The 288,358-nt window shown below is 42.7% G+C and overlaps 1 protein-coding gene, 2 long non-coding RNA genes and 1 pseudogene across 3 annotated transcripts; 3 read left to right on the top strand and 1 right to left on the bottom strand.

Moving 5' to 3' along the window:
• Positions 1 to 105,368: 105,368 nt before the first annotated feature.
• LOC119529154 lies at positions 105,369 to 132,588 on the top strand. The gene is made up of 3 exons (XR_005215816.1): positions 105,369 to 105,442; positions 129,579 to 129,727; positions 132,456 to 132,588. It is a non-coding gene; the product is annotated as an uncharacterized LOC119529154 (long non-coding RNA).
• A 12,921-nt stretch (positions 132,589 to 145,509) lies between these two features.
• Positions 145,510 to 228,521, top strand: LOC119507231 (RING1 and YY1 binding protein). Its single transcript, XM_037800364.1, has 5 exons — positions 145,510 to 145,619; positions 146,372 to 146,497; positions 227,109 to 227,285; positions 227,378 to 227,476; positions 227,922 to 228,521. Exons 1-5 carry the CDS (start codon positions 145,588 to 145,590, stop codon positions 228,172 to 228,174), a joined length of 687 nt encoding a protein of 228 aa, XP_037656292.1. The 5' UTR covers positions 145,510 to 145,587; the 3' UTR covers positions 228,175 to 228,521.
• An 11,819-nt stretch (positions 228,522 to 240,340) lies between these two features.
• On the bottom strand, positions 240,341 to 241,315 carry LOC119527007 (annotated as a pseudogene).
• Positions 241,316 to 253,974: 12,659 nt separating this feature from the next.
• LOC119529149 lies at positions 253,975 to 276,593 on the top strand. Its single transcript, XR_005215815.1, has 3 exons — positions 253,975 to 254,086; positions 275,337 to 275,437; positions 276,375 to 276,593. It is a non-coding gene; the product is annotated as an uncharacterized LOC119529149 (long non-coding RNA).
• Positions 276,594 to 288,358: the final 11,765 nt, after the last annotated feature.

The following is a 288,358-nucleotide window of genomic DNA, read 5'->3' as shown; positions in this document are numbered from 1 at the left end:
GGGTTTAGTCCTCAGCATCTAATCTGTCACTAAGTAGGAGCTCCCTCTCTGGAAAGCACAGAGGGAGGGCTCCCTGCCTCCCGGAGGTGGGATGGAGGTGGGTGCTGAAACGCAAAGCCTCCTGTTAGAAAAGAGCAGCAGCTGACGTGGAACCAGGCAGCTGTTGGCCTTTATTTCACTGGAGCAGCTTATCTCAGATCATCTCCTCAATCACAGGCCCTTAAACAGCTTCTGACAATCAATTCATATCCCGGCTGCTGCTGCTGGCTGGTAGGTGGAGGAAAAGAATTACCCTATTTGCCCGTGTATAAGCAGAAGCCTTTTGGTGGCCACCGGTTTCCTGAGGTGAGCCAAGCTGCTGCCGCTGCAAGAAGGCAGTATGGTAACTATAGGTGACATTTATCCAGCCCCTGGATGTCAGGGACCCAGGTACGTCCTTCCAGTGCCTCATGTCCTGGAATTGTCGACACATTCCTACCAGTCTTATTCACTTTGGTCTTTACACCCCAGCCCTACTGAACTTTCTGTACCTAAGATTCACCAAGTTCCTTCAAGCCTCAGGAACTCTGCACTTGCCATTCCTGCTGGTTGAGAAACTTGTCCCTAGATCTTTGCATGGCAGGCTTCTTTCCCCACCAGGTCTCAGATGCTAGCTCACCTGCTCAGAGAGACCTTCCCTGACCACCTTGTGTCCAGCAGCCACCTCCCACCACCTCATTGTTCTTTTTCATTTTCTTCACTATTTCAAAGGCTTATCGCGTGTGTGTGTGTTGGTCTGTGTCTCCCCATAAGAATATCAATTCCCTGAGCTCAGGGGCCTATCCTGTTTACAAAGTCAGCAACTAATACCAAGCTTGGCAGTTGTAGGTGCTCAGTATGGCTTGCTGAGTAAATGAAGAGCCCTATGTTTTGAAGATGAAGAAATGGAAGTTCAGAGACATTAAGGGAGTTGTCCAAAATCACAGAGCAGATGTGCACACCCTGATGTGTCCGATTCCAGGGAGAAAGGAGATCTGCAGCTGAATCCTGTCCCTATCTGAAGGAAGGGATTGTGTCCAGGATACCTATGCATGACTCCTCGTTTTACTACTTATCCCACTTTAACACTTGGTCCTAGAGTAGGTGGCAGTAGCAGCTCCCATTTACTCTAAGACACCAGGTGACTGACACTGGGCAAATGGCTTTCCATTTAGCCATGATTTAGCCATCTATTTCCTATTTAGCTCCCCTACATATTTATTCCCATTTCACTGCTGGTCACATACATAATGTCCAATAGCTGATTAGTGACTAACGGCAGGGCCTGCAACCCTTCCCTGACTTTACAGTTGCAGGATTTCCCAGTGGATCCTGGGGCTCTGTGGGGAGGCCGGATCATTCCGCTTCAGACCCAGTTTGCTTCTGATGATGGGCATGGAGCAGGCACTCCTTACCAAAATGGGGGTGGGAGGTGAGGTAGTGAACAGAGCGACATCTGGAGCCTGGGCTTGAACTGCAGCTCTGCTATTTACAAGCTGTGTGGCTTCAGGTAAGTCTCTTTTCTGAGCTCAGTTTCTGCACAATCTCAACTCACAGGGTAGTGATGGAGCATGGAAGGGGTTGGCACTCGGGAGGTGCACGTCACTTAGGAGGTGCTCAGTACAGGGAAATTGTGGTCTGGAATCCAGGCAGAAGCAGTGTGGCTTCCTCGGGGAGCTCCTCAGGCCGTGGGTCAAGTGCCCCTCTCTCCATAACTGAACTTTGTCTATCAGAGACATTTCCCAGCATCCCTCTGTCTTGTTCAGCCCCCCTGCTCAGTCTCCTACTCTAAAGCCAGCGCCTGACGTACAACAGGCTTTTGTAAATGTTTAGGTAAAGAACATCAGATGGAGGAAATAGCTTGGACAAGGACAGAAAGTCACAAGGAAGCATGCCAACTTGGAAAGGTGCTCAGTTTGAGTGGAAGCAGATGGGAGGATAAGGACAAAAAAGGCTTTCAGGATCAGATACCAAAAGGTAGCCTGAGACCTACTAAGGAGTTAGGACTTCATGTGTTGAGCAACGGTAAGGAGCTTCACTGAGCAATTCAGATAGGGGTGTAAGAACGCTGACATTCTGGCGACTGTGTGATGATGCAGGCTGAGGAGAGTTGATAGGACTTTGTTGCTAGAGCCAGGGTGACACTCAAGATATTTAACCACTGGCACCAGACCAATGGAACTCCTATGTCATGTACTTCAGCCAGTCAGAAGGGTCGTGGAGAACCCCCACTGTGCTTGCCATTAACCCTTTAGTTGCTTGATTGTGGCAATCTAGGGGTTCCTGGATTTCAGAGAAATTGCACAATGAAAATTGACAAGCAAACTCAGTGCATCCTTTACTTCCCAACCATCATAAGGAACCTTCCTCATTCTGAACTGGAGAGTGGGGAGAAAGTTGTGGTATCAACCTATGGAGCCAAGTTGTGTTCCTTTTGCCTGCTCATACCTAGCCTGCCTTCTTCAGATAGCAATTTCTGTTTCCCTTTGGGGAAACATCTTCCGCCCACACTTAGTCCGCCTGGTCCCAGAAAGCATTTCCATCTACTGACACAGTGACTGGTTCAGCAATGAGGTTGCGATCGTGATTGACGCAATGAACTTCTAGCAGCAAGAAGCCCTTTCTATTGGAAAAACTAAACTGCAGCATCTAAACCCGGAGGGAGGCCGTCAGAGTGAAACCAAGCCAGAGCAAAATGCGACAGAGAACATTCCTGATGAAAGACTTCCTAGATCCTGCAATGCCTGAAACCTGCCACTAGACTTTTAAGTTACTTCAGCCAATAAGTTGGCTTTTTTCCTGAAGCCAGTTTGAGTTGGGTTCTCTTACTAATCACGTTGTCCTCTCCTGAAAATTAGGAACTGGGACCCAAAGACTGAAGCCCATTTATATTAGCTTAAACTAAGATGCCAGGTTAAGAGTGGCCAAACATTCACCCAAGCAAAAGTACCAGAGAGCAGAGCAGAAAGGAACAAAGGAAAGAGAAAGGCCTTCTCTCTACTCCTGGGGGCTTCCTGGTCCCTGCTTCATGATGTGTGTGGAGCCTGGTACACTGCCTGCCCTCAGTTTCTTCCCTGGCTCCTATTTCCTTGCCATAAACCTGCTTCTTGAGCTTAAGCTAGTTTGAGTGGGTTTCTTTTCCTTGCCCCAAGCTAATTCACAACCAGTCCAACAGCTGATTGAGTGTAGGAGAAAGGGAGCAAGGATGACATCACAGGGAGAGGAAGAGAAGTGGGGGTCAGAATTGAAGCTGGGTCCTAGGTAGCCTGTTAAGCCTCCTCATGAGCCTATAAGCCAGGCTTGGTACGAATACTGAAAATTCCTCTTTCTTCACACCAAAAGTCCAGAGGCTCAAACAACCAGAATCTCAGGACGCTGCCCTTCAGGGACACTCAGTGCTGGCCTTACCCTGGGGGTTAAAGGTTTCACTTATAATCGCTCATCCTCTCCGGTGGTCGGCATCTTTTGAGTTGTCCTACTTATTCCCATCCCCACCTGTCAACTCCTTCATACAACACCTGCCGGCCCCTCCCAGGCATCATCAGCCTCCATCTTTCATTCCCTCAATTGCTGGGTAAAGACCTAGTCTCAGCCACTGTTGGAGCCTTGCACACGGCCCCATGGTACTCACTATTGCCGTATACACGGACGGCTCCCTATCCAAGTGCGACAGGCTACAACGGGGCACTCTGGGCAGGCCCGGGGCATCGGTCAGTTCAAATGGAGGGTCAGCATGAAGCCATGGATAGCCAGATGGACAGCAACAAGGAGAACCAGCCGAGATAGCCAGGTGGAGGGAAAAGGAGGGGTTAAGCTGGGGGTGGGGTGGGGAGTGGGGATACAAATTTCCACCCCCAACCCTAGCCTGAAGCATAGCAAGAGGCTAACATGTAAAACCTGGACGTAGCTCAGCCAGCTGCGTCTCCTCTCTTTGGCACGCCTGGCTGACCTATAAAGCTTGTGTTCCTTCTTACCAACCTTTGCTATTCCCCGCGTGTGCTGGCCTTTTCAAATAAAGCTTTACTGCTTGCTACTATTCTGTTCGTCCCTTCCTGAATTCTTGGAGACAAGAAAAATGAGCCTGCCCCAGAGCTCACCTGAGGTGTCAACCTGGCTCCAGCAACACAAGTGCCTCCTACTCTCTACCTGGGAGCTTTCTTTGGCCAAGGGGGTGGGGGGTGCAGGGTGGGGGGTACGCCAGAACGCTAGGGTGTTAACACCCCCTGAAGCAACCCTAGACCAACATCGGCCAGGGGTTAGTGGAAAAACACCCCAGCTTCTTCGCTTCAAAGAACAGCCCGCGGGTTCCACACGATCTCTTGGAACTCTCCAGGAATGTGGAGTCCCATTCGCCCGGGGTGGTAATTTGTTCGTGAATGCACTCTGCATTGGCTGCCTTCCCAGCCCCACTTCCCCTGCTCCTCTATGGGTGCTTTGTGGGATCACACTTCAATTTATCCCTGTCTCAGGGTCTGCTTCTGGGGTAGCCCAACCTGAGTCAGACTGACTTGGATTCCCCTGGATTCCTGCCTGATTGTTCTCCAATCCCTTTTACGGTCACACAAGCTTTCAGAATTGCAAAAGTAACCACGACCCTCCTCGGCTTCAGCCCCTTCTGTGGCTTCCCGTTGCTCTTATGTAAAGTTCCAACCCCTAACATGCCCTAGCTGAGTCCCTAGCCCCCCACTTCCCTCCCTGGCGCTAAACTCCAGCCACATGTGGTTATTGTAAGTTCTCCTAATTGCACTGCTTCCTTCATATCTAGGACTTTCCCGGTCTTGTTCCCTCCTCCCGGAACACTTTTTACCCCACTCCTCTCCTCTCCCAACACCTCGACCCAGTTTTGCATTGACCTGCTGGCCTTTAGATCTTAGTTCTTCAAAAAAGCTTTGCCCTGACCGTCTGAGTTAGGTCCCACTCCTTGCTCACACCGCACTGTGCTCTTGCCCTCTTCACCCCCGAGCATTCCTGTTTGCCCTCTGCCCTTCCTTTTAAAGCCAGGGTTCTCACTTTGCTTGCACATAGAAACACCCGAGACCCTTGAAAAACTTCAAACACCTGGGCCCTCCACAAACCAATGAAATCAGAATCTCTGGCGGTGGAGCCCAGTGTTAGATTATCTTAAAAGCTCTCCAGGTGATTCCAGTACGCAGGCAGGGTGGAAAACTACCTTCTGCTGGTATCATCTCCCTGAAGCAGGGGCTGGTCTTATGTCATCTCCAGTCCCTGGCACATAGTAGAGGTTGCTGATAAATGTTGGGTGTAAATGCCGATGACAGTAGCTAACATGCTGTCGTCGTGTGCCAAGTCCTGTTCTAAGAGGATGAATGAATGAGAAATGAATGAGTGAATGAATGAATGAAAGGCCCCCTCACATGCATCTGAGAACTGGAAGCTCCAAAGGAACTCGCCTGTCCCTTGGGATGGCTAATTGTCTAAGAGGCAGGAGACAGCCTCTTGCCAGACTCTTAGCGGAGATTAAGTAGTCAGCCAGCCCTGGGGCACAACTGTGGGTGGTCAGTGCTGTGCTGCCAAGTCACCAGCAAGTAACACAGACCTGGAAATTAGGAGAGAGGTGGGAGGTGGGGGCTGGGCACTAGGGGGAGAAAGCAGCCAAACGGGCTCCTCACTTAGAAATGAATTTTTGGTGTCAGGGAGAGGGCAGGCTTTAAAGTGCATTGTTTCTCTGGTTGCAACGAAGCGTTGGGTCCAGCCCCAGTGGTTCGGGAGGCGGAACCATTGGAGGGGGGTGATTAGAGGTTGCAGGGTCTGGATTTGCAGCTCTCCTTCCAATAAAAATGCACTGGAGACTACAATAGAGAGGCTTGGGCATTTTCTCCAGCTTCATTGGCAAGAATGAAAATATATGGTTTAATAAAAACGGCTGATTCAATTTCAAACAAGTGGCTTATTCCCACCCCTAAGTAGCTGCTGTTAAAACCCAGTCTCTGGCCCTGTTTTAAATGAGTCCTGAGGTAGGGGGGTGGGGGAGGGAAGAGGCCAAGTTTCGGAGCTTCTAGATTTGTGGTGAAGCATGTTTCAATCCGAGGTTTGTTTTTTTTGTTTTTTTTAGTGGAGTCAAAGCAAGGTCTTGATGCTGCTTTAATTTTTCTGCTGCTGCACAAAGTCGGCTCTAAATGGCATTCGCTGTAATGAGACTGCCCTCTGCGCTTGCGGGTGGGGGGCCTGGGGGGTGCTGCTACACGACTGGCTGTCATCCTGGGAGCTGCTGCTCTGTCTCTGAAGTGGTTGATGGGGCCACTGCCTGCCTTTGTTCCGTCTCCATGGCCAGAATGAGTCCAGACGGAGAGGGGTGGTATTCAGAGCCGCCCCAGCCCCAGCTGCCAGTTCCCTGGTTATCTGAATTGAAGAGGTCAGAGGTTAAGTGAGAGATCAGAGTCCGTGGGTCAGGGGAAGAAAAACAAATCCCCAGGGCCCTTGGCTGTGCTCTTGGAGTGTGTAGGCCGTGCCCTCAACTACAGATGGGGAATATTTTATATGCAGCCCTGTCCTTCTCTGTTACCATGTAAATTGATTGATTTTTTTTTTTCTCCTTTAATTGAGTTAGGGGAATTTCATGGAGGGAAAAAAGGATTGGATGGGTATTTGAATTTTGTTGGCGGCCCAGGAGGAGCAACTGAGATTTCCATGTCCGGCCTCAGCTCCCTAGAGGAAGCCATCAATGATTGTATGCCTCGGTTTCCCTCTTTTCCAGGGACAAAGCCCAATCAGTGAGAAAGTGAAAAGGCATTTGAGAGGCACCATGAAATTCTTCAAAAACCGGGTGATAAAACCTGCTGGTATGAAGGACAGAGGCACATTTACCAGCTTGTTATTCTCTAGTTCTAATAAGCTCCTCATCGTTAAGGCTCATCAATCAGGAAGCAGTCGAGTTTCTACTGGGTTCTTAGCCCTGTGCAGAGAGCTGTGAGGGTTACTGAAGGGTAAGACAAGATAATGCCTCTCAAGGGGCATTTTGTGTTGTTTTAGGGCCAGAAAGACCGGTTCACCTTGGCTCTGATGGTTTCTGGCCCAGTGACCCTGAGCTGCCTTCTCCAAGCCTCAATCTCCTAATCTGTAACATGCACCCTTACCACTTCAGTGCACAGCAGCCCCTGCTTTTCCTCCCCTGGCCTTGCAGGGGCCAGAAGTGCGAGGAATTAATACCACCCGCCATCTACAAACGCAGGCCTCCATCCATGTCTGGTGGTGACAGCTGACGAATAAATACCCCTGCTCCCCACCCCTTGGATGGGATAGCTATGGTGCTTATTCTACACTTTCACCAGAATTTACCCACAGGGATTAAGATCTGCTTGGCCTGGGTCACTGAATTTGCCTGATGATACAGCTTTTATTGGCCACCTCCCATCCCTGTCTCACCTCCCCACTCCTTTGCTGCTGTTGCCTTCCATTCCTAAACAAACCCCTTTCCTCCAGTCCTTTCCTCAAGCTCTGCTTTTGAAGAAACTTGAACAATGGGGATGCTGGTAAGAAGAGCACCTAGTGGGGCTATTGTAATTACTGAGCAGTGCCAGGGCCTGTAGAGAACCTGGGTATAGACAGAACATAGTAAGCCCTCAAATAAATGGTAACTATCATTAGTAAGACTCTTAAAATTTATCTGAGAGAGACAATGCCTTACAGTAAGAAGGGAAGGCTGTGTATGATTGAGTGGCTTAGATAATGGATATTTTAGACATTTGGAGGAGGAAATGGAGGGCCCAAAAGAGAGGAATGCAGGAATGCTTAGCTAGGGGTCCGTGAAGAGGTGGGGTTGGGGGGAGGATGGGGGTGCTGGGGGAAGGGGTGGTGGTGGGTGGAGTAAGCAGCTGTATCCACAGCCTCTCAGGGAGGGTCTTCAGTCCCTGTTCACTGGGAGCCTTTTACCCTCTCAACACACCTCAATGTGCCCTCCTTGGCACTAGTGGTAATTAAATAACTGGCAAATGATTTGAATAGTGTTCATCTTTCTTGTTAAATTAATAAGGCTCGCATCTATTAGGCCTAAGATAAATGAGCAAATGAATAAATGAATGAATAAACAAATGAATGAGGGGACAGGCAGAGTCAGGCAGCTAATCCTGGCTAGGCTGGAAGTGGGTTGGAGCAGACCAGGTTAGGTTCCTAGTGATGAAATTGGTTTGGTAGCTTTGGTAGGAGTCGAAAAGGAAGTGTAACAAGGGAGGCTCAGGGCAGATTGAGGAGGGTCTGGAATGCTGATTTAGGGTCTGAGCTTTCATTTTCTCAGTAGCTGAAAGCCATTGAGGGTCTTTGAGCTAGAAGGGAAAGCTTCAGAAATCTTTTTTTTTCTTTTTTCTTTTTTTTTTTTTTTAAAAAAGAAGACTCTTCCAGCAGTTTCCTGGGCTGTAAAATGGAGTTTTAATACCACTACGTCGTGGGTTGCTGTGAATTTAAATGAGATAGTGTATTGATGATGCTCAGCACAGTGCCTGAGTAAGCACCCAATACATGCTAGGTAGAGCTGTTGGTTCTTCTTGTTGTTAGGGTAAACAGAGAAGAGAAGAAGGTTAAGTGGTTCACCTTGACAGGAAAGGAACAGGTGGAAAGAAGGCAGGTGTAGTGGACTCTGTAATTTGCTGGCCAGATCCCCCTTTAGGGAACACTGTCAAAATGTCCTCTAGCAGAAGAAAACTGCTCTGTCCAAGTCCTTGCTTCCTTCCAGGGATGGCCCACGCCCAAGACTGATGAACAGGGACTCTGAAAATGGGGCTCTTCTGCTCACCTCTGATTGCCCATCCTGAGTTCTCCATGGGGCTGGCTGAGACTGTCTCAGCTCAACTTCTCTGTCTCCTTCTGCTTCTTCCCCTCCCTTCCACTGGTGGTGGTGTTGAGAGCACTCCCCAATCATCTCCACCTCTGAGGCGGCTTTCCAGGGAAGCCAACCTGCAACAGGAGAAGTAGGTAGGAGAATGGTGTCGTAGGAGAATGGTGTCGTGCAGACCTCTGAAGGAGAGAGCTCCAGAAGGAGAAAGTGGGCAGCAGGACTCAGTGCTGCCACTGAGGCCAACAAAACAAGATCTGAGGAAAAGATAATGGATTTAGCAGCTAGGAAACCAGCAGGGGTCCCAGAGCCAGCAATTCCAGTTAATGGGAGAGTCTGAGCATGGCACTGAAGTGAAATGAGGACTGCAGGTGCAGAGGGTCTAGAATTTAAGCCAGGAAAGAAGGTGGGCCATGAGAAGATAGCCCAAGAGGTGCCAAGGGCCTTCAAGCAGCCTCCTCCTCTCGCTCATTTTGTTACACCCCAGTCGAGGAATCCCATCAGAAAACCTTCTCACCACATGTTGAAGAGATTCCAAATATCTCTTGCTTGTGACATTTAAAAACAGTGCTTTGTTTTTGCAGGATTTAGAAAGCAAGCCTTAGAGACCTCATTTCCCCAGCACCGAAAAGGCTGTGCAATCCTGATACTAAGCATTTTGTAAATCCTAATACTAGGCATTTTGGAAAATGAGAATCATGTGTCAGTCCAGCCAACACTCTCCCACTCTCCCCTCTCCTCCACCAGCTCTTCAGAGTCTCTCTCTTCCTTGACATTCATTTATCAATTCAACAAATATTTACTGAAACCAACAAAATGGCATCAAGTCAAAAGCAGCTCATTGGAATTCCTTTCCTCTTCCATTTCCACACCCATTCCCTGGGCTGGACAAAGAAAGCAGGGAATAAATCCACGGCCCAGCAGCTTTCCAATCAGGCTGGCCCTCTTCATCTCCTTCTGGATCACTACTGATTCTACACAGCACTGTGTCCCCCACCTCAGCCCAACTCTCCTCCTAAAGATGTTTATGTAAGGGGCAGCCCTTGTACAGCCTGTTATCTAGGTTTAAAAAAAAAGGTCCAGACTCATACACTGCCTATGGGGAAGTAAAATGGTATAACCACTTGGGAAAGCAGTTTGGCAGTTTCTTAGAAAATTAAGATGTATGCCTACCATATGATCCTAGGTGTTTACGCAAAAGAATTCAAAGCAAAGACCTGAATACGAGTGTTCACAGCAGTTTTATTTATAATAAACCCAAACTGCAAACAATTCAATGTCCATCAAAGGGAGAATGGATCACCAAGCTTTGGTACAGACATACAATTAAAAAGGGACGATTTCCTGATCCTCTCAATAATATAAAACTCTAAAAAGTGCGAACGCATCTTTAGTGACAGAAAGCAGATTAGTGATTCCTTGCAAGGGAAGTTGAAAGAGGTGGGAAGGAGGTATTTAAAGAGGCACAAGGAAACTTTTTTTGGGGGTGGATATGTTTATGATCTTGCTTGTGGTTACAGTTTCACAGCTGTCTGCATATATCAAAACTCATCTAATTACACAATTTATCATATGTCATACTTCACTAAAGTTGTTTTAAAAAAAGAGTCCAGGAGAAGGAAGATAGCATGGCTCCAAGAGAAAAGTCTCTCTTAGGGATAGAGGACTTTGTTCTATCGTGACATGAGCTATTTCAGTCTTTCCTTTCTAGATACTCAACCAAGAGGAACATCCTTGGAATCATCTTTCTCATTATGGAACCTAATGGATTTGCTTTCCACTTGAGACATGGTCTAAAAGAGCCAACACAGAGTATTTAGGAAATATTAGATTTGAAAAACCAATCCACCAGTGGAAATGTGGATAATTTTTAAGAGAAAAGAGTGCCCTGCCCATCTCGATTGGCTAATTTCCTAGAATTTGCAACCTGGTCAAAACTAAATTGGGCTTATTTATATCTGCAATTCTTTTCTTAAATGTTTAGGAGAATTCATTTACTCCTTCCACAATAAATGTGTATTTATGTTACTTTAAATGGATGCATGACATCCATCATATTGAACTATGATATATGTAGCTGTGTTATTAACCCTCTTGTTGGATGTTTAGGTTATTTCCCAAGTTTTAATGTTATATATCATAGCAGACAATTTGGTCAAGAGCAAATTGATTAAACTGTCAGTGTTGAATTCACTGATGATGAAGATTTAGTCATTATTTTTAAAAAGAGGAAATTTTGGTGTGCCAAGGGGAAATTTTGCTTAGCTTGATTGTGCAATTTTTTTCTGCATCTTTGAGCATATTGTAAAAATTCAGAAAGTTTTAATTAAAACTTCTTGTTCTCTGTTTTTATTTTCTTCATATTTCCAATCAATTATGCCATTTGTGATTGTTTAAAAGGGAAACAACCTAAATAACCAGCACTTAAAAGATGGAAACAACCTAAATGTTCTTCATTTTGTGCCTTATTTAGAGCACTCAAAATTTATGATGTGCACCAGTGATTGGAAAATTCATTTTGGTCCAATTTGTTAAATAAAAACTTTTAGGAAAATAAAGTTAAATATACAGAAAAAGAGTCAGTTACCAAAAATAAATTTATTTTCTCCTCCCTCCCTCCCTTCCTCCCTCCCTTCCTTCATATTTTAACTGCAAATAAAATTCCTGCTCTCATCCCTATCCAGGTTGAAAAACGAAAAAAAGCAACCCCGATATCAAGGAACTGGTCTTACTGATGCTCACAGCTAAGCCATATTGTTCTTCTGCTGGATACAAAAAATCTCACAGCACATCAACATCAGACAAGGTCATTGTGAGACCATGATAAAGTGAACAAAAACAAGGTCACTGAGCAGTCCACAAAATACCAAACATACCCCTCTCCTAGCTCATGTGTGTCAGCTGCTTCTTTATCAGTTAGAGCTTTATCTCCACTCTCTTCTGCCTTCCATATTATTTGTTGTGATATCTAATAATAGAATTGCCTCTGCTTTCTGACAGCAGCCAATCTAGGGTAAGCCCCATTTCCTAACACCTTCCCCCAAATTACTCAACCAAAGCCCAAATCCTATAATAGGTCCTTTCTATCACTCCCTTGCTGAAACTCCCCAGTTTCCCATAGTGGCCCTTCTCCCTTACTGTAACAAGTAATAAACCCAACTTTTTCAACTGCAGGTATGTTACTGGTGGTCTTTGGCTGGAGGGCTTTGATATTTCTTTTCTTTGATTGATTGTTTCTTTTATTTATTTATCTTTTTCAGTAGCAAAATGTTCTCTTTACAGGCAAACAGAAAAAATATACATGCAGAAAGGAGAGAGAGAACCAATAATCCCACCCTCCAGACACAACCATTGTTAACATATTGGTGTAGACCTTTCCTGATTTGTCTTCTGTGCTTATGTTATTCTGGTTTGTAACTTGATTTTTTTTTTCAGTTTATTAAATATATTATGATCATCTTTGATGTAAATAGAGGCATGTCTACCATATGACATATAATGATGAGCACTTTTTATTTGTGTTGCCATTTAGCCAATTCCCTATTGATAGATATAAAACTTGTTTTCTGCCTCTTATTATTAGCAGCTCACAGCACACTTAATTGGCTGAAAGGGAATTTGAAATTTAAAAAACAGAGAAAATAACCCCCCAAATTTCTAAAAAATATTTAAATATTTTGCATCTAAAGATGCAAGCAGGTCATAGAGCTGCCCCACAATTTATCAAAATTACCCATACCCATAATTGGAAATACTCTTTTTAACCAAAGTGTCATCATAATCAAACTGCCATAAAAACCAGCATATCTGCTACCAAATCAAATAGAGCCAGTGTAAACAGGCTATGATAGCCCATTCTTGTCATTAAATTTTTGCACACATCTGGAAATATTTCCTTAAATTCTCAGAAGTAGAATTGCTGAGTCAAACAATATGTACATTTTAAAGCTTGAGATCTGTATTTATGCTCTTGGAATTTTATTCCAAGTCATGAGTCTATTAGACAAAAATTTTGAGTGCCTCTTATGTGCCAGGCTCTGTGCTAGGCCTGGGATACAGAGATGAATAAGCTGCATCCTTGGCTGCAAGGGGTTCATGGCCTGGTCCAGTTGTCTTTAAGCCTAGCCCAGTACCCAAAAGAAGGCAGTAAATATTTGTTAAATGAAAACATGGATGAATAAATGAATGAGTGTGTATCAGTTGGCTTTTGCTATGTAACAAACCACCTTACTGGTGTTAGTCTTCATGATTCTGTGGAACCACCCAACTGATGGTTCTTCTTTTCTGGGCTGGCTTGACCGATTGTGGTCAGCTGGCAGCTCAGCTGGGCCTGCCTGACCTAGGGGAGCCTCACATCTCCAACATTAAGACAGGCAGTTGGTCTTGAACGGCTCCGCTGTGATGCCTCATCTCTGCACCACATGGCCGCTCATCCTCCAGTAGGTTAGTCCAGGTTTTTTGACATGGTGGACTCAGGATTCCAGAGAGCAGCGAGAGAGGCACAAGTGTTTCTCAAGTCTCTGCTTGGGTCTCATTTGCTATTGCTGCAATGGTCACACCAAGTCTCGTGTCCAAGCCCCGAGTTGGTGTAGGGAGGGGAATATGGAGGCCATTTCTGCAGTCTACTTGGAAAGCAGCGCTTCTGATTCCAAGCTCGTGGTGTGTGTCCATTTACCTACATGGCTGTTTCATAACTTTTGAAATTACACTTTGGGCCTTGGACTTTTCACTAACATGCGTTTAGCTGTGCCTTCAGAGAAATAACCTAAGGTGTCTGATTCTGGAGGCTATGGCTAGGAAACCGTTTCTGGGAAGGCTGGACATGGGCCTCAAATGCATGCTCTGTGTTCTGACCTTTATCTTAACAAGTGCAGAGAATGAGAACTCAGTGTTGCTGGACCACCAGCGACTTATTTGATCTCTCCTCACGAACACAGAGAAAGGTTGAACCATTCCTCATCCCCATCACAGAGCCTCTTGGCACCCCTGACCTCCCCGTTCCACTTGCTCAGCATTTGGAAGGTGATTTACTGTGAAATTCCTTCACATCAATTAAAAATTTCCCTCAGGAGAGCAATGCGAGTGACCACTGGGGAAGAAAAAGGGTGCCGCTCATAAAAATCCTTTTGCAGATTTTCAAAGGATGCATGCGGGAATGATCTGCCAGCTACCACTTCTAGCCTGGAAATTGCTGCCTCCTTTCCAACACATGTGGCATGTTCGAAACAGGAGAACACAGTTGTTGGAAATCTCTCGCATTCTTTACTTGAGAGGGCACAGAGGTTAATTTGGGAAATAGTTCTCTAATGGAAGCCAGATCTGGGGAAAGTTGGGAAACAAATTAAAAAATCATGTCTCCGCTGTGGGTTAGAGGGACATGTTGTGATGGTGGGATCCCCGTGTGCAGGGGCTGTCGGGGTCAGTTAGGCCAATAGGTTCATCTTAATACTGGCAATTTATTTCTCCCTTCTCCCTTTTGGACTCTGGGTTCAAAAGACTGTCCTACGAGCTGTGTATTGTCTGGATTGCTTAACTCTGAGAAAGTTTTTAATGATATTGTATGAAAAAACGTTCCCTGGAATTGCAGATTCAACCAGGTTTAGCTTCTAATCGTTCCCTTTCTTGGTCTCCACTCCCCATCTTACAAGCACCACACACACACCCCCAAACCCAACACTGCTACTACTGTGTTGGCACCCCAGGAAGGATGTTGAATGGTGCTCCTCAAATGATTTGGGGTAAAGAGCCAGGTTTTTAGACATTCAATCCATTGCAGATCAATACTTTCATAAAATACAATAAAATAAATAATTAGAAACTTGGTCTCTCCCCCACCATGTATGTGAATAGACATAAATAACACAAAGCCAAATTTTTTAGTATTAGATTCAGCAGACATAAAAGTACTCAGTTAAATTGCTATAAAATTTCTGAATACTTTCTCCCAATTTTTATACTTAATTTGTTGCAAACTGGAAGCCAACAATTCACGGCCTGGCAGAACATCATTTCAGTGGCACAATTGAGTGCCTAATAGATGCTCATTCATTCATTCATTCATTTGTTCATTCTTTCCACATTTATCCAGTCCCTGCTCCACACTAGGAACCGTGTGAAGCACTGCCAAGTAAAGATTAGATTAAGAGCCCTTCCCAGGCTGCAAGGAACTCTGGGTCCAGGGGCAGACATGCAAATAGGGTGATGCTTTTATTCGAATAGCAGCGGCAAGGGAGGGGCCCATGGGAAGAGCAGCTCATCCAAGTGGAAGGGGTCAGGGAAGACTAGCTGGAAAAGGTGGCATCTAAGCAAAGTCCAGAAAGAAGAGGAAAATTAGTTCGCTGAAAAAACAGGTTCAGGAGCGTAAGGTGGATGGGAAGAAGTACTTTCCAGGCAGCAGGAAGGGTTTGCAGAGGCCTGGGTGGGTTAGAGGCACAGCAGGCAGTTGGGTTTGCCTGAGTGTAGAGATGGATGAGGGGAGAGAGGAGGCTGGGGGCCTGGAACATGGGGTGTGGTTGTGGCGGGCTTTGAAGGCAGGGCTAAAGGACACTGGGGAGCCTCTAAAGGCCTTAGGCAGGGAAGCTCCCATGACCAGATGTGCATTTTAAGAGACTTCCAGGACTGCTGTGTGGAGAGGTTGGAGGGACCCAAGATCCAAGGCAGGAAGGCCAGCCGGGGGCTGCTCTGTCATCAGCCCTGAGGTGTGGGGCTGGACTAGCTTTGCACTCTGAGCCAGGGGAGAAGGACCTGGGGGGCCCAGGCAGAGGAGAGGGGAAAGAAGCATTGAGTTGGCAGCCTACTGCTTTGGGCTTCCCAGAACTGGGCTCCAGTTAAGGGTGGGCTTGAGCAAACCTACAGGCAGCTGCTAGTGCCATCCGCCTAGCGCCACTCGGAAACTACCATGTGGCCAAGACCAATAGCTTTCCTCGGGGCTTCTTATTAAAAACTGCTGGTGTCCCCCTCATCCAAATTACAGAAAAGCAATAAAGGCCTGATTGAAAGAAAAGGATTTGCTCCTCTACACTGCACTGGGAAAAAAAAAAAAAGGTCAGAACAATAAATAGGCTTGCAATCCTCAAAGCTGTAACTCCCACCTCTTTTTAATTTTTAAGCAACTGCTGCAACTACCCAAAGCAGAGTGTGTGATGTCATTAACTTGTGCCATAGGCTTATCTCCGTCTTTCTTTCCTGACAGACGCCTTGACCAAAGAGCAATCTGTTTGATGCTGCAATCACATAACATACTGCCGGGCATCAGTTAAATGTTGACTCTTGTACAGATAATTCATTTGGTGTTTAAGAGGGAATTGAACCAGTTTGCTGATTTCTTCATTTTTAGATAACAGGACAAGGTTTGGGAGTGTGGAAGGTAGCAGGACAGGGATGGGGTTGGGGTTGTGTGTTTTTTTTTACAGGCGAACACTGTTTCCCCTCCTCCCTCTGGGCAGCATCAGGGTTTTCACTTGCTTCACACCACCCAGAAGGGTTTGGAGAATGGAGCCTGAAGTTACAGAGCATGTCCCTCTGCTATAATTGTTTCAGGAGCAAATTCAGTTCCTTGGGAAAATTCCTCAGAGTCAGTTCAGAGACCACAGCTAGCACCACTTGGAGGCCATGGGTGGGAGAGGGGCTACTCTAGCTAAATGTAAGTGATGGGCCCATTAAGTCTCTGCAGCTGGATTTTAATGCCTCATCACCTATCTGGAGCAGAAAGGACTTTGATTAGATTTTTTTCCTTTCAAAAAAAAAATCTATGAATTGCTTGAGAACCTACAATTCTTGTTTCATGTCTGTATCCCCTATCTCTAGACTTAGGACGAACACATAGTAGATGCTTAGTAAAAATTTGAGGGCTGGGTGAATAGACGAATTGTAATTTCTCTCACTGTTGTAAATTCCTGTTTACCTGTTTTTTTTTTAAATTCAGTTTTATTGAGATATGGTTACATACCATACAATTATCCGTGGTGTACAATCAGCTGTTCACAGTACCATCGTATAGTTGTGCATTCATCACCCCAATTTTTGAACATTTTCCTTACACCAGAAAGAATAAAAATAAGAATGAAAAATAAAAGTAAAAAAGAACAGCCAAATCACCCCCCCATCCCACCCTATTTTTCATTTACTTTTTGTCCCCATTTTTCTACTCATCCTTCTATACACTGGATAAAAGGAGTGTGAGCCCCAAGGTTTTCACAATCACACCAACACCCCATGTAAGCTACATACTTAGACAATTGTCTTCAAGAATCATGGCTACTGGGTTGCACTTACCTGTTTTTTTAATTCTCCCTACCTATGGGGTCAGGGATCCTATTTCTCTTGATGAATTTTATTTCCCTAGCACGTAGCCCAGGGCCTAGGCCTTTTGGGGATAGTATACAGAAATTGGCTAAATGACTGAGTGGGTGGGTGATGGTGTGGCAGGTGTCATTGTTGTGCCCAGCCGACTGCCAAGTTCCTGGAGACCTTCTCTGGCTGCCCCCAGTCTCTCCTGCCCACACCCATGGCAGCAGCCCCAACTCATGGCTGAATGGTGGGAGTAGCCAGTTCTCACATGAGATATGCTCCACATGGCTCCCAGAGTTCCCAGAGGGATTATGCTCCCTTCACTCTCACAGATAGCTGGTGCCATCATGTTCTCTCTGTCAGTGCCTTCTGCTCCCTGCCTCACTTCCCCACTGGAGTTTCTGGGGATCACCTCCCAAATAAACTGCTTGTACTTGAATCCTTATCTCAGGCTCTGCTTCTAGGGGGGCCCAAACTGAGCCAGATGGACAACGTCTCATCTCCCAGTGATGGCTACCTCACTGGAAAGGACAGCATTCTGTCCCTCTCAGTGTTTTCATCAGAAAAATTTCAAACCAAAAAAAAAAAAAAAAAATTGAAAGACTGTGTATGCTTTGGCCAGTTTCACCAATCAATAACATTTTCCCACAATAGCTTTATGTCTATCTGTTCATCTAATAATGTCCTTCAGAGACCCAAGATGGAAATAATTACAAGACAAACATGCCTTACTTTTTCAAAATTGTGATGCATTGTATATATATATATATATATAGTTTTCCCACCATTTGAAAGAAAGTGGCAGACTATGAAACTTCCTTTGTAAATCCTTTAGCACGCATCTACTACAAGAGGCATTCTTTTTTAAAACTGAAAATTCCATTATCTCACCCAAGAAACTTAACATTAATACAATGACATTAATACAATAACATTAATACAATGAGTCCACACTCAAATCTCCCCCAGTTGTCCCAGTGATGTCCTTTAAAGCTGTGGGACAATATACCTTTACATGTACCAATAGTTCTGCCCCTCGAGGGACCTGACACAACCCTCTGTGGACATAGTGAATATCCATTAAATTCAGACTGAATGGAAGAGAATGCAATAGATTCCTGAGGATCAGGTGGTGGAGGATTTTAGTCCTGGGGTCCTGGCAGAAGGACAAATATCAGCCACCAGATTGTGGAGCCCTGCAGCTGAGGGTACAGAGCTTGGCCCCTTCACGGGCCCTGGTTCCTTCACAGACATGCACCCCCAGCCCTTCAAACCCTTTCCCAGAGAGCCCTGCAATAGGGAGAAGCAACTCCTCCCACCAGGCAGGCTAAGCTTGCAGCTCTCAGCCCATTTCCTAATTTCTGACGATCCTGCCGTTACCAGGAACAGACTTGGAATTTGATTATAATTGAAAGGAAGAGAGAGGGCAACCCAGAACCAGGGCTGGAGAAATCCAAGGACTATCCTTGCTCCTCAGTACTGGCTACAGAAGTTGCAGGACCCAGTATAAACCTTGTTCAAAACTTACTGAGTTTCAAGATGATGACAGTAGAGCATTAAACCAGGTGTGGGGCCCTGGGGACTGCACAGCTCACCTGGGAAGCCGGCCCTTTGGGATTTGTGTGTTGCGTGGGTTCACTGAAGGCCTTTTCACACTTGAAGATTTACATGGAGAAGCAGTGAATATTGGCCAAAGGCTTAATGGTCTTGTAGCACACCTGGGGGAATTAAAACTCAAAGATTTAACCCAACACCAAGCAACTTAGCTAATATAACCCATCCTTTCCTTAGGACAAGAGCATCCACAGTTCTTATAAATGCAACTGCAGTTATCACATATTCACTGTCACCTTGTAGGACAATGTCAGGTCGAGAGGTGTTTCCTGCCTCAAAAGCTTGCTCTTTCTGTATTCAGACAAATATTCTTGTATACTGGAATCTCCCTTGTTCTTTAGGGTTGGTTCCACATGAGGCCATTCTCCTTTCTTTCAGGGCAAGCTGCATCCTGCTCCATCCCATAATGCCCCACCCTTGAACTCCACACTTCATCTGGGTATTGCAGCAGTATCAGGGGAAGATGAGGTTTTCTATCCCCCCTGATTCCTTTTCTACACTGATGCAATTCCCAGAAAATGAGAGCACAGACCGAGGCTATGTTTGCATAGTAACGCGTCAGAGTTTTGTAAGAGAAAGGCATTTTTGTTTTGTAGCTGTTTCCCTCGGAAGACTGAAGGGCAGAAGCCTGGCTGCCATTATTTCAGCGTGGAGCCAAGTCACTGGGAAGGGGGAGCCACAGAGAGACGGTAAAAAAGATGCAGGGAACCACTGCAGGAATAGTGGAGAAGTAGGAGAAGGAGATCCCAGGAGCCCAAGGGACTCCTGGATGCCCCTGTTTATGGACCAAAAGATGACTTGCTGGGAATAAAGAAGCAAATGTGTTGCATATTCCTCTATACCAGTACATCTATGCTCAGAGCTAATTGTAAAACTTCCTCTCAGGGACTAGGCTATCTATAAATTCCCTCCAAGTCTCGGTGGGCATAGCTAAGAGGATAAAGCATGTATCCTTAGTGGTAACCAAAATAAATTTTGTGCTGTGATCACAATTTGATAGTACCCCTGTGAAATTGTGACGATTAGTGGCCCGGCAGCATGCCCGGCACGTTGGCTGAAACCCACTGATGAAAGTGTGAGTTAAAAAGCTACTGTGAGTTCACGTCCCAAGTCACTGCAGGTAGAGATACAAAGCAGAGATTTCCACAAAAGTCTGGAAAAAGTAAACATTGCCAGAGGGAGCAACTAGAAACTTCTCTTCGTCAAAGAGGAAATGATTCCCTTTTGGTATGTCTGAGAAGCAGCCATCTTTGGGGAATGTGTGAAACTGTATTTTTCTTCTCCTGGGATGTAATAAAAATAACCATTCTTTGGATGATAGTACATACCTGCCTCTTTACATTATCATCATCATTTAGAGGAAGAACCAGGACAGAAAACTAACACGAGCTGGAAATTTGCAGGGAGATATTACTGTTCCCTGTTGTGGGAGATTTCCTATGTGTTGTCCTTCTCCCTGTGTCTGTAAAGGAAAAGAGGAGGCCTCCCAGGATTTGGAGCAAAGAAAGAGGCTGGGGGACAAACAGATGTTATCACTAGATTTGCAGCAAGACCCTCTCAGGCCAGCAGCCTTCTTCCTTTCTGAGCCCGTCCCCTAGAGTTGTTTTCTGGCCACAGGCAGACCTCCACCACACCTGGGAGTGATTTGCCTCTGACAGCCAGTTGACCTCAGGACAGGTGGGCAATTAAGCCCAGAAGCGTGAGAGAACAAATTCATAGCTAATGAATGAGTGATAGCCAAGATTGTGGTAGGAGAGGGTGGGCAAGCCTAGAGAGCTACAGCAGAAAAACAATCCCATCCCTCAAAAGGAGCGGCACACTCACCACCTGAATCCCAACTGAGAAACCAGAGAGCTCTCAGAAGGACACAGAAAGTACAAAGGAACAGGGGCACAGGCAGAAAGGAAGTGGGTAGGGGAGAAGGAGGCAGGACAGCAGTTACTAAAAGGTCATGTGCACAGCTTTAGCTTGCAGATCCTCACACATGTAATCACCACGTTACATTGAGTCTATGGATTTCTCACTTATACCCCAGGGCCACCACAGAGAAGCCAGCCCGAATTGCTGCCCTCAAGGTTCTTACATTCTAGGAGGGTGGGGGGAAGCAAGCCTAAACTACATGAAAGATGAAATCCAGTAGTAAATCTGCTAGTTAATCCAAGCTTTCTGGCACTTACTAGTGCTACCCTGAAAAGGATGGGCATGGAGGGTGTGGGAACAGATAATACATGTTTAAGATTTGAGAAGGAGGGAAGACGACTGTATCAGCATCTCACCTGGATAGAAATGCCATGCCCAGTTGTCATGTTGTGGGGGCAGACCCCATAAAGTCTAGAAATGAAAGCGGAGTCATTTGGAACCATGGCTTCCTTGGCAGCTTGAGGCCTGGGGAAGAATTCCTGTCACCTCCCAGACTTGCACCAAGGGCATGCTCTGTGCTTGGGTGTTGGGGCTGGGCGGGTGCAGAACCAGAACAGACAGAGGAAAAGTTCTTACACTTTGGCTAATCGTTGCTTGGTTTGCTTTTTAGTTTTCATCCTGTATGTATCCCCCAAACCGCTTCCATTTTTCACCTGGCCTTTGCAGGTGATCAAGTGGAAGCTGGTCCCAGGAAATGAAGTTGATGCTCATCGAAACCAAGGAGGCTGAAGAACCTGGGGCCCTTGTCAGCTTTGCTCCTGGTGTGGTGCTTTGAGCGCACTGCTCAACAGATGGTGAGCAGACCAGCAACGTCATCAACCGGGAGCTTGTTAGAACTGCAGAATCTCACACCCCACCCCAGATTTACTAAATCTGAATCTGCATTTGTAACAAGATCCCCTGGTAATTCAGGTGCACATTAAAGTCTAAGAAGTCATGGGTTAGAGCACAGCCTTACAAATTAAATAGATCTGAGGACGTTCCGGGGCTGTGTGCCCTCAGACAAGCTGTGTAGCCCCTCTGAGCCTTAGTTTCCACATCTTTAAAATAGGCGTAAAAGAATAGACTCGATCAGATAGGGTTGCCTTCAGAGTTAAATGACCCATGTGCAGCTCTTAACCCAGAGTCTGGTAAGAATGTGTTTAAAACACTGTCATTGTTAATCTGATTATTACTTTCTGGCCATCACCTTATCTTTTTCTAGGGCTGGGAGAAGAACATTGTTTACTGAGCTCTTGTATCAGGTTTTTGCTTCATCATGACCCATTTTCCTTGGCTTAATAGTTGGTAGAATTACAAAGGCCCAGAGCTGGGAAGGGAAATTGCGCTTATCTAGTGAGCCTACCCTCTTCACTTCCCACCTGAGGAAACCGAGGCCCAGGACTTGCTTTTCTTGGGATCACAGAGCTAAGAGCTAGCAGAGCCAGGTGAGAATAGCATTTGCCGAATTTCCTGTCCAGAGACTCTTCCCTCAAATAAAATTACTAGCTACTGTGCTTTGGGCACCTACCTGGGCTCAGGGTTTATCAAAAGAGTCCTGTCATTTAACCTGCACAACAACCTTCCGTTTCAAAGACGAGAAAATAGAAGCTCACAGACCTAACAAATGTGCCCCAGGCCACAGACCAGCCAGCGGCAAGCTGGGCTGAACTCGGTGGAATCTGGTTGCTGACCCCCTGGTTCCCTGTGTCACCGTCCCCTCCCCCTCCCCCTCCCCCCTGGAACTGTAAGCGCCTTGCAGGAGAGGCAGGCAGGTGTGTGGGCGCTTCTGGGTATTGAATGTTCTGTTTCTGGGTCTGGGTGACGGATAGAGGAGGGTTCATTTTATTATTGCTCTTTAAACTGTACAGATACGTTTCCACATACACATGAGTTGTACAACTTAAAAGCAAAGAATAAAAGGGGGATTTGCTCAGGTGTTTTGAATACAACCCTGGAGTGGTCTCAAGGCTGGAAGATGGGGCTGGGTTTTGACGAAAGAATAGGCAAAAAAGCAAACAAACAAAAAAAAACACACAGCTGTTAGTGCTTTACCTCAGGATCAGATAAACTAGGGCTTGGTGGGGCCTGAGGGGGCAGGGAGGATGGGGGTAGGGGGGCTTATGATGGAAAAGGGGATTGGGAAGGAGGAGGCCTGGGTGGAGCTGGGTGACCAGCTTTTCCTAAAACTGAGCTGTAAGGAAAATGATTTTTCTTTAGCTTCAAAAGTTCCAGGTTAGGCAGGCTAACTTATTCTCTTTCATTGGTTTCCCAAAATATCAGTGGAAAATATGTATAATTATATTAATGACAGTTCATTTATGATAGTGAAAATTTGGAAACCACCTAAAAGTTCAACAATAGTGACTAATTTAATAACATACAGCCCCTGCATATGATAGAATATTAGCTGGCCATTAAAGAAACCATAACGTCATGTCATCAGGATGATAGTAACCATGACCCTGCTTCTGGTAATTCTCCTGGTATGTCCCCACCATGGATGAGGAAATGGAGGTTTAGAGAGGCCAAGTAACTAATAACGTCCCTCAGCTGTGACATGGAAAGACATTCATGGCACCTTAAACTAAAAAAGCAGCTTATAACACTGTGTGTGTGTGCATGCATGATTTCAGTTTTATAAACAAATGTCCAATAATAGGGAATTGGTGAAACACTGCTTCACGTGTGAGGCTACCTAATGGAAGCTCTGCAGCCACCGCAAACAATGGTGTAGACTTCTAATAGTCCCCACAAAAGATGTGCACAGCTTGGTAAATTTAAAAAAAGAAAAAGCAGTATTTGCAGTAAGATTCCATACACACACGCACACAGATAGCAGTGTTTTCCAACTAGGGACAATGTTGCCTTTCAGAGGACACTGGACAATGTCTGGAGACATTGTTGGTTCTCTTACCTGGGGGTGGGGGTGGTGCTTTGGCAACTAGTACTCAGAAGCCCCCACAACAAAGAACTGTTATGGGGCCCAAAATGTCAATAGTGCTGAGGTTGAGAAGTTAGAAATTACATAAATCATACACATACATGCAGAGAGACAATTTCTGAACATTAACAGTGCTTTTCTTTGGGTGTCAGGTGGATTTGTTTTCATATCTCGATTTTCTACCTTTTTTTTAAATAAGGGGAAAAAATAAAATTATACAGCTACAATTGCCTTAGAAACGGTTCCGTTAAAGACAAGCAGCCGAGGGGACGAAGATTTGGGAGGGGAATGTCTTCCATGGGTTCAAGTGGATACCGAATCAAATAGGGCTCCTAGAAGACTGAATTGCCTGTGGTTGACGCTGGGCCGAGAGTGCGGCGCTGACGCCCGGGGGAGGCGGTGCGGTCCCTGCGGGAGGAGCCACGCCCAGCCTCGGGGAGGTCCGGCCCGGAGCCCGCGCGGAGCCGTGGAGGTGAACTCTCCGGGGGCACGCGGGGGGTCAGGGTCAGGCTTTGTTGCAGTTATTAATGACGGGGCTCTAATACCTCTCACCTGCTCCTCATGCTGCTAGACGGCTCTGTTTGCTCTTTGCCCTTTTGCAGGCAGACTCTAGGCGGTTCTGTAACCACCTGGGTCACGGTTCCTTATGGGAAATAAAGAGTTAGACAATAGGGTCCCAGCTTAAAAAATAGAAGGCTCCAGCAGCTGCTTAGCAACTCTTGTGTAAGTTCCCTCCCAGGGCCAAGGAGCAGACATAAACCATCCCGTAAAAAGAGGGCAAGAGGGGCCCAGACAATGGCTGGAGACTCGCAGAGAACCTCCTGGCAAGTTTCCTGAGAGCATGGAGTGAAACAAAGGGCCTCCTCCAGGGCCACCTCATAAACCCTGGCTCCTCATTAAGGAAAGGGCTGTTCCTCTGTGCTGAGCCCTTTTCTAAAGTGTTGCAAAGCTTGAACCAAGCAAAGGCTCCGGGGCTAAGCACAGGTCAGCTGCCCCTCCCCCACGCCAAGGTCTCACCTCCCCCATCCCCCGTCTTCCCATCTCCTGACCCTACTGATTATGGAATACATAATAGCTGTGTTCAGCTCCTTCTCAAGACCTGCTGGAAAAGTCTCTTTTGGTCAGGAACTCTCTAAAGCAGTGCCACGTGAAGCAAGAGGCTCTGGACTAAACAGATCCCTGGACATCTGGCCTTAGACAAGGATGGCCAATAGCTTCCAAGTTCCATGACAACTCTGAATGACTAGGGGAGGTTGTCTGGACAGCTGTGCTGAGAAGCTGCCTGCACTGGGTCAGCTAGTTGTCTCCACCCAAATTCACATACCTCTGGAACCTCAGAATGTGACTTGTTAGAAAATAGTATTTTTGCAGATATAATGAGTTAAGATGAAGTCAGACTGGATTAGAGTCGGGTCTAACTCCAGGATGACTGGTGTCCTTATTAAAAGAAGGACATTTGGACACAGAGGGAAGATACCATGTGAAGACGGGGCAGAGATTGGAGTGGTGCAGCCACAAGCCAAGAAACTCCTGGAGCCACCAGAAACTCAAAGAGGCAAGGAAGGATCCTCCCTTAGAAGCTTTGGAGGTGGCAGGGCCCTGTCAACACCTTGGTTTCGGACTTCTGCGCTCCATAGCTGTGAGAGCGTGCATTTCTGTTGTTCTAAGCCACCCAGTTAGTGGTACATTGTTGTTATGGCAGCCAGAGGGAACTAATGCAGTTCCTGAGACCATGTCGAGGAGCGTGGAAATCGTGTTGGAGTGGTTTAGCTCTGCCTGATATGGGTGTGTGCATGGAGAATTGTGACCCCAGTGCTATCCCCTGACTGTTTTAGATTTGGCCCAGACTATCCACTTGGTTATTTCCAATTACATCAGTGGCAGTATTTTTACAGATTACCGGCATCTGAATAACCTTGGGGATTTGTCAAAATGCAGATCCCTGCCCCCCATAATCTGCATTACCATACCCTGAGGAACTCATCAACAAAATGCAAATTTCTAGACCCACTCTAGAGCTCCTAATATTGAGTATCTTGGAGGTACCACAGGAATATCCATTTTAACAGGCACCCCTAGGTGATTCGTATGCACACCAAAATCTGAGCACCACTAATCTAGAAACACTGTTCCTACCAGGACTGTCAAAGCTGATAACATCCTTAAAATCACGATCCTATGTTTAACTGGTTTAACTTAAATGTTTGGAAATGGGTAGAGGTGATGGTAGCACATTATTGTGAGTATAATTAATAGTATTGATTTGTGAGTGAACGTGGTCATGTATGTCACCGAAGGAAAGACAGAGGTTAAAACATGGCAATGTATAACACAGTGAATCTTGTGGTGGACAATGACTGTGATTAACAGTACAGATATTTAAAAGTTCTTACATGAACTAGAACAAATGTACGACACTATTACAAGGAGTTAATAATAGATGGGTATATGGGAGAAAATGTACCTCTTATAAACTAGGGACTATCGTTAACAGTAATATCTTAATATTCTTTCATCAACAGTAACAAATGTACCACACCAATACTATGGGTCAACAGTGGTGGTGAGAGAGATGAGGAGTATAGGATGTTTTGGGTTTTCTTTTATATTTTTCTTTTATATTATTATTATTATTTGGAGTAATGAAAATGTTTAAAATTGATTGTGTTGATTGCACAGCCATGTATACTTTGGATGGATTGTATGGTGTGTGAATATATCTCAATAAAATTGCATTAAAAAAAATCACCATTCTATATTGGGTTATGGTGGCTTAAAAATATGTCAACAAATTCTTTGATTCTTCTTCCTTCAAAAGGTGGAGGCCAATTTCCCTCCCCTCAAGTGTGGGGTGGATTTAGAGAATCACTTATAACAAATAGAGTGTAAAGTATATGATGATATATGACATCCAAGATTATGGCATAAAAAGCATTGTGGCTTCCTCCTCTTGGATCACCTGCCATGCTGTTAGGACACTCAAGAAACACTACAAGGATGACCATGTGGCAAGAAACTGGCATGAGAGTGGCCGTCCTGGAAGCCCCGGCCAAGCCTTCAGATAATGGCAGCCCCAACTGTTACCTTGACTGTAAACTCATGAGAGACCCTGAGTCATAATCACTCTCCTCAGCTACTCCCAAATTCCTGACCCAGAGAAACTGTGAAATAGTAAATGTTTGTTTAAAGTCTCTAAGTTTTGGGTTAATTTGTTATATGGCAATGGATAACTCATGCAAGAGTGAAGAGTCAGTTTCCATTGATTTCTCACAGGGCTACGCTTTTTGAGCTTAACTTCTCCAAGCAGGCGGCTTTATTTTCCTGCAGCCAGTCCTCTGGACAGAGCTTCCAGGACTCAGGACTCTGCAGGTAGGCTCTCCCCAAGCCAGCTGAGCCCCAGACAGGCTGTCAGTCAGTCTTTCCGAGGGGCCCAGCGCTGTGTTTGCCCAGAGAAGCTTTGTTTGACGTCCCACCTGTGTGTACATAGCCTCTGCCCTGCCTCCCAGCGTCCTTAGATAAATAAGCTCACAGAGCGTTGAAATTTCAGCCTCAACCCTCTCCCCAGCCTCATTCTCCCCCATTTCCCCACCCTAACCACAGTGAATGCTCCCCACTCTCTCCAAGCACCCAAATATCCATGCCTGTGTGCCTCGACACATGCTATCCACTGTGAGTACAGTGCCTTCCACCCCCAAACATCACCTCCTCTAGAGCCTCCCGCGGCTTTCCCAGTCCCTTCCGTGTATTGATTACTTTTCCTCTGTTCCACCAGCGCTTTGTACACCCCAGGAATGGTGTAACCCTTATTTTGCATTGTAGTTTTAAGTTTGGGAGTCTAGTCTAGGTCATAGTTCTTTTACAGCTAGGGTAGTTTGACTACCCAAATACCTGCATGTAGAATTTCCTTTATGTTTCTTCTTTAAATTCAGCTCAGTGATTCTCAAATGAGAGACTTTGAGTTTCCTAGGGCTGCTGTAACAAATTACCACAACCTTGGTGGCTTTAAACACCAGGAATGTGTTCTCTCATGGTTCTGGAGACTAGATGTCCAAAGTCAAGGTGTCAGCAGGGTCCTGTCCCCTCTGGGGCTGAGACAGCACCCTTCCTTGCCCCTCTCCTGGCTTCTGGTGGTTACCAGCAATCCTTGGTGCTCCTTGGCTTGTAGCTGTACCACTCTGATTTCTGTCACTGTCTTCCCTCTCCATGTGTTTCTACATGTCCAAATCTATCCATCTTATAGGGACAGCAGTCATTGGATTTCGGACCCATCATAATCCAGTATGACCTCAACTTAACTCAATTATGTTGGCAAAGACCTTTTCCAAAGAAAGTCATGTTCTGGGGTTCCAGGTGGATATGAATTTTGGGCAGGAGACTATTCAACCCACTATAGTTAATATGCCTAAGAATTTCTAAGTGCAGGGTAATATATACAATCTGAATTTATACGTAGTTCCAAATTTTATATACACTTAAAGAGCCTGAAACAATTTTGACCTTCGTGGTTTGTACTTCATGCATCTCATTTTAATTCAATCCTTAGAGTGGCTCCACTGTCGTCACTCAGCTAGCATCACAGAATGTCAGTGCTAGAAAGAAACTTCAAGATAATCTAGGTAGTTCTTAAAATTTGGGGCTACATACTACTTTGAGAATCTGATGAAAACTATGGACATTCTCATTAGAAAACTGAGGCTCTTTGAAATTCCTACATAAATTCCAGGTTCAAAATCCCTAATCCAGTTAAAATCCACTTTACAGATAAGAAAAACAGGGCCCAGATAAGGTAAGCAAACTGACCAAAAACTCACAGGCCTTTTTGGAAAAGCTGGGGCTGGAACTCACATCTCTTTACTCTCATATCCCTGGTTCCTTCTCAGGTCAGGCTGCGTCTCTTACAGCATCCTGGATTTGTGCCAGTGGATTCATTTCCTGTGGCTGTCATAACAAATCACCCCAAACTTAGTGGTTTGGAAAAACAGAAGGCTATTCTCTCCCAGTTCTGGGGGCCAGAAGTCTGGAAATCGAGGTGTTGGCAGGACCGTAGCCTCTCCAATGGCTCTAGGGAAGGAAGCCACCTGTGCCTCTTTCTAGCTTCTGGTGGTGGCCTGTGAGCCTCAGCGTTCTGTGACAGCTGCCTCTGTTTGCACATGGCCCTCTCCCCTGTGCGTCTCTGTCTCTTCTCACCAGGACACCAGTCGTACTGGATTAAGGGCCCACCCCACCCAGTACGACCTCATCTTAACCAATTATATCAGCAACAACCCTATCTCCAGAAGCCATATTCTAAGATACTGGGGGTTAGGACTTCAAAATATATTTTGTATGTGGCGGACATAATTCAACCCCTAACAGCCAGTCCAGCCTTTTCTTGATGACATCCAGTGATGGAGAATCCTTACTTCACAACTCTAGCCTGCCTGATGCTTCTCCCAAGTTTGGACTGTGGAGCCACATCCTCTGCCCTGGGGCCATATCATCACCTAGAGGCTTTAGGTAATGGGAATGTTATTCCTTCCCAGGTCTCCTGAGAGGGGCAGGTTGGGCCCAGGGGTTCTGATCCCCAGTATGTGAATTCTAGGCAGAGGCTGAGCTGAGATAGGCATGCTACACCAGCCGGATTCATAATGACAAAATGCAAGGCAAAAATGGAGACCAGGAGCAAAGACATATGGGCTGAAATAAAGTAGGAAAACTGTTGCCAAAATAAACTGATCAGAATCAGACTAAACCAGGTGGTTAAGGACACAGGAGGCTGTGGTTGACTATAGGGACAATGAGAGGTGTGAGAAAAGAGATGGCGAAGAGCTAACCAATTCTCCCAGGAAGCTAAATTGTATTAAAGATTGGATATTGTTCCTTTTTTAAATAGTTATCTTAGATGTGACTGGCTGATATCTGTTGGAATAGTTTTGCTTTAAAAATAAAACAAAACAAAACAAAAACAAAACAGCTAAATCTATTTTAAACTATAAAGGGAATTTATTAGGTTTATAATTAGATTTGAGTTCAGGAATAGTTTGATCAAGGATATGGCTGTTTCTCTGTAAGTTTCTCACCTATGCCCTTCTCTGTGTGCTGAATTTGTCCTCAGACTGGCTTCTCTCATGGTATAAAACGATTACAGCAGTCCCAAACCTCATACCTACATTCTTCACCCTCAAAAGGAAGAGACAGCTGGGAACATTTTTTCCTCCAGTCATTGAACAAATGTCCTGGCCATCTTGCTAACTGTACCTGAACCAACACCAGGGCAAAGTTGATGACATTACACTGATGGGCTTGGGCCATCCACACCCACCCTGGGGCGGGCCCTGGGGCTGGATCAATTCCATGCAAGCCACCAGCCACCACACTACAGGGGTGGGTAGATAGATGATGGGGAGGCACCCAAAGAGACTTCATGGATTTAAGAGGGCTGAGATGCTCTCTGCTAGAATTTGGACAACATCATCTTTCTCAAAGGCCCTGGTTTGATATGGTCCACACTTCATTAATACAGATTTCTTTTGAGTTCTACTATAGGCATAAATAAGGTGCTCTTGTGAGTTTGTGAACCTGGCACTGAAATATGTTGGGTCAATGTTTAAAAGTCATAGAAAATCAGAACAAGAAGAGAGTCTTTGAAGTCTTCTGATCTGACTCCTTATCCCTATTTTTAAAAAGAGGTGCTTCCTGTCTGGATTGCAAATCCAGTGCTCCGCATGGTCTCTCACGATCCACCAGGCTAGCCCAGGCTTGTTGGCATGTTTGGAGAGTAGAAGTTGCAAGCCCTCCTATGTCCTAGGCTTAGAACTGGCACACCGTCACATCTGCCACTTTCTATTGGCCAAAGCAAATTGCACTGTCAGCCCAGATTCAAGGACTGTAGGAAGAAGTTTCATCTCTTAATGGGAGAAATAGTAAAGAATCTTGGCCATTTCTGCAATGTGGCACAATGGCACTGGGGGAAAGTGAAGGGAAGAAGGGAGGTCGCATCCCACTGGAATAGTTATCCAAGGAGACTTTTCTCCTGGACGGTTCCCCGGGAAGGAAGGCAGTGAGGCTCAACCTGTTCAGGAGTGGCCCTGGGGTGGCTAATTTGTCTTGTGCTCACTGGGAAGGACAGCACATTAGCATATTTCTTCCTCTATGTGCTAAAATGCCAGGCCCCAAGATCTCTATTATAAATGACACAATTAATTCCCTGACAAGAAAAAGTCAAGCTCACCAACCTCTCTTCTCTTTTTCTGGAAGCTAGTAAGGACAAGCGGGGCAGCTATACCAATGTATGAAGTGAAAAAAGATATATAAACATGAGAAATTAAGATAGGTCATTGGAATATTAAATTCCTTTAAAGCAAAGGCTTCTATTTAATGTCATTGGCAAATGTCAGTGAAAAAAGCAGGAGATAAAAGACTTGATCCTGCTTCATCCCAATTTTCTTAAGAGAAAAATATTTTCTTACATATGCATAGAAAACAAGTGGAAAGATACTACAATATTAATGGCAGTCAGTAATTTTTTGCTGTGAGTAGAGGGGATTTTTATTTTCTTTTTTTACTTCCCTGAAATTTTCCTAATTTTCTATAATAAACCTGAATTACTTTAGTAATCAGGAAAAAATAAATATGTATGATAATTAAGCCCACAATGGATTCTAATTGCTTTAACATTTGAAAACAAAACTCTATGTTATTTGGTTGTGTTACTAATGGCATTTGCTGGAACTGGGGCTTCTGTATTTTTCCTTTAAAATTATCCTGGGACATTAATTTGCACACTGGAATCATGAACGCCTAATTTCAAGTCTATAAAATAAAACATATTAATTAGTGCAAGTTCCTTCCATTTGTATCCCATCTCTCGCTCTTTTAGATGCTGGGAGCTCAAGCTCTTCAGCAAGTGAGAACCCAGAGGACATTACACTGACAATTTTCCACAAATGACTATACAGAACTGTGATTTAATATTTGGCTCTTGGCTCTTTTCAGGGGTCGATGTACTGAACAGGCCTGCAAAGAACATTTCTGCATCTTTGGTAAAACTGCTGCAGAAGATCTTGTTATTTGGTTCACGGAACTTTCTATGGAGAGCCCCTCAATAGATTTCCCTTGTGCATGATGTAAGGAAGTTTGGTTTCTATGATACGCTGGTGTGCTTCCTGTTAGGAGACAGTATGATGAGATCATTTATCTTGTTTTCTTTCTGCCTTTGCTGCTGGGAAGTGTAGAATCAAATTCAGTGCTCAAGTAAGGTGACTTCCTTTAGCCAATATTTTCTAGCTTGGTGAATAGTATCACCATCTATCCATCTGGGTGAAGCCAGAAATTCCAGACAACATTCTGGAGTTTTCTGTCACCTCACTCAATTTCCAATCCTGCAACTTTTTCTTTTTAAATCTCCCTCCAATCTGTTCGACTCTCTGTAGTCCTGAAATCACCTTCTTAGTTCAGCCACCATTTTGTGCTTGGATTGCTAAAATAGTCTCCTCAGCCACTTAGGGAGTAAGTAAGGGGCTTTCTGAATTGCTTCTTAGCCCTAGCCCTCTGGCCTACCTCCTACAGCACCCCCACCCCACCCCACCAAAAAAAAGCCCATCTTCCCCACTGACAGAAGACATGGTCTTTCTAACATGCCAGCCTGATCTTCTTATCTGCTAGCTGAAAATCTTTCCTTGTGAATTCTCAACTCAGCTTCTTGTGCATCAGTCTCCACCTGTGTCTCTCAGCTCTTCTTTCAACCTGCCACCCTGGCAGTACTCAGTAATCATGTCACACTCTCTCTTGCCTCTGGGATTCTGTACATACAGTTCCTTTTCCTTGAATGCTTTTCCCCTAGCCATTCTTCTGCATTGTTAGTGCCAGGGGTCTTGCTTCAGAGTCGAATCTTTCCCCGCCTCAGACTGGCTGGGCGCCCCTCCTGAGTCCCCACAGTTCACCATAGCACTTATTGTGCTGGCCTGAAGAGCCTGCTTCCCTGTAATCTGTCTCCTCTAACCACAAGCCCCAGGAGGGCACATCCCAGATATTCATCCCATTGCATCCCCAGGGCTGGCACAGCACCTGGCACTCAGTGGATGCAATATGGGTGGCATATTTGTTAAAAGAATGAATAAATGAATAAACTGGTTTTCTCGCACAGAAATATTTTCCTTCTCTCTCTCCCTCTCCCTAACCTTTCTTACTTAACCTATTATTTGGCCCTATTGTTTTATATTGAGTGTTTCTTTTATCTTAAACAAACTTGTGGTAGATTATTTTTTCAAAAATGGTTACAATGTCCCTTTCCTTGCAGCAAACCTTGTAGAGAGTGGGGTCTGTTTTCCTACTCCTTGAATCTGTGACTACTAATATGCAGCTGCTTGAACGTGGCTGACGCTGTGTCTGGTCAAGCAGCCTTACATGCTTCCATTCCCTCTCCTGGAACCCTGCTGCTGCCGTGGAAACAAGCCTGAGCTAGCCTGCTGGGTGATGACAAGGCTCAGGTCCCTCCACTGCTCTGTCTGACAGCCTGCTGTGAGTTCAAAGACATGTGTCTTAGATTTAAGCCATGTTGGTCAGCCCAGCCAACCTGCCTCTGCTCACTACAAAGGCCAGAGCGAACCCAGTGGAGATCAGGGAGCTTGGCCCAAATCAGCAGACATGCCTCATTTGACAGACTTGTGAACAATAACAAAGGCTTATTGTTTTAAACCCCTACCTGCTAAGGTGGTTGGTGACAATACATTTCCGTGTCTTTCCTGGAAGCTGACTTCAGGTGACACCATCTCCATGTAACACAAAGGTAAAAACAGCTAAGCCCCCTGAGGGTAACGGGCAGTCTGGTCCTCTATTTCTCCAGCAGTTTAGGGTACAAACCCAAATCTGCTTTGAGGGACAGAATAATATGTTGTGCCTGAATTCTCAGGTGACTAAAGTCCTCTTATATCCTTCTCATCTATGTTCTAGTTCTTCAAGCATTGTTTTTTTTCCCTAAAAACAAAACCAAAGCAAAATTTAAGTTAATTCATTGTCACTGGACTCTGCTCAAAGTGTCTGCATTTTGCTTGCATTGGGATCCTTTGAACTAGCCCAGTGATTGGTTCTGAAGTCTGTGCTGGTAACTGGCTCCTCCGTGACCTCACTGAGCCTCAGCTTCCTCACCTGTGAAATGGGTGCTATCTCTCTATTTCCAGGGATTGTGAGAATTTCTTCCTTCATTCATTCTATGAATATTTACTGAGGGCCTCCTAGGTGCGGGGCACTGTTCTAGGACTGGCAACATATCAGTGAACGAAAGGAGAGGAAATAAGTCTCTGTCCTGTGAAACTTATATTCTAGAAGGGGCAGACAGACGATGAACCAAAAAGAGAATAAAAAAGAGAATTGAGTAGAGTGGTTGAAGGTGAGTGCAGTTGTGAGAAAAAGAGCAGGATAAGGGAGATCAGGAGGGTGGGGAGGGGTGGTAGTAGGGGGCCTGGTTTTAAACAGAACCCTCAGGGTGGGTCCTATTGGGAAGATGACATTTGAGGCTTGGCTTGAAGGAGGTGGGAGTTGGCCTGCAGGTAGCCAGGGCAAGAGCATTCAGGCAAGGGGCACGGCCAGGGCTGAGGCCCCTGGTTGAGAATGTGCCTGGGGGGGTCTGTGGAGGGCTGAGGTTGGGGGGCAGATGCAAGAGAGGCCAGCGGAGAGGAAAGGTGCTGGGCAGATTGTTAGGGGCCTTGAAGGTTGGGGAATTCCAGCCTTCGGTTTTATCCTGAGGGAAACAGGTGGCCAGTGGAGGGCTTGGAGCAGAGACTTGGAGTTTGGTCAGCCTGGGGCCTGGCCTGCAGCACATGCTCAATACAGTTGAGGAACAGGTGGTGAGTTTTGTCTGGTTTTGTTTTGTTTTAATGCAATTTTATTGAGATATATTCACATACCAGATTATCATCCAAAGTGTACAATTAATGGTTCACAATGTCATCATATAGTTGTGCATTCATCAGCACAATCAATTTTTGAACATTATCATTACTCCCCAAAAATAAAAATAAGATTAAAATAGAACACCCCAAACATCCCATACCCCTTTCAGCCCATTATTTATTTATTTTTTGCCTTTATTTTCTTACTCATCTACCCATACACTGGATAAAGGGAGCATCAGTTGCAAGGTTTTCATGATTATGCAGTCACACCATAAAAGCTATACAGTTATACAATCATCTTCAAGAATCAAGGTTACTGAACTACAGTTCAACAGTTTCAGTTATTCCCTTCTAGTTATTCTAGTACACTAAAAAAAAAAAAAGGGATATGTATAAAACACAGAAGAATAACCTCCAGAATGACTTCTCAACTCCCTTTGAGATCTCTCAGCCACTGAAACTTAATTTTATTTCATTTTGCTTCCCTGATTTGGTCAAAAAGATTTTCTCTGTCCCATGATGCCAGGTCCAGGCTCATCCCTAGAAGTCATGTCCTGCATTGCCAGGGAGATTTACACCCCTGGGAGTCAGGTCCCACATAGGGGGGAGGGCAGTGATTTCACCTGTTGAGTTGGCCTAGAGAGAGAGAGAGGCCACATCTGAGCAACAAAAGAGGTTCTCTGGGGGAGGCTTTTAGGCATAGTTACAAGTAGGCTTAGCTTCTCCTTTGCAAGAATAGGTTTCAAAAGGGCAAGCCCGAAGATCATGGGCTTGATTTTTAAAATTACCTATTCACAATGTTTCCATCTAGAAGGAGACAACAAGGCCCCCCTGAGAAAGGTAAGATGTGGGGCCCATTGCCCTGTCTGAGCGGACACCCAGATCTTCATATGGCTGGATAAAGTCGGCTCTAGAAACTTGGAACCCCAGAGTGCCCTAAGATTGGAGTTCTTAGTTTCTAGAGCTTAACCTTAAACGTACAGGGTAGCTGACACTCCTTATTTCCCCAAGGGAGAGCTTCTAATGAAGTGTTTGCAATGGCAGCTGCACATCAGAATCACCCAGGAAGTTTGAAACAAATTACATCATCAAGTCCCAACCCTGCAAATATCCTGATTTAATTAGTGTAGAGTGTGGTCTGGGCAGTGGAAGTTTTAAAAATCTCTGCCAGTGATTCCCTTGTACAGACAGGATAGAAAACTGTGGATTTGTCCATGTTCCTCATCTTCTAGAGCATATAATTTATTGTCCAAGTTGGGACACATTTGGGATGTGGCATGAGAAGAGATCAAATGTAATAATCATGCAGGCTCAACAGGTGTAAACCAGGGTTGTCCTGGGCAAATCCAGATGTGTGGTCAACTTAACTGTAGGCCTGATGGTGTCACAGCCCTACCCAAGGTCATAGAGGTCATTGGTGACAGAGCCTGGACCTGGAACTTAGCTTCCTGCCTCGCAAATGAGCGCTCATTTCACTTCCTCATAATAATTAGTCTGTGAAATGGGAATGAGGATGCCGATTTTGTCAACCCTAATTTAGAGCTACCATGAAAATAAAAGGGGCCGTAATCCAGGTAAATGTGCTTTCAAGACGTGAGCCGCTCTGTGGAAGTGGAGGCCTTGTTATGATTGTGAGTCTGTGGTTCCTAGGGCCGGCCTAGGATCTACCCCTCTTAGTTAGAGTGACTGCACTATTGGAAAAGTAAATAATACATAGGGCTTATTGGTAAAATCACCTTGACAAAGTGGAAAAGAGGGGAGATGGGAATCAGAAAGTCATTTAATAGAGGTGAGTGCCATGCCCTGCATCCCAGCTGAGCAGAGGCAGGCTCTTCTGGCGAAGGAAGATAAGAATCTCAGAGTGGCCCACAAGCTAAATGGGAATCAATACTGTTGTCTCTAAAAATAATGAATGAAGTCAGTGTGACACATAAATAGGAGCATGGCATATTTAAACCATGAGGTCATCACACTGATTTGAGAATGGTGTGAGCACAAAGGGTAGAGGTGACATTGGGATTGAAACTGTTGGGAAAGGTGAAGGTGGGAGACCACAGGTGACATCCCTTCCAACCTACACATTTTGCAAATGAAAACCCAGCAGTGGGAAGTGAGTTTGTTGACATCTGGCTAATTATTGGTGGAACCAAGACTGAGCTCAAGGTCACTCCAAATCCCTCCAATGTCTCTCACCTACGTACTGATGGCAAAAGAAATGCTGGTTAGAACTTAAACAATAACAACAATCACAAGGCCATTATCATATTCTCCCCAAAACTAACAATTATTCTCTTATATCATTTGTTCAATTGCCCCTCAGTTGTCTAAAAAATATATTTTTATAGTTGGTTTGTTCAAATCGAGAGCTAAACATCCCGCCTCCTCACCCCCAACGCCTACAGATATTGCAATCAGTTAACAGGTCTCTTAACTCTTATATTCACTAAGTTTCCCCTCCTTTTTTCATGCCATTCATTTGTTGAAAAAAGAAAGTCTGAGTCACTGAAGAAAGAACCATGAGAAAAGAAAATCTGGTTCTGTGGAGTTTGCCACATTCTGGATTTAACTGATGATATCCTTGTGGTTTTTTGTACATGTCCCTCTATCCCAGGGATTTCCAGTACACTGGTTATTAGCTCCAGAGGTCTCACTGGATTCAGGTTCAGTATCTGCGGACAGCTTCCTTCACAGGTGGTGCCATGTACTTCCCACAGTGTCACACCAGGAGCCCATAATGTCATAATGTCGGGTTGTATCTGTCAGAGATACACACAGTGGTATTTAAAAGTAAAATGACTGCTTTACAATACTCCAGGAAAAAAAAAAAAGGTGGTGGGGAGTGCAGAGAGATGAAATAAGAATGGCGAAAGATGGTTGTTGAAGCTGGATGATGGTATATGGGCTTCATTGTACTATTCTCTCTACTTTTACTATGTATCTGAAAATCTGTATAACAAAAATTAAACAAAAATGAAACACTGCTGAGGAATGCCTAGGATGTAGTAGATACAACTAGTTGCTTCTAACCTAGGACTCACCCCTTATCACCCTGTTCTTTCTCTGTCTCCAAAGAACCCCAATTTCCCTCAAGTAACCTTCTTCTCTGCCTGGTCAGGCCTGGTAGCTGGCTCCAACCCCTGGAAGAAAGCCAGAGTTTCTATGCCAAGGCAGCTATCTACAGTGCTGCCTGCTTCATGAGATGACACATGCAAAGCATTCTGTGGAGGAAATGCTCCATATGTGTCTGTTATTTTTATTAGTCTTTCATCTTTACAACAAGTCAATGCAAATATCATCGCCCCCACTTTCCAGATGAGCATGACGCTCAGAGAAATTGCATAGCTTGCCCCAGGTCATCAGCCAGAAAGCGTAGGTCTGTGTAACACCAAATTCCATGTGCTTAACCCCATGATGCCACACTTCCAGGTGTCACCAGGTCTTCTCTCTCAGGTCAACAGAAATTTGTAGCTGGGGGACAGGCGTCTTCGGAACAAAGAGACAACATTTTGGACACTGGGATGGCACTCTACCCTATGGAGATATTTTCCATGTTTTTTTGAATATAAGAATCACCTAAGGTTTCATTAAAATGCAGATTCTAATAGATAGAAAAATGGTTGGATGGATGGATAAAAGAATAGGGCAAATGTGGGAAAACGTTAAAAGTTGGTAGATCTAGTTATCTGGGTGGGGGGTATGTTGCAGTATGGGTTTTGTATGATTTTTGTGACTGTCCTGTAAGTTTGAAGTTATTTCAAAATAAAAAATTTAAAGGAAAGAAAATGCAAACTCTAGGGAACGGGCCTGATAATCACATTTTTAACAAAATACTTCACTCTCCCACGTGATTCTAACAATCACACAAGTAAGAAAAACTCTGCCTCATGGTGTGGAATATAGGCTGAGGCATGGTTGATTTATTAGCTCTAAGTGGAGAAAGGGATCTTAAAGCTCCATTAATGCCCAATTCCCCCTGGCCCCTGGGCAGTGAGTCCCAATTGCAGATGCAGTAGATGCATTTGGAGGCCGTCCACCTGGGCAGCATAGCCCTCCGTGGTGAGGGCCCGCCAGCCTGCTTGCACCCGGAACTAACCTCGCCCCCTGCCCACTGCTGATTGGACACCTGACCACACTGAACCCATCAAATCCTTTCTCCCAAGAATTTTAAATAAGAATAAAAATGTAACACTAGCTATTGCTGGGCACCAGAGCTATCAATTCATGTGGGGTTATGGTCAGTGCATGCTGAGTTATGGGGGAGCACAAAACAGAAGTCTTAGAAAAGAACCCAATTGAGGCAGAGGAAAGAATGGTGGCTTGGTGAGGGGGTGGAGGGTGGGGGAGGAAGAGGCAAAGAAAGGAGGGAAAGGGTGTGGGGAGATAGAACAGAGGTGGAAACAGAATTGGGGTGGGGGTTGGAGAGAAAAGGGAAAGAGCGTGCAGTGGTTTGAATAGTAGCCCTCCAAAAGACAGGTCCATCTGGAACCTCAGACCTTATTTGGAATGAGGGTCTTTGCAGAAGTAATGAAGTTAAGGATCTCGAGGTGAGCTCATCCTCGATTATTTGGGTAGGTCCTAAATCCAGTGATGGTGTCCTTATAAAAGAAAGGGGGGGGGGCGGTTGACACCCAGAGTCATAGAGGGAGGGCATGTGAAGAGGGAGGCAGAGATCGGAGTGATGGATCCACAAGTCAAGGGGTGCCTGGGGTTGCCTGCGGCCACCAGGAGCCAGGAGAGATGTGAGGGCAGGTTCTCACTCAAAGCCTCCAGAAGGAAGCAGACTTCAGGCCTCCAGAAATGTCAGAGAGTAAATTTCTGTTGTTTTCAGTCACCAAGTTTGTGGTCATTTATTAGGGCAGCTCTAGGACACTAATATAGGGCACGAGAAAGAAAGGGCAGGGAGGAACGGGGGGAAAAGGCAAAAGGTGAAATAGAGAGGGGCAGGAGGAGGGAACCTGCCCGTCCCTGCTCACCCCTCTCTGATGTACTGCCCCAGTCCATCCTAGTTCATCCGAGGACTTGGCCTGCGTCCCGTCATGCCCCCACCTCCCACCCAAACTTCCTTGGAAGTACATCTTCTTTTTGCACCCTGGCCCTCCAGGCCCCATAGTGAGGGCTGCAGAGCTGACACTGGTGCTGGGGTGGGACAGGGGTTGAGAGTGGCCTGGTGCCCCAGAGCAGGTCACAGGGGCTGAGCTGAGCCTGAGGGAAAACCATGGAGGAGGCGCTGGGGATGACCCTCTGCTCTTTGCTGAGTGACATAGCAGGAAGGCTTTGGGTCCCTCCTGCTCACTCTCAGGAGCCTGCTCTAAATGTGGACAAGCCACCAGTCTCCTGGCTCCTGGCCCCACTGGCAGCTGCCTCTAAGGGCTGGTGTCATCAGGGTCCAGACCTCGGCAGGGTGGATGGTGACTGGGAATTCTTTCCATGTCTGCTGGAAGGCACCAGAACGATGACAGTTTGTACACCCTGGAGGGTCTTACAGAGACAAGGGCCCCTTTGGTAGGTTGAATTATGTACCCCAATATAGACAGGTCCTTAATCCAAATCCCATTCCTGTAGGTGTGAACCCATTGTACTCAGGACCTTTCAAAGATGTTTTCAGTTAAGGGATGGCCAATTGGATCGGGTCAGGTCTTGATCCTATTGCTGGAGGCCTTATAAAGAGAAAGCCACAGTGAGAAACTACAAGCTATAAGTCAGTGGGAACTCGGAATGGAGGGGAGATGACAGCATCATGCACATCACCATGTGACGGGGAAAGCCCAGGACCCAGGGATCACCGGCAGCCAGCCCCAGAATGCCACAGCGGCTGGCAAGAAAGCATCCCTTTGCCAATGCCTTGATTTTGGACTTCTCGTGCCTCAAAATCTTGAACCAATAAATTCCCATTGTGTATGCCAACCCCTTTATGTAGTGTTTGTCACAGCAGACCAGGAAAACTAAGACAGCCCCACCTGCTAATGTAGTGTTACTCTTTAGTCACAATAGTAGCAAACACTTTTGAAGCCCTTCTCATGCATCAGTCACTCTGCTAAGTGATTTATAGGCTTCCTTCACCAACTCCCTGAGTAGGTGGAGCTATGATCCCACACCAGAGGGAGAAACTGAGGCAGATCAGGGAAAGGGGTGGCAAATACCCTGCTCGAGGTCACCAGCAGGTGAGGGACATGCTCAGGATTCAAGCCCAAGTGTGTTTGACTGCAGGGCTGTGCCTTAACCACAGCTCAGCTGCCTGTCTGTGGGATAATTCACAGGGTGTGGTCACACCCCGATGGTTATCTGGTGAACAATACCAGATTTCTATCCGGGTTTTAGCAAGGAGAATGAGTAACAGCAGTCCTCAGCTTCTCAGTCCCAAGGAGCCTTCCTGGTCCTCCCCTCACCTAAACCCAGGTATTTCCACACAAGGGCTCGGGAGAAATAGAAGAGGAAGGAGTGGGGAGAGGAAGGTTGAGAAAGTTTTCAGTTCACTCTGGTATGAATGTCTGCAAAACAAAGCCCGCGGTAAGCTTGTTTATTTCCTTCCCGCCTTTCTTCCCCCAGACTTCCTAAGATGTGATTGGCGCTCTCCCCAGTCCCAGCAGTCCCCCCAGCAGCCTATAGCTCTCCCTGTCCATCCACCCTTGCGTGGGGCACTGTGAGTGCCACAGAGGGCTTAGGGCCAGCCCCTGGGTGTGGAGTTGGGGACCAGGTTTGAGCTCCAGAGGCTGCAACCTGCTCTCTGAGTCCCTGGGCAAGGCAGGTTCCCCTCTCCTGGCCACTGTCCTCATCGGATGAATTGAGACCACAGTAATATGCACTCCCCAGACTGTACTTTAAATGTGTGCAGTTTATTGTATATCAATTAATGCTTTAATAAATTTATTTTTAAAATACGACAGTCTTTTGTGTAAGGATGCATACTTAGGTGCCTTCAACAAAGCCAGGGAGTGATTGCCATAGAGGGAGGGAGAAACCTGGCCTCACCAGGGCCTGGAGGCTTCCGGGGCGTGGAAACTTGCTTTGACCCAGGAGTGGTTAAGCAGGTGCTTGTGGATAATTCTTTGTTAAACTCTATGTGTGTGCTTTCCATGTTTGTCTATACAAATGTTACATTTCACGACTTTAGAAGGTTAAAAATAATCACGGTTGCTGAACAGGGTTGCTAGAACTTTCACTGAGATCCATTTGACATCCTTGCACATAGTAGATGTTCTGTGAGCAGGTGGCTGGTCATTATGCAGCCAAGGAAGGGCTCAGAGGTCCAGGACCCTGAGAAGCCCATAAAAGAGAAGAAAGAGTGAAGGATGGCTGAGGGGAGGGAGCAGGAGGTGGCTATGGGGGGGAGAGAGAAAAGAGTGGGAGTGTTATGGGTGGGGAGGAGTGGGGAGGGAGTGAGGGGTGGCAGTGGGGAGAAGAAGAGATAAATTAGGGCCAAATGCATGGGAAAGTGAGAAACGTATTAAGAATCATCTGTATCCCAGCCCGAGGGAGCTGTTTTGATGGTTCTTATAATCCTTGTTTGTTCATTCATTCCACAAATACTTACTAAGCACCTGCCATGTGGCAGGCACTGTGCTAGCCAAGGAGATACGGTAGTGAACGAGACAGGGCCCTCATCCCAGTTCCTACAGCCCAGCAAGGTCCATCCACTTGGTAAGTGCGAGGATAGAGGAAGTACAGGGTGCTGCCTGAGCCCATGGGAGGGCCACCTCACCTAGTTGGTTTCTTGGGCAGGGAGAGGGGTGCGGGATCAGTTGTCAGGAAAGGCTTCGGGAAAGAGCATAAGCTGAGCCCTGGAGTTACTCCAGTATAGAACATTCTAGGCAGGGAAACAGTATGTGCAAAAGCCCAGAGGTGAGAAAGCGAGTTCCTGCCTTTGAGGAACTGTAAAAATATCAGCATGGTGAGAGTGCGGGAGCTCAGAAAAGTAGGTGAGGTCAGTTCATCAAGAATCTTCTCTGCCCTGGAAGGAGTTTGGATGCAATCACAAAAGCCGTGAAGGAGGCTGAGCAGGGGTGTTCCTTTGGCAGGTGTGCATCTTAGAGGAGGTCTGGTGGCTGGTGTGTCTGTGAGGAATGGGTTGCTCTGGGGAACGAAGCCAGCCTCCTACCGCTGGAACAAGAGCTGGTCTTCCATGTGGACATGCCTTTTCCCTCCTGCCACTTGTTTGGTCAGATACCAGGGGAGTCCATTTCTCCCAACTCTGAAAGAGAAAATTCCTGACTCTCAGTAAACCACAGATTACAAATCTTAGAGGAACAGGGACTCGTTTTGCAGCACAGAACTCCCTGTAGTGCCTGGCCCAATGCCTTGCATGTCGCAGGAGCTCAAACAGTGCTTGTTGGTGAGATACTAAGGCCACCTGCACCTAGCTTTCATTCTCATTAATTTCTAGAGCTGCAACGGACTAAGGAAGTAAGACTTGCATTTACCCAGAACACTGCACTATTGAAACCTAAAACTCTGTGTCTGTTTGATTTATGGCCAACATTCAACATTCTGACTAGTTAAAGGCCCAAATTCTCAAAGGGGTTGTATTTATTTGCTGGTGTGATATTAGTGAGCATGAAGGTCACCCTCCCCTACAAATGTTGATTCAGTGGGTGTATCAGTCAGCTTTTGCTTGGTTATGCTGTGGTAACAAATAACTCCCCAAATCTCAGTGGCTTATAACAAAAACAACAACAACAAAAAACAAACAACAAAAACAAAAAACAAAAAGAACGTTTATTTCATTTCTCACTCATATTACATGTTGGCAGTGTGTCAGCTTTCTCAAACCTCTGTCATTTAAGGGCTCCGGCTGAAGGAATAGCCCCCATAGGGGGCCTTCTACTTTTCTATCAAAGATGTTTATTTATCTTACAGGAAAGAAGGAGTAAATGACTGGGATTCCTAATACTACCTACCACAGGAGGTCTGCAGTGGGACCCGGGACTATACATTTTTAACAGTATCTGCAGGTGAATCTGTTGCAGGAGGTCTGAGGGCCACACATCTATTAAGATAGGGAAAGTCATGGGTCTGCACAGGTTTTTAAATGTGCACCATTGGGCAATTTCCTGCTTTTCTTCCTGACACCTGGACCTTCACTTTCAATGTTCCCTTTCTCATTTTTCTAGCTCTTCCCTTAGAAGCCTTCAGGGCTGGTGTGCTCCACATTTATGCTCCTTGGTCTTCAGTCTTTCTCCCATACCCCCAGCTATATTTTCTGCTAAACACACAAATAAATCTTGTTTCAAAAAATAATTCATGTAAACTGAATTGATGGAACTGTAACCCATAACATTCCTTGAAATTTGCTATATGGCTAGATACTTGTTAAATTGTAATTTGAAAGTTGTCACCTTTTTGTATACATGTTATATTTCACAATAATAAAATAACCAAAACTATAGTATTGTAAACCATAATATTCTTAGAAATTTCCTATATAACTACTTATTAAATCATACTTAGAAAGTTATCACCTTTTTGCATATGTTTATTTTACAATAATGAAATAACTGAAATGGTGAAACTGTAACCCATAACATTCTTTGAAATTTGCTCTCTAGTTATTTGTTACATTTCACTTGGAAAGTTATTACTTCTACGTATATATGTTATATTCCACAATAAAAAATGATTAAAAATAATACATATAAATGGGCATGCATGAGTGTACATGTGCTTTCCAAGTAGGTATTTGCCTTTTAGCCAGGCTGTTCTGATGACCCAGAACTCAGTGAATGATGAGAATTTCAGGCACCCTAAACAGTTGTAATGAATGGTGATGGGCTTGTACTTTCCAGCCACCCTCCCAGGCTGACAGCCCAACACTCTGCTCCCTTGAGTTGAAATCTGGCATTGCATATTTTACCTGGTGTTATAACAGGCTTTTCATGTCTGTCTCTCTAGCTAGATCATGAGATCATGATATTGAGGGCAGAAGTTTCGAGTTCTTCTTTTTTCCCCTGCACACAAACATGTTTCACAAATGAGTGTGTGCTTGTTACCTGGATATTAGTGTAACCTACTCTTGGAGCATTTTAAAAATTGGGGTATTTTTTGCTCATGTCCTGGCACCAATTCCAGATTCCTTAGAACTGCACTAGCCAATATGGTACCCACCAGCCACATGTGCTTCTGAGCACTTGAAATATGACAGGTCTGAGCTGAGATGTAAAATACAAGAGGTAAAACACCAGATTTCAAAGACTTAGTATTAAAGAAAATGCCAAAAATCTCATTAACATTTCTTAATGCTCTCATATATTGATTACATGTTGAAATAATATTTTGGATAGATTAGGTAAAATAAAACAAATAATTAAAATTAAAATACTATTTAGTATTAAATAATCAAAATGATTAAAACTTGTTTCCTTTTACTTTTTAAAATGTGGCTACTAGAATATTTGCAATTGTATCATGTGGCTTGCATTATGTTTCTTTTGGACAGTGCTGCCTTAGAGAAGTCCAACAGTTTCCCAACACCAGTTTCCCAATCACATCTGCAAGTTTTCTTCTCATCCCTGGAGAGTAATTCACTTGGGCCTGGAAACAGAGAGTCATTTCAAGGAACAAAGGAGCATCTGGCTGTAGTTTTACCCCTTAGCCTGTGATTCCCTTGGAACATGTTTTTTTTCTTCCAGTTTCTTTTGTGAGGAAGATGCTATTAGCCAGCCTCCAGTGGTTCAAACTTGCTTGAGCCAAAACATCACCTCTATCCATAGCAAAGATTCTTTTTGGTCCTAGTTGGCTGAACAAGTCTTGTTCCTAAGCCCTCAGTCTTTTTTCTGGGATGACTTCTTAAGTGGGGTCAGCAGACACGAGCAATGTCAGAGGAGGAAAAGAACAGTTTAAAATATGCAGCCTTGCCAGCCGAGCGGACGGTCATGGAGGGGGGGTGGGGGGTGGGTGTGACTGCCAGGAGATACCTGGGCACCTGGAGGACATGGATGTGCCGAGTCTCTGGTTATGTGGGTGTGATCGCTTTATGAAAAGTCATCAGACAAGGTACATTTACGATTTGTGTTCTTTTCTGTAGGTATGTTAAAGATCATTAAGAATCATACATAAGGCATATGGTATATGAGTAAGAGTCACAAAAAAATAAGGTAAAGAAAGAGAATTAAAGCCCTGTAAAAATAAGTCTCCACAAGTGTGGTACTTTGGAGCTGTTAGGTATCCCAGAAAAGGCCATGTTCTTCAAATCCATTCCTCTGGGTGCAGCCTATTGTGGGTGGGACCTTCTGATTAGGTTTCATTAGTTGAGATGTGACCCAGCCCATTCAAGGTGGGTCTTAATCCTTTTACTGGAGTCCTTTATGAGAGGATAAAAGACAGAAAAAGCCCACAGAGCTCAGAGAGAAACACACAGAGAAGTTTGGAAAGAAAAACCCTGGAGAAGCTATAGAGAAAAAGACTTCAGAGGAGCTGAGAGAGGAAGCCACTGAAGCCAGAAGCTGAAAGCAACGAGCACAGGAGAGAAGGACCAGCAGACATCAGCCATGTGCCTTCCCATGTGACAGAGGTGTCCTGGATGCCAGCAGCCTGTCTTCAGAGTCCAGGCATCATCCTGTTCATGCCTTGAGTTTGACATTTTCACAGCCCAAAAACTGTAAATTGTAAGCTAATAAATCCCCACTGTAAAAGGCAACCCATTTCTGGTATATTGCATTCCAGCGGCTTTAGCAAATCAAAACAAGAAGTTTCTTCAGTGAACAAGTATTAATCCTCCATTGTTTCATTTTTTTAAATATCAAATATGATAAATAAAATACAATACAGCACTTGTGACAGACATATAAGATAACCTCCCCATCCCCTGTGTTTATGCCCGTGTGTGATTCTCTCCCCTTGAGTGTGAATGGGACCTCTGACTTGCTTCTAACCGGTAGAACATGGCAACGGTCACAGAACACCTGTGATTATCTGCAGGTGGTTATATTTACATAAGATGTGGCACCTGTCTTACTGTTGTCTCCAGCCCTGGCTGGCTTGAGGAAGTGAGTGGCCATGCTGGGGATGCCCACTTGGCAAGGAACTGTGGGCATTTTCTAGCCAACCAACCAGAAAGAAACAGAAGTCTCGGTCCTCGGTCATGAGAAACTGAATTCTCTTCTTTTCCAAGTAGTCTCTAATTGTCTGAGCCAGACTGTGTCACCTAGGCTTCAGCTATTTTCTATTGGTCTCATCCTCCCTTCAGCCATCAGATGTGGGACCCCATTGTGCAAGGGCCTCACTAATCAGCAACATGTTAGTCACACCTGTTAGATGATGCACCTGGCAAAAGGTAGGCTTGGCTCCAGATCTTCTTACCTGTTTCGCGGCAGACAACTAGAAGAGCCCTGTCTGGCTGTTTCACCTCAGGTTGGAAAGACAGAAAATACTTGACCCTTTTCGGTTACTTTCCCTTGTTTTTGTTTACAGAGCTGGTTCTCAAAGTGTGGTCTTCAGACCAGCAGCATCGGCAAAGGGTGGGAACTTGTCAGAAGGGCAAATTCTCAGTTCCCACTGCAGACCTACCAGATCAGAAGCTCTGGGCGTGGAGCCCATCAGTCTGTGGTTCACTCTGCACCCCAGGTGCTTCTGATGCACAGGGAGGTTGGGCGGCACACACCCAGCCCCGCTCTGACACGTTTTAGCTATGTGACTAGGCAAAACCTCATGCATTCCCCCAACCCAGCCTTTGTTTCTATATCTACAAAGATGATGATCTCTGCCCTCTGCCTCACAAAGTTGTTATGTGGAATAAATGAAGTAAAAGATGTGAAATCTTATTGTAATGGCTCTAAACATAGTAAACAATCACAACTGCCAAATGTGGAAGCAACTCAATTGTCCATCATTGAAAGAATGGATCAACAAAATGTGGTATATACAAACAATGGAATATTATTCAACAGTAAAAAGGAATGAAGTTCTGATACATGGGACAATATGAATGAACCTTGAAGTAAGCCTGACCCAAAAGAATGAATATTGTATGAGCTCACTTATATGAAATAATTAGAATATGCACATTTAGAGTCAGAAATTAGAACACAGGTTACCAGGGGCAAAGTAGGGGTGGGGAATAGGAAATTAATGTTTAATTGGTAAGAGTTTCTGTTTGGGTGATGGAAAAGTTTTGGTAGTGGATAGTGGTGATGGTAGAACAACATTGTGAATGTAATTAACACCCCTGAACTGTATACCTGAAAGTGGTTAAAACGGGAAATTTTAGGTTGAACATGTTACCAGATTAAAAATTTGTTAAAAACCCATAGAACGGTACAACACAGAGTGGACCCTAATGCAAACCATGGGCTACGGTTAATAATATCATTATAAAAATATTTCCTCAAGTGTAGCAAATGTACCACACTAATGCAAAATGTTAATGATAGGGAAAACTGTGTGTGTGGGGGGGGATATTTGGGAAATCTGTACTTTCTGTATGATTTTTCTGTAAACTTACAAATGCTGTAAAAAAAAAAAATTACTAAAAAAAAAACCAAACAAAAAATTTGTAAACAAATTGGGCTTGGGCCCCCACGCTCAAGTGCAAAGGGGGAAACCCACTGTATTTTCCCTCTGGGATTGGAGTGGGGCAGTGCTGCAGGAGGGACTTGCCTCTCCAACCATCGATGGCTCTGCCTGCCCCTTTGGCTTTGCTTCTGCACTGTGGCTTAGTGCATGTACTCTTTCCATAGGCATTACTCATCCAAACCCCACCCAACCCCAACTCTCCCCAGACTTCCTGCGACTCAAGGCTTGTGTATAGCAGATATTGCTGAAGGATTGGGACGAGAAAGGGTTACTGCACAACAGGACAAACACCTTAAAACTGAATATGGGACATTCCTGTTCATTGCAGTCCTTTCTGATTCCCACCTGCTGGGACTGGTCCCTGTTCCTCAACCCCATCTGGCTCCAGCCTCCCACCACCTGGCCACCCCTCCTCTCCCTTCCTTAGCTTCCAGCCCCAAGAGGTACTTGTTCATTTCCCCTGCAGAGTTCTTTAGCTGACTTTTTGCCTCTTATCTTTCTCTTCCTTGCCTTGTCTAGAGAGGTAGCTTTCCACAACCTAAATGTCTCATCACAGTTTTGCTAAACAAAAACATTTGTCTCCTGAGAAAAACGGGTTGATGAAGAAACCTTGAGGGTACTGTATTGAGTGAAGTAAGTCAGACACATAAAGGCAAATATTGCAGGGTCTCACTGATATGAACTAATTATAATATGTAAACTCATAGACATGAAATATAAGTTACCAGGATATAGAATGAGGCTAAAGAATGGGGAGCAGTTGCTTATTATGAGCAGAATGTTCAACTAGGGTGAACTTAAACGTTTGGAATTGGACAGAGGTGATGGTGGCACATTGTGAGAACAACTAACAGTGCTGAATGGTGTGTGAACGTGGTGGAAAGGGTAAGCTCAGAGTCACGTAAGTCACCAGAAGGAAAATTAGAGGTTAAAAGATGGCAATGTATAAAACAGTGAATCTTGTGGGCAAATGTCTGTGATTAACTGTACAAATATTAGTAATCTCTTTCATGAATGAGAACAAATGTATGACACTATAACTAGAAGTCAATAATGAAGGGGCATATAGGAAAAAATATATGCCTATTGCAAACTATGTACTACAGTTAGTATTTTAACATACTTTCATCAATAGTAACAAATGTACTATACCAATACTATGAGTCAACAATGGAGGACTGGGTGGCTAGAAGTAGGGGAGGATTTGAGTTTTTTGTTTTTGTTTTTGTTTTTTTGTCTTTATTTCTTTTCTGAAGTAATGAAAATGTTCTAAAAATTGAGAAAAAAAATTAATTGTGATGGATGCACAGCTGTATGATGGTAACATGGGCAATTGATTGTGCACTTTGGATCTTTGGATAATTGTATGGTATGTGAACAATCTCAATAAAATAAAATTAAAATATATACATATATATACACTTGTCTCCTGGAAAAGAAATTCTGCACTATCCACACCCCTCTTTCTTCTTCTCACTATATAAGCAGAATTGGGTGTCAGCTTTGGCAGCAGATGCTCAAGTTCATTTCTTAGCTTTTTGGTTTGCTGTTAGTTGACCCTAGAGGGGTTATCTCACTCCTCCCTACTCAAAGTGTGGTTCAGAAACCAGCAGCCTCAGCATCAACTGAGAGCTTATTAGGAGATGCAGAAACTCAGCCTCCACCCCACCCCCAGATCTACTGAATAACAATCTGTATTTTAAAAAGATCCCCACAAGATTCATTTGCACATTTAAGTCTGAGAAGCCCTGTTCTAACCTCTCTGGGCCTCAGTTTCCTCATTTGTAAAATGGAGAGAGTACTCCACTGGGGGGTTGTGAAAATTACATGAGATAATATCTGCAGATGCTAATCATGGTGTCTTGAAGACAGAGCCTTTCGTAAATGGTAGCTAAAATTCTTATTAGCTATTAAGTTGTAACAGCTCTATGCATGTGTTAGGGACTGTTATTCCAGAAAAACACATAACCCTTCAGGATGCTGGGATCCTCAGGGTACAGTGATTGCTCTGCGCCGGGGCTGGGTGGAGGGAGGTGGGTGCTTGGAGGAACAAGACCTGCGGTTTCAGGACTTCATAGTGGGAGAAGGGAGGAGACACCAGCAACGCCGCTGCTTGGCAAAAGACAGAGCTCCACACATGTTCGGTTTTGCAAACCCCATCTGCACATTCCAGGGTGCCAGTGTGTGTGGGGAAGGGTGCCTGAAGGGGGGTGGGGAGGGCAAAGCCACTGGATCAATGCAGTTTATCCTTTGGGCAAAACATGTTTACTCACGGCAAGTAATTGAAAGCATCATTTGTGTGTCAAAAATGCATATAGACAGAGTACATACAGTAGGATTCCATTTATTGTAAGTTCTTGAACAGACAAAATAAATGAGGGTGATAGAAACCAGAACATTTGCTGCCTTGTTGGGGGATGAAGCGATTGAGTGGAAAGGGGCATGAAGGAACTTTCTAGGGGGATGGAAATGTTCTATATCATGATGGGGTTGGAGGTGATACGGGTGACTACGTTTGTCAAAATGCACTGCAATGAATTAGCCGATCTTAGTTCATTTAAAAAAAGAAGTTAGGGGCAGAGAGAGACCACAGAACCTTCACCCGCCCCCATTATCATGGTCTGGAATTAACCAAACTCACAAAAATGAAGATCATTTCTGCCCTAAACCCAACCTTAGCCAACCATCAATTGCCTGGGGAGAGTCAGACAGTGCCCGGGGCCAGTGTGGACTGTAGCAGGCGTGAAAATTCTTACACTTCTCCAAGAGCCTAGGGGCAGAATTTCCAGCTGTACTGGATTCCGGCTCATGAATCATAGTCCAGGTCCCAGCGACCAGTGGCCACACTCCTGGCTAGAAAGTTGCTCTCCTCAGTTTCCCCTGTAGATTCAGAACATTTCTCGGGGTACTGCTTTGCACTTCTTTGGGCAGAAGCTTCAAGTCTTTCCTCTCTCAGCCGCTGGTCTCGCCCTATCCCTCCATAAACTTGGCCCCAGGAAATCACTGCCAGGCTGGGCTGTCTTCCAAGGGTTACTTCCATTGCTACCCCACCTTGGCCTGGAAAATGTCACCGAAATCCCTGCCCCCCTCCTGCCCTCCCACCTTGGACCCAGGCCCTCGCTCAACTCCTCAGAGCACCCTGGAGACCACACTTGAACATCCCTCAGGCCTGTCTCCACATATATCCATCAGGCCTCACTTCATCCTTAGAGTCTTGGCCCAAAAAAGAGGAAGCGTTCTCCTTCCTTAAGTCTTTATTTCCTGTTACAGGATTAACCTCCTCCCTGGAGGACTCACCATGGGGCCTCCAGTCTTTCAGGGGAAACTCTACTCCCTGCTCAGTGGGAAAAACCCCAGAGGCTCAGAGGCTGGATTATTCAGACCACACACACACACACACACACACACACACACACATACACACACACACACACACACACACACACACGAGCACAGAAAGACAAAATGACTTCTCTTTCAGTGGTTCATGACAGAGCTGCCACCAGAATTTTGGTGTCCTTACTTCAGACCACACACACACACACACACACACACACACACACACACACACGAGCACAGAAAGACAAAATGACTTCTCTTTCAGTGGTTCATGACAGAGCTGCCACCAGAATTTTGGTGTCCTTACTTTCAGGACGAGGCTAGTCAAAGCCCCAGCCTTTGACTGGGACTAAAATCTAGGCTCTGCTGGGGAACTTGCTCTGCCTGCCACTCTCCTGTACATTTCTGGCAAGCCACTTAATGTCTCTGCAGCTCAGCTTCTTGACAGTAATTGGGGACGATAATAGTTACCTACTTCATAGGGATATTCAACGGCTCGATTAGTAAAAAGCTTGTAAAGTGCTTGAGTCCCATTATTACTTGTAATAGAGTACGTCTGCTGGTGTTGGCAAATCTGCTGGCTCTTGGTGGGGACTGCTTTTTCCAAGAAAGAACCATAAAGACACAAACCCAAATAGGAATAGTGTTCAATTCTCATAGGTGTTTCCAACCCTCCTTGTCATTTGACTTTTAAAGGAAGACTTTGGCATGGAATGCTCAACTAAGAAATTTCTGCCTCCCAAGGTGATCCTTGAGTTTATAGTCATGGACACATCACCCAACTGATGGATTCTCAGACAACAAAATGGACATGAAGGTGATGGTGAGGAGCTATCTCAGGTACTTGGAAATAAAATTGGCTGAGAGTTGCCCAAGTAAAATTCATAACCAGTGGTTGTAGTTAGTCATCTATATTAGTCACAATATAGGTTAAGCTGCTATAACATAGAGATCCCAAATGGTAGCAACTTGTACAAGATACAAGTAATTTCTCTTTCATGTCACCGTTCAGAGGTAGACGGCAATGCAGGGCTGGTAGGATCACTCTGTTCTCAACACCTGCTTTCTGCTGGCACCATCTCCCAACCAGTAGGAAAGGGAAAGGACCAGCAGTCCGTATCCATTGTTTTCTAAGGACACAGGTCAGAAATGGTGCCTTCACTACTCTCTACGGCCCACTGGTAAAAACGTAGTCTGATGGCCACATCTAGCTTCAAGCTGCAAGGGAGACTGGGAAATGTAGTTTTTATCTGGGCAGTCTTGGCACTAGAAGAAAGAAAGGGTGGCTATGGGGGAACAACTAGCAGCTTACCACACCAAATGTGTAACGAAGAGTGTCACAATACCCCAAATGCTAGGTGATTTACTGATTGGTAATAATCAGAGGAGTAGAGCCAGCATGTGACTGTAATTTACTAAGTAGGAGTCAAAGCAGGCAGACAGATTTCATGGAAGAAAAGGTGGAGCATCTCGTTCCATGACACTGAGGACTATTAACCTCTTTTAAAGACCCATTCTTAGAAAATAATGCTCACCTGTGCCCTACAGGCTGCCCAATAAGAGAAACCTTCTCCCCACTAGAGGCTGGAGCTTCTAGCTCTTGATCCTTACTCATCATTGGAGGGTGAAGGAGGAAGAGGCCAGAAGGGGATCTTCCAGAAGCAAGCATCCATTATTTATTGAGAGTGGAGTTGCTCTATATTTTGTTCAAAAAAGAAGAAAGAGGGTAAGAAAGAGCAGGAGCAGGAGCCAGACCGTACTCTCGCTTGCACTTCAGAGCCCCCTTAGGCTGCAAATTTCTGGAACAATGTCATTTGTGTTTTCTGTGAGCAATGACAATCTTATTAGTGGATTACAATTCCCTAAGAAGGGAGAAAACTTCAGTAGAAAGTAAGGTTTTGTATCCTGGTTGCCTTTTTGGGGGAAACTCGCTGCTGAGACTTCCCGTTAAATAGCCCCTGGACATTTTCAAAGACTGCTTTTCCCTCACATTTTCCTCAGAGCATTCAAGCCTAAGCCCCTCGACTTGTCAAAATTAGACCAGAAAAATGCCAAACTGAGAAATTTATTGAAAAAAAAGATCATAGGATGGAGCTGGGGGAAGATACTGAGACTGAATGAGAGAGATGAATTTTTATTATGAAACATTTAACTCAGGCACAAAGAACCCAGCTACAGTATTCACAAACTCATGGCCGATCTTATTTCTACTCCCAGTTCCTTCCTGCCTTCCCCCTTGATTATGTTGAGGTGAACTCCATCATCGTATCATGTCATCTGTGTGTATTTCAGTATGTGTCTCTGAAAGATAAGAACTCGTAGAAAGTCAGAACAATAATACATTATCACAATGTAAAATCATACTTAAAAATGAATAATAGTTCATTACTATAACCAAATATCCAATGAATGTTTAAATTTCCCCAATTTTCTTCCCTTCCCTTCCCTTCCCCTCCCTTCCCCTCCCTTCCCTCTCTCTCTCTCTCTCTCATATCCACACACACAATTGACTTGGTTAAATCAAGAGCAAATCAATATCTACTTGTTGCATTTGGCTGCTATGTCAGATGGTCTTTTAATTAATCTATAGTTTCCCTCTCCATTTATTTTTTTACCCCTTTACCCCATAGATATTTCCAACATCTGGATTTGCTGGCTTCATCCCAATAGTGCCCTTTACATGTTCTGCCAGCCCTCCCACCCCCGCCCCCTGCATTTTCTGTTGCTAGATCATAAGATGCTGAGGCTTGGCCTTAGATCTGGTCTCCAAGGTGTACATTCTCATGCCAGGAGGCCCATCACGTCTGGTGGTCTCTCTTTTTTGTAACATTAGCAGACATTTTTCATTTGTAGATCTGCTATTTCAGTAGGGGTTTGCGAAAGATGGTATTCGAATTTTCTCATTCCTTCTTTGTCTACTACTGATGTCTCCATAGCCAGAAACTTTCCCTCCTCAGCTGTCTGGTGACCCTGAGGAATAGGCCATATAGGAAAGTCAGGATAAATGCTCAATCTTACTTACCAGTTTTCAGAATAATGAATTATTCTTCTAATGATGATTCAGAATAATGAATCATGTTCCAAAGGGACTGAGAGGTTGTTTTGTAGTCATCATTATGAACTCATCTATTTTTGCTTATATGAAGTGATTCAAGCCTTTGTAGATATTTTTCTTATTGATGATCAAATTGTCTCATTGTTGGTCAGTGGGAGTTTCTATAAGTCCACCCCCGAGTCCTTTTGACATGACGCAGTTAGTGTTCAATAGCTTCCTTGCTTTCTGATATGACTAGATGTCCAGGTTTATCTCACACATTTCTTGCCCTAGACCTATAATCAGCTATTTCTCCAAAAAATCTGGTTTCTTTTAGTGGTAAATGGTATTTAGAGAACATAATTTAGGCAGCTCAACCAGTTTTGGAGAAAACTATTTCTTTTTGTTTTGAAAATCAAGTATAAGCATTGAAAAGATAATTTCAATGCAGGGACCAAGTGAAAAAGTTGAACAAGGGCATTTCAGAACAGTGCTGCCCAATAAAACTTTTTGTGCTGATGGAAATTTTCTATATCTGCGCTGTCCAGTATGATAGCCACTGACTACAGTTGCTTTTGAGAAGTCACAATGTGATCAGTGCACAAGAGGAACTGAATTTTTAATTTGATTTAGTTTTAATTGATTTAAATTTAAATAATCGCATGTAGCTAGCTGCTACCTTACTGTAAAAGCACAGGAAATCTAGAATCTAGTAATTAAATCAACAACTGTCTTTTAAGCACCATCCACGTACACGATATGGTGAAGGCACTGCAAGAGAAAGAACCAAGCTGTACACTATCACTCCTGCAAGAATCTTCCAATGTGCTATAGTAAAGGAAATAAGATAAATCCCCCAATCATTTTAATATAACCAAAATGGCAATTCCCAGACAAGTAGCAATGCAATGAGAATTCTAAGAAAGGAAATAGATTTAAAAAATCTGGTTGGGGAGGTTAGAAGTGGTTTCATGGAGAAGATGATGTAAGAAGATGCTTTTTAAACCAACATAATAATAATAAGCCTTTCATTTGAGTACTTGCCCTGAACCCCAAATTTCAGAGTGACTTATTTAATTTGATCCTAATAACCCTATAAAGTAAGTGTTTTTAATCCCTTTACAGAAAAGTAAATGGAGGCTCCAAGAGACTAATTAATGACTTGCTCAAAGTCCCAGGGCTCCCAAGTAGAAGTGAAATTCTAAACCCAGGTCTGTTCACTCCAGAGCCCTTATTTTTTACCACCACATCAAGCTCTCAAAGCCCAAAGTTTTCACAGGGACTTTTTTTTTTAAATTTTAACAACATTTTGTTTAACCTAATATATCCAAGATATTAGCATTTTAACATGCAGTCAATATAAAAAATTAGTAATGAGATGTTGCAATTTGTTTTTCATATTAAGTGTTCAAAATCCAGTATGCATGTTATACTTAAAATAAAGCTCCTTTCAGACTAGTAGCATTTCGAGTGCTGTAGCCACTGCATTGGGCAAGAAGGGTCACAAAGTCTTTTTAAAAATGTGTCCCAGTGTCTTCGCTTCTCAGACTCCTCCTGAATGAAAACGACTTTCCTCTTGCACCTCTGAGAGCCCATTTCCAAAGGGGGCTGGTATTTAGATTAACTCTCCTCTGAGGGGGACGGGGTGGGGAGAGTAAAGGCAAAAAAAAACACAGGGAAAGCACGTGGTGGACGGCAGAGGTCATGGATGACAGATGACTCCGTGTCCTCCCTGACTCTCAGGTGAGGCTATGTACTCTCTGGACCCTCGCCCTAGCCCCCTAGCCCTTCTCCCAGCCTCTGGGTTTTACCATCCCTATTGCTTGCTCATTCCTGGGCTCTCTAGTTCCTTTCCAAAGCCTCGTGCCCACTTTCTGCTCCTCTGCCCGACTGTGTGAATTGAGCTTGGTGATGCTGTCTGTCTGGCTCTCTCCTAGTGCTAACTACTTCTGGACACTGTCTTTCCCATCTCCCTTCCTGCCAGCCTTGGCCCCAGCCTTGGACTAGCAAAGGTTCTTGGAGTCCAGTCTCAATGGAAAGCCCCAGGCCTGTGTTGCTCAAAGGGGCCAGGTAGCAGAAACCATGAATTCATTTCTTGCCAGTGTTATTTTCTGTTGAGCATTAAATTTCAAAAAAGCCATTTAATGATTGTGGGTCAGATTGCCAGGCTGTAGCAATCCCCCTGCACCAGTGTCCTTGAGCTCTGAGTCCTTGAACAAATAATTTAACCTTTCTAAGCCTCAGTGTCCTCATCTGTAAAATGGGATAGTAACCTTACTTACTCCATAGATTTCTTGCTAGGCTTGGATGAAATAATGTTTGTGAAGCTCTCAGCACAGCACCTGGAGTGTCACAAGACTTAATAAATATTACTCATTAATAATAACGATTACACCAATAGGTATGTATGGTGCTGGCTTTGTGGGAAAGCTGGAACAAATAACTTTGTAACTGGGTCAAATTTTCTTATCCCATGTGTGCTAAGAGCTCTGAAATAAACCATGAGAGTCTGGGCTCAAGGTCCAGATCTTTTCATCTGATGGGTATGGCCTTGGGCCCGTCACTTAGTTTTCTGGAGCCTCAGTGTCCTCATCTGTAGAGTGGGAATCATACCCTGCTGGCCTGCCTCCCCTGGGATTTGCACGGCCATTCCCTCTGCATGGGCAGTTCAGCTGTGGCCCTCTGCACAGCCCCCTCCCTCCCTTCATTCATGCCCCTGCTCAAGTGCCACCCCCTCAGCAGGCCTCCTGTGACACCCCGGCTGAAATGACGTTCATGGTCACTAACTCCAGCTCTAACCTTTCATAGCATTTGTCATTACCTCACATTGGGTTTACAGGTACTCTGGCCTGTGCCTTCCCCTCCTCTCCCTCCAACAATTCTAGCTCAGGGAAGCAGTCTGGCTTATTCATTGCTGCAGTTCCAACGCAGAAGATGACACCTCGTCCATAGCCATCTCTCAATAAATACCTGTGGAATGAAAAACTATGCAGCAAAGTCATTTCAAAGAAACAGATCCCTAGGTCCAGAAGGTATTTGTGTGTGTAGGCAGTTTCTAGGGCATCTGCAAAACTATGTGAAAGGCCTGCAGGTCAAAATCACCAAGTCAAAGAATCTAAAATGTTTAGCTTTGCTGAGGGAAGCATCTTTTTAGACCTATCCCTTATCCTGTCAATCTGTGATGGACTCTAAGGAACCCTGCCAGCCCCAGGAGGAGACAAGGCTAAGCTGCAGTAGGAGAACTATCTCCTTGAGGTCTCTAGCTAACTCCTGTGACACTCGCCCCTCTGCCCAGGCCCTTCCTACACCTGGGGTCATAGACAGGTGTTCGCTCCATGCCCTCATGCCACCAAAAGGACCCCTGGGAGATGCTCAGGGAAGTCAGATACACACACCATGCTGCGACGACGAAGCCAACCACCCCTGCCAGAGATTTGCATCTTAGGACCAATCCCTGATTTGTAACGAGAAGTTTTCTCTCTTCATTAGCTGCCATTTATGAGTAGCCGTTTTAATCATTAACTTAGTCAATTATTCCAATAACCTCCCAAAGCTAAATTTAAGTCCCTACTCTACCAATGGAGAAACTGAGGCTCTCAGCGCTTTGCCGGGATTGCCCACTTGGCGATGACCTCCGACCCAGCTCCTCGCTTTCCCTGCAGTTCCTCCTGCCGCTGCGCAGTTGAATGGAGGCTCAGAGGGAAGAGGGCTGGGAGCAACTGCTCAGCCCTTCTCCGTGGCTGTTCCTGCTCACAGTAAGGGAATATGCTTCTAAAAATGCTGCTGGCAAATAATTTTGAGGGTTTGGCCAGCCTGAAATAACGCATCTATTTAGAGGTTTCAGGACCAGGCAGCAGAGGCTAAATAAGGTAAAGTGTCTGTCAAGAGTGGAGGCCTAGGCAAGAGAATAGAATATTAAAAAGTTCAGGGCTTATGTCATGTTTTTCTTTACCCAAGGCTCTTCAAAGAGTATGCTACAAATAGAAATTATTACTGGTCCTCATCTTAGAATATAGAAATTCTGATACTGGGGCAGGTACAATAAACACACAGACTATATATATATATACACACAATTTCAAACAAATATATTTTGAACATTGCATATTATATATTTTTATATTATATATAATATATTGTATATTTTTCAAACCATATAGTTATTTATCATAGGTATATGATACAACTACACAACTCTGGAAAAAGTTGGTTTATCATACCTAATTTTGGAAAAAATATAAAATTCTTAGACAAAACTCCATGTTCAGATTGGGGCTATAGGGATTTTTTTCCTATGAAAATGTTAAACTTTTGATATTAATAGCCGCTGTCACTTACTCAGCATTTATTATAAGCTAGTAACTGGGCTAGTCTCCATACTTTTTACCCTTAATCTTCACAACAGCTCTATTTCCATTTTTCCATTTTATTGATGAGGGGATAGATGTTCAGAGAGATTCAACAACTCATCCATGCTTACCCAGCTGGCAAGTGGCAGAACCAGGTTTTGAGCAGGGTCTAAAGGCTGTCCATTCCACAAGGGTTGGGGACATGTCAGTTGCATTGGTCAGTGTATTCCCTGCTGTCCAGAGCTGACCCAGCCATGGTAGATACGGGATAAACACTGGAGTGAAAACCAAATGCACCAATGCACGTGTTTCCATCCCCTGCTGAACCTCCTCCTCACTTACTTTGCTCCCCAGGCTGCCAGCATCGTGCTCTTGGTAACTGAGTGACACAGGACGTTAGGAATGAGCACTCTTTCGAGCTAAGTGAATAAATCAGAGCTAGGTGTGTTATCACTGTTCTCATTATCTTTTACTGATTTTTGATTCGGCAGTGGAGGATGGAGGAGTGACTGGGCTTGTGCGTCTGCACCTTCATATAAACTAGTTGGGGTGGTGAGTGTGGGTGCACAGAAGGGTCTGCTTGGGGTGCATCTGCCAGCATGTTCTCAGATATGTCCCCACTGCCACTCTGGTTGAGAAGACACTTGAGTTCTCTGGAACTACAGTATCTGCTAAGTCTCAAGGGAGGGAAAGAGGAAGTGCTGGGGCAGCTTCCAGTGCAATAAAGGAAAGCAGAAATTCAACAAGAAACACAAGTTCCCGGGCAGGGTCTGGTTTTAAGTTCCTCAAAGCTAAAATGAAAATAAGCATGTGTCATAAAAATCTTATGGAACTGGAAATCAGGAGATCAGGGTCCATCCCGTGCTTTGTCAATGTCTTGGATTAGTCGTTTCTCTGCTTTGGGCTTCAGTTTCCTTATCTGTAAAATAAACAGTTTAGGCTAAAACCCTGCCTTAGGGCTTTTAGAACAGTGGGACAGTGGGTATGTTTGGTGTGTGTGTGTGTGTGTGTGTGTGTGTGAGAGAGAGAAAGAGAGAGAGAGAGAGAGAGAAGGAGAGGGAGCACGTATTAGTCAGGGTTCTCTAGGGAAACAGAACCAACAGGAGATACCTGTAAACATTGTAAGATTTTATAAAAGTGTCTCATGCAACTGTGGGGATGCATGAGTCCAAATCCCATAAGGCAGGCTAGAAACTGGCAACTCCAGTGAAGTTTTTAATGAATTTCCCAGCAGAAGCTGGCTGGCTGAAGTGGAGATGAACGTTCTATCTTCTGACTGCTGAAATCATCACTTCTCCTTTTAAAGCCTTCAATTGATTGGATTAAACTTCTCTCATTGCTGGAGATACCCTCTTTAGTTGATTGTAGATGTAATCAGCCATAGATGCAATAAACTTACTGATGATCCACAAAATGTCCTCATGGTAACAGGTCAGTGCTTTCTTGACCAGACAACTGGGCACCATTACCTGGCCAAGTTGACACATGAACTAACCATTACAGCTGGGATGCTAAATTTATTCAATGCTTAGGACCATCCAATGAGAAATTGTCCCACCTAGAGTTCAGAATGATAATTAAAAACCCCTTCATTCTAAGTCACATGATGAAAAGAAATCAGGCTCTGCCTGAAAGAAATCAGGGGTAATGGGAATAATATATTTTAAAACAACTTCTGATGTTCCTTACTTTGTTTTCTGTTTCATGCATTGTTTACTTTTTTTTTTTTTAAGAGCAGTTGTAGGGTCAACGTACCTTACTTTTGTAAATGGTAGTACGGTTTCTTTACCTGCACCCCTTCCACCATAACTGCCCCAATAAATGGGAGGGAGTTGGCACTTAGAAAAGAAGTGTTGCAGGCAGTTACTGTCAGACAAGAAGTTAAGCAGAAAGTCCTGTCATGGGGAAAGCACAGCCCCTCCTCAACAAGGCTCAGGTTGGAGTGGGTGCCACATAGGTGAATTAGAAATGACCTGGAATTGAAGCTGTTGAACTGGGGCCTGGAGACCTTGATTTCTGAAGATGATTGTATGGCTGTGTAGCTTGCAGGGTGTGACTATTTGGTTGTGGAAAACTTGTGGCTCGCACTCCCTTTGTCCTGTGTGTGGACAGATGAGTGGAGGGATGGGGACAAAAAAGTGGGATGGAAGGGATGGAAAGTTTTGGGTGTTCTGTTTTGCTTTTATTTTTGTTTTGGAGTAAGGAAAGGTTCAGGAATTGATTCTGGTGATGGACGCACAGGTGTACGGTGGTGCTGTGAGTAACTGACTGTGCACTGTGGATGCCTGTGAGGTGTGTGAATGTATCTCAATAAAACTGTATTTTAAAAAAAGGTGGGTGAACAATGCGGGGAGAGGAGGGGAATGGGATGTTTTGGATGTTCTTTTTTATTTTAATTTTTGTTTTGTTTTTTGGAGTGGTGGAGGTGTTCGGAGATTGATTGTGGTGATGAATACACGACTGTGGTAATGCTGTGGGCAGCTGATTGTGCACTTTGGAGGATTGTATGTTGTGTGGGTGTATCTTGATAAAATTGTATAAAATAAAAAGAAATGAACAGGAGAGGTGTCCAGACAGATGGGCCTGAGATCAGGAGCCTTCCTTTAGGGCTCTGGGGGTATACACCCTGGAGGGGAGAAGGGACTGACATGCTGAGAGAGCCAGCAAACCAGAGACTTGGGGCTGGGACCAGGAGCTCACGTAGGAAGCTGAGCCAGAGGAGACTTTAGCAGTGGGTCTCCTAAAACACAAGGCAGAACCAGCCACTACTCAGCAGGTACCTGCAAAGGATATACGCAAAGAGGAAAGACCCCTCCCAGGAGGACAGTGACTTTCCACAGACAAGCTGTTCCTTCACCACCACCTGGAGCTGCTGAAGCTTTCCCCATATCCAGATGCCACCCTTCTTGTTGTTGTTTCACTGAGATGAAACATATGTAAGAGAAATATACAAATCCTAAGTATACAGCTCAATGAATGTTTACCTATGTATATACCTAGGAGCCCACTATCACATTAACATACAGACTATGTCAGCACCCTAGCAGGCTCTAGGTGCCAGTTAACACCCCTTGCCAAAGATAACCACTTTCCCCCCATCTGCATACATTAGTTTTTTAACTTGATATAAGTGGAATCATACAATGTGTACCTTTTGTTTGCTGGCTTTCTTCATTGTGGTAGTTTGTAGAAACATGCCCCAGAAAAACATGTTCTTAATCCATGCCTGTGGGTTTGAAACCATTGTAAATAGGACCTTTATATGGGGCTCATTCAGCTACAGTGTGGCCCAAGTAAATCAGGATAGGTGTTAATCCTATTACTGGAGGCTCTATAGAGGAGGCCACAGAGAGTGAAACTACCAGGAGCAGCCAGAAGCTGGAAGTCAATGGAGCCTGAAATGTCTCTGGGCTTCTGTGTGTCCTTGCCTGTTCCTCCCGGGGCATTTCTGTCTCTAAGCATCTGGGGCTCCTCTCTTAGCTTCTCCAGGGCAAACTCTGGATTTCATCTCTTACCTTCTCTCCCGGTTCTGGTTTCAATGGCTGTCTCCAAAATGTCTGGGCATTTTCTCTCTAAGCATCTCTCTCTGTGTCGGCTCTGAGCTGTCTCTCTCTCTCTGAGCTCTCTTAAGGACTCCAGTGAACTAATTAAGACCCACCTTGAATGGGTGGGGTCACATCTCCATGGAAATAATCTAATCAAAAGGTTCCAACCACAATAGGTCTGCCCCCACAATATTGGATTAAAAGTACAGTCTCTTTGGGGGTACATAATGGATTCAAACCAGCACATAGGATATGTGTTTTAGCAGCTAAGAAACTGAAACAGTTTTGGTCCTGAAAGTGAGGTCCTACTATGACAAATACTGAAAATGTGGACACAGCTATGGAATTGGGTAATGGGTGGAGGTTGAAAGAATTGTGACATGCTTGATATAAAAAGCCTAAATTGCTTTGAAGAAACTGTTGGTAGAAATATGGATATAAAAGTTACTTCCAGTGAGGACTTAGAAGGAAATATATTATTGGAAATTGGGAAAAAAGTCAATTTTTGTTATATATAGTGACAGGGAAATTGGTGAAATTGAGTTCTGATGTCAGATGGCAGGCAGAACTGGAAAGCAATGAACTTGGATATTTAGCTGAGGACATTTCCAAGCTAAGGGTAGAAGGTACAGCCTGGTTTCTCCTTGCAGCTTATAGTGAATTGAGAGAGGAAAGAGCTAAACTGATATGAACTGTTAAGCACAAGGAAACCAGCTACTGATAATTTAGAAAATTCTTGGCCTATCCAGATAGTGTGCTCTGAGTCTAGGGCCAGACTGTATCAGGGCCATCCCTGAGCTTTCCAGGAAGTGAGTCTCCAGAGAACAGGACCATGTGAGGGTTTAACTGAACAACCATTTGCTAAAGAGGGTGTGGCTATCCATGGATCCAGTCAGACATCTCAAAAGAAGTCAGGATTGGAAATGCTGTTATCCAGGAAGGATCTGTGGGAAGTTCTATTGTCTGATGGTTTTGACATACTTCAACTGCAAGCAAAGCCAACAGGATTTTGCAGAATTTGTATGAGCAGAACCACTGCCAGCCTGCACCAAAAGGGACAGAGAAGGGACAAATGGAAGGAAGAATGATTTCAAGGGCAGAACCATGGAAGTAAAGGTCTGAACCAAAAATATCTCCTTGGGCCAAGAGGTAGATCTGCCCCTGAGCTTGGAGGGGGCAGGCCTTGTACCCCGTTGTTCAGGGAGAGTGCTGCCATCCCAATGCGTATAGAGTGTGGGGACTGTGTCCCAGTGTTCTGGAGAGACTGCCTGCCTTCCCAGTGCTTGGAAGGGGTGGGACTGCTGCTCCAAGAGGGCTGGAGGACAAGGCATCCATCAGAGACGACACTTAGACCTTGAATCTAATGGAGTTTGTCCTTCTGGGTTTTGGAATTGTTTGGGACCTATTCCGGTTTACTAATGCTGCTGTTATGCAAAATACCAGAAACGGATTGGCTTTTATAAAGGGGGTTTATTTGGTTACACAGTTACAGTCTGAAGGCCATGAAATATACCTTTACCGAAGGAAGGCCAATGGCATCTAGAAAACCTCTGTTAGCTGGAAGGCACGTGACTGGCATCTGCTGATCCCAGGTTGTGTTCCAGCTCCACTCTCAGCTCCTGTGCATTCTTCAAAGTGTCTCTCTTGGCTACAGCTGCATCTAGGCCTGTGTGGCTCTTTTTAAAGTACTCCAGCAACCAATCAAGAACCATGCTGAATGGGCGAGGCCACACCTCCATGGAAATAATCCAGTGAAAAGTATTACCCACAGTTGGGTGGGTCACATCTCCATGGAAACAACCCAATCCAAAGATTCCAACCTAATCAACACTAATACGTATGCCCCCCACAAGACTGCATTAAAGAACATGGTGTTTTGAGGAACATAATACATCCAAACTGGCACAGGACACATGACCCCCATTTTCCTTCAAGTTTTTTCCTTCTGGAATGGGAACATTTATCCTATGCTTGTCCCTCCATTGTATATTGGAAGCAAATGACTTGTTTTCTAGGTTTTACAGGTCCACAGGTAGAGGGGAATTTTGCCTAAGGATGGACTACACTTAAAAACTGATTTTGATGAGATTTTGTACTTAGCGTTGTTGTAAAGTGGCTTAAGGCTTTGGGGATATGGTGATCAAATGAATGTATTTTGCAGGTGGGAAGAATATGTGTTTTTGTGGTCCAGAGGGCAGACTGGAGAGGACTGAATTATGACCCCCACAAAAGGCATGTTCAGGCTTCAAACCCTGGTCCTATGGGTGTGAACTCATTTATAAACAGGACCTTTGAGGATATTATTAATTAAGGTGCCTCTTCCAGTTTGCTGGAGCTGCTGTTTCCAATGGCTTTCTCCAAAATGTCTCTGGGTTTCTGATTTCGCTCCTCTTTCTCAGCTCCTGTGTGTCCTTGCTTCTTTCTCCCAGGGTGTTTCTTTCTAAGCATCTGGGGGGGTCCTCTTTTAGCTTCTCCAGGGCAAACTCTGGGCTTCATCTCTTAGCTTAGCATCTCCAAATGTCATTCTGTCTGCATCTCCAAGCGTCTCCAAGCTTCAGCATCTGTGTGAGCTCTTAGCTTCTCTTAAGTAATCCAATGAACCAAGGAAGATTCACCTGGAATGGGTGGGAGTCACATCTCCATGGAAATAATTTAATCAAAGTTCTCACCCACAATTGGGTAAATCATATCTCCGTGGAAATGTTCAGTCAAAAGGTTCCACCCAACAAGATTGAGTTAAAAGATCATGTCTCTTCTGGGGTTCATAACACTTTCAAACCAGCACAGTGCCCAAACTGAATGAGGGTGGGCCTTAATCCAATACTGCTGAAGCCCATGCAAGCAAAGGAAATCTGACACCAAGAGAGAAGCCACGGGGAGCAGCCGGAAGCCAGAAGTCAATGGGAGGGCCATCTAGGAGAAAGGAGAATATGCCATCATGTGCATTACCATGTGACCCAAAAGCCAAGGAACCCAAAGATCACCAGCCAGAAGATACCGACCCCTGGAAGAAGCAAACCTTTTAGCCTCAGAAACCATGAGCCAATAAATTCCTGTCATTAAGCAACCATTGTATGGTATTTGTTTTAACAGTTGGAAAACTAAAACAATAGTCCTTAGAATGAATATTTTGGTTCAGGAAGAAAGGATTCTTTACTTTCCTGGTAACTCTTGGCGTTGGCGTAACTCTCCCTGAATGCCTTTGTACATATGACTGGACAAGTAAGACAAGGACATAGGTTGTACCTGTTTATCACCACCTCCGTGGCACTCAGGAATGCCTTTCCCCATATCACACACCCAGCAAGTGGAGTCAGTTTTCAGATGCGAGTAGTCTGGCTTTAGAATCCATACTTTGAACATCTATACTGTAGTGAAGTTTTGAATGTCATTGGTGATGTCTTATCATTCAAGGAGTGCTAAAAATTCTGCTTCTAGCATCAAAAAAAAATTTTACTCCTAAGTATTTTAGATATGATAATGGTATTTTGAATGGAGTCATTATCTTTTAGAAATGCATACCAAAGTATTTATGGATAAAATATGATGCCTGTGATTTGCTTCACATAACAAAGGGAAGACCGGGGAGTGGGTGGGACTCTAGATGACATATGATTATCCATAAGATGATTATTGTTGAAGCTGGGTGATGGATACATCAGAGATTATCTTAGCGCTCTACTTTAGTATATGTCTATAATTATTCATAATAGAAATTAAGTATCTATCTATCTACACATACATATATATCTCAACAAGAAAGCAAGGAAAGGACTGGAATTGACACAAAGTTTAAAGGGTACCTTTTATCTGACCTATGCAATTTTAATATTTTACAGCAGGGATTGGCAAAATGCAACCAGTAGGCCAAATCTGACCCACTGCCTGTTTTTGTACAGGCTGTGAGCCATGAAATTTTTAAAATTTAATTTTATTGAGATATATTCACAAACCATGTAATCATCCACAGTGTACAATCAATTGTTCACAGTACCATTATATAGTTGTGTATTCATCACCACAATAAATTTTTGAACATTTTCATTACCATAAAAAGAGAATAAAAGTTAAAGTAAAAAAGAACACTCAAAACATCCCACCCCACCCCCCATCTCTCCCTATTATTTGTTTATCTTTTGCCCCCATTTTTCTACCCATCTGTTCATACACTGGATAAAGGGAGTGTGAGCCACAAGGTTTTCACAATCAGGAAATACCTGAAACTGTTAACTGCAACCCAGTAGCCGTGATTCTTGAAGATGAGTGTATAACTATATCGTTTATACTGTGTGACCATGAATGATTTTTACACATTTAAATGATTGAAAAAGTGAGCATTGCATGATATTCAAATTTTAGTGTCCACACATAAAGTTTTATTGGAATACATCCATACCAGTTTGTGTGTATGTTGTCTGTGGCTGCTTTCATGCTGCAGTGGGTGAGTTGAATAGTCACGACAGACACCATACGGCCCACAAAACCAAAAATATTTGCTAACTGACCCTTTATAGGAAAAGTTTGCCAACTCCTTTTTTAGAAGGAACTGTTATGCATGTGTGATTTTGTTTTTAAAATCAGTGGTGAAAATCATAAAAAAAATCAATGGTTTTTTAAAATTAGGAAAGTAATAAAAAACCATTCTAGACAATGTAGAATGTACCAAAGAGTATAAAATAGAAAGTGAGTATCATCTACTGGCTACCCATTTCTAAAATTCTCCCTCTTATCTCTTATCAAACACCTGTTGACACACTGACACCTGTTCAGGTAAAAGTTAGGATTGCCTTTCTAGTGCCTGATTAGACAAGAATTGTAAGCAAAGGTTGGTGGTGACAAAGAAACAATGTGAAACAGTTTGAAAGAGGCCACATGGGATCTTACACTGGATTTAAATTATAAACTTCACATTGCATCTCCAACTCATGTATAGTAAATCCTAGTAGGAGGACATTGTAGAGACCATTTAATATAGAAATGAGAACAGATATTCAAAGTGTGAATATAATTGATAAATTCCTGGAATTTAGACAGCTTTAAAAACTAACTTAAATTTCAAGTAGTTCTTAGAAATTGGATGATGATAAGGGTTTATCAAAAGCAAATAAGCTAGAAACTTTAGCATGAGAGAGTTCAATTAACTCAAAGAAAAATTAAGAATGAATGAGTAATTATGCTTAAAGGTGACTCCTGAAGAAGGGAGGATGTGGAGTTTCTGATTTGGGGCTGAGAGTTTGCTTTCTATGTTTGATGGTTTAGGAATAGATTTACCCCAGAAATCAGCGACTTGACTCATCCAGTTCAATGATTTTATAACAATACTGAGAAAAAGGTCTGAAGGAAAAGTCAAAGCTGTCTTTAGTATCACCATTGATCTCCCTTTCCATTACTTGCATATTGTATTTACAACCCTGATTTCAGGGTGACCCAGCCTCTTTCCAATAATCCTTGAGGATTGCAGCCTCACCCATGTCATTTTAGGACTGACTGTTGACCAGAGGCGTTGGGCAGTTCTCAGGATTGCGCACGCAGCTCCTCTGAGCCACCAGGCATGTGTATGGCTGTATGTATGGTCAAATTAGCTAAGCAGCCTGTTGCAAAGGTGGGAGTCTCTGTCTTATGTGGGAAAGCCCTGGAGCTTCTTCCTGGGGTTGGGCTGCTACCATCCGTATGTCACCAATTCCAGCTTTCACCATGGTTGTGAATTGGGGTGGTAGAGTTCTGCCAAGTGGATGGTGAAGTGTTACCACTCACCACTCCTGATAGTGAAGCTGTGTGACCAGACCCTGATGACTGGATTGTCTAAAAGTGACTTCTGGCTGGACTGGCCCCCAGCCAATGTGTCCTGTGCCAGCTGGACCTGTGAGTTAAGGCCAGTGTCCATTCTAACTGACCCAGCTGATCATTCCGATTGGTTGATGCCCAGCTGGCCAGTTGTTAAATATTTTTAAAACAGTCCCTACCAGGAATGCTCTTCAAATCATTGTGTTTTTTGGCAGCCTGCAGTGTCCGAGAGAGAAACCACACTCAGGTCAAATTTTCTGGTAACTTTGCTTTTAAAAAGCAGAGCAACCATTTAATCAACTCTTAGTTCCCTCGCATTTGGGGCTTTGAACTGGGGTCTGTGTTGGATTTTATTTAAAATATCAAAGAGATATGATCACAGGGAATGGACAGCTAGGGACATAAATATAGTAAAAGCTGGTATTTCCTGGATCTCTACAGTTTGCTGCCCACTTTATGTCACTTTATGTAACAACTTCTACTTGTCACATTGAGTTGTCTTTCTTATTTTACTCAAGAGGGTAGCTGAAGTTTAAAGAAGCCAAGTGACTCGTTAGGGTCTTTCAGCGAATAAGTAGCAAACCTGATAGCCCAACAAAGCACTCTAGTATTTTGTCTCAGCTTTGGGAATCCATGTCTAAGCTTAACAGATGTGTAGAACTCTGGGTTTTGCCCCTCAACACCCATTCCCTTCACTTTTCTTCTGCTGATAGCACTCTGACTGCCCTCTGGGGTACTACCTTCTCCTCAGCTTTCATTTAGGTGCTTTTGCATATCATGTGAGTCCAGGCTGGTCAATCAGTGCATGGCATTTCCCTGGCCATGGTGATCCACACTTTCATTCATTCATTCAACAAATATTTATCGAGAGGAGCTGGGATGCAGAGCAGCGATGAAGGCAGACAAAGACTCTTGTCCACATAGCGTTTATATTCTAATGGGAAGAGACACAATAAATGAGTAACAAATACTCATACTTTCCATTTGTAATACCTGTTTTGAAGAAAATAAAACAGGACAGTGGGATACAAGATTAGTAAGGGCAGGAGTTTGGCTATTTTAGTTGGCCAGAGCCAGTGAGACTTGAGCTGGAACTCTTCACATTTCCACTTGCTGGAACTTGGAAGGCATTAGGGTTGAATCGCGTCCCCTCAAAAAACATGCTCAGCACTACAGGGTGATAGAAGACAGGAGTGTGTGGTTTGGAACACAATTTTGGGAGATGGTAGCACAACAATGTAAGTACACTGAACAAAGGTAACTATGAATACGGTTGAGAGAGGAAGATGGGAAGCACGTGAGACACCACAAGAAAGGAGGAAAGATAATGACTGGGACTGTGTAACTTGGTGAAATCTAGAGTATTCAACAATTGTGATAAAATGTACAAATATGTTCTTTTATGAGGGAGAACAAGCAAATGTCAACCTTGCAAGGTGTTAAAAATGGGGAGGCATTGGGGAGGGATGCAATCAGCATAAACTAGAGACTGTAACTAATAGAATCATTGTATTATGCTTCCTTTAATGTAACAAAGGTGATATACTAAGGTAAATGCAGTTAAGAGGTGGGGATAGGAGAGGCATGTTAGACACTTGACATTGGTGGTATTGTCTGATTCTTTATGGTGGGCAATGTCCATGATCAACTGTACAAATACTAGAAATCACTTCATGAACCAGAACAAATGTATGACAATACAATTAGAAATTAATAATAGAGGGGCATATAGGAAAGAACTATATACCTATTACAAACTATATACTACAGTTAGTAGTATTTCAACATTTTTTCATAAACAATAACAAACGTACTATATCAATACTAGGAGTCAACAATTGAGGGGGGTTGGTTAGGGATAGGGGAGGATTAGAGTTTCCTTTTCTTTTTTTCTTTTTTCATCTTTCACTTTATTTCTTGTCTGGAGTAATGGAAAGTTTCTAAAAATTGAACAAAAATTAAGTGTGATGGATGCACAGCTGTATGAGGGTACCCAGGGGCAAGTGATTGTACACTTTGGATCTTTGGATAATTGTATGGTATCTGAACAATCTCAATAAAAATGAAAAAATTAAAAAAAAAAAAAAAAAAAAAACATGCTCAGCCCCTAACCCCTGGTCCCTGTGAAGGTGGCCTTATTTGTAAATAGGGACTTTGCAGATGTAACTAGTTAAGATGAGGTCATTCAGGATTAGGGTGGGTCTTATAAAAAGAGGGAAATTTGGACATAGAGACACAGACACACAGACACAGGGGAAGAGAGGGGTGGAGATTGGAGTTAAGCTGCCGCAATCCAAGGATTGCCAAGGATGACCAGCAAGCCACCAGAAGCTACAAGACGCAAGAAAGGATTCTTCCCTAGAGCCTACAGCAGAGCACAGCCCTGCTGGCACCTTGGTTTCTGACTCCTGGCCTCCAGAACTATGAGAGAACACACTTCCATTGGCTTAAGCCACCCAGTTCGTGGTGCTTTATTACGGCAGTACCAGGAAACCAGCACAGAAGGGCACGGGGCCATCTCTGGGGTCTGAGAAGGAAGCAACATAAGGGAAGAAGGGAGAAGGGAGGGAGAGGAAAACAGAGTCCTGACATCATCGAGCCCCTGAATCATGCTGTACCTGAAATTAGAACTACTCTTTGACTTTCGTGTAAGGTAAACCTATAAATTCTTTTTATGCTTAAGATGATCTGAGTCAGGTTTCATGTTACTTGCCAGAAAAAAATCCTAGCTCATACAGCTGTCTAGTCTAATCACTGCCTGGTGAATAGGTCTTTTTTTAAAAAAACTGTATTTATCAAAAAATTAAACATTTCAAACAAAACAAATATGCCTTCTTTGCTGCAGGCAGGCATGAGAACATTATTGCTAGATAAGCAGATGACTGGATAGAGAGATGGTAGCTGGATAGTGTGAACGACTGATAGACAGAGAACAGATAAAAGTTAGTGTATGTCCGTGCCTGGAGAAAAGGACTGGAAAGACACACACAAAACTCTTAACATAGTTAACACTGGGAGGGGGGCCTGGCAGGAGAAGGAGATTTCAGTTTTTAATTACCAGCTTCTGTAATGTTTGCATTTAGAAATAGACATGAAGCACTTTTTAAAACACTTTTATTGTGTTAAAATATATATGACATAAATTTTCCCACTTTAATTACTTTCACGTGTACAATTCAGTGATGTTTGTTACATTTACTCTGTTGTGCTACCATCACTACCATTCATTACCACTCCAAATAGAAATGGAGTACCCATTAAGCAGTAGAACCACCTTCCCCTACCCCCCAGCCCCTGGTAACCTGTAATCTACTATCTGTCTCTATGAGTTTTCTTATTCTAGACATTTCATATAAGTAGAATCATGTAAGAATAGTCTTATGTTTGGTTTATTTCACTCAATATGATGTCTTCAAAGTCCATCCATCTTGTAAAATATATTAGAACTTCATTCCTTTCATAGCTGAATAATATTCCATTTATGGATCTATTTATGGGAATACAACGTTTTGTTTATCCATTCATCCGTTGATGGACACTTGGGTTGCCTATCCACTTTCTGCTGATTCTGAACAATGCTTCTATGAACATTGGTGTACAAATGTATGTTCAAGTCCCTGCTTTCAATTCTTTTGGGTATAACCTAGAAGTGAAATTGCTATGGTAGATCTGTGTTTAACTTTCAGAGGAACTGCCAAATTGTTTTCTATAGAGGCTACACCGTTTCACATTCCCATCAACGATGTACAAGGGTTCCTATTTCTCCACATCCTCACTCACACTTGTTTTACTTGTTTTGTTTTTTATTTCTTAAATAACAGTCATCCTAGTGGGCATGGAGTGGTACCTCATTTATCTCCGTGTGGTTTTGATTAGCATTTTCTTAATGGCTAATGATGCTGAGCATCTTTTCTTGTGTTTTTTGGCCATTTGTGTATCTTCTTTGAAGAAATGTATGTTCAAGTCCTTGGCCCTTTTTTCCCTTCGTTTATATTTTATATTGTATTGTAAAGCTCTATGGCTTTTTTTTATTATTATTATTATTTTTGTAGATGTGTGTGGTCACTTATATATAACCTAAAATTTCCTCTTTTTTTCCCCTTTTTGAATATACAATTCAGTGGTATTAATTACATACATAAGGTTGTGCCTTCATCCACATCATCCCATTTTTAAAATGGGTTGTTTTTCCTTTTGTTGTTGAGTTGTAAGAGTTCTTTACATATTCTGAATATTAAACTCTTATCAGATTTATGATTTCCAAATATTTTCTCCCATTTCATAGGTTGTCTCTTCACTTTCTTGATAATACGCCCTTCAGTACACAAAAGGTTTTACTTCTGAAGAGGTCCAATTTATTATTATTATTTTTTTTAACTTTCTGTTGCTTGTGCTTTTGGTGTCATGACTTGAATTACTTTTTTTTTCAATGCTTTCATTTTTTTAAAAAATTCAGTTTCATTGAGATATATTCACATACCATACAATCATCCATGGTGTACAATCAACTGTTCACAGTACCACCATATAGTCATACATTCATCACCCCAATCTATTTTTGAACATTTTCTTACATCAGAAAGGATCAGAATAAGAATAAAAAATAAAAGTAAAAAAGAGCACCCAAATCATCCCCCCCATCCCACCCTATTTTTCATTTAGTTTTTGTCCCCATTTTTCTACTCATCCATCCATACACTGGATAAAGGGAGTACGATCCACAAAGTTCTCACAGTCACACTGTTGCCCCTTGTAAGCTACATTGTTTTACAATTGTCTTCAAGAGTCAAGGCTACTGGGTGGAGTTTGGTAGTTTCAGGTATTTACTTCTAGTTATTGAATCACTTTTAATATTAAAAAAAAAAATTATAAATCAGGAAGGATGCAGGAAACAAGGCCCGTGGGATGGTAGTGGATTCTGTCCTGAACAATATCCTTACAGTATACACAGTAAGTTACTCAGAGTAACTGCCAAGAAAATGGTGCAAAGAAGAGGACCTATTGCTCTTTTTATCTGCAGAGCTTCCCATGTGAGGACAGCTGCAAGGTGGTAGTATCTGTATAGCTCACCGAGGTAAGGAAACAAGCCCACAAGAAGCCATAGCTGTTTTCCTGGGTGCTGTGGGCCCAGAACCTGTCCATTTGCCCCAGAGGCTGAGAGGATCAACTTCTCACACATGGAGCCCATTCTCTGAACAGCAGGCCAGGGTTACAGGTCAGGGGATCTCTCTACTGAACAGGTAGGATTCCTAAGTGTAATTCTACTTCTTCTTCATGCCAAGGGAATTTTATCTAGCTGAAATTTCAGAAGTTTGATCAACACATTATAGGTTTCTATTTTTATTTTTATTATTCAAGTAACTCATAATTATGCTCTTCTTGTACCTTAATTTTGTTTGTTCTCTTTATTTATTAGATTATCTTTTTATAGGACAACTTGGGCAATCATTTTGGGATGTCCCATGTCTTGGATAATTCCACTTGGTCATTGACTGTTCTTGAATCATAATCCCAGGTGAATCCTGTTTCTTAGAGTCAAAAGTCCTATATACATTCCAGCTTTGCTGTCATTCAAAGTAAGGGACAAAAGTTTATGGCAATATTGTCAGAAAACTCCTGAGGATTCTATGATAGAATCAGTCTTCATTTTTGCTCCTTTCAATCTAGGAAAAAAATAACTACTTCTATGTAGCCTATTCTATTTGGACCCAAGTAAATTGTGTGCTAAAGCCTTCTAAAGCTGCAGCTACTGAGACATTCCTCTCGCAATGCAGCTTATTTTATTTTATTACTTTGCCCAGAGAAAGTGAAACGGCAAACTTCAACACAGGGAAGGTTGAACAAAAACAAATTCCAAATGTAAGGAATCTGAAATAATGAGATTTCACTAGATTTTTTCACTCAGGAAAGAACTTCCTCCCTGCCCCCATAGGACTGTGATGCTTACTACTTTACTTACAGGCACACGATATCATTCCCCAGAGAAGGAATTATGGTCAGACTTTAATTTGGATCAATAGATAAAATTAGAAAATCTCTTAAGGGAAATGTCATTCATTATTTACAAATGTACATAATTAAGGGAAGAAGGAACATACAGAAGAAAGACTGTGGTGTCCGTAGAGCAAAGTCTTAAATCTAGTTAAAATTCCCTAGAATCTCACCACGTGCATGCCCCAAACCCATATTTAAAGTAGACGGCTTGGGTGGAAAAGTGGATGAGAGATGTATATTAAATTAACTGTGCTATTCTCTGTGGATTGAGGAGAAACATGGTATTGAGCAATAATTTAAATTTGAGATAAAAAGAGTGCTGTGGTATTTGACTATTTAAATAATGAGTATAGTAGATATTGGTTAGACTTTTTGGCCATCCAGTAACTAGAATACCTCCCCTATATTTGCAGAATTTCCCATTCTACAGGTCTGAACATGCCTAAGCCAGAAACCTGCTTTCCCAGCCTCTCTTGTAGCCAGGATACAGACCTGTGCCCTACTCTTTATACAGTGCCTTGGTCTGGAAGGAAGGTAGATGAAAAAGCAGCTGCCAGGTGGCATCCATTCTTCAAGGGAGGCAGAGAGATTTACAGAGACAAAATGACAATGGTCCTAGTGGCTGCACCATGTCACCAGAGTGTCTGGAGTCACTGCCCAGCACTGGCAGCAGAAAGGTCTCAACTGGAGGTGCCATGGTTTGTGGTTCCAAGCCTGATCTTCCAGTTCTCCCAGAAATTCAATGAGCTACCTAATTCCTTTACTAATTGCCTTTTCTGCTTGCACTAACTGGAAGAGATTCTGTTATTTGCAACTAAGAACTCTGAAATTCTATAAGCATGTTGTATTATTTATTCATTTGCATAACAAATTACTCCAAAGCCTTGTGTTTTAAAATAACAGTAAGTGTTATTTCACATATTTTCTGTAGGTCAAAAATCAGGGAGCAACTTAGCTGAATGTCTGACTCAGAGCCTGTCATAAGTTTTGTATCAAGATATCTGTGAGGGATACAATCGTCTGAAGGTTTGACTGGGGCGGGAGAACCCACTTCCAAAGTGGTTTAATGACATGTCCAGCCAGTTGTTGCTGGCTGTTGGCAGGAAGCCTTAGTTCCTCTCCTGTGGGCCTCTCCATAGGGCTGCTTGGCTGTTCTCACAACATGGAGGCTGTTTTCCTCCAAAGAGAGTGATCCAAGGGGTCCCTCTTATACTCTTTCTTTAGTAGATTTTATTTGCTTGCTTTTTATGACCTTGTCTAGGAAGTCCCAAGTTCTATTTGTGACAAAGGAGTCACTAAGTGCGGTCGCGTTTGCTGCTTCGTGGGGGGGGGCAGCCGGTTGCTGAACCCTCGGCTCTCGGCGTTGCTCTGAGGGTACCGGCGGCGGGGGCTCTTTCCCGGAGGCGAGGGCGAGGCGGGGGACTGGGCCCTAGTCCCCGGCGGAGGCGTGCAAGGAGGGCGGCGAGAAGGAGCAGGCGGGACACGGTTCTTTGAGGGTGTGGAAAACCAAGAGAGCGAGAGCTTTATTAGGCGAGAGCACAAGCTTATATTGGGCGATTAGAGGGCGGGGTAGCTGTAGAGGTCAAAGGCTTGGATTGGTTTAGAGAGGGTGCAGAGGTTGACAGACAGGGGGCGGGAGTTGTTCCGGTAACTGAGCATGCTCACTAGAGGTGGGGGAGTTGCTCTGGCAACGAGGAGTGTCCGAGCAGGACAAGGGGGTGGGGAAAAGGCGGTTCCCTCCGGCAAGCCTCTCCCAACAGTGGTATTTTGGGTGAGGAAATGGGGCCTGCCTCCGGCCTCACTTTCCCAGGCCCGGGGGGCTGTGGAGGGCGCTGTCGCCCGTGCCCACCACCCTCCCCAGGGGCGGATCCGGTCCCCTGGCCCAGGCCCGCCAAGTTGAAGCACGTAATCAGTGTCCCGCATTTCCCCCTTCTTTTCAAATTAAAGGGAGAAGCTTACCGGAGAGGTCCGCCAAGGGATGAGGGAAGGGGACGGTTGGGGAGGGGAAAAAGGGGTAGACGGTGGCTCAGCAAGGCTGGAGCTCAGCGTTGGTGTGGCGCCCGGGCGCTCGACAAGGGCCTTGCTGGTAGCGGGCTGGGCGAAAGTTTAGAGAAGCTGGAGCTCGGGGTTGATACGAGGTTCAGGCGATTGAGAAGGGCCTCGCGGTCGACGGGTTGACCGGTGGCGGCGAGGTCGCTGAGGGTTGGTTGTCATCTTGGAGTAGGCAGCGTCAGAGGTGGCGAGTCGCTGGTACTGAACTTGCACGAACGAGGAAAAAATAGCATCCGTTTGTTTCCTTACAAGTTGGACGATTCTGCGGATAATGCAGGGCCCTAGGGTGAGAGCTAGAATGATCATTAGTAGGGGGCCAAGGAGAGGGAGGAGGTATGGGAGGAGGGGTGTAAAGATGTGGGACCAATAGTTGGTGGCTTCACGGTCTCTTTTACGTTGTTCCAGTCTCTCTCGGACCCTTTTTAGGCTGTCCTCGGCGAGACCTGTGGAATTGGCATATACACAGCACTCTTCTCCTAGGGCGGCGCAGAGGCCCCCTTCTTTGAGGAGGAGAAGGTCGAGACCTCGGCGGTTTTGGAGCACTACCTCAGAGAGGGAATTGACAGAATTTTTAAGATGGGAAATAGCGTCTTGTAGGTGACGAATGTCCTCGTCAACAGCCGCCCGGAGGTGAGTTAGGGCGGAGCTTTGACTGGCTAATGCAGCGATTCCGGTGCCAGCGCCTGCAAGACCTAGGAGGGAGGCAATTGTGAGAACGGTGATGGGCTCTCGCTTTTGCAGTGGGGCAGGAGCTGCAGTTGTTTCCAGGCGGAGGAAGAAGTCTTCCTCACTGTGGTATAGGACCCTAGGGATGAGGACAATCAAGAGGCAAGTTTCATGAGTTGTATTGAGGGTTTGTACATTAAGGCAGGGGGTAAGTTCTGTAGAGGAGCAGAGTCATTGGGAGGAGTTGTGGGGAATAAGAAACTTGGCAGAGCTGCTGGGAGAGGAGTAGTTGGTACAAGCTGTGAGGCTGGGAGAGTTACTTGAGTGAGGGCGGATGCACTTTCCTGTAAAGGAGACTGAATGAAAGGTTAAGGGGACGGCAGAGGTATTCCAATTGCATTTCGAAGGGCTGTCCTCTGTGTTTTCTGAAAAAGAAAGGTTGGAGGCGACCGGCTCATACAGGGGGGAGGAAGTGGAGAGGCAAAGCCAACAAGAGGAGGTAAGATTGGGGTTGGAGGAATTCACTGAGGTGAAGGCCGCTTGGATAAGGTCGAGGAGGGGAGAGGAGTAACGAGAGGGGGGTAGGAAAGGTTGGGGTGGTGGTGTTGGCGATGCGCTGTTTGTAGCTGAGGTGCGGTTTCCGGATGCGCTGCTTGTACTTGAGGTGCGGCTGGAGGGCTGTGGATTAAGAGGGTTAAGGACTTGGTTGGGACCTATGCCAGAGGGTGCTTTTAATGCAGTATTTTGGCATGGTTGGCTTACAGCCTCCTTTTTTATGAGAATAAGTGATTCTCGGTCGGCTCTTTTCTCATAGACTCTGAAGCCCCAAGTTCGACCGAGTAACCAGGAGGGATCACTGGGGAGCTGCACTGTCAGATTAAGATGTGTGCAGGATCCCTCGCTTTCTTGGCCGAGCCAGTTAACTGTAGGGAGTTTGCACCCTGTAGGGGCCCACTTTAAGGTAAGGTATTGATCAGGAACAGGAGGCTTCCAATTAGTGGCTAATGTTTCACACCCCCAGTATGCACAGTAGTACTCGTTGGGGGAATTGCAGTACGATTTTCCAGGATTTGAGGATGGGCACATGTAATACTGGTCTAGATTTTTGTTACTGCGTACTCCAACTCGGCCTCCCCTTCTAGTACTACCAGAATCGCTATAGGCGGGGGCAAAGGTTCCGGGAAGAAACAGATCAGAGGCATTAAAAGAAAAGGAGGGGGGTTGTGCAGTGATATTGCAAAAGACAATTTTTGAATCCTCCCAACGCACAAGGGTCCATTTCCAAGGCTGGTGGGGGTAGTGGGGCTGAGAGACAGCCTGGGTAGAAGAGGCGAGAGCCAACATGATTGTAAGAAGGGAAGCAATACTAGGGTGAGGGTTGTGGAGGTGTAGGGGGCTGGCTTTCGCCTGCCTATAGAGGCGTATAATTTCTCTGATCTCTATTTTCTCTGGGGTCTCACTCGGGCTGGGGTCCAGGCTCAGGTGTACTGTTGTCATCTGGTGCACCAGGTTGCGAAGACGACGGCGTTCTCGTCTCGTTAGACGCGTGGTTGCTGGTGGCGGGCCGGATTGCCCTTCCTGGGATCCAGATTGGTTGTGCTGCATCATCTGGAAAAACACAAGCAAACCCGCGCCCCTGGGCGAGGAGTGGGGAGGGACCCTTCCAGGCATTATTCTCTGGGTCCTTCCAGTAGACCATCGGGGCCTGGGTGGGCCTATATGAGGGCCCCCAATGTTTATGTAGGGGCGAAAGTCCATCCTTATTGAATGTGAGTAGATTGAGGTGAATAAGGGCTGCTATGATAAGGTCCCCTGGAGTTGCCTGGGGGAACATAGCCCTCTCTTTTTCAATTTGTATTTTTAAGCGGCGATGGATTGCTTCCACAATGGCTTGCCCCTGAGGATTATAGGGGATGCCAAAATGATGGGTGATGTTATATAACTGAAGAAAGGCCGCAAAGGAGGCACTGCGATAGGCAGGCCCATTGTCCGTTTTTAGGTCCCAGGGAACTCCCATGAAGAGAATTCCTTGTCTTAGGGCCTTGATACAGTGTTTTGTCGTTTCCCCGGCAAGGGGGACTGCATAACACATGGCTGAGAAAGTGTCAATTATTACATGCACATATTTGAGGCGTTCAAAGGACGGAACGTGAGTTACGTCCATTTGCCATTTAGAATTGGGTTTTAGGCCTCGTGGGTTGACTCCCTGAGGTTGCAGGGGGCCAAGCGGCGCAAAGGGCGCACAAGTTGCACAATTGCGGACAAGATGTTTACAGGTATCTAGGGGGAGGCCACATAGATGATGTAACGACGTAGCCGAAAAGTGAAACCTAGAATGCAATAGCTTGGCCTGGTTAACAGCGTCCCCCGGAGGGGCTGCCGTGTGAGTTAGCATAGCTTGGGTATTTTGAGCTGAGACCGCTTGGTTTACTATACTATTGCCATTAGCCAGGGGCCCCGGAAGGCCTGAGTGACTACGAATGTGGCTAATGAACCAAGGATCCTGTCGATGCTCCAGGATGCTTCTGAGGTCAGAAAGTGCTTTATCAATGGCCGAGTCTCCCGGGAAAAAGGTGGAAAACGCGAGGACTCGGCAGACCTGATACGTGTAGAGGCTGTCTGTGAAAATGTTTACTGGGTGGTTGCAGTGGGCGTTTAGCGCGTATGACACTGCCAGAATTTCCCCCACTTGGACTGAATGAAGGTTAACATAACTGAATAGGCGGGGTTCAGGGTGGTCCTGGGAATAAGAGAGGAAGGCAAAACGGGTTTTGGAGGCGTCAGTGAAGACGGTAGTGGCACCCGGGATGGGTGCAGAGGAGGGGAAAGGATGGAAGGGGCTGCGGAAAGGAAGCTTGGCGAGCCCCTGTAACAGTCGATGGCTAGGATAATGACAGCTGAATTCTCCCTGAAATCCTTCTAAGAGGATTTGCATGTCTGGGTTATCACGTATAAGCAGGCGAGTTTGGCCTGCGTCCAGGGGCCAGATAATTTTTTCCGGCGGCACTCCAAATACATGAACAGCCAGAGTGACTAGATCTGAAGCTAGGCTGATCCAAAGCCGCACTGCGGGGCAAATTTTTCTAAGCCGGCTTTTAGCAGGGTGCACCCAAAGTAGAGGGCCTGGCACGGGAGTGGGGGTAGGGGCAGCGTTGCCTTAAGGGTTGCCTTGACGTGTAGAAGGCAGCCAGGGGTTGTTAGTCGGCAGGGTGGGAGGGGCGGCGGCAGCTGCCGGTAGCGGCCCCGAGGGGGAGCTTGTCGAAGGGGGAGGCGGAAGTGGGAGGCCCCAAGCGTCGCAAGATGGCGGCGCGGTAGGCGTGGCCAAGACACAAGATGGCGGACCAGCCCCGCCCTGGGAAAGGGCGGGGTCCAAGGCACAAGATGGCGGACTAGCTCCGCCCTGTGAAAGGGCGGGGTCTAAGGCATAAGATGGCGGACTAACTCCGCCCTGCGAATGGGCGGGGCTTAAGGCATAAGATGGCGGACTAACTCCGCCCTGTGAAAGGGAGGGGACTAAGGCATAAGATGGCGGACTAGCTCCGCCCTGTGAAAGGGCGGGGTAAAGCGCATGCGGTTTCCGGTCTGGCTTAGGGCTGACGTCATCACTAGAGCACTTCCTCCCCTCAGTAGAAGAAGGAGGAAGTTCGCCATTTTGGAGCAGTCTGGGGGGGCAGTTGCAAAGAGGTACAGAGCGCCAAACAAAGAGAGAAAGACACAAAGGACGATAGCAAAGTAATGGAGGGGAAGAGGGAGAGCGTTAGGAAGAATGGGGGTCATAGAAGAAAAGAAGGAGAGGCAGCCGGGATAATGGGGGAAGGGAGGAGCGGCTCCGGAGCGGCGAGGGAGAGGCGGCCCCTAACGCGGAGCGGCGAGGGAGAGGCGGCCCCTAACGCGGAGCGGCGAGGGAGAGGCGGCCCCTAACGCGGAGCGGCGAGGGAGAGGCGGCTCCGGGAGCGGCGAAGGAGAGGCGGCCCTTACCTTGCAGGCGAGGAGAAGGGAAGCTGGAGAGGCGTCCGGGTGAGCGGGCGACCTGCTAAACCGTCGTGTGGAGAATTCCTCACACGGGGCACCAGTTGCGGTCGCGTTTGCTGCTTCGTGGGGGGGGGCAGCCGGTTGCTGAACCCTCGGCTCTCGGCGTTGCTCTGAGGGTACCGGCGGCGGGGGCTCTTTCCCGGAGGCGAGGGCGAGGCGGGGGACTGGGCCCTAGTCCCCGGCGGAGGCGTGCAAGGAGGGCGGCGAGAAGGAGCAGGCGGGACACGGTTCTTTGAGGGTGTGGAAAACCAAGAGAGCGAGAGCTTTATTAGGCGAGAGCACAAGCTTATATTGGGCGATTAGAGGGCGGGGTAGCTGTAGAGGTCAAAGGCTTGGATTGGTTTAGAGAGGGTGCAGAGGTTGATAGACAGGGGGCGGGAGTTGTTCCGGTAACTGAGCATGCTCACTAGAGGTGGGGGAGTTGCTCTGGCAACGAGGAGTGTCCGAGCAGGACAAGGGGGTGGGGAAAAGGCGGTTCCCTCCGGCAAGCCTCTCCCAACAGTGGTATTTTGGGTGAGGAAATGGGGCCTGCCTCCGGCCTCACTTTCCCAGGCCCGGGGGGCTGTGGAGGGCGCTGTCGCCCGTGCCCACCACCCTCCCCAGGGGCGGATCCGGTCCCCTGGCCCAGGCCCGCCAAGTTGAAGCACGTAATCAGTGTCCCGCAACTAAGCCCATCTTTTTTTAAAAGGAAGAAACTTAGGCTCTGCCTTTTTTTAAATTCAATTTTATTGAGATACATTCACATACCATGCAGTCATACAAAGTGAACAATCAGTTGTTCACAACACCATTATATAGTTGTGCATTCATCACCAAAATTAATTTTTGAACATTTTCATTATCATACACACACAAATAATAAGAATAAAAATTAAAGTGAAAAAGAACAATTAAAGTAAAAAAGAACATTGTGTGCCATTTTTTTTTTTTTTTTTTTTGCCCCATTTTTCTACTGATCCATCCATACACTGGACAAAGAGGAGTGGAGTCCATATGGCTTTCCCAATCACATTGTCACCCCTCATAAACTATATTTTTATACAATTGTCTTCAAGATTCATGGGTTCTGGGTTGTAGTTTGATAGTTTCAGGTATTTACTGCTAGCTCTTCCAATTCATTAGAACCTAAAAAGGGTTGTCTATATCGTGCATAAGAGTGCCCACCAGAGTGACCTCTTGGCTCCTTTTGGAATCTCTCTGCAATTGAAACTTATTTCATTTCATTTCACATCCTCCTTTTGGTCAAGAAGATGTTCTCCAGCCTGTGATGCCAGGTCTAGATTCCTCCCTGGGAGTCATATTCCATGTTGTTAGGCTCCACCTTTTGAAGGCAGGAATGTCAAAGAATTCTTGGATATATTTGAAAACTTCCTAGATGGTCCCCAATGATCCCCACCACCTCATATCCACCCCCTTGGGTATTCCTCTCCCGTACGGTCTCACCATACGGTGTCCAATAACATATAGAGAAGTGATGGTATGTCACTTCCAAAATTAGGTCATAAAAAACTGCAGCTGTCTTTGGCATTCCCTCACTCACCCTCTCTCCCTTTCGGCTGCTCTCTCTGGGGCAAGCAGACTATCATGAGTGAGTAGCCATATGAAGAAGCCCATGTGGAAAGGAACTAAATCCTCTCTGTCTAACAGCCAGAAAAGAACAGTGGCCAGCCAGCAACCATGTGAGTTGTGGTTCTGTTGGGAAGCAGATCCTCCACTTCCTTGAGCCTTGATCTGACTGCAGCCTCGGCTGACAGTTTGCACCCTTATGAGAGATCCTGAACCAGAACTGTCCATCTAGGCTGCTCCTGGATTCCTGACCCTCAGACACTGCATAATAATCATGCTTATTAAATTGAAGTGTCTAACTTTTGGGGTAATGTGTTACACAGCAAAGGTAGCTAATAAACCATCACACTTGCATTACTCTTTTTTCCCAGGAGAAACAATAAAGGCATGGATGTGCATGTGTATATGTATAGGAATGCCCAGAGAAGAGAGTGAGAGAATGACAGGGCTCTAACTAAGTCGCCAAAGGGAGACATAACCACCTTTCAATCCTTACAGAACAGTAATTTCCAGCTCTCAGCTTTTCACTTAGAAACCCTCAAAAAAACATGAAAATGACAGGAAAATTTTTAAGGCTGGAGGCTCCTGCCTACCAAGTTGAAATTGCTGCCTTCCAGAATGACTCACACAAGGATAGGAAACCCTCACTCTTTCAAGGTGGTGGGTTTGTGCAATTGCTTGGTACTCCGTGTTGTATTGGGCTCTTGTGTATGCTAAGGGGCACTGTGCTTCAAAACTGGTGATGATTTGTCCTTTGGAATTCTTGTTAGCCTTATCGCTTTAGGAACTCTGTAGTTGCAGGCTATAGCAAGTAACTCGTGGATTATCAATCATGTTTTTAGGTACAATAACAAAAGCAATTGCAGAGTCTACATTTTTCAGTGATCCAAAATTGTATAACATTCACTTGTTCAATAAGTTTTTGGTGAGCCACCTCCTTGGTGCCAGCACTCTCCTAGGCACTGGAACACTGGCTTTAAATGTCCCCAGCCCTGTGGGAAGATAGGAAATGCCATTGTTCCAAAAGGAATGCAATTACAGGCAGTCTGAAACTCTCCTCCTCCATGTGTGACAAAAGCCAGTGCAAGGAGCCCCACGGAGTGACTTGTGAATTCACCCACATCCAGGCTCTGGCCAGGAGCTTTCAGGCTTAAGAATGCTGTTTTGACTGCACATCAGGAGCAGATCTATGCCCCAGGGAAAACCTATTACCAAGCCCCGATGCAACTGCTGCATAAAACCAGAAGTCCATTTATTAATGCACAATGAAAATTCTATCATGAGGACCAGAACACTCATCCTTATAAGACCAACCCCAACCTTCCTCTTTCTCCCATCTTCGATTCTTCCTTCCTTCTCCTCTTTCTTTCCTTCCTTCCATTCTTGCTCTAACAAATACTTAATGAGCATTGTCCTATGAGCCAGGCACCAAAGATGGATACTGGAGAAACAATGGTGAATGAAACAGAATTCTTGCACTTCATCTGGAAATTGGGAGGAAAACTTAGTGAAAAAATTCACCCAGATAAATGTTGAGTCCGTTTTTTGGTATCAAGGAGCCCTTTGAGAATCACATGAACACCAGGCCCGTGTCCTCAGAACTCTGTGCATTCTCACACACGGCATTGCACACACAATTTCAGGGTATTTCCAGTCCCCCTGAAGCCCATCCAAGGATTTGGGAGGTAGAATTTTTTCCTCTGTGGGCAGGCCCCACATCAGAAGCAGCCAAGTCGTGACCAGAAGGTGCTTGGAGATTAAGGCATTGGGACAAAGGTATTATTTAGGTGAATTTGAAGGTTCAAGGGCATTAGGCTAAGATCTCCTTCAACACGGTAGGTATTCCCTCCATTGGAGGTCTCCTCTCACCTGGAGCCAACATGGATCTCCCTCCTCTTTCTAAGTTATCAAGGCTGACCAAACCCCATTTTGCAGCCTAGTCTTTCCTTAGATAGGCCAATACATTTATGCACTCAGAGTCACACATGTGTGAGAAATAAGCACTATTCCTAAAAAAAGGAATAAACGCTCACCCGATTGTGGAGAGGAAAATAATTTATTCACGATCTTGCAAGAACGGGCATGCAACCAAAGCATGGTGGATGGCGTGCAGAACAATAGACCCAGCAGTATTTATTTCCTACGCCTAACTTGCAAGTCCCTCCCCTGTTTCTCCAGTGGATGGATACTTCAGAGGTTACATGATATTTGACAGGCCTAACTAGCCCAATCAAATTGGAACATTCAGCCTGCCCAAATTTTAAACATTCAAAACAAGAAACATTTGAAACAAGTCTCCACCCCCGGCTATAACTGTTATGCCTATATAAGGCACTGACACCACTTCTATGCTTAGTGGCCTCTTTCCTTTGTTTTTTAACTGCAGAGTCAGTCTGAGCTAGTTTGGTAACAAGTTATGAGGCTATTTTAGGAACCTCCACCCCCGAGTCTCCATCTTGCAAGGACAGTGGGCAGATAAACGGGAGGACCGGCCACCAATTACAGCTTGGCTTCTTAACCCTCTGCCATTCCCCTGAGCTGCCCCCACTCTGTGTGAAAGCTAAGCTTAATCTAATTCTCACACACGTCTAGCCTTGGAGCTATCCAGTGGCCCGCAAAGGACTTCAGAAATCTCAGCTCTGATTTCTCGTGAGCAGACTTAAAGTTTAACTTTGGTTGAATGCTGTATCTTCCTCAGTTGCAAACTCTTAGAAGTGGCCTCACTCTGGGCCCCAGTGGCAACCAGCTGGCTCTTCCAAGAACTATAAAATGCCTCACAAACTCTCTCCAACCCACCCTTTTCCACCCCACAATCTAGAACAGCAGTCAGCAAAGGCCAGACAGGAAATATTTTAGGTCTCTCTCACAACTAATCAACACTGTTGTAGTGCGAAAAGCAGCCAGAGGCAATACAAATATGAATGAGAACTGCTGCGTTCCAGTAAAACTTTAATTACAAAAACAGGAGGCTGGCTAGATTTGGCCCACTTGCCATTGTTTGTGGACCCCTAGTCTAGAAGCTGTCAACCTCCTTGGCTTCTCCCCAGCTTGGGTTCTTCCCCTGCTCTCCCTCAGTGATCTCTTTGAAGGACTCACTTCCATTGTGTTTCTGAGGATTTAGAGAGTTAAAGTTGAGAATGGACTTTCTTCTGTGTCAACAGCAAATGGAAGACCCTTTCAGCTAGAAAAGTCTCGATGTTCAATCCTTCTTCCTGGTTTGCACAATGTGGAGAAATGGGTAGGAAAGAGATGTCATGGACACATGGGATGACATCAAGAATGTTTAACCCAGAGAATAGAAGAGTACAGCAGGGCAAGCAGAGTGGCTAAGAGCACTTACTCATGAGTCATATAATAGCAACAACAATAATGACAACAACACAGATAATATTTATCTAAGTGTTTTTCTATACATCACATATAGTGCTGGGTTTGTTTTCCAGTGGTGCCACTAACTAGCTGTCTGACATCACTTAACCTCCCTAAGCCTCAGTTTCTACATCTCTTAAACAAGGGGTGGGGTGGGGGACAATTTGTGAAAAGCACTTGGGAAAGTGCTTGGCTCCAACAAAGTGCTCAGTAAGTGTTAGATCTTATTACTCCAGTATGGGGAAGGATCCAGCTGGTTCTTTGTACCTCAAAGCTTACAAACAAAACCAGTGGGTAGAACTTTCAAGGAGAGATTCCAACCCAATGAAAAACTTGCTGACTCAGATATACCAAGTGCTACCAAGATAACACACGGTTCTGCAGGATGTTGGCAGATGATTCTTAAAGAAGCATTCTGTAGTCAAATATGGGAAATTCTCAGTTAAGCAAAGTTAAACATGCTTCTTGATGGCTATTTCTCAAAGCCAGGAGTATGTATTGTAATATACATGCCTAAGAATATATCAAAAGCAACTTTTACCAAACTTATTTCTCCACCAACTGTTTTTTTCTCCAAGAACATCCTCAAAGAAAAGCTCACTACTGAAAATTCTTTTGGAAAATATAGTTGGGGTGGTCAGAAAATAGATTGGGCTACCTGAAGTAGTGAGCTCCCTGTTAAGTAAAATGTGCAAGGGAAGACTCGATGACCTAACAAATGGCAGGGATGACAACAGGATCCTGTGGTGAATCAGCAATGGTACTGAGTGAAATTAAGGGCTCATGTCAGTTCTCACAGCCTGGGATTTAGGCTAGTCTAAATGGTCTAATCGTGGTGCTTACAGGCTCTAGGGGCTGTGCTGGTTTTCTGTTCCAGCCTGGAATTCAGGATTTGGCTTAGAACAACACCAAGAAAGGAGTCTTTTAGGGTAAAGGGTGATGCTGGACAGCTCTGGTTGCCCCAAGAGACCCTGAGAAGGCAGGTTGAAGCCCACACCCCCCACTTTGGAATCCCTTCAGGTCGGCTGAGGAACAAGGTGTGGGTCACCAAGGGCTATGAGAACACATTGTCTGGCACATCAGGATGCTCAAGAAATGTCCCTCACTCAGACCCATTGTGAGCATCTCCCCAAAATAGTCTAGCACTTGCCCCCGGAGGCAACCCTTGACCAAAGCTGGCAAGAACTGGTGGAGAAGTCCCCCAACCTCCTGCAGTCCTTGGACCAGACAATTCTAGGAGACGTGACATTTTCTCAGGAGGTCTCAGAGGGATCCAGACCTCTGCTGTCCACAGCTGCGATGTCGATAATTCACCCCTTACTGGCTTCTCTCCCTTTCCCCATCTCATTTTCCCACCTTTTCTCTCCTGCTTCTTGGATCACCTCCCAAACAAACTTCCAGCACCCAAGTCCTCTCAGGCTCTGCATTTGGGGAACTCAAATTAAAGCAGGATTACATAAGACACTGTAGAATATCTATGTGCTGTCTTAGTTTTCCAGGGCTACTATGGCAAATACCTCCCTGGTTGGTTGGCTTGAACAACTGGAATTTATTGTCTCATGGTTTTGGAGGTTAGAAGTCCAAAATCAAGGTCTCAACTGGCCATGGCTTCCCCTGTTGTCTGAAGTGCTCTGGGGCTGGCTTGCCATGATCTTTGGGGTTCTCTGCCTTACATTTCTGCCTCTGTCACCTGGTGCCCTTTCTCCTTGGACATCTGTCTTGGCTTTCTCCGACTTCTGGCCTCTACTGACTGACTGCATCCCAATTTCCTTTGCTTATCAAGACTCCAGTGGTAGGGCTTAAGGCCCACCCTTTGAAGATCCTATTCACAAATGAGTCTACGCCTAACTAATAATAGCATCTTCAAGGGTCCTATGCATAAATGGGATCACACCCACAGGACAGGGTTAGGAGGTGAACAGTTCTTTATGGGGGACATGATTCAGCCCCCAACAAGTATTTTTAATTAATAGCTCCTATCATTATTGAAGAAATCAAATCTGGTCTACCCTCTGGGTGTCCTCTGGGCATGTGCACACACACACAAACACACACACCACACCACACACCAGCAATACTGAGTTAGGGGCACCATAGGGCTATTTGAGGTCATATTCTCCCATTTCTGGTGAAGATGCAATAAAATTTCCCATGTCCACTCAAGAGCTGCAGGAGTGATCCGATTAACAAAAACCTTCAAATAGTCTTTTTCCAATTAAATGTGGTCAAACTACAGGATCCTATAGGCTAAAATCAGGCCTGTTCTCACTCCATTTCCAGAACAAGGACCAGCTTTTTTCTGCCTGCACTCCCTTCCCCTTGCTCAGACTTTCCCATTTGCCACCTGAAAGGATAATTCTGAGCGTTACTTTGTTGACAAAGGCAAGAGCCCCTGATTGAACACAAGCAGGGGTAATTTGCAAGATTCTAGAAGGTGTGAGCTAAATAGATGCTTACCAATAATGGGTGGCATTTATGCCAGTTAGTGGGCAGCTGCCATTGGGATCAGGCAAGATATGCCCTCTGCTTCTGACATCTCTTGGGGTGGCAACAAATTCTGTATCTTCAGCACAATTAGTAGAGACTTCCCACTCATTACACTTAAGTGCCTTCCACCCTTTTAATCAACTATCAGGTTTGGGAGGGTCTTCGTTAAAAAGTCGTCATTCATCATCACACTCCCTGACTCCCCAGAGAACGTGGACTAAGTTTATGGACACCAAAGACCATTTTGTCTCTGCTGGGGATCGCTCTCTCTCCTGCTCTGTCCTTTCTCTCTCTCCTCTCCTTGGTATGAAATGATGCCTTGGCAAAACCTGTTCAGTGGCTGCCCCAGATGTATGCCTGCCCCCATGCCTGGCCGAGCACTTTACTGGTTAATTAGAAGAGTTTTATGGTACTAGAAGGTGACCTACAAATAAGTACAATTTATCTCTTGATCTAGATCAGTAGATAGTGGTGACAGAGAATTGTCATTTAAAGTAAAGCAAAGAGAAAGGTTTCATAATGACAAGGATGATCAGAGGACTTCTGCCTATGGAAAGAACCTCGGCGTCCGAGGTGGAAAGACCCGGGATTGAATCTGGCTGGACAGTTACTTGCTGTGTGACTTGGGTAAATTGCTTAACTTCTCTGGATCTCGATTTCTTTATCATTATAAAGAGGGCAAAATCTGCTGGGCAGACATGTTTTTTTTATTTTGTTGTTGTGATTGTTGTTTTTGTCTGCCCAGAAAAATTCCCTTTTAGTAATAGCATCTCTTGTTCCCTGTGGTTTGGGTAGACATGGCAATCATAATAATATCTGTTACCCCCAAGCCCTCAAAGGGGAAGGTGGCCCAGGCCCAGTCGACAAAGCAGGGCGTGTGAAATGGGCAGGGTCCTTCCTTAGGATTTTGTATATAAACGCTGGAAGAGAGACCATCTCTCTTTCTTTTGCTGAACTGAAATGAAGAAAGCCTGGAGCACCTGGCAACAATGCCTTCCCCCCTTTCTTCTCTCCCTTCCCCTCCCTTCTCCCCACCCCCCTTTCCCTTCTCTTCCTTTCTTCTCTCCTCCTCCTCTCCCCTCCCTTCTCCCCTCCATTCTCCCTGCTCCCTTCTCCTCCCCCCTCCCCTCCTCCCTCCCCTCTCTTCCCTCCCCTCTCCTTTCATCTCCCCTCCCTCCTTCTAGAGCAGGGAGAAAATAAAGCCAATCACACAGGGGAAGCAGATTCTCCGAGGGAGGGAGTCCCGACAGCATTGTTTAAGTTTCTTTTCAATTCTCTTTTGTAATGATCACCATTGTTTTAGCTCTGTTATTTGTTCAGAACCAGAAGGGGCTTTAAACTTTTCTTGCTCTCCAGATGAATAAAATGGGGTCATGAGAGGCAGGGACTTTCCCAGAGCCACCCACCTCTAAGCCAGGACTGGCACCCCGGGCTTGACTCCAAGCCCAGTGCTCCTTACTCCAGCCTGCCTTGATGAGTCTGTGTACTATCAGGTTAGTCGGGTAACTAGTTGGTTGTATATGTGTTTGATTCCTGGGGCTCTGAATGGTGTCTCCCCCAAACTTGCTGCCCACCAAATTCTTCTCACCTTTCGCCCATCCCCACTTATGAAACCAATGCTGTGTTAGAAATAGCACCACTGTATTGATTCCTTCATGTTCTCTTTGCCTCTTCTTCTGGTAGTAGAAACACGGATAACTAATTCAAATGATTGGATCAGTTGTTCGTATGATCCTCTTCCTAAAGGGAAAGACTCAGAAAAGAAAGAACTTCAGGTACCTTAGGAGTATGGATTGGAGAAGGACATGGGCTGTGGCAATGGTTCCAAAAAAGAGGGGAAAGAGTGCAGAAAGATGAGTTCAATGCTTCTGAAGGCAGATTACTCTAATTTTAGAATCTTCCTCTCTCTGTGTGTCACTGTACTCCTCTTCTAGCCAAGTATTCCTACATAGAATCAGGGCTGCCAACCCAGTAGCCATGCTCTTGCTCTTATCCCCAGTTGACAGATTCTATCTTCCACCTGAGAGGCTACAAATGCCAGCAGCTCCCTTTCCCAGCCTGCCTTGCAGCTACAGTATGTGTGACCTATACGTGGCCAGTTGGACCATGAAGGGAAGTATAGTAGGGTTGCTTCTAGGAAAAGTGTTCCTCTATAATACAGGTGAGATGCACAGGGGAAAGCCTCCTTTATTTTTGCCTTTGAATGTAGTAATATAAAGACATGATGGCCGACACACTGAGGATCGTGGTGTAGAAAGATGCAAAGAGACAAGGTCCTAGATGACATTTTTCACTGAAGAAATAATTCTGGAACAGCCCAATCACTGGACTTCTTGTTATGTAAAATAGCAAATGATCATATTTTAAGCCATATTTAGTTGGATGCTTGCTTTCTTACAACCAAAAGTCATCGCAATATTAAGCTTTGGGCTATTTCCAAGAAGTTTCCTTTTCTTCTCTAATTTTATCTCTAAAGTGTTTTTGATTTTGGGTTTGTTTGTTTCTTTCAAATTTCTGGAAGTTCTATTTGATTCTTTTGCAAATCTGCTAGGTTACTTTTTATCATTTCCTCTTCCATGTAGATACCCTCAACCTTGTCTTTTATTTCCTTATCTTTTATATGCTGCTCGTTGTACCTGAAAAATAATTTTTGGAATAATTTAAGGTCTGGGATAAAGGTGCCTTCCTCCAGAGAGGATTTGTGTCTGCATTTGCCAGATGCCTGGGTTCACCTTAAATCAAGTTCAAGGATTGAGGTTCCCTGGACCACCCCACACTGTGAATCCTGGACACAAATCCAATACACAAGGCCTGGTTTATTTCTGGGTCGCCTTTTCCCTAGAGGTTTAGCACTTTGGGGTCCCAGTTATTACTGGCAGGATCTGCAATTAGACCGCTCTTTTGATTTCTGCCCCCCATGTCCCACAAGGTCATCCAAACACAAGTTCAAATTGCTGGGATCAGCTGATGATGCCCTTAGTCCAAAGTGATTTCTGTGCTCTGCTTATCTCTTTGGGTTCCTGTTTTCCTTTCAGTTTTGGCCTGATAATGTCATATGGTATAATTAGCTCTTAAATGCTTTAAGGTGTTCATTTTGTCCAGCATGTTTCATTGTTTCCTGAAGGAGGGTTGGTCCAAATAACCTAACCCACCATTACTGGAAACAGAAGTTTTTCTTTGTCCTGTCACCAAGTTCTCTGCTATTGCCTACACTGTGGATCGGGGGCCCTCGCCACTTGTTTCTTCCTGGCCTTGGCTCTCTAGTCTCCTTGCCTGTGCATTCTGGCTACCTGGTCCTTTTCTTGCTTTGGCTGCCTCCTGATTTCTAGCAGACAGCCTGATTTCTGCTTGCCCTGACTTCTGCTGGGTTGCCTGTGCTGAATGAGTTGCATACAGCAGGGTTCCAGCTACTTACCCACCTCATGCCCTCCAAGATGAGTCGGGATCCAGGACTTTATGGTATTTGGGAACCTTGTCTCCTCCTTTGCCTCCCCTCCCTACAAGCCTCCTGGCTGCCAATCAGGCCTGGACTTTTCTGATTAATTCTCCTTCCCCTTCCAGATCCACTTACTGTCTCAGCACTGCCTACACAGTTCAGAGCATCATCGTGGGCTGCCCTTGATTGAGTGTTTTAAGTAGATGGGTTTGAGGCTCAGTCAATTTAATTATCTTTGTCAAATACAGGCTCACGCACTAGGGGACCTCATGAATGTTTTAAAATGGTGACTGACTCTTAAATTTTAATCATTCTTAAAATGTAGAGGAAGACCAAAGTTTAGGATCAAAGGGAAATTGAAAATGGCAATAAAATCAGACCTATTCTAAAGACTTCTGTTTGGATTTTGAGTGATTATTTGGTCACCTACAAGAAATAGGCTGTTTAGCATAGTGACAGAGGGCACAGTCTTATAATTTCAGTGGCTCCAGGTCTAATCTCATTTCTATCCCTTATTAGCTCTGTGAACTTGGACAACCCATTCCACCCTTCTTAACTGCATCATAAAGTGGTGCTAATAATTCCTTCTTCATGAGGTTGTTATGGGGATAAAAGAGATAAAAGGTATGGTTAGCATACTGCCTGCAAGCTGTAAGCACTCAATTAAAGGTATTAGTATTATCATTATTAATATTAATAGCATTAAGACCCACATTCTCCCCAAATATTTTACCAACTGAGTTGTCCTGGAACTGCTCACACTCCATCCCATCCAGAAATCTCCACCATCTGAAGCTTGACTTCATCAAGCAACCGTGTGGGAGTAATTATTCCGAAATGGTCCTGGATAAAAACACATGTTCCTCTCGATGCATACATGGCCAAGATTTGTTTAATGAGGTGACTAGTTGAATCAAGTCCCACTTGATGAGGTCGTGGGGTTGCAATATGAGACAAGCTATATGCATAGATGGGAAACATCTTTGTGTCTCATATACAAGAGTCACTTTTCAGAAGATAGGACACACAGAAGAAGGCAATGACAATTGGGCTTCTGCAAGGACACCAGTGTACGTGACCAAAAGTGTCTTTGGTATAAATATTTGTAGGATTTTAAGGCTAAATGGGTCAAATCCTACTTCTTCATTTGGCAGATAAGGAAACCAAGACCCAGAGATATGGAATGATCTGCCCCAGGCCACACAGTCACTTACTGGCCGTGCTGGTTTGGATATATTATGTCCCCCAGAAAAGCCTTGTTCTTTAATGCAATCTTGTGGGGGAAGATTTATTAGTCTGTTGATTAGGGTGGAATATTTTGATTGAGTGTTTCCATGGAGATGTGACTCACCCTACTGTGGGTGATACTTTTGATCAGATTATTTCCATGGAGGTGTGGACCCTGCTCATTCAGGGTGGGTCTTGATTAATTCATTGGAGTATTTAAGAGAGTTCAAGAGCAAACACAGACCCAGGTGCTTGCTGAAGTTTGGAGATACTTGGAGATGCCAACAGAAGGACGTTTGGAGATGCTAAGCTAAGAGTTGAAACACAGACTTTGCCTCCAGAGAAGCTAAGAAAGGACCCCCAGATGCTTAGAGAGAAACGTCCTAGGAGAAGAAGCAAGGATGCACAGGAGCTGAGAGAGAGAAGCTAGGAGAGACAGAAGCCCAGAGACATTTTGGAGAAAGCCAATCTGGGAGCAAAGGACCAGCAGACACCAGCCAAGTGCCTTCCCAGCTGACAGAGGTGTTCTGGAAGCCATTGGCCTCCCTTCAGTGAAGGTATCCTCTTGTTTATTCCTTAGTTGGGATACTTTTATGGCCTTAGAAGTAAATGTGTAACCTAATAAATCTCCTTTATAAAAGCCAATCCATTTCTGGTATTTTGCACAACGGCAGCTCTAGCAAACTGGAACAGAGGCAAAGCTAGGACAAGAACCCAGATCCAGGTTCCATAATTAACCAGTCGTGAGACATACTAAGTGAGGTAATTTTAAAGTATATGTACAAATATGTCTATAAATACATTACCATTCCTCCCTTCAAAAGGCAGAGCCTAATTTCCCCTTCCCTTGAATGTGGACTATAGTTAGTGATTCACTTCTGACAAATAGAAAGTGAGGAAGTGATGCTTTTTGACTTCTGTGGTTGGGTTATAAAAAGGATACAGCTTTTACTTGGTTCTCTCTCTCTCTCTCTCTCTCTCTCTCTCTCTCTCTCTCTCTCTCTCTCTCTCTCTCTCTCTCTCAGAATGCAGCTGCCATCTTGTGAGAACACTCAACAGGCCTTCGTGGGAGGTCTGCATGGGGAGGACCTGAGGCCTCTGACCAACAACCAGCACCAATTTCCCAGCCATGGGAGGGAGCCACTTGGAAGCCGATTCTCTAATTTCACTCAAGCCTTTAGATGACAGAAGCTCCTGCTGACATTTTTTTTAAAAGAGATCATGCTTCAAATAGAGTTCTTGTATCCTGGCTGACATCTTGACTGCAGCCTCATAAGAGAATCTGAGTCAGAACTACCTAGCTAAGGTGACCTTGAATTCCTGACCCCACAGAAAGTATGTGAGTTTATTGTTGTTTTAAGCCAGTAAGTGTTGGGGTAATTTGTTAAGCAGTGATACATAACTCACAATTATGTAACTACTACCTGATTTACTCGAGATTTTTAAGTTAGAAGTGATAAAAATCCAAATCAACTATTGAAAAAAAAAAAAAAAAGAATTATTGCTCCTGTTCTTGGGAAGGTCAGAGATGGACCTCAGGGATTCCAAGTATTCAAATAATGTCATCAGGATTCTTTCTTTCCTTTCTTCAATCTTCTGTTCTGCTAGTTTCTCTAGTGGCTTCCTTCTTTCCTCCTACAGGGATGCTTTCTCTCTACAGTATGGGTTGGCCCTACTTAATGACTCTGAAAGAAGCAGAGGGCACCTCTCCCCAGCATTCATATACAAGACTCTGAGTGGCCAAGTTTTGTTCCCATGCCCGTGCCTGAGCCAATCGCTGTGGCGGGGGAAGTGGGGTAGTGGGACCGGGTTCCCACACCTTGGCCATGGTGACTTGCGTTTCAAAGTGCTGTTCCTGAACCAACGGGAATGGCATTACCTCAGGGCTTGCTGGAAATGCCAATTCTTCAGACTTACTGAATCAGAATCTGCATTTTAACAAAATCCCCTTGTGATTTTGTATGCAGACTAAAATTTGAGAAACACTATTGTACCACATCCTATTTCTCAGCAAAAAGTAACCTCTCACTCTTTTCATCTATATCCTTTTCGTCCTCTCCCATTTGATATTGTGCTTACGTCTTTTTACCCTTGTGCTGGTTTGAATCTGTTATGTACCCCATAAAAGATGATATTCTTTTAATCCAGTCTTGTGGGGGCAAACCTGTTGTGGGTGGAAACTTTTTTTTAATTCAATTTTATTGAGATATATTCACATACCAAATAATCATCCATAGTATACAATCAGTTGTTCACAGTACCATCATATAGTTGTGCATTCATCACCACAATCTATTTTTTTAACATTTTCCTTGGGCCAGAAAAAGTAAAAATAAGAATAAAAAATAAAAGTAAAGAAGAACACCACAAACATACCCCCTCCCACCCTAATTTTCATTCAGTTTTTTGTCCCCATTTTTCTACTCATCCATCCATTCACTGGATAAAGGGAGTGTGATCCACAAGGCTTTCACAACCATACTGTCACCCCTTGTAAGCTACATTGCTATACAATCATCTTCAAGAGTCAAGGCTACTGGGTTGCAGTCTGATAGTTTCAGGTATTTACTTCTAGCTGTTCCAAGTATTTACTTCTAGCTATTCGAATGTGTTAAAACCTAAAAAGGGTTATCTGTATAGTGTATAAGAGTGCCCACCAGAGTGACCTCTCGACTCCATTTGGAATCTCTCAACCACAGAAACTTTATTTTGTTTTATTTCACAACCCCCTTTTGGTCAAGAAGATATTCTCAATCCCACGATGTTGGGTCCAGATTCATCCTCGGGGGTCATATCCTGCGTTGCCAGGGAGATTTATACCCTTGGAAGTCAGATCCCATGCAGGGGGGCAGGGCAGTGAGTTCACCTGCTGAGGTGGCTCAGTTAGAGAGAGAGAGGGCCACATCTGAGCAACAAAGCAGTACTCAGGGGGAGACTCAGACACAATTATAAGCAGGTTTAGCCTCTCCTTTGCAGTAACAAGCTTCATAAGGGCAAGTTCCATGATAGAGGGCTCGGCACTTCAAACTGCCAGTCCTCAATGATTGTGAGAACATCAGCAACAATCCAAGTGAGGAAGTCCAACACCTCTGCATTTTCCCCCAGCTGCTAAGGGGGGCCCTGCATATATATTTTTATTCTCTGTCCAAATGACTTTGGGATGTGTCGCTATTTCACACTAACCTATGTACACCTACCAGGTCTCACTTCCTATTAAACATTTCATGTAATTATGGCATTTGAATGAACTGTGTGAGTTAAATTGTTTAGGAAATGTAGATCTTGCACCAACTAAACATCTCTTCCCTTGGTCTTACATGGAATTTGAAGTTTTAAAACACAGTCAGTATTGTCCTTTACCCTTTGGCCTGATTTGCCCTAGGAGTAACTAGAATGCTTCATTCATGTCTCTAGTTGAAGCCTGGACTCTTTTTCAGCTTTTTTTTTAACAGTTGCTATATGTTCTAATACTGACATTTATATCTAGCTCTGAGTTTCAGGTGTCGTGGGTGGGAACTTTTGATTAGGTTATTTCCATGGAGATGTGACCTCGCACATTCAAGGTGGGTTGGTTCATAATCGTCTTTACTGGAGTCTTCTATGGAGGATAAAAGACAGGGACGTTTTGAAGAGAACTCAGAGACACTTAGAGAGAAACGCCCTGGGGGGAACAAGAGAGAAGCTAAGAGAGACAGAAGCCCAGAGGCATTTTGGAGAGAAGGGCCAGAGGTTGTTGCCATGTGCCTTCCCATGCGACAGAGGAACCCCGGATGCTCTCAGCCTGTCTGGTATTTTGCATTTTGGCAGCTTTAGCAAACTGGAACAGCCCTCATATATATCTTTTGTGTGCACATCTTATCTGTCACAGTGTATTTGGGTCCTTGAAGACAGAACCCATTTCTGATGAGCAGTGTCCTCTTCAGTAAAATGGGGATAATTCTAGTCATCTTCCAGTGATTTTAGGATTGTTTAGAGAGATACTGGTGCTTAGCACAGTGCCTGTTGTATCATGGATATGTAACTGACGCTATTCCCCTAAACCAGTTAAGTAATGATTGCCATTTAAGGAGGGCTTATCATCCCCCAGGCACTGTGCTAGGCCCTTTCTGATATTTTCTCATTGAAACCTTACAATAAAGCTCACAATAATCCTACAAGTGAAACAGGTATTATTATCCTTCACTTAGAAATCAAGAAATGGAGCAAGATCACCCAATTAATAAGTGATAGTCAGGATTTGAAGCCAGAACTGTCAACTCTGCAGCCTAGTTCTTTTTAGCTCTGCTGTACAATGTTGAATAATGAAGTCCCTCAACTAATATTTGTTAAATTAAGGAATAAAAACTTCTGGGCTCCCTAAACCAAGGATCTTCAACTCACGGCCACCTTGGACCAGCAGATAATGTAGCTGAGACTGGAAGGCCAAGCTGAGGAAGCAGTCTTCCCTCTTTACGATGACGGCCAAGCAAGTGTGATGATAAATGGCAGGTGACCTTTGCCTCAGTGTCAAGGAGACTAAAGGGTGCACAGAGGCCCCGTGGGCCTGGAGAGCACGCAACCCATCTAAAGGGTCAGAGGCCCCTCCATTCCAGCCAGCTATTTCCTCGTGCAGGAAAAGGAGGCCCAAAAGTCAGCCAGCATGCCTGAATACGGCCATGCAGGGGCTTTCTGCCTGGCATCTGTTCTGATTAGACAGCATGGAGTCATATACAGTGTTAAATATTTTGAGTCTGACCCCTGAGACAGTAGACCCAGTGTTGTCAGATCTGATTTTTCAAATAAAGCCAGAAATCTGGACGTTTATGTGAAATTTCTTGATTTTTAAATATTGATAATAAAAATAAAAATCTCTATAGACCAGACATGGGGAGGTGGGGTTGTAAACAGATTATAATCTGTTATAAGGAACTGTGGAGGGAAATCTATATTGTTTTTTGCTTGTTAGTTTGCTAAGCTAATACAAAACCAAAAGGAAACAAAAGAGAAAGGAGTAAAGGAAGGAAAAATGGAAGGGTGGGAGGAAGGAAAAAGAAAACTGGCTATGTGACCAGTTGAGTCACAAGTAGTAACCATGTAGAAGACAGCCAGTCTTCAATGGGGGTGGGGGGGTGGGAGAAGAGGGGCCCCGTGGGAGATAATTCTCCTGGGGGCTAGGGGCTCCCATGGGAGTCCTGTCACAACTGCCCAGTTCCTCCGAGGGCCAACCCAGCTAATCAACTTTTTTTTTTTTTTTTTTTTTTTTAATCACCTTGGAGGCTTTCTCTGTCTTTGTTCAGCTGTAATCTTTCTTAATTAGATAATTGAAATAATCATCCAATTAAGGTGGTTCACATCCCCCCACCCCTTACTTCAGTACTTGCTGAATCCAGCTGGCTTCTCATTTCCGCTGACTTCGTTCCTTGCCTCACGCAGGGTCTGAAACAGGTTTCAAGCTGTTTTCTTTCCTCTTTTCAGTTTGCCATTTCAGTTCATAGGAGCTACAACTAAATTTCACTTCTGGCTAATGTCAAAATAGACTCCATAGGCAACCAAAACCCAAAAGTTCGAGCTGGCACCAATACAATGGTGGATATGAGTTTCAGACCCACATGGATTTGGATCCCAGTCCTGCCACTTATGAACTGGATGGCCCTGAACATGCATGCTGACCTTTCTGAAGGGCAGTTTCCTTGTCTGTGAAATGGGGATAAAAAGAGGCCCTACCTCACAAGTAGGGTGGTCATAAGATTTAATTGAGATAATATAAGTGAGGCCATTGAGCCTGGCACATAGTGGGCAATCATTTTATATATATTTTAATATGAATAATGGTGTATTCTTAATAGCTCAAATAGTTGGCATCTTTCATTTGCTATAGAAGTGGGAGAAAGAGAGAGATCATAAAGATAAGTAAGATACAAGGGTTCTGGGGATTTTTCAGCCACTTGATGCACTTATATGGTGTTTATCTGTTAATCTAGGATCTTGAGCTAGTCTTCTGTTAAGCTGATTCTAAAGTAACATAAGAAACTTGGAGATGGCATGCTTCTCTTTCAGATGGATTCTCTGTAAATGAAATTTTATTCAGTATTCCATTCATTTGTCCACTATGGAAGGTCCATGTGGCAGGACGGTACCTGCCTTGTGAATCGTGGTATCCCTATGGACCTACTGAGGAATAATTATTAAATAAATAAATGTTGAACATGAAGGAACTATTGTCCAAAAGAACATCTGTTCCAGTTTTCTAATGCTGCTGTTATGCAAAATACCAGAAATGGACTGGCTTTTATAAAGGGGGGTTATTTGGTTACAAATTTACAGCCCGAAGGCCATGAAAATGTCCAAATTAAGGCATCAACATGACCATACCTTCACCAAAGGAAGGCCAATGGCATCCAGAAAACCTCTGTTAGCTGGGAAGGCACATGGCTGGTGTCTACTGATCCTGGGTTGTGTTCCAGCTCCTCTCTCAGCTCCTGTGCATTCTTCAAAATGTTACTCTTGGGGTGTTTTATCCTCTCTTAGCTTCTCTGCAGCCAACTCTGGGCTAGCATCTCCAAAGTGTTAGCAAAAGTCTGCTTTCAACAGCTATCTCCAAAATGTCTCTCTCAGCTGCTCTCCAAAATGTCATTCTCAGCTGCTGTGAGCTTCTTCTATCTGTGAACTCTTTAATAGGACTCCAGTGATTTAATTAAGACCCACCCTGAATGGGCGGGGTCCATATCTCCATGGAAATAATCTAATCAAAGGTATTGCCCACAGTTGGGTGGGTCACGTCTCCATGGAAACAACCTAATCCAAATACCCCACAAGACTGGATTAAAAGAATATGGCTTTTTCTGGGGAACATAATATATACAAACCAGCACAACATCCGAGCCATTTTCAGTGATACTCATAACACTTTAAAAACATTTTAAAACAAGGATATAAGATGCTGTCAATACATTAGCTAAGGATGGAGGAAAATTTACCCAAGGGCTTGTATTCCCAGAATCTCAGAATAAAATAAAGATTAGTTGTGGCTCCAGACCTCAAATGCCCCAACCCTTACCCTAATCTCCTTAAAATGCTGACTTATAAGGGAGCCAGCAACCGTCAGTAACCACAGTGGACATCCCCTTGGCTCAGTCTTGGCTGCAATCCATTCTGCAGCAGTACCACATACTCCTGGAAACCCATTCTTTTTTATTTCAGAAGAGTCAGGTATTAGAAGAGGATGATAGCAGCTTTGTGCAGAGGGCATTTTTAAATGCTTTTTAATCTTTAAAAATTACACAAGGAGTACATCATCATTTTCTAAAATGAGTAAAATGTCCATAAATAAAAAGAATAAAAAATTAAAGATTGCTTTGTGATGGTGTTTATTATTATTTTTTTCTGCAGTGTACTTTGAAAAAGTGGTAATCTTCAACTCCCATAGAAGGCAAAACTGTGCTTTATGTATAGTTTATTTCTCATGCTAGCAAAACCAAAATGTTTCTTAGCAGTTTGCTCAAGAGTTCAGCAATGGATAAAAGCTTGCAAATACCCATTTCTTCAAACATGCTTAGTGGAACACTACTCTCCAATACTGGGTAGCTGGACTTTGACTGAAGAGGACTGTTTGGGGTTGAATGTGGTGGGAGATCAGTAAGCATTCCAGACAAACTGCCCAGTCGCTAGTTTCCTGAGCATGTACACACTCAGTGTGGTAGCCAACCTCCAAGATGGCCTCTAATGATCTACACCTCTTGGTATTCACACCTCTGTAAAGGGCCGACTTATTTAGTCAATAGGATATTGTAGAAATGATGGAGTGTGACTGCCAAAGCAAAGCCATTAAAGTTACTGCAGCTTCTAGCTTGCTCTTGCTTGGATCACTTGCTCTGGGGGAAGCCAGCTGCCATGTGGGGAGGACATTCTGGCAGAGAGGTCCATGTGGTGAGGAGTAAGCCTTCCTGGAAGCAGATCTTCTAGTCCTAATCAAACTTTCAGATGACCACAGTCCCAGCTGCCACTTGACTGCAAACTTGTGAGAGACCCTGAGCCAGAACCACCCAGCTAAGCCACGCTCAAATTCCTGACCTATAGAAATTGTGTGAGATAATATCTGCTTTTGCTAAATTTGGAGATAATTTGTTACACAGCAATACATAGCTAGTACATTCACCCACCTGTATAGAAGGCTCCCTTTTTTCCTCTCCAAATTCAAACTCTCCCCATATTAGTTTCTCAGCTGCTGAAACAGATACCATAAAATGGGTTGGCTTAAACAATCGGAATCTATTGGCTCATGGTTTTCAGGCTGGGGGAAGCTCCCCAAAGACTGTGGCATTCTAGGCCTGGCTGCCAGCGATCCTTGGTTCTTGACTTTTCCATCACTTGGCAATGCAAATGACAGCATCTTCTCCTTTTTCTTCTGAGCTCCATTGACTCCCAGCTGCTGGTTACTCTCTGTGGCTTACTATTCCATGTCCAGTTTCCTTTACTCGTAAGGACTTCAGCCAGATTGGATAAAGGCCCACCCACATTAACTAATAACATCTTCCAAGGGCCTATTTACAGATGGCTTCACACCCACAAGACCAGGGGTTGGGACCTGAACATGCCTTTTTTGAGGATATGATTCAATCCCCAACACTCCCTCAAGGCTCAGGCCAAATTCCTCTTCCTGCTTGGGCTTCCCAACCCAGAGGGATCGATCCTTCCTCTAAGCTCGATCACCATCTCTGTCCTTCTTAGTTGGCGTTAACAGGAATTAGAGGAAGGGCAGCTCAGCTAGGCCTGACATCTGGTGTGTTTTTATAAGTAAGTGACCATATGATTTATCACCCATACTGAGACATTCTGAGAGTGAAACGGGGTGCTATTTATAACTATGCTGGGAAACAGCAAACTCCAGGACAGTTCCAGGGCAAACTATAACATTCTGTCATATTAGCTGTAAGAGGTGCCAGCACCTCCCCAGATATGTAATAAGAGGGGGAAAACTGTGTAGCAGGGTTGCAGCTTTACTTACCCAATGCTTGGATGTGCAAAGAAAATGTAGCTCTATTTTTCTAGAATAGATCTTTTTCTTTGCAAGTCTCCAACCAGCTAGGTAGTGAAGAGGGGAATAATATTTTAGTCCAGACTGGTAATTTAAACAATTTCTGAGGTGGCTCAGTCATTTCTTGACCGAGTAGGGGGAGAAGTAGAATCAGAGTCCTGAGTCCCCCACCTCCTCACCCTTCCCACACCCTCACCTCTTCCCTCACCTGCTCCCGGTCCCCTCAGATGGTAGCTGGGGCTATGGAGGAGGAGTGGATATGGAAAGAATGACTGATCTGTGTGGCTCCCTGGCCCGGGGACCCTTGAAGGACTATCTCACTAGCTTTTTGTAGAACACACTGTAACTAGGACCACCTCTAACAGATGGGGGGCGGTTTATGCCCTGCATAAGAGGGCACCACTGAGGAGCTGAGTTGAGCCAGTGCTTTGCTAGCCAAGCCGTGAGCCCTTGGGACTGTGTGTGTGCCAGAAGAGCGAGCGTTTTTCTAATTTGCACAAAGGCATCCTCTGGGCTAGTACAGGCCCTGGCTAGCACCCAAAGTCCAGGTCATTTGCTCCTGGCCTTGCATTCCTTGCTTGTGGCAGCCTGTTGGCCTCCATCACATGCCAGAGCTTGTCCTGAAATTTTTTGTCACCTTCGTGGCCCCAGCCCAGGCTCATGGGAAATCGTGGGTTGCCTGCATGCCATGCACAGGCCATGGAGGGCCAGGGCACCGTCCTCAGATGGGTCTGCCCACACGCCTGCAGTCCATTGGCCCAGGCTGAGGGTGACCTGAGAAGGTGAGGTCTCTCTAGGGGCCTGCAGACTTCCTCATGCAATGCCTTGGGGTGTGAACCACTTACCCTGAGGTCTTCACCCTTCCCCATAGTTTTCTGAATGTTTCTAAACCTCCTTCTCGCCTTAGAAACATCTGACTTTATCAGTGACTCCAGTTTTCCCCTATTTTTTTTTCCTCCATCTTCCCAGGGTAGTGTGGGCAGGTTTGGGCACTCCCACTAATGACAGAACTCAATTATCTAGAACAGTACTTCACCTTTTTCACATGGTAGCATGCATAGAAGATAATGTTTATGGTACATAAACAGACGGTCTGGGACCCCCAAGGGGGGCTGCTCCAGAGGACTAATAGGGGTTCCAAATGCCCAGATCCTGCCAGACCACTCTGAGAGCAGACAGACTCTCACCAACTCATTTGCCTCTCTGGTTGGGAAGCTCCAAGTTACAGCTTTCAACCTGACCCTTGCCAGAGGAGAAGCGGTGTAGTTAAGAAATACCTATCCCACCCATAGAGCCTTGCTATCAAGGCCATTATCCCTCTATCAGGTTCAAGAATGTCACTTGTATACTCAATGTTGACCAATGGCTTCTTTGTTCTATGCTCTGTCTCCTTCCCTGGGACAGTAAGACTCCCGGCTCAGTCCTAGGGCTGGAAAGCAGCAAGGAAATACAGCTTAAAGTGGGAAATTGAAATACATAGATGTGAATAAGTTAGTGAAATATGGTTCCCAATACTATTGTAATTATGAGAACTCCTCTAGGGAAAAAGAGGAGGTAATGGGTTTGGGGTTGGTGGATGAGACCCCAAGGTAGCGGCACACTTGAGTAATAAATTGAGGCTAAACTGCTTTCTAAAAAAGTAGGTTCAAGCTACCTCCAGGGCTTTTGTTTTGCTGAGCAAAACAAAAATGAGAGGCTGAGCCCAGTGACTCTGAGTAATGAAAGGAAGTACTGAGCACCTTTTCAGCCACCCAGGAAGGAGCTGTCGATATTATGTCTCTAATACTCATTCACATTGCTGCAGGTAGCAGCAGTTTGTTCTTTTTCATTGCTATGTAGTAGTCCATTGTAGGAAAATAACTTCAACTTATTCAGTTCTCCAACATTCCATTTGGATTGTTTCCATTGTAGTTATCACATACACACACACATGCACATGCAAAGCTGATATGAACATTTTTGTTCTTTTCTTTTTGTGGCTATCACTCATTTCTCTTGTTATGTGGTTTTTAAAAAATTATTATTAAAATAATTATTGTTTGTGATCAAAGTAAAACATGGTTATTTAGACAACAGAACATTCAAAAGTGCAAAGTTTTTTAAAAAGATGTCATCAACATACATTCACTTTTGTACTTGGCTTTTTCACTCAAAATATGAGCATTTTTTCATTATTGTCTATCTGTTAGGAGCCTCATCCTTCTAGGAATTCCTTTGGCCTCACTCCTTGTATAGGCCGTCAACAAACATATGCAATGGTTCCAAGAAGGTTCTACCCAGGAGGGAGCTGGAGACAGCTGGCTGCCTGCTCCATCCACCACAACCGCCCCGACAGAGGCAGGCCTGATATGAGAAGGTGCTGGGTAGGTAGCAGAGATGGCCTCCCTCCAGCCCCGACTGAACTATCCCAAACCGCCTTTACTAGGTGGAAGTACAGTCTGCAAATTGAGAAGAGAATGAGAAAAGCAGCTGTGAAATTGGAAAGCAGAGTGATAGTAAAGGAAGCAAGCAAGGAGTTTGGAAAGCAATGTCACTAAACACTAAAACTATCTCAGACAGCTTAACCTGCAGGTGAACTATTTCAGGGCATCAGTTCGGTAGGATCTGTAGACTAATGTTATCCCAAAACAAAAAATTACAGAAAAGAGAAAAAGAAAGTGATCTCCCTTTCCCTACTAATCTTAGTTCATTTCAAATATTGCCAAACTTTTCTTACTCTGTTGTTCGCATTTATTTTTGCTGATTATGTGTGATAAGAAACCTAAGAATCTTGAAGTACCTCTCTGTACTTGTGTTTCCTCATCTGTTAAATGGGATGAATAATAATTCCTAACTCATAAAGCAGGGTTTCTCAACCTGGACACTATTGACACTTAGGGCTGGATATCTCTTTGATGTGGGGCCTGTCATGTGCATTTTAAGATGTTTAGCAGCATCCCTGGCCTCTGCCCACTAGATACCAGCAGCAATCCCCTCTTCCCAGTGTGATAACCAAAAATGTCCCCAGACATTACCAAATGTCCCCTGGGGAAGTGAGACAAAATAACACCCCATTGAGAACCACTGGTGATACAGGCAAAGTGCTTAGAAGGGTACCTGGTGTTAAGTAAGTGCTCAATAAACCTTAGTATCATCCATGTTTATAAGAAGATCCTACAATTGTGTGGACTTTTGGCTGGGGCTAGTCCAGAAACCTATTTGTTTATTTATTTCATTATTATTTTTCCTATTTTCAGTTTTCCCTTCTGGAAATGCCATGAATTAAAAGACACAAGAGGTGTCTTTCTTTGTAGGCACAAGTATCAGAAATAAAACTTGAAGTACTGGCATTTGCAAGTGGCTTTTGGAACTGGAGAATGTCAAAGAAATGTAAATCATGCTCTTCTGTGAGCACAAGAGTGGATCTTTTCCTAAGAGCTGTTGCAACCATTAACTCATCGGACATTAGGGCAGAGGGTTGTAGTTGGGCCCAAACTGAATTCCAGGTTTTGCTGTTTGTGGAAGGGCTGGGCTTGCGGGGCCACGTGGTGGGTGGTGCAGGAGCTTTTCTTGTTTTCGGCTGATGGGAGGAAGGAGAATGTTCTGTGAACCAGGAAGCCTAAAGAAGACAGAACATGAGGAAGGAGGTGAGATGCTGTCAGTTCCCTCATCTAGCCTGAGGGATTTGAATGATGAGACGAGGGGTAAGGGCCAGAAGTTAAAAGAGCTTGTTGCCTTAGAGCACAGCTGGCTGGTAGACCCAGGGGATTTGCCACTGACACTGTCACCTTAGACTCCCTGAACCCAGGTACCCTCCAGACGAAAGGGGGCGAGTGATCTCAGCTCACCCTCATACCAGAACCCACTGCCACCAGCAGTGATGGAAAACAACAAGATCATGCGGCTAGGACCTCTTGCCTGATCCATGGCCCCTCAGGGCCCATGGCCCTCATAGCTGTCACTGCCTTTGGTCCCGTTTCTCCCTGATCTGCCTAAATTTCTTGTTGTTTGGGGGGCTCCTGGGGACAGTTGTTTGACCCGAGATTCCTCCGCTAAGAGACCCTGGGCTGCAGTCCCTCCCACAGCCCCACCTAGGGCTGCTGCCACTCCCCACCCCCACCCCCATGGACATTCCTCCTCACAGCTGCCTTAAGCCAAGTGGCTGCCACCAAGTTCCTGAGAAGTGACTCACAGGAGACTGCTAACCGTGGGGAAATTTGCCTGCTTTATCTGGAGGCTGCAAAGACCAATATGATGGGAGGCCAACAGTGTGGTAACTGACCGCCAGACCTTTCAAAACTTTACATTTTATAGGCTCCTGAGCTCCCTCCATGGTTCTCTGGGACTGCCTCCCCGTTGGCTCCCTTTGAGCAGATGACAAACCAGCCATGAGTATCCTGGTGTTTTATACCTCAGCACACCTCAGCATGGCATTCGGGCCCTCAAATTTATCAGTGCAGTTCAGAAAAGCATAATTTCCCATTCTGTCTCTTTGTTCCCACGACCCTCCAACAGAGCAAGTTGTGTGAGTCAGCTCAGCCCCTGCCACGCCCCTCCAAAGCCTTCAGAATTCATTTGACCCAGCTTGCCAGTTCCTCGTTCTAGAACGTGAGCTCTCTGAGCTCACAGACTGTGTCTGGTTCATGCTTGTTTACAGGACAAAAATTGTTAGCATGCAAATGTTCACATTTCTTCTCTCACCCCATCAGAGGCAACAGTAACTGACAGCCCATCTTCTCCCTCTTGCCAAAGAGGGAAAATTCTTTCCAGCTGGTGAAAGACTAGGTTGATCTGTATAATAAAATAAATGAAGAGAGGCGGAGAGAGGAAAGTGGTATAAATTAGTGATTCTCAGACTTAATGTGCTTTAGAACCACCTGGGGATCCAGTTAATAGGCACATTCTGATTCAGGAGGACCGAAGTACAGCCAGAGATTCTGGATTTCTGCATTTCAAACAAGTTCCCAAGTGATGCAGAGGCTGCTGGTTCTCAGACCACGTTTTGCAAAGGATGAGATGTTGGAGAGTTTGCACGTAACTATAGAGATAAATTCTGTGGAGCAGCTTCAGCACGTGAGAGAAATGGGTAGAAGAGAAAAGGGAATTTTTGTGTGTTGCCATAGCCTCGATTTGGTTCTCATCATTCTCAAGAAATGCGAGGACATTTGTTTGTTAGCTGCCCAGCCTCTAGTCCATCTTCTTGTGTGGATAGCTCTCTAGACTAGTCTGGTGGAATGGTGAGCCAGGTGCCCTCTCCTCCCTGGCACAGGACCACAAGCCAGGCCAGTGGAGGCTCCCTGTCTGAAATCTAAATCACAGATTCAGGCTCAAAACAGAAAACAGTTGGAGTGTCTTCATTCCAGCCGTAGCAGCTGGGTGAGCTTGTTGAGCATTTTCTGCTGCCAAGAACCTTCTGGAAATGGGGCTCCAAGCCTGACTCTTTAGCTTTCCCTTTGCTCTAGTGTTCTCTCCAATATCCTTCCAAGAAATTTCCTTTTTGCCTAGATCAGCTAGTCAGTTTCTGTTACTTGCAATCAAAGCATATAACAGATAACAGCCAGTACAACATTTTGAGCTATTTTGAAATAATGTTTCATTTCTGGACTGTGTGTACGTGTTTTAATTATGCCTCTGCTTGGAGGCTGAAACCCGTGGGTGCTGGCTTTATGCAGATATTTGGAGTCCATGCCTAGGGCAGTGCTAGATGTGGTAAGTGCTTAATAATTAGCCATAGAATAGATGAGCAGTCACTTTCCAGCATCTGCACTGACCCCTGGCACCTGTACAGTCCCAGCATCTGCCAGCTACCCCGGTGCCCAGGAAACATTAGATGGTTGTCAAGCACTAAAATAGCAACAGCTTATAGGAAAGCTTGGGCAAGCTTGTAGCAGCACCAGCTAATAAACTTCTGACCTTTTCTTTGGATTTTCTTTCTCCCTGTATTTTTAAAAAGCAAAGTGTTGCAGAAGGTCAAAGTGGAGCACAGTATTTGTTCCATGAATATAGTGTGGTTTGATTAAAATATTCCTAGTTACATGAGGAACATACCAATATTTCTACTGTGGCATTCCCAGCTGAGGCAGTTATGGCTACGGAGAGGCAGCATGGTATAGACTTCCCATATACGAGAGAAGTTTAAAGCCCAGTCTCTGGAGGCAGAAAGATTCTAGTTCAAATCCTATCTTCGATCTGATGTAGTTGTCTGTCTGGGTATGTCATGTATTTTCTCTGACCCTCAGTTTCCTCATCTGTAAACTGGGCACAGTATTAGCATCTTCCTCAGTGATTCGTTGCCAGGATTCAATAAGACAGTGCCATGAAGTATTCAGTAAAGTGCCTGGAACATTGCCAGTGCTTGATAAGTGTAAGCTATTATTAAAATTCATTTTCCACTGAAGCCAGTATATACAATCCCTCCCTCCCATTCTTCAACAGAAAGTTTTAAAAAGGCATTTGATCCAATGGTGATAAAAATTATCATATGCATGGGGAAAAGACAGAAAGAAAACTTACTACAATTTTTAATGTTTGTCCATGGTTGTGACATTATGGATGATTCCTATTTTCTTCTTTCAGCTTTCTATGTTTTCCAGATTTTTCTTTTTGCAATGAGCATGTATATTTTATGACCAGAAGATAAGCTCTGATAAATGTTATCTTTAAAAACAAAGAAGAAAAATACTGAGGCAAATTGCAACATGATTTTGTAGGAAATGGGTGAAAAAAATCCCAGTTAGACGCAGAAATGGGTGTTTTCTGGTCAAGAGCTTATTAGGAGGGAAATGACATCAACTTGGGTTCACAGCAGCTCCAGTGAGAAATCATTATGCAAAGTGAAAGTACATTCAGGGGGGGCCGAACCCACGCTGGGATTTTGTAGGGTGAATCATCAAGCTGGAAATGACCTCCGGAGGGCAAGGGGACTCACCCCCCAGCACCCCACTTGGGGAAGGTCCCCTGTGACTTTTCAGGACAGATAAGAAAAGGTCCTATTTATAAGCTCTCTAGGACTAAATCTACATACATTTCCTTCCTCTTCAGCTTTGTGCAGGCTCGATTTAGCTTCTGCAGGTGCCTTCGACCAGCAGTCCCAACCTAGTTCTCCTCCTGCCTGGAAGAGGCCTGGGAATTGTCCCAGATCTTTCCATATACCCTGGGTCTCTGGACAAAACCGAATCCTCCTGGTGGTAGCACAACACTGTGAAATGATTAACACCAGTGGATTATATATTTGAAAGTGGTTAAAAGGAGAATTTAGGTTGTGTACAGTTACTAGAATAAAAATGAAAAAAATAACAACATAGGACTGTACAACACCGCGAATCCTAACCTCAACTATGGACTGTAGTTAGTAGTACAATTATAATAATATTCTTTCATCAATTGTAACAAAGATACCACACTAATGTAAAGTGTTAAAAATGGGAGGAGGGGTATATGGAAAGTTTTGTAAAATAGTCTTAGGAGGAATTTGATAACATAAAGCAGAGGCAGGAGTTAAGTCCAGGGTGGTTGTTTAACCACTAGGCTATGCCACCTTGGTGGGAAAGGATAAGGCACACAGAGAGGTAGGTTGTCTGCACAAAAGGGGACGGGAATTGGGAGTTGGACGTGGGGAGCCTGTGAAAAGGAAGTCAGGAGCCTGGGGATGGGGAGAAGGGAGGGATTGAAAGGAGAAGAGAAAAACGGAGACAGCTCAAGAGAGCAGGGATCAGCCCTGTGGGGCCAACAGCCAAGGAACTCCCAGATCTGGATGCCATATAGTCCATTTTAATGTGCCTGCTGTGCAGGGCTGTAATACCCCTCACATTATCCACAAACCCACAGTAACCAGTCTTGTGCTCAGAGTGGTTTGGAACATGGAGGACGGGAGATGGTCCAGGGATTATAGAGGAGGGAGAGGGGATGGCAGCCTCAAGAGTGGATGATAAAGATGATGGTCAAGAGCCAGATGATAGGGGGCGGGGGGGAGTCAAGGCTGAAGCCCCCACTAAGCAGGAGAAGGTACATCGCTCTGAAAACCTGTGCAATATTTGAAGGAGACTTGCTTAAATGCTGCAATGGGCGTCAAAACCATTTTCAGTGCCTATTAAAGGAAAGGGTCATTATTGAATGCTGGAGAACTTGGGGCTCTCCAAGGGAGAAGTGTCTAGATGACCAGGATTAGCAGTGTTAAGACAGGCATCAGCAAAGTGCATGACTGTTACCATTGGTAGTGGTGTTCATAGTCCTTCCCCTCCTTCAAGTCCTGGATAAGCTCCTGCATCCATTCTCCCGGGGCAAATTAATGAGCCACTGCTCTAGACCCTGCCTGTTTATGAGAGTGGCATGTAGTAGCAAATGAAAAGCTTCCTGAGGTTGGGGAGATTACAGTTCTTCTTCCCTGCACCCTCTCTCCCCCCTTATCCTCATGCCAGTTCACTTCATCATGAAAGGAAATTAAATCGGCTTGGAATGAATTGCTCTTCCCAAAGCCACGTTGGTCCCTAAACCTTCCTAGATTGTTGCAAAGCTGATAGGTTGATTACATATTGTTGCATATCGATACTACACAATTTAATAGTTTAAAATAACAGTAAACATGTATTTTCACACACAGTTTTTGTGGATCAAAATCGGGAGTGGCTTGGCTCGGTGGCTGTGTCTTGGGGATACTTATGATGTTACAGTCAAGATGGTACCTAAGAGCTACAGTCACTTGAAGGCTTCCCTGGGACTGGAGGATCTGCTTGCAAGGTGGCTCAATCACATGGCCAGTCCCATGGCCACAAGTAGCTGCTGGCTGTCTGCAGGACCGTAAAGCTGCTGGAGGGTCCTCACAACCTGCAGCTGGCTTCCCCCAGAGTGATTGATCCAAAAGGGTGAGGCAGAAGTCTCAGTGTCTTTCATGGCCCAGACTTGGGAGTCATACTCTGTCATTTCTGCAATATCCTGTTTGTTACATGGGTCAGCCCTATTCAACATAGAAGGGGACTACACAAGGGCAGGACTACCAGGAGGTGAGAATCATTGGGAGCCACCTGAAGCTGGCTACCACATCTGCCTTGTTCACCTGTACCTACCTCTCAGGCATCAAACCAAGACTGTGCTACAATTCTCAGAACCATTGTTCTTTGCTTCTTCCTTCGTGAATGTGAATTTGCCCAATTTTCAGTTATATGAATAATTATGATAATCCCACATGACATTTGTGCATCTGTTTATCAGGTGCTCTGAAGTCCATCTTCTGGGAGCTATCACTGCCCCATGCTGTGGATGAGAAACTGAAAACTCAGAGAGGTTAAGTGACTTGCCCAATGTCCCAAAGTTAGAAAGTTCTGGAAGGCTGGCACTGAACCCATATGTCATGGTTCCTAGGCCAGTGCCCTTTCCACCATACCACACAGATACCAGCAAGCCTCAAAGACACCCCATGCCTCCTTAGCTTCCAGGGCAAATGTGAATTAGAAAGCAGTTGTAGTGTAGCAAGGGAAACGGCATTTTTTTTTTGTTGGTTTTTTAAATAAAAAAATTTATTGCACAGGTGATCCATGCTACAAAGCAGAAATACCATTAAAAAGAAAGGAAGAAAAGTGACTCCCCCATAATTCTACTACCGAGGTCTCCCATTGTTATTATCTCAGTATATTCCCCTAAGAACAAAGGAAATAGTTTTTAAAATACATGACATTAACAGCCATCTCCAGGGCAAGCTCTGGAGGAAACCCTGCCACCCAGCTTCACCCGAGGGTAGGAAGGATGTGAAAGAGGACCTGGTGAACTCAGCAGGCTCCATGTGTGTGTGTGTGTATGCACACCTGGTGCTTCTCAGCCCGGACCAGGGGAGACTTGGCACACCAGCAGTTACCCACGGTGGAAGGGAATTTATGACAGCATGAGGAAAGAGGGCTCCAAAAGAGAGGGGACAGTGATGGCTCCAAGTGCCAGGAATGGCTCACTCTCTGGTGCAAGTTGCTCTAGGCAGAGGAAGGTTGATGGACATTTAATTCAATCCATTTGGCCCCCTCAGCTGCCTGCTGAGGTTGGATCCCTGGGTGCTCCCAGGGCATTTAAGGGCTCTGTTCATCATTTTCCTTACACTTGAGATGTCTTGTTTGTGGCTGTCTCCGTGTACCTTCCCCAACCAGAATATCAGCTCCAAAGGGAGCTCATCTGTCTTGTTCGCCTGTACTTACCTCTCAACATCCACCTCAGTGTCTGCAGTTCAGAGGTACTCAAGACATGTTGGAATCAAATTGACTGCATGCTTTGGGAGGATCCCCATACAATAGTTGCTAAGGACATCCACAGTTTGTATTTAAAGCCCAGGAACTAAAATCTCACTCAAGAGGGAGGAGCCAGAGACCCAGCCCCTGCTCTATGCCACCCATTTGTAATTTAGGACCCCCAAAGTCAGGTTGCCACCACATGGAGACAGAAGAGCTATGTCCACGGTTTTTTTGGTTTTTTTTTTTTTTCTACCAAGAATTGGAAGAACTATTCCAGTACGCTGACACCTGTTTTGTCCTGTTTTGTCACTCCTTGTCATTCATCTTGCTCAATTTTGCCTTCTAAAGATTCCTCCTGCCAAGTACAGTGTCTCAGAGGCAGTGAGGTACAGCATTATGAATGCAGGATTTGGAGTCAGATAAACTGGAAATCTAGTCCAGGTCATCTAGGGTCCAAATATGTGACTTTGGGACATTGCACTGACCTCTCCAAGCCTCCATTTCTTCATCTGTAAAATATGAGTAATAACACTAAATTTGTAGCGATGTGCTGCTTAAATGAGATGAAAGTGGAAGTTAGCGCAGTGCCAGGCACATTGCACCTAAGAATATGTATTTTTCCCTCTAGGAATCTCTCCCTTAAGCTTGAAAGTGCAAGAGCAGTGCCAACCAAATGCCATCCAAGGCTTCTGCATGAGTCCTCATTGATAAATTCTGCCCATGCCTGCTCGTCAGCCCCCCACTAAACAGCCTCTCTATTGATGGACATAGAACCACTCACCATGAGATTAGGAGATGCTGGAGCAAACCTCAAGCCCTGAGGCCGAGTGGCCCATTGGGAAGTCCCAAGAGCACATTCCCAACACAAGTCAGGGCCAGCCAGGGCTGCAAGGGATAGCTGAGCTCAAGGATCCCAAGGTGAAAACATGGGCAGGGGACTGCTCCACACTGCCCTTGGAGGTCTCCTTTCTTCTGCTTTAAGCCGGGGAATCCCTTCTCTAGGAGGGGTCTGGGTTCAAGGACTGATGCGGAAATCAAGGGGAGGCCAAGGTTTCAGATGATAATCCCAAGGCCAAGACATTAAGAGGAGGCGGGTTAGGTTTGTCCCCTGTGGTTCCTCTGCCATTCTCCTGCCTGACTCCTCCTTTTTGGCATCTTTCTTGTCAAGGCGGTTCTTGGTGCTTCAGGCTCTCTCACTGTGGCAACATCTTTTCCCCATCAAAACTTACTCATTCTAAGCCCAATTATTCTGACAATCAGATCCATGTGCAAGAGTGACCAGTTTACAGTTTGCAATATGTGGCAATTTACAATTAACTAGGGTGCTTTCTGAAGACACTGCCTTCGTTTTCCACACTGCAAGACTAGAAATCACTCCCATTCTGCTTCCAGGATCTTCCCTCTTTCCATAGCATCCACAGAGCAGTCACAGGGATTAGGAATTTGTCATCTGTAATCTAGACCAATCTATTCCCCTGCTGACACTTTACATGAGAAATCTAAGGTTCTGAGGGGTGAAGCAACTTTTCCAAAATCTCTTGCTGACTTTGTGGCAGAACCTGAAGGAAAATAAACAGATCTCCTGTGGGGGATGGGGGGTGAGGTGGGGGGATTAGGAGGGTGGACCTCTTATACTTTCTGCATAATTTTTCTGTAAGCTTACAACTTCTCTAAAAAATTTAAAACAACAACAACAAAAAACAGATCTTCTGACCTCTTTCCTACTGCATGTCCCTAATTCTAGAGCCTTCCCACAAAAATGTGATCTGTTGACCCAGTAGCATTGAACTCACCTGAGAGCTTGTTAAAAACACAGATTCTCAACTCAAACCCCAGACATACTAAATTACAATCTGCATTTTAACAAGATCCCCAGCTGATACATATGCACTTTAGAATTTGAAAAGCAGTGGTTTAGAGCTCACATTGTTTTTGTGGTTCCTTTCTCATCATTACTTCAACCCCAAGTGTCCGTGAACCTCCCTGGCTGAATTTAGCCCGGTCTGAACGAATAATGTTCAAGGATTCCTAGTGTCATTATATTCAACACAGTTTTCCAGGAGAAAAGATTTCTACCCTGCTTTCTGAGAATTTCTTTTCCTTTTCCTTATTTAAAATTCTAAGAAGTCTCATTAATGGAGTCCTTTTCAGAATGGGTGGGAGAATCTACCATGGTGAACTTCTAGCAGAAAAAGTGCAATAGAAGATTAATAAATAATCATAGCTGGATGGTAAATGTATGAGAAAATACTTAGTAAATTATAAAGTGGTGCACAAATGTTATTTATAATTCCTAGGCTGTAGAATCACAGAATGATATGCTCCACAAGCCCATCTGGGTGAAAATGTTTCTCAGGAATATGAAATGAAATTTAAAGTTGTTTAATTATTTTCATTTTATTAGACATAGAAGGACCTAGAATGGTAGTTATTAACTGTGGCTATACATCAGAATAACTTGGGGAGCTTTATTTAACATGATTCTGGGCTCTGGAACTCTATTCTATTTCTTGAGGTCTTAAGGGTCAGGGCTGGACAAGGGTAGTTTTTCCAAACACTCCCAGGTGATTCTAATGCACAGTGAGATTGGAAAACCACTCAGTTGGAAAGTTATTTTCTAGGTTTACAGTAAATATATGTGCATTTTTCCATATTAAGGATATGACTAAAGACCAGATTTTCAACTTTCTAAGTCTTAGCAATAATCATACTACTGGGAGGTATCACTCAAACAGAAATACTTATGGCTGCAGATTCTCTGTGGTATTAACTTGGCAAGGACAATTTTGTTAATTGTCCATTCTATCAAAATTTAATATTGGCCAGCTAACATTCACAAAATGTAAGGCTCACCTGCAATCTGACGGTTTATACATGTACAGACTTGTTGCCAGCATCAAGAGCTGAATCTCAAATTTCATATGGTTTCTGCTCCAATCATGAGAACTTTTTGACGACACAGGTTTGAAAGAATATCAGTAAGGATACAGGAGACCTACGTTCTAGGCATTGCTCTTTCACAGAGTTGTCTGATGCTGGGTCCACTTTCTGCTTTGAAAAATGAGGATATTGGTACAGTCGTTCTCTACTATTGACCATCACATACACAGGAGAGCTTTTCAAAGCCACAGACTTCAATGTCTCAGACCCAGCGAATCCAAACACCTTGCACAGATGGAAGGGGGGAAAGAGGGCTTGGAAATCCAGATTTTAAAAAGAATCCTTGGAGGATCTGCAGCTTTTGCAGGTTAGTGGACAAATAAGCTCCTAAGTCCATTTCCTATGTATGACCTTAGGCCAGAGATTTACTTAGATCAGGCCTTCAGAGGGAGAAAACACAACAGAGAAAAACAGAAAAAAGGTATCATCTTTGACTACTCCCTCTACATGTCTTAAGGTTTTAAATTCATAAAACTTCCATTCAAGTTTTTTCATCACTGTCATATTGCTAAATGCTGAACTGCCATCTCGTCACATTACCTTTAAAAACTGTTGAAAAGATGCCCCTTGGGGACAATGTTCTTAGAGGGAGCAAACACTTTTCCAGCTATCCGCCTCACCTCTCTTCTGCTCCCAGTCTGAGTTCAGTGTGCAAAAGAATCCCCCTTGGAAGCTTGTTTAAAATACAGTTTCCTATATCTGAAACTGTTGGACTGCAACCCAGTAGCCTTGATTCTTAAAGACGATTGTATAACTGTATAGCTTACATGGTGTGACCTTGTGATTGTGAAAACCCTGTGGCTCACACTGCCTTTATCCAGTGCATGGACAGATGAGTAGAAAAATGGGGACAAAAATTAAATGAATAGTAGTGGGGTATGTGGGGGAGATGGGATGTTTTGGGTGTTCTTTTTTACTTTAATTTTTATTCTTAATTTTTTTCAGAGTATTGAAAATGTTCAAAATTGATTGTGGCGATGAATGCACAACTATATGATGGTACTGTGAACAAGTGATTGTACACTTTGGATGAGTGTATGGTATGTGAATATATCTCAATAGAATTTAATTAAAAAAAAATACCATTAACTGGGCCTTCCCTTGGTTCTAATTAAGAAGATTTAGGATGGGCCTAGAAATTGCATTTTACAAGAATCCTAGGGATCCAACCTATTTTTGATCTCCCTGTATAAGCTTGCAGCCTTTCCCAAACTTCCCTTTGGGGAGGAATCCCCTGGCACCTAGTAAGCACACAAAAATTGTGAAGTCCTAGAGAAAATGTATCTATCAACTGACAAATGGATATGTAAAATGTAGTATATCTATACAATGAAATGTTATTCAGCCATAAAAAGGAACGAAGCACTGATACATGCTACAATGTGGATGAACTTCGAAAACATCACGCTAAGTGAAAGAAGCCAGACACAAAACGCCACATGTTGTATGACTCCATTTAAATGAAATATCCAGAATAGGCAAATCCATAGGGACAGAAAGTAGATTAGTGGCTGTCTAGGGCTGTGTAGGTTGTGCGGGACTAGGTGGAATGCTAATAAATATATATAAATATATATATTTATATATATATATAAATAATATAAATATAGATTTATTTGGAGGAGGATAAAAATGTTCTGGAATCAGAGAGTGGTGATAGTTTTAAAACTTTTTGAATATACTAAAAACCTCTGTATTGTACATTGTAAAAGGGTGAATTTTATGGTATATGAATTATATCTCAATAAAAATAAAAGAGAAAAGAATCCCCTGGGGCAGTTGTTTGAAAAAGCAGATTCCCAGCCCCATTCAAGACCCACCGATTTAACATCTTCAGTGGAGTAAATGGTATTTTTTTTTAAATTAAATTCTATTGAGATATATTCACATACCATACAATCATCCAAAGTGTACAATCAGTTGTTCACAGTACCATCATATAGTTGTGCATTCATCGCCACAATCAATTTTGAACATTTTCAATACTCCGAAAAAAATTAAGAATAAAAATTAAAGTAAAAAAGAACACCCAAAACATCCCATCTCCCCCACATACCCCCCTACTATTCATTTAATTTTTGTCCCCATTTTTCTAAAGTTGTATGTAATGGTGCCTAAGAGTCTCCCCCTGAGTACCTCTTTGTTGCTCAGACGTGGCCCTCTCTCTCTCTAACTGAGCCATCTCGACAGGTGAACTCGCTGCCCTCCCCCCTACGTAGGACCCGACTCCCAGGGGTGTAAATCTTTTTTTTTTTTTTTTTTTTTTTTGTTAATTTCTTTTTTTTTTTATTAAATTCAGTTTTATTGAAATACATTCACACACCATACAATCATCCATGATATATAATCCACTGTCCACAGTATGATAACATAGTTATGTGTTCATCACCACAATCTGTCTCTGAACATTTTCCTTACATCAGAAAGAACCAGAACAAGAATAAAAAATAAAAGTGAAAAAAGAACACCCAAATCATCCCCCCATCCCACCCCATTTGTCCTTTAGTTTTTATCCCCATTCCTCCACTCATCCATACACTAGATAAAGGGGGTGTGATCCACAAGGTCTTCACAATCACACTGTCACCCCTTGTAATCTACATTATTATATAATTGTCTTCAGGAGTCCAGACTGCTGGGTTGGAGTTTGGTAGTTTCAGGTATTTACTTCTAGCTATTCCAATACATTAAAGCCTAAGAGGTGTTATCTATATAGTGCATAAGAATGTCCACCAGAGTGACCTCTCGACTCCACTTGGAATCTCTCAGCCACTGAAACTATTTCGTCTCATTTTGCATCCCCCTTTTGGTCAAGAAGATACTCTCAGTCCCACGATGCCGGGTCCACATTCATCCCCGGGAGTCATACTCTGCGTTGCCAGGGAGATTTACACCCCTGGGAGTCGGGTCCCACGTAGGCGGGAGGGCAGCGAGTTCACCTGTCGAGATGGCTCAGTTAGAGAGAGAGAGGGCCACATCTGAGCAACAAAGAGGTACTCAGGGGGAGACTCTTAGGCACCATTACATACAAGTTTAGACTCTCCTTTGTGGTAATGAGCTTCATAAGGGCAAGTCCCATGCTCGAGGACTCAGCACATCAAACCGCCAGTCCCAATGTTTGTGACAACATATGCTAGGGGATCAGCATCTCAAAGTTTAGAGATAGGCCTTACACTTCAGGGATAGAGTTAACTGCTGTAAGAGCTTACAATCTAGGGACTATTACAATTATTGTTGGTGGACATTCTTATGCACTATATAGATAACACCTCTTAGGCTTTAATGTATTGGAATAGCTAGAAGTAAATACCTGAAACTACCAAACTCCAACCCAGCAGTCTGGACTCCTGAAGACAATTACAGAATAATGTAGATTACAAGGGATGACAGTGTGATTGTGAAGACCTTGTGGATCACACCCCCTTTATCTAGTGTATGGATGAGTGGAGGAATGGGGATAAAAACTAAAGGACAAATGGGGTGGGATGAGGGGATGATTTGGGTGTTCTATTTTCACTTTTATTTTTTATTCTTGTTCTGGTTCTTTCTGATGTAAGGAAAATGTTCAGAGATAGATTGTGGTGATGAACGCATAACTATGTTATACTGTGGACAGTGGATTGTATATCATGGATGATTGTATGGTGTGTGAATGTATTTCAATAAAACTGAATTTAATAAAAAAAAAATCATAAAAAAAAATAAATAAATAATAAAAATAAATAAATAAAATCCCCCAAGTGATTCTTAACAAAAGGAAGTTTAGGAAGAGCTCTGTCTTAGTTTGGTAATGCTTCACTGGAGGACGGCCAGTGGTGTCCGGAAAACCTCTGTTAGCTAGGAAGGCAGCTGGCGTCTGCTCCAAAGCTCCGGCCTCAAAACGGCTTTCTCCCAGGACGTTCCTTTCTAGCAAGCTTGCTTCTCTTCAAAACATCACTCCCAGCTGCACTCTCTCTTCTCCCCTCAAGTTAGCTCATTTATATAGCTCCACCGATCAAGGCCCACCCCAAATGGGCGGGGCCACGCCTCCATGGGAACATCTCATCAGAATCATCTCCCACAGCTGGGTGGGGCACATTCCAAGCAAATCCAACCAGCACCAAAACTTCTGCCCCACACAAGACTACAAAGATAATGGCATTTGGGGGACACAATATACTCAAACTGGCACATTCCACCCCCTAGAACCCAAAATGGCATTATCTTTCCAAATACAAAATACATTCATTCCACAATACCACAAAAACTTAAATCATTTCAGTAACAAAAGTTAAGCACAAAATCCCATCAAAATCAATTTAGGCATGGTCAGTCCCAAGGCACAATCTTTCTTTAGCTGTGGATCTGTGAACTTAGAAAAAGTCACGTGCTTCCGATATACAAAGGAGGGACATTCATAGGATAAACATTCCCATTGCCATAAGGAGAAACAGTAGGGAAAACAGGGTTAACAGGACCAAAACAGTTCCTAAAACCTGCAGGACAAACTCCATTAGATTTCAAAGTCTGAGAGTCATTTACAGAATAACGTTGCATCCTTGGGGCTTGAGAGAGTGGAAGCCTAACCCTTCCTAAGGGCCTTTTCAGCAGCCCTTTCCTCTCCAAACGCTTAGGTGAGTGCTCCAACATGCCCACACATTGGGGAGACCACCTTCTCGGCCCCACCCTCCTCAAACATCGGGGCAGCTCCCGGATTCCCTTCCATCTCCGGGGCACACGCTCAACCCCTTCAGAACAGTGTGGTGGCAGCCAGGCTCTCCCCAATTCCCTGGGAATGTGCTCCACCCTCTTTGGGACCTCGGGTGGCAAAACTCTTCCAGAGGATCGAGGTGGAATGCCCACCCTCGACCTCCGGGGCAAACTCACCCTTTCCATGCGTGTGGCCTGCTCCACTCTCCCAGCCTGAGGCCTCTTGACTCTAGACCTCAACCTCCATGGCTCTGTCTTTGAAGAAATTTTTCCTGCAATTTGTTCCTTGTCTGTCTCCTCCAGTCCAGACTGGCAGCGGCTCTGTCTATAAAGTTCTCGCAAAAATTCTGTTGGCTTTGCATGAAGCACACAGGGGTCAAAGCCATCAGACAATAGGACTTTCCACAAATCCTTTCTGGATAATTCCATCTCCAATCTTGGCTTGCACTGAAATGGCGGCTGGGTTCCATGTTTGGTTACGTCCTCACATTGGGCTGTAGCTTCTGGGATTCCACCCCCTGGAAGCTCATAATTTTCCAAGCCATCAGCTTCTGGTTTCTTTGAACCCAAGAGTTCATTCAGTTCTAAGCTTATCTCTCTCTGCTTGCATTTTACTATAAGCTGCAAGGAGAAGCCAGGATACGTCCTGCACATGTAGTCTGGAGATCTCCTCAGCTAAGTATTCCAGGTTGTTGCTTCCAGATTCTTCCTTCCATATGACACCAGGACTCAATTTTGCCAAATTCTCTGCCACTTTAAAACAAGGATCGCCTTTCTTCCAGTTCACAACAACACATTGATCATCTCTGTTCAAGGCCTCGTCAGAAGTATCTTTAGAGTCCATATTTCCACAAACAGTCTCTTTAAAGCAGTTTTGGCCTTTTCTATCAAGCTCCTCACAATTCTTCCAGAAAGTTCCCCTTATCCATTTAAAAAGCCATTCCAACATGTTTGGTATTTGCAAACTCAGCAGCAAAAGCACCCCACTTCTCCAGTACCAAAATCTGTTCTACTTTGCTAATGCTGCAGAATGCAAAACACCAGAGATGGATAGGCTTTTATAAAACGGGGGTTTATTTCACTACACAATTACAGTCTTAAGGCCACAAAGCGTCCAAGGTAACACCTCAGCAATCGGGTACCTTCACCGGAGGACGGCCAGTGGTATCCGGAAAACCTCTGTTAGCTAGGAAGGCAGCTGGCGTCTGCTCCAAAGCTCCGGCCTCAAAACGGCTTTCTCCCAGGACGTTCCTTTCTAGCAAGCTTGCTTCTCTTCAAAACATCACTCCCAGCTGCACTCTCTCTTCTCCCCCCAAGTTAGCTCATTTATATAGCTCCACCGATCAAGGCCCACCCCAAATGGGCGGGGCCACGCCTCCATAGGAACATCCCATCAGAATCATCTCCCACAGCTGGGTGGGGCACATTCCAAGCAAATCCAACCAGCACCAAAACTTCTGCCCCACACAAGACTACAAAGATAATGGCATTTGGGGGACACAATACACTCAAACTGGCACAAGCTCCTTGGCACACTGAGGGCCTGAGCAGTGCTTTTGCTTGGACCCTTCAAACTCCAACTGTGGTGGGCAGCCTCTAAGATGGCCTCGAGGACCGCTGCCCTCTAGAGTCCCCTCCCGCTGAGTGTGGACTGAACTTAATTACTCACTTCTAATAAATAGAACGCAACAGAAGTGATTGGACATCACTTTTTATATTGTTTTCAATAGATCGTGGCTGCTATCTCAGCCCCTCTTGCTCTCTCTTGGTGTGGTCACTCTCTCTTGCTCTCCAGCTCCGTCTCTATTTCAGATCACCAGCGGCCATGCTGTGAGGACACTCAGGCCCTCCCTAGGAGACCCACCTGGTGAGGAGAGCACAGGCCTGCCAACAACCACAGGAATGAACTTGGAAGTGAATCTTCTGAAGCCTGTTGACATGTGAATATGTTTGGAAGTGGATCCCACAGGCCCCACTCCACCCCTGTCCAGCTGAAACTTCAGATGAGATGGCGGCCCCAGGAAACAGCTTACCTGCAACTTCATGGAAGAGGTTCCCAGCTAAGCTGCACCAGATTTCTGACCTCCAAAAATTATGGGGTAGCGAAGACTTGTTGTTTTAAGCTGCTAATGTTTTGGGGTAATTTGTTACGCAGCAATAGATAACTAAAACACCATCAAATGCACTTTGCCCAATTGGTCAGATTGCAAGGCAGACCCTACTGGAGCTCCAGCTATAACCTGCTTTTCAGGATATAAATTTAAATATATTGTGGTAGGTCTGAATAATGGACCACCAATGATGTCCACAACCGGATCCCTGGAACCTGTGAATATGTTACCTTACATGGCAAAAGGGAGTTTACAGGTATAACCAAAATCACATTATCTGGGTAGGCCCAGTCTAATCACATGAACCCTTAAATGTAGAGCATTTTTTCTGGCAGGAAGAAGAGATTTGGCAGAAGAGGAAGTTGAAGAAATTCAAAGTATGAAAGGGACTCAACCTGTTATTGCTGGGGATGTGTGAAATGGGGAAGGGGCACATGGAAAGCATGAGGATGAATGTGGGTAGCTTCTGGGAGCAAAGACTAGCCCCCAGTGGACAGCCAGCTAGGAAATGAGGGCTTTGGTCCTACAACCACAAGGAACTGAATTCAGCCAACAACCTGAATGAGCTTGGAAGCCATTCGTCCTCGGAGCCTCCAGAAAGGCACACAGCCATGCTGACACCTTGAGTCTGGCCTTGATTAAACCCAAAGTGGGGAAAACAATCAAGGCAACCTGTATTTCGGACCCATGGAAGTGTGAAATAATAAATTCATGTTATTTTCAGGCATCAAGTTTGGGGTAATTTGTTAAAGTAGCAATAGAAAATTTACGTATGTGCTATTTATTGCTTTTCAGTACTTTTCTACCAGGTATCATTGCTATGCAGATGTTACATAATGCTATTTATCATTTTCCACTTATCCTGCTGAAGCAATCATTCGCAATCATAGTGCCTCTCTATATTTCAGGCTTGAGTGTTCCATACATTGTTTTTAAAGGCTCTCTTGGAAAGACACTCCTTCTTTGGGAGCTTGGCGTCTGGCTGGAGAAAGACTGAGTGCCTGCTGGTTGTTTTTGAGGCTACTAATCAATACATACCATTAGGGCGACAACTCCATGCATCACTAAACTTTGACCTCTGTACCCCAGAGCAGCCCCAAGGTGCCAATTGATGTGCAGGCAATATACATATTCCACAAATGCAATACCCCTCTCATAGACTTCCCTGAATTAAATTTTAGAGGCTTTGGCAATGGCCAAATAATGTTGCTAATGTACCAGCTAATGTACCAGCTCAGCCTAGTATATTCAGAAAGGATGCTTGGATGAAAGTGACCATGTTTATACAGGTTTTTTTTTTTTTTAAGATCTTTTGAATGGACACTGCATTTGGAACGGTCAGTAGATGTCCTTTTCTTCTGCGTGACTGGGTGGTACTGGCATGAAGCCTCCCTTAAACCAGCCTTGAAAATAAGCGCACACCTACAAGCCGAAGGCCTGTAGATATCTGTACCAGTTTGAATGTATTATGTCCCCCAAATGCCATTATCGTTGATGTAATCTTGTGTGGGCTGACCTATCAGTGTTGATTAGATTGTAATTCTTTGAGTATTTGCATGGAGATGCACCCCACCCAACTGTGGGTGATGACCCTGGATAATTTCCATGGAGGTGTTGGCCCACCCACTGGTGGGTCTGAATTAAATTACTGGAGCACTATATAAGATCCAACAGAAGGAGTTAGCTTGCTACAGCCAAGAGGGACACTTTGAAAAAAGCACAGGAGCTGCAGATAAGAGACAGTTTGAAGACAGCCATTGAAAGCAGACTCTTGCTCCGGAGAAGCTGAGAGAGGACAAATATCCCAAGAGCAACTAAGAGTGACATTTTTGAGGAGCTGCAGCCTAGAGAGCAATGTCCTGGGAGAGAGCCATTTTGAAACCAGAACTTGGAGCAGATGCCAGCCACGTGCCTTCCCAGCTAACAGAGGTTTTCCGGACACCATTGGCCATCCTCCAGTGAAGGTACCTGATTGTTGATGCGTTACCTTGGACACTTGATGTCTTTAAGACTAACTGTGTAACCAAATAAACCCCTTTTATAAAAGCCAATCTATCTCTGGTGTTTTGCATTCCGGCAGCATTAGCAAACTAGAACAATATCTGTTTCCAAGAAATCAGAAGGTAGGCCAAAAGCCTAAAAGAACTGTAATTATACCTCCCTTTTATCTACAACTCTACAACTTTTGGAATTTTACTTCCTCAGAAGTACACAGTTTTCAGGGGACCCTTGGTAAAGACCTAATTTTGCAAAACATTATAGTGGTATGAGAAAAAGGTGATGATATTTCTGTTTTCCTGGATCTGTTCAAATTGGACCTATTGCCAAACAACTGTTTGGATTAAAACCAAATGGTTAATCTAATAGGGCTTTCAAGAGGCAGTTACTTTGATTAAAGGAATCCTATCTGTAGGGCCTGTGACAACTTTTTTACCCAATCAGTGGGGCACATTCAGCCTTGTGTATGACCGGGGTCACTCAAGTAAAAAGGGGTTTATCTGAAAATAAAACTCATGAAACTCCACCAGAAAAAGGACTGCCAAGCCTCAGAGGAAACAAAAAGCCAGTAGGAACCAAAAAAAGGCTATTCCTTCCATCTCTTTCTCTCATCTCTCTCTAGAGCCGTCTGGCCTCTTATCTCTGCTTTCCTCTGGAATTCTCTGCCTAAGGCTGAAAAAGTCATCAGCAGCCTTGAATTTACAACAGTTTCAGTTCCATGTTCACCGTCAACTGACTATCTTCGTCCTTATTCTGAATTCTAACTCACTCAATTTTAAATTCCCAGGAGAGAATTTGATTGGCTTGGCATGGTCAAGTATCCAGCTCTGGTCCAATCAGCTGTACCCAAGAGGAGTCAGGGGTCACAAAGCTTGGAGGGCTGGCTTTTCCAGGTGCAAAATGGGGCAGAAAGGAAATGATAGACACCTCCAAAATGTTTTCTAAACTGATAATAGCAGATGCTCCTTTACTATCTCTTTCCATGCCAACATGCGGGCTCTTTAAAAAAAGGGGACTCCGCTCTTTACCATATTTAATAGAGTGCTTCAAACATAGATGTTCAATAAATTAAAAAAGATATAAAGTTGCTCATACCCATATCCAAATATACCTACTGCTAACAGTTTTTAACATGCTGACCACAACCCATCTGGGTGAAGAGGAAAGAAGAAAAGAGGGCAGATGGGCTGACCACTTCTGAGTTCTTTATTCCAGAACTGCTTGGGTTAGTAATAGCTGTTACTGATTGTCCATTTTTCATGGGGCAAACATTGTGTGTAGTGCTTTATCCATTATTATCCCATTTGTCCACTATAACAATCCTGTGAGGGAACTGGAGCTCAGACAATTTAAGTAATTTGCCCAAGATCACACAGCTCAAAAGTACCGTGGACAATTCCGAGCTTAAATCCACAGCCCAGCCCCATTAAGCACTGTTTTCCTGCCACCAGTGCAATAAGGAATCGTGAATAAGGCTGAGAGATGAGGCTAAGAAGAGAGTTATTGGCCGGGTCAATGCCAATTTTGTGAACTAAACAAAATTGTTCGATGCTAACAGTTTTTGAAAGCTTTTTGAACATGGCCTTGGGCCATTCATGGTGCTGAGGTTTCCCTACAACTCCTTTTAATTGAGTCTTTCCAGACTGAGCTACAGGATTTAAGCAATTCAACAACAAAATGAGTTCTCAGAATTTCCCTCCTTTCCCTTTTAACCGAGTAAGAATGTGTCTGCCAACTTTCTGCTTTTAACCACTGTAAAACATGCTGGGAACCTGAGTCAAGATCTGAGTCAGGGATGCCAGTTTTGATTGTGCCTTGCAGTTACCAAGCCGTGGACCCTTGCACCAGTCTGTATCTGCCCAGAAGAAGAGGGGCCTTTTTCTAATTCACATCCTGGAAACAGCTTCGGATGGATATAACATTGTTTCTGATTTCCCCTGATTGCAATTTTTTTTTTTAAGTTTTATTTTTCACCTATTTCACCCTGATTTAGATTTTGATTATGACTTTTGATAATGTCATTTCTGGACAATATCTCCAATCTCTTAATTGGCAAAGAGAATCCAAATTCTGTAAATCTTTCTTAAGGGAAAGAGGAGTTGACATTGTTGTCTAGAACTGGGTTCCAAATGTTTATGGGTTTTTCTCCTTCCACCTACCAACTTGTCTACTACCTCCCTACCCATCCCCCACCCCCAGTCCAAGCCAAGGGTATTCAATCTTAGCCATCTTGGGAATGGCGAGGAATGAAACAACTCAGTGAAGACAACACTTAGAGCTGTTCAATGTTAACTGGAAAAAGGCTAGTTTGTCTCAAAGCTCTTTCTGAGGAACCTGAAAATTCCTCTACAGCAACCCATGGGACACTCCTATGGTAGCTAAGGGGTTACACACTATTTATGACCTCTTTACTTTTGCTTCTAGGTAGCTCAATTGCCTTTCCAATGAGCTCCAGTGATTTTAATTATATATGCCTGTTCATCCTGAAATATATACATTTTGGAATATATTTGGAACAGAAATAGGATTTTAAAGAAACAGAAAGATTGTGAGTTTCAAGATCTTCCTGCCTCCTTCCCTTGCCCCGGGTTCATCCGATGCATGGAGATATTTACGTCCAGCAGTACCTAGGAAGGACCTTGGCAGTAAAACATAGTGGGTAAAAATGGCCCGACATCTAGATGGATTCAAATCTCATCTCTGCCACTTTCTAGCTGTGTAAGCAAATGTGTAACCAAACTAAGCCTCATTTTTCTCATGTGTAAAATGGAGATAATAAGTTACTTCTTCATAACCTCATTGTGAGGTTCAGTGAATTGATACATGTAAAATGCTTAGTACAGAGCCGAGAACATAGTTAGCACCCATAAATGCTAGCCGTTCCCATGACCCGAGATAGGAACCAAAATTCCGGCTGAGAACTTGCTGAACACCTGAGACAGTTTTTGAACTTTTGGTTGGAGGCCCCATTCCTCACCGTGAATGCCCTTGGAATTTGATAATTGTCCCCAAATCCTCCAGCTAGGGAGAATGTCTGGGTTCTGTGTTGTGGACTTACTCTGTGAGCATGCTTAAAATCTCGTTCTTCAGGTTTCAAAGGTGTACTATAAGACATGGGAGACTGTTAACAAGAATGGAAAGCCAATAGGAATGGGCTGTCCATTGGGTTTGCTTTAGTTGCAAATTTGTGTGGAAGAATGAAATGCTGGAGTTTCTGGACACTGGTGAAGAGAATGCTCATGACAGCAAATCTTCCATTCTTGCATATGATTGCTTATACTTCCTGGGTATAACAAAACTTTACAGTTGGCTTCTTTTTATCTGAGGAGTTAGTAGACTGCTGGCAATATGTGCACTGACTTTAGAGTGAGAAAGCCCCAGGGTTGATGCTACTAGCTTAAAGACCTCAAGTTTTCAAACCTCTATATACCTCAGTGTTCTCCTCCATAAAATGGAAATATTAATAGCAACTAACTCACTTGTGTTTTGAGGATTGAGATAATGAATGTAAACTTCCTGACACACAGTAAGCATTCAATAAGTATACTTTATCACCACTACCATCACTGTAATTATTATCTACCTCTTGCTCTTGCTAAGTGTATGATATGAGCCTGCAAAGCAATCAAACTACTGTACAGAGTCAGTACTTAATAAATGGTGCATATTATAATAACCTTATTCATTCTTTCCAAAGCTCTCCAAGGGCACATCCTATCATGAAAAGTCTCTGGTTGATGCCCCCCATAGCTTGTACTACCTTTGAAAGGATGGTTTCTTGTGGCACATGCTGTTGGTTGCTGCCCCAAACTGCCAGTCTCCCCCTTCATCCTTGTGAACAGAACACCAATTTTGTTTAGGCACCCATGTGTCTAGCCCCAGGGGAGGAATCATGATTGATGCAAGCCATTTATACCAGTCATTTACCTTTGCATTAATTGGTCTAGGGGAGGGCATGTGATTGTGTTCCAGCCCATGAGATGCAAGGGAAAGTCTTCAAATAAAAGGAGAGAGAGTGAGGTAAGTTTCATTTTGGTCCCTGCACTCTTCCTTCCTGCTTTAGGTATGGTCATGTGAAGATGTGATGCTTGGAGCTGCAGCTGCCATTTTGTGACTATGAGGTTAAAAGCACAAGGACAAAAGCCTATATCCTTAAGATGGCAGAGCAGAAAAATAAAAAGAGTCCAGATTCTCAATGATGTTGCTAAGCTGCCAAATGAACTCTGGTGCTCTTTGCCTGCAGACTTCTTTTTCAGTAAACAATAGCTATTCTATGATGTGGGCTATAGTTAATCTGGTTTTCTGTTATTTCCTTTTCTGTTTGCCAAGCCTGGAAAATGAGTGCTATTCAAATGCTGCCTAGATATAGAGACATTCAGTTCCTTCCTCTCCATTTTCTTCCTCTACATTTGGGTAATCAAGTGTCTTTAAATAAATTCACCTTCACCATTATAGCGAAACTGCTCTTGAAAAGGTTACTAATGACCTCTTGATTAACAAGCCCAACAGCTTCATCTAATTTCACATCCTGCTTAACCTCTGCTCCATTTCACAGTTCAACCACTTTCTTATTCTTAATGTGAGTCCCTCCCTCGGCATCACTACTCTTTCTACTTCTCTGTTTCCTTCTCGGTGGTCCCTTCTCTTTCTGCCCTTTAACTGTGTATGCACTGGACATTCTGCCCTCAGCTTTCTCTTCTCTCACTCCCCCTGAATGCCTTCTCTGCTTCCAAGACTTTGGTTGCTACTTGTGGATATGAGAGGTTTCCACATCCATGTCTCCAGCCCAGAACTCTCTTCAGCTCCGGGAATGAGACATGCTCAATTGGATGTCCCCACAGGACCTTCCAACACCATATTTCCTAAACTGAACTATGCTCCTCCACAGCATGTTCTCCTCTCTATCACATCTCACCACTCACACAAGCCCTTAGCTAGAAACCTGAGTCATCCTAAGCAATTCCTTCTCTCCCAGCATCCAACTAATCACCAAATGTCAAAATTTCTCTCTATCTCAGGAGTTGGTTGCAGCTTCTGTGGTCACTGCGACAACCTGAATTCATTTCTGTATTGTACAAGTCTCTCACCTTCCTTCAAGCTCTCCCCTCTCCCAATCATCTGCCCTGCTACAGATTTCCTAAAACAAATGGAATCATATCGCTGGCTTTTTAACACTTCCAAGCGGGTGATTATGTGTATGGGAGGGGTGGGAGGTGGGAGACTGTATGAGCCATCATACCCTCCATATAAAGTCCACACTTCATAATATGGCATAGAAGACCCTGTAGTCACTCTGAGTGGAGACTGGTTTTGTTTCATCTCCTATCTCTGCCCTCCACCTTCCCTCCTTCCTCAGCCTGAGCTCCTCCATCTCCTCTTTCCCTCCACTCTTTCCTCCAATTAGATGCTAGACACCTATTCCCAGCATTTTGAACATCCATCCTCCAGTATTCAAATAAAACTGCACTTCTTCCAAAAAGCCTTCTCCAACCCTAGAACAGGGTTTCTCAGCCTTGACACTGTTGACATTTGGGGCTGGATAACTCCTTGTTGTCGAGGGCTGTCTTGGGCACTTTCAGATGTTCAGCAGCCCGCTGGCCTCCACCCACAAGATGCCGGCAGCACCCTGCCCTCCCTGCCCTCAGTCAGTTATGGCTACCAAACTGTCTCCAGACATTGTCAAATGTCCCCTGGGGATGACACTGACCCCGGCTGGGAACCACTGGACTAGGCAAATGTCCTTCCTGTCATCCCATATCTTCCTGTTCTTCATGGATCCTAACACCTGCTGCACATTTCTTAAATTACTTGACGGATTGTCTCATTTGCTTCTACAGACTGTCATCTCCAGAAGGGTATCTCCCAGGGCCCGGCACCCCAGGGGCACAAGTCAAGCTTCACGGAAGAGTGAGCCCCATGATGGGAGTGACCTTGTCTGCCATCTTCACCATTGTGTCATTAGGACCCAGCACAATCCTGGCATATAGTATGTGCTCAATAAATATTTGTTGAATGAGTGATTAAAGGATCCCATTCAAAAGACACTATTTTATCTGTGAAACTTCTTTTAAGAATCCCAGTTAAAACTAGAGTCTTTTCTTCTCTTTGCCCCACATTTTGCACAAGACCCCCTCCCCCAGCACTTTTTACATTGGATAATAATTACAATCAAGACACTTTGTTACTAAATGTTTGTAGAATTAAACCATGTTCTTTATCTTAAGGCATCTTTCTAGAAACAGAATAACCAGATCCAGTCCAGTGCCCAGGAATCTCAATAGATTTTCTCTCCACAATCTTACACCTATTCCAACCCTGGCTGCTCTCAGCCACACCTGCTGCACAAACAAACACACAGCTGCTGCACCAATATTCAAACTTCACCTGCCTTTCTTAGCTGACTTCAAAGAGGAGGAAGCACTTGGTGCTGCTGAGGACAGGAGAACCCCCTTCCATTTCAAGGTGCCATTTTGCCTCCCTCTTCCCTGAGCACTGAATTCTGAGAGGTGTTAATAACATATGGTGCTAGCTTACAACCCTCCCTCGGGGATGAGAAACACCACCTCTGCAGTTTGCCCACCACCTGATGGCTTGAAATGCAAGAGGCTACGTGGGCTCCCAGGCAGAAGGGAGTCATGATATTATTAAAGTAAACAAACATTAAAAACAGTCGTCTGAAAGGAAACCAGCTTGCTTTGCAGAGGAATCCAGTACTCAGGGAAGAGTTGGGCAGCATTTTGTGCACAGTAGATGGTTGATACGCATCTTTCAGGTCACAAAGACCTGTCAGGAGAAGGTGCCAAAGTTTATATCTGTCGTCCAACCTCCGCTAAGTAGGAGTGTGGATGCCCTGTGTTTTGTTTGAGGTCAGCTCTGTTTAAACAGCCAGGCCAGGTGCAGACACACACACGGGACCTTGAACCCTGTGTGTTGCAATCCAGATGTTCAGCAGAGGTGAACTCGGGTCACTGGTGGTGGGAGAGTGTGCCGTGCTCTCTTCTAGCATCTTCCTCACCCAGGGCTCCATGGGGAGGCCTGGACAGTAGACTTGGCCACATGCCCCCTTTGCTCGTCAGAGTCAAGAAACAGTAGCAGCTGCAGTTGTTGCTAGGGATGAGGGATCATTCACTTGGGAGTTGAGATAGCCAGGAGGGGGAGGGGGTAGCAGGAAGGAGGTCATGGAATTGACCATGCTTAGCTGCTGTCCACATTCAGAGTACCCTGAGACATTCTGCAACAGGAAAAATATTAAGCTTTTCATGGCAGCCCTGACAAACATGATCCGTATGACCAAAACCGTCTCAAAAGCAACTGCTATCATTTATTAAAGAAGGATTTGCCAAATTGTATGGTTCTTCTAGTGTTTTCCTAGTCCCACATTTGCCTCAAAACATGAAGAGTGAGGAGTTTGAACTTTTTGAATTGACTGCAAAGCGCATATGTTGCTTGGGTTTTGTATGTTTTTGTTGTTTGCTAGCTTATATTAAATCTTTTTTTAAATCTGCAAAATAGGCTTTTTTAAAAAGAAACATATAGCATGATACATGACAATATAAAAACAGACCTCCCAGTAGGGTACGGCATATTTTTAATGGAAAGAAACAACCACTTTCACTTTCTCCACAAAAAAAAATTTAATGATGAAAAGAGGGCCATTTCATTTGCAGACTATGGAATCCTACTGTTTACTGTTCTCCAAACAATATTTTTGAGGCACGATTTAAACAGCTATCTTCAAAACAGAGCAGCTCCTGGGATAGTAAAAAGAAGGCCAAGGTTGGCAGCCAGGCGACTTGAATTCTAGTCTTGACTGCTGACCCCAGCACTCCACTACAAGTGCTCTTGTCAAGGGTACCAGTGACCTTCTAATTGCTAAATCCAAAGGGCATTTTTCAGTCTTCTTCTGACCCAAACTCTCTCCAACAGACAACTTAACTGCTTACTCTGTCCTCCTTGAAATTCTCTGACCCTACTACTTCAATGGCACCATCCCATTCCGATTATTTGCCAGCTTTCCTGATTATTCCTCCCAAGGATTCTTTCATAGGCTCTTTCTCTTTGTCACCAGTTTTGAAGCAAGACTGTGGACTGAGATTGTGCCAAGGCTTTATATGCATTTTCTTATCAACTCTTCACAGCACCCCTGGGAGGTGGGACTTACTGGTTCCATTTTACAGATGAGGAAATGAAGGCTCTGAGTGATTCAGGGATCCTCACCCAAGGTCATAGAGCTAATAAGTAGCTAGATTAGAAATTCCAACCTTGATCTACTTGAATAGAGTCAAGTTATCTATTACTTTACAATTTCTCTTTCTCAAGTAGCCCCTTCAATAGAGGTGTTCATCAGAGTTCTGTGTTTGGCTCCTTTTACTTCCCTCTGCCCCTCTCCCTGGTGGATTCACCCACAGACTTGCCCTCAGTTAGTTCCTCTGTGATATCTCCAGCTAAAATCTGTCCTCTGCTCCATGTTCTCAACTGCTTCCAAGTTTTGTCCATTTGCATGTGTGATAGACACCTTCTAGAGGTGGTGATGGTAGACTCCCCAAATGCTATTCCATCCCAGATGACTAGTCAAAGCCAGTCATTGCTTAAGAAGTGGGCACATTACCCAATTCTGCCAATCAGACATGATGGGAAGATTGTTCAGGATGTCTGGGAAAGGTTTTTCTCCCTCTTTAAAAGACACATGAAAATGGTCCCTTTTCTTCCTCTAGATGTTGCTGTGTCTTATAATACTGGAGTGGTGACAACCATCTGCATCCATGAGGAGAACCAACCTTAGGTTGAAGTCAACAGGAGAAGAGTGGAGCCTGTCCATGATGACCAGCTGATTGTACCTTGTCTGGGATTGGTGCTTTCAGCCAGGCTCAATAAGACATTTCTTTGTTGTTTATATGGGTTGTCGTTTTCGTTGTTACTTGCAACCAAAAGCATACTAAGTGATACATCAAATTCATCATATACACAACTAAACTCATTTTCTCCCCCTCCAAAGAGTCTGCCCTCCCATGGCTCTATCTCTGTTAATAGCACCATGACGCCATGACGGACTCACTCACCCACGTCAGAAACCTGGACCTCGTACTTGACTCCCCTGTGTTAGTTCCCTGGCTGGTAAAACAAATACCATACAGTGGATTGGCTTTTAAAATGGGAATTTTTAAACTCATGGTTTCATAGGCTAGAAGACTTGCTTCTTCCAGGGACTGGTATCTTCTGGCTGGCCAGATTCCTTGGCTTTTCCATCACATGGTGTTTTGGTTTGCTAAAGCTGCTGAAATGCAATATACAACAAATGGGTTGGCTTTTACAATGAGGATTTTTTAGCTTACAAATTTACAATTCTAAGGCTGTGAAAATGTCCCAATTAAGGCATCAACAGGACTGATACTTTCTCTGAAGACACACTGCTGGCATCTGGGACTCCTCTGTCACATGGGAAGGCACATGGCTGGCGTCTGCTGGTCCTTCTCTCCCAGGTTTCATTGCTTTCAGCTTCTGGCTTCTGTGGCTTTCTCTCTCTACTCCTCCAGGGGCTTTTTCTCTAAGCTCTCTGAGCTTTTTGTCTTTTATCCTCTCGTAAAGGACTCCAATAAAAGGATTAAGACCCACCTCTAATGGGCTGAGTCACATCAATATTGAAATAAACTAATCAAAAGGTTCCACCCACAAGAATGGATTAAAAGAACATGACTTTTCTGGGGTACATAACAGCTCCAAACTACCACACATGGCAATGTACATGGTGGCATCCTCTCTTTTCTCTTTTGGGTTCCCTTGTTCTAGTTTCTTGCTTTTCCTGTTTCTTCTTCTCTCTGTGTCCCATTTCTTTTGCTAATAAGCACTTCAGCTTTATTGGATTAAGGCTCACCCTCATTTGCCTGGGCACACCTTAACTAATAACATCTTCAAAAGTCCTATTTAGAAATAGTTCACACCCACATGACCAGGGTTTGGGACCAGAGCATGCCTTTTGTGGGGGACATGATTCAATCACCAACACCCCCAAAGTTCAGCCAGTAGATTCAAGTATAGAATCTCTTTCATTCTTTTGTTTCATTAATCCCCTCTCCCCACCCCCATCTTTTTCATTCTTTGCCATTTTTACTACACTTTCTTTCTTACTGTTATCCAAGCCACCACCACCTACATTGCTCCTAGTGATCTTTTGAAACTCAACACTAATCCTGCAGTGTCCCTGATCAAAATCTGTCCATAGCCTACCACTACCTTCACGATAAAATCCAGCTGATCAGTGTGCCTTATAAGGTCCCCCAAGAGGGTGCTGACCTCTCTGAACTCTCCTCTCCATCCCTCCACATGCGCTAACTCCAGCACACTGATGTCCTCACAGTATTGAGCCCTTGCTCCTAGTGTGCCTGCATGTGCCACTCCATCAACCTAGGCTGCTCTACCTGACTTGTCTCCTGGGGAAATCCTGGCTGGCCTCAACATTCTCATAGCACCTTGGTTTGCCTATCTTATAACATAGCAGGTATGAATTCCAGGCATGCCAGAAATAGCTTTCCTTATTTTTCACTCTCTCTCCCTGATTTTTATTTTGAGCCCCCTTCCTGATGCAATCTCAGTCAGCTTGGCACGTCCCCTTTTCCACAGCTGTATGTAAGTTCTAGACTACCTACGTGTCAGAATGTTGAGGGGTTGGAATGCTGTTCTCCAGGTATCTGCCAATGCAGGTTACCACGGAGACATCCCTGGTTTTCTCTTCATGGCCCCTTCAAGTCCAGGAATCTTTTTGGCAACGCCCACCTCATGCTGGAGTCCCAGAAACCTCTGCAAGACTCTGGCTTTGTTTGCATTTGCCAATACTCCTGCTTGGGGTCTTGCCACCTTCCTGGGCTGTGTTTGTGGGTGAACTCTCCTGTTCTCTGGCCCATACCCCTCTATGTCTCATGAATTCCTTGTCTCCTCACCTTGCCCCAGCATCTGGGAAACATTTCCTTGTCTGGAAGGAAAACCTTTCCCCTCTCCCTTCCTTCTTCATAACAATCAGAGAACACAGGCCCAACAATTTGCTTGGGGAAAGGAGAAGTACAAGGAGACCAAAGAACATCCTCATTATCTGGCCACCACAGCCTTCCCCACCCTGCTCCGATGATGTACTTTCATACCTACTTCTCCCAGATCGTGAGTTCCACTGGCCAATGACTGCTATGTCCTTTATCCCAGTACTGTCAGCACCCGCTATCTGGCACATGGGAGGTGCTTCATAAATATCTGTCAACATTAAAAATAAAAATGGACTCTGGAGTGTGGGAGATCTGAATGAATCCTGCCTTCTGCCTCTGCTGGCTTCTAATTGCTTGACCCTGGGCAAGGTACGTTACCTCTCTCTGTCTACTGGTGGATGGGGAGGAGAGGGTATCAAGAGGAAGTGAGGGGCACTGTGGTCTTCAAAGCTCTGTAGTTTGTGCTCTCCCCTCTTCCTAGTCTTTCCAAGATTCTGGCTCAATTTTTCCATCTCTCCTCATCCTCCAAGTGGCCCAAACTTCTGTATCAGATGCCACCCCTCCCCCTATAAATCCATTATGTGTGTAGATTTTTGCTTTTACTCCCCCAGGTGGGTCTTTTCCTTTGTGCAATTAATGATTTTTCAGAATTCGTAAGTTCTAGGGATTCAGTTTGTGAGGAAGTGGAAAACACTTGGAATTCTGATCCCTGTCACTTCCTGACTGTGGGATGGTTGACAAGTGTCTGCATCTCAGTTTCTTCATTTGGAAGCCAGGAATGATGATAACCAATTTACTAGATCCTTCGAAACATGGGCTCTGGAGCTCAGGCTGCCTGGGTTCAAATTCCAGCCCTGTCCTTGTGTGCCAAATGTGTGACTCAGGTAAGTGACTTAACTTCTCTTCATCTCAGTTTCCTCATTTATAACAGAATTTACCTCACAGGGTTATTTTTAGTAGTAGCTGAATTAAAACACCTAAAGGGCTTAGCACTGTGTCTGAGTAAACCCACTGTAAATGTTATCATCACATGGGGCTGCCTCTCTTTAGCTTCCACAAACTCATAAAGTGTCAACAGACCCAAACATAAGATGTTCTTGGAGTGAGCCTTTCTTAATCTGATTAGCAAATTCCAGGATGTTTAATTCCACGGATTAAGTTGGTAGTATACTGAGAGAGAAACTGCAATCAAAACTAAGTTTTGAAGCCCAGTGTTAAAACCTGTTCAGTAGCTGTATGACCTTGGGTGAGTCACTCACCCTTTCTGAGCCTGGGTTCCTGCATCCTGAGGAGGAGGGTGGTTGTGGGGATTAATTGCAACAATGTGGGAAAGCCCTCTGTAATCTCTGTGCTGCAGGGATTCTGCCTCTTGACTAGATGAATGGTTTTGACCCTCCTTTCCAAACTAGAAATTCTATGACTCTGATTCTAAGGGTGGAAATTCAAGTATCAAGTAAAGCCACTGGGGAAGTAATGTCTGGGCCCAAGGATCAATGACTATTGTTGGATAACTGAAGGCAATCACATCATCACAGGGAACCACTCGTTCTGCATTTTCATAGGACCCGCCTTAAGCTGTTCTGAAGCACATCACTCATTTCCAGATCCTGGCACACGTGGCCTGTCTGCTTTGGCAAGAACTCACTATAAGATTGGCCCCCAAACTAACCTTGCCAGAAGACTTCCCTGTCTTTAAAAGAATTCTGGTATCCTCTGTCAGGAAGGATCACTTTAACTTCCATGTCTGCTCCCTTCCCAAACCAGCTGGCTCTTTTTCAGTGAAAGTCATGCTTTGGAAGTAGCATAGTGAAGAAGTTAAGGGATGGAGTCAGGAAGTCAGGAGTCGAGTTTGGATTCTAACTCTCTGCCTGACCTTGGGCATGTCAACTCACTTCTCTGACTTGGTTTCTTCATCTGTCAAATGCAGTAGTATTGGGTTATTTGGGGATTCAATGGAGTAGCTGATGTAAAAGCACTTCATTAATTCTACAATACTTAGTGAGTTCCTACTATGTGCCACTCATTGTTCTATGCACTAGGCATACAGAAGCAAACAAAGTATTTCACTGCCCACATAGAAATTAAATTCTAGTGGAGTCAGGCAACAAACAAGTAGTACATAACATAATGCCAGGTTGTGATAAGAGTGTAAAGAAAAATAAAGCAGGGTAAGGGATTGGTGAGTGACTGCAACTTATGTTGTGTAAGATATTTTACTTAGGGAGTGTTCCGGTTTGCTAAATACCAGAAATGGATTGGCTTTTACAAATGGGATTTATTAGGGTACAAATCTACATTTCTAAGGCCACAAAAGTGTCCAAATTAGGGCATCAAGAAGAGGATACCTTCACTGAAGAAAGGCTGATGGCATCGGGAAAACCTGTCAGCTGGGAAGGCACGTGGCTGGCGTCTGCTTGTCCTTTGCTTCCAGGTTCTGGTTTCAAAATGGCTTTCTCCAAAATGTCTCTGGGCTTCTGTCTCTCATAGCTTCTCTCTCTCTCAGCTTCTGTGCATCCTTGCTTGTTCTCCCAGGGCATTTCTCTATAAGTATCTAGGGGTCCTCTCTTAGCTTCTCTGGGGCAAACCCTGGGCTTCATCTCTTAGCTTAGCATCTCCAAATGTCTTTCTGTCTGCATCTCCAAGCGTCTCCAAGCATCTAGGTTTGTGTGGGCTCTCAAATCTTTTAAGGACTCCAGTGATCTAATTAAGACCCACCCTGAATGGGCAGGGCCACACCTCTGTGGAAATAATCTAGTCAAAAGGTCTCACCCACAATAAGTCTGCATCCACAAGACTGGATTAGGCCTTTTATGGGGTATATAACAGTTACAAACCGGCACAGGGAGGTCTTCTCTTTCTTTGAAGAGGTGACATTTAGCACAAACCTGGATGATGTGAGAGATGGGACCATGGGAACATCTGGGGGAGAACAGGTAAAAAGGTTCTTAGGTGCCATTGGGAAATAGTGAGAGGCCAGGGTGGGTGGAGCCAAGGTGCGGGTGAAGGGGTTGGAAGAAGATGAAGTTGGCAGGCCTTGAAGGCCAGGGTCAAGATTCTGGATTTAAATCTAAGTGTCAAGAGAAGTTATTGGAGGATTTTGAGCAGGGGAGTGAGTTTATTATTTATGTCTTAAAAAGAGGCTTCAGGCTACACTGTGGAGGGGAGACTTTAAACAACTGGAATAATCATGAAGCTGATCCTCAAATATTTCCAGCTCTTCAAACTCCTGGGCACACAGTGGGGTTGCACTTCCTGGCCCCTGTCCTTGGGTACAATCATGTGATTCTACCAGTGAGCTGTGAGCTTAAATGGTGTGCCACTTCTGGGCCAAAAATTTAATTGTGAGTGTGTGGTCTTTCTGAAAAAGCCCCCTGCAGAGTGACCAGCAATGTCCAACGGGGTGGCTGCTTCGTCTCAGCCTGGGGTCCAAAACGAGGAGGAGTGGGACAGGGCTGCAGCTGACCTGCAACAGATTGGTAGCTTCAGTAAGGCGGCAACCATTGCTGGGAGAAATCACTAAGATTAGGGGGTTGTGGAAATTTTTATGTTTTATATCTGTTACCACAATGAATATTACAAACAAAACTAAGCAAAAACAAAACCTAAAAGATTTGGGCCTTGTTTGTAACCCTAGCGTAGTTTAGCATGTCCTGACAGGTAGAGGGGGCAAAGGCAAGATAGGGAGGCCAGTTAAGGGATGAAAGATGATCCTAGCTCAGATTGGAGTGATGGTCATAGAGATCATTAGGAGTGGTCAGAGTCAGGATAAATTTTGAAGTTGACCTAAACTTCAGTAAAAGGATTTGCTGATGAAATGGGTGCAGGGTATGAAGGAAAGAGAGGAGTCAGGGATGAACCAAGGAGTATGGCCTGTCTTCATCTGCCAGGGCTGCTGTGACACATACCACATGGTGGGCTGGCATAAGCAACAGGGATTTATTGTCTCATGGTTTTGGAGGCCAGATGTCCAACATCAAGGCACTGGCAGGGCTTGCTTTCTCCAAGTCCATAGCGTTCAGGCAGTCCTTTGCCATGAGGCTGACTCTTTTCTCCTTGTGTCTGCACCTCTGATTTCCACCAACTTCTGGCTTCTACTGACTTCTGGTTTCTTTTGACTCTGTATGAATCTCCTTTACTTATAAAGACTCCATGTGGATAAAAGCTCACCCTGATTCAACTTGGCCTCATCCAAATAGGATCTATGAAGAAGATTCTATTCACCAATGAGTCTACACATTAACTAGTAACTAATAATTAATATTAATAACTAATAACTAATGATTCAAATGTCCTATTTACAATGAGTTCACACCCAGAGGAATGCAGATTAAGATGTGAACACGAATCTGTCTTTTGCAGGGGACATGATTCAATTCCCTACAAAGCCTGGGTACCTGGGTGAATTAATGAAAAAGAGGAACACTCAGGAAAGCATAGGTTACCCACAGTGCCTAAGCACACAGCAAAACTACAAAACGCTAGCTCTTGATTTATTACTATTAAAGGGGCAGGTAATATGCAATGTACAGGCTTAGGGAACATTCCAATCCAGAAGGATAAAAAGTTAGATTTATTGATGTATAATTTACATACAGTAAAATTTACCCATTTGGGTGTGCGGGCCTACGTATTTTGACAAATGTACTTCACCATGTAACCACCACCAGAATCAAGATATAGACTATTTCCATCTCCTCCGCCAAGTTCCCTGTTGCTGCCCCTTTGTAGTCAAACTCTTCCTCCCCTCCAGCCCCTGGCAACCACAGATCTGCTCTCCATCCCTATAGTTTCGCCTTTTCTGGAATGTAAGATAAATGGAATAACTCCGTAAGTGTCCTCTTGAGACTGGCTTCTTTCGCTTAGGAAAATGCACCTGAGATTCATCCATGTTGCTTTGTGCATCAGAAGTGTGGTCCCTTTTTATTGCCAAGTAGTAATTCATGGTATGGATGTACCACAATTTGTTTATCTAGTAACAGCTGAAGGACATTTGAGTTGTTTCCAGATTCTGGTGATTATGAATAAAGCCACTATAAATTTCTGAGTATAGGTTTTTGTGTGAACATATGTCTTCATTTCTCTTAGTAAATCCCTAGGAGTGGTACGGCTGGGTCCTCTGGTGAGTTTATGTTTAACTTTATAAGAAACCACCAGACTGTTCTCCAGTGGGGCTGTACCATATTGCACTCCCACCAGCCAATGTACGAGAGTTACTGCACAGTCCCTCCCCAGCATTTGGAGGTGTCAGGGTTTTGATTTAAGCCATTCTGATGCGTACTGGCATCTCATTGAGGTTTTGATTTGCATTTCCCTAATGAATAATGATGCTGAGCACCTTTTCATGTGCTTATTAATCACTCATGTATCTTCTTTGGGGAAATGTCTTCTCAAATCTTTTGCTCATGTTTTCATTAGGTTGCTTGTCTTCTTATACTATAAAAGTTCTTCATATATTCCAGTTACAAGTCCACTATCAGATATGCATTTTGCAAATATTTTGTCCCAGTCTTCAAGGTCTTTTTTCATTTCCTCTTAACAGTGTCTTTCAAAGAGCAGAAGTTTTTAATACTGATGAAGTCCAAAGTATCAACTTTTTCTTTTATGGATCAATTTTTTTTGTATCATATCTAAGAAATCTTTGTCTTACCCAATGTCACAAAGGTAGTTTTCCATGCTGTCTTCTATAAGTTTTACAGTTTTAGGTTTTACATTTACATGATCCACTTTGAGTTAATTTTTGTAAATGGTGTGAAGTAGAACCTAGGACAATTTTGACTTGTGATATTTCCTTCTGTGGAAAAGGCAGATCAATAAAGCTTCACATCTCTGATAAGCACATGCACAGGTGACACTGTATCTAGTTGCAAAATCTGGTTAAGTTTCAAACGCAGATGGTTGGGGAACCCCTACCTCTCTTTGACCCTGTCGTTGCTTTTTAAGGAATTAATCCTATCTTTAGTATCTCTCTACAGATGTCCCTAATGATACGAGCACAAGCCATGAGACTCTAAGTGAACTGAGTGAGGTTGTCCCCAGTTCCTAAGACACTCCAGGTAGTTAGTTGCTCCAGGAAACATTTTTCTTTTCTCTTAAACCTCTGAAGTAACATTCAGTACAAGGTAGGGTGTTAAATCTTAGTAATTAGGATAGAATCTTAACCTTCCTAGCATCAGTCCTTCTTGGGTGACTTTTCCAGTCACCTAGTGACACCATTTCCTCCTTCCTCTTCCTCTCAATTACACTAGCTCTCGAAGTTGCATTAAAACTGTCCTTTAGATTTTGGTACCCTTAAAACGTCAAAGAAAAAAAAAATCAGTGAGGGGGAGAAGGTTGGGAAACCAACATAGAACTGTCAACTTGTGATTTTGCCAATCAAGGACATTTTAAGAAAGGCAAGTACCATGTACTATTGCCATTACTCCATTCAAGAAGGGACATTTAAAGTTACCCAACTCTCCAAGAAAAAAAAAAAACAAAATGGAAGAACATAATCTCGGAATAAAAAAGTTTTTTCCCAAGAATCAACTGTTGGCAATATACTCATTTTTCTCATTTCCCCTTATTTTTCTCATTTCACTGCAGATTGGTGAAAGCCTCACCCTAGACCACTGTTTAGGAGTCAGACTATGAGAAAGTGTAGCGTGGGTGGAGCCCTGTGGTATTTGGGGAAAGGCTTTATTCCTCTCACTTGTTTATAATACCTTTATTGGCTTTTCCTAAAGTCCCATTCCTAGCGAATATTGAGGTTTTTTGCCCGGAGGTATACTTGCAAATTTAAAGGCAGGAGACAGACTCTTTTGACACACACCAGTAGCTTTCTCTTCTTTCCTGGAAGAAGGGCCCCCTCCCCCCCGCCCCTCTCCCCCAAACCGTCTTTCCCGGTCCACGTCCCAGGCCACCCCTCACCCCAGGGGTCTACCTCTCCCAGCATCTTGTTCTTTAAGGCAGCCCACGGACAGTCCTGGGTAGACAGCTACTCTTAGTAAACCCATCAGTGGCTTCCACGGCACTCAGGATAAAGGCCTCATTCACAACTCCGCCTGCCCTACTATAGGGAAAGCAGCCAGCTCTTCCTCTCCAGCCTCAGCTCTCCTCTCCCTCCCGGCTCCAGCCACAGGGGCCTGCCTTCACCTGTTCCCCGCCCCCAAAGCTCTTACCTGCTCACCTCCTAGGCAACTTCCACTTTCAGGGCAGGCCTCCTGACCATCTGCGTTGACACCCTTCCTCCCTTCCCCCCTCAACTTGCATCCTCTATTTTGTCTTTGTAGCAATTGTCACAATTGTAATTAATCGCGTGTAAAATGTCTGGCTCCCCAAAGAGAATGTAAACTCTCTAAAATTCAGGATCAAGTGTATCTTGTTTATGTGTTTCTCCCATCCCTTGCATGGGGCCTGGCACATAGTTGCTGCTCAATAAATCATTGATAAATGGAAAAATCTCTTCAACACTTGTATACCACACACTCTTCTAGGCACTGGGCATATTGCAGCGGGGGGAAAAATAAACAGAAAAAAAATCCCTGCTGTTAGGAGCTTATATTCTACTGGGACAAAGATCCACCAAACAAGATAAGTAAAATACATGGTATGTTAGATTTTGATAAATGCTACAGAGAAAACAAATAAAACAGGAAAGAGGAACATCAGGTTGCGAGGAACATCAGGTTGCCGGCTGGTGTATGACCTTTTGGATGGGGTGACCAGGGAAAACCTCCGTGAGAACGTGACTTGTGAGTGAAGACCTTGGAAGCGAGGCAGCTGACCATGGGGTATCTGGAGGAAGAGCATTCCAGGAGAGGGAGCAGCAAATGGAAAGGCTCTGAAGGGAGAGCAGGACTGTTCCAGGAATAGTGAAGGAGCCACTGTGGCTGAGGTGCAGCAAACCAGGGGGAAGAAGTCAGGATGGGGTCTCTTAATCTGTCCTGTGTATCTGTGGAATCATTTACACCAGATACTGGGGAGTGCTTCTAACCAGCATCTGCTTTTTAAAAGCAGTAGAACCCTTCATTCAAATGAAACACAAAATGGAAGTTTGAGATAGGGAACAGATCACTGGAGCAGGCGAGGGGCTCTGTCCTCTCTCGCTACCCTCTCTCCTCACTCACCTCATACTCATCCAAGGCAACCCCCTGGAAGACTTGCTCCCCACACAGCCCCCACTCTAGAATCACAGTGTTTTCTGTCCAGAGCCATCCTGCTCCAGAGCCATGCTGTCCAGATGTAATTCTAGCCTGGCTCCTGAAACTAGGAGACTTTCAATATATACTTACCTCCAACATCTGAAGGAAATTAGAGCCTCTGCAAGTTACAACCACATGGTGATGTACGGGTCTGATAAGTTCCTAGAAATCAGTTCTCTTTACTGGAGATTTTCTTTGGTCGTTGTTAATCACTTTCTAAAAACTTTTTTTAAAAGGTAATACAGACAAAGGGTACAAATGAACATATTTTAAAAAGATGTTTCCTTTTGATAAATTGTGGTGCATTTACAAAGAAATTCTACACATTTAAGCAAACAAACTAAAATGATCTACCAACATAGGCAACAACATGGATGAATAGCAAAAATATTATGTTGAGCAAAAGAAGCCACTGGACGCAAGAGTATACAGTGGGATTCATGTGTTTGAAGTTCATGAACAGGCAAAACTCATCTTTGGTGACAGAAGTTGGAATAGTGATTGATTACCTATGGGGGTGGGCATGGGGGTGGGGATGGTAACCTCTCTAAGGGATAAAAATGTTGGATATTTTGATCTGGATGATGGTTACAAGAGCGCAGACATATAAAAAAATTCACCAAGTTATACACTGAATATTTGCACATTTCACGCTATGTAAATAAGAAGAATGATGATGATGATGATGTCCGTCTCCTTCCTGCTACGTGTGACCTCCAGCTACCCAGTTTCTCTCCCCAGATGCCACTCCTCCAGCTGGGATTTCTTAATGCCCGTTTTCTTTCAGTACCTTCACACCAGGGGCAGAGTCCTGGGAGCATGCCAAGCAGACACCAGAGGCCAAGGTTTCAGGCACTGGGCCATGTCTTGTGTGCATGCCCCTCTCCCCCCAACCTCTGCCCACTGGGATCCTTGCCTCTTTTCTCCCCTCTCCTCCCTGCACTCCTAAGAGCAAGCCGGGGCGGGGGGTGGGGGATGAGGTTGGGGGTGGTGGTGGGAGGGTGTTTGCTGACCCTTGCTAAACAAAGTTGCTCCTCCTGCCCCTCCAGGGTGCGCTTGCCTGGAGAGGACAACCTGTGCTGATCAAGCTTATCTTTGACATTTCCTCCTCTTTTTATACTCTCCCTTCTGATCCCTGGACTGATCCTAGGACTCCCTGCTTCCTGGGCACTCAGTCTCTGTGAGCTTCCCAGGTCTCACACTCTGGTATGCTTCACTTCCAAGGAGCAATCCTGATAACAAACCCATTTTGTGTTTGCATATAAACCGGGACTATCAGTGGATGCTGAATGTCTGTCTTATCTCCAGCCCTACTTCATTCTTATCCCACCACCCTCCCACCCCCACCCCACCCCCAACTTCTAGCATCAACCTATCCTGTTTCTCTCCCCACCCAGGGCTTCAGCTCAGCCACATCTCTTATCTCGTCCTCTGGGGTCCTCACCCTACCATGGCTCCCCAGTGCCTGACAATAGAGGGTCTTGAGGCACGTTCAAGTCAATTTGGCAACAGTTCTTGGAGGAGGGCAGAAAGTGAAGGGTACTACTTGTTCCTCACCTTCAAGAATCTTTTAATGCAGGGGAAATGGTGCACAACCCAGGCCCAGTTATTATTCCCAACCCAATACCACCAACTGGTCCTTCCTAAGTGCCAGGCACTGACCTGCATACTTTCTATGCATTATACCCGAACTTTCAAAACAACCCTACGAATATGGCTATTAGCCCCATTTTAGAGATGAAAGAGCTGACGCACAAGGTCAGACTGCTGGTATGTGGTCACCAGGATTTGAATAGCAACTTCCCTAGGAGAAGCCCTGTTTTAGGCTTTGGGGTCTGCAAGGGGGAGCCTGCACGCAAGAACTCAGGGTCCAGCCTCTGGGGCCATTTAATTATGCCACACCCTTCGAGCTTAGTTCCCTCCCGAGTCAGGGTCCCGGGAAGGGGCTTCCGGTCGGCGTATCAGCTACAAGCAGGAACTTAAGGAAAGGCTGATACAAAGCTCCGCGTGGCAGAGGAGCCGTGCGGCGCAGGGGAACCCGGGCCAAGGGAGGCCCTGCCGATTCCAAGCCTCGAGGCGTCGCCAGGGGCCCAGCCGCAGCAAGCTCACGTGGTGCACGCAAACTGCGCATAACTACTTCTCCCAGGCAGCTTCGGGGCTGGGGTCCCGGCGACATCCGCCAGTGCGGCCCTGCGCAGCCGAAGCCGCCTGCCAGCTCCCGGGCGCGGCCACGTGCGCCCCGCCGGGCTCGCACGCTCTGCCGCGCCGGGCCGCCTGGCCACCGGCAGGCACGCGCGCCCCCAGCGCGCACACACTCCCGGGCACGCACACCGACGGCCCGGCCCACGTCCGCCACTCCCCGCCCACCCCCATGCCCCGCCCCCGCCCTCTCGGCGCCGGCCGCGACCCTCCCATTGGTTGCACGGCTCGTGACGCGCGGCGCCCGGCCCCGCCCCTCGTCAGTCACTCGGCGGAGGCGGCGCTGGCGGGGACTAGTCTCGTCCGGAGACTGGCAGCGGCTGCGGCGGCGGCGGCGGCGGCGGCGGCGGCCGGAGCTCGAGCCCCAGCGGCTGAGGGCGGGCGGGCGGGCGCGGGGGAGGGAGGGGGGCCGGTCCGCGACGACTCCCCGGACGGCGTTTCTCCTCCGAGCGGCGCCGGTTTCGGCTTTGGGGGGGGGGCGGGGGTACAGCCCATCCATGACCATGGGCGACAAGAAGAGCCCGACCAGGTACCTGCTCCGAGCTGAGGGGGCGGAAGGGGAGGGAGGGCTGGGGGCGGGCGGGGGCCGGCGAACGACTAGGCCCGGAGTCACCCGGGGCGGGGGAGGCGCTGCTAAGATGGAGATCCGGGGGCGGGGGAAGGCGGCGGCGGCGGCGGCGGGCGGTGGCGGTGGCGACGGCGGCGGGAGGCGGTGTCGCTCCCGCTCCCGCTCGGGGCCGGCGGCCGTGCGCGCCGCAGCCATGGCGGCTCCTCCTTAGCCACCCTCCGCCGCCGCCACTCCTCCCAGACAAAGGGAGATTTAACCAGGTGGGGAGGGAGGGAGGGCGCGAGCAGGGGAGGGGAGAGGGAAAGAGACGGCCCACTCCCCGCCGTCGGCCTCGGGCTGCCCCTACGCGCCCCCTCCAGATCCGGCCCGCGGCTCCCCTCCCGGCCCCCCCCAGGCCCACGCTCAAGTCCACAAGTCCGCCCGCTTCCTGCGCCCGCCGCGGCCCTTCCCGGGGCGCCGTCGCCGCCGCCGCCGGGTGTGCAAGCGGCTCCGCCTGGGCCCGGGGTCTGCAGGGTGCGGATGGGGGCGCCCCGTCTCCTCCCCTGGTCTCTTTTCCATTCCCCGAAAAGGGTGGGTGGGTGGTCGTCCGAGCGAAGTTTCCAGCCTTGGATGCCTCCGAAATTACGACGGCTCACCAGCGTCTGTGTTGTGCTGTTTCTCCCCTTTTTCCTGCTCCCGTCCCCTTCGCTCCCCTTTCCCCCACTCCCCCGAAGGCCAAAAAGACAAGCGAAACCTGCCGCAGACGAAGGCTTTTGGGATTGTAGCGTCTGTACCTTCAGAAACAGCGCTGAAGCCTTTAAATGCAGCATCTGCGATGTGAGGAAAGGCACCTCCACCAGGTACTTAAAGATCTGTGTTACCTTTTGTTAAATGACTTTTTCTAAGATGGGGGAGAGGTGGTGAGCCATACTGTCTACCCTCTTTCCAACTTGTTGATTGCGACCTTGTCTGCATTTGAGGAGTGGGAAGTGGTGGTTTTTTTGTTTTTTGGTTGTGTGTATTGAACGTTGGGTGCAAAAACTCGTGTTCACTAAATGGTTTATGGGGGGGAATTTTCCCAGGGTTTCGTGTTATTTCAAACAGACCCTGGGTTTATTCGACACTTGTGTCTATTTGCTTATTTTGGTATTGGATCAAAAAGAGAGGAAGCATTGCTTTTGTTATGGATTATATGAAGTTAGGGTATTTTTACTTTTGTCATGTGCAGAATGGTTTTAATTTGCTTGTCCTGACTTATTTTTCCCTTCTCTAAGAAATTTACTGGCCCTAATACAGTAATGCTGGTTGTGCTTTTCCTGTTTCGGGCTGCAAATGTCTGTTATTTTCTTACACTTGAAAATAAATGTTGGGGTTTGATAAGGAAAGTGCATTTTTTTGGAAAGCTGCTCTGTCAGGTTTTTGTTTCTGATTAGCTTATGCAGAGTGCTGTGGAGGATGGTTTTGCAAAATGGTGATGAATGAGTATAGAGTAGCTAAATCGAAATTGCCTTTAAAGCTTTATTATAATGAAAAGAATGTTGAAAGAATTTCTTTTCATTGAGATGAAGGTAGTAAAGTGCGTCTTGCATCACAACGAGTTGGACTACTCCAGGTTTAAAATTTCCATATACTTGGATGAAATGTCAAGGCTGGTTTTGTAGTCTTCCGGTCAGCCTTTCTCTTAACTGGTATCTGGAATTTGTTTCAGTGGTGATAGAATTTGAAGTTAACTGTTTCTGGTGTGGTTTAATGGACAGGTGTTGGGGTGTGTGTGTGTGTGTGTGAAAGTGAGAAAGAGAATGAGTGAATTTTGGGTGTATTTAAAGTTGATGGTCAAAAGTCTCGTTTCGCCAGGTACTTGTTATTGAATTGGTGGCCTTCAGATATGACTATGGTAGTACTCCACAGATCCAACTGGAAAAATATTGTTCTTTGACTAAACCAGTGTGTTCTATTAGGGTCTTGTTGCTTTATTTATACCTGGGGTTAAATAGGTCATTGGGCAACCTAAAAGAATATAACTGTGGCATTAATTGGTTCAATTACTGGTAGAACAGTTGTGTGAATTCCACTAACTCTTTAAGTAATGAGATTTTTGAATAAAAATACTCAAGAACCAAAAATATCTTCCCTTGAGTAGTTTTTTAGAGTGAATTTATGTAAAATGTTTGTATTATTGTAGACGACTTAGGTAATATAAAAAACATCCCATGGGGTGATTTAATAGATTGTATTTTGCTATCTAAAATAGGAAATTCCAACAAATGGCATTAAAGTTTAAAAATGTATTTGTTATTTAAAGCAATAGTGATTATATATTACTTATGAGTAATGCTTTTACACGTAGAATCCCTCAGAGGCCAAACCTCTTTATTGTGGTTTTACTTTGAGTGTTACCGTATATGATGTTCAAGTAAATTACTAGGAAACTCCTGAGAACTTGAGGACCTTACTGGTGAAGGGAAACTTAAACCAAACCCAAAAGTTTACATCTGATTTATTGCTGGGAATAATTATCTCATAATAAAATGCATTTCAGTTTCTACTTGTGTAAAAAAATCTGACTCATCAACTTTTTGGTAGTACATGGAAGATTTTGACTTTAAAAACAATATAGATGTTTAAGGTGTTTTTAGTGCCACAGATGATAACAGTATTATTCAGTTTTTAAACAAGTAAATTGTAAGCAATTAAAATATCTTTAAGGGCCTTTGTATAATTTTTTGGTTCTGACATTGAGTAGATTTGAGCACAAATTTCAGAAGTTTGTTTGCAGACTTAAACACTGTGAATTCATGATACTTTTAAAAAGCCTAAATTTGTTTCTTCTTGGTTCTTGTGAGTGTTAATATTTTGATGTGTTTGATCTATTCCGAAACTCATCATTAATTGGAATGCAGATAACATTTTGGCTTTACATATATTATGCTATTGATGGACTTCATGTGGAGAGGTAAATTTGACAGATTTTCATCTGTCTGTCAATATATTAATTGTCCTGTTATTTTCTCTGTGATACTAGTTACTGTTTTTTTCCTTGGGCCTTTTGTCATTTTCTGGAATTTCAGAGTTTTGATATGAGCTTGACATTTTTTATGTCTTACATAGTATTAATCAGACTTGGTATTGCTGACAGTAGAAACTTTTTGTGAGACACAGCTTAGGTTTTTCTTTGGGTTTGGTTTTTGGGTGCCAGGTAATGGGCCAAAAATTTGTAATTTTTTTTTTAAGAGGGCTTTTTTTTTTTTTTCCCCTTTCTTTTTTTTAGAAAGGGTTTTCTAGCCTGTAGACTGGCATGGAAATTGGGTTTTATTGCTCTGAGCTGGTGTTCTGTATTAGCAAACACCCTTAGTTGTTGGCTAGCCGGTAGTCATTTTGGAATTTGCTCATCATTCTTGTCATAATTGTCAACACCATCTCCTGGTCAACCAAGGAAGCCAGCTTTGAATTAGTGGTAGTCCAGTAAGATGCAGAACTGTTTTTGACCCTTTGAAGATACAATTGGTATTCCTTGATTTGATTAGGACAGTATTGCCGTGATTACCATGTACATATATGTTTATAAATTGCCGGGGTGTGAAAGATAATGCTCAAAGCATTAGTGGGTTAAAGGCTGACAGGACATGCCCTGATGACCGTAATCCAAGTTATAATGGCTCAAGAGAGGTATGAATAAAGTGCTGTGGCATAAATATATGCTACATAAATTAAGGTAGAGAAATTTCAAAGGGCATATTTTCTGCCCGTATTTGTCACATGAATCCAAGATGTCTTTGCATATGTCCCTTCATTTTTCTGAGGGTGGTTGTACCAATTACAAAGAATGTGGCTCCAATTTCCTGGGTCTTCACAGTGTTATTCCTCACTTGTGAGCAATTGACAAGATCCCATTTACCAGATGGTTTGGTAAGATCAGGGGTGCAGCCAGTTGCCTCACATGGGGTCCCACAGTCCTCATCCTCTCCCCTTTCCTGCCCCTGACTGCAGAGCCACTATCTGGCTCAGATGAACAGAAACATAACTGGTATGTTCCAGTTAAGCGTGGAGTGGCTCAGTTCCTGATAGTTTCCAAAGTTGAGGACCCAGTTTTATGCCTGGAGATTTTGTGAACATTTCTGAGCAAGATTGCATTTGCTGTGGAGAAAATCATTTTTGTAACCATTGTCGTTTTGAGACAGATCTGTATTAGAAAATAAAGTCTTAATTAAAAAAAGTGCTATGGGAGGTCAGAGCACACTGGCTGTGGGAATCAATTAGAAGGATCCCCTCCCCTCCATTTCTTCTGGACAAGTGGAACTGATTTTTACAAAATAGTCTGCCAGCTTTTCACTACTAGTGTTGTATGTATCAGATGTATCTAATTCTACAGGTGGAATCAGGAAGGCGATTCAGAATGAGGTCTATGTTTTTTCTTCTTGGTGCCGCGTTGAGCAGAATGAAAGGAAGGTAAGAAGATACTAAGGAGCCTCTCAGAGAAGGAGGGCACACTTAATAGGCTATTCGGAGTTCAGGGCAGAAGAGAGCTACATTTTAGATGTATTATTTTATGTATTGGTTCTCTGGGTTCTTTGATACACATCCCCACTCCACCCCCAACTATAACTTCCCACTCTACTCCTTGCTGGTTATTATTTTTTTATAGCTTTATTTATACTTTATGTAACAAAATTCACCTGTTGTAAGTGTACAATTAAATGATTTTTAGTAATTTTACAGAGTTTTGCATCCATATCACAATTTAGTTTTATAACATCCCCATTGCTTCAAATGGTTCCCTCATCCTTGTTCTATAATATACTTTTAAGTGTTTAACACTAGAGCATGGAAGAGTCACTGGCAACTTGTAAATAATCCAAGGTTACCTCTGCACCGTGCTGATGTATAGTCAAAGCCTTTCAAGGTAGAAAATAAAATTGCATGTGTGTGTGTGTAAGGTGTCAAGTGGGTGGGGAAAAGACACTGTTCCTTTCCTAGTTGATAGCCAAAGTACCATTCCTGCCATCTTTTGCCAGACTCAATAAAGAGGCTACCAGCTTTAAAAAGAAGAAAATTCCATGAATATATCTAATCATTGTTCTTTTAAGTTGAATTTCTTAAGTTTTGGGCAGAGTGACTTTCTATAATTGGTGATGAATCTAATATATTTTACTTTAGTGGTCTTGTTATTGCTCTAAATGCAATAATGTCTTTATTGTAAAATAAAAATTACCAAGACACTGCCTCAACTCTGTAGATGAGTGTTTTTTGTTTGTTTGTTTTTATACTGGTACTCCATTTTGACTTTTAGCTGTTAATTTCAGTTGAAAACTTAAGAAAATTTTTGCTTTGGATAATTACCACGGATTTAGAACTTTTCTAGTATTCATCTCTAGATTTATCATGGTGTTGAATTGAAGTCATGTTTATTTAATCCCTCTGAAAAGTTTACTGTTTTTAGAGTTTTTACAGACAAGTGAAAGTGAGGGAATTGCTTTATATGTGTATTTAGGTTATGTTTAGAGATAACTGGCTTTTAAAAAAGGTTGATACTCAGGATATTGAACTGAAGGTCTGAAGAGGTGGTATTTTACTGTAAAATGTTTTCCTTGTTAAGGAACTCCCTGATTCTTTGCGGTTGTATTTTGGTTTTGTTTTTTTTTTTGTCCTTACATTCAGATACTCCAACAATTAAAAATCTCTTGAATAGTAGTGACGTACTTTAGAAGTAACTGTTTTGTTTGTTTTAGGGGAAAACACAGCATAATTAGTTATATGTGAAAGTTTTGATCTTTGATGGAAGCTTCAGAAGGGCATTGTCCTGGAATGTTTTTCAGATAGGAGAGCTCCCAGAAAGAAGAGGAGGTCCCTAAACTGGTAGTCAGGCCTGTTTCCCACATTCCCTGGTAATATGCACCGCACTGGTTTTACTCCTTCAGTCACATTGGTTTAGTTATAGCATTTGTCTTTTACAGAAACTTTCCATAAAATACATTTTAAAAATTATCTCTACCTTCCAAATTGCCAAATCTTAAACCTTATTGACCTTAAAACTGCTGCAAAAGCTGGTGCAGTTTTAAAGAGTACTCTTACTAGGAACCAAGTAATGATTTAGTTTGTATTTGTTATTACATTGAACTTAGTGCCATATTGGTACTGACTTACGTATTTGGTGTCCATAAAGTAAATTACCTGGGTAGTTGTGGTAATCTGACAAGTTTTTATTGAGCACAAAACCATCTGGACTCTGGGTGTACAGTATTGTAAAGATAGACAAAGTTTCTGCTCTTGGGGAGTTTAAAATAATTTGGAGAGGAAGAGAAAATAAGTAAACATAAAAATGAGATAATTTCAGTTGCCAGCAAGTATTATGAAAAAATTAAGGAACTCTGTAGAGTAATGGGAACTTGGTGGGGTAACTACTTTATAAACAGCATTGAGATCTGCTTTTACCTTTTCAGGAAAAACAGTAATATTGCTTTCTTTTGCTTTCATAGGTTTATGTGTGTCAGTTTAACTCATATGGTTGGGACAGGTTTTAAAGTTGGAGCATTGTGTGCAGGCTACTAAACTTTTCTTAGTTGCATGTCATAGATGAAACCCAGGCCAACTAACTTGGCTAGTATATTCTATCAGTCATCAGAGTGGGAGGTTACGAATGGATTCACTTATGTATACTTATTAATTTGGCATACATTTATTGCTGAAGAAATTCCATAATAAAAATGTGAATTGTACTCCCAAGTAGCTGTAGTTTACCAAAATATAGTATTTAGGTATCTTTTATGCTCCCTATCACTAGTACCCGCCTTCTCTTTGTTTACCTGTTTTATTTTTAAGCAAACTTTTTATTGAACTGTAACATACCTGGAGAGAAGTGCTCAAATCATACATTTAAGGCTTGATGAATTCTCACAAAGTGAGAACACCCATGTGACCAGCACTCAGATTAAGAAACAGAACATTGCCAGAACCCCAGAAGCCCCTTGTGTACTCTTCCAGTCACTGTCATCCGCTTCCCTTCCTGAGGAAACCACTATCCTGACTTTGATGCTAGAGGTTACTTTTGTTTGTGTTTGAAGTTTCTTTAAAGTATGGACACTTTTTGGTGTGACTTCTTTCGTTCAGTGTTAGTTTGTGAGATTCATTCATGTTGTTTGTAGTTCTTATTTATTTTTCCAGTAATGTTTTATCCTAAGTATATTTCAGCTCTTTGCTTGCAGACTGTTGCATGTTCTAGAGATATGACCTCTCTTCAGCCTCTGTTCATTGTCTACATACTTGAAACATGACTGTGCCCTCCCAGCAGTAGCATCATATTCTATGCATCATTCTGTGAGAGGAATAAAACCTGGTACATGAAACTTTCTAAAGTTTAGAAAAAGTAAATTTTTGTCTCTCGTCAGTAGTGTTGTTGATCGGTCATTTCTTTTTTGAGGCACTGGTTAAATTAATGGAAGTTTCTGTTTTCACGGAGCTTAACAAACTTGTTGAAAAGAAAAGACATAAAAATTTAGTGAGCAATGTTTATAAAGCACCCAGAGATGTGAACAATTAGGCATGGAATGAATGAGTACATGGTAGAGACAATAAATCCTGTTCAGAGGATGTAAAGAATCTTACTGGGATTCATCAGGGAAGGTCTCTGAGTCTTTGGGGTTTAAACTGGGCCTTTATGATTCCTGATGTAGGATTTATCTAACAGACTGATAAGAAAATTTTTTTAAAATTTTACTTTGATAGCTTATATACAACATAACACTTCCCTTTTTAAACACTTTTCAAATGTACAATACAGTGGTGCTAATTATATTTACAGTACTGTGCTATCACCACCACCATCCATTTCCAAAACTTTTCCATCACCCCAAACAGAAACTCTGTACCCGTTAAGTGTTAACTCCCCATTCTCCAACCCACCCCTGTCTCTGGTACCCTGTAATCTACTTTCTGTTTATGAATTTGCATATTCTAGTTATTTCACATATACGAGATCATACAATATTTGTCCTTTTTTGCTCAGCTTATGTCACTGAACCTGATATCTTCACAGTTCTTTCATGTTGTAGCATGTATCAGAACTTAATTTTTTATGGCTGAATTTTAATATTCTATTGTATGTATATACTGTATTTTTTAGTTCATTTATCTATTGATGGACACTTGGGTTGATTCCACCTTTTGACTATTGTGAATAATGCTAGTATAAACATTGATGTACAGTTATTTGAGTCCCTGCTTTTCACATCTTTTGGGTATATAGCTAGAAGTGAGATTACTAGGTAACATGATAATTCTATACCTAACTTTCTGAGGAACTGCCAAACTTTTCCACAGTGGCTGTGCCATTTTACATTCCCATCAACTGTGCAAACATTCCTATTTCTCCATATCTCATCAACACTTGTTCTGTTTTTAAATTAGCCATCTGCTGGGTGTGAAGTGGTATCTCGTGGTTTTGATTTGCATTTCCCTAATGACTAATGATGTTGAGCATCTTTTCATGTGTTTATTAGTCATTTGTACATATAATTTGGAGAAATGTCTATTCAAGTCCTTGGCCCACTTTTTAATTGGCTTTTTGTCTTTCTGCTATTGAATTGTAAGAGTTCTTTACATATTCTGGATTTTAAACCCTTTTAGATAACATGGTTTCCACATATTTTCCCTCATTCTGTAAGTTGTCTTTTCACTTTCTTGATAATGTTCCTTGATGATCAAAAGTTTTATATTTTGATGAGGTTCAGTTTATTTTTCCTTTTGTTACTCATGGTTTTGGTATAAAGTTTAAGAATTTATTGCCAAACAGCGTCCTCAAGATATTCCCCTATGTTTTCTTTTAGGGGTTTAAAGGTTTTATACTTAGGCCTCTGATCCATTTGAATTAATTTTTTATATGAGGTACAGGTCCAGGTCCATTCTTTTACAGATGGCTATCCTGTTTTCCCAGCACCACTGTTGAAGAGATTGTTCTTTCCCCCGTTGAATGGACTTGTCTATAGATGTTAGGGTGTATTCTGAACTCTCAGTTTTGTTCCACTGGACTCAAACTTTGTTCTTCTTCAAAATGGTTTTGGCTGTCAGGGCCCCTTGTCCCTCTGTATGAACTCCATAGGAATTTGATGGTTGGTTTCTCCATTTCTCTGAAGAAGACTGTTGGAATTTTGATTGGGATTGCGTTGAATATCTAAATTGCTTTGGGTAATATTCACATCTTAATAGTCTTCAGCCTTTCAGTTCATGAACATGATGTGCCCTTCCATTGATTTGGGTCTTTGATTTCTTTTAGCAATGTTTTGTAGTTTTCTGTGTTCAAGTCCTTTACATTCTTGGTTAAATTTATGCCTAGATATTTGATTATTTTAGTGGCTATTATAAATGGAATTGTTTTCTCAATTTCCTTTTCAGATTGTTCAACAGGCTTTTGTCTGTTGATCTTGTACCATGCCCCTTTGCTGAATTCCTTTATTGCTGTAGTAGCATTCTTGTAGATTCTTTGGGATTTTCTGTATATAGGATCTTGTCACCTGAGAATAGGGAAAGTTTTACTTCTTTCCCAACTGAATTACCCTGGCTAGAATTTTAAGTACAACACTGAATAGTAGTGGTTAAAGTGAACATCTTTGTCTTGTTCTGATCTTCGGGGAAAAGCTTTCAGTTTCACTGTTGAGTGTGATATTAGCTATGGGTGTTTCATATATGCCCTTTATCATGTTGAGGACGTTTCCTTCTTTTCCTGGTTTTCTCAGTGTTTTTATCAAGAAGATGTGCTGGATTTTGTCAAGTGCCTTTTCTGTGTCTATTGAAATGACTTTTTTTTTTTCTTTGATTATATTAATTGGAGTATTACATTGATTGGTTTCCTTATGTTGACTCAACCTTACATTCCTTGGATAAATAACACGTGGTTGTGGTATATAATGCTTTTAACATGCTATTGGATTTGGTTTGCTAGTATTTTGTTGAGGATTTTTCATCTATATTCATAAAGAATATTAGTCTGTAATTTTCTTTACTTGTGATATCTTCATCTGGCTTTGGTATTACGGTGAAGTTAGACTCATAGAATGAAGTAGGAATGTTCCCTTCACTTCAGTTTTTTTTGGAAGAGTTTGAGCAGGATTGGTGTTAATCCTTGTGCTCTAGTTTGCTAATGCTGCTGGAATGCAAAACACCAGAAATGGGTTGGCTTTTATAAAAGTGGGTTTATTTGGTTACACAGAGTCTTAAGGCCATAAAGTGTTCTAGGCAACACATCAACAATCAGGATGGAGGAAGACCAGTGACATCCGGAAAACCTCTGTTAGCTGGGAAGGCATGTGGCTGGCATCTGCTCTGGAGTTCTGATTTCAAAATGGCTTTCTCCCAGGATGTTCCTCTCTAGGCTTCAGCTTCTCTCCAAAATGTCATTCTCAGTTGCTCTTGGAGCATTTTTCCTCTTGTAGCTTCTCTGGAGCAAAAGTCTGCTTTCACAGGCCATCTCCAACATGTCTGTAAGCTTCAGCTCCTCCCTCAGCTTACATGCATTCTTCAAAGTGTCCCTCTTGGCTGTGGCAAGCTCGCTCCTGTCTGAGTTTGTATAGTGCTCTAGTAAACTAATTAAGGCCCATGCTGAGTGGGCGGGGCCACACCTCCATGGAAACTATTCAGAGTCATCACCCACAGTTGGGTGGGTCGCATCTCCATGGAAACACTCAAAAGAATTACAGTCTAATCAACACTGATTCATCTGCCCACACAAGATTACATCAAAGATAATGGCATTTTGGGGGGCATGATACATTCAAACCCGCACATCTTCTTTGAATGTTTGGTAAAATTCAGTGATGCTGTCTGGCCCTGGGCTTTTCTTTGTTGAAGGGTATTTGATTATTGGTCTGTTGAGGTCTTCTGTTTCTTCTTGAGTCAGTTTAGATAATTTGTGTGTTTCTAGGAATTTGCCCATTTTATCCCAGCTATTCTGCTGTTGTTCATAGTGTCTTCTTAGAATCCTTATTTCTGTGGGGTTAGAAGTAATGCCCCTCTTTTTATTTCTGATTATAGTTATTTGCATCCTTGAGAGGAGATCTTGGTTTCATTTTGTTTTGCTTTTTAGTTCTTTGCTGCCATCACCACCCCAGCCCCCCACCCCCTATTATAAATATTCGCTCTTCAGGTAATGTGAACCACACCTTTTCATGTCTTCTCATAGGCTGGTGATTTCCAGATATTGTTTGATAGCCACGGGTCACCACCCCTCATCCATGCACACTCATGATAAACAAATCAAATCCCCCTGCTTTCTGGTCAGCTCCACTTGGGTTTTTAAAGGCAGCTGAAACTCATAGGTTGAAAAATTGAATTCCTCTATCAGGGTGCTTTCTAAAATGGAAGAGTATTCATGTCCTATTCCTGCTTAAAATTATTCATCATGGTTCTGATTGCCTTAAGAACAAAATCCACATCTTTAAGCATTACAAGGGTCTTTGATTTGGTCTTTTCCTGTGTCTTTCTTTTGTATTTCTGGAAGCAGCCTGCCACACACCCTATTTGCACTCCACACATACTAGTGTGTTTTTCATACCAAACTGTTTGGGGTTTTCCAGGCAAGGACCATGATATCTCACTTCCATATCTTTACACACACTTTTCTTTTGGGTTTTCTTCTGAAATGCTTTTCCTTTTGTGTCCTGGCTGACTTCTGTTTGTGCTTAAGACATCAGAGCAAGTCTTTCCAATTAACCCCCCCCCAATTGTGTATCTCTGTCAACACTTAAACTTTATTTTTATTTGATTTCTATAATCTGTCTCAGTTATGTTGTCCAGTTTTTGAAGACAGGACCTGTGCTTTTAGAGCCTTATTTTCCATGTTATTACAGTGCCTGGCACTTGATAGGGTTCAGTAAATGTATATAGAATAAATGAAGATGGGAGGCAATTTGGTTGGAGTACTCTTTAAAGTTATTCCAGTTAAGAGTTCTAATAAAATACTCTTTTATACTAGGGCTTGTGTCCTGTGTGTTTATTGTTATTGGATTAGGGAATAAGTTTTCTTTATATAGTGTGACCTTAAAGGTAGTATTCCTGTTTTTCTGGTTTTGTTTTCTAAAGCATTAGAACTTAAACACAGAACTTGGAGGTTGTAGGCCATACACTTAAATTACTTCCTGGAATGGTTTTGAGCTTCAGAGCTCTGGTACACTTACCTGAATGACATTAACTGTGACAGTGCTGTATCCTTTTTAGTTACTTATTTGGTGATTTCAGAAGCCAAAAGTCACGCTGAAAACGCTGGTGAATAATGCAGGGGATCAGTCATGTTGTACAAAACCAATTTTTAGTTTTTGTATTTTAAGCAACCTAGATGTGCATACTTGTAAACTGGCACCTAAAGTCAGTTTTAAAATGGTTACAAAACATTCTGAGTATTGTTGGAAATGTTATGCTGTCTATTGTGTAAGTTCTACAATAACTTGATGGTTGTACTTTGTACATTGTGTGCATTACCATTCTGTTCAGTAATTTGGATTACTTTTTCTTGTTGACTCATTCACTTTATTCATTTATTTAGCTGTAATTTCAGTGTCATGCAGTGATTGACACAGATTCTGTTGCCAAAAGTGAATTCTTAGTGTAGTCAGTGAAAATAAACTACTGTTACTCAAAAATTATGAATAGTTGAAGTCACATGGTAAACAGCTGAAAGTTTATTTTAAAATAGGATTAGATATTACTTTCTCCATTCCTTTCCTCCCTCTGCCAGATTAGAAAATCTGCTTAAATTATCCTGTGGTTGGGAAAAGAACTACTAATGGAAGGAATATTCAAAAATAAAAGCATCTTACTTAAACTTGTTTAAAACTTTCTTCTCTATCATTTACGAACATTAGTGATACAATTTAAGATGAAACTTTGAAAGCCTGGTTGGGGGGTGGGGGTCGGGATTTAAGAGAGTTGTATGATGGTCAGTTTCATCAGTACTGGTCTTATAACCACATAAAGGGCCATGGTGGTTAATCAAAGGGAGGAAAACAAACTGGTAGCTGCTTCTAAGAACAGATCAGATTTCCTAATATAGTAGGTTATGAGTTTATTTACCTTTTTCTTTATTCTTTCATGAAACTAAAAGTTTCTAATATCATCCTGTGTTTGCAAGAAATAGAAATTCAGCTCCAACCACCTTAAACCAAAACAAACAAAACGAGAATTTATTGGTCCTTTATAGCTGTTAAAGAGTATACTATTTGAACTCAAGGAATCAAAGGAAGAACTACAGGAATCAGGATCCCAGTTGTTTACTTGCCTAGTCCCTGGACCACTCTTTGTTGCCTGATTAGCCAAGCCTCACTCATCTGCAGGGTCCGTTACTTGAATGGAAAGGGGACATTTGCTAGGTGGATAGGAAATACCTATGATAGTTTAGTAAACCACCTGACATGTTCATTTCTAATTTAAAGCTATAATAAGCTCCAGGAAGGTAGGAGCTGTGTTTAATTTATCTGGTATCACTCCAGCACCTGGCATATTATTTTTTTTAAATTTCAGTTTTATTGAGATATAGTCACATACCATACAGTCATTCCTGGTGTATGAGTTATTCACAGCACCGTTATATAGTTCTGCATTCATCACCACATTCAATTTTTAAACACTTTCGTTACCATACACAAAAAAGAATAAGGTAAAGTGGAAAAGAACACCCAAAACATCCCATCCCCCCATCCCTCCCTATTATTCTTTTACTGTTGTCCTCATTTTTCTATTTCATCTGTCCATACATTGTATAAAAGGAGTGGGAGCCACAAAGTTTTCCTAATCACACAGTCACACAGTGTAAGCTATATAGTTACACAGTCTTCTTCAAGAATCAAGGCTACTGGGTTGCAGTTCAACAGTTTCAGGTATTTCCTTCTAGCTATTCCAATACACTAAAAACTAAAAGGGGATATCTATGTAATGCATAAGAATAACCTCCAGAATGACCTCTGGACTCTTATTTGAGATCTCTCAGCCACTGAAACTTTATTTTCGCTTCTCCCTTTTGGTTCAAGAAGGTTTTCTCAGTCCCACAAGGCGTATTATTTTTATACATTGATTGTATGGATAAAGGAAAAATCAGCGATAGTTAGTAAAACCTAAAAATACTAAAAATAATGACAAGCAATAGGTTTTTGTGTTTTTTTTGTTTTGTTTTGTTTTGTTTTGTTTTTTTACAGTTAGTTACTTGGTCACTTTATTCTAGTTACTAAGGTAAAATATATGTACTTATTATAAAGAAAAACAAACAAAAGTCATCCATGATCTTGCCACTCAGAATTAGTTTTTTTTTTTTTAATTTATTGAGCAGTTTATTCATGTATCAGATCCCCCAAATTTGAGTAACTATAGTTTTCCAGGTGCCATGCTTTAATATGCGATTTCGTTGAATTTTCAAAATGATGTAAGTGCTATTTCCTTGTGGGGGGAAATCAGACTGTGTGTGATATGAAACAAACCAACTCTCTTGACTTCACAGATATGTATCCTGGCCTGTTGGTTTATATGGTTCATTTTGGACTCTTCTAAGGGGAAAAAAAAATTTGTGAACACTTCATGGGTTTAGTGTTCCTATTGGTAGAAAATAAAGAACCAAATTATGTCATTGAATACTTAATTATCTACAGCTGAATCAGCTTTCCCAGACTCCTTTCTTTTAAGCAGTAAGGAAATCCAGACTTAATGGTTTTATTCTAAATTTATTTAGAGTGATGGTTCTCCAACTTCAGCATGCATCAGAATCACCTGGAAGTCTTGTTAAAACTTAGTTTGCTGGGTCATGCAGAGTTTTGAATGCAGAATCTGCATATCTTACAAGCTCCCAGATGATGTGGATGCTTTTGGTCTGGGAAGAACACTTTGAGAACTATTGGTCTAGATGACCTTAAATTCTCCTTAAAGGAGAAGCCACCTGGACCTGATATTGAAGATAGTTTTTGATGTCTGTTATGGAAAAGTTATGCCTTGGCATTTCAAAGTGAACTTAAGAGAAGTAAGCAGTCAGCATTCTAGTAACCCTGTTTTTTATATGTATTTGGTATTGGAGGCAACTGCTTAATGAAAATATGGTGCTAAGTAAAGGAATTTTTTTCAATTGGGACGATACCAACAGATCTGTATCTTTTTACATTCTAAAATCAGCTATTATTTTGCATTACTGATGATTGGATTGGATTTCAGGAATAATATGTATAAAAAATCCTATTTTTTGCAACATACCTAACGGATGGAATTAGTCTTCTTAATAAATAAAGATGTCTTTTATCATCAGTAAGCTAACACTCCAGTAAAAAATCTGTCAAAAAAAATGAACAGGTAATTCATGAAATAATTGTAATTGTCAATAAACGAGAAGTGTATAATCTTCCCATTGCTCAAATAAATATAAAATAGCTTTTTTTGACAAATCAAATTTTACATAAGAAAACAAATAATATTAGTGAGACCAGGAAATGGACATTCTCATAGACCCTTGTTGCTTGTGTAAGTTGATTTAAATTTTCTGGAGGCCATTATGAAGCTGGTATCAAATACCTTTAAAATTGTACCATGAGACCCAGCAGTTTAATTTATAGGAATTTTGTGACCTGAATGTAAACGTATCTATGTAAATATATTAATTGTTTCATTATTTCTTATTAAAAAAAATGAAAATTACCTTAATTGGGGTCAGTAGGGAATGTTAAAAATTATGGGACAGCTATGATGGAATATTTTGAGGAATTTGGAATGTTTTGAGGTTGCATATACATTGCTGGTAGGAATGTAAATGGGCTGTAAATGGTACAACCACTCCGAAAAATAGTTTGGCAGATTCATGCAAAGCTAAATATACACTTTACCATACAATTTAGCTTTCTTGAAATGACAAAATGATCGAGATGAAGAACAGATAGGGGTGGGAGTGAAGGTGGGTTGGGTGTGACTATAATGAGGTAGCATAAGGGAGACCTTTGTGGTATTGAAATAGATCTGTATCTTGATAGTGGTGATAGTTATAGGAATCTACGTGTGTGATTAAATAGCATAGAATTATACATACATTGAACCAATGTCATATTTCCTGGTTGATATTGTACTGTGATCAAGAAGATTTAACCATAGCAGGGAAAGTGGGTAAAGATTACTTAATATAGGGCCTCTGTATACTATCTTTGCAACTTCCTGCAACTGTATAATTATTCCAAAATAAAAAGTTGGAAAAATGCTTTTCAAGAATATATAATGATAAAGGAAAATATTCATAATCTGGTAATTAGAAAAAAGCAAGTTACAAAACGATCAACTATATGATCCCACTTAGGTATGATTCAACCTAATGTACATACCTTGAAGGAGTGACTGATCAAAACATTAACTCGATGATGATGGACCTTTTTTTTGGGCTTTTCTGTAATTTTTATAGTGTCTGGGTGAACCTGTATCATTTTTGTAGTTGGAATAAAGCAGTTTTCATTGAGAATTTTAAAAATGTCTTAATTTTGAAGTTTGAAATATAAATAAGTAGAAGTATATTTTTACATTATAGGCTTCTGTTGTGTTGGTTACGCTAACTGAATAGTGATTGTGTTCTTTATAAAACATGGTTGTGTTTGTGAATTTAAACTTGTTTTATGCTTTTCTTTGTATTGTAAGAGACCCTGTATGATAATCTAGATCAGTGCTGTTGAGTATAAATGTATTGTAAGTCATATGTAACTTAAAATTTTCTGGAAGCTACAGTAAGAAAGTAAAATGCAACAGGTGAAATTAATTTTAAGAATATTTTATTAAGCCCATTATATCCAACATACTGTCATTTCAACATGTAATCTATAAAATTATGGTGAGATATTTTACATTCTTTTCATATTAAGTCTTTTGAGATCTAGTGTGTATTTTACACTTACAGCATATCTCATTTGAGAGGAACCATGTTTCAAGTGCTCAGAGCCACATGTAGCTTAGTGGTTACCGTTTTGGAGAGGAGTAAAGAGCCAGGCTTTGGTATCAAATGTAAGGTTGAGTACCACCTCTTCTGCCTTTGGTTAACCTTTGTGACCTTGGGCGTGTTACTTGAACCTGTGCTTTTATAAGGAATACACACTGTAAAAATATATATATAAAACTGATGTTTTTCTATATATAATGAATGACTGTATGGATGTCTATATGCATATATACAAACAGACCTGATATAGAACTGCTATTAATGTTATTACTCCAATAGATTTGAATATCAGGTTGAACGATTAATCATTCTAAATGCATGAATGATTTCTTAATATTAATAGTAAATAAATATTTAAATGACACATGAAATAACCCTTACTTTCCAGAATTGAAGCTTTGGGACTAACTTTTAAAATATGAGTGAATGAATGAACAAATATTTGAGCACTTATGTGCAAAATACCGCACCAGGTGCTTGAACATTTAGACTTGTAGGTCTTGAGATGGTATCTGTCTTCTCAGTGTACTACTCTTAAGCAATCTTGAGAGATAGTTGTTCTCACTTTCACAGTTGAAGAACCTGAGGCTCAGGAAACTAATTTATTTGATTTCATACTCCATTAGTAGAGAAGAAGAAATAAAAAGTTAACCTAATTAAATGAGCAGATTTATATGATACCAAAGTGTTTTACCTGCATTCTTGTTTTGATTCTTTTCCTTCCTCCTCTGCCTTCTCAGAGTAGAGTACATCACCCTCTTCCGAGGCCATTTAAATTGGAGGACAATAATATTACAATGTAAAAAGTTAACATATGCCTGTATACATTAGGTGATTTAGTTGCATGTTTTTTTACGGTGTTTCTTTTTATAAAGTTGTGTGTTTCTAATCCTGTCCATTGATTAAATATACCCATAAAACATGGGTTGAGACTGTACTATATGTGCTCACTGCCTTAAAGTCAAATTCTTTGAAGTAATTGCTTGACTTCTTCAGAAGGTGACACAATTCCTTGAGAGAACGCTGCATGTCGTAACTAAAATCACTGATGAGAAGCAGTGAGTTTTTTTTTTTTAATTCAGTTTTATAGAAATATATTCACATACCATACAGTCATCCATGGTATACAATCAGCTTGTTCATAGTATGAGCGTATAGTTATGATTCATCACCACAATCTATTTCTGAACATTTTCCCTTACTTCGGAAAGAATCAGAATAAGAATAAAAAATAAAAGTAAAAAAGAACACCCCAAACCATCCCCCCATCCCACCCTATTTGTCATTTAGTTTTTATCCCCATTTTTCTACTCATCCCTACATATGCTAGATAAAGGGAGTGTGATCCACAAGGTTTTCACAATCACACTGTCACCCCTTGTAATCTACATTATTATGTAATCGTCTTCAGGAATCCAGACTACTGGGTTGGAGTTTGGTAGTTTCAGGTATTTACTTCTAGCTATTCCAATACATTAAAACCTAAGAGGTGTTATCTACATAGTGCATAAGAATGCCCACCACAGGGACCTCTCGACTCCATTTGAAATCTCTCAGCCACTGAAACTATTTTGTCTCATTTTGCATCCCCCTTTTGGTCAAGAAGATATTCTCAATCCCACGATGCCGGGTCCCAATTCATCCCTGGGAGTCATGTCCTGCGTTGCCAGGGAGATTTACACCCCTGGGAGTTGGATCCCACGTAGAGGGGAGGGCAGGGAGTTCACCTGCCGAGTTGGCTGAGTTAGAGAGAGAGAGGGCCACATCTGAGCAACAAAGAGATACTCGGGGAGACTCTTAAGCAGTGAGTTTTTGAATGATTGACTCTCCCATGGCATTTATGCACTGGAAGGCGCTTGTCTCCTGGGCAGGGTCAGATGGAGCACGTCATTAAGTGTTGAGTCTCTGTGTTCTTACATGTAGATTCTGCTTTTACTGTATGCATTGCTGGCTTTGTTTCCATTTGTTTCTCCAATTCAGAAACATTGAGCAAGCCACAAAAACACCAGTCATTTTTGGGTACATTGTGGGACAAATATGTGATAGTAAACTATCAGCTCACTTTGGCAAGTAGTTTATTTTTTATTTTTAATTTTTTTTTGGTTTCCATTGAGGTTCATTTTTTTTTTTAAAGCAGTTTTATTGAGATAAATTCACATACCATACCAATCCATGTAAAGTGTACAGTCACTGCTTCTAGTATATTCATGAGTTATGCATGTTATCACCACAATCAGTTCTAAAACGTTTTCACCCTGAAGAGGGTTAACCATGCTGTACAGACCCATGCTTCATCCTCTGGCTTTCCTTCTAGTGATGTACACGACCTTAAACTTTTCCTTTTGGCCATAATTGTACCCACATATCATCACTGTTAGTTACAATCACTATAATGTACTCCCATTACCTACATCCATTTCCAAACGTTTACAATCAACCTTATTACGTATTCTGCACAGATTAAGCATCAGCTCCCCATTCTGTGCCCTCATTCTATCTTCTGGTGAGCTATGTTCTAGATCTTAACACCATGAGTTTGCTAGTTATATTTAGTTCTTATTACTGAGGTCATACAATAGTTGTCCTTTTGTGTCTAACTTAATTCACTCACCATAATGTCCTCAAGATTTCATCCATGTATTCACATGTGTCAAGACTTCATTTCTTCTTATGGTTGTATAATATTCCATTGTATGTCTATACAGTACCACATTTTGTTTATCCATTCATTGGTTAATGGACACCTGGGTTGTTTCCATCTCTTTTGGTAATTATAAATAATTGGCAAGTACTTTTAATTTGCACCCATTGAAGTGTGTTTGTAGGAAGGGGATTTAAATCTTGATGCTCAGATTGGGAATGATGATAGGAGTAGATAGGTACATAGAGTGTTCTGTCTCTTGGTTTTCTCTCTGCCTTTTCAGTTTTTTTTTCTTTGGGTCAGCATGATTTGCCTGGCAATGCCTCTCTGCCTGTCTACTCACTCTTACAGAGAGGGCTATGATTCAGGACTATAACTTATGCAAACAACCTATCATTTCTGATCTTGGTAAATCTCAGCAACACGAAATCCTGTGTTAGTGTCTCATCCTGTCCCCCCCATTGAAGGATTGCTATGAAAATGGTGGAAACATGGCTATCCTGTTTGACTTTGGGGATGAAATGTAGTGTAGTGTAATCATGTTTCAAAGATTCCTGTTTTGGAAGGAGGGCGTTAATTGCCTAGGTTTTCTTAAAATTTTCAGTGTACAGAATTGTTGCTGCAATTTGGTTGTGAGTAAAAGCTTTAAAAATACCACATTATTGTAAGCATAACTTTATATATGAAGAAATGTGTATGTTGGGTTGGGATTTAAAATTGTGGGTTACAATTAAAATTTAAATTGCCTGAAATTCACGCAACTAGTTCTAAACTATGGTGATTTATGTTAGTTTTGGAAATTTATAATATAATAATTAGATGACTGTTAAATATGCTTAATAGCTTGTCTAAAAATATATAGGGAAAATAATTTATTTGTAAAACCTCCCCCTATGATATTTGTACCACTTGGGATCTCTAAATAGGAAAGTTTTTGGCAGTGTTGCATTTATCTGTATAGGAACAGTTTTTTTATTTAAGTTAACCATTAATGTTTTTAATTTTTGCATCCTTCATTTATGGGTTAACAAATCCTTATCCCTTGTTTCCCTGTTCTAAAAAATGAAACACAATGCAGACTAAAAAACTAGATTCAGTTAATCTTTCTACTCTTGATCTTGAGATTAGGGTTTCATGTCAAAATACCTTTTGTGGAAGATGTGAGTGTTTATTAAAGTACAAACAGATGTACTATAGCCCTAGGGTTGTTCTTATTTAGTAGACCATTGTTTGTTATATCATTTCATTAAAAAAGAAATGACTCCATTGCATCTTTTTTTAACAAGTATTTCTATTGCTGAAATAGTTTATGCTAGTCATATCCCAAGGCGCAAGGCTTGGTTCTTATAGAACAGGTGTATGCTGGACATTTCCTTCATAGCAATTATTGAACAACTGTTATATTGAGTGTGCTAGTTGCTGTGCTGTAAGTGTAACAGACTCTGAGGGAGCTTGGTTTATTAGGTAACACAAAACAGCCAAACAGTGGAACATGGCACATCAAAGGCTTCATTAGCCATCTTGCTTCCAACCTAATAATAATGCTGATAAGAACTGACATTTGACGGGCATATAACATGCAGCAGGGGTACTGTATTAAGCTCATTGCATTCATTGTCTCTTTTAATTCTTACAAGATTATGATGTATACATGGATATATCCCCATTTTACAGATAAGGAAATGAGGCTTAGAGTTCACATTCCTAATGTAGCAGAGTTGGACTTGAATTTTGATCTTTTCCAACCTCCTAAGATTGCCTGTTGTTCCTTTTAGCCTTTTTCTTTGATAATGGCATTATCACACAGCCACCCAATCTATAGATGGTAATTTAGAGACCTACCCATAGCATTCAATCAGATACCAACTCCCAATTGTTTATTCCTTTTGTATTCCTGCTACTACTATACGATTTTAGGTCCTCATTATTTCAGTATGAACTTAATTGCAGTCCTTTGTAGCCCAGACCTGTACCTGGACCCATTGCAGTAACTGGTAGGCCAGGTTCTGCTTTTAGCGGTGTCTCTGGGTATCTCTAAAAAACAAATCGATCTTGTAGCTCATCTTAAAAACCTTAGTTGCTGCCTCATTGCCCAGGGAGGTATTGCAGTGTTTCCTTAATATAACATACAAGTCTCTCCATAGTCTCCTCTGTCTCACCGTACCCACCCAATCTCTGCCACTTTTTTTTCATGTACCTCCTAGTCAAACTGTCATGTTCTTTCATGTCACCATGCTGCCTGCTGTGTACAATGCTTGAATTGCCTGAAGACTTTTCTCTTATTGCTACCTGGTATACTCCAACTGTAAGACCACCCAGGTCATGTCAATTCCTTCCGGAAGCCTTCCTTGATTCTTTTCTTCTGTGATCACTAAAGCACTTTTTGCATGTCTCTTGCATAGCACTTATTTTGTACTGCAAAACTTGCTTTTATGTTTATTGTGTCAGGCTATGGAGCAGGGACAGTGGCATTTATTGTTAAATCTTTGGAGGGAAATCTTATTGTAATGCTTCTGCACTCTTCAGTGCACATTTTGGAGTGCAGTCCATTCTCCCAGTCTTTTAAAATCCGTTTTCTTTCAAAAATAATTTTGTCATACATTGGTTCTCCTTTGCTGCAAAAGGGTATGTCCATTTGAAAAACTCTTGATAACTGATGTTTGATATATTGTCACACTAGTTTTCTTCCTCCTCTTTAGTTTCTAATCTTACTTTGCATAGTTACGGTTGTTACTCTAAAGATGTTCTGTTGGTTATGTCCCTTTCAGGTTCATACTTGCTTTTCTACTCAAAGCTGAAACTATTGATTGCAAAATAGAATTTTTCTGAAGGTAGTGCCTGTTTTTAAAGGTGATCTCTCTCAGGAGGTCTCCTAAAGGATGTCTTCCTCTTATCTTAAGTTCTTTTCTCCTCTGTTCTTGCTGGCTTAAGGTTTTAGAAACAGATACCTTAAAAGATTTGTAAAATAGAGCAAGGAAAGTGGTCCAGATTCAGAATATGGTTTAAGGGGGGAAAGGTGAATTAGAATCGACAAGAGCATGGATTCTGTATTTTTCTTGGAAATTTTTGCAGTTGACTAAGATTCTGAAAGGTTGTAGTTGTCTTACCAAAGTATTCTCACAAAGTGAGCTAGAGAATTTTTTAAACTGATTAAATAGTTCAGATATTAGAATTTTCTCTGATCTGTCTGGATGATCTTTCCTTTTTCACTGGTCCTGTTTTATAAATGAAATCTATGAATTGTTTGTTAGTATTTTCAGAACTCTTTGACCAAATAATGAATTTCATGAGAAAAGATACTTCTGATGTTTTGGTAAAAAGGATTTGTTGCATTTTGAGTAAATTTATTAGCCTTTAATAAGCACTTAATTATTAAAGCACAAACTTTCAGAATAAATAAACACAACAAAAATAGCTATTGATGCTGAATTGCAGAGGTGATTCTAAGTAGATGGTACCTGGAAACTGTAAATCTCAAAACCTAGTTTTAAAAAAATTTTCACCAACAGGAAATATCCTATACAAAAGTGAGTACATAAATCTCCCTGGCAACGCAGAGTATGACTCCCGGGGATGAATGTGGACCCGGCATCGTGGGACTGAGAGTATCTTCTTGACCAAAAGGGGGATGCAAAATGAGACGAAATAGTTCCAGTGGCTGAGAGATTCCAAATGGAGTCGAGAGGTCACTCTGGTGGACATTCTTATGCACTATATAGATAACACCTCTTAGGCTTTAATGTATTGGAATAGCTAGAAGTAAATACCTGAAACTACCAAACTCCAGCCCAGCAGTCTGGACTCCTGAAGACAATTATAGAATAATGTAGATTACAAGGGGTGACAGTGTGATTGTGAAAACCTTGTGGATCACACCCCCTTTATCTAGTGTATGGATGAGTGGAAGAATGGGGATAAAAACTAAAGGACAAATGGGGTGGGATGGGGGGATGATTTGGGTGTTTTTTTTTTCACTTTTATTTTTTATTCTTGTTCTGGTTCTTTCTGATGTAAGGAAAATGTTCAGAGATAGACTGTGGTGATGAACGCATAACTATGTTATCATACTGTGGACAGTGGATTGTATATCATGGATGATTGTATGGTGTGTGAATGTATTTCAATAAAACTGAATTTAATAAAAAAAAAGTGAGTACATTTGGTATACAGTGACTGGGTTGATTCCTAGGTGCAGAAACTTGCTCAATTTAACATTAGACTTATTCTGATAGCTAAACCAACTAATGATAACTTGATGGATCATTGTGATCATCCTTTGGTTGTGAAAGATGTTGTTTTAGAATTAATTTTATTACCCTCATAACAGTGCTCAGAAAAATTGGTATAAAAGATATTCAGTGACTTCTTAGTAATAGTGTGGTGTAGTGGAAACACTCTTCAGAGTCTTTACATGATGACAAATAAATCTTGTACATTTTTATGTAGTTTTTTTTGTAATTTGAACTTTTCTAGTCAGTATGAATGAATCAGATTTAAAAGAAAGAGTTAATAACTAATCTGGGGACCTTTATAGTGTTGACTGGTACTCTGGCTTACATTTTAAAATCCAGTTGTTTATTTTTAATTGAGTAAATCTATCTGGATTGTAGGTTTCATTTTAAAAAAATAAGATGCCATGGGTGGTTGTCTTGTACAAGATACCATGGGTGGTGGTCTTTTTGCATGTTATATTTTCTTTCCTTCAAATAGGCTTTGGACTGATGGGTTGTTTGTTCTTTAGAGTCAGAATATCTGTAGTGTGTAGATAGATAAATCAGACTTTTTCTATAGTTCTGTTCCTGAAAATATAGTTTGACCCTCACTTTAGCAAAATATTTGCATGAAGTTGTGGAATTTGTATTATATATGAATGAACATGTACTTAATTCTTGCCACTGGCTTTCTAATTTTACAGGATTAGAAAAAAACAAGGCTTGTTTGACCTCTACTTCTGCTTTATAGCAGAAAACAACAGAAGAGTGATTAATGCAGAACAGTTAGCAACCAATCTCTAGTTGTCTTATATGACTTAGAATTTCTTCATCTAACCTCAGAATTTATTTAAATCATTAGCTTTCAATATCCCCCTCATCTCCACCCCCCCCCAAAAAAAAAACCAAGCCTTTTTTTTTTTTTTTTTTTTTTTAAGGACTTTTGGCAAATGAAAATTGATTTACTCACTTTCCTTTACCTCTGGCTTTTCAAGACTCAGAACTCAGGTATACTGAAAGCACCTCTACCTCTCCCTGTGCCCTGACCCATGGAAACAGATGGATGACATGAAGTAAGAAGGAACCAACTAGATAATTGACCTTTGAGTAAACTCAGGCTGACTTTTCTTTGTTCATTTCATATCTTTTGCTAGACATACAATCCTTGATAGCAGATACTGGTGTGAAGATGAGACAAAAGAGTAGGATTATCAGTACTGTACTTCAGGGAATATGGGAACAAGCATAGTGACCCTGAAATTACACAAGATTGGATTCCAGTGTAAACAGAGGCCAGATTTATGATCTCTTCAGTAATCAGGAAAACCACTTTATGCCTTGGTGAAACCTTGGCTTTATAGATTGTTTTTGAAGAGATGCATCTTATAATTTATGGGGTGTGCTTGTGTGTGTAAGGGTAATGATGGTATTGATAATAATTTTACAGCTAACATGTTAGAATCTATTGCCAATTAAAATTACTCAGGAATGAAGATAGAGCACTTTGAAAATACTTATAAGCAAGTGGGAAAATACTTTGCTGTACAAAAATGTGATTTACTCATAGCTTTTCTGGAATACATCCTCAAATAGTACTAAACAGCTAGATTTTTATCATATTGATTTGAAAAGATAATAAACCTGTCTAAAGGCAATTTTGTAGTTTAATGCATAATTTCTGTATTATTTGAGAAAAAGCAAAAACACTGCAATGAGGAGAAAAAGCATTGCATTTTGCCCTTTTTGTTTAAATTTTTTTTCTGCCTTATTAAAGTGTAAGTGCCATATAACTTGGGGAATCACCATCACAAACAAGATAATGAACATATCTGTCACTCCTAAAAGTTTCCTCCTGCCCCTTGGTAATCCCACTTTCCTATCCCTTTCTGCTCCCAGGCAACCACTAATTTCTTTCTGTCACTATAAATTAGTTTACATTTTCTAGAATTGTGTATAAATGCAATCATATAGTATATGTGTACCTTTTTCTTCTGGTTTTCAGTCAGTGTGCTTATTTTGAGATTCATCAATGTTTATTCCTTTTTTTTAAACTGCTGAATAGTATTCCATTATATGGATATTCCACAATTTGTTTTTTCTTTCAACTGTTGAAGGATATGTGGGTTGTTTCCAGTTTTGGGCTATTATAAATAAAGCTACTGTATACATTTGTGAACCATGTCCTTTTGTGGACGTATGATTCCCACTTCTGCTGGGTAAGTACCTAGAAGTGGATGGCTGGGTAATATGGTAGGAGTATGTTTAACTTTTTTTTAGAAACTGCCAAACTACTCATCAAAGTGGTTGATCATTTTAAATTCCCACCAGCAACGTATGAGAGTTCCAGTTGCTCCATAACCTTGCCAACATTGATGTGGTCGGACCATCGATATGATCAGCCATTCTGGTGGATGTCTATACCTTACTGCATTTTTAAATTGCATTTCCCTAATAACTTGTCAGTGTTGAGATGTTTTCATGTACTTATTTGCCATCTGTATATTTTCTTTGATTAAATATCTTTTACCCATTTTTTAACTGGGTTATTTGAGTTGTTACTGGATTGTGAGTGTTCTTTATTCTTCATATTTATGTTTAGCACATATTTTCTTCCACTCTGTGACTTTTCATTTTCATAAGAATGTCTTTTGAAGAGCAAATATTATTTTGATGAAGTCCAGTTTGTTCATTTTTTTGTAGCTTTTGCTTTTTGTGTGAAATTTAAGAAGTCTTTGCCAAACCCATTATCACTAAGATTTTATGCTATTTTTATGCCTAGAAGTTTTATGGTTTTAACTCTTACATTTTGAGTTAATATTTGTGTATAGTGTGAGGGAAGGGCGAGATAAGTTCATTATTTTGCATATGGCTCTCCAGTTGTTTCAATATCATTTATGAAAACATCCTTTCCTCCTTTATTTGCCTTGGCAACTTTGTTAAAAATCAGTTGACTGTATATGTGTGAGTATTTCTGCATTCTCCATTTTGTTCCATTGATCTATTTGTCTTTGTGCCAGTAATACAGTATTTATTAATGTAGTTTTATATTAAGTTTTGAAGTCAGAGTGTGCAAGAGTTCCATCTTAGTTCTTTTCCAAAGTTCTTTTGTCTATTTTGGATCCTTTGTATTTCCATAAAAGTTGTTTTGTATTGGGTACTTTGCAACCTTACTAAACCCATCTATTAGTTCTGGTGGCCTTTTTTGTCCATTGTGTAGGATTTTCTTCGTAGATGATCTTGTTTGTGAATTGAGACAGTTTAGCTTCTTTTCCAGTATGGATGTCTTTTATTTCTTTTACTTGCCTTATTGCACTGGCTAAAACCTCTAGTACAGTGTTAAGTAGAAGTTGTAAGAATAGATGTCCTTGCATTGTTACTGATTTTAGTGGGGAAAGCATTGAATTTTTTTTTAATCTCTGCATTTGTTGATACAGTCATAATGTTTTTCACATGTAATACTAAATTATATGAGTTGATTTTGGAATTTTAAATCAACTTTGCATTCTTTGGATAAATCACACTTTGTCATGATGTGCTATCATGACAGTAATTCATGTTGAATTATGTTTGCATTTATGTTTGTGAAAGATAGTTTCCTTCCGTTGTAATGTATTAGGTTTTGTAATTAGAGTAATATGGATCTCATGGAATGAACGAGTTGGAAAATATTCCCTCTCCAATTTTCTGGAAGAGTTTCTAGAGAATTGATATTTCTTCTGTGTGTTCAGCAGATTTCACAAGTGAACCCATTGTGGGCTTGGAGTTGTCTTTATGTGTAGATTTTAACCACACCTTCATTAGGAATATTGAGGTTAATTCTTTGTTGGTGAAATTTAGCTGTTTGTACCTTTCAAGGAATTTATCCATTTTATTGACGTAGTTGCTCAACATATCCCCTTACTATCCCTTTAATATCCAAAGAATTTGTAGTGATGTCACCTCTCATTCCTCACTGCTTAATTTGTGTCTTCTTCCTCTTTTACCTGATGAGCCTTGCTTATCAGAATTTTATTGATCTTGAAAGAAAAAGATTTGTTTTCACTGATTCTTCTCCATTACTCTTTCTATTTCATTCATTTCTTGTTCTGATCTCCATTACTTCCATTTGCTTATTTTGAGTTTCATTTGCTCTTCTATTTCTAGTTTCTTGAGTTGGAAACTGAAGTAATTAATTTGAGACCGTTCTCTTTTTTTCAAATATAAATGTTTAGTGCTATGAATTTCCCTCTTGAGTACTTATAATTGCATAATGTTGTGTTTTTATTTTCATTCAGTTCAAAATACTTTCTCTTTTCCTTTTGATTTCTTCTTTGACCATCAAGTTACCTTAGAAGTATGTTATTTAGTGTCCAGGTGCCTCACTGCTTTTGATTTCTGATTTAATTTAATCATGATTAACATGGTTATTAGGTGCATAAACATTTAGAATTATGTCTTCTTGATGAATTGACCCCTTTATTGTTATAAAATGCCTTTCTTTATACCTAGTAACATTTTTGCTCTGAAATGTACCTTTTCCAGTACTAATATAGTCAGCTAGTCCAGCTTTCTAATGCGTTTCTTAAGGCACATGATAGTTGGATTTTGTTTACCATTGTAATTTCTGATTTATTAGGGATGTTTAAACTATTTACATTTCATGTGGATTGAAGTGATTGGTTTTACATTTGCCATCTTGCTGTTTGTTTTCTATTTGTCCCATTTGTTCTTTTCTTATGTCTTATTTGGCTTGAATATTTTTCATCCTAGTTTATGTCCTTTAATAGCTATATAATGCTTTGATTTTCTAGTTGTTGCTTTAGTATACATCATTATAGTATACATCTTTAACTTATTGCAGCCTTCAAGTGATATTAAACTTCTTCACATATTGCATGAGAACCTTACAGTACCATCCTTCCCTTATCCTCTCCTGCCTTTGTGTAGTTGTCATACATTTTACTTCTATGTATGTTGTAATCGCCCACAATGTATTGTTCTAAATTTTGCATTGAAGGACCAATTATCTTTTAAAGAGTTCAAAAAGTGGTAACAAAAATCTCGTATTTTCACACAATACTTACATTTCTGGTGCTTTTCATTCCTTTGTGTAGATACAGATTTTCATCTGGCAGTCTTTTCCTTATGCCTAAAGGACTTGATTTAACATTTCTTGTAGAGCAGGTCTTTTTTTCTTTTTTTCTTTTTTTTTTTTTTTAATGTCTAAAAAGATTTATTTTGCCCTTTTTTGGTAACAGCTTTATTAAGCTGTCATTCACATATATAATATGTGAGTATGTGTAACAGTTCACTCTTATAAAGTGTACAATTCAGTGATGTTTGGTAGATGTACAGAGTTGTATAACCACCACCACAGTTGATTTTAGAACATTTCATCACCCCCAAAAGAAACCCCATACCTTTTAGCCATCATCCCACAGTTCTCTCCCTACTCCCATTCCCCAGTCCTAGGCAACCACTAATATTCTTTCTTTCCCTACAGATGTTGTATTCTGGAGATTTCATATAAACGAGATCATACAATATGTGGTCTTTGATTTAGCATATTTTCAGGGTTCATCCATGTTGTGGCATGTATCATACTTTATTCCTTTTTATGGCTGAATGATGTTCTGTTGTATAGATATGCCACATTTTGTTCATCTGTTCATCAGTTGATGAATGTTTGAGTTTCCTCCTTTTTGCTGTTATGAATGCTGCTGCTATGTATATTCGTATACACATTTTTGTATGAATGTGTTTTCATTTCTCTTATATACCTAGGAGTGAAATTGCTTGGTCAAATGGTAACTCTAGTGTTCAACTTTCTGAGGAACTACCAAACTGTTTTCCAAAGTGGCTGCACCATTTTACAATCCCCACAATTCATGAAGGTTCCAATTTCTTGCCCTTGGTTCCCCCTACCTGCTCACCCCAGTGGTAACAACCTTGCTAAATTTGGTGTTCTTCTTTCTCATGGATGTTGTATTCTTGTATGCATATACGTTTCATGCTATGAGCAGTATATAAATGGGTATCAAACTCTATCCTTCTGTAATTTTGTTTACTCTTTTAAAATGTCTATTTGTGGTAAAATATACATAGCATAAAAATAATTTTAACCATTTCAAGTGGACAATTCTTTGACATTAAGTATATTGACAATACTGTGTAACTTTCACAGCTATTTCCAGACTTATTTCATCATTCCAAACCTAAACTCACATTCATTTAGTAATAACTCCCCTTTCCCCCTTCTACTTACCCCTGGTAACCACTATTCTGCTTCCTGTCTCTATGAGTTTGCTTATTCTTAGTATTTCATATAAGAGGAACATACAATATTTGCCCTTTTGTGTCTAGCTTATTTCTCTCAACGTGATGCCTTCAAGGTTCATCTATGTTTTAGCATGTACCAGCACTTCATTTCTGTTTGCTGCTGAATAATATTCCATAGTATGGATCTACCACATTTTATTTATCCTTTTATCTTGGTTTGTTTTCACCTTTTGGCTATTGTGAATAATGCTGCAGTGAACATTGGTATACAAATATCTGAGTTCCTGCTTTCAGTTCTTTTGGGTGTATACCTAGGAGTATAATTGCCAGTCATACGGTAATTCTACGTTTAACTTTCTGAGAAACCTCCAGACTTTTCCACACCGGCTACACCATTTTATATTCTCACCAACAATGTACAAGGGTTTATTTCTTTGCATTCTTGCCAACACTTATTTTCAGTTTTTAAAATAATAGTCATCCTAGTGATGCAAAGTGGTATCTCATTGTAGTTTTAGCTTGCATTTCTTTAATGGCTAATGATATTGAGCATCTTTTCATACACTTATTGGCGATTTGAATATCTTTTTTGGAGAAATGTCTTTTCAAGTCCTTTGCCCATTTTTAAATTGGGTTGTTTGTCTTTTTGTTGTTCAGCTGTAGGAGCTCTTTGTGTTCTGGATATTAAACCCTTATCAGATATAGGGTTTCCAAATTTTCTCCCGTTCTGTAGGTTGCCTCCACTTTCTTGATAATGTCCTTTGCACAGAAGTTTTAATTTTGATGAAGTTTGTTTGCTAAATTTTTCATTTGTTTCTTGTGCTTTTGGTGTAAAATCTAAAAATCTATTGCTTACTTTGCAATGAGTCTTAATGAAGATATTTCTCTGTTTTTTCTTGTAAGAGTTTTACGGTATTAGCTACTATACTTAGGTCATTGATCCATTTTGAATTAATTTGTGTATATGATGAGAGGTAGGGGTTCACATTCAATCTTCTGCATGTGGATTTCCAGTTTTCCCAGCACTGTTTGTTGAAGGGACTATTTTTTACCCATTGAATGGACTTGGCACACTTTTTGAAAATCAGTTTGTCATAGATATGTGTGCCTTGTCTGTGGACTCTCAGTTTTATTCCATTGGTCTGTATGTTTGTCTGTCCTTGTGCCAGTACTGCACTCTTTTAATTACTGTAGCTGTATAGTAAGTTTTGAATTCAGGAAGTGTGAGTCCTCCAACTCTGTTCTTTTTCAAGATGCTTTTGGCTGTTCCAGACCCTTGAAATTCCATGTGAATTTGAGGATCACGTTTTCTATTTCTGCAAAAAAGGCCTCTGAAATTTTATTAGGGATTACAATGAATTTGCAGATCACCTTAGGCAGTATTAACATCTTAGCAATGTTAAGTGTTCCAGTCCTTGAAAAGTTGTCTTTTCTTTGTTTAGATCTCCTTTTAGCAATTTCTTTTAGCAGTGTTTTTTAGGTTTCAGTGTTTAAATTTAACTTCCTTTGTTAATTATTTCTGCATATTTTATTTTATTATGTGCTGTTTTAGATGGAATTGTTTTCCTGATTTCCTTTTCAGATTATTACTGCTATTACCAGTAGAAAAATCTAGTTCTCCCACTCCTGGTGTTGCTAGGTTTTTGTTGTCACTGGTGCTGCTGAGGTCTGGAGCCATTAGTTTGTGACATTTCTAAACTATTTTTGCTACCAAATGGGGAACTGATAGAGAAAAGAGGGGAAAAAATAGGTACTGTGTCTTTAATGCTCCTCTGCTACTTTTGCCTGAGAGGGAATGGAACATTGGCTGCCCTCTGAGCAGGTCCTCCCAGCAATCTGAAGTAGCCAGTCAAAAACTGTCATCAGTGATCACACCACCCAATCCCATATTTCTTACCCTTGTTTTTGAAAGATGTTTTCAGTGGCTATAGAATTCTAAGTTGACAATTTATTTCAGTACTTTAAAAATGTTGCTCCACTATCTTGTAGTTTACATCATTTCTGATGAGTAGTCTGATGTCATTCTTTGTTCCTTTCCACATGCCTTTTTCCTCTGGCTACTGTTTCCTTCACTACTGGCTGATTTTTTCCTTACCACTTGTTTTTGGTGATTTGATTATTATGAGCCTTGGTGTAGGTTTCCTTATTTTTCTTGTGCTTGGGGTTTGTTGAAGAGCATTTTGTTTTTTAATTAAATCTGATATCCATTAGGAAATAAATAAAATAGAATTTTTATAAAATGAAAGTGTTAAATCCTTACTTGTAAAGAAATACAAATTGACTCCTTCCAATATAATTTCTCATTTCCCAAATTTACATCTCTCGTGTAGTTCTTTTCAAAGTTCACGGTGAGTACATCTCTAATAAATATTGTTGTTTAAGTGCACTGGTGGCAAATTTTATTTTCAGGTTTTATTTATTTACTTAATTTTTCCAATTCCCCACCCCCCTCATTTCTTCACCCCGTGGTGACCCCCTAATCTACTTTCTGTTTCTTTTTCTTATTTTCAGATTTTAATGCCAGTATAGCTAGCTTGCTTAAACTTTTAATTTTTCTTTCAGTTTCTTGTAGCTTGTAATCTAGCCAAACCTGGAATGTTACCCTTTTTAAACCTAAATACTTGAGCAAAATCAACAACAGCAGACAAACAAAAAAACAGCAAGAAGCTCTTTTTAGCTTGAATCTCCAGTGTGGGCTGGGTTCCTTAATGAGGAAGTGATTTTTTAAATGTCTGGAGAAAACCCCACTATCTACTTGAATGCATTTTAATACATTCTTCAGACTTTTGTAGACATATATACATACCCTATTTTCCATATATATTTATAGTTTTATGTAAATAGGACTCACTTATTGTTATAGATGTTTTTGCTTCACTGTGGTATATAACTTTACTTATTGATTAATGGCATCAGTTTTAATAGCTGCATAGTGCTCTGTTGATTTAGATGTGTCATAATTTAATCAAATGCTTATTGATGGGAATAGTCCCATCTGTATTGCATAACTTGTTATAAATAAGTTATGAAAAATAATTTTTAGTTGTAATATAGAATGCTGTGGTCATTATCATCCTGCTGTATGCATATCAGAAGGATCTTCTCATTTTATAACTTGCTAAACTAATCCCCTGTAAGATTTTACGTATTTAAGTTCCTTCTACCCTATATGGCCTGCCTATTTCTGCTTAATACCCAACAGTACCATAGATTGCCATTTTAACTCAAGTACAACTTAGTCACAAATTTCATTGTTGAATTTTCCAGCAAATTAGTAATTTTTATAGGCAGGAACTTAGCAATCCAATTAAAAATTAAGTCAGTGTTATTGGTGGCAGTGGTTACACACTGTCTTAAGGTACATTAGTTTCTGTAGTCCTGGTTATCTCAGGTTCTCGTTTTGCTCCCTTTTGTTTCAGCTTTATCTTTTGTCTGCTTAACTTGTGTTCACAATTAAAATCATTTGACAATTTTTCTAAGTCAGAAATCGTAATTTGTCAGGTAGAGATATAATGGGCTCCATTTCTGCCAGGTGTGTATGCAAACCATGCCTTGACCCACCTTGTTGTGCAGGTGAAATCTCTCTTAGAAATCTGGGCAAGATTATGGATAATTATTAGAGAGAACAACCAACAATTATATAAGATTAGAATGGCTGTGCCTAAATGCCAGCCTCTTTGAGGTTTCTTAGCTGTCTGTGTCAGATTTATATTGAAAGGACTAGAACTGTTGGAGGAGCCATAGCATATCAGGCCAAGAAGAGTTAGAATCCTTTAAATTGCCCCTGGCAACTGTTTTCTTCCTTCCCAGGAAAATTTCTCTAGAAATGGGCTTTAGAGATAAAATTATCTAACCATTTTAGCTAAGAAAAATAAAATCCTTTGGGGTTATGTGAATGGCGCAAGATCTTGGAGCAGGGTAGGAGTAATAGAGCCCAGACTGGAATTGGTCTAGCCTTGTACTCTTCCCATCACGTTACACCATCTCTCTGACAAACCAAGCAATAGCAGTATGACCAGGGGTATTGCTGTGGACTGTCCACTATGATTGCTACTGTGCTGTATATTTCTAGTTCCTTTTCTTTGATATAGAAAAATAAGGAATGTGCCTCCTTTGCTTTCTTTTCCTCCATCACCCTCTTTCCCTCTGTTTCAGAACTCTCTCTTCTTAATTGCCAGCTCTCCCATTTTCCCATACAAACACTTCTCTGACATATTCCGTATTACAGTCGATAAACGATGATAACTATTACAGACTTCCGGTGCTTATATGTTATCTTAGGAAGTCTGTGATTTGGTTTTGCTCACTATTCTCAAATAGCGATTTTTGGACAGGTGAACTTTTTGTTACTTTCTTTTTTTTTTTTTTTTCCCTTTTAACCCATCTGTATCACCTCTATAGCACTTCCTCTCCCTTTGTAAGATACTCTTTGTTTTTAGAATCCTCTCATATTGATTATTCTTGATGACTTTCTTTGTAGATAATTACGGATCACTTGGAGCACTTTGGCTGAGGTGTGGAGTGCTTTACATGTCCTTATCCTTTCTGAAGCAGATCTGACTGGCTGTACATTTCCATGTGTTAGAAACAGATTATATAGTAAAGTGAAACATTGGTCACCTTGTCTTGTAGAGTCCAGGTCTGATGAAGCTTGGTTATATGAGGTACTTAGAGTGCCATTTCGAAATAAATGAAAAACTGGTGCCTCAAAATTTTAGTGAAAATACTTAAGAAAATTTGAGAATTTTTTAAAAGTCAAGTTTATTGAAGTACTTAAATATAGCAAAATTCATTTTTTCTGGTTGTAGATGTCAGTGAATTTTGACAATCTGTTTTGTAGCCAGTCAAGAGAAAGATTATCTTGATTGTCCTGAAAAGTTCCCTCGTAACTCTTTGTAGCCTTTTTTAAATGCAATTTTATGGAGATATATTCATATACCATACAAACCATCTAAAGTAAATCAATTTTAGAATATTTTCATTACTCTAGAAAAAGACATAAAAATAAAAAAGAAAACCCCAAACACCCCATATCCCTTAACACCCCCCCACCCCCCATTATTGACCCATGGTGTTGGTGTGGTACATTTGTTACTGTTGATGAAAGAATATTTAGATATTACTGTTAACTATAGTCCATAGTTTGCAGTAGGTACCTTTTTTCCCCGTTACCCCTATTATTAATTCCTTGTAGTAGTGTCATTGTCCACCACAAGATTCACTGTATTGTATCATACATCCCCATGTTTTAACCTCCAGCTTTCCTTCATGACATACATGACTCTAAACTTCCCCTTTCCACCACATTTACCTACAATTCAGCATTGTTAATTATTCTCATAATAATGTGCTACTGTCTCCTCTATCCATTTTCAAAAGTTTAAGTTCGACCTAGTTAAACATTCTGCACATATTAAGCAACTGCTCCCCATTCTGTAGCCTAATTGTATATCCTGGTAACCTATATTCTGTATTTTATGTCTATGAGTTTACATACTATAATTACTTCATATTAGTAAAATTGTACAATGTTTGTCCTTTTGTGTCTGACTTCACTTAATGTAATGTTCTCAGGGTTCATGTGTGTTGTCAGGTGCTTCAAGACTTCATTCCTTCTTAATGCTGAATAATATTCCATTGTTTGTATATGCCACATTTTGTTTATCCATTTATCTGTTGATGGACACTTGGGTTGTTTCCATCTTTTGGCAATTGTGAATAATGCTGCTATGAACATTGGTGTGCCGCCAGTGTAGTAGTAAACAGGAATTCTGATTTGCTGGATTTAAAGCATATGCTATCATGTATTGATGTTGACTTTAATAAATGCTTTTATCTGTTGAGGTGATCGTCTAGATTTTCTTCAGTCTATTGATATGGTGAATTATATTGCTGGACTTTCAAATATTGAACCAACTTCGTATTCATAGTATGAGGCCTACTTGGTCATCTTCTATTATTCTTATATGTTGCTGGGTTCCACTTACTAATAATTTGTAAAGGAGTTTTAGATCTATGTACTTGAGGAGTATTGGCCTGTAGTTTTCTTGTATTGTCTTTGATTTTCTGATAATGCAGGCTTTATGATATTCAATTAAGTGTTCCCCTTTGTAAGTATAAATCCATTTAACGGATGTAAGTTTATTTCATTTATCAGTTTCTTTTTAAGTGAGCTTTTATTTGGAAAAATTCCTTGAAAGACACATTTCGTCTAAGCTCTTAAACTTTAATAAGCATAAAATTATTCATAGTATTTCCTTTTTTTAATATCTGCAAGATTTGTAGTGATGTCTTCTCTTGAAGTCATGATACAAAGAATTTGTGTCCTCTCTTTTTTATCTTGATTTAATATGCTGTCTCCTTTTAAAACTTAAGGACAAAATCATCATGCTTCAAACTAATAGAAAAGCGCAAAGAAAGTAATATAATAAGATACCCATGTACACACCACCTAATATTTTATATTTATAAACATTAACTTTCTTCTACACTTGCTTTGGATATTTTAAGTTAATTTTTAAGACAGTATAGAAACAATGAACATTTCTTCTCTGACTCCTTCCCTTTCAGTGTGTCTCCCAACTGCTATTACTAATGCAGGTGTTATATCATTCCTATGTATGTTTTTCTATTTTTTGTGCCCATTTATATGAATCTATCAATATATACTTTTTTCTTTGAAAAATATTTAGTATACTGTACATACTCTTTTGCATCTTTTTACACTTAGCATTGTTTCAGATACTATCATGTTTATACCAGATCTGTTTTGCACATTTTAACTTTTGTGTAGTAGTCCATTGTATGAGTAAAATAAAGCTTTTCCAGTCTTCAATTGAGTAATATAGATACATTATTTCCACTTTTCTCCATTACAAATAGTGCTGTTGTGAGCATTTTTTGTACATGTCTCCTTGTAACAAGTAGGCATTTTTTTAGATTAGACTCCTCTAAGTGGAATTGCTGGATAGTAGGATATGGGCTTCTTCAACAGTCTTAATAATTGTCCAATTGTTAAACCACTAACAGCAGAATCCCTGTTTTACTACATGGTAACCAACACCTGGGGCTGGCAGATTTAAATTTTGGGGGTGGGGTAGGAGGTTTATAGGGTGTAAATTGGTATTTTATTGTTTTAATTTACACTTATTTATCAAGAAGATTAAATTTCTTTTCCTATATTTCTTAGCTATTTGAAATCCTCCTGAATTTATGAACTGGGTTTTGGGGACAGTGAAAGGTTTTAATCTTTTCTGGACGTAATCCTTGAGTTATAATTTAGATTTCTGCATTTCTTCCTTTTGGTTCCTTTAAAATCTCTATTTTTCCTCTTGTGTTTTCTATCCTTTGTCTTTAATCTGTTTAGTTCAGGGTGCAAAAGGGACTCAAATATGTGCCCATATTGTTTTTCTTTCTATTCTTATTAAAACTATCAGGTAAATTACAGTTTTACAAATGACATTTTATAGCTGTTTCCTACTTAGAAATGGGGAGGAGTGCTCCCTCCTCCCACCCATATGATCCTTCTTTTCCCAACAGTTGTCCATTCCATTTGAGAACCTACTGGGTGTCACCATCAGATCACCAGGTTTGAGTACCTGAGCTTTGCAGGCTTAAGATGGGGACGATAGCCAAGATAAAATCAGGCCCCCCAACAAACTGAGGTTTAAGCAGAAGGACAATGTATTATGATACTTATTTCCAGTAACCAGAATGCTCAGGTATCGTATCAGATGCCCTTTGTTAGATGTCAGGATCCTAAGAAGACAGGTTAGTGATTTGAATTTGCTTGGTGTACCAGACCAAAAGTGGTGCATATATCCATATATGTGTATTTGTGTGTGTGTGTTTTATAATCTTTTTTTTTTTCCAGCATGAAAGATTCTTTTCAGTGATCTAATATAATAACCAGAGTATTAAATTCTCTCCTGAAACCAATTTACTTTTCAAATATAAACACTGTGAATTCTGCCCCAGATCTTTGGCAAAAAATTTTAGATTCATAGTCTGGTGATTGTTAGTATTCTTCATAGTTTTTTGTTTGTTTGTTTTTTTAATTTCATTTTTATTGAGATATATTCACATACCATGCAGTCATACAAAGTGTACATTCAGTTGTTCATGGTACCATTATATAGTTGTGTGTTCATCACCAAAATTAATTTTTGAATATTTTCATTACCACACACACAAAAATAATAAGAATAGAAATTAAAGTGAAAAAGAACAATTAGAGTAAAAAAGAACACTGGGGTGTCCCCCCCCCCCCCATTTTTTTAATAATCTTGAAGGCATCTTTCTATCTATAACCACATTGTAGAAAATACCTGATTGATGAGATTATTATTATTTTCTGTGAACATTTCAGATCCACTCCAGAGATTGTGTTATGCAGCTTGAAAGTTTTAAGTGCTGGAATTTCTTTCCCACTCTTTTCCTCTCTGGCTTTTACTAATTAACAGATTCATTTTGATCACAACTTTTCTTAGGTCCACTTCTGTTCAGGAAAAGGCTTCTTCCCAATAAAAACAAATAACATTGTAGGACTTAAACATAATTCAGCTTCAGAATATGTGATATATTGGCATTCTTTAGTAGTACTAGTAGCAGAGATACAGCGCATTGACTTTTTTTTAACTTTCTCAAAAGCTTTTTATTTCTTATATGTAGTTGTAAGAAATAATTTGGAGAGATTTTATATACTCTTCACCCAGTTTTTTACATAACTAGAACAATATCATGACTAGGAATATTGATACTCAGTTTCTCCCAGTTGTACCTGCACTTGGGTGTGTGTGTGTGCACCTGTGTGCAATTATATCGTCTGTGTAGTTCATGTACCCATAGCCACACTCAAGATACAAAATAGTTCTATCACAAAGAAGCCCTCGTACTACCCTTTTATAGCCATAGTCACCTTCCCCACCCAAACCCCTGGTGACCACTAATATATTCTTTACCTCTACATTTTGTCATTTCAAGAATGCTATATAAGTGGAATCATACAGTATGTAACCTTTTGACATTTTCTTTTTTCACTCAGCATACAGACTGTTTTAGTTGGCTAAAGTTGCCAAAATTCAATATACCAGAAATGGGCTGGTTTTTAACAATGGGGATTTATTATTGGTTTACAAGTTTGCAGTTCTCAGGCTGTGAAAATTGCCAAATCAAGGCATCAACAGGTGATCCGGTGATCTTGGAACTTTTCTGTCACATGGCAAGGCACATGGTGTCTGCTGGTCCTTCTTTCCCGGGTTTTATTGCTTTTAGCTTCTGGCTGCTCCCTCTGTGGCATTCTTTCTTCACTCTCAGCTTCTTATAAAGGATTCCAAGAAGAGTGGCTAAGACACCCCTGGGGCATGCCTCCACTGAAATAACCTAATCAAAAGGTCCCACCCACAATAGGTCTGTACCCACAGGAATGGATTAGCTTTAAGAACATGGTATTTTCTGGGGTCCATAAAACCTAACCATTGCGATAACTTTGAGATCTATTCAAGTTGTTCTATGTATTAATAATTCTTTTTTGCTGAGTAGTGTTTCACGATATTGATGTACAGCAATTTGCTTAACCATCTACCTGTTAATGGGCATTTAAGTTGTTTATAGTGTTTGGCTATTATGATTAAAGCTGCTGTGAACATTCATGTACTGGTTTTTTTGTGAAAATAAATTTTTATTTCTCTGGGTTAAATGCCTAAGATTGCAGTTACTGAGTAGGAGTAGTACATTGATTTATAGGGCCCAACATATAAGACTGGAATATGTACTATCTTTAGCAATTTTTAAACCTCAAGTTCTTAATAGGATGCTGCTGCTATCATGAGTTTCCATTATGCTTGAAAACATAACCTGTTGTCTATTGGCAAATAAAGAATATTTGTGAGAATATTTTAAAATGAAATTAGCATCTGTATTAAAACCTTTAGATGATTGGCTTGTTAAAGTTACCACTTTTAATAACTTTATTGCAGTATAATTTACATACCAAGCAACCCACAAATTGTAACTGGACAGTTGGATGATTTTTAGTGAATTTATGCAGTTGTGCATCTATCACCACAGTCCATTGTGATGCTGCATGCATGTTTTTATTGCTGCATATTATTCCATTGCATGGATAAATGATATTTTCTTTATTCACCAGTTGATGGGTATTTAGATTGTTCCTGGTTTTGTTATGAACAATACTGCTATGAACATGTGTGTGGATGTATTTTTTCTTTTGAGTAGTTTACTTAGGAGTTGGATTCATGAGTCGTATGGTAGCTGCATGTTTATAACTTTCTAAGAAATAGTCAAACTGTTTCCAGAGTGCTTACACCATTTTACATTACCATCAACAACACATGAGGTTTCCAGTTTCTCCGAGTCTTCACTGACACTTGGTATTATTCATCTTTTTGAGTATAGCCTTTCTAGTGGGTATGTTGCGGAATCGCATTGTAGTTTTAATTTGCATTTCCCAAATGACTAATGATGTTGAACATCTTTTCATGTGCTAATTAACCATTTGTGACTCTTCTTTGTTCAAATGTATATAAATATACTTTACCCATTTTAATGATTAGGTTTGCTGTCTTTTTATTTAGTTGTAAGTTTTTTTTATATTCTGAGTATGGTCCTTTATCAGATGTATGTGCCTTTCCATTTTCTTATTGATGTATTTTGAAGAGCAAAAGTTTTTAATTTTGATGAAGTTCACCTTATTTTTCTTCTTATGGAAGTTCATTTTTTAAGAATGCAATTTTACCAGTGAAAGAATGATGTATATATTATTAGCCATTTTTACTGTTTCTAAAACCATATTGGATTCTTTCTTTGCTTTTTAGTTTTCTTGCCTTACTTCCATCTTCATGTGCAAGGGTGGCACAATGATCACGCTTAATTGAAAGTGAACCTCTCAGGTGGATTTTGAAATAGGTAAAGAGATTATTTGAATACTTATCTTTAGCACTTCTGCTCATCAACCATCTTTTATGAATCTCCACTTTGCAGAACTGTTCCAAATTTGGGCAGTATGTAAATGTGTGGACCACATGCCATGCAAGTGTTGTGGTATTGAAGATCAGAAATTACAGGCACTTGAGTTCACCTCTCAGATTAGAACACAATACTATGAACTAAGGAGTGTGTTTCTTATTCATGTGCCTGTTTCTACATGTGAAAGAAATTAAATTTTTCTTACTAAAAAGTAAAACTGACTTAACTTGGTGGTGGTAAGATAAGAAAAAAGTCAATGGGAATTTAGTTGATCCTTCACTGAATCACTTCTTAAATGAGAGGATTTTGTGAGGGAGAAAGTATATGCAGCATTTGGAGTGTTGGTGGAGGAACACCACTGGCAGAGTGTTGGTGTTGAGGTCTTGTGGAAAATCATCCCTATTGGAGAATTAGCTGTGCCTTTTTTGGGAAGTATGTCCGTTCAATGTTTTGCATTGTACACAATTATGTGAAAGTTCATCTTGTAGGCATGGAATGCCTGCTTTTGCAGACATTTAGCTTACATACTTTTTTCCTCAACATAATTGATGCACAAATGTGTTGATATGGGGAAAGTTGTTTAAATAAGCTTGCTATAATCTTTTAAACCTCTACTATCTTGAAATTTGCCTAAAACGTTTGATTTTAACTGTTTAAAACCTTCCGTGGTGATGGGTCCTGCTGAGTTAGCTACCCATTCTTGGTTAGGCTGCAGTTAGCAAAGCGGCATGTAGCTGTATAGGTAGATCCTGTCCTCTTAACAACCATAGTTAATAAACTGTATGGTCAGGGTGCCTCACCACCCCCACCCCCCAGGCTGATTTGGATGATTTCCCTCAGTCACAAAGCAGGAAACATGTTTTGCAGACTTGAAGGAATGTGGACAGTTAAGTAGCAGATGATGTTGGGAATCAATATGATTAGATAACTTCAGTAGAAATGTTATTCCCTCACATTCCTTCTTAGTTTTCTTCCCAAGAGGTTTTGCTCTCATTTAGCTATATTTGTAAGTGTATGGTTTCATTACGCTTTCTTCACTGTATTTCAAGCTAGTGATAGATTTTATTTCTCTGTTTTTGAAAACTCTGATACACATGGTTCTCATTGTCTTTAGGAGTCAGGAAGGGTGTTTGCAAAGCTTTGAGTAGATTTGGAATTCCATTTAGAACAGAAAACTTGCCCTGTGATCTCTAGGCTGCTCTACTCCACAAAAGCATAATGTAAGTCTGCTAACAAATAATGGAATCTACTTGGTGCAGTGTAGAAAAAAAATTTTTTTGAATTATCTATTCTCTCTTATTCTCACCATTAGTATGGTTGCATAAGGATTGATTGGAACTCCTCTGAAACTTCTAAGAGTGAATCCAGCCTCACTTTTGTCTCTATACATGTTGGCCTTTATAGCTACCAAAGACATATTTGTTGTCTTGGTTGCCTTTGAAGTGGTTTTATGGGATTTGGAGGGATCCTCCTTTCATATTAGTTTCTGGAGGTAAACATTGAGATGATTTACAAATGGACTTAATGAACCTCAGTCTTTGCTATTTGTTGATCTAGAAATTGTCATCTGGGCTGAAGGTGATTGCTCATTCTTTTTACTATATACAAAACATTTTTAGATTTGTATCCCAAGATGTCTGTATAGTTCAGAATGTACTTTGAAATTTCTAAGTAGAGCACAGCAAAAGATAAGTAATAACCACTATTAGAAAGTGGATTTTAGTAGCAACACCCGCAGCATAGTGAAAATAAAGTAACTTTTTGTTTTTGTTTTTGTTTTTGTTTTGAGCCAAGTAAAGAAGTAAATTCATATTTTGCCTATTCTCTGGTCAAGCAAAGGTGCAGATGGGCCATAAGATGTTATTAAAGTTGAATTTCTAAAATGTCTTCTTTATAGACTCCTTAAAGATGGACTTTGTATTTTTTTAACTTTGAATTTAAATTATTATTAATAAATTGGATGTGTGTAACTTAAATGTTCTTAACAATTAGAAACTTTTTTTCCTAGTAGTAACCAGAATCTCTCACAGACTAGAACAACAATATCAATAATACAGTAAGCAAATTTGAAAGTATTTTCAGACTTTAAAATTTTTACAACTAGATGAGCTGATTTATTAGTATAAATGCTGTGTTTGGAAAGCATCATAAACTAGTGTTTTTTCTTTCCCATCACTGCTATTACTCAAGGAAGACATCAGTTTTCTGCATTATAAAGTTCTTTTGAAATGGACAGAGCGCAGGAAACCTTGGGTCATTGTTGCCTCTGTGATAGGCTCAAACTTACTAGGTCTCATCAGTGCTTTCCTCTCAGGGGGTAGTGATTAAAAAAAAAAAAAAAAAAGGCTTTGTTTTAAGTAATAAATCTGAGATGCCTAGCAGTTATATTATTTGCAAATAGTTTATAGGATAGCATAAGATACCTTCCTATTTCCCTCTGACCTCTGAGCAAAACACGTAACAATGAAAATTTCTTACTGTTTACTAGTTTTCAGAAAAGAGCACAAACCTCAGGTTGTTTTCTATACGGTGTTCAGTACTAAAAGAACTACAAAGAGTTCTTGTGTCCAACAGGTGTCTTCCTTGAGTACTAGCAGTGATGGGAAAGAAAAAACCCTACAGGGTTTCTCAAACAGGTTCTAAGAATTAAGCCCTACTGCCCTAAGGCTTCCATTGTAGATAATGAATTACCTTCTTCTCTGCATTCAGAATCACAAATACTAATAGTTAGGTACCATCCTTTGGAGAATTGAAAAAATAATCACTCATCATATCAAATACTAATAGTTAGGTACCATCCTTTGGAGAATTGAAAAAATAATCACTCATCATATTCTTTTTTGACACAAAAAGAATCACAGAAAGGCTGTGATTCTAGAAGAGTCCATTGTAATATAATCAGTTCTCATGTTAATACCCAAGTGCAGAACAAAACTGACTAGCAAAGTTGGTCTTTGTACATCAGAAATTACTGCCTGGCATATGCTTTTTAGCTTTTCAGTGGCCAGGTACTTAGTGGACACCTACATTCTTTTCTTCACTAGTGGTGATATTCATTCACCAGTTCACAAAATGCACTGTTTACCATGTGGTATCAAATATTTTATTTTTTACTTTATATGTCCTGAATATTTTGTGTTGTAGATTTGGGTCATAATCTGCTAAAGGCTAAGTGTAATGTCTCTATTTGCTTGGCACTGAGCTTAGCCCACTGTAAAGAGGCTCGTTAATTTAAAAAAAAGTTATAGTAAGAAGTGATAGTTTAGTTTTGTGTTTGTTTTAAGCTACATCTGTTGGATGAGATACTGAAAGTAGAGGAAACTGGTTTGGAAGTTTTAAATTGCTAAGTTTATAGAAATGGCTTGTAAGTTGCACCCAAACAAAGAGAAATGATTTTGAAAAAGATGTCTGGTATGTTGTAAAGTAATTTTGCATTATTTATAAGTTAATACTTTAAACATAAGAGCATACTATTGCCTTAAATTGTAATAGAATGCATATACTATTAAAAGAGGAATTTCTATTGGAAGACATCATCCATTTTTTAAAGTGTAGCTGTATTTTGGGGAAAGAAATAAAAATACGAATGAAATGTGTTTTAAATAATGTCATCAGAGGGTGGAATGGAATAGTCTTGTTCAGGGATTTAAAGAAAAACATTTCATGTATGTTTGAAGCTTAGAAGTTTTGAAGACTGAAGGCATTTGCTAAGCAGACATTGTTTTTACTTTCATTCAAAGATTCCATGTAAACACCTTGCATATTAGGCTGATGAATCCACTTGTATTACGTAGTTCAGACACAATTCCAAGTGTTCAACCTCTAGCCAATAGAGGGCAAAAGCATATGAAGGCCAGTAATCCATTCTCACATCAAAGGGGAGCTCAGCAGAGATTTGGGGCATTAAGTGGGATGGGTAATGAAAAATACCCTCTGGCATTAATGTGTGAGATTCTTTCAGTGGAAGATAACTCCAAATAATGATGCCAGGATGAAGTGATTTGCATTGGCCCACGTTCACCTTAGAACAGAAGTTCTTGGAGAGAACTAATTTTACTCTTGTCACTTGTTCGTAGAATGACCTTAACTTTAAAATAGAGAAGGTGGAAATTGTATTTTTGCAGCTTTTACTTTTGAGATAAATTCTGTTAACAAATCTTGATTTTTCCCCCATATGTAAAATTGCCTACTTAATGGTTAAAATCTCTGAATGCTTTAATTTAAGCTTTGGTTAACAAGAATATGCGACAACCTAATTGTGAGCAGATGCACAGGTAATCCAAAGTAGCCAGTAAAATCTAAAATTATTCATAAGATGCATTTAATTTTAAATTATTATAAACCTTACCCATCCTTATTAATCTTTTTAATTGTGTATATATAACCAGGATTAGTGGTGGAATCCTGTTATTACATTGGCTAGCAATTTTGTCATATAACCAAACATAAGCTTTTGTCAAGGAATGTGTACTCTTTTTTTTCCCACAAGAAAACATATTTTATTTAAAATCTTTTTCATATTTTACATATTTCTGGGCTTTTTATAACAAGGTACGTAGCTTAACAGCCTAGGAAAGATGCAGCACCATAGGAATAAAAATTACCTATAATTCACAATACATTATGAGGGGTAACAATGTGATTGGGAAAGCCATATGGACCGCACTCCCCTTTGTCCAGTGTATGGATGAATGAGTAGAAAAATGTGGGCAAAAAAAAAAAAAAGGCACCCAGTGTTCTTTTTTATTTTAATTGTTCTTTTTCACCTTTTTATTCTTATTGTTTTTGTGTGGTAGTGAAAATGTTCAAAAATTAATTTTGTTGATGAATGCACAGCTATGTAATGGTACGGTGAGCAATTGATTGTATGCTTTGTGTGACTGCATGGTATGTGAATATATCTCAATAAAAATGAATTAAAAAAACAAAAATTTGCAATACAGAATTCACAAAGTGAAGAGGCAAAAGGTTATTGTCTTCTAGTATTCAACATGATGTACAATATGTACTTTTATTCAGGGAATATTAATAGCTTAAATATTGACCTATAGTCTTAGAACTGTAATATGTCTGCAAACTTATGAAATCATTTTGAATGCACCCTTTTCCCTTAATTTCTTGGGACCCCACTGTCCGAAGTTTTCAGTCAAATTCTCAAAGGTTTTTGCCTGGGATACAGCAAGCAATCATTGAACGTGTGTTTTCTCCTGCTCTGCTCTTTTTGCTGTTGATGGGGTTAGTGGAAAGCTCTCTTGGACACAAGTCACTCACCATCTTGTTTTGTCTGCCACTTTATGGATTTCACCACCTCTTCCACAAATTAAAATTTTGATTATTCAAAACTGAACCGCTTGGCACTCCGGGCGGGCCCTGGCGCTGCGCGGGTCATCGCTGCCGCTCCGCACCGAAACCTGGAGCACAGCAGTCAAAGCCAGAGCGGCGGCGGTCTGGCGGCCGGCACGCAGCGGGAGCCGCGGCTCAGGCCGGGCCTTCGAGTCATCCCGGATCCTCCGCCAGCACATCCCCAGCCATCGGGAAGGCCCTGGGGTCCCGCGGCGCCTGTCCTGTCGCTCTCCCACCTCTCGAGCCTCAGAACTGGAGAACTGGAGACGTGCTAAGGACGTGATACGCTACAAAGAGAAGCCCGGCGACGGAGTATTGTTTTGAACCGGAGTCAAAAGGATCTCCTCGAAGCATGCTTTAAGTGGAACCCTTACCCTGCTATAGCTACCAGGGAACAGCTAGTCAAAGATACTGGTATTCTGGAGCCTAGAATTCAGGTTTGGTTTCAGAACCACAGAACAAGACAATTAAAGGCCCAGCAACTGAAGTCTAGAAGGTCCGTAGGAGAGCAAACCCAGGTTCAGGATCAGCCTTTGCTAAAGACTCAAGAATATTTAGGGGCAGGACACAGAAGAAACCGCTTATACCTGACAAGATCTCAAATCAGTGTCCTAGTTCAAGCCTTTGAGAAGAACCAGTTCCCTGGTATTGCTACTAGGGAAGAACTGGCTAAAGAAACAGGCATTCCAGAATCAAGAATTCAGATATGGACACCAGAAGCAGAGCAAAGGGGCACCTGTGAATACCTTGGCAGATGCCCCAGATGTGAGGAAAGAGCTGACTGTTCAGCAGCACCAAAATGACCCTTCTACTGTCCCAAGCAGGTCCCATGATATTCCTCCCTCTAATTCTTTCATTATCAACCAAAATTCTTGTCTTATACTCTACACATCCTTTGTTCCTTGGGATCCCTTTGCGGGTCATGCAAACCAGGCACCAACTATCTTGGTGGTGCAGCCCACCCAGACTGTGCAGGGGTTGGAGAACCCTCACCCATCTCTGACACCAGTGAATCAGCTGCCAACAGTACTGCCTCCAGAAAGGGAGTTCTTAGATACTGAGACTCCTTTATGTCCCCAGGACCAAGGAAAATGCCAGGATCGCAGTGAGCCCATTGAACCCATTGACCTGGAAGTACTAGAGTCAAAGAATTATTTGCAGTTTAAACTTGATAGTAAAAAGCAGTGGAAGGATCTAAATCATCAAGACATAACTTTCTTTATTGAATGGTGGGATGAGTGCTGCCAAGCTCTGATTGCAGAGTGGGAGCCTCCTGAAGGGACACTCTGATATCCAGGACTCACTTGAGAGACCTGTGGCAGCATTTGGCACAGTCAACCGACCAGCTGCACTGGCAATATCTAGAAGCATCAAGCCTTTAAATCAGCGTCTGCCAACCACAGATTGACAGTAAGAGGTACCACCTTTTCTGAATTTGGATCCCCAGGAGCAGGACTCCAGCACCCAAACCACCCTTCAGCAAGGAAGATTTTCCAGCTCTGCTCCACATGCTGTGAAGCTCACCAGGGCCTCAGCTTCAAGAGGAGGAAGATGGCATGCTCACCACCCTAGCCCAGGCCTCTTTTCCTTTGATGCAGAATCAGTGGAATTTAAAGGATGATGAACAGACAAGTTGTTCTGAAGCAAGACTAATCGCACAAGGAAGGACAAACCACTTGGAATTCAAGATGCAGATTTATACCCTGGCCCTAGGTGGCGCTTACCTTCTCTGTTCACTTCATTGAGTAAATGCCTGTCCTGAAGCTGCACACTACCTCTGGAGGCTCTGGAGGCTCCATGGGCACCAGGCAGTGGACATGTTTGCTGAATCCTTGATAAAGAAAAGCATTTTCATGATAAACATGACCTCCTCCCTTTAACCATCATTTCTTTGGCAGTGTGGGTAATCCATGAACTGTAAATGAACTCAGGGTAAAAGAAAAGGTATACCTGCACTTCTTTCCATTCTGGCCACAAGAAAGTCAAACTTGAAATGGGGTTGATGTGTGGAAAATGAGGGTGTGCTATATTTCCTTATGATGTACATTCATAAAAATTGAATTTTTCCTTAGAGTAAGGGTTGGAATTGGGAACTGGAAACTACCTCAGTATCCAGCAATAAGAGAAAGATTAAACATAGTATGACGTATAATATTATTTTTTCCTTTGCCCATTTAAAACATACAGAAAATTGCAAGGAAAATTACAATAGTAACATCATATAATCCCAGAATAGTCTATTGATGTTACTATTTCCCTTTTTTAGGTTTTTCAGGTGTTTTTACCTGTATATTTATCTATACCCTTCCCAATTTTATAAAAAATTATACCTAAAAATTCTAGTTTGTCACCCTTATACTCAGTTTATTCCTTGGTTTTCAGTTGTAAAAATACAACATGGTGTAGCAGGCTGTATGGCATTTATATGGGTGTAATAAAAATATCTTTGAAAAATAAAACAAAAAAAAAACTGAACTGCTTACTTTCAGGTTGGCTTTATTATTTCAATCCACTATCATTTCATTTTTGAAACTAGGTTGCTTCTTTCAAAGGGTGTGAGAAAATTGTGTGGTTCCTGTGATTCAGTTCTTCAGATGTATTTGTTGATCTCAGCAGTTGGGTTAAATCTAGGAGGAATCCAGGTGGGGAATGTATGGTGTTTTGGAATGACAATGAAAAGAATGTTTCTGGGAAGCATGTTGGGAGAGCCACCCCTAAGGCAAGTGGTTCTCCCTGCACTTCATTCGAGTCTCCTGGGGAGCCATTTAAAATACTTTTGCAAGGTAGGCCCCATCTTGGACCCATTAAATCAGTATCTCTGTTACTGGGCCAGAATATCAGTATTGTTTCAAGACTCCCCATCTGATTCTCATGTGCTGTTAGATTTGAGAACCACTGAGCTGAGAGCAAGAATCAGTGATAGGAATTCAGTAGGATTGCCTACCAGGCTGTTTGTTTAGTAACTGATACATATTTTGTTTACTTTTTCAGCATATTTCTATTGAAGTATTTAACTTACTCATTCAGCAAATGAGTTTTAAGTTTTCTGCTACAATATAGGGGAGTCAGACTTGTCAAATACATGATCCATAAATAGTTGTGCCAATCTGGCTCCCTGCTCGCCATTTCTGCCTCATCATAGTGCCCACTCTCTGCAAATCAGCCACTCTCGTTTTCTTGTTAATATCAACAATATGCAGTTTTTCCTTCCTGCCATCCTGGTTAACTTTCACATTTTCCTCACCCCAGACAGGTCCACTTTCTTCAACTATGCCCTCGATGTTCCTGTCCTTTGGAATACTTCTGTCAGGTTGTAATTTTCTATTTATGTGTGTGATTGTTTGCTTGTTTGGCTCCCTTATTAGTACAAGCTCTTTAGGAGCAGAGATCTGTCCTGTTTTGTTTTTTTTTTTAAATACATTTTTTAAATTGTGAAATTCTAACGTATATATGTAACAGTGATAACTTTCAAAGTACAATTTAACCAGTAGCTATAGAGCAAATTTCAAAGAACATTATGGGTTCCAGTTCCACCTTTTCAGTTATTTCCTTCTAGCTACTCTAATACCTTACCATCTTAAAAAAAATTTTTTTTTAATATATAAATATTCAGTATTCATAATCCTTTGTTAAATCCTGTCTGTTGCCATCCTCTTGTTTAATCACTTTCTCAGTCTTCAGGGGTATCTAGGCAGTGATCACCCTAACTTGTTCATATTGAAAAGGGGTGTCAGCATTATGGGGAAGGTAGCTACTCTGATGGTTGTTCTTAAAGAGGCTGTTGCCTCTGGGTTTTAGGCCTTGTCTGGCATAGGAACACTCTGGTGAATTTAAGTTTCTGAGAGAGAAACTTAATAGGTGAAACTTTTATAGAATCTCAGATAGAGATCTGGGTATTATGGGATTACTGTTGGTTAGGGCATGGCACACAGTGGCCATTTGAGATATCCAGCTGGAGCTTGCATAAGGGAAGCCTCCAGGATGGCCTCTTGACTGTATTTGAAATTTCTTAGCCGTTGTAACCTTATTTTGTTATCTTTCTTTTCCCTCTTTTGGTCGAGAAGGTACTTTCAATCCCTGAAAGCCAGGGCCAGGTTCATTCCTGGGAGTCATGTCCCACATCACCAGGGAGATTCACTCCTCTGGGAGTCATGTCCCATGTAGAGGGGAGGTTAATGAGTTTATCTGGATCTGGCCTGTTTTTGTCCACCATGATATTTCTAGCACAATGCCTGAGATGAAGTGTATTTTGAATGTGAGTGGATGAGTGATGTCCAAGGTAACTGGACAAAAATTCCATTAGCTCTTTGTGTCTATGGAGCCGTATAAATGGGAGAGCTAATAGGAACTCAAATGCTTCTTTCTGAGCTGGAGGAATGTTGCTGACGAGCAGTCAAGTCAAGGAAGGCTTTGCATCAGAGTTAGAAGTAGAGAGGAAGAGGAGGATGGTCGTTAGGTTTGGAAATTTGGAGGCTCAGGGTAGTGAGAAAAGGTGTAAGTAGCCAGACCTATTTGTTTAGGGTATAGAGGTCATGCTGGGAAAAGGTAGGCATTAGTAATATTGGTGTCAAATTGTGTGGGGTTTAGGCTTTACTTTATAGGTTATTGAATGACATTGAAGGTCTTAGAGGAGGGATCAAAACTGCATTTTACAAGGTGAATTTGGCATTAGGGTGAAGGGTAGAGTGGAAAGACAAAAAGGAACTGGAAATAAGAGGTGTGAGAAAAGTGTAGGATGTGGGTTTTATCTCACAGTTTCCTTGAAGTGGTGTAGGATTGAGTATTATGGGCCCCATTTGGGCTCTACCATGTTCCTAGGGGTTTGAAAGGGGGAGCATTTGTGCTGGGTGTTCGTCATCCCTGGGCTTTGGGGGAATGACTGCAATGAATGGTAAAGATGTCAACTTGAGAAACCTTGTGGAGAAGACATAAATAACTGATGTTTATAAAGGATGGTTATGTTTTTGGAGGAATTGTTACCAGTTGGTAGTGAATGCTTGCTTTAGCAAATTTACAGACATAAATAAGGTAGTTAAGATTTTTCTGGGTGGCAGAGATGGGGATAATCTGAAACCTTTCTAAATTTTAAACTGGCAGGCAAGCCAACTGTTCATTAATTGTTTGGTGTTTATTAATAGCAGATGAATCCTGGGACAAATTCCTAATATTTTAGGAAACGTTTTTTCACATTTGTGACTGTTACTTCTGGGCTATTTGCATGAATTTTGTAAGGTGGACAGTGCTATCAAATAAAAAAGCAGGATTGCTGGACCTAAGAATTAAGTCACTAAATAGCAGTATAACATTTGGCAAATCACTTAGTACATGCATTTCATTTTTGTCATCTGTAAAATAGAAGAAATTGGACTTGAATACATTCTAAGTGGGAAGAACCAACAGAGCGTGGTTACTTACTGTTCTTTTTTCCTGGTCTTGTCCCAAAGCTTAAAAGAAAACATATCATAATACATAAAAGAAGGAAAAAAGATACCAAAGTTGGCATTTTTTTTCTGTAATTGTTCAGTAAATAAAATGCAGGGAGGATTTATCAATGTTCTTTACTAATGACTAGCCTTACAGGACACCTAAGCCTATTTACTGGTTGAGCTCACCAGAAAGCATTATCAAAGCTGGAATATCCGTGACAGTATCCTGCAGGTTTTTCTGTGATCCTTGTGGGTGGCACATCCTCTGACAATTTTCCATGTGAAGGTCATCTTACCCTACTCTTAGTTGGAAACAGTTAGACACTGTCCCTGTCCTCAACGCCCATTACAGTACTATATGGAATAGATCTTATTGGAGGCGAGGTGATTAATCATGGTATGATACTAAATTTATTAAGAGATAAAATTTTTAAAATGAAAGTTTTCTTAAAATACTGAGTTTTCTGAGCTATTCAGTGCTTTTCAGTTTTTAAAGAATTTTACTTCAACATGGACTCTGTGTTAAGTACACTCTCAACTTTATGCTAAATATATCTAAAATAAAGGTTTTTAAACAATTCTTAATGCATGGTGTACTTGAATGGTTTCAAGCTGTTACCAGATGCCAAAGATAGAATATAAGGAGATCTTCCCTAAATACACTCAGCTGCCAACCAGGAGACCATGCAGCCAAGTGAGTGAAAGACTCTATGTGTGATTTCACAATGAGCACCCAGCTCTCCATTTGTGGCAGATGTGGCTTGATCCTGTTATTTTTCCTGTAGGGGGTATTCAGAGTCATTGATTGGCCCACCAGACTGAATTCAAGGGCTTTCAGTAATATTTTTGTCTGAGAGAGGACATTTAACAGGAAGCTCTTATTGGGGAAAAAAGAATTCTGTGAAGATTAATGGGTCTATAATATTAGAGACCAAGACAAAACACTGTCTTAAGGCAAGTTTAACAAGGAGACTGGCATTCTCTTAGAAAGCAGTTAATTGGCTTCTTGGAAAGAGAATTTTTCGTAATGTGAGAACTTAAGCCCAGTGGAGTATTTTTCAGACCTTAAATCTCTCCTTTTCATATTCTTGCCTCTTTTTAATATGGGAACACCTGCTTGCCTCATAATATCTGTTGAATTGACATAATTATATTATTTTAGGCTCCTTTATATCTGTTTCAAGTATATATGAGAGTCATGGATATTTCACCATTGAAATAGATGCAGATATAATATAACTTCATCATAAGGAATCTGAGTCCCACAAATGATTGGGCAAAGGTCACACGGATAGTTGGAGGTATTCTATTACGTTGTTAAGAGGGTTCATGTAATCTAATTAACCTCATTCTAGGCATCCATTGGTCCAAACAAATTCAGTTTGCAGAGCTGTGTACTGTTTATATATATATATAAAATAGGAAGCCTGTAACCTGAGGAGTTCTAAAGTCAGAGGATGTGGTAATGGCAACAGTTGAAGGTAAAGCATGTGATTACCTCCTACACTGAGTAACCAATATGTTAGCTTTGCTATTCCAACCTCTTAACTTGCCTCATGGTAGGTTTATTTGCTGGGAACATGACCACCACCACTACTCCCTCCCCTCCTTCACCCCCAGTATCTCAACTGAAACAAATTTGCATTTTTCGTATTTTACCGGATTGTGCATCTTTGATCTTATGACTTATGTTCACTGTATACCAAATATTGTTAACTTTGAAATGGTAAACCTTACTTTGACATAAAAAAGCAGCCTGTTCTAGTTACAGGTTTTGTTCTGTTAGGATTTGCATAATACTTTTCAACCTGTGGGGAAGTCCTTTAAAATATAAACACTTGGAAGGCTTTGGATTTGCCATAATATGAGAGATTACATACTTTGTGTGTGTGTGTGTATTAAAATAATTCTTTCAAGGGAAAGGCAGTCCCCAAAAGTAGAGATGTGGCCTCTCCCAGGGGAGAATTTTATGTGGATGGTTTTGCCACAAAAGTATATAGGACTGGACTCATCTCCTCCAGGCCACCTCATTTTAGTCCTGCCCCCATCACCTCACTGAAGGATCTGCTTGTGATATCTCCAAACTCTTTCACATTTTTACAGTGGGGCTAGTAGAGTCATCTATGAAGGAGTTTGATTAATATACAAAGACTAATTTCCTCATACTGGAAAATACTCTAAACCGTCTTTATTCTGAGAAGACTTAAAAGCGTGGAGTTCGATTTCAGGGCTGTTGTTCAAGGTGTCACAGGAGAACAGAAATACAACATCTCAGGATCTTCTAATGCTAGTGTTGGTAATCTTTCTTAATCTTCAAGATAATATGTTAGAGTCTCTGAGGTTTTAAAACAAAAGTTTGAAAATTAACCATCCAGTGACAGGGTACTTAAAATTTAGTTTGGGAAATTAAATACCCAAGCGACAACTTAATTTAAGAATACATTAGCCAGTTACAAAGTATAAACTCGGTGTTATTTCCTTTGTAATAAAAAGCATTGATCGATCCGGAGAGTTAGAAGTTAGAATGTTTCCTGTGTGTGGATATTAAATTGCACATTAATGCAAATACTGTAGGTGGGTATATCCAAAGAAAAGAGCTAGGAAAGCATTTGTATGTGGCCATTTTTGGTCCGTTTAGCTCAGTTTGGGGACGTTCTTCACGGCATGGTGCTACATTTTGCAGTTCTCATGAATGATAAATTAAGAGAGAGAAGAGTCAGGTTAGACGAAAGTATCTTAAGAGATTCTGCAGGTCCCAGACAGAGTGATCCCTCTGGTTCTTACTTGTTTTTCTCTAAACCGGTATCTGCTAGACTAGACATTTGTAACCTAGGATCCTCAAATCTTCTGAAATTGTAGGCAGACATTTTTTTCGTGCGTGTGTACATTTTTCCCTGAATAGATTAATAGTTTTCATCACATTCATGAAGGCTTCAAAGAGGAACCCCCCCCCAGCCTGATCAACTTAAGATGAAGATTTGATTTGAAATACTGATTGTGTTCTTTTTCTGATTCCTTAACACTTCGCAGTGAATAAATGCATCCTAGGAACAAACATTTGGTATTTTTCTGGAAAATTAATCACTGTAGATGTCCCATAATTCCCTCCACTAACCCATGTTCTTGCTTCCTGAAGTTCTCTTTGGGCCCTGGAACAGCAGAATGAAGCATTTTAAATAGAGTACTTTTCCTTGATCATTTTGAAAACTTTTATTCTTTAAATAGTAATAATAGACAGTAAATACACATGGTAACTCCAGTATTAATAGAAGTTAACTATTTTGGACTAATTGGGAGGGAAAGATATTTATTCTAACTTAAAAACTTGAATATTAGAATATTTAAAAACTTTTATTTTTAAGCAGTATATTTTTTCTTGCGGTGATAACCATTTTAGGCAGGTATTAAGTGAGCCATAGAAGGGAATCAAAACATGCCCAGTTTAGTTTGTTCTGATACACCAGTTTCCCATCTTTTAACCTTTCTGAAATTTGGACACATGTTCTTGACTTTCAGTTGGTATTAGAAAATGGAAATGTGAGGTAGTTGTGTAGAAACTTTCCTTTGACACCTGGTAAGATTAAGAAAACATGTCATCACTTGCCATTAAGATTAGATGAACAAGAGTATTAGTTACATTCTGACCCTTCTGTTACAACTGAGAAAAGGTTCTAGGAGTCTTTGGCATTTACCTGGTTGTTAAGAGCATGGAGTGAATTAAACCCGATTCTTGAGAAAATTACTGGTTCTCTGTAAGCCTGTTTATTCATCTGTATAATATAGAGAGTTTTTCTTTATTGTGAAAAAAACAGTTCAAGCAAGGAAGGAAGAGTATCCAGCATACTCCAGCAACCTCTGTAGCCACTCTGCTACTTCTGTGTTAGCATTCCCACATGGCATTTAAAATTGTGCAACTACAATACCCTGATTACCCTGACAGTTGGAAAGTGTGAAATGTATAAGCTCATTACCATGTTGGTTACTGACTCAGACTTGTATCACAGACATTTAGCACTTTTTGGAGTAAACTTTCATTACTAGAAAAAGGGATTATAATGAACCACAACTTCCTTTAGGATAACAGAATACAACAAAAGAAGTGACAGTCCTTATACTTTATTTAGTTTAGCAAGGGAGCTGAAACAGAAAGAAAACTCTTTGATGAGTATGAATAGGGAAAGCAAGCAAAACCAAGTCATTGTAGGTTAAAATGCTGTAAAGACCAGTTACAGTTCATGTTGATGGTCCAGTGAAGCCAGTAGGTGTGAAGATTTTTATCCCCAGAACAACTAAAGTAGAAATCAGTGTTTCAGAGAGCTTTTGGTGAGAAGATCATGTGATTAAATAATGTGATTGGGTAAAAACAAAGTTATACAGACTTGATATAGGGCTTTTCAGAGTCTTTAATGTTTATTATCTACTTTGAACCTTAGGGGGGGTTACCATGCTATGTGTTTCATAAACTTATTTCTTCCAAAAAACATCTTTTTAACCTCGCCAAACACTACCTGGAAAATGCTCTAAGTTTCTGTGACGTTACCCCACAACTGCTAGGTATTCAAAAGTTAGAGTCCACTTGAAACCTCCACCTTAAGGATTTTTCTCATTCCCCAACTGGATGTATTTTCTCCTTTACATGAAATTCTGATATACTTTGTACTGCCCTTGGTATTTATCCTGCTGTACCTCATATTATGGTCCTTGTTGTATTCCACCATTAGTTTTCTTGTAACACCTAGCACAGGGTTAACTCTGCACTTAGTAGAGACTTGGTATATGTACAGTCTGGAATATATATAGATTTGAACCCACTGTTCTCCCTGGTGAGGAACAGAAGTGTGAGAGAGACATTTCTGTTTTTCTAAGCACTCTTGATTTTCTTCTCCTGGTGGTGCAGCTGTGCACAGGCAGAATCGGTTCTTCAGGCACGCTTTAGTTGATCAGGAGATGTGCTTTTCAGGAGCTGAAAAAGAGTTTGGCCATTTGCCCCCCTGGATCTAGTCTATATAGATTGTGGATCTTCGAATGTGGAACTACTAGGGGAAGATCACCATATGCAGTACCTCCCTCCTTGAACCAATTTCTCTCCTTATCATTTCCTCTGTTTTATTTTTAAAGATGTTTCTATTTTTCTTAACTCTTTGGGACAGTTTCTTCAGTTTTTTCAAAACCATATCAGCAGGAGGTTTATTTTATTGTTCAGTAGTTGGTGGGATTGAATGAAACTAGTTTTGTTATTTTGCACAACAAATACGTTAGATTAATAATCAGTGAATTTTTTTCCTATGTGAAGGCTTATTTTGAGTTTTGTATTTTTGTAAAAATTAGACAATGACTGTAGGTTCTTTAAGGAGAAGATAGGTCATTTGTTGGGTAAGCAGCACATCATTTATGGTTAAGGATGTAATAGTTTAGTACTAATATGTCTTCACCCATATCCCTACCAATCAAAAATGCATTTCCTAACCCCTGTTTGAAGGGAAGGAGTTGGCCTTGGTTTCTCTATTTTTTGTTTCTTTCAGGTAGTATTTCATACTTAGAGATTAATGTATCTATTGATGTGTTTGTATGTTCTGCAAGTTTTTCTAACTATATTATATATATATTTTTTTAATTGAGATTGTTCACATACCATACAACTATCCAAAGATCCAAAGTGTACAATCAGTTGCACATACCATTATACAGCTGTGCATCCATCACCACAATTTTTTTTTCAATTTTTAGAACATTTTCATTGCTCCAGAAAAAAAGACAAAAAAAGGAAACTCAAATCCTCCCATACCCCTAACCACCATCCCCTCTATTATTGATTCATAGTTTTGATATAGTACATTTGTTACCGTTGATGAAAGAATGTTAAAATACTAACTGTAGTATATAGTTTGCAATAGGTATATATTTTTTTCCTATATGCCTCTCTATTATTTAAACTTCTAGTTATACTGTCATACATTTGTTCTAGTTCGTGAGAGAGATTTCTAATATTTGTATAGTTGATCACAGACATTGTCCACCACAAGATTCACTGTTTTATACATTCCCATCTTTTAACCTCCAGCTTTCCTTCTGGTGACATACGTGACTGTGAGCTTACCCTTTCCACTACCTTCACACACCTTTCAGCACTGTTAGTTACTCTCACAACATGCTACTATCACCCCTGTCCATTTCCAAATGTTTAAGTTCACCCTAGTTGAACATTCTGCTCATAATAAGCAAACAGTTCCCCTTCCTTAGCCTCATTCTGTATCCTGGTAACTTATATTTTATGTCTGTGAGTTTACATATTATAATTAGTTCCTGTCAGTGAGATCCTGCAATATTTGCCTTTATGTGTCTGTCTTATTTCACTCAATATAGTGCCCTCAAGATTTCTTCATCAACCCCTTTCTTTTAAGATGGTTTTGTTCACACACCATACATTCTGTCCTAAGTAAACAATCGTTGGTTCCCTGTTTAGTCATGTATTTATGTATTCAGCACCATCACCACTATCTATATAAGGACAGCTCCATTTCTTCCCCCAAAAGGAGAAAGAGTCAAAGAAGGCAGAGAGACAAAAGAAAAAGAGAAAGAGAGAAATAAAACAATAACAAAAAAAAAAAGCATGCTAGCTAGAAAGCAACAAAGGGAAAGATAGCATTAACCTAAAGCAGAAAAAAGAGTCAGACAACATCACCAATGCCAGGAGTCCCATATCCTTCCCCTATCCCCTCCCCCTGCATATGCATTTAGCTTTGGACTATTGCCTTTGTTATATTAAAGGACACATAATACAATGTTTCTGTTAATTATAGTCTCTAGTTTGCATTGATTGTATTTTCCCCCCAATCCCACCCTGTTTTTAACACCTTGCAGTGTTGACATTCATTTGTTCGACCTTGTGTAAAAACATATTTGTACCTTTTATTACAATCGTTGAGCACCCTAGGTTTCCTTGAGTTACACAGTCCTAGTCTTTATCCTTCATCTTTTGTTCTTGTGTCCCATATGGTCCCAACTTTCCTCTTTCAACCATACTTAAAGTCATCTTTGTTCAGTGTACTTACATTGCTGTGCTACTATCTCCCAAAATTGTGTTCCACACCTCTCACTCCTCTCTTTTCCTTTCTGTCTGCAGTTCTTCCTTTAGTGTTTCCTGTAGAGCAGGTATCATGTTCACAAACTCTGTCATTTGTCTGTTTGTCTGAGAGTATTTTAAGCTCTCCCTTACATTTGAAGGGCAGTTTTGCCGGATATAGGATTCTTGGTTGGTGGTTTTTCTCTTTCAGTATCTTAAATATATCACCCCACTTCCTTCTTGCCTTCATGGTTTCTATTGAGAAATCTGCACATAGTCTTAGCAAGCTTCCTTTGTATGTGATGAATCGCTTTTTTCTTGCTGCTTTCCACGTTCTCTCTTTATCTTTGACGTTTGATAATCTGATAATATTAAGTCTTGGTGTGGGCCTATTCAGATCTATTCTGTTTGGGGTACGCTGCGCTTCTTGGATCTGTAATTTTATGTCTTTCATAGAGATGGGAAATTTTCATTGATTATTTCCTCTCTTGTTGCTTCTGCCCCTTTTCCCTTCTCCTTCGGGGACACCAATGACACATACATTCCTGATTTTTGTTTCGTCCTTAAGTTCCCAGAGATGTTGCTCGTATTTTTCCATTCTTTTCTCTATCTGTTCATTGGTGTGTAGGCTTTCAGGTGCCTTGTTCTCCAGTTCCTGAGTATTTTCTTCTGCCTCTTGAGATCTGCTGTTATATGTTTCCATTGTGTCTTTCATCTCTTGTGTTGTGCCTTTCATTTCCATAGATTCTGCCAGTGGGTTTTTCAGACTTTCAATTTCTACCTTGTGTACGTCCCATGTTTTCATTATATGATCCATTTCTATAAACAGTCCATCCCTAAACTTTTTGAATTGACTTAGTATTAGTTGTTTAGTTCCTGTATCTCGATTGTAGTGTAAGTTTGTTCCTTTGACTGGGTCATAACTTTGTTTCTCTTAGTGTAGCTTGTAGTTTTCTGTTGTCTAGGTGTTGTTTCCTTGGTTACCCCAATCAGGTTGTCCCAGACCAAAACAGACTCCTGTCCCAGAAGGAAGAACTATTCAGTATCTCGTTTCCCTGAGGGTGTGTCTTAGAAAATTGGTACACCCTTTGAGGCCTCAGGTCACTGTGCTTTTCTGCCCACCAGGTGGCACCTGTCAGCCTATAACTCCAGACTGGTGTAAGGAGGTGTGGCCCGTGGCCATTTTCCCCCAGGCTCTGGGGTCTGGTTCTGAATGGAAGGTGGGTAGTAGAGCTGGGCTCCACCCCTCTCCTCTTAGGAAAGATAAACCCCCTAGGGAGAGGTCATTAGCATTTCAGTGGTCTCTCTCTGCCTGTGCTATCTCCACCCTTGTCTGGATCAGAGCACTGGGAACTGAAAATGTCTGAGGCTTTCTCCACTGAGCTGAAACAGAGACAGAAAGCCCCCTTCAGGGCCAGTCTGCAGCCACCCTCTGGCTCTCCAAGGTCAGTCTTCACCCATAGCCTCTGACTGCTTGTTGGGGATTCGTGTCGAGCAGTCCACATGTGTTAATTAAAACCTCAGTTGGAGCTCAGCTGTGCTATATTCACTGGCTCCATGAGGCTTTGCAGCTGGGGCTGTGGGGGGAGGGGGCTCTAGGCTTGGATCTGGAGTTTTTACTTACAGATTTTATACTGCGATCTTGGGCATTCCTCCCAATTCAGGTTGATGTGAACAGTGGACAGTCATGTTTTGTCCCCCTGCAGTTATTCCGGATTATTTACTAGCTGTTACTGGTTGCTTATTAGTTGTTTCAGGGGGACTAACTAGCTTCCACTCTTCTATGCAGCCATCTTAGATCTTCTCTCTAACTGGATTTTAAATTCAGGATGTGGCTACTTTCTGAAATAACATGGCTGTGGCTTCTTTATTAAGAATAGTTAGGGGCATTTTTTATGACCACTGGGTTTTATGCAGTTTTACCTCATTTAAGAGGACAAGTCTACTTAAAAGACACTTGAAGAAGATGCTGAGTTATAGTAAAAGATCCATTGCATTGTCTGTCGTCTGCTGAATAAACTATTGTATTCTCAATTCTAACTCATTGTTTAAATTCATTCCAGTCTCCCAGATTGGGATCTGTGTACAGGTGTGGAAGGCAGCAGGAACATTGTACAGCTGCTACTCTGTCCGAGGTGGCATAACTATAAGACGCTATAATTGATATATATTGTGAAAACAGTGGCACCATATATACAGAGCAAGAGCAAGGGCAGCTCTGAATACTTCTCCAGGGACTCTCACAGTAATAGCAGCCTACGGTAATGAGAAAGTTAAATCATTTTCCATGTGGTGTTTAATATACTTCAGAGATTATGAACTACAGGTTTTTTGAATTAGATAAGTTGTAGGCTTGCAGAAAAATCATGCATAAAATACAGACTTCCCCATACCACCTCATTATTAACACCTTGCATTAGTGTAGTACATTTGTTACAATTGATGAAAGAATATTATAGTAATTGTACTGTTGGCTATGGTCAGTTGTTTACATTATGGTTCACTGTGTATGTTGTACACTCCTGATTTTGTTGTTGTTATTTTAATTCTAGTAACATGTATACTTCGTAAAATTTCCCCTTTAACCACATTCAAATACATAATTCAGTGCTGTTAATTACATTCCCAATGTTTTTAAAATTTTAATTTGTTATATGAATATCTATGCAAAAATATGAGTGTGAAAAACAAAATATCTCTTCTTTATACTCCACCCACCCCTTCCCAGATGTTTATTGTACTGCCTCCAACATTGAGAGGAATATAGGATCAAACAGATTTTTTCTCCTTTTTAACACTTGGGAAGGTTGAGGCTGTGCAAATTGATAAAAGAACCAGGGCTAGATTTCCATTTTCTTAACTTCTAATATATTTTTCACTAGACCAGTTACATTGAGATTAAGAAATACAGCAAGCAGATAATGTCCATAAATATTGCTTTACTGTGAAATCTTATTGTCAGATCTCAAATCCATTATTCCAGTTCACTGAACCCTTTCCGATTTTTATTATCATCAAAAGTGCTAGATACCCCTCTAGCTATCCCTTCCAGTCTTGTCACCTGTTGTGCCAGTTTGAATGTATTGTGTCCCCCAAACACCATTATCTTTGATGTAGTCTTGTGGGGCAGATGTTTTGGTGCTGATTAGATTTGCTTGGAATGTGCCCCACCCAGCTGTATGTGATGACTCTGATAAGATATTCCCATGGAAGCATGGCCCCACCCATTCAGGGTGGGCCTTGATCAGTGGAGCCATATAAATGAGCTGACTCAAAGAGAAGGAACTCAGTGCAGCTGTGAGTGACATTTTGAAGGAGGAGCAAGCTTGCTAGAGAAGAACGTCCTGGGAGAAAGCCATTTTGAAACCAGAACTTTGGAGCAGATGCCAGCCACGTGCCTTCGCAGCTAACAGAGGCTTTCCGGATGCCATTGGCCATCCTCCAGTGAAGGTACCTGATTGTTGATGTGTTACCTTGGACACTCTATGGCCTCAAGACTGTAACTGTGTAGCCAAATAAACCCCCTTTTTATAAAAGCCAGTCCATCTCTGGTGTTTTGCATTCTGCAGCATTAGCAAACTAGAACACTTGTCTACTGTGTCTACCTCCAATTCACTGACTTTACAAACCTTTATGTAGTATATATACACTCTTAGTCATCTGGGTCAGTTGGCTAATTTTTAAGAGCTAGTGGATAAGTGGTAGATTCTTGTAAAGCTATTTAGCACTGTCAAAATGCTTTGTTCTATTCTGTGCGTAAATTGGGCAGGTGAGTTGTCCTTTACTTTCATTCCCACTTTTGAGTCCTTGCACCTCAATTAAGACATTCTTCGGGTATGAAACTCAGCAGGCTTTTGGTTTACTTATTTTTTAGGTTTTTTCAGTGTATATAATTATAAACAAAAGTAGAGACAACAAACTGTAATGAATCCCCACCTTCCCATCACCCAGCTTCAACAATTATCGCATTGGCAGGCTCCTCTATCTTCACAATATCAGTTGAGCCCTATACTATTCTTGTATAAATTGCATCCTAGGGCAAAAGTTGGCTCAGTAACATTAATCATCAGGGAATTGCAAATTAGAACCACATTGAGGGACAACTATACACTCTCTCAAATGGCTCACTTTAAAAAGACTGACAGTCCCAAGTTTTTTTCACCGTGTAGAGCAATTGCAACTCTCATACGTTGCTGGTGGGAATATAAGATGGTATAATCACTTTGAAAGAATTTGGCAGTTTCTCATAAAGTTAAATACACACTTGAAATAAAATTAAATATGCACTCTCTGTAGGTATTTTACCCAAGAGAAATGAAAGCATAGGTCCACACAAAGTTTTGTACATGTATGTTCGTAGCAGATTTAGTTATAACTGAAAACTGACAACCCAGTCTTTAGTTCTTTTAGAGCTACTGAAATGGCCAGGTAGAGAGGAAATAAATGATTTTTTTGTTACTTTCCTCGACTGCAGGCTGTTTGCTCTCCTTTGGAACATGTACTCAGGCTTGGCTCTTGTGCCCTTCCTTATTCCTGGACAAAATATCTTTAATTTCACAGCCTGAAATTTTTCCCTTTCCCCCCCCAAAATCCCTGAAAAAATATATTTTATGTGTTAGAGAATACTTGGTGTAATTAACTATTAATTATTCACCGTGGCATTTCTACTTTTTGCCACTACCTGTTTGATGATCAGTATGTCTTTGGAACACATCAGTTTTCTCTTAGTAAGGTATAAGGTAAGTAATGTAAATAAATCTTTTTAAAACTTCGAGAAAATGTATACTCATGATATCCAGAGTTCCCACTTGCTTAAACATCACCCGGTTTTTCTTAATGGTATGCAGTGTGGAATATAAGGCTAATCGAAGTAGGGTATAAGTGATTTATCACTTTGCATGAGTGAGTAGTTAGAATATTTTATTCCCTTTATAACTGATCTGGATGGTTTTGAGTACAATGCTTAGGAATGTAAAATAGTCCAAAGAACAAGGTTTGAAAAAAGGATGGGAACTTGCTAAAAAAAACAAAGAAGCCAACCAACCTCATGGAGAAGCTCCTCGTGGCCAAAGCAGGAGCAATTGAGAGCAATGAAATAACCACAGCATTGGATTTTAACCTATGGGATAAAATAAATAACCATTAGTCCATACTAATAGAAATAATTGAATACATAAATAAACGGGGGAGAAGGAGCAGCTCTTCCTTACAGAGGAATTGCAATTAATAAATGTGAAGGAAAGAGGGAATAAGAAAATCACCATTGGGCAAAAACTTCACCTACTAATTTTTGCAGACAAGAATCTACCTTTGAATGCTAAAATTATTGGACAAAAGTTTGAGGAGAAATTGCCTAATTGTATAGTCTCAAAGTATCTAAGATATTTATTAAAAAGATAGAAACTTAAAAGTGGAAAAACTCAACAGATAACACTTCTAAGTGATCAGGTTAACATCACCAGTAATAAGATAAAGCAACATCCTGAACCCCTTGATACGATGCACTGAGGAGGACACAGCATCATTTTGAGGGTATTGCAAAAGAAATGCATAAACTTATTCTAATCATGAGAAAACATCAGACAGACTCAAATTGAGGAACATTTTACAAAATAACTGACCAGAACTCTTCAAGTTTCCAGGTGATGAAGGACAAGGAAAGACTAGACACTGTCATAGTCTAGGAGGAGACTAAAAGCAAGAAACAACAAAATGCAATATGGAATCATGTATAGGATCCTAAAACAGAAAAGACGTTAGTGGGACAACTGGTGAAATTCGCGAAAGGGCTTCAGTTTAGTTAATAGTATTGCATTAGTGTTTTGATAATTGTACTGTGCGTATAAAATGTTAGCGTTAGGAGAAGCAGTATACATGGGAACCCTCTACTAGTTTTTCAGCTTTTCTGTAAGTCTAAAAATAGTTAAAAATAAAACATTAAAATTATTTTCAAACTTCTTCTAAAGAAGAATTTGAGAAGTCTCTGTTTTGTCTTTGCAAATTAGCCAAAATAAATTTTCCAGAAATCTTTGAAGAAATTTAGTTTGCAGCAGTTAAACTCAAAAGGAAAAAGTCATTTTCCTTTCAAACAGTGTTATTTCAAAGTCATTTATAGATCATATGGAATCCTGACTTCATTGGAAACTTTTGACAAGACATGAAAATTGGATTATTTTGATGCCATGATGCAGGTATTGAATTTAGAATAAAATATCAAATTGAAAATTTCTTGTATCAGAGTGATTAACATCCACACAAATACTTGCATGTGTGCAGTTTAGGATCACCCTAGTTTATCCAAGTATCCCTTTTTATCAGCCAAGGATTTAGATAAATCTGTAATCTGAGATCTTGCCAGGAGTTTAAGAATCCTACTTGATGCCACTATATTTACTCTTAGGATAATGTGGTTTCTCTAAGGTTAAGTAAGCAGGCTTATTAATTGTGACATGCTTTTGAGACTCAGTTGTTACTACGCATAGATCTTTTTTACTTTGAAGAAACAGAAAAAGAGCATTCCTGAAGGACTTAGACATGACTTCCTAAGAATTTTTCCTAGTTCCTTGGCCTTAGATGCATAGTTATAGGTACTAGAGAACAGGATGTAAAAGTTTGCTTTTTCATACATGTATTGTGAGTATAGATGTAATATGTTTAAGTAGTTGAGATAGGAGCAAAGGAGTTAAAGGAGGGTGGAATCTAGTGAAGGCATTGAAGAAGAAAACTCTGTTTGGAAGGATACCTCTTTGACTGCCAGATTGAGAGGTCTTTTCTGAGTCTTCATTGACCTTAATTTTTCTGCTGCTTTTAATATTATTGACCATTTTTTCGGGAGGCTTTTTTTTTTTTTTTAAATAGCTTACCATGTTCCTGTGTTTTCCTGATTTTCACTGGCTTTAGTTCATCTACCTTCCCTATAAATGGAGAAATCCCAAGATTCATTGGGTAGGCAGTGTGGTTTTGTACAAAGAACATAAACTTGGGTTAAGCTCTTATTATTTTTACTTTTGGACCTTTGAGCTTTGGTTCCTTCAGTAATGTCAAAAAGTTGTGAGGATGGTGAGAGATGAAATATGTAAAACATTCAGCACAGTGACTTATAGGAAGCATCTATTGCCTAATTCTTCCTCTCTTTCAAACTGAGAGCTGTCCTTTCTGTAGATATTATATTCACTGAGAACCTACTATGTGCTAGGCTTTTTGGAAGGGAATGGCAATATAAAAGATGTGATACAGAATCCCTAAAGAGCTCAGTTCTAAGGCAAAGAGTTGTTTAAATATAGAATTAGAATGCAATGTTATGCTACCTACTAGTACAGTAATTGCTGTCAGGAAACAAGTAATTATTTTGAAGCACATTTGGAGAGTATAACATTTAAAAGCTCAGTACTACCTGAGAGATGGTTGTAATCTAATATGGAGAGACAGATAAATAGGGTGATAAATTAAAGTATAGGGTGTTAAGTGGTTGAGGTATATCAGGGTGGTTTGGAAACCATGAAGAACCGGCCACAAACTTGTCAGGGGAAATTGGAAAATAAATGGCATTTAAACTGGGTCTTAAAGTATGTGTCAGTTTTGCAGATGAGGTATGGGGAAGTACATTTCAGAAGCTAAGGGAATCAGCAGATGAGCAAATAAAGCAAGTGGTAAAAGGTATTTTCTAAACAAGGTAAGATAAATTGCTGTGTAGCTTGAGTTACCACATATGATCATCTTGAGGAGATGGAGGAAAGATGAACTAGTGAAGAAGGACACTAACTTGAAGAACTCTAGATGTCAATCTAGGGAGTTTAGATTTAATTCTATAAGCAATAGATTTAATTCTGTAAGCAATGGGGAGTGATAGAGGTTTTAAACAGAGTAGTAAGCAGTTAACCTATGTAGGACTGTTGGTCTCATAGCATCATGTAGAATAACTAGAGGGAAGATCAAAAATGACCAGAGGGGAGTTGTGGAGAAAGGTGTTTAGGTTTTGAACTAGGATAGAGAAAGGCAATGAAGATGTAGAAGAAGGGATGGAATACGTTTGAGAATCTTTTCTGAGGTAGACAGATAGTGCTCTGAGGACTTCTGGGCATGTGAAGATTGAGGAACAGGGAAGACTGTATACTAGAGTATCCCCAGAAAGTTATTCTGAACACAGTAGTAATAACATGCTTGATGCTAAGAACATTAGATAGCACTCATTCTGATGCATTCATTTAGCATCATTTCACCACATTTACTTACTAGGAAAGTTCTTTTGAGAATTTTGCTTGGGCAAAAAAAATAATAATCATGGGATGGGGGCATGCAGAACTTTTTATATAGAAATATTTGTAATGAAATATCTAAAATATCACTTCCTTTGGTCCTTCACAATTAAAGAGTATATTCTAGAACAAATAAAAAATTTCTGATGAATAATTTCTTCAGCTAAAATGAGTTTTTATACTTGATTAATTTCTTAGGTGCTAAGATATAGTGCATGATTGGAAATGTTCAGATGTAGTGGATGACTGTTGTCAGTGAATCTGAAAATATTCTTGTCTTTATTCAGGTTTTTATTTCTTTCTAAATCTAATTTTCTGGTATTTCTTCTGGGGAATGTTTCATCAGTGTGTGTAATAAATATGACCAACACTTATTCAGAGATTTACTGTAGTGTTTAAGTTGGTACATGAGTTCATTCCCATCTTCTACCTGTTCTTTTCTGCCGCAACACAACAAAATCTTGCCTATTGAATTGAAGGAATTCTTATACTCAGAGCTGAGGTCTCTGTCTGATGGATACTGGTGGTTTCAGAGAGTCTTCACTTCTTAATTTCTCAACCACTTGAGGTAATAAAGATACCCTAACATTTTCCTTCCCTTACTGGAGAGCTGAAAGAAATAGAGACCATGATTAAAGCTGATATGCCTAAAGTATAGATGGTGTTAGTTATGGTTATTGACGTTGTGATTGTATTGAGACCATCAAATAGCCTTCTCTCAAGGGTCTGTCTAGTGATTGATTAGTCTTGTGGTATTATAAACAGAAGTAACTTTAGATTTATTTACCTTAGGTTTTCAACCTAGAAAAGGTGCTGCATGTTAAAATAACGTTATTTAAATCTTGCTGTTTGATATGTTCCCAGACCAAATGTGTTAAGCTTAGGTGTAAATAGAATGACCAGAGACATCATGTTGATTCAGTTTAAATGATACATGTTATGGTGGTTTAGTGAAAGTATTGCAAAATATTTGAGAAGAGTGATCACCCAACTTCGTTAAAATGTTAACATGGGTATCAGTATATTCTAAGTAAGTCCTACCCTCTTATAACTCTCACCAACTAGAATGTTTTAACTCTTCACAGATGTTTCAGCAGGTATCTTTTGACTAAATGTTTGAAGAGAGAAATGTTATTTGTTCTGGGCTGCTTTCCCATATTTGTAAATACTCCTAGTGTATGCTGGTAGACAGTAGACTACTGGTTCTCACCTAGGGGTGATTTTGCTCATTGGGGAATATTTGGCAATGTCTGAAAACGTTTTTGTTTGGCACAACTTGGGAGAGGATGCTCCTGGCATCTAGTGGGTACAAGCCTGGGAGGCTACCAAACATCTACAATGCACAGGACAGACCTCCATGACAAGAAATTGTCAGACCCAAAATATTGGTAGTGATGAGGTTGAGAATCTCTGCAGTGGACAGTGAGGTTGAGGTCTTCCGAAGTGATAATGGGCTTCAAGAAAGTTTGATTACCCGTAATTTAGGAAACCCATTATAGCATGGTAGTTTCACCAGGAATTAGTATGTTTGTCAGAACTGTTGTATCAGTTAAGTTTTTTGTTTTGTTTTAAAGATTGGAATTGAGAGAACTCTTACAGATTAAATTAGTTTAGCACAACTCTTTAATTTTACAGACAAGGAAACTAAGTGATTAAATATCTATTAGACCTTGAATTTCTTTGAATGATCAAATAGCTATTTTTTCTTCTAAGCAGTACTAATTTTTTGTGTTTTTTTTTTCAAATGCCTAGCTTTGAAATATGAATTGTAATTTCATAATGGTTAAATGCATTGAAAATAGGATCTTTGACAGCTATAAAATAATTCGCAGAGCAGATTGGATTGCTTTAGTGTAGTGTTCTGCTTCTGAAAATATTATTTGCTTAGAGATCTTTGATTTCTGTAATTCATTTTAATTACTGACAGAATTTGAAAAGGAATTTTGTGTATCTTTTTGAAGGAGAAGTCATATCCAATCCACTATACCTAAACCAGCAGTATAGTTTGTAGGGTACTAATGATATTTATTCCTGATTGTTAAAAAAAGGCTAAATGAGTTACAAGAGAACATAAGCTGCAAATTTGCCTACACCTGAAAAATAAATACTTTTAGTTTCTTTTTAATTAACTATTGAATACAAATAGTTGAGCTTAGAGACCACTTACTCTATTCTAATCTCTTTTTACCAGTGAGAAAATTGAAGTTTGGAGAGATTCTGTAACTTGTCCAAAGTCACAGAGTTAGGGATCCAAAATAAGTACAGAAAGCGAAGAGTGATGAGAGCAGCCGTATCACTTGTTTCAGTCCTTTGTTCCAGCTTGTGTGACTGGGAGGTCCTCATGAAAGCAAAGGACCCTAACCCGAGACCTGGCCATTGAAATCTGTTTTGTCATGTCTAATCAAACCTTTAGAAAACAAGCATTATATCCACATGCATCCAGAATGTACAGCACTCTGCCCTGGGCATATATAGAAGGAACCAAGAAAAGTCTGTTGAGTGAATTTGGAAGCATAAACCAAAATGCCAAAGGTGAAACCAGGAGAGGAGACAGGGCAAGAAATGTACATCTTTACCCAAACTAAATTACATCTCTGTTCCTATACCAAACTAGATTTGAGAAATAGGGGATGCTGACCCAGAGAGAAAGTGTCAGATGCTTATATAGGCTATCATCCTTCAAAAAAGGCAGATAAGGTGGAGAGGTGTGTCTTCACTAAATTTATAGGTGCTGTGATACACTGCTTCACAAGCATGGCAGGGACCCTAAAATTCTATTCAGAACAAATGCTCAACAAGCAAAAGACTCTTTTCTATTTGAACGCTGAAGTCTTTTACCATAGAGTACAGTTTATGCTGAAAATAATGGAATGGAGATACCAAAAAGAAATTTAGTTGGTTGTCTTCAAAGATGGCCCATTTAAAAACAATTTAGGAAACATTTTTCTTTACACAGTTCCAACTAATACATTCCTTGTCAGTGGCCTTGCTGTTTGGAGAAGTGCCATGGGATATTTATGGGGTATTTACTTAAAATATTTGAATGACCACAAAATTCTGTGACTTAGGCACCATAGGGGAGAGAAAATGGAAGGAAATGCACTTCTTGAAATTTGTTCTAGTGTTTAGTAAGTTAAAATTTTTTCTTTATATGCAAAATGTTTTCTTAATCTGTAATTGGAGGTGATATTGCTTCTCGTGTTTCTCTTTTAAAGTTTTGCTGAGAAAGAATACAAGTTTGAGTTAAGAAGTTGCCTTTTAAAAAAAAGTCTCTTTGGCTGTGATCAAACAGACTTGCATAATAAAATATTTGGCATGGTGCTAGGGTAGCAGTTCTCAAGCATTTTCATCAGAGGATCCCTTCCACTCTTTAAAGTGACTATGGACTTCAAGGAGCTTGTGTTTGTGTTGATTATATATATTGATATTTTACATATCAGAAATTAAAACGGAGAAATATTTAAAATGCAGGAATAGACAAGCATACATTTCATTAGCTGTCAGAGCAATGGTATCTTCACATGTCATGTAGCCTTTGGAAAATTCCTTTGTAAACGCATGAAGAGAACGAGAGTCAAAAAGACAGAGAGTGCCTTAGAATTATTATGAAGAAAGTTTTGATCTCATAGACCCTCCTGAAAGGACCTTGGGGACTCCCAGGGTCTCTGGACCACACTTTGAGAACAAATGGGCTGAGCTATCTGTTGTTGCGATACTGGTTTATTAAGTACGTGGTGGTTTTCAAGACTCTGAACCACTTGTAGATCTTTACTGAATGCATATTCCTGAGTTGCAGAAAAGTAATAGTGTCTGCACTTACTGGTGCTCATGTATTCATTAAAAATAAGTATGCTTTCAGTGTATAAGAGACATTTGAATATTCAATATAACAGTTTGAATCTAGAGTAGAGTGTTTCACAGTGTGCAGTTTCAAATAGGTTGGAGCCAGTTGTTCCTAACCAAGCTGGATTTGGTGAAAATTGTGTAATACTGTGTATATGCACAACTGAAGTCTGTTGCCCCTTCCCCCACTTAAGGCATTTTCTTTTAAAAGAAATGTCTGCAAATCCAAAATTCTCTCTGAAATATGCAGAAAAATTGGCAGCTATGTTGATGAGGATCCTCACTGCTCCTGTTGCTGGTAGACAGCATAAGAAACTCTAGGACACTAACATATGTGAAGAAGGATTTATGTCTGTAGAACCATTTCCCAGAACAAGGCTTACCAACTTCTTTTCAAATGTAAATCTTTCCATTTGCCTCCTAGTCTCTGAGTGAGGGTGGTAGACACCGCTTACTGCTGGAAAAGTAGTACTTTGAAATGTTTATGTTATTTTTAAAGGGAATTATTTTTTTTTTTCACATTTACGTGTATAAAAGTACTATGACAGGTGCTAAGTGAACTTTTACCTCATTTGATCTTGACTTCACCTTTGTTAAATTAACTGTGGCCCCATTCCCTTTTCAAGCAATTTACCTAAGCTCAGTAGCAGAACTTGGGTAAAAGTTCAAAGGTTGTCTTTAACTCCAGAGCCCATCACTTTCCTTTATACTGCATTCTTTACTCAGTATCTGTGAAGAAGACAGAATGAAAGATAGGTGGGAGAAAAAGGATGACTTGGGCCTTTTCAGTTTAATAGTTTGAGTCACATTTAGGGGTGGGGGTGGGGATTTTAGTTCTCTCATACAGAGCACAGTGATGTTCCTGAGTCAAGAATACATTTTAGTAATGGTGGAAAGGAGTAACCTAGACTGGGAATTCAGACCCTTTAATGTTACCCAGTACCTTGTTCTAGAAGATGAGCCAAAAGATTTGAGGAATTCAAGAAAAGAGTTTCCATGAGAGAGGAAGAACTAGTTAGGAGAAAAAAGAAAAGTGAGAAAACTTCTGTTTGTGAAATAGGTGGAAATTAATAACACCCTGCATACTGTGATCCTAGCAAGTTAAGTAAGTGACAATTGAGTTTTTAAATTAGCCATACGATAACAGTGGTTGGCTTTAGTGAGGGTCACAAGGTCATGCATGTTTCTTTTTAACCTGTTGTGTCGCATGGCCTGACATTTGTGGCAAGAACAGCTCTGGAGAAGGCCATGAGTACTGATCTTTCCATGGCAGAGCTAGCTAAGTCTGAGTAAAGTTGACATAGACCTGAACCAGCAAGCCAAAAGAGGCGTCTCATTACTGTGAATAACAAAATGGTACACGGACTTATGTATCCTGTATCAGGGAAGAATTAGGTTGGAGCTTTTGTGTGGTTTCATTTTCCCACAGCTGGACAGATGGATATTTGTCCAATGATCTGTTAAGATACTCAGGCCTTTAAAAATAATGGCAAAGGAAGCATTTATCTAGAAACTCCTTGAGAATTTGCTTCTGAACCAGATTATCTGCCAGTATTATCTGTTAGTCTTCATTGGGTTAGTGATTAATTCGTGATTCTTAGTACTAATGTACTATTACACTGTAACAAATTTTAACAGTACCAGAAAATTTTAGGAGATTAAAACCACTTATTAATAAAAAAACATTCAGGTTTGGTGTACCGAGCCCTCTATCTCAGAACTTGCCCTTATGAAGCTCGTTACTGCAAAGGAGAGGCTAAACCTGCTTGTAATTGTGCCTAAGAGTCTCCCCGGAGTACCTCTTTGTTGCCCAGGTGTGGCCCTCTCTCTCTAGCTAAGCCAGCTCAGTGGGTGAACTCGCTGCCTCCCCACTATGTGGGATCTGAGACCCAGGGTTGTAAATTTCCCTGGCAACGCAGGATATGACTCCTGAGGATGAACCTGGACCCCACATCGTGGGATTGAGAACATCTTCTTGACCAAAAGGGGGATGCAAAATGAAAATAAAGTTTCAGTGGCTGAGAGATTCCAAATTGGAGTCAAGAGGGCACTGGTGGGCATTCTTATGCACTATACAGATAACCCTTTTTAGGTTTTAATGCATTGAAATAGCTAGAAGTAATTACCTGAATCTACCAGACTGCAACACAGTAGCCATGACTCTTGAAGATTATTGATTGTATAGCAATGTGTAGTTTACAAGGGGTGACAGTGTGATTGTGAAAGCCTTGTGGACCATACTCCCTTTATCCAGTGTATGAATGGATGAGTAGAAAAATGGGGACAAAAATTAAATGAAAAATAAGGTGGGGGGGGTGATTTGGGTGTTCTTTTTTACTTTTATTTTTTCTTATATTTACTTTTTCTGAAACAAGGAAAATGTTCAAAAAATGGATTGGGATGATGAATGCACAACTATATGATGGTACTGTGAACAGTTGATTGTACACCATGAATGATTGTATGGTATGTGAATATAGCTCAATAAAACTGAATTTAAAAAAAAAAACATTCAGCCTAGCATGGTGTAGTTGAAAGAATGCCAGACTAATAATAGTCTGAAGATTGTGATTCACTTTGGTCTAGTTGAGTTGTTACACCTCTAGTTTTTTAAACTGGGAATATTGGTGGCTGCCCAACTTACCTTTTAGAATTGTTGAGGATAAAGTGATGTAAAGTTGTTAAGAAATAAGTATAGGCAAGGAAAAAGAGCCCCAAGAATAACTAGCCTTTTACTTTAAATCTGTTTTATCTATTTCTAAGTTGGGGGGAAGGGGGTGGCTGCTGGTGATGCTTGGTCCTTAGCAATATATTGTCACATGGTGGTGCACATGGCAGCCTCTCCTGACCTCTCCCTTCTTTTCTGGGTTTCTTGATATCAGCTTCTGGCTGCTCCCTCTGTGGTTTTCTGTCTGTCTGAATTTTATTCTCCTTATCAAGGGCTCCAGCAATAGGATTAAGACCCATCCTGATTGTATTGGGCCATACCTTAACTGAAGTAACCCTCATGAAAAGGTCCTAATGGGTTCACACCCACGGCAATGGATTAAGTTTAAGAACTTGTTCTTCTGGAGTACATAGCTCCAAACCACTACACAGGTCTTTGATTAAATTTGGGAAGTTTTCTGCCTGCCTGTTTGTTTGTTTACTATTCTCTCTTTACCTTTCTGTGTTTTCTCCTTCTAGGACTCCCACAATGTGTAAGTTGGTATGCTTGATGGTGTCCTATAGCTTCCTCTTCATTCTTTTTCTTTCTGCTCTTTCCTCAGACTGGATGATTTCAATGGTCTTATCATCTGTCAGCTCCAATCTGCTATTAAACCCCTCTACGGAATTTTTAATATCTGCTACTGTGGTTGTCAACCTAGTTTAGTTCCTTTTCATGATTTCCATCTCTATCTCTGTTAATATTTTCTTTGTGGTTGAATTGTTTTCCTGATTTCCTTTAGTTCTTTGTCCATGTTTTCCTTTAGCTCTTTCAATACATTTAGGATCATTTTAATTAAAAATTAAGAGTCTTTGGTATGTCCCAGGTCTGGTCATCCTTGTTGATGGTTTCTAATGCTTTATTCTCCTCCTTTGCATAGACCCATTTCCTGTTTGTCTACTTCATAATCGTTTGTTGCAACGTGCACATTTCAGTATTTAACACATTATCTCTGGAATTTAGACACCGAGTTCCTTAAGCTTGTATCTAGCTTGTATTATGACAAAAAGATTTCCTTCTATGCCAGGAGTAGCTCCCAAAAAAGAAATGAAAACACCTTTCCCAGCCTTTGCAGATTAGCCTGTGCAAAATACTCTCTTCCACAGCTTAGTCAACCAGAGAACAGCCTAAGGCAGAAACATAGGGTCCTCCCCAGTCTTTTCTGCACATTTTGTGGGCATGCACATGTGGCCCTAGGAATTCTCGTTTACATGGGCACAAATGTCCCCATTCCCCTAGGAAACTGTGTTTCCTCATGATCCAGGGTGCTGCCCTGTATGCCTCACAGCCGACAGTACTTTGCCCCAGGCAACTGTTATTTGACTGTTCTCCTTTAGCATTTCTTAGGAGAGCTCTGCAAGCTCCCTCTATGCACTGGGCAAGTTCTGGGACGGCAGCACGTGTCCTTCACACTACCACCATACCATATACCTTAGTATGTGGGCAAACGTGTACTGGGAATGCAGGCCAGCTCCACTCAGAGCTCATGTTGGGATGGGAAAGGGGCCAGCGAGGGCTCCACAAGACCCTGCCATTTTTAAGTTGCTTGTTTCTGGATTTAGCACTCGCCCTGTTATTGCAACCCTTTACTGTTGACTGGAGCTTTGAGAAAGATCATTCTGCCAGTTCTTGTTTGTTTAACACTTCTATGGGGAGACAAAACCCATCTTGATTGGGGTGGGGGTAGGGGACTGAGGTCAGGCCTTCTTGTTGTGGTAGCTGAGAGATAGAGGCATAAATGAGAAAATTAGGTAAGCTCTCAGGTCCCCCTCAGAATACAAGGGGGGAAAGGAAGAGAAGGATAAATAGAGGAGATGTCTCTTTAAAAATGTGGTTTTGTCTGTTCCCCCAAAAGTGGGTAAGTACAATCCAGAAAGGTATCTTGTGTTGTGTTCATATTTATGTTCATGTTCATGGTTTCATGCATATTCACCCTTTCTAGAATAATTCATCTTCAAATTTGAGGATGTTTCACTTTTTATAGAACAGACCTCTCCTGAAATATTAGCTTTCTAAATGTAAATAGAAATGTTTTCCTTATGATGTCTATTATTGAAGTTTCACAGCAGATTTTCGTTTGTAAACTTGATTGAAATAGTAACAATAAACCTATAAAGAAAGCAGTAGGTTTTTTTTTTTTTTTTTTTTGTCTTAATAAAATTAACAGTCTCAAGATGGGAAAAACTTGTTTGGTTCCATTCTGAACTTATGAGGAAAACTGAGTCCTCTATTTTATTGTATCTCTGGTCAAGTAGGTTTTTTTGGTTAAGGGTACGGGAGCTTTTTGTTGGATGGTTGGTTGGTTTAAATTTGAGGCTTATTCCGCATAGCCATAAAACCATGAGCTTTGGTCTGATATTTCCACTATATCATAAAGACTATTAATTGCTTATTTAAAATCTATTAATTGGGTAACTTTGGTAATCTTAGAGGACTCAGACTCTTGGGTTTCTCTGGAGACTAACCTGGACAGCTCCATATTGAAGATTTGACTCAACAACATGCTGAAAGTTCTGCCCCTTAAACAAGAAGTATTTGCAGTATTCCATATGATACTTAAAATACTTTAATAAGCAATGTAAATTCATGGGAAGAAGCCATTTCTCATGGATCAGCAGTGTTAATTATCATGCTAAATGTTTATTCCCTCCAGGGAATGTTCCAGAGGCAGTGGAAAGCAAGGAAAACATTCTTGCCAACTTCCCCTGTCTTTATCTCTTTCCTTAAGAACAAACAACTTCTTACCATAGTGAGTGAGGCACTTGGTAAGGAAAATGAGGGCCGTGAGATTTAGGGAAGGTATCTAGCTAAAACTGGAACCTAGATTAACCTGGACTTTTCATCCCTAGCACCCTGGACCCAAGTCTTCTGCACACATACACACACACACCCTCCAAATAATGAATCTGTGCTCTTCAAAGACATACTGGTTTATGGAAATAGTCCAAACATCCACGTGCATTCATGAGAGTATTAGTCTAGAAATAAAGAGGGAAGAGATGGCAAAAGCCAGCGGAGCAATTCTGACATGGCGGCAGCTTTTGGGAGGTTTCACTCTGGTGACCCTTCTAGTTTTCTTTACAACACCCTGCCCCAACCCTCCAGATGAATTTTCCTACTGCTCCCCTCTTTGTGGAGAGTTTTTACTGTTTTTACTATCTTACTCTGACAGTGTTGATATTTCTCCAAGGGCTAACTATATGTGAATCTAATATTATAGTAAAAAACAGCTTAATCAAACCTTTAACCAGGTGAAAAAAAACTATGCATATTCTAAAGCCACCAGAAATCAAAAGAAAAATATATTTCAACAATGAATTACAGATGAAAATGATGCTAACAATAAATAATAACCTGGTTTCCTACTTCTAGGCCCGTAAGCTTCTGATGTAATTATTTCTGTGGACATGTGATACAGAGAAACTAGCTCTGTCCTCTGTCCTGGTACCATTTACTGCTGCCCTCTTTGACCCTAGAAGTACTGTGGGACTCATCAAGGAACTAATTTGCAAAGCAGTTACAGTAATTGACATTAAAAATATTCCTCTATTGTTGAGAGTTTGTGGAGACAGGATGAAGTGACTTTAAAAGTTACAAGTTGTTACTTGGGGACATATATATGAAATTTAAAACATTTTGAAACAACACAGGCATCTTTAGCAAATACCCATTTTTCTTGGTAATAATCACATCCCAAATAGTCCTTTTCATTTGTGAGCTTTTGGTTTGGTTAGCCAGCAGAGGAGAGGAACACTTTTATTCTTCTCCATTCTAGTGAAACATTCATTTGCTTTGGAGCAAGTGAGAACATTCACATAGTTGTGTACACATCCTGCACATTAGAAGGAATTGTGGCTGAATTTTATCTTGGTATCATGTAGACTTTGTTTTATAGATATTTGTGTTGCACATGCTGAAGAAGAACTCTGAAGGTATATTGCCAGAATCTTGAGAATGGATCACCAGTGGCAGAAACAGTCAGATGAGAACCTCACCTTTTGTCCGTAGCATATCAAAAGCCTTGGCAAGTCAGCTTTGTTGGGGGATTCTGAATAAGCATGTTCTCTGGGTAGCTGATAGCTGTTTTTAGGCACACCACCCTTGTGCCGTTAAGGTACGTTCTCACTGTTCATCACTAGCTCTTTTTTCTGTTGGTGGTGCCTGCTAATCACCTAAGCAGTCACCACTTCTAATCTCCACGGTTTCTGACATTTGTCTTATTTCTCATTTCTAAACACTGCCCGAAGTCCCCACTGTAGCTCACAGTGAGTCTTATCTCCTACTTCCCCGATAAGGGAGAAGCCAACTAGGAGAACAGCTAATGCTGCCATTATGCAAAATACCAGAAATGGATTGGCTTTTATAAAGGGATTTATTTGGTTGCAAAGTTATAGTCCTAAGGCATAAAAGTGTCCAAACAAAGGCATCAACAATAGGATACCTTCACTGAAGAACAGCGATGGCATTCAGAAAAAAACCTCTGTCAGCTGGGAAGCCATGTGGCTGGCATTTCTTCCTGGGTTTTGGTTTCAAAATAGCCTTCTCCCAGTATGTTCCTCTCTATGCATTTGGGGGTGTTCTCTTAGTTTCTCCCAGGCAAACCGCGGACTAGCAAAGGTCTACTTTCAATGGCCGCGTTCAAAATGTCTCCCTTAGCTGCTCTCCAAAATGTCAATTTCAGCTGCTCTCAGGTCCTTCTGTTTGTGAGTTCTTGTATATGAGTCCAGTGATTAAAACAAGACACCACCACCCCCTCCTCCCCGCTGAATGGGTGGGGCCACACCTCCATGGAAATAATCTAATCAAAGGCATTACCCGTAGTTGGGTGGGTCACATCTCCATGGAAACAACCTAATCCAAAGATTCCAACATAACACTTAATTTGTCAGCCCCCACAAGATTGCATTAAAGAAAATGGCATTTAGGGGGACATAATATATCCAAACTGGCACAGTCTTTTTCCTTGTAAAAATGTTTATTTGTCTTTACCTGGTATCTCTTTCTCTCTTGTCTCAGAAGAAAGTGACTCCATTTCTTTTCCTAGGACTTTAATTGTGTTCTTTCTCTCTCCTCTGAGACTTTTCCCCATGAGTTAACCCCTCTCTCTTGCGTTTCTCCCTCTTTCAATGTACAGTGTAATTCAAGACTTCTTTCCTAAATAAAACTTCCTCAAACCATGTTTTGGGTAATGACCAAGGGCATCCCTTAAGTCAGCACCACAGTGCTGAAAGAGGCGTTCCTATTTACCACTTCCCTTGACAACCTTCAATCCCTTAATCTTTGTATCCCTGATTGTATGTGGTCTCCTCTCCTAAAAGTCAGCAGTGACCTCCTAATCACCAAATCTTATGTCCTTTTCTTGATCCTCATCCTATGTCTCTGCAGTGTTCATTTATTCAGCCAATAGATAATCTTACTGAATGTCTAGCACTGTGCTGAATGTCATGGTGACAGGTGATTAAGATGTGGTCTTTACCTTTGAGACAGTTACTGTGTAGAAGGGTAAAAGTGACATCACTGAATTCTGTAGAGTGTCCTAGAGTGAGAGGCACCTTTAACTCAGAGTGGGTGGACCTTGGTGATTAAGGTCTGAGTTCCCTAGGGCTAGGCATCTCTGGTTTACTTCAATTCTGTCAGTGTTTAGGGTACTCTTAAATTGGTATCCAGATATCCTTTCTTGTTTCTGGAGTCATAATTCTCTGGAGTAAAATCTATATGTATATTGGCTTGATTGAAATCCTACCTCAAGGTATAGTTTTCCATGAAGTTTTAGTGGTTTCTTCACATTATTAATTATGTAGCTGAGTGATTTCATTTTGACAACTGAATATTGGTTGATGTATGGCAGTTTGTTTTAGCTCTGATTAAACCTCTTGGTAATCCCTGTAGACAGCTGATCTGTTATATCCCCAATGAGTGCTTGTGAAATGTTTTTTAGTGGTGATTATCTACTTTGTAAGTATTAACACAGTCATTCTGCTTTGAAGGAGTAGAATGTGTTAGAAAGGCAACTGTTGTTAGAACTTATAAAAAGACAAAGTTGTATTTCACATCGTATTGCATATGCCTTGGTGGGGGTACTTAGTGTAAGTGCATACTCAGTTCTCCAGAGGTGCTTTCACATCTGTGTCTGAATCCTTTTCTCCTTGGTCACATGTGATCCATGCTGAAGAGTACTTTCAGAAGACTGGGTTTCAGGGTGTGGCCATCCCTATAACCAAGGTCTCTTTGAGGAGGCCAATAGGAAACTTTCTCTGAGATGGCACTTTGTATGTTTTCTTGCAAAGCCGTACTACCATGGAAACACCCAGAACGAACCCAATGCCTTCAGCACTCAAACTAGCTTTGATAATGCCATGGAGTAAGTGTTGGTTTGAAAACTAAAAAAATGACCTGAATTTTAGACCCCATCTTGACCTCTTTTAAATAGCTATGTGACGTTGGCATGGAATGGGACAAAAACTTACTGGCTTTGATTATTGGAAATGAGGGTACTGAATTACATGGCTTTATTAGGTCACTGCCGATTAACCAGTGTTCATCTAGGTTGGATCTAAATTTGTAACTGGAGGTCTCCCTAGCCTAATAGCATCTGTCCTTTCCTCCTCCTCTTGTCAGCCACATCGCATCCACTGCCAAAAGGTGCTCCAGTAACCATCCTTAAGTCATGCACTTGGCAATTCACACTTGATTTTTTGCAAGGAGTAGCAGAATTATATAAGAAGGAAGCTTTGTTTTGTTTTGTTTTTCCCAAGTTTGTTTTTGTTTTTTTCCATCCTCCACCATTGATGAGCCAGACCTGGTCTGTCTAGTCACTTCTCTCTGGCAAGCTCCTCCATCCTGAGGAATGGAGTGGGATTTGTAGGATCTGAAGGTGAATGTTGGTTACTATTGTGGAAGCCAGTTGCCTCACTTTGTTGGTGAAGCATTTGGGTATTTATTTTCCTACCTTGTATACTTGGATGGTTTATTGTAAATATCTGCCTAGACGAGAATGTTTTAGAAAATTAATATTATATAGATGTAATGCATAAGTATGCCTTTCTCCTTTCCCTGTTTGGGTCTGTGAATGGTCACACATTGTGGAAAGTGTTTGGCACCACTTCACATTTGTAAACAATAGTGCTAAGCATCAGTGTCTGTTGGAGATTGGCACGGGTGGGTGGGTGTAATAGTTGATGGCACAGTGAATGAATGTATTACTTGTGTAAGATTTTTTGATAGTTACTTTCAGTCTTCCCCTTGGGAGCTGGTGTGAGCTATAGTTACCTTCTATTGCTCTATATGTATTGTCAGTGCTACTGACAAGAGCTGCAGGGGAGCCAATCAAGTCGTAATAATTAGATTGAGGAGTGAATGTCACACTTCTAATTTCATTTTCTGTTCAAGGGATTACCAGTGTCCATTTAATAAAATGAGATTAACCCTCTTCAGCAGGAGTATTTGAAAGCTGTCAGTCAGTATAATCTTGACATCTTGACAGCTGAAAGGAAGTAGTGTTCTGAGCACTCTTGGAGACAGTGTCATGTTTTATTAGCTGAAATACTTTTTTTACTCTTACAAAGGGATGTGTATGCATGTGCACATGGGTGTCATTCAAGGTAGATGTACAGAAAGTGGATTTGAAACAAGGAAAGTTTTATGGACTTATCCATATTTCATAGAAATAATAATACGGAAATAATAGTTGACCATATAGTTTAGTTTTGATTTGCAAGATACTGGTAATAAAGTACTTAAGAAATGAGACCGAAATAAAAGATTGAAAGAAATATTTATAAAGCAAATAATGATGTATCTTTTCTTGAACTTTTCAGAAAACCTCGGATAAATTCTCAGCTGGTTGCACAACAAGTGGCACAACAGTATGCTACCCCACCACCACCTAAAAAAGAGAAGAAAGAGAAAGTTGAAAAGCAAGACAAAGAAAAACCTGAGAAAGATAAAGAAATTAGTCCTAGTGTTACCAAGAAAAATACCAACAAGAAAACAAAGTAAGTTCCCGGGTAACTAAATGCATTTTATTATTTTGCAAGCGAATCAAAGCTGTCTTGTAAATGTCTTTTTAAAATTCCTCCCCTTTTAGACCAAAGTCCGATATTCTGAAAGACCCTCCTAGCGAAGCAAACAGCATACAGTCTGCAAATGCTACAACAAAGACCAGTGAAACAAATCACACCTCAAGGTACTTTGAATCTAGAATAAAATACTAAATTACTCTTTTGATTTACTTAATCATAATCAACAGCTAGGGTGGTTTTTTACCTCTGTATTTGTAGGCTAGGAGAGGGGTGAAGTGAAGAGCTCAGTGTAGGACTGTTAACCTTCTGTTTTGTTTTGTTTTGTTTTGTTTTATAGAAAGGCACTTTTACGTAGCCAAAACAGGATGAAGGAAAGATAAATTGATAGTTTTGCAGTTATCATAGCTTTACTAGTTTATGATTGGTTTCTGTTATTGCTGAAGTGACTTAGCATACTTTGTAATAGTAGGTTTTGGTATGGGTGGCAGGCAATTTAGATTCATTGCCATAGTGTCATGAAGTCTCTGTGTATATTGATGATGCTCTTCCAGAAGTAGCTTTTCATCCATAGCTTACTTAATAGGCTATTCCCCATGGTGTCACTTTCAGGCCCCGGCTGAAAAACGTGGACAGGAGCACTGCACAGCAGTTGGCAGTAACTGTGGGCAACGTCACCGTCATTATCACAGACTTTAAGGAAAAGACTCGCTCCTCCTCAACATCCTCATCCACAGTGACCTCCAGTGCAGGGTCAGAACAGCAGAACCAGAGCAGCTCGGGGTCGGAGAGCACAGACAAGGGCTCCTCCCGTTCCTCGACGCCAAAGGGTGACATGTCAGCAGTAAATGATGAATCTTTCTGAAGTTGCACATGGAATTGTGAAAACTATGAATCAGGGTATGAAATTCAAATCCTCCACCTGCCCATGCTGCTTGCACCCCTGGAGATTCTTCTGTGGACATCGACCTCTTAGTGACGCTACCAGGATAATTTCTGCTTGCCATGGGCATCTGGCCACCAAGGAATTTCGCACCCTGACGATTACTCTTGACACTTTTATGTATTCCATTGTTTTATATGATTTTCCTAACAATCATTTATAATTGGATGTGCTCCTGAATCTACTTTTTATAAAAAAAAAACAAAAAAAAAATCTGCTGTGCACAATTTTCCATGTACATTACAACTGGTTTTGGTTTTGGTTTTTTTGGGGGGTGGGTTGTGGGGGGGAGGGGGGCTTTTATTTATTGTGTTCACAAACTCCATCCTTTCAGCATATCCTTTTGAGTTTAGTTCTTTCTTCCAGTTATACTATATACTATCAATTTTGATATAACTATATATATAAATATAAAATTATATATAAAGGGTTATTTGAAACCAATCCATGGCAACGCTGGTGCTTGATACACTGTGAAGTGAATACAACATTGAACAGTTACAGATCTGGGACAGTCCCTTCTATGAAAGTACTGAAATTAAATTAAAATCAGTCTTACATGAAGTATGTTCCAACCCACGTGAGAACTTGACTCTCATATGTCTAAAGAGTACTGGACGATATGAAAAAATATATTTTTTAAACAATGTGATCTCAAATTTAAAGACTGCTCCAGATAGCCTGCATTTGCAATGGAAAAACTGACAAATCACAAGTGGTTTGGGGAGGGCTTTGATCATTTAGAAGTAAATAAACTAGCTCCAGAATGCCAAGTATTCATGTAAATTACGGTTACATGTTAACATTGCTACTCTTACATAAGCTCTCATGAAATGGTATTCTGTAACTTGAATTCCATCCATTTTCCAGACCTCTGCTCATGTCTGAGGTAAATCTATAAATTGTCTCTTAGTTTTAGGATTTAAAACAGTCTGAACTGTTATTTTGGTCCATACAGGAAGCAATTACTTGTTTCCACTTTCCGTGGTGGTTTTTTGTAATTGAAATTTGTTTGCCTCATGTCTCCCCTCAGTTCCCTTCTTTACTCTACCAATTCATTGTGAGAATTATTTTCTTTCTTTCTTAAAATCTGTTGTTTGTTTTACTGAGAGAAGGTTATCAACCACACATCCAGTTCAGACATTCAGCTTTTCAGCATTTGGAGACATTTCTCAATTCCCTGATGTAGGAAAGAGCTCTAAAGTGAACAGCTTTTTGAGCAGGGAAAGCCCATGCTGATGGCAAGTGTGTGATTTTTTTCTTCCTCAGCATAAAGATAACTTGATAATTCTTTCTGAGTTTCTTTTTACTGTTTTACTTACTGTCTTACAAAAAACAAAGACCACTAATATGATTCCACCCCTCTATTTTTAATATTTTGTTTTGTTTGGATTTGGAGTCTCTTCTATTTGACTTTTACTTTCATATCCAGAGTTCATAGTACGTCAATCATTTCAGGTTTGGAACTTGACAAATTAATTTCCTTAATTTGATCATAGGGACTTTTGGAGGGCAGCGAATTTGAAATGAAGCACCATGTTTTGTTGTTAAAAACCTGATTTGGTTAAGAGTAGAAGCAACTTCTGCCCCTGGAGGCAAAGAGTAACCAAAAAAAAAAAAAATTTAACAGCTTGATTTGAGTAGCCAATAGGAAAGGTTCCTTTCACATTTACATTAAAACTATTCTGTGATCACTATTGTACCATAATTCAAATTCTGTTCTCAAAGGTACAGACTTTAAAGCAGTGCCATTTGTTGTTGTGGTCCTATTCTCGAATTCATGGACAATGTTCCCCTCTTTTTCAAATAATGCTTGTACCTATGATGCAAGCTATTCCCATCTTTTAAAATACATTTTTAAAAGTGTTAATGAACCAAAGGAAATCAGATGCTTTCTATAAGTATCAGAATATATAATACGTAGTGATTTGACTATGAATTTTAAATCCACATTTTAATATTCGTTGGATATTGCAAAGACATTCCTTCTAAAGTTTTAATATTCCTTTTATTAAGGGTCTCAGGGAGGGTAAATTAGTCAGCCATATTTATTTTCCAGGGATATAAGGAATTGCTAAGTTTTTAATTAACTTTTTAAAAGATTTAAATGCCACCAAAATCAAGTGGATTGCACTGCTTTTTGCACCAACAAGCGTTGGTATGCACTTTGTTTAGAAACACTGTGTATGTTTTCAAAATTAGTTTCATGTAAAGTGATTGGACCCCTAGATTAGTGGGAAGAGCTGAATAACCAGCTACTCATAGGCTGCTAATTAATTCATTGCCAATGTCTTGTTTTTTTTTCAGTTTTGCCTCCATGATAAATTAAAGAATGGGGGAGGGGTAAAGAAAGGGAAGACTGCTTTAGAACAGATGGTATGAAGTTGCCATTTTGGTAGAAACTGCAGCTAAGTGGAAGTTACCTAAGCAATCAGATGTTACTGGGCCAGTCCTTTCAAGCTGCCATTGTATATTCTGTTGAGTAGTGAGGTGGTTGGTATGTTAGACTTTTAATTTCTGAAATTGATGACATCCCTCAGGCATGTCTTCTGGAAATGGAATTCCTGTAACTTCCTGTATTTGCAATTTGCCCTACAATTAGTAGGCAGTGAGTAAAAACACTAGTGTAGATTATAAAGATTTATATTAAAAGAGGACCAGAAATACTTGGTATTCAGTGGCACAGAAAGCAGGTTAAACAAAACAAAACAAAAGCACAGTGTTATGCTTCCAAGTTTCCATTTGTTTTGATACCACATAATCCTACACACCCGTGCGTGCGCACACACAGGGCTTACCTGACCTGCTCTGCTTGAGTCATGCGGTTTATTAAAAATTTTAAAAAGGTGAAGACATTCTGACACCCAAAAAGATTTTAATCAAAACCTTTCAGTTTCAATTTGGATATTCAAAATCATTGGCAGAAGCTTCTGTGAGTTTAGTTCCACTAAGATGTTTCACCTGCCTTATTAAGACCATTCTCAGTCTACTTTAAGTTACCATATCTTAAATTATTGAAAATTTATTAATTGCTGAATATATAATAACCTTTGCTTGTATGTAACCGAAAATGGTTTAAGAGCCAACATTTAGAGTATGACAATGGAGCTGAACAGTTTTTAATGCGCAAGCAGTTCTGTTCTTGTGTATGACTTGTAACCTTAATTTACTGTGTAAAGATGGTTACATTATTTCCTTAGCTTTGTTTGTTGGAGACAAATAGAGAATGCTTGTTAAGTATGTCAAAACATAATCTTATCTTGTGAATTTTTGTTAATGTATTATACGAGCTATATTTTTCATTTGCCCAGAAAGACAGCTTGTATAACGCTTTTTGGAAGTTTCTGCTCTGTAACGTCTTTAGAGCTGACAGTCTGTTAGGTTTGTTTTTTTCTTCATGCTAAAGTGTCAGTTGGTGGTTTTGTGAACTGGTCAGAAATTCACAGGTCTTAAATGTTTTGGGGAAATTTATATTGGACACTGCTCTTTGTCTAGCAAATAAAAGATGTTAATATATTCCTGTTACTGGCATGTGCACGACTATGTTATTAGAAGCCACTTTATCATTTTCCTGCTTTAAATAGAAATGTCTATTTATGAATTCTGCTTGTAGTTTTTTCACAAATAAAATAGTAAAATTTACATTGGAAATCTTTATTTTTGTGTGTACAGGTTTTAGCCTTTAGAAAAAGTCAAAGTTAACTTTTTGTATCAGATTTTTTACTTGCATAATATTTCCAGTGTGAAAAGGAGGCTGATCTCTTTAAGAACTTAAGTTGTTTAACAGAAGCTGAAGTTGATTTGGGTGTTTGGTACATGTCCCAAAGAAAGCTGCAACAGAAGACATAATTGAGCAAAAGAATAGTCAAATCTTGCAAGAAAATGAATTAATGATAATCTACCAGAAAAACATTTAATTTTTAAATTCTTTAGCAAATTATTAACTAATTTCATTAGAAAAACTTGAAAATATGTTTATGCTCCACCTTCATTACATGTCTAAGTGCATCCTTTGAGATAGGGTGCATTAATTTAAAGACAGGAAACGGAGAAAATGGTTAGTTCAGTGGACTGCAAACCCATGAAAGACAATCCCTGTTCCTGGCCAACTGATTTGGTAAATCTTGACTTGGAGATATAAACAGAATGTGTCAAACCTTTTTCGAAAATCACACATGCGAAGATGTATGATTGTCCCATGCTAAGGAGACTGCTTCCTGATGCTAAGACCACAACATTTACTATAACCATTGTCCTGGATCTGAACTTGAGCTAGCACTGAAAAGAATAAATGGTGCAGGATCCTGATTTGAAAATGGGTTTGCCCTAGTAAAAGAAAACTCAAACTCCATTCTCCTTTGTCCTTCTTTTCCAGTACTAGGTCATGACCCAAGTTTGGCTCCACAGAAAGCTTGGAAAATGTCAGGAAGAGTTCAAGGGCAGAGATGAGATGATGACTCATGTTTTCTGTAGGCTGTTGTGGATACAGATAGGCAATCTGCCACCCCCTATCCCCTACCCCTCTTTGCTTTCATGGGTTCCTGAGGGGGTCCATGAGGGTCTTCACTACTGATGGCATGGTACCGCCCTTTGGGGGAGGACATAAACTGCTTCCTACACTGGATGTAGGCATGTAGCCAGTGGCTGCCCCCACACAGGAGTGATGGTTTCTTTTTTTTTTTTAAAGCACGATTGTAGTCTTTCTAGTTGTATAAATGGGAAGGAAGATGAAGACTTCTCTCATCCTCAGCTAAGCTCCAGAGTAGACACCAAGTGTCCTGAACCCCTATTGAGGAATAGGTTGGCCAGGGACACCATTGTGGTAGAAAGCTCTCACAGATTTAGTCTTAAGCAAAAGAAGCATGCATGATGTCTCTTAAGCCGGAAAGTGCCCAACCTTCCGTTCTGCAGCTTTCTTAGTCATATGGCTTGGAAACCAGAGATCACACAGCCAGCCAGCTTCTGCCTGGGGCAATGAGAACACGAGAGATGTCAGGGTGGCCCTATATCTGTCCCTGACTTCCCGGTAGTTCTGAAGAGCCACTCAAACTCATAGCAAGGAAAGGTTCAGAGCCCGTTTTTTGTTAAGATCAAACACTTGGTCAAAGTCTTGTTTGCTAATTATTTAAAGAAGCCAGGCTCCAAGCTGGCTGCCCGCCTCCCCGGCAGCATGGTGTCTGCTATGCACAGTGGAAATAGGTTGCAAGGAAGGCTCTGATGTTTCTAGGACCACGAAAGGTAGGAATGGGCTCAAGTCTAGGCAGACCCAGTAGTGAAAGTAACCATCTAGGTGTTTCCCCTTGTAAGCCTGCCTTCCCTCCAGGCGCTGAACACAAGGCTGGGCGCCAGAGCTCACTCTAAGGCATCCAGTCACTAGGCATTTATATAGTCCTGATGATTATGCAGCCAGTGCTCTGCTGAAAAACTGAATGGGAAGAATGCATGGAGGAAAGGGGACAGACAAATCAGTCCACTGCTGTAGGTGCTTTTTGCCTGGCAAATAAGTGACTTGGCCTGCAACTGTTCCCGTCCCCATCTCGAGTTTGTGCCAGACGTCACTAATCGATCACAGTACTCTTTCAGCCATATCCAGTCTCAACACAGCTCTACAGGCATCACTACCACGCATTCACAGGAGGTAAAACCCATTTGCCCTTCTGACTTGGGGCAAAACCCACCCAAAGCAATTGGGGAACCCTACAAGCCAGTTTTTAATCAACTCTTCAATTGTGGGGCATTCTCTGGAACCTTAGAAGTCCAAAGGAGAGAGCCAGTTAGGAGGAAAGGCAGGAAATAATTATGCAACACTTAACTCTACAAAGAGCTCTGCTTTCTGTTCAAAACAGGTCCAGACTAGAGGATTCTAAGGGAGGCCAGCGTTGAGCACTGACTAGCTTTATTTTTATTTTTTTTTAAATCAATTTTATCGAGATATATTCACATACCATGCAGTCATACAAAGCATACAATCAGTTGTTCACAGTACCAGCATATAGTTGTGCATTCATCACCAAAATTAATTTTTGAACATTTTCATTACCACACACACAAAAATAAGAATAACAAAGTGAAAAAGAACAAAGTAAAAAAGAACACTGGGTGCCTTTTTTTTTTTTTTTTTTTTTCCCCTATTTTTCTACTCATCCATCCATACACTGGACAAAGGGGAGTGTGGTCCATATGGCTTTCCCATTCACATTGTCACCCCTCATAAGCTACATTTTTATACAATCGTCTTCAAGATTCAAGGGTTCTGGGTTGTAGTTTGACAGTTTCAGGTATTTACTGCTAGCTACTCCAATTCACTAGAACCTAAAAAGGGTTATCTATGTTGTGTGTAAGAGTGGCCACCAGAGTGACCTCTCGGCTCCTTTTGGAATCTCTCAGCCACTGAAACTTATTTCATTTCATTTCACAGCCCCCTTTTGGTCAAGAAAGATGTTCTCCATCCCACGATGCTGGATCTAGATTCCTTCCCGGGAGTCATATTCCACGTTGCCCCTGGGGGTCAGATCCCACGACTGACTAGCTTTAAAATGCAGCCTTCAACCCCAGAGCCAAAGGCCTGCCAGCCACGATGGGTGTCCTGCTATGTAGGCCAGACTGGGACCAGCCCAGGCAGTCGCACTGGTTCTGTCAACCTCAGGGACTCTGAAATAACAAATGCAGAGCACCAACCAGATGTGATTCCTGGAAACAACAGGATGCACCTTTGGAGTCCAACGGAACTGGGTGAGACTTCCACCTCCACCTGAGTGGGTGACTTTGGGCAAGCTGGCCTCTTGGGGCTCATTTTCCTCATCTCTAAAGTGGGGAGTAGAAGCATATATTCTACTGCCCTTTTCTCTGCTCCAAGGAGTCACATAATAGCCTAGAAGTGGATGTGTTGGACCGTATTTTTAATAATGAGGAGCAAAATTCTTGTCCCAAACTTTCTTCCTGATGCTTCATTGATTTCAACACCAGAAATGAGATTTTGCTTGTTTGTTGTGATTGTTTAATTTTATTATTTTTGTTTATTTATTTTCCTGGTCCAGAGCAAAGAGTGGTTGGTTGAAGGCCACATTTAAATGCAGTCCAGTGACATTTTTGACAGCTGCTTATTGCTTCTGTGCCTACAAACAGGGTTACAAATGAACATGGTTTTCCTTTTCATCATTAAAAGTTTGGTTATTCAACAATGTTTATTGTCTGGTTACTTGTAAAGAAGATTCAGAGTCAGTGGGAGAATTAAAGATCCACAGAGTGCCTGGTACATTATCACATAGTAGGAACTTAATAAGCATTAGTTGCTGGGATATATGCATATATATTATACACACTATATATATACACATATATACATATATACATATACACAGATACATACATGCATACTTATGTATACGTATATTACATAGACATACTATTTTTCCATTCATGCATAAATATTACAAGTTCCTAGCCCAGACAAGTGTGGGCTACAAACCACTAGATCAGCCACAAATACACACATGAAGAGCAGATTCTAGATGAGAATCGTTTTTTTCAGCCTCAGCAATTCAGCCAGCACAGCAGCCCCAGAATGAGGCAAGCTTCGTGTACGGGAGGGAGGCAGATGTATAAATTGTATTCATTGCCTCTTTACATTTAAAGGAATTTGTACACGTTTGGAGATGTTTACAGTCAAGTTACCTCATTGGCTGGAATTAAAAGCATCTGCCAGAGTGGAAAATGTGTGAATTTGAGGCATTCCCAAGAGGCGGGACCCTCTAATAAACTACACTGTGAAACTTCCAAGGGACTCCTGCTTGCAGAGATTGTCCTGACAACGCAGGCGAAGGCAGCAAACAAATAGGGTAATAAGCGGGAGAGCTGCGAGTGTCTCCCATTCATCTCGGAACAATCAGCAGCCGCCTCTGCTCTCAATCATGTTGCGCTGGACAGATGGGCCCACTTGCCTGTGTGGCGGGCAAGATGGGGGCCACTTTGGTGGGCTGCTGAGTGGAGGGGTCCATGGCACCCAGCCGGGCTTGCTGCTCTTCTTTAGAGGCCTCCATATCCTGAGTGGGAACTTAGGCTCAAATGAGACTCAGCGAACCGGAAGCAGAGAACGTGTGTGAGTGGAGGGTGTCGGGGACGACAGCTCATTCTGTGACCTGTTTTTATGTTCCTGGCCCTGTGACAGTTCCTCATTTCACTCTGACTCGGTCAGCCTGTGCTAGTCAACACAAAAGGGGCATCGCTGTAGCAAAATTTATGGAAATGTAAGAACGCACATTTTATTGGCACTGTTTTAAGTGAATTAACTCATTTAATCCTCATAGGAATTCTGTTGAATACAGCAGTGGTCAGCAAGCTGCAGTCTGGGGGCCAAATCCGGCCTGCTGCCTGTTTCTGTACAGCCCAGGAGCTAAGAATGGTTTTTACATTTTTAAATGGTTGAAGAAAAGGTTAAAAAAGAATACTTGTGACACAGAAAAATTATAGGAAATTCAAATTTCAGTGTCTATAAATAAAGCTTTATTGGAACACAGCCATGCCCATTCATTTCTTGGACAGCTTTCCTGCTGCAAAGGCAGAGTGGAATCCTTGAGACAGAGACTGTAAGGCTCATGAAGATGGAAATAATATTTACTATCTGGTCCTTTACAGAAAAAGTGTGCTGACCTCTGGCCTACAGTCATTTTAGTCACATAATATAGGGTAGGGACTGGATACGGCCCTCAGTGTCTGGAATGGTTATTGGTATTCAGCCCTCAATAAGGAGTGAGGAATAAAGGAATCGTTGAACCCCGTTTTACAAATGAGGAAACTCAAGCACAGAGAAGTTAAGAAACTTGCCCAAGGTCACCCAGCTAGTACGTAGAGGAGTCAGAATTCGAACCAAGGGCATCTAATCCTGCTTTATTGAGAGGCTGAATCAATGGACAGCTTGCCCCGAAGTGTTTTCTTTGGAACACCAGCTAGGCCAGATGTCTAGCATGGGTCAAATAAGTTTGGTAAATACTGTTTAATATACACACCCTCTTGGAACTTCACAGTGCTCATTAACACATCAAAGGCTCTGAAAAGTCCTGCAGGGGAAAAAGACATTTAACTTCCTTCAGTATGGTGCTTTCTACACCTGTTTGAACTATATTCCACCAACTAATATAACTTTGGGGAAAGCTTTAGCAAAAAGAGCAAGGGATTAGTAATTACGACTTACTAGGTAAAACTGCATTGCTTTGACCCTGAGCAAATCATTTAGCGTCTCTGAACCTCAGTTTCTTTCCCTGTAAAATGGTCAAGTGACTGGAAGGATTTAGTGAGGATTTAGTGGCACCTGGTAGATGTTCATAAAGTGTCAGTTCCCTGCCCCAGCCCCTGTCACTCAGGGGTCCTGCCTGCCTGCATCTCCCCCCATGGAGCCACATCGAGAACCACCTGTAGCTTTGCAAATGAATAGCTCCCTTCACTTTCACGTGCCTCACAGTTACAGATGAGACCAGTTAGGTCCATAAAACACAGACCTATCTGAAGGAGAGAGAAGGTTCTGACATTCTGAAGGAGAGAGAAGGTTCTGAAATTCTAAGTGCAGACAGGAAAACGCTCACAGAGCACCTGTGAGCCAACAGCGTGGCATGGCTCAGCACGGTGGCAGGGAGCTGCACCGTCTGCCTCGTGGTTCCTCATCCCTCACTTTCTGAGAGAGCTCTAACGGCGTACTCTGGCCGTCGGCAGCACGCCTGAATACACTCTCATCTTAGTCACACTCCTGCTTAAGTGAGTTATTCTTGACTCCCTGGACGCCTTCAGCCTTTCTTCCTGACAGCAGGTGAGACGCTGGCAGCCTCTTGCCGTGACCATCCACTTCAGTGCCCGTGAAAATCCCCGGCCACCCCGGGACCCAGACATCTGAAGATTTTGTTTCATAGAGCCTGTTGGCTGCTGGGGGTGTGCCAGGGCCAGGGGACCCCAGCAGCCGCCATCAGACCCACCGAGTGGCCTGCCCTTGGCCTCCCTGGAAAGGCTGGCACGCTGGAGGGGTGGGGTGGGAGGCAGCATGCCACCTGGCACATGGTGGAGCTCAAAACACAACATTATTGCCAGAAATACAGAGCGTCATGAAATGCAAATCCAACACGCATCATTAAGTAAAATGCAAGACCTCAAAGAGTGCACTTTCTTATGCCTCAATGGGTACTTCAGTTGAAAAGTTTGAGAATGCCCTCCACCTACGTGATGCCTATTTGGGGAAGGGCTAGAGGAGGAGTTAAATATATATTTGGTAAGACAAGGACTCAAAGACCCTACTATGTGCCTTACTTAGATTCTGGCATTTGGCAGATAGAGCCAGTGGCCCTGCCTCACACTTACTCCTGAATGCTTCTAAACAGCGTGAGATTCACGAGAAAGTTGGTCCTTTCTCGAGTTCCTCTCTTCTTGGCTTGTCTGTCCTCCCACAGGAAGCCAATCCCTCCTCACAAAGACCAGCACTAACTCTGCTACTTACTGTTTGATATTAAAAGGCATTGTCAAGCCAATAACCATCTGAGTCCCTCACCCCCTTTCCTGACTTCTCCCCCCAGCCAACAGTCCTGCTCTGCCTAGCAATTCACTTGGAGAACAGGCCCTTCCATCCCAGGGCCACCGATTCTGGGAGAATTTGCTTCCCAAGAGGCAGCTGGCCCACTGGGAGGAGCTGAGATGGCGGCCACCCTTCCCCTGTTGCTATGAAAGGCGAAACATTTTATTTCCTGAGCTCCATATGCCTCTGTTTTATCCGCCTTTCTCTTCACTCCTGTTGGGATGTTTACCTTACTTCTTCCCACTCCTAAATCTTCACCCACAAGGAGTTCACCCTGTAAATGAGGGTCTGTTCTGACTTCTCACCAAACAACCATACTAGACCATGCACAACAGACACTCTTTACATCTTGACGACTCTTGACCAGGGTCACAAAGTGGCATGGCCAGACTGAAGACTGGATGTGTTTGATTAGAACAGCTATATTTGAATATAAAAACAATGACATCTCCCGATTATGTGACAGAGACTCTTAATTGCTACCCAATCGCCATTCTTCCCTTCTTCTTTAGTACTGTGATCCCAGTTTTTAGCTGGAAAATTGCCTTTTGAAATAAAGATGATATTCCCAGCCTCCCTTGCAGCTGTATTCTGGCCCCTGGGAAGCAAGCTGCCGTGTCATGTGTCACTTCTGGGAAATGTCCTTCATCAGTGGGGATGGGGAAGCAGGTGTCCTTTTGCTTTCTCTGCTTCCTCAAGCTACCCACTTGGAACTTACATGTGATGGCTGGAACTCTTCTCAGTCATCTTGGGCCATGAGGCGAGCATGTGATAGAAGCCATATGCTAAGGATGTTAGCACAAAAAGATGGAGAAGCCTGGGTCCCCAGTGACCCCGTGGGGCTGCTATCCCAGGTCTACCCTGCCTAGCCCCTGTCCTCTCTTAGGTGAGACATAAATGGACTTCTGTCTTATTTAAACCATTGTTATTTGGGGTTTTTATGTTATATGCAGATAAACTTAATCTGAACTGATTAAAAAAAATAAAAAAACATTCCTGATAAAACTGATACCCCAGAAAAATGTGTGATGTTTCTCCTACAGCCTCCTGTACCCCCACTTGGAGTAGCTTGGGACCATGGACAATACCAGAGTCTAAAGTCAACAGATTTGGGGTCAGGATCTACCCATCATTTTGTAACTGGATAAACTCGATGTCTTCTCCTATCCAGTGGGGTTCTCACAGGGCTCCGTGTTAGTCCAACAAACATTTCTTGACTGCCTACTTTGTGCAAGTATTGTGATGACCCAGAGCTAAGTAATGCAGGGCTCTGTCCTCTACTGGAAAATTTCCCAAGTCCTGTGCCAGTTTTCATTTAGCAGTCTCAGTCTCTGCTGCTGGGAATTTTTGGAGAAGGTGAGGCTAAAGCAAGGCTTTAAATCAGGGGTCCCTGGATGGGCTTCAGCGGGTCTGTGATGTGAGTTCCTTAAAATTGCTGACAAAAATATTTGTGTGTGGAGAGAGAGAGAGAGAGGATACACAGATATGCAATTTTTTCTCTGTAACTTTCTAATCCACTGAAAATAATTTCACAATTCAATACTTCCAGGCAGCTTCTTTGTTACTTTCTTTGGTTTCTACTTCTTTAGGAAACAATGGGTCGATCTCTAGTAACACAGCTTCACTTGTTGAATTACGAAGGAAAGCATATATCACAAAGGGTCCCAAGCTCAGTGATCTCTGCTTACAAACCTCATTAATAACTGCTTGTAGACTGGAAGCTGTCTTGTCTCTTGACATCCCGTGTGTTGCTCTTTTGTTTTTAAGAAATTCTCCCTTTCTTTGTCTACCTTAATTCCTTGTCCAGTTTTAAATAATTCAAGCATTTTGGGGATGTCACGGCCAATGGAATTTTGAATAAGCTTTGGAAATTTTTTTTTCCAGTTTCTTCTTCAATGGATTAAGTTCAGGCATTATTTCTGGGACAGCCACATAAAAGTCTGCATGAATTTCATTAGCCAAAATCTTCAGAATCAGGTTAGTTCCTCCTACAAACCCAGCTCCGTTTTCTTCTACCATTTTAATTTCTGATGCATTCCCTGTAAATACAACTTCATTGATTTTTGAAGTGAATGGGTATGGAAAATTAAAAACACTGGCAAATGTTTCACTTTTTTCTTCTCCAATGCCATATCCAGTGTCAAATCAAGATAAACACCTCTCTTTGGATTAGTAAAATCCAGAATTTGACATTTGTCAAATAAGTGAATAGCTTTCTCCACCTTTTATATCTGCCTAAGCAGTTTGAGTAGACATCATCCTCAGGCTCACTTTCTATAAAGAGGTATGACTTTATTTTTTCTATATCATCCTTTTTTTCATCTGATGCTTTTTCTTTGGGACTTTTTTTTTTTTTTTCCTTGCAGGTTTTATAACAGCAGCAAAATATCTGTTGGGTACCTGAATGTTTAGAGAAGAAGGAGAAAGAGCTGTCTGATAAGCTGTCTTGGAAAGTCTATGCTTCTGATGATGTATCAAGACTTTACTGAGACACTCTATGGCCACTGCCATGTTGGCCACATCAGCAGAATGCATTTCTCTCAAGAGCCAGGTTCACAGTTTTCATTCGATTATGGAATGGTTCCATGAGCCCAAAGTGAAGCACTGCTAAGCACAGGCTAAGAAGGATACAGATAATCTTGGTGTGACTCTCACTTCTCTCCCTCTAAGTGGCTTCCTTCCTGAAAAGGAAAGAAACTTTATTATGCAAAGAATATGGTGGCGACATGAATTGAATGGGGAGCTGTTTGGCAGCTGCAAACTGAAGATATCCCCACCTGAATCAGTCAGCATAGGCTATGTTTTGCTGCTGTAACAAATGGCCTCAAATCACCAGCGCTTATGAAAAGAAAGGTTTTTCTCTCACTCATGCTACATGTCTATCACTGCTCTACTCCCTATCATCTTTACTCTGAGACCCTGGCTGAAGGAAGAAGGGAGAGCAAACTATGCACTGGCTCTTCAAGCTTCTGTTTATGTGTGACGCATGTCACTTCAGCTCATATTTTATTAGCCAAAGAAAATCATATGACCAAACCTACCACACAGGATACGGATGTATAAACATCCCACAGAATGGGTGCCTCAGGGAGAGGCAGCAAATATTTTGACCATTAATCAGTCTACCATGCCATTTTATTGGAATATAGAAATACAAACAGAAATTGAGCAAGAACTAGAAGGAACTAAACCTTTCCCATCAGATGCCCACTCCCCCCACATATCCAAATAGAGACTTCGAACAGATATACCAGGTCTTCATTCTTGCTGAATTATTAAAATTGAAAGAAAAGTGAAGCCAGGTGGAGGCAAGACAAGTACTATGTGCTTTGGAAGAGCCCACCTGAAGATGTACCCAGCTCTACACTTCCATTCCCCTTTTATTTCTAGTCACCTAGACTGCTCTGAACTGAAAACTGGGAAATGTTAATTAAGTTGGGGAGTTTTGTGATCTAAAGTTTTGCGGAGGGGAAGAAATGAAGTTTCAGGTACACATTTCATTGCTTCCGCTCTGGAAGGTTTTCACGTGAGTCGGGTCCATCTCTGTTGGCCTTGACATTGAGTCTGGTGATGGTCAAAAAGTAGGACTCATAAGAAGCATAAGTTCCACAAATATCCACCGTCAGCCAAACTCAGTGCCTGCCATCTCTGTGCTTAAACACCGGCCTTTACATCCGGGTGCTTTTTGACATGTGATGGATGCTGTCTGCCTACACCCTTCTCAGCACAACTGTGGTTTAAGGAGCCTCCTTGATCAACCGGGTATATTGAGAGAAACGGCAGCCCCCATGTCTGAACTGCTTCCCTTCCCATTCCCCCTTCGTCACAGGAACTGGTATTTCTTTCCATATCTGAAGAAGCATGTCTAGCGCTCCTTCTTGTGTTTTCCGTCTTAAGTGTTACCAATCTACTTCCACTACAGCAGATGAGGTTTTAGCTCCTTTTCCTTCTGCCCATCCTCAGCCCACACAGGTATGGGTCTCCTCTGCCCCTTGCCCAACTCTCAACATGATTATTATATCATATTTGGTTAGAGCAATACTCAGTATTCACATTATTTTGACTATAATTGTGTTTCACAATGGAGTTTTATGGTAAAACTATGATTTATTTTTCCTTTCCTGCACAATTTTTTTGTTTTGTTGTCTTTTCCTGGTGTTAGTAATTATTTTTGTTCGTTTGCTTAGTTTTCTGTGCACTTATCACCAATTCTACCACAAACACACACACCTCCTTAAGAGGTTTCAAAGAAGCACTGACGAAGGGGCTATTTAGAAAGGTATGAGCAAGGATGGGGAGTCACCCAGGGACTTAGCAACAGTGAGAAGCATGTTCCAGGGTCAAGCCTGAAAGGCAAGGGGAGAAAATAGTGTTACTGGAGCCCAGGAGATTTGGAACAAGGGAAGAGGGACTGACCTGCAGGATCTATGTTTGGGAAGGTATGAATTAGCCACTTTGGAAACACTGGCATCCAAGCAAGCAGGGAGGGATGTGAAATACACTTGCTCTCTCTCACTCTCTCTTCCTACCTTCTCCTCTGCTACTGTGCCTCCCCTTAGCCAACCTCAACTGGAACCAGAAGGCAAGTTTGCCTGAGCACAATTCACAGGGACAGCCTCTCGGAGGCTGCCAGCCAGAGAAGGGCAAAAAATAGAAGGTATAACTGAGAAGTTAGGATTTAAAGGATGATTATGATTACTGCATCATTATACAGATATTCCTTTTTACTTCCCGGTATATTCGACAGAGAGAAATACCTGAAATCTCTGAACTGTAATCCAGCTGCTGTGATCTCTGAAAATGATTGTATAGCCTTTATCTTGTGCCCCTTTGCTTGTAGAAACCTTGTGACTGACCCTCACCAGTACCCATTTTGTCTGTTTTTTCGACTTGAGAGTCTTATGATCACTAAAGAGTCTTGGATCAGCCCAGAACTAACGCATACCAAGTCCAAAGTTACCTTGAAAATCAAAACCGAATCTAACCAAAATGGGCCTGTCAGACATGCACAGTATCTTAGACTTTTACCTATAAGTCATCTATACCTCATTATAATACTAAAAATCACTCTTGTCATCATATTAAGGCCACCATTTTCTTACATATGTTCTGTGACTAAGCATGTAATCGGTCTGCACATGCTCAATAATTAGATCACCTCTAATTACATCGTCTGGAGCCATTGTGCTCATTATCCTAAAACCTACCATCTTCTGATACTATAAAACTATCACGATCACAGCAGTTCTTGGAGACAGATTTTGGGGCTGATAGGCCATCTGTTCTCCTGCTTTGCACCTAGCAATAAACTCTTTCTCCCTTTGAAACCCCAGTGTCTCAGGAATTGGTCATTTGAGCACATCAGGCAAAGAATCTACTGCCTTTGTCCGGTAACAAAGGGTTTGGCCCAAAATGGAGACTAACCAGCACACTCCTGCTGTCATCTAATTTACTCTCCACTGATTGAATGGCTTAAAGCATTGTAGCAGTTCTAGCATTTTGGAGCCATCTCTCCCAGAGCCTCCTGACCTGCTCCAAATAAGGCTGGGGTGGGATCTTGTTGTGGGATCTCCCTCGACCATCATCCTCAGCATGTGCCTCCTTCTCTCATATATAATCTCTCCCCTTTCCTATTGCCCCTGTCTTCCTGTTTCTTGGCTTACTCCCTCATTTTGGTGGAGCTCATTCTGGAGAAAGGGTGTGTGTGTGGTACATTTTCTAAAACCTTTTAACACTAACAGTGTCTGTGTCTGGCCTTTGTATCTGATGGTAGTTTGGATGGTATAATCCCTTGGTTGGAAGTAATTTTCCTGCAGAATTAGGAAGGCCACCGTCTGTTGCCTCCTCCTAAGCATTGCTGCTGTTGAGAAGCCCAAAGTCCTCTGATTCCTGATCCCTTGCATGGCACCGATTATTTTTCCTCTCTCTGGAAACATAAAGAATCTCCTCTGTGTTCTTCCCAGTGTTCTGATGTTTCATAACAATGCTCATTGGTGCAGCTCTATTTTCCCCATGGTGCTCAGTGCCTAGTGGGCCCTTTCAATCTGAAAATTCAAATCCTTCAGTTTGGGGAAGTTTCTTTGAAATATTTCACTGATGACTTACTCCCTTTTGTTTCCTCTATTTAGATATTGTACCTCCTCTAACTTGCTTGTAATTTCTGTTTTGTTTTCTATTTTTTATGTTTTTGTTCTTCTTGGAAGGAACTTTCCTCATCTTTGCCTTCCATCTCTTCTATTAAGTTCTTCATTTCTTCTTCATCTCTAAGAGCTAGTTTTTTATTCCTTTTTATATTTCTTTTTTGTCATATCCCCTTTTTATAGTGGTAACATAATACCACTCAAAATTTCCTATTTTAATTATTTTCAAGCATACAATTCAGCAGCATTAATTATATTCACAGTGAGCTACCATCACCAAAACTTTTTCATCGCCCCAAACAGAAACTCCTTACCCACTGAGCAGTAACTCCCCATTCCTTCCCCTTCCCCTGGACACCCCATCACAGCCTTTTGTTTCATCCCTTCAGCATATTCTCTCATTTCTCTAAGAAAAATTAACAATATTTATATTTAAAGCATTCTTTTCCCAAAATAGTCTCTTCTTTAATTAAATTCCTTGTTTTCTGTCTGTCCTGTTAGAGACTTTTCTGAGGTGTTTCTAAGTCTCCTATTTCAGATCACAATGCTGAAAAAACCAAGCCATACAAAAATGTACGGTGGAACTGTTTGGTCGGAAAGCCCAAATATAAGTATCCTTGAGTTTTACCCCTTGGACTGGGCAAATTTTTCTCATCTCCTGCCTGGAGGGTAAAGGCTGGAGTAGGCTGTGGTCTCAGGCCTCATTATGCACAGCACACCCGCCCCTCAGGGGCCCTGGGTGGGTTTTACCCTCTCCGGGAGTGGGGGATGGGCTCAGGGAGCAGATTTGGGAAACCAGCTACTTCTTTAACAGCTTTTAACCGGTCCTTATTAGTCCTCCCAACCCTTCACCAACACTTCTAGAATCATAGGAGCAACAAACTCTTGGAGTTTCTGAGGATTTGTTTGGTTCTTGGTTTTTCCAACTTGGTTTAGGATTTGGCTTCCTCAAGGTGGTTTCTACATTCTTTTGTATTTTCCAGCTTGAAATATTTTGTTGTTGAAGGATAGAAGGAAGGAAGGAAGGAAGGAAGGAAGGAAGGAAGGAAGGAAGGAAAAGACCTTTACTCTAGTTTAAGTCGGGTTCCAAGAGGGAAGAAAGAGAAGCGTGTCAAATCCTCTGTCTTTACCTGTCTTTTACCAAGGTCTTTTTTTAAAACTGATTTCCCCCTTCATGGTAAAAACACTCAACAATGAAGGGAACAGAAGGGAATTTTCTCAATTTGATAAAAGGCATTTATGCCCAGGAATGACTATGGTCTGTTAATTTCTAGATGGGTATAGTAGGAACAAGTTCGCAGAAATGTTGCTATCTTAGGTAACTTTCTTGGGGTAGAGTAGGAACATGTTGGAAGTAAAGTAGTTATCTTAGGTTAGTTGTCTTTTTCTTACTCCCTTGTTATGGTCTCTTTGAAATGTTCTTTTATTGTATTTTTTTTAAATTTTTTTTATTTTTCATACAGTTGATTTAAAAAAAAAAAACAAGGAAAAAAATATGTAGAGCCCCCTTAAGGAGCCTGTGAAGAATGCAGGGGTATTCGCCTACCCCACCTCCATGGTTGCTAACATGACCACAGACATAGGGGACTGGTGGTTTGATGGGTTGAGCCCTCTACCACAGGTTTTACCCTTGGGAAGACGGTTGCTGCAAAGGATCGGCTAGGCCTCCCTATAATTGTGCCTAAGAGCCTCCTCCCGAATGCCTGTTTGTTGCTCAGATGTGGCCCTGTCTCTCTAGCTAAGCCAACTTGAAAGGTGAAATCACTGCCCTCCCCGCTACGTGGGATCAGACACCCAGGGGAGTGAATCTCCCTGGCAACATGGAATATGACTCCCGGGGAGGAATGTAGACCCGGCATCGTGGGATGGAGAACATCTTCTTGACCAAAAGGGGGATGTGAAAGGAAATGAAATAAGCTTCGGTGGCAGAGAGATTCCAAAAGGAGCCGAGAGGTCACTCTGGTGGGCACTCTTATGCACAATATAGACAACCCTTTTTAGGTTCTAAAGAATTGGGGTAGCTGGTGGTGGATACCTGAAACTATCAAACTACAACCCAGAACCCATGAATCTCGAAGACAGTTGTATAAAAATGTAGCTTATGAGGGGTGACAATGGGATTGGGAAAGCCATAAGGACCACACTCCACTTTGTCTAGTTTATGGATGGATGAGTAGAAAAATAGGGGAAGGAAACAAACAGACAAAGGTACCCAGTGTTCTTTTTTACTTCAATTGCTCTTTTTCACTCTAATTATTATTCTTGTTATTTTTGTGTGTGTGCTAATGAAGGTGCCAGGGATTGATTTGGGTGATGAATGTACCACCATGTAATGGTACTGTGAACAATCGAAAGTACGATTTGTTTTGTATGACTGCGTGGTATGTGAATATATCTCAATAAAATGAAGATTAAAAAAAAAAAAAGGCATTTATGAAAAACCCACAGCTATAAGCTACATCCTACTTAATGGTGAAAGACTGAAAGCTTTCTCCCAAAGATCAGGAGCAAGATGAGAATGTCCCCGCTTGCCACTTCATTCAGTTCTATTCAGCACTTTACTGCAGGTTCTATTCAGGGCAATTGGCTGAGGGGTGGGGTGGGGAGGAGGCATCCAGATTAGAAAGGAAGAAAAACTATCTCTATTTGCAGATGACATGATCTAGTATACAGAAAATCCTATTATAATTAATAGGTTCAAGTTCAACAGTGTTACAGGATACAAGATCAGTATACAAACATCAATTGTATTTCAATATACTTGCAATGAACATTCCAGAAATGAAATTAAGAAAACGATTTCATTTTATAATAACATGAAAAAGAATAAAATACTTGCAGATTACCAGGGGTGGGGGAAAAGGGGAATGGGGAGTTATTGCTTGATGGGTATGGAGATTCTGTTTGGGGTGATGGAAAAGTTTTGGTAATGGATGGTGGTGATGGGAGCAGAACGGTGTGAATGTAATTAATACTACTGAATTGTATACCCAAGGTAGTACAAATGGGAAATTTTATGTTGTATACATATTACCACAAAACAAAAAGAGAATAAAATACTTGGGAATAAAATAGTTAGGATATGCAAGACTTTAACTCTTTGAAAAGGACAAAACATTGTTGAAAGAGATTAAAGAAGACCTAGATAAATGGAAAGATATTCCCAAGGTCATGGATTGGAACATCTAATAAATATTGTTAAAATGGTAATACTCCCCAGATTGATCTACAGATTCTAAAATCCCAGCTGTATTCTTTGCAGAAATTGACACATTGATCCTAAAATTTATGTGGAAATTCAAGGGACCCATGATAGCCTATACACTCCTGAAAAAGAAGAATACAATTTGAGAACTTACACTTTCTGAATTTAAAACTTACTGCAAGTCTACAATAATCAAGACAGTGTGGTACTGGCAAAAAGGATTGAAATATAGATCAATGTAATAGGATTGTAAGTCCAGAGTTAAACCCACACTTTGATTGACAGACATTGACAAGGGTGCCAAGACAATTCAATAGGGAAAAGAGTAGTCTTTTCAACAAATAGAGCTGGGACAACTGGATATCCATAAAAGAATGAATTTGGATTCCTACTTCATACCATATACAAAATTGACTTATAATGGATCCAATAACTAAATGTAAGAGCTAAACCTTTAATTTCTTAGAAGAAAACACAGGGGAAATCTTCATGACCTTAGGCAATGATTTCTTATATATGATACTAAAAGCACAAACAATCAAAGAAAAATGGATAAATTTGACTTCATAAAGACTAAAATTTGGGGGACTTCAAAGGATATCATCCAGAAAGTGAAAAGACATCCCACAGAATGTGAGAAATTTTTTTTAAAAATCGTGTCTCTGATAAGGGACTTTTACCTAGAGTAAAAATAGAACTCTTACAACTCAATAAAAAGACAAATAACCCAATTAAAAACTAAGCAAAGGATCTGAACAGACATTTCTCCAAAGAAGATATACAAATGGCCAATAAGCACAGGAAAAGATGCTCAACATCGTTCATCATCAGAGAAATGTAAGTTAAAACCACAATGAGATACCACTTCACAACCACTAGGATGGTTGATGAAATACTAAGTGTTGATGAAGAGGTAGAGAAATTGGAACCTTCATATACTGCTGGTAGGAATGTAAAATGGTGCAGCCACTTTGGAAAACAATGTAACAGTCCTCAAATGATTAAACATAGAGTTACCTATAACTCAACAATTCCACTCTGGGTTATATACCCAAGAGAAAGAAAAACATATGTCCATGAAAAAAACTTGTACACAAATATGCATAGCATCATTATTCATAATAGCCAAAAAGTGGAAGCAACCTGAGTATCCATCACCTGAAAAATGGATAAAGAAAATGTGACATATCCATACAATTTCCAGTTTTGGCAATAAAAAGAAACAAAGTACTGACACATGCTATAACATGGATGCATTGAAAACATGCTAAATGAAAGAAGCCGGACACAAAAGGCCATATATTGTATGATTCTATTCATATGAAATGTCCAGAATAGACAGATCCACAGCGACAGCAGGTAGGTTAGTGGCTGCCTAGTGCTGGAGGTGGGGGTAGGTTGGATAGAAATACGGAGTGACTGCTAGAGGGTATGGATATCTTTTTGGAATGATTAAAATATTCTAAGACTGGTTGTAGTGATGGTTGTACAACTCTGTGAATGTACACTTTGGTTGAATTGTATGGTATGTGACTTTTATCTCAGTAAAGCCATCATTTAAAAAATAATAATTTTAACTGTTCTGGCTTTTGTGTTTCTACTACAACCCCCTTACATTAAATATTGAAGTAGTTGGGCTATGCATTACAAATCAGCATATTGAATCGAAAGATTTGGATGCGGACAGTCAAGGTCATAGACACGGGTCAGGTAGACGTGACAGGACTGGCACACCTGCCATTTATTAGCTATGTAGTCTTGGCCAAATGACTTAACATCTCTGGGCCTCAGTTTCATGGTCTGTAGAATGAGATTAATAGTAGAACCTCAGAAAGGATTTTATGTTCTTAGGCAGAGCCCTGTTAAATGGACTATTGGAAACACTAAGGTGTTTTTTGCCTGCCTTTCTCCCAGGAAAAATGCTTTTGAGAGATGTGTTAAGCAGGACTCCTTTCGTTGCAATAAACAGACAGTAAAACAAACCAGCTTAAGCAACTCCAGGGACAGCTCGAGGCAAGGTTGGATCTGGGGACGTACCTGATCTCATTAGAGCCTTTATCCCTTTCTCATTGCCTTGCTCACTCTGTGGTAGTGTTAGCAGTATAGACTGAAACCAGGCTGCCCAGGTTTGAATCTTACTAGCTGTATGACCTTGGGCAAATTACTTAACCTTTCTGTGCCTCAGTTTCCTCATCTATATAAAATGGGGATGGTAATAAAATTGTTGGCCTCAGATGATCAGTTTAGGAATTCAGTAGGGCAATATATGTAATGGGCTTAGAATAGTGCTTTGCATAGTAAGTATTATATGTGTTTGCTATTATTGTTATTATTTATTTTGTAATCCACCTGCAGCCAGGAATCCTCCATCAGGCAAGAAAGTTGGTTCTTAGAAACTTGTACATCCCACAGTACAGAAATAAAATAAATAAATAAATAAGTAGATAAATAAAGGACTGTTTTAACACAGTAGCTAGAGTGGATAAATCTCAGGGAGGTTTGGTCATTTGCCCATCCCTGTGCCCAAAAGAGAGACAGTTCCATGATTGGTCCAGCCTGGGCCATGTACCCATGATGCCCAGGGGCTGGGCACCACAGTGACAGGCTGGTGGAGGCATGTGGTGCTGAAGATGCCAGAGGAAGCAGAACATGGTCAGGCAGACAAAAAATATTGCTGCCTTTGTGTCTTACCAGGAAATTTCTGAGCATTGCTAGAGAAAAATGAATTCTGGGAGGGCTCTGGGGGGGCCAATGCAAGCAGGGACGCTCCTTGGCAGAGCAAGGGGTGGGATGGGAAGCAGGGACTCTCCTTGGCAGAGATAGGGGTGGGATGGGGTCTTGGCCTTGGTACTGGGGGCCTGCTCTGTGCCCTGTCGTATTACAGTTATCGCTAGAAATATGAAGCTTCTCAGGCTTCCTTCAGGCCTAGGAATGCCATGTGGAATGCATTACCCACCAAATAATAGGCTATTTACCTTCCTCAAAGCCGGGAGCAAGCAGACCTAATTGCTGTAGCCACTGAAATATTGTATGTCTCTCATTGTGGTCCCAGAACTTGAGACCCTCTTACTTTTGCAACCAGGACGACATGTTGAGAAGATGGTGATCTTCAGTCTAAATGGAAAAAGCAATAGAACCACATTTTAGATGGTTTGGGATGGTTTGAAGTGGTTTCTCATTAATCCCAGTTCCATCGAGCCATCTGAGAGGCTTGCTGCATCTGGGGTCTGCTAGAATGAGGAAATGATTCTGCTAAGCCAGCCTTGGTCTACATTCCCAAATATGGAGTTAAAAGACCCATCCTGGAGAAAATGAAACAGAAGCATCCAACAAAGCGTTCCTGGAAGTCAGTTTGTAATTAACCTTTATATGTAACATGAGATTTGTCAACCAAATGGAAGGGAAGAAAATAGATTCAGTTTTAATAATTAGCAGATACTTGTATACAGCAATTCCAATATGCTTTACAGAGCATTGATTACCGCAGACTGGGGGGATCACTCGACAGCCATGGGCAAACAGATCCAACCTATATATTGTTTTTAGGTTCTCTCAGGTTTTCTCCTGTTATTTGACAAATGGGCTGGGCCTTGCCTGGCTCTGTGTGGCAGTGGTTCGCACAGCTTCTGGAGCCTGGGGCACGAGCACCACGGCAAGGGCCTGGCTCCCGACACTGCCCTCATTTAATCTGTGACCTCAAGGACTCTTCTCCAAACCATAATTGAATTCCCATTTGATCTGTTTGACCTCAGCTTCCCACAGAGCCAATTCCCCGGGGGACAGAATGTGCTCTGGGAACCTGTGAGCCGGCAGGGGTGACCACCTGTGCCCTCTCGGGCAGAACGTGGCCTTGGGACAAGTCTTATTTGACCCACCTGGGCTTGAAAAAATGTTGTGGGACCTGAATGCCTCCAGATGCCATGGCTGTTCATTTTGTCAGGGTCCCTTTCATTCACTAATGCCTGGAACTGGGCACCTCTCCTGGGCTCTGTGTGCTTTTGGATTGTGCCTCCTCCCTAGTTTAAAATCCACTCATTCCTTCATTCATTTGTTCATTCATAATAGACCTACTTCACAGGATTGTGAAAATGAAATGAGGTCATGCATTTATGTTTTATTAATGTCTGGCATATAGTAGGCATTCAACAGCAATCATTCATTCATTCACCAATATTTATCAAGCACCCACTAAATTCCAGGAACAGGGCTAGGTGGAGGATATCGTGGCGAATAAAGCCAGATGAAATCTCTGTCTTCATGGAATACACAGTGAGGTAGAAGAGATAGACTTCACCCAATGTACACAGCATAAATGTGTAACAGCTGTGACAAGTGTTGTCAAGCCATAGACTGGAGCCCAGTGAATACTGAACAAATGAGAGGGGCAGAAAGGCACAAGACAGTGAGGCAAGGCCAGGTCAGGCAGGGCCTTGTGGTCCATGGGAAAGCATCTAATCTTCCTCAGAATGCACCAGATGATGCTCTGGATAAGTTTTCAGCAGAGCATCACACCACTAGAGTGGCACCAGGGGGATCAGATTGGAGTGGGGCAAGAATGGGTGCCCAGAGGAGAGAGATATGAGCTTGAATGTATTGAGGATGGGGAGCAGTAGAGATGGAGAGAAGTGGTTGGCTTTGAGAGATTAGGGGTTGGAAGTGGCAGGATGGGGGTGTGGGTTGGTGGGGAGAGGGAAGGGAGCAGGAGGTGGCAGGGATGGACGGGCTTGCAGACCCAGCTGGGTGGTAGGGTTGCCCGCTGAGGGAAGCAATAGGTTCTGGTTTGTAGGGAAAGATCATGAGTCTGGTTTTTGGACATGCTAAATTTGAGGCAATGGAGTCTGGACCTGATAAAGGATGAGGAATTATGCCAATCATTTACTCATTCATTCAACAACTGTTTATGGAGCTCTTGCACATGGCAAGCACAGCAGTAAATGATACAAAGTGAGGACATAGATAAGATTGTTACAGACTTTGATAAGGAGATAAGGCCTGGTGAGGTGAAAGAGAGTGACTGGGAGTGAGAGGAGTGGACTACAGAAGTTGGAGTGGACAGAAGAGGCAGCATTTGAGCTGAAACCTGAATGTTGAGAACAAACCGGATCGAGAAGTGTGGGGATGAGCATCCCAGGCCAGGGGCACAGCATATGGCAGGCGTGGAGTGAGCAAGAAAAGAACGGCTCAAAATGTTCAGAGTGAGAACCAGGAGCCAGGATGAACAGGGACTTACAGGCTAAAGTAAGGGCTTCACATTGTTTCCCAGGACTGTGGAAAGCCATTGAAGAAGGTTTTATGCAGGGGATTGATGGGATCCACTTCCCATGCACAAAGATCAGCCCAACCCTGAGGAAAAACCAAAGTGGAATTCTAGGGAACTCGCTGGCTAGGGGTTGCTGGAGAGCAGGCGCTCAGTGGTGAGGCTGTTTGATGACCCCTGTAAAGAAGGAGCCAGGCTGCAGGAGTGGCTGTGGGCAATGGGGAGCAGGAGGAGGGAGAAGAGGAGGAGGAGCTGATTGGCAGCTGGACTTGGTCAGAGATTGGTTTTAGGGAAGAAAGAAGGTGAAACTGCTAAATCCAACTCCTGGTAGGCTGGGAGAATTTTGGGGCCACTGCCTGCAATGGCTGTCCGTGAAGTACATGCAGGCTATTTTGGGTCTCCACCACCCATTCTTTGAGAACGCCCTGCTTCCACTCCACATGGTTCTGAAACTGAGAGTCTACGGGCTCTAATGAACACGTGACCCAAGCTGGCCAATCAGGGCTCCCCATTCCCTGGCCACAGTGATTGGTCCAGGCTGGCACGTGACAAGCCCAGAGACGTTTTATGGGGTTTGCTAAGGACTCTGGAAGACAGGTTATCTCTTCTTGTGAGCCCTGAGGACCATATGAACTTGGAGCTGCCAGAGGCCATCTTTCCCTACCTGGGAATGAAACAAGGTAAGAGATAAGGATAGTTGTTGAGACACAGAGAAATTTGTGATGCTATTGTCTGAGCTCCTAATTCATCTGCATCTAAAGGCATACAAATCCTTGAATTTCCTCCATGCAAGAGCCCGTACATTCCTCTTTCTGTTTAAGTTAGTCTGAATTGAGTTTCTGTCACGTGAACCCCAAGAATATTGATTAGCATCTTTGGGAAGGAAAACTTTTCTGCGGAGCATGTGACAGAACAAGAGCGCGGGGTCTCAGGGATGAACCAGGTTAGCAGTGTTTGCTCCCTTTGGAGGCTGAGAGGCGCCGAAATCCAGGCTTCTTTTATCTGGAGCAGCTGCTCTTTCATTGGTTTTACACTTGGAGGTTCTGCATGAGTTTTCACTAACGGTTTCCTTGGCTAAAAATGTTTGGAAACAACTGAGCCACATTGGTGCCATTCTTTTACAGGTGGGGAAACTGAAGGCCAGGGACGCTAGTCACTACCTGAAGCCACACACCTGGGGAGAGGTCAGGCCAGGTGTGGGACACGGGCTGCAGCCCTTACCCCGGCATCCTTCTCAGTGGAGCGGGCTGCCTGCTGCCGAGGCCGGGGCTGGGGAGTCTGCAGTGAGGGCAGAAGGTTCCAGTTCCGAGGGTGCCCTTCCTAGATGCTGCAAGTGAGGGGCCTGACATTAACATCCTTTCCTTCCAGGGAGGGGCAGCCCCTGGGAGCCAGAGTCACAGGCTGGGACAGTGGAGGCAGAAAGAGGGAAAAAGGCCCTGAGGCTGAGCTCCTGGGGTTCCACTCAAGGTCAGGGAAGATGACGCTGCTGACTCTGCTGACTCAGCATCGCGCGGGGCTGCCAGTTACCAGGACTGTGGAGTGCAGCCTAAACTTGGGGTTTGGGGCACAAGCTTTGGAACAGGAGCTAAGTTCAAATCCCAGATCTGCCCCTGACTAGCTGTGGGACGTGGGCGAGACAATCAGGGTCTCTGAGTCGTGGTTTCCTTATCTGTGAAATGAGATAAAATTCATAACAGCCTCGCAGGAATGAGGTGAGATTTAAATGCGATCCTGCCCATCAAGAACATTGCATAGTGCTGGCGCCTGGAAAGTGCCCAGTAAACTGTTACTCTGCTACTATAATTTAATAAGGATCATTATTTCTTTCCAAGTTCCACACTGCAGGGTGGGGACTGGAAACCTCAAAAAGCAGAGCCCAGAAAAGCCGGGACCAGGGGCTGGTTTGTGAATTGGCACTAAAATCCCACCTTACAGTAAATTTCCCACAGAAATGAAGCATGAGTGTTCAATTTTTTTGCCACTTAATGGGATTGTGACTTTTCTTCCAGCCATGGTTCTTTCTCATGAGTTAAAGTTGTAGTAAATGCTGTCACTGTTCGCAACTCTGTTTTATTTTTACTTGTGTGATGAACAATCAAAATAAATAAATTGGCTGTGTGATTTCAAGTTACGAAAACAAAACAAAACAAAGTTCCCTGCCTTGCCAATGGGGCAGATTCATCTTCTCCCAGGTTTAGGCATCTGGGGGGCTTCGTGGCTGGGATATAGACACAGTTGCATGACATTCTAGGCTGAGAGGAGCAGACCAAACATGTCAGTGCATCTTTCCTCCACCAGCAATTTGAATAAGAAATAAATATAAAGCTAACGTTTACTGACCTTTCACCTCCACCAGGTACTTAACTCTGTGTGTTTTATATGAAGTCTCTCCAATAAGTTTTCCCAAAGCTAAGGATTAGTATTGGTTCCTTCTGCAGATGAGGAAATGAGGTTGAGGCGGGGTAAATGACTTGCCCAAGGACGCATGGCCAGTAAAGGTCCTGAGGCACTCTGGATAGAGGGTGAGTGAATTGCAGGGCTCCAGAAAAGATGCTGAAACTCCTACTCACCTGTGGAGACTTCTTTTGGTGGGAGTTGACCTATGGGTGTTGTATTAAAATATGGTGGCTGTGCCTGTCTGGGTTTCCAGGGCATCTTGGAAGGCATATAGCCTGGACTCAGCTCAGAGTACTACTAACTCCCTGGTAGACTGTTTATTTAAAAAAGTAGTGGTCTCCCCCAGCGTAAACTCCTAAACTTTGAAAGTGCATTAGTCACGTTTTGCACTGTTATGTGGCGTGATAAATAGCCCACAAAATCTCAGGGGCTTACAACCACAAATGTGGGTCTCAGGTAGCTCTGATTTAGGCCATGAGTCTATGATCAGGCGTATTGCACATGTTTTCTTCATTTGGGAATCAGTGGTTACCCAGAGGATGTCTTATGACAAATGGCAGAAGCACAAACCAACAAGCCAAACTAAGGAAGCACATTTATAACTTCTGTTTGCATCACATTCATTTCCATTCCATTGGCTAAAGAAAGTCAAATGGCTGAGCAATCCAACCTGCCATACAAAGGCAACTCGCCCCAAGGCCATCTTGCCTTACCACACCTTGCCTTGCCACAGCTTCTCCTTCCGTGAGGATGAGGTAGGAGGAACATTACTAAAGACCGAAGGGAGAAACAGAGAGGCTGTAGTGGGCATCTGTTGTTTCTGCTTGCCCAGCATCCATTCTACTGGTAAATGATCCCCAGTTTCCCTTTGGTGAATCATCTCTTCCCCACTCTCTGCCCTTAGGACTTGGGGGGTAGGAGGGATGCTGTTCTCATCTGCCAGCTTCAGGGGTGGACACCTGATCTGATCCTGGCCAGTGGAAATATTACACCATCTTGGCCAAATGGTTGGCTCCGGCTGGTTCATGTGACCTAAGCTGGGCCAGTGAAAATGATACCCAGGACTTGTGCTGGAGCTAGAACAGATGTGCACATTTCCACCGCGTTTATGAAGCTTATAGAATACAAGCCTGGAGCCTCTGTAGCCATCTTTGCTGCCATAAGATAAAGCCAACACAGAAGAAAACAGACCCAAAGGATGAGACAGATTTGTGAGAGCAGTGTTTGAGCATCTGGATCCAGCAGTGAAAGCCCTAAAATTATAATAAATTCCTTTTGGAGGGTGAAGGTGTGGGGAGACTTAAGCTGGTTTGAATTGGATATTTGTCGTTTGCAACCAAAATACTCCTTACTGATTCAGAAATAGGGTGCGTTCCTAAGACCAGACCTGGGTTCAAATCCTGGCCCTGCCAATTAGAGCCGTGTGACCCAGTTGAGCCTCTGTCTCCTCAGTAAAATGAAAACAGAAGTCCTTAGCTCGAGGGTCGTTGTGAGGGCCTGCCATATAAAGTAGCCATTTGGATTTGGCAAATTGTAGACACTCAACGAATGGTTGACGTTTATTATAATCAAATGGTTCAGAAGCAGGCTTCCTGTCCCTGGGCGAGTGCCCAGGCACACAGTTTGTTTGCCCACAGATCCCACAAGTCACACGACACCCCTTCCTGACGCCCGTGGGAGGCTGGGGTTGGCACAGGCTCTGAGCTCTGGCAGGCTGCACCTTCCCTCCCAAACTTCCTTCTCACCCGCCTCAGGCCCCAGCGGGCTCATCGTCTCGCAACTGTGGCCGTCAGGGCCCCCCAGACCAGCCCTGGCCCTGCCCTTCCTCACAGCACTCGCGCGGCCAGTTAAAATGCATATGTGTGTGGGACTGAATGAATTCTGCAGAGACATCATTTAGGCCTCCTCCTCCCAAGTCTGTCAACATTCCTTCAGCAAATCTTGCTGACAGGTCTCTTCAAAACCTTTTCTTTTCTATTTTCTTTCTTTTTTTTTCAAACCCTTTCCTTCAACAGGGTCTGAGTCACCTCCTGCCCTGCCCAGCCCAGCCCACGTGGCCCTCCCCTCATCCTCAAACCCTCACCGCTGCAGCTGCATCTGTGTGCCCCTCTGGGCTGCATACGGGGGTTAATTAAGCCTTGTTTACACTGTCCTGTTGCTTTTTTTTTTTTTTTCCCTTTCTATTTCTTCTTCTCCCAACATGGGAGGTTTCAAGACTTCTCTTTCTGGTAGCTTGGTAGGAAGGAAACCATGCAGATAGATAAAGGGTCGATTTTTCCTGAAAATGGGGGCTGGAGAAGGGAGAGGTGGGAGCAGAAAATAAATGTTTGGGGGAAACTAAGAGTCTAAGAATGAGTGTTTGTTGAGTATCTACAATTTGCCAAGCCCAGACGGCTGCTTTATATGGCGGGCCCTCACAATGACCCCTGAGCTAAGGTAGCTTCAGGCTGATGGGAGGGAAGGCTAACGTGGGGCCTTCCCCCAACCGTTACAGGAGTCCCTGTCCTGGGTGCTGACCACTGAGAGCAGGTGTTTGGGTCAGGGGCGAGGGGGTGGGTAGGTGCTGCTTGGTGGGACCCTATTGTAAAACCAGAGGGGTGGAGATGAGGAGGGGGGTGGGCAGAGGAGGGAATGTGGTGAGGGCCTCAAGGCAGAAAAAGAGGGGCCCCCAAAGCCCACTTGTCCCTAAGCCTGCTCTCCCAGAGCAGTGACCTCTAAGGTACAGTTTGAGATGAGGAGGAGTCCCACCCAGAATTCTCTCTCCTTCCAGCTGGATGTCCCAGGACTGGGTAAACATTATGAGGCCAGGAGCTGCAATGAGATAGGTAGAGGGGTGGATGAGTGGAGAGATGAATAGATACAGATACAAGCATACATTCATATATGATAGGGATAGATAGACCAAGTAGATAGATGGATAGATAGATACATAGATAGATACATACATTATGATAGGGATAGATTAGATAGATGGGTAGAAAGATGGATGGATAGATAGATACCTACCTACCTACAAGATAGGGATAGATAGATTACATAGATGAATGGGTGGATGGATGGATGCTGCCAGAATGCAAAACACCAGAAGTGGACTGGCTTTTATAAAAGGGGGGCTATTTGGTTACAAAGTTATAGTCTTAAGGCCATAAAGTGTCCACGGTAACACATCAGCAGTTGGGTACCTTCTCTGGAGGACGGCCAATGGTGTCTGGAGAACCGCTGTTAGCTGGGAAGGCACGTGGTGGTGTCTGCTCCAAAGTTCTGGGTTCAAAATGGCTTTCTTCCAGGATGTTCCTCTCTAGGCTGCAGTTCCTCAAAAATACCACTCTCAATTGCTCTTGGGGCATTTGTCCTCTCTTAGCTTCTCCGGAGCAAATGTATGCTTTCAACGGCTGTCTTCAAACAGTCTCTCATCTGCAGCTACTCTCAGCTTCTGTGCATTCTTCGAAGAGTCCCTCTTGGCTGTCAGGCTTGCTCCTTCTGTCTGAGCTTATATAGTGCTCCAGTCATTTAATTCAGACCCATCCTGAATGGGTGGGGCAACACCTCCATGGAAATTATCCAACCAAAGGTCTTGTCCACAGTTGATTGAATCACATCTCCATGGAAACACCCAAAGGATTCCGAAATCTAATCAACACTAATACATCTGCCCACACAAGATTGTATCAAAGACAATGGTGTTTGGGGGACCTAATATATTCAAGCCAGCACAGATGGATAGATAGATGGATGGTAGGAATAGATAAGTAGTTAGCTAGCTAGCAGGACTTCAGAACTGTGACTCATACATTCATTGGTAAGCACAGTTTTCTTAAACACCACTTATGTGCCACTTATGTGCCAGGTATGCCAGGTACTGATTATACCACAACAAGAGAAACAGGCATGGTCCCTGCTCTCACAATGCCTTCTATTTTCATTCCTCTGGTTACTTCCTAGGGTGAGTCACACAGCAGCCCACACCTACCCCCACCTCAACCAGGAAAAGATAAAAGGCAGGGCCTGAAGGGCTGGTACCCTAATAGGTACATTTTAAGAAGCTGACAGGCATTGTTAAAACACATCATTGAGTTTTGGGAGTCAGACCCACCTAACTCCCAAATCCCCAGCATTTCTCCTTACTAGCTGTGTGGCCTTGGGCAAGACTATTCACCTCTCTGAGCCTTGGTTGCCTCATTCATTCATTCATTATTTATTTTGATACTTGCTAAGTACTAGGCACTATTCTCGGTGCCAAGGATATAGCAGTGAACAGAGTAGACAAAATCCAAGTCTTTGTGCAGTTTACATTGTAGTTGAAGGGAGACAGACAAATTACAAAGTAAAAATGTAAGACATCAGTTAGGGATGAGTGGAATGGAGAAAAATAAGGCAGGGAAACAACAGAGAAAAACAAAGGGATGGGGAGTGCTGGGGGGCGGGGAGGGAGGAGTTCATTTGAGAAGATACCTAAAAGAGGCATCAGCCATGCAGATATCTGAGGGAGAAGGATTCCAGGCAGAGAGAACAGTAAGTGCAAATGCCCTGGGGCAGGAGGGACTTTGCAAATGTGATTAATCTCCCTCCTTGAGATGGGATGACTATCCTGGATTATCTTGGTGTGCTGGTTTGAATCTGTTATGTCCCCCACAAAAGCCATGTCCTTTAATGCAATCTTACGGGGGCAGACTTATTGGTCTTTTGATTAGGGTGGGACCTTTTGATTAGGTTGTTTCCATGGACATGTGACCCACCCAATTGTAGGTGAGACCTTTTGATTAGATCATTTCCATGGAGGTTGTGAACCAAACCATCCAGTGATTAGTTCACTGGAATACTTAAGAGAGCTTATGGAGAGAAGGAGCTCAGAGAACCTGAGGGAGACATTTTGGAGAGAAGCTAAGATATGTGATCCAGACTTTGCCCCCTGAAGAAGCTAAGAGTTGACACAGACCCAGACACTTGGAGGTGTGGACAGAAAGAAGTTTGGAGATGGTAAGCCAAGAGATGAAGCCCAGAGTTGGCCCTGGAGAAGCTAAGAGAGGACCCCCAGATGCTTAGAGAGAAATGCTCTGGGAAAATAAGCATGATGCACAGAAGCTAAGAAAGATAAGCTAAGAGAGACAGAAGCCCAGAGTCATTTTGGAAAAAAGCCACTTTGAAACCAGAACCCAGGAGCAAAGGACCAGCAGACGCCAGCCCTGTGTCATCCCAGCTGACAGAGGTGTTCCGGATGCCATCGGCCTTCCTTCAGTGAAGGCATCTTGTTGATGCCTTAGGTGGACAGTTTTATGATCTTAGAACTGTAAATTTGTAACTAAATAAATCCCCTTTATAAAAGCCAATCCATTTCTGGTATTTTGCATAATGGCAGCTCTAGCAAACCAGAACGCTGGGTAAACCTGATATAATCACAGAATTATTTACAACAGGGAGGCAGGAGATCAGAAGGACTGCAGGAAATGTGATGACAGAAGGAAGAGGTTGGAGTGATATAAGGAAGGGGCCACAAGCCAAAGAATACAGCCGGCCTATAAAAGTTTGAAAAGGCAAGGAAACAGTTTCTCCCATGAAACCTGCGGAAAGAACACAGCCTGGCTGACCCCTTGAGTTTTAGACTTCTGGCCCCCAGAACTGTGAGAGAATGAATTTGTATGGTTTTAAGCCTCTAATTTTGTGATAGTTTGTTACAGCAGTTATAGGAAACTAACACAAGAAGTGAATGAGCCAGTGACAGTCCCTGCCTGAGGCTGGAAAGAATGAGGAGCCCAGGAGCCCAAGAGGCGGGAGAGCTGGCTTGGGGACTGCCTGAGAACCTCACGAAGGCTAAAAGGACTAACCCTGCAGGACTCTGGGAGCTTGGGTGGGGCCTTTGCTCTGCCCCCATCATCTACCCCCACCCCACCCCCAGTCACAGGCCCAGGGCATCTTTTCCCACCCAAATCCTTCGGACCCTGGTTCCAGTTCCACTATAGGGCAGAAAGCCCCCGGCTGCTCCACTCTTTTGTCTCCAGGCCTTTGCACAGGCCCTGCCCTGTACCAGGAGCCCCCCACCCGCTGTAGCCTTCATCTGGCTCACCCCTCTCCTTGACTTAGCCTTGTCTGTCTCCATCCCCTTATTTTCCTTTCTCATTCCCCCATGAAGTGGGGGTCCCTCTTCTGGATTCACTCTACCCTAACTTAGCCATTAGGACCCTTTTGTATTTTAGTGCTTGTTTCCTTGTCTGCTTTCCCCTCTAAGAGCAAGGCAAAGGGCTCTTGTTTGTTGAGTTCTTACTGTGGGCCAGGCAGGGCCACTGTGAAAAGCTGCATAAGCTGTGCATGCCCAACAGTGATGCGAATAGCACCCCCTGGAGCTGTGCAAGATGCCGGTAACTATGCTAAGTGCTAGATACACATTTTCACATTAACTTCTCACACTGACCCTCTGGGGTAGGTTTCAGTATTATGCCCATTTAACGGATGAGGAAGCAGTTGGTGGGGCAGAAGGGGCACACGCTCAGCTCCATGAGCCATATATAGTTTTTTATGCTTTTGTTGAACATTTTGTCATATCCTCACTGTGACCCTGTGAGGTTGGTGCTATAGTTATCCCTGTTTTACAGATGGGAACACTGAGGCTCAGAGAGACAAAGGCTCAGGCAGCTGATGAGCTGGGATTGGAACACAGGTCTCCTAGCTCCTGAGTCTGGACTCTGAAGTCTCTGCAGGGCTGTCTGACTCTTTCGAGTGTAGGGACCCTTATTTGCTGATGCATCTGCCTGGTATAGCAAAGTAAGTGTTCACTAAAAACCTGCTGACTGAAGGAATGAATGAGGAAGGAATGCCCTGGGAGGCAATCTTGCTGTTCCTTGATTGTGACCTTGGGGAATCTTCATTACCTGGTTTGTAGTAATTTGCAGCTGTGGATGGCTATAAAGGTCAAATGAACTCATGTCTGCAGCAGCCCCTGGAGAACAGACCAGCAGTGGGGGCGGGGGGCAGTTTTCTGGGCCCATGTGCAGGCTCTTGGCCTCCTCACCTTCTCTCCTGGCCCGGAAGGCCCTGAGACCTTGCCCCCAAGAGGGGCTAGCCATGACAGCTGGGTCCTTGTTTCTTCCCAGGGGGACCCCAGAGAATTTCTTCCTGTTTTCGTCTCCCTGTCCCCATGGGCCAGGCCCCAGGGGCTGTGGTGTCAGGAGCAACTGAGGCTCCCAGAGGGGCTGTAGCATGCTTTGCGGGGAACAATGGCATCTCATGGTGGCTGGGGAAGGTCCAAATGGGCTTATCGATGGAGCTGTGACCAGGCCACCAGTGCCCTGCCCTTCCTTGGGGCTCAGCTTCATGGCTCCCCAAGTACATTTGCACCAAAGACCTTGATTAATCCTTATAATCCCCCATGAGATGACTCTCAATCAAAATGAAAGTGCACATTTCTTGGTTGTCTACTTGTAGCCAGGCACTGAGTTGAAGTCTTCATCTGGATCATGTTTTTTTTTCCTCCTCCTGACAAGCTTATGAAAAAAATACCATTATTGATATTATTCCCATTTGTGGATGAGTTAACCGAGGCACAAAAGGTAAAGCTCCCTGTCCGAGATGACACATTCAGCAAGGAGCAGAGGCAACTCTGAACCCAGTCTGAGTTCAGGAACCCCATCTGAGATGAGGAAAATGAGGCTCAGAGAGGCAAAGTGACTTGCCCAAGGTCTTCAACCCAACCCCTGAAAGCCGAGGCCTGGCGCTTTTTGGGGAGAGTGAGAAAGGGCTGGGGTTTGCCATCTTCTTGGGCTCTGGTGGGGCAGCCCTGGGAGAGCTGGGTTTTGGGAAATGCACTGGGCCCTTGAGGGCCATGGGCTTCTGTTTCCTCAGCTATAAAATAGCGGAAGCAACAGAGGTGCAACTGACAGACCTATTATTCCTCCTTCCAAAGTTTCCTCCCACTCTGCATTATCAAGCCCCGGCTTTTCTAGAGCAGTTTCTGGCCCCAATACAGGCCCCATAAACGTCAGTCAGTGGGGCCCCACCTCACCCGGCTGCCTCCCTCCCCTCCCCAACCCAAGCGCCTCTAATTGGAGTCCTGTCAGTTGAGTTATTGGCTCAATATTTTTATAGGTTCCCTGAACTCCCTTCCCCCCAAGCCCCCCTAAACAAAGGAGCTATGAGACTCAAGCCAAAAAAATAAAATAACGCAGAAAATGTGTGCCAGTGGTCAAGACCCTGCAGGGCTGAGGTGGAGAACTTTCCATCTGGGCTCGGCCCTGGGCAGGACCTACTCCTGTTCTTCTGGCAGCTCCTGCCTCCTCCTTCCTGCCCCTGCTGCTCCACAGAAGCTTCTCTGTCCCCTCAGGCTGCGATAGCTCCTGACTAGGCCACTCTAGAGGTTCTGGGAAGGGTAGGGTCTGCAGGCAGCCAGCCAGGAACGTCAGTCAGTCTGTCATTGTCTCACAGTCAGACTCTGTTACACAGTCAGGGCCACACAGGGAGGCGCGGCCTCTCACACTGTGAGTCACAGTTACAGTTTGTCAGTCACAGTCACAGTTCGTCAGTCACCCGGCCAACCTCAACCAGACAGCCAGTCCGCAAACCCAGCCCGTCAGGCAATCAGCCATCATCTCACAGGCAGATTCAGTTACACACTCAGGGACACCCCATCACAGCCACTCACATGGGGACTCAGTTATGGTCACCTGGTCACTCAGCCAGTCAGTAATTAGTCATTGCCTCAGAGTCAGACCCTGTTACACAGTCAGAGCTACACAGTCAGACGTGGCCACACACCCCGTGGGTTACAGCCCTGGTCAGCAGGTCTCCTACCATCTGGTCAATCTTAGTCTGATAGCCAGTCAGTCAGTCAGTCAGTCAGTCCAGGCAGGGTCAGTTAGCCCATCTTGAACAGCCAGCCTGTCACCTGGTGGTCATCAGTCACCCAGATGGCCAATCAAACTCAGCCAGCCGGTAGTGAGCACACTCAACTCAGGTACACTGTCACGGCCATCCAGTCAGGCACAGTTGCTCCCACCATGAGTCACCAGGCTGCTCGCTGGCCTGAGTCAGTCAGTCTGGACAGTCGATCTCTGGCAGTCAAGGTGGACAGTCACTTTTCAATTACTCAGGCAGGTGGTCAGTGCACAGTCAGTTTCTGTCAATTGAACTGTCAGTCAGAATTAGTCACAGGCAACCACAGTCTGTGGCCTGGACAGTCACAGCCACAAGGAAACACTAGCCAGCCAGTGAATCCCAAAAAGGCATACAGTGATGTCTTTCAGGTCACAGCCATGTACAGTCATCTAGTCAGCTAAAACCAGTCAGTCACAGGGGTCAGTCAGCAAGGTCACTACTCAAAACTGCCAGTTAGGAAGTCATAGTTAGTCACCCAACCATCTAGTCCATCGGTTTTTCAATCACAATTGTCCAGCAGTCAAAATAGTCAGTGACAGTCAACTACCTAGTTATCCAGTCAGTATGAGTCAGTCAGGCAACTAACCAGTCAACTACCCAACAAACCCACTGTCCACCCCTAGCCAGCCAGTCATGTGGTCTGTGAGTCAATCTTCTGGTCAACCAGTCACCTGGTCAGTCATATTTAGTCACAGACCTCCAGACTCTGTGGCCTCGTCATTGCCATTCACAGCTGGCCACCATCAGTCAGCCATCGGTCACTCATCCAAACCTGTCAACACCAAGACAGGCAGATTTCTTAGAGTACCAAATGAGAGGCAAACCCCAAATCAAATGGAAAATGTGCCTTCAACCCCTTTAGCAACGCCCAGAATCAGTGGTCCAGAATCAGCCTCCTGCTCCTGATTCACAGGGGAGTGGGGGAGTGGGGAGGGAGGGCAACTTGGCTGGCATAGGAGTTCAATGGAGAGGCCACAGCTGATGGCTGTGGAGAGAGCAGACCCTCTGGTGGGCTATCTGTCCCTGTTCCCTGAATGCTCCATGGAGGGTTTTCTCCATGGAGCATTCAGGGACCCAACAGCTCTTCCCAGCTGACGGATGCAGGGGGCAATGAGAGCGTGACATGCCCCTGATATCTCTGGCACAGGCACTCCCTGTGCCTCCTCCTTCCTCCCCTTTTCCTCTCTCCTATTTCCTCTGCCTCCTTGCCTTTCCACTCCCTTCTCCATCGCTACCTCCCACTGTTCTGCCTAGATAAATGCCTAACCCTCCCCCATGTAGTCTGATCCTGTCCCTGACATCTCACGGTGCCACTCACCTCCCCTACACACGTGTGCGTATGCGCGTGCACACACAGACACACACACACACAGACACACACACACGCCTTGTTTCTTGGCTTTCCTCCTAATTTCAGAACACCCTGTTCCAGGCAGCCTGTGAGTAAACACTGGGACCCCCTCCCCCGCCTCTGCCCTCAGGCCCTTCCCCTCTACCCTCCTGCACATCGCTGGCCCTGGCAGGACCCCCTCCTGGCCTGAGCATCACTGTCCTGTCTGTGGATTTTTCCTACTGCAAACTCCTTCTTGGTGGAGGAGGATAACAGAGAACGCCTGGGGAGGGGAGGCATCTCCTTCACTTAATTCCTGTGCCCAGGGCCTGGGGCCTTCCCTGGAGCCAGGCAGGGCTCCCCAAGGCATTTTCGTTACCCAGGCAAACACTGGCTCGAGTCCAGCTCCGAGAGTCAGCCAGGATTTCTAGGTCTGAGGGGAGAACTGTGCATTTCCCAGAGGCTGGGCTGCTTTCTGCTGGAATGGGGCATCCTCCTAGTGGAGGGGGACCCTCAGGACCCCTGCTGACACCTGGGCTCAACCAGTTATTAGTCATGTGGCAACACTGGGCACATGAGTCAGTTAGCTCATTAGTTCCTTACTTAGGGCTTTGGAGCCTCAGCTTGCTCCTCTTTAAAATGGAGATGGTATCAGGCTCCACCTCCTAGGGTCTGGGTGAGGACAAAATGAAGAAGGCACATCAAGGGCTTAGGGCAGGGTCTGGGAGCTCCTGTGACTGCAAGCCTGGCAAATTGGTGGCTCCAGCAAAAGGGGTTCCCTGAGGCCTCTTTCCATGCCCCTTCTCTCCACCGGTTCCAAACACCTCCCTGACCTGTCACAGCTTCCAGTCATTAGGGCTTTCTGTGTGCCAGGCACAGGGCTTCGGGGGTATTGACATTGTCACCCTGCACCCTTACAATAACCCATGAGGTCTAGGCTCTCGTTATTTACATTTTGCGTTTGAGGAAACTGAGGTTCTAACAGTTGAAGTAATTTGCCCACAGCCACAGGTAACAAACGGCAGAGCCAGAGCTGGCTGACTTCCAAGGTCTGTGGGGTGACATATGGCACCAACCCTTGTGCTGAAAGTCATGTGTGCATTCTGTCCCTGCATCCCCAGCCCTGCCCCCCAACGTTTCACTCTGGCAGTTCCTCTTTGGGAGGAACCTTGGCCTCTTTTTTTGCCTGCCTCTCCTATCAGCATTACTTCAGGCTCTGGCTCTCTGCTCTCTGCTTGATGTCCCTGAATATTTGTTCTTCCTTCTTCTTTAGAAATTGAACTTCCAAATATTAGGTGGACACATGAATCCCTAAAATAAAGATGACATTCTCCAGCCTTCCCTGCTGCCGGGTGTAGCCTTAGGACTAAGTTGTGGCCAAGATGTAAGAGCTGGGCTTCTCCTCACCTTTAGGACCTCCTTTCTGTGAATTAGCAACAGCTGCCCCCTCGGAGCAGCTGCAGCTCCGTGGCACAGGCTTTGCTGAATGGGTGGCAGGTCTGTGTCCATTAGACAATGGGCCCTTCCGCCAGGAGGATGCAGCCCCGTGCCAGGGCACACTGCTTTGGAACAGAGCATGGACCAGGGTTTTAGCCTCCACTCACCCCCAAGGAAACAATCCTGGGGCTCTGGGGGTTTATTGAGGGGCTCAGGGCTTTGCCCCTGTGCTGTGCTCCCACCCATAGGCTGTGGGCAGCTCAGGATGTGGAGAGAGAGTGGAGAATTTGCCTCATGAGCTATGTGGGCCCAGAGTGGGACTCTCTTGGGGCCTGTGACTATCTAAAGTTAGCTTTCCCCACCCACTTTCCCCACCCTCCCTCCTTCCTTCCCTGTCTCCTTCTCTCGCCCCCTCCCCGCAACACTTCTCTCCCTTCTCTCCCTTCTCCTCTTCTTCCCCTCCCCCCTTCGATTCACCTCCTTCCCCCTTCCTTTCTTCCTTTTCTCTCCTTGTTCTCTTCCTCTCCCCCCTCCTCTGTCTCTTCTCCTCATCCCCTCCTCTTCTCTCCTCCTTTCCTGGGTCTCTCTCTCTCTAGCTCTATCTGTCCTTCCTGCATCTCCTCCCCATCTCCCTCCTTCAAACTTCCCTTCTCCTCTCCTTTAGTTGGTGCGTCTCTTTTTTGTCTTAGTCTCTGTTTCTCCCTCTGTCCCTTGCTCTCTCTCCCTGCTCCTATTTTATTTCCTCCTCTGCTGAATCCGCAGCCATGAACTCAGGCTTGCAAGAGCTGCCACATTTCTATATATTTTTCAAGATAACCTAAACTGACTCCGAGGGCCAGCCTGCTGTGTGGATGGGATGTGCACGTTCAGTCCTGACTGGAGCCTTCCCCCACCCTTCCCACAGGGTTCCTGTGCAGAAGAGAATTTCTGAGACACTCCACCCAGCCCTCCCTCCCCCAACTGCACCCCCTGCACTGGCACCTCAGAGCTGCTGCCTGGCAAGAGTGGCTCCTTCTAAGCCACAGCTGGAGCTGGCAGTCAGTATCAGAGCCCGGGTCCTGCCTCCTTAGGGACACCACCTGGTCGTCTCCCCCACCCCAGGACCGGCCACCTCCCTGGGGGTGCACTGAGCATCTTCCTACTTCATCCCCTTCCTAGGGCGTCTTTCCCTAGTCTTCCCTCTGGGAACCCAGTTGAATCTAGATTTTACAATGGCCAGAGGAGAGGCTCTCTGCAGGAACCCCAGGGGGCCTGGCAATCCCCTGGGACTCACCATGAACAAGTCACAGACAGCTCTCCTTCCTGATTCTCCCCCAGCAGCAGAGAGAAAACAAATACCCAAGCATATCTCCCTTAAGCATTCTCCTTCTCCCTCCCCTCCCCTCCCCCCCTTCCCCTCAATGCTCCTGAGTCCCCACTTTTCACACCCGGGATCTCTTTTGGGTACTCCTGTGTCCTGAACGGTGGGGGAGCTGGGGTAGGGGGTGTCAGGCACACACGGGGGTGATGGTGGGAGGTAGGGGATGGAAGGGTGGAAGGGGGGCTAGGTAGGGGTGCATGGCAGGCACACGTGTGTGTGTGTGTGTGCGCGTGCGTGCAGGGGGGCTGTCCATAGAGGCCATGTGGAAGACCATCCCGTCTTTCAGACTCCCTCTTGGCTCTTCCCTTCACAGCCCCCACTTGGAGAGTCTTAAAGAGAACTTAAGCTTCTTGGAAAAGACTGCTCTGGAGAGGGGCTGGGAGTGGTGTTTTCCTCCTCCCAGTTCCCCCTGGCACCCAGCTTCTGCTCTATCTCCTAGCAGTTACCCAATATGATGTTTATTGACAAAATTTGTTGATTGTTGGATGGATTAATAGCTGAGTGGACACCAGAGGAGGCTGGGGGTGGGGGGCAGCGCTCAGCCTGGGGAGGTCCCTGAGACACTTCAGAAACTCCTATTTGACTGAGGAATTTGGATCTGCAAGGAATGCAGGGACAGTCTTTAGGAGACACCTAGAAGCTATCTTTTTGTGGGTGCGGGGGTGGGAGGGTGGTAGAAAAAGGCTTCTGGGCTTCCAAATCACCGCGTCCTGTGGGGCCTTGATCCAGATAACAAGCATCTTAATGACAAACAACTCTTCACCAGCACCCCCCCCCCCTCCAGGCCCCACAGGAGGTGCAAGGGGGCTGCCTTAACCTGTAAACCCATCCTAGCAGCAATAACAAGTTGAGGTTTTCACCCAGGTGCTCCTGAGAGGGTGGTGAGAGGCCTCAATTTGGGGGCCGTCCTGTAGGAGAGAATCCTGTAACCCATCCCCTAAGGGCCTCCCAGCAGCTCTGAGAAGGACTTTATTTTCAATCACACTTGGCAGCGAGGAGCCTTTTGAAGGGCTGCAGGGTGGAGGTCGTCAGCTGAAGCCCTTAATTCTCAGACCCGAGGGGCCTTTGCAAAGACATTTCCTCTCCTGCTGAGCACAAACCCACCATTTCCCTCACTTCCCGACTCCAAGGAGGAGGGCCAGGCCGCAGTGTGAAATGCTCTGAGAGGACTCCTGCTGGGCAACAAGGCTCCGAAGAAAAAGGCAGATGGCTCCCCACTGCCCTCGGGATGACATCCAACTGCCTGCCTGCCTGATTAACAAAGGCCGTCCTTATGCTGCCTGCCTCGGGGCCCTGCTCCAGCCTGGGCCCTTGCCACAGGCCCTTCCAGCCACTTCCAGCTTCTGTTATCCTTAGAACAGGTCTCCTAGCACTCCAAGTTGCCCCCTCTACCGAGAATACTCTTCCCTCCCACCGTCTCTCAGCTACCTCCCAAGCAACCTTCAGGATTTAGACGCCACTTCCTCCAGGAAGCCTTCCCAGAATGCCTCAGGGTAGATGCTCCTAACTGTTAGGAGCTCAGGTAAACCTGGGTTAGAATCCCACTTACTAGCTCTGTAAACTTGTGTGTTACTTAACTTCTCTGAGTCCTGCTTTTCTCATCTGTTAATGAGGATTGTGAAAGAGAGACTTGCCCCAGGATGCTGTGTTCAAGGTTTGGTTCCATCGCTCAGCATGAGTTACACATGCTGCCCGAGCCTAGTGGCTTAAAACAGCAACAGTCATAGATTTTGTTCATAAATCTGCAATTTGGGCAGGGCTGGGTAAGGACAGTGTTTCTCAGCTTCACATTACAAAGGGTGAGGTGTCTGGACTGGAGCTGGATCCTACAATTTCAAGATGGCTCACCCACATGGGTAGCAAGAAGGTGCTGACTGTCGGCTGGGGGCTCAGCCAGGGCTTTGGGCTGGGGACCTCGGGTTTCCATGTGTCTCTCCACGAGGCTGCTTGAACTTCCTCATGCCATCCCCAAGAGCAAGCAACCCAAAAAACCAGAGGGAAGTTGTACTTGCCTTGTATGACCCAGACTCAGAAGTTGCACAGTCATGGCACAATCCTGCCCAGAATCCAGGGCAGGGATCATAGACTCCACCTCCCCATGGGAGAAATGTCAATGTCACATTGTAAAACACATATCGGAGATGAAGATACCATTGTGGCCATTTTTTGAAAATACAACTTGCCACATCCTGTTGCACTATCAAGAGTTAACACTTAGCCAGACACTGAGCTAAGCCCTTTGTGCATGCTATCTCATTTAATTTTCACATAACACTGATGCTATTATCTTCATTTCATGGATGAGGAACTGAAGTTCAGAGAGGTGACAGCTAGAGAGTGACAGTCAGACCCTGTGCGCCTCCAGAGGGATGTCACCGGTCACTGCTCTCCCAAAGTTCCTTGCCTGCTGCACCTCACCTCTGGCTCTTTGGCCCCGACCTTGGGGCTTACTTTATTCTTGACATTGAGAATTCTTCCTTTTATGCTTTTTTCTCATGTAAGAGAGAGCCAGCTGGTGGTGGGTGAGGCACTAGATCGGAGTCCTGATTCTGGCACTCACAGGGTATTAGTTCACCATCAATGTAAAAAGGGCTAACAGCTGGTACTTTCTGCTCACATCACCCTCACCACTGCCCCTTTTTACTGACAAGGAATCAGACAGGTGAACTGACTTGCCCAAGGCCACGGAGCAAGTAAGGGGAGGAGTGGGGAGTTGACCTGGGTGCTTTTACTCTAAGTTCCTCCACTTACAGCTGTGAACATGATTAGTTGAAATGAAATAATGAAAGCCATAGTGGCAGTGGCTGCTTGGCTGGTGAGAGGAGCCTGGGTCCCTGAGGCTGCACCAGCTGTGGGCAGGAGGGAGGCTGAGTGGTTGTGTGGCTTGGGGGTGACAAGCTGGTGTCTGGGATCCCAACTTTGCCACTTACTGCTGTGTCACCTTGAAAAACACTTAACCTCCCTGAGGGTCCAATTCCCTGTCTGCAAAAGGAGGCTAATAATAGCCGCTTTACTGGGTCATTGTGGATATGAAATAAGAGAATGCATATGAGGTCTTTTCACAGGGTCTGGTACACAGCACATACTTGGTAAAGAACGTCTATATTTATTTGTACCCGTCACCTCCCAGACCCCTGAGATCTCATGTCAAAGGCTGGGCACATAGAGGAGCTCCATAAGTGTTTGTTGATTGAATGATAATTTCCATTTTTTAGAGACGGAGGCCTAGGGAAACTAACTTTTTATGCTCAATGACAGAAATGCAAGGAGGATCTGTAGCATAAATGAACATGTGTGTTCTTGCAGTGTTCCTCTGAGTTCCCCCAGAAGGCAGCCTCTGAGGCAAAGATTTGAGGACAGTTAGTAGGGAAGGGAGGAACTGAGACAGGGGAGGGAAGGCAGCCAAGACAGGGCATGTTAATGAGCAGGTGGCTGCTGGGGGCAGCTGGGGTCAGGCCCTTTGGGGACCCCTGGGAGGCAGCCTTTGAATTGCCCCACCTGAGGAGCAAGGAAGCTGGGTATTTAAGCCCCACCCATCACTGGCCAGGCTGCTCCTGAGGGCGTTAAACTCCACGTGCTCTGTGTTGCCAAGTGCACTCCTGGAGCCAGAGAACTCCCAAGGACAGAGGCTGCAGGTGCTTTTTGAGAAGGTACTGGGTGTCGGGCATGTGGGTGAGGCACCAATGTGGGTGAGACTCATTTTGAACTCTGAGGATGTCCTGACTTGAGGGGTCCTTCAAAGGCAAAATATTATTCTGAGAACAACCTCCTTGTGGTCCTCTGCTCCATCCTCCCCTACCCTCTGCAGGGCCTACACTTTCCTTTAGAGCTCTGCTCTCTGTCTTGAGGAAACTTCCTCCTCCGGCAGCCTTCTGCAGTGTTCTCTCCCCAGTCCCTTGATAGCAGGGGTGTTTGACCTGGAGACCACGCTGAGACTCAGAAGAACTAAGGCTGGCTGGCAAGCTGGTGGGCCTGTCTGGAGGAGCTGGTGTGCATGAGGGCATTTAACACATTTTGGGGGAAAGGAACCCCTCTGTCCCACCTCCTACTGCCAACCCCAGCTTCTGAGTCCTTTGGAGAAAGGGGCTGCAGGACAAGCTGCCTGCTTAGCACAGTGTGGGGCCATGCGATTTACACTAGGTTTGCAGTTGAACCTGGGTTCTCATCTTGGCCATGCCACTTTCTAGGCTGTGACCTTGGACAAATTACTTTCTTCTCCAAGCTCATTCTTCCTCATCTGTAATATAGGGACTGTTGGGCTGGTGTGAGTATGACTTTAGGTAAAGATGCACACGTAGACCCCTAGACCCCATTACCCTGAGCATCTGATAAACCCTAGAGTGAGGCAAGGAGTATCTCCCCCTTTCAGCCTGGAACCTGGGGCTCCAGGTTTGTTCTTGGAGGATCTGGGCCTTTGGGATCCCAGGAGTGGCATAGATGTTGGGGTCCACCCAGCTGACTTCCCATTGGGGACACAGCTGAGGACCCTCTCAAGACTCCAGGCAGTGAAAGTGGGTGAAGGGGGACTGGAGAGGAGAAGAGGTCCATGGCAAATGCTGCACATAAGCCCGTGTGAGTCACCCCCTTGGCAAACCTTACACACCCAGGGGAATGCTCAACAGGGAACTAAAGGTCCTGATTCACACATACAATGGGGGCAGCCCAGCCCAGTGTCATGCTGAGAGCTTTGAAAATCTGCTCTCAAACTGTCAGCAATGAAATGGAATCTGTTATTACCTTCATTTTATAGATGAGGAAACAGAAGCTCAGAAAGGTGAAGTAGATTCGAGGCTGGGATTTGGTTTCAAAGCACAATTTAAAAAAGTTCCTGCCTTATTCTGAACAGGGGGAAGAAAAATAAATTGAGAAGCTAGTTAAGTGTGCAGATCAGAGGAGCCTGCGAAGGGGGAAGGACAATCTTCCAGCGAAGGGGGAAGGACAATCTTCCAGCAGGACCAGTTACATAATTTGCAGGGGCTGCTGCAAAATGAAAATATAGGGACTGGCCCAGGACTGACTGAATAATGGATTCTCAAAGATTATCGAGAATTTCAAGACAGTGACCTCAGAACATTAAACCAAGCTTGCTGCCCTCCTGTATGTAGGGCCCAATACAGTTGCACAGGTTGTGCACCCAGGCAGTCGGCCCTGTTTCCCCTGCTTTGAACAGCTGATGGGGATAGATGGGGTTCCCTGTAACTAGATGGTTAAGCAAGAAGTTCCAGGGTCAGCTGGCCTGGGTTTGAATCTTGAATTTCCAGCTTCTTGGCTAATGACCTTGAACAATGTTAACTTCTCTGAGCCCTCAGTTTCCACATCTGCAAAATGGGATGTTAATAGTTCTTATCTTCTGGGGTGTCCTGATATGGGAAAAACAAAAACAATGCTGCAAAGAGTTGAACCCGGTGCCTGGGGCATAGGAGATACACCGATAGCAGGTATTAGAGTTATTAGTGCCCCCCTTCCCCCTAGCCCCTGAGAATGCCAGGCTCCAGCTGCCACTACCTCTCTGTGCTCAGTCTGGGCTGGAATCTGCGAGGCTGCAGCCTCCCTGCTCCGGCAGCCCCTCTTCCCGTCCGCATCCCCCAGGCTTTTAATGAGTTTAGTATTTTCATCAAATCATTCTTCCTACAACACAGGGCCATGGGAGGCTAAAAATAGCTCCCCAAGTCACATGACGGCTCCACATGCAGAGGCTCCCAGCAAAGGTACAAGTGCGACTCCCTGTTTCCTAGGAAATGAGAGTCATTGTGATGCCTGACGCCAGGCCGGCTGCCCGCCAACACAGCCAGGGCGGCTCGCAGAGCACAGCACATTGTTTGCTGCCACGTCCCCTAGGGTGACAGGCAGGCGGAGGGGGATGGGGAGGTGGGGTGGGGGTGCAGAGAGCTCCTGGAACTGGCAGATCCATGGTCTGGCACCCTTGAGTCTGGGCCAGAAGCTGCCTTGCCGTTGACAAATACTGCCCTGCAGAAACCTTTCTGGATCCACCCATACTACCACTACAGAATAACTCTTAGCACCCTACAGCAGTCTCACGACTCCCCAGCTTGAGTGCATCAGAATCCTCTGAAGGGCTTCTAAACACACTGGTTGCTGAGCCCCAGCCCCAGCCAGAGTTTCTGATCTAAGTCTGGGGTGATGCTCAAGAATTTGCATTTCTTGTGAGTTCTCACAGGATGCTGATGCTGTGCTCAGGGGAACAAACTCTGAGAACTGCTATCCTTAGATGCTCAGGCTGGTCTTTTCCCTCAGCTCCTTCATTACTTTCCACTGACCACTTTTTTTCAGCAACTCTAAATTACTTTTAGCACTGTGTACTTTTAGCACACCCCATGCCCTGGTCCTGTGCACAGCAAGATTTTTCTGGTTTTTGGGCCTTGGCTTTGGGTCTTGAAGCCTGGAGTGCCCTCCCTCCAACTTCTCGCTTGGCTCACTGCTACTCATGCTTTAATAGTAAGAACTACCAGTTATTGATCACTAAGGGCACATGCATTGTCTCTTCAAATTCTATGTGCTAGGCATTGATATCCTCATTTTCCAGGTGATAAAATGGACATTCAGAGTTTGGGAAGTCACAACCCCAAGTCCCAGAGCTAGAAAACAGAGGTGGAGTATAAGGCAGCCTGAAGTTCAAGCCCACAGGTGAGTCACAGCTTACCAATCCCCTTACTCAGGAAGCTATCACTAAAGCTTCCAGACTGGGTTTTGTACACCTTCTTGGAGCTCCCCTATTCTCCATGTATATCTTTAGCAGTGCACTTACAATCTTGCAGAACAGTTATCTGTTGATGGGTATATCTATTTGGGGGGCGGGGCTAGAGGTTAACAGAACAATCATGCATAAAAGACAGGATTTCCAGATACCACCCTGTTATTAACACCTTGCATAGGTGTAGAACATTTGTTGCAACTGATGAAATCACATTTTTATAATTGTTTGTTGTTTAAAGGCATGGACTTTGTTCTAATCATTACAGCATCCTATGTGCCTGGAACAGGGTCTGGCATATAGTTAAGTGTTCAATAAATGCTGTCTTGCCATCTGACTGACTGAATAATGGATGCTCAAATATTTGTTGAATGAATGAATAAATGGTTGCTGCCCAATCATCAAGTGAATGCATAAACAGTGGGTGTTCATTGCTGAACAAATGAATGAGATATTAAGTTCTCTATCCAAGTTGATTGGTTGAATGAATGAATTAATTAATAGTAGTTGCTGATAATTGTTTGCCTTACAAATTAATGAATATGTGAGTGGCTAGTAGAAACTTATTGAGTTTCTATTGCCTGGTTGGGTGACTAGATGGCTCATCTAGTAAATAGATGAGTTGAGTGGATAGATGGACAGATGGATGGATGGATGGGTGGATGGATGGATGAATAAATGGAGGGAGGGAAGGAGGGTGAGTGGGTATGTTGGTGTACAGGTAGATGGATGGGTGACTAGATGGAGGAATAGGTGGGTGGATTGGTGGATGGAAGGATAGATAGGTGGATTGGTGATTGGGGGGTGGGAGGCAGGCCCATGACTTTGGACTTGTTAACATGGGCACTCTGTGTGATCCAACCCTACCAGATAGACGGAAAAGAGTGAGTGCCCACAGAACCCCAGAGCACATGGAATCTACAGTCACCAGGCCGCATGAGGATTCTAGGCCACCAGCTCTAGTTTCACAAACAAGTGGATGATGCATCATGAACCTCAGGAGGTGGCTGTGAACTGTTTTAAATGCCAGGATGTCATCCGGATGGGAGACTGGGGCTTGACGTTTGTCATGTCCCTGTAGCACGTGTTTTAATGGCTAATTATTTTTCCTTTTCTGATGTGGCTCCTTGGGAGGAGAGCCGGGGTGCTTGGCTGGAAGCCGGAGACCTGGGCTCTGCAATTGAATCTCATAATGAGCCAGAAGTGAATTAACCCAATCTACCAGCTGTGGAGCAGACTGGAGGGCCACACGCCCAGGGCCAGCCCAGGTGGGTCTCCACCAGGGCTGTCTGGCACCTGCAGAGAGTCCAGAATGTGCCAACATCCAGGTGGATATCTATTTTGGGAGAGACAGGTTGTTAGTTTTAAAGTTACTTGATTTTGATTAAAATGAAATTATTAACCATGTGTTAGAAAAAAGGTCTTACTATCTATGGGACATTGTATAAATGCCTTACTTGAATGATCTCATTCATTCTTATATCATTCCTTTGAGGGGGACTGTTATTATTGCCTTCCCCATTTTCTTTCTTTGCCAGCTCCTCAAAACAAATACCATGCAATGAGTTAGCTTAAACAACAGGAATTTATTGGCTAGCAGTCTGAAATCAAGGCATCAGCATGGTGGTGATGCTAAAACTCCTGAAGACTGGCGTTTTAGGGCTGGCTTCAATAACCTTGGGTCCCGGCTTTTCTGCCGCATGACAATGTACATGGCGGCCTCTCCTGTCATTGCTGGGTTCCACTGGCTTCCGGTTTGCATTCCTCCCTCTGGTTTTCTCTCACTATGTCTGATTTTTATTCTATCTATAAAGGATTCCTCTAGCCTGTTTCACATGTGGCTATTGAGCACTTGAAATGTGGCTACTGTGACTGAGGAGCCAGATCTTCAATTTAACTTAACTTGAAGTTACTTAAATTGAAACAGCCTCATGAGGCTGGTGGTTACCATAATAAATAGAGTGAGTGTAAAGGTTTGAAAGAAAACTTTATGGAGGTGACAGCTCTCCCCTTTCCCACTTACTTTCTTGCCTCTGTGCAGGAGAAGGGGGCACTGTCGGGTGAGCCAGGTGTACTGGCGGGCAGGGGCACGCTGTGGTCACAACCCTCTCACCAGGCGTGGCCGCCTCTCCCCTCTCTTGGGGCTGGATAGCCAAGCGGAAGTTAGGGCCTGCATGGCCATCTTGTCCTCTTTCCTGCTTCTCATGAGGCCAAGCAGGCGGCCGGACACGGGATGGGGCTTGCAGACTGGAGAAGCCTATGTGGGTCATGGTAGAAGGGCAACTTTTAGTTTCCTTCCTCTGACTTCTCATGTGAGTTTGTCTCCCAGAAGAACTCTGGGGACAGGAGTGTGTGTGGTGTGGTGTGGTGTGGAGTATGGATGGCAGGGAAGGGGTTGTTGTCTGGCCGTGGTTTGGAGGATTCAAGCATTCCCAAGTCCCTAAAATATTGGCAGCTAATAAGGTCTGGAGTCCCTAACGATGCTGTTGCCTTATTTTTTGTCTTCTGGTATTTTAATTGAAAAAAAAAACAAAAAACAAAAAATCTCACATGTAATATAAAAACACATTCCCTTTGTCAGAGATTAAAATAATTCAGACAGTCTTCCCCATAAGTAAAATTGCCTCTGGCCGTCCCCTCAGTCTTCCTCTGTACACACAGACACACATATACACCAGTGGGGTGTTTTTTTCCCACAATGGAAGTGATCATAAATATACATTGTTCTGTGACTTGCTTTTCTCACTTACCATACCTTGGGAATCTTTCCAAATCTGTTATTGAAGGTAAATCCCATTCCCTTTTAACTGCTACATAGTATTCCATTGTATGCATGTTACACCGTTTACTTATTACTCCGTTGGTAGATATTTGCTTTTTTCCCTAGGTTTCAGTATCACTAACTCTGCTGCAGTGAGCATTCTTGTGTGTACTTCTTTGTGCACGTGTGAGCATAAGAAGGCATGCACACACATTCGTGGCAGGGAGTTGTGTAGATTATTCTTTGGCTGAGCAGGTCTTCACTGGCCCCTACCCCAAACTCCATGGCAGGAGAGCATTTCCCGCCCCACTGAATCGGGCTTGGCTATGGTTTGGTCAAGGGCATGAAGGTGGAAGTGATGGTGGCGGAAACACCCCTCTTTGTGCTCCTGCCATCACCAGGAGGCTGGTGGTCCCGGGAGGAGGAGGGCCCTCGCCCGGTGCCCAGCCCAGCCATGCCAAGCCTACATCAGCCGAGCCCCAGCCGACCTGCAGGCAAGTGAGGGAGAAAAGAAATGCTTGTTGTTCTCTGTAGTTGAAATTTCAGAGTTGCTGCACAGGAAGCCTTGCCTGATACAGGAATGAAGCTGGTAGAGCTTTTGGCATTTATCAAAATGTTTACTGCGTATGCACTTTGACATAACTGTTGTACTTCCAGGAGTTATGTGAACAATGATCTTTAAACAAACTCCCGCTTGGTAACAGAGGGTGTCCCCTCTCTGTCCCATTCAATGGAAGGGGCTGTTCAGGCATTGGGCTGTTAACTTACCGAGCAGCTCACACAGCCTCCACCCCCACTCCCTACCCCAGGCGAGTTGGTGCTCCAGGGGTGACACAGCACCTACAACTGAGTCTGTCTGGGCAGCCCTGGCTCTTGCGGCAAACACAGAGTTAGAACGTCTGACTTGAGAGCCTTCCAGTCTCACCCAGCAGGACCTGCAGCCCCCACACAAGTGGTTCCATTCGCCACCACGGCTGCCTGGGGCTCAAGATTGCCTGGGAAAACTCCTAAGACAGAAGGCCTGGGCAAAGAATAATTTCCCACTGGATTGAAGTTGACTGTTTTCCACTCACCCCCCAGACAGCCAATCCCTTTTCACTAAGCAACCGCCATTCCTCAAACTCTACCCCCCACCTCCACCGCCCCTCACCACTCCAGTGGCCTCTTGGTTGGGATTGCGTGAACGTTTCCTTGGGTGGAAAGAGGCTCAGGGTGCTGGCTGCCTCAGTCTCCTGTTTCTTCAGCTGCTCCCTCAAGGCTGAAGGGAATAAAATCAACTCCGGCACCAGGTCCTGCGGACACCTTACAGAGAAATTCGTCTTTTGTTGGGGGAAAGCCCAGATGAAATCTCTGAGCTGAGAAATAAATCTGTTTGCTTGCTGTCCCCACTCGCCTCTCAGTTCATCTGTCACTGTTAGCTCAGTGCTGATAATTCTGTCGAGTTGGAGCACTCGCCCGGTTTGGCAGTGAATTGAGTTGAGAAGGATTTTTTCCTGGGCAGAAACTCGCTGTGTCCCTGGTTATTTGCGGTGGATGCCATTCTCAGGGTTGGGGGAGGGGAGGTGGCTGCATGTAGGGGAGTGCAGCCGTCCGGGTCATCCTGCCCAGCCGTGACTGGGTATCTGTGAATCAGCTGGTGGTGTCTGCCCACCCACAGGGAAGTGATAAGCACAGAAAACTGTCCTCATCAGCCAGCCCAGGGCGTCCACAAGGCTGTGCGGAGGGAGCTGCTCTGCCCCAGTCTCTGCTAAGAGAAGGCGCAGTGAGGGAGGAGGAAGTGGCCGTTGATTGAATCAGCATGCGCACAAGACTGACGGTCCATGTGCAGGTCACTGACTTGTGAGCTGCCAGTGCACAAAGCTCTGCCAATTGGTTTAAGAGTGTCCATCCCAGGGCCGCCACACTCTCTTCCCTCTGAAGAAGTGGTGGCAGCTCATTTAATCCTCCAAACAGACTGTGAGGTAGGTACAATTATCACCAGTTTAGGGGTGAGGAAACTGAAGCTCAGAGAGGTGCAGAAACTTGCCCAAAGTCACAGAGTGAAGAGTCACCTACAGCCTGGTGTGACTGGTTCCACAGGCCACCCTTGAAAAACCTCTGCCTCCCTCAAGGAGACTCCAGGTGGGAGAGGCTGCTTAGGCACACCCATGGCCCAGGACTTGGGAAATTTGCTCAAGTATTGCTGTTGACAGGGAATTTAAAATGAGTCATCCTGGAGGTTCAACAGGACTGTTCCTTCGTCTCCTAGTCTCTTAGAGTCGCGGGTGTGACAATCACTCTTCCTGTCCCTATTCAACAGCTTCAAGTAGCCAGAGTGGGTCTCTGGTTGCTGCCGGCAGGAGAGCACTGAACATGGCAGCCTGAGCCTAACTAAGCCCTGGAGTTGTTCTAGTTTGCTTGCTTTTGCTTTAATTATCCACCTATCTTGCAGCTTCTAGGAGTCTTTCAGCTTGAGTCGCAGAAGCCAATTGTGTCCTTCCTGGTCTTGTTCTTTCAGAGGGAAGCTCTGCTGGCCCCACTCTGGGGTGAGCTTTGTCCATAGCGGGTACCCTGAATCCCAGTGTCAGCTCTTGTTCTGCTATGGTTGGAGGTCCCAGGCTTGATGGCCTCGGGGAGATGCCTAGGATTGACCATTAGCTGGTCTTGGGGGCGAGGGTGGATCAGGGTGGGGTGCAAATGTTGCTCACTGAGTTCTCCTGGCCCCAAGCTCTTGCAAGCATCCCGGAGTGCTGGAGGGCCAGGCTGGGGTGGCCCCTTTGCCTGGCAGCTCCTGGCAGACGAGCTGCTCGGGACTCCCCCACCCTGGCTCTCCTGTTTTCAGCACTCCTGGGCCAACACTAATATTTACATTTGAAGGCAGGGCTGCGGCTCAGGGCTGCTTCCCATCCCCATGGCTCTCCTGGGCTCAGGGGATGGATTTGCAGAGTGGGATGCTGGGAGACAGCTTGTGCTGGCTAACTGGAAGCCACAGGAGATGGCAGGAACTCCAGCGGGCAGGGACTCAGGCCCAAGGCTTCAAATAACAAAAATAACTATAGGGATAATAACAGCAATTATTTGTAAAGCACCTACACTATGCCAGATGCTGGGACAAGTCTTTCATAAATACTTTAACTTTGGTTCTCACCCCAGTGCTCAAAGGCAGGTATATCTTAGTTGTACAGACTGGAAAACAGAGGCAAAGAAAAATAAGTAGCTTGCCCCAGATCACACAGTAAGTAAGTGATGGATCAGAGTGGGCAGCTGCACAAAACCTTGAGAATTCTAAAATCCAATGCCTACGGGGGCCAGGTAGTTTAACGTAGTGTGTGCAGCTTGGTAGGTTTAAGGCAACAGGGAGTGATGGGGACTGGAGTATAATAGTGAGGGGACTCCCCAACTTCCCAGCTTAAGCTAATTGTAGCCACATGGAAACATGACCCTATGGGCCAGATCATGTGATTTTTAAGAGAAAATCTTAGCACATTTGTTTTTGTCATCAGGAGGGAAAATACATATTTATACACCTACAGGTTTTATTTGAAGTCTTCCAATTTTCAAATGTTGGCAATACATTACTTTTCTAAAAAAAACACCGTGGGAGCCAAGTCAAACACGTCTTCGGGTGACAATTCTGCTCTGACTGCAAAGCCCAGGTTGTTCAGCCCCGGCCTTTGCTTCCTCCCTGCAGAAGGCAAGAGAAAACCTTCAGCTCACATGGGGAGGCCTGCAGTCTGCACCAACATCCCTAAACCGCTTTCAGGGGCAGATGCCCTTAGATCCAGACGGTCAAGCCCCACCTCGCCCCCACACTTTACAGAGCCGTGGTCCTGCCCTCCCCCAGCCAGGCCCCCTGCCTGCAAGGTGGAGGGTCTGCTGGGCCAAGGGGCTGTGGCCCCCCATCCAGAGCTCACATTCCCTTTCTAGACCACTTGCTGGGTCCTGGGGACTCTGGAATGCCCTGCCCCAAAGGCCCTGAGCAGTTATCCATTATTATATCCTGTCCATTATTATAACTGTATCAGTTACCCATTGCTGTATAACAAACCACCTACCCTTAGTGCTGTGAAACATCTCATTTCATTACTATTATTCCTCTGATGGCTTGGGGGCTGGCTGCATCAGGGAAGGGCTTCTCCCCTGGGTCTCCTGAGGTCCAGTCCTACCCGGCGCAGGAATCATCAGAAGGTTTTTTCCCTCCCATGTCTGTGGTTGAGGCTGGCTGTCATCCGGAACCTCCGCAGGACCACAGCCGGGCTGCCGACCAGATCCTCTGCACGTGTCCTCTCTGTGTGGCCCGGGTGTCCTCACAGCGTGGTGACTGGGATCTAAGAACAAGCATCCCAAGATGGAGACCCTGGAGGAAGCCAAGTCACCTTTTATGACCTAGCCTGGAAGTCACGCAGCACCACTTCTGCCATGCTTCCTTGGTCACAAAGTTTGTCCAGGTTGAAGGGGCCGAGACAGAGGTTCTCCCTCGCTGGCTTGGAGCAAGGCTACATTGTAAGAGGAGCTGGTGGGAAGGGAAACATTTTTCTGGCCTCTTTGGAAAGCTTAATTAGCAGCAGCCTGCCTGGTTCTTTTCCCTGGGTTCCTCCCAAGGAAGGACCCCGTGGTGGGTGAGGCTGAGCGGTGGCTTGGGGGCTGGGTGGGGATGGAGCGTGGTTGCAGCCTGGGTGCCCTCATGCCAGTGCACAAGGCTCTCTGACCCTGTGAGTGTCAGGGACAGGCTGCTGGGAGGGCAGGACAGGCCCTTTTGATTTGCTTGGAGCAGTCTCCAGTGAGAGCCACATGCAGACAAGGCAGAGGCTGGCTTCTCGGGTACGTGAGCAGTGGCCCTGCTGAGAAGGCAGGGATGCAGGGAAGAGAGACCCAGACAAATGAGCAGCTGTGGGTCTGCCAGCCTCTCAGCTAATGTGTTTTGACCAGGTGTGGAAAGAAGGGTAAGCACTTGTGGTGAGGACTGTGTCTGGTGCTTCCTGGTGAGAACTCAGTTTTGCTGGAGGGACAAGACAAACACACACAAGCCAGTAGTCAAACAATGAAAATCACTGCGTAAATTGGAGGCCAAACCTCAGGCCTCATAGAGGGAAAGGTGAGAGCACTGGTTCTCAGCCCCAGCTGCAAATCAGAGTCACCTGGGGGAGCTCTAAGAAGTCCTAATGTCTGAGTCATCCCTGTCCCCAGAGATTCTGGTGCAGTTGGTCTGATTTGTGGCCTATGCATGGGATTTCAAAAAACTCTCCATTGGTTCTAATGTGCAGCCAAGTTTGAGATTCAGAGAACCACAGGAAGACTAGCCAGAGGGGAAAGGCTCCTGGGCCTTGATCGTGGGAATGACTTGAATAGCTAGAGAGGATAAGAAAAGGCATTCCAGCTGAGGGGAACAGCTGGAGCAAAAACGAGGTGGTAGGAATAAGCACTGTAGATTTGGGGAGAATATTAGGGAGTAGTATAAAAATATTGAATATCCAGAGGTAATTAAAAAAAAATAGCTGACGTGCCACATACTGTCTTAAGGGTTTTTACCGATACAATCTCATTCGGTCCGCGCTACCACCCTGTGAGGTAGGCATTTTATTCTCAATTTTACAGATGGGAAAATTGAGGCTTGGACAGACTATTTGAATTGCCCATGGCTAATCCAGAGGTGGGATTAGAACCAGTGACTCTCTGGTTATGAAGGTGATAACTTGGAGGGTTTTTGGTGCAAACACGGGACATTGTGTGGTGGGGCAACAGTCTAGGGGAATAAAAACAGCTCCTTCCAAGCTGCCTCTCCATTTCTGAAAGAGCAGGCCAAAGAGGAGGCCTGGAGCAGCCTTCCTTAGCCCGAAGAGCCTTCCGACAATCTCAGGCCTCTGGCCTTTGCACATGCTGCTTCTCCTGGAAAATCTTGCTCCCTCTTTTCCACCTATTTCAATCCCACTCATCCTTCCACACGTAGCTGAGACATCCATCACTTCTTCCAGGGAGTCAGACAAATTAAGTTTGGAGTTTGATCTCTAAAACTTACCTAGTCCTGTATCCTTGGGCAAGTTACTCAACCTCCCTGCTTCTGTTTCCTATCTATAGAATGAGAATAGTAAAAATAGTCCCTGCCACAGACTTAGCACATATGTAAAGTGCTTAGCATGGGACCTCGCTCAGAACAAGGGATCTCTACAGCCAGCACCCATTTGTCCCTTATGGTACCCATATCTGCATTCTGGGTGTTGCCTCTTTGTTTGCCTCCCCTGGAGACTGTAACTCCCTTGAGGGCAGATGCTGTGCCCAGCTCAGTGTGTGACATGGAGTAGATGTGGTAGTGATGGGAAGATGCTCACACAGCATCTGTTCTCCCCTCCTTCCTTACAAACAGAACCCCAGTATTGACGGGAGTGGCAATGCATCCATCCAAAAATCACGTTTCCCAGACTCCTTTATAGCTGGGGTGGCCACATGATGCAGTTGTGCCAACAAGCTTGTCTCCTCCAGAAGCATTTTCTTTGAGGCAAAGATTGAAGAGCAACTAGTTTATTTGAGAGGTGACCCCATGGAGGATTGGTGGGGAAGAGGGGAAAAGAGACAAGGAAGAGAAGAAGCCAATGCAGAGAGCTCAAGGAAGCAAGTTATTGCTGGGGACAACTAGGACTTGATACCACTGGGGGCCTTTGAGAGATGGAGCAGACAGGCCTCAAGATGTCCCACCAGAGGGTGAGGATGCTGGGGTATTTAGGCACCCAGTGCTGTCTGTCATTGTTTGAGGCTGATCCTGGGCAGCATTAAACCTGGAACTTCTGGCCTTTTCTTTGTGGAGATGTTAGCACAACGCCAGGGTCAGAGAAAGGTGTTTACAGAATGAAGCTGCTGTTGTACCCAAATGATAAGTGCAATGGGGACTTGAGCAAGCAGCAACAGTATCTGCTATGGAAATGCTAGAGGAACTTGTTGTTAAGTGCTCCCTGAAAAATTCCATAAAAGGAGAGTGAGTCAACTGCTATAGGCCCTTTTATTCATGATCTTCCCTCCTTCCCCTTGGTTTGAATACAGATTTGATGGCTGGAGCATGGCAGCCATTTTATATTCATGGGGGCAAAAGCTATGAGACTCTCTAAGACCACGGTTCTGACATCTTTTAGTCATTTAACAATGTACTCCTCGATATTATGTCACATAAGAAAATTAAACCCTTCTCTTTATAGTTTAATGCAGCCATTGATAATTGGATTTCCTGTTACTTGCAGCCTAATCCAATCTTAGTTCAATAGATCATAGACGTTGAAGACTGAATGAATAAATCTTGGGAGGGAGGCCAGCATCATTTGCTTACAGAAATTTCCAGTGGGTTTGACTATATTCCTAGACTGTAAGCTCCTTGAGGACTGGACAATGATTACTTTTGCTCATTATTTTATGCTCAGTAGCTAGACCAGTGCCTGTGCAGAGGGGGCTTGCAATAAATGTTGAGTGAATGGATGAATGAATGGCCATTGATTCTGGGGGGAGGAGAGGGAATTGAAGATGCTCTAGACACAGTTTATTTGAGTTCACTTTTATGGACAGTCTTTTCATATACCAGATGGTGCTCTTTTATTTTTTTTCCCCCTTTTTTTTTGGTAGAAGGGGAAGATGTGGGGAGGGGAGATGAGGGAGACAAAATGAGCCAGGATCAAGTATCAAAAGCAGAGTAGGTTAAACTTCCTCTCTCTGAGTCTCTGTTTCCATGTCTATGAAATTGAGATGATAACTGTACCTACCTCAGAAGTTTGCTGTAAGGAGAAAATGAGATAACGTATGACCAATGCTTAGTATGCGCCTGGCACATAGTAGGTCATCAATAAAGGGTATTTTATCATTATTATTATTATTATTATTGCTTGCTGCTGCTATTATGATAAGTCCCTCTCCTAGGTCCTGTGTTCAATAAATGAGCCATGTCCTTGCCCTCAGATAGCTCATGATCTGAGAGAAGGAGGATAAAGATTATTCCCATTTTATGGCTGAGGATGTATATCTGAGATCAGCTGGCTGGTCTGTGGTGGGGCTCTCCCTGAATCACCATGTAGGATCTCTGGAGGAATTATCAACATTGGGGTGAATTTGGTAGAGAAAATTTGTGATTTCGTCTTATCCCCACACCAATATACAACAAGAGTTCAAGTGGGTTCCGTGATGGTGGATCCAAACTCAGTCTTGCCTCTCCTCATTCCCTCCCATCCTTAGGCCTTAGAAACCTCCAAAGGCCCATCCCAGCACTGAATTGGAAAATGCATTTGTTGAAAGGAGCCCCATTGTCATGAAATGACTGGAAATGTCATTTCCAAATTAGGATGAGGTGCTTTGTTTTCCAAATTTGTCATTGGACAGGCGTCCTCATTCTCAGAGCCATCTCAGTGTCCCTGGCTACAGAGTTCTTCTCACCACCACGACTGCGCACCATGGAGATTCTGTCTGTGGCTGGTCCTGCTCCCTGGGCAGGGGAAGAGGAGAGCTCCACTAACCTGGCTGGGAGCTTTCCCAAAGTGGGTGAGGATGTTTCCAAAATAATTTCTAATTGATAAAGCTATTAGGGCTTATTGGCTAAATAATGCTCCAATTTAAGAGAAACCCAGGTACAAATCCCCTCTAATTTCCCTGTAAGTAAGCTTCCTTCCTGAGCATTAGAATTTCTACCAATTCCCATGTAATTCCATTGCAGACTTTGGTGACTGCTGCTGGGTCCTGTAGAGAAGGTGACTTTCCAAAGGGTGAATGTCTCAGATGATTGCCCTCAGAAGTGAGGAACAAGGGCCTGGGGTGAGAAGTCTTGCTTAGTCTCAACCTCAAGAAATTGGTACCCAATGCAGATGAGGCTGGGCATTGGGTACCCTCTGATAGCATGGTGTCTTGGAGCACAAGGCAGGGTACCACATCATCCCCCAGCATCTCGTCACCTGAGAGATGATTTTCCCAGGATGATACATTCCCACAGGCATATCTCTATTTTTCCTGAAACATAAAAAATCATAATTCTTGACATAATGATGAAGAATATGTGGTAGGATATGAATTTTGAATTCTTAACTGATGTGGGTTTTTGTTCTTGATATTTCGTTCTACCCTGTCCCCTCCTCCATTCTGCCAGCTGTGCATTTTGTACTCACTGCCTCAGGGAGGGCATGACTCAGCAGAAATGGAGAGAAATGAGAGAAAAGAGAGTCAGCTCTTGGCTTCTGAGTTTCCAAAGTCTAGACCTCAGGGGGATGTGAAGGATGGATGGGCATAAATAATAGATTTGGGAGAGGAGTGGGGGAAGAGGAGAGTGTCTTGACCTATAGATGGAAAGGATTCAACTGGCTGGAGGAAGACAGGGAGATAGAGGAGGCACAATAAATGAGAGGCCAATGATGACTTGGACGAGGTCCAGGATCTGCTGGGACCATGGGAGCAGGAGAGGACTCAGCATCCAGACACTTCTCATCCCCAGTGAATGGAAACTTGGGTCACCAGTCAGGGATGCCCAAGGAAGCCCAGCCAGCACCTCCACACTCTCTGGTCTCTTTGTGTGGTCCCCATACACCATTTGCCTACATACAGGAGCTACGCGGGTTGTCCTGTCTGTGGATGGCTGGTAAAGACCTCTTTTGGTGCCTTGTCCTGAGGTCTCATCTGGCATCTTCTACTCACCCCACGTGGAGGCTTTAGTTTCAGTGTTCTAGGACACATGTACATGGTAGAGATGGGTTGGGGCCCTGGACACCTGCTGGGATGGGACTAGAGCCTGCTGAGATGTGCCTCCTGAGGTGGGACAGTGGTGAACTGTGCCCTCTTCGAAGATCTTTTATTGCAGAAGCTCGCAGCATGCTGGGTAAGATGGGCTGTGGGTTCTGAGGACATCCCTTAGGACCAGCTGTAGCTCCGCCCTTTCTCCCCCTCTTAGGAACACTTAATGGGGTATGAATGTGAAACTTTCCTTCCTCCCTTGCAAAGTTCTGGGGACTCTCAGCCTTGCCATCTCTCCCCTGATGGCATCTCATCCCCAGCCAGGCTGCCCAAAGGGGTGAAGACTCCCTCCCCTCCCCTGCCTTGCCCTGCTCCCCATCGCCCCCCACCCCAGACAAGCCTACAGGCCTTTTTCGTTTAAACAGTTCAT

This window comes from Choloepus didactylus, chromosome 1 (assembly GCF_015220235.1).
Source record: "Choloepus didactylus isolate mChoDid1 chromosome 1, mChoDid1.pri, whole genome shotgun sequence".
NCBI classification, from domain to species: Eukaryota; Metazoa; Chordata; class Mammalia; order Pilosa; family Megalonychidae; genus Choloepus; species Choloepus didactylus.
This window is presented reverse-complemented; position numbering and strand designations above follow the sequence as displayed.

Bases quoted from the DNA above. Each gene is read 5' to 3' on its own strand.
- LOC119507231 (XM_037800364.1), top strand. From the start codon at position 145,588: ATGACCATGGGCGACAAGAAGAGCCCGACCAG. The intron at 145,620-146,371 runs GTACCTGCTCCG...ACTCCCCCGAAG, and splicing joins GACAAGAAGAGCCCGACCAG to GCCAAAAAGACAAGCGAAAC. The intron at 227,286-227,377 runs GTAAGTTCCCGG...CTCCCCTTTTAG, and splicing joins AATACCAACAAGAAAACAAA to ACCAAAGTCCGATATTCTGA.